The following is a 288,358-nucleotide window of genomic DNA, read 5'->3' on the forward strand; positions in this document are numbered from 1 at the left end:
AGTTTAACTGATCTTTTCTATTGTCCTTTAGTCTCTAATTCATTTCTTTTTGCTCTGATCTTTGTTACTTCATCCCTTCTACTAACATTGGGCTTAGTTTGTTCCTCTTTTTCTACTTTCTTGAGGTGTAAAGTTAGTTTGTTGGGGATCTTTCTTGTTTCTTAATATAGGCACTTATTGCTATAAACTTATTACCTCTTAGAACGGCTTTTGGTGTGTCCCACAACTTTCAGTATGCTGTATTTGTTTTCATTTGTCTCAAGGTAGTTTTTTATTTCTCTTTTGATTTCTTTCTTGAGTCATTGATTGCTCAGTAGTATGTTGTTTAATCTCCACATACTTGTGAATTTCCCATTTTCTTCTTATAATTGATTTCTGGTTTATGCTATTGGCTCAGATACAATATTTGATATGATTTCAATCTTATTAAATTCACTAAGACTTCTTTTATGGCCTAACATCTGATCTATCCTGGAGAATGTCCATGTGCTTGAGAAAACTTATGTCTTGTTGCTTTTGGAAGAAATGTTCTGCCTATCTCTGTTAAGCCCATCTCGTCAAATATGTAGGTTAAGTCATATGCTTTCTTATTGATTTTCTGTCTGGATGATCCATGTATCGTTGAAAGAAGGTTATTAAAGTCTTCTATTATTATATGACTACTTCTCTCTTCATGTCTGATAATATTTGATAAAATTAGGTGCTCATATCCTGAGTGCATATTTGCAAATGGTATATCCTCTTGTTGGATTGACCCTTTCACCATTATTTGCCTGTTATTACACTCTTTGGCCTAAACACAATGGAGTGCTACTTGTCAATGAGAAAGAATGAAATATGGCCCTTTATAGCAACGTGGATGGAACTGGAGAGTGTGATGCTAAGTGAAATAAGCCATACAGAGAAAGACAGATACCATATGTTTTCACTCTTATGTGGATCCTGAAAAACTTAACAGAAACCCATGGGGGAGGGGAAGGAAAAAAAAAAGACGTTTGAGTGGGAGAGAGCCAAAGCATAAGAGACTCTTAAAAACTGAAAACAAACTGAGGGTTGATTGGGGGGTGGGAGGGAGGGGACGGTAGGTGATGGGTATTGAAGAGGGCATCTTTTGGGATGAGCACTAGGTGTTGTATGGAAACCAATTTGACAATAAATTTCATATATTAAAAATAAATAAAGTATATTTTATGTAATATAAGTATAGCTACCCCTACTTTCTTTTGGTTTTCATTTGCATGGAATATCTTTTTCCAACCCTTCACTTTCAGTCTATATATGTCCTTAAGGCTGGACTGTCTCTTGTAGGCATTATACACTTGAGTCTTGATTTTTTATCCATTCAGCCACTCTATGTCTTTTTATTGAAGCAGTTTTTACCATGCTAAACTTGAAATGTGTATTAGATGTTCAAGAGGAGATATTGAGTCAGAAGTTCAGGGCACTAGTCCAGGTTTGACACATAAATATAGGAGTTGTTAAACTCTACCCCTAACTCTCCTTTGTCTATCTTTGTCTATTTCCTCACCTTTTAGGTTGGGCCACATGTAATTGCCATTTTTGTAGGTCAAAAATGGTAAAATATTAGCAATTTCATATAGCTCTACCAAATATAAAACAGGAAAATTCCTATCCTATTCCACAAGGTACTTAAAATGTTCAAATAAGATAAACATATATGAAAATTTACACAGTAAATGTTTAAAGACACTGTTATGAAAGAGCTTGTCTAGTGAAAAATTAGAAGAGGCATTTTCATAACTCAGAATTCATTCACATATAAAATATACATTTGAAGACAATTTCAGGTTATCCATGTGGAATCTGTTTAGGGAAGAGGCCTTGTAACCAGGAAAATGCATTCAGCAAATGTTGGAGTGCTCACTGTGTGCCAACACAAAGCTACGCACCTATTTGGGCAACTGTTCTTAGACAATGCTGGGGAGATAAAGTCTGTCAAAACATGCTTTTTAAAGTAACCTAGTTGAGACTAATCCAACTCCAGATCAATACCCCTAATTAATATACCAAAAGGTAGTCCAGTCTTGACCCAGGCCCTGCTGAAGTCAGTTTGAACTCCACTCAATTTGGGTAACTGGGTTAGACACTCTATATCTAGCAGCAATATCTTAGTTTGTGTCACTTATTTTACCTTTGCTAACTAATCATTTTTAGGTCTACAGTTCCTAGAATGTGTCAAGGACTTACCCACCATCACCTCCATTCATTTCTTCACCTTTTCACTTGTTGTGGGTTCATTCCCTCACCTCCTTCAGATCTTTGCACACGTGTTAGTTACTCACGGAGTCCTTCACTGACTATACTTTTTAAAGATCAAAACCACTCCTGCCTATCTCTATCAGCACTCCTTATCCCCTCCCTCTCCTTGATTTATTCTTCTTATTCATGGTATTCACTATCATCTAAGAAAGCAAGAATTTCTGACATCTGGAAATTGGCCTGATGCTTATAGCTACACCATGGTGGTCTCCTGTTGGACATAAACAACTCACAGAATATTAACAATAGACAAGGACATTCAATTATAGAATTGTCCCTGCTTTCTGATAATACCAAACCCACAGCAAATCTCCAATTCATTAGACCCTTTCTCAAATTACCCAAACTAACCCTGTAATAGGTTCTGTCTAATCCTCTTACTGGGCCTCCCCACAGTTCCCCATGGTGACAGTTCTCCCTCACTGCAACAATAAACCCAAGTTGTTCAATTACAAGTGTGTTCCTGCTGGTCTTTGCCTGAAGGATGCTGACACATCTGTGTTCTTGTTTAGTTGTATAATGTCTGTCTCTCCCACTAGGATGTATCTCTATGAAAACATGAATTTTTGTCTTTTTGGTTATCACTAACATTCCCAGCAGTTAGAATCATTCCTGGTATATTACAGGCTCTCAATAAATATTGCTAAGTGAATGAATGAACATTAAGCACTAAGATTTCATCAGGCATTAGAGACACAAATGTGAATCAGAGTAAGTCCCTGAGATTTTCAGATTGGTGGCCCAGTTCCACCAATAATGGTTCAATAAGTTTGCCTGGGGAAAGGATGAAAGGGCACAGACAGTTAAGTTAAATTCTGCACTGGGGACTGGTATGTTACTCTGCTTTTAATTCCTGCTTTTTTGTGTGTTTCTTTCCTTTCTTTCATTATCAATGCCATCCTTGGGAGAAAGTCAGACACATTTTTTTTGAAAACAGTGATGGCTAAAGGAAACTTGAGTTTAGACTCTGCCAGTGAAAACTGGACATGCTGTAGAATCTCATGCCAAGTCTATAAAATGGCCTCATTGTCATCACAATCCCAGACTTTAGCCTCTACTACAAAGCTAATGGCCAACTAATCTTTGACAAAGCAGGAAAGAATATCCAATGGAAAAAAGACAGTCTCTTTAACAAATGGTGCTGGGAGAACTGGACAGCAACATGCAGAAGATTGAAACTAGACCACTTTCTCACACCATTCACAAAAATAAACTCAAAATGGATAAAGGACCTGAATGTGAGACAGGAAACCATCAAAACCCTAGAGGAGAAAGCAGGAAAAGACCTCTCTGACCTCAGCCGTAGCAATTTCTTACTTGACACATCCCCAAAGGCAAGGGAATTAAAAGCAAAAATGAACTACTGGGACCTTATGAAGATAAAAAGCTTCTGCACAGCAAAGGAAACAACCAACAAAACTAAAAGGCAACGAACGGAATGGGAAAGATATTTGCAAATGACATATCGGACAAAGGGCTAGTATCCAAAATCTATAAAGAGCTCACCAGACTCCACACCCGAAAAACAAATAACCCAGTGAAGAAATGGGCAGAAAGCATGAATAGACACTTCTCTAAAGAAGACATCCGGATGGTCAACAGGCACATGAAAAGATGCTCAACGTCGCTCCTCATCAGGGAAATACAAATCAAAACCACACTCAGATATCGCCTCACGCCAGTCAGAGTGGCCAAAATGAACAAATCAGGAGACTATAGATGCTGGAGAGGATGTGGAGAAACGGGAACCCTCTTGCACTGTTGGTGGGAATGCAAATTGGTGCAGCCGCTCTGGAAAACAGCGTGGAGGTTCATCAAAAAATTAAAAATAGACCTACCCTATGACCCAGCAATAGCACTGCTAGGAATTTACCCAAGGGATACAGGAGTACTGATGCATAGGGGCACTTGCACCCCAATGTGTATAGCAGCACTCTCAACAATAGCCAAATTATGGAAAGAGCCTAAATGTCCATCAACTGATGAATGGATAAAAAAATTGTGGTTTATATACACAATGGAGTACTACGTGGCAATGAGAAAGAATGAAATATGGCCCTTTGTAGCAGCATGGATGGAACTGGAGAGTGTTATACTAAGTGAAATGAGCCATACAAAGACAGATACCATATGGTTTCACTCTTATGTGGATCCTGAGAAACTTAACAGAAACCCATGGGGGAGGGGAAGGAAAAAAAAAAGAGGTTAGAGTGGAAGACAGCCAAAGCATAAGAAGAGACTCTTAAAAACTGAGAACAAACTGAGGGTTGATGGGGGGTGGGAGGGAGGGGAGGGTGGGTAATGGGTATTAAGGAGGGCACCTTTTGGGATGAGCACTGGGTGTTGTATGGAAACCAATTTGATAATAAACTTCATAAGAAAGTGAAAAAAAAAAGAATCCCCTAAGGAATTTGGGGTGCCTGGGTAGCTCAGTCGGTTAAGTGTCTGACTTTGGCTCAGGTCACAATCTCATGGTTTATGAGTTCGAGCCCCACGACAGGCTCTGTGCTGACAGCTCAGAGCCTAGATCCTGCTTCGAATTCTGTGTCTCCCTCTCTCTTTGCCCTTCCCCCATTTGTTCTCTCTCTCTCTCTCTCGAAAATAAATTTAAAAATTTTTTAAAAAGAATCCCCTAAAGAATTAGAAAAGAGACTTTTTAATTGAAATAAAATTTACTAACTTTGTAATAAAATTAGTACATTGAACTTAAAGGCTTAAAATATCTAAATTTATAAGTTTACACTTACAATAAATTGAAAATTCATTAAAAGACTGGCAACTGTAAATATCTTTTTCAAGTCCCAAAATCTTCCCTCAAGAAAATTAATAATACAACAGACATTTCTCAGGGTTCTTTGCAAATACTCTTGGCTTACAACAGCCAACATACATGCTTCTCCTTTTCTTTAGTTTCAACTGTCCAAACCTTTAGGCCTATTATTTAAAAATTAGTAATTTGAATTTAGGGAATCTCTTAGAAGTGTGGTGGGTTTCAGACATGGTAAAGGCTGTGGTGATCTAGCCAGGAATTGTCCCAAGCATCCTTTAGCAATGCTGTTAGCCTATTATCCTCTGATTGCAATCATGCTTATTTTAGGTAAACTTTAAAGAAGACATATGGAATCTGGACTTTTTAAAAGAGAAAAATTTGTTCAAAGAAAATACTGATATAGTACTGACTATTCCACTTTGTGCCACAAGATGTCACTTATACATCAGACAATTCTCCATGTATAATAGAAACCATTTGAATTCTTTTCAGTAAACATTTTTTGAGCCCTAACATGCTTCTCAACCTCCAAGGGCTTTAAACATCACAGAGGAAAAGATGTGTGCTCAAGTAGCTAAGTATAATGCATGGTGCATACGATGCAATGCCGGAAATATGAACTGTCAAAGCAAAAACTGCCCCAAAGTTAAAAAGGTAAGGAAGACTATATACAAAGCTACTGAAATAAATACGAGAGATCAGGACACAGTCGGAACTCACCTTCTCTGAAACAAAAAATGGGAGAGTTGTTTTAGAGGTGTTTTCAGTATTTTGTTATCATGGGTAAATACACATAAGATAAAATTTACTATTTTAACCTGTTTTAAATAAACAATTCAGTGGCATTAAGTACATTCACAAATGTTGTGTAACCACCAGCACTCTCCAGTTCCAGAAACTTTTCATCTTACAAAATGGAAAGTCTATATCCATTAAGCAACAATTTCCCATTCCTCCCTCCTCACAACCCCTGGTAAACTGTTCTATTTTCTGCCTCTATGAATTTGATATTTTAGATACCTCATTAAGTGGAATCATAGAATAGTTGCCCCTTTGTGTTGAGCTTATTTCACTTTGCATAAGATGCTAGGTTCATCTATGTTAGCATATATCAGAATTTCATTCCTTTTTCACACTGTATGTTAGACAATTTGGCAAATTATATACATATAAAAAAGAATTTCAGGGGCGCCTGGGTGGCTCAGTCGGTTAAGCGGTCGACTTCGGCTCAGGTCATGATCTCGCGGCCCGTGAGTTCGAGCCCCGCGTCAGGCTCTGTGCTGACCGCTCAGAGCCTGGAGCCTGTTTCAGATTCTGTGTCTCCCTCTCTCTCTGACCCTCCCCCGTTCATGCTCTGTCTCTCTCTGTCTCAAAAATAAATAAACGTTAAAAAAAAAAAAATTAAAAAAAAAAAAAAAAAAAGAATTTCATTCCCTTTTAAGGTTAAAAAAATACTCCACTGTATGCAAACAACATATTTTGTTTATTTATCTGTTGATGATACCCTAGTTGTTTCCATCTTTTGGCTATTGTGAATAATGCTACTATGAACAAATATTTACAATGCTGTGCAAATATCTTTTAAAGTCTCTGTTTTCAATTCTTTTGGGAATATACTTAGAAGTGAAATTGCTGGATGACATAGTAATTCTGTTGAACTTTTTAGGGAACCACTATACCATTTTCCATAATAGCTGTACCATTTTACATGCCCACCAGCAATGTGTAAGGAGTCTCCTTTCTCCACATCCTTGCCAATATCTTCTATTTTCTTATTTGTACCTGTGAGGTTTTTTTCCAATCAGGATAAGTGTACTCTTTAATCTCCATCACCTATTTCACCCAATCCCCCACACCCCCTCTCTGGTGACCACCAGTTTGTTCTCTACAGTTAAGGATCTGTTTCTTGGTTTTTCTCTCTTTTTTTTTTTCGCCTTTGTTCGTTTTCTTTCTTAAATTCCACATATGAGTAAAATCATATGGTATTTGTCTTTCTCTGACTTATTTCACTTAGCATTATACTTTCTAGCTCCATGTAAATGACAAGATTTCATTCTTTTTTATGGCTAATATTTATATATATATATTTCTATATATATATTTCTATATATATATATTTCAATATATATATATTTCTATATATATTTCAATATATATATATATATTTCTATATATATATTTCAATATATATATATATATTTCAATATATATATATATATATATATATATATATATATATATACCACTTCTTCTTTAACCCTTCATCTATCGATGGACACTTGGACTACTTCCATAATTTGGAATTATAAATTATAAATTATGCTGCTATAAACATAGGGGTGCACGTCTTCCTTTGAATTAGTATTTTTGTATTTGGGGGGTAAATACCCAGTAGTGCAATTATTGGATGATAGTTCTATTTTTAACTTTTTGAGGAACCTCCATAGTGTTTTCCACAATGGCTGCACAAGTTTGCATTCCCACCAACAGTACACAAGGGTTCCTTGTTCTCAACTTCTTTGCCAACACTTGTTGCTTCATGTGTTTTTGATTTTTGCCATTCTGAGAGATGTGAGGTGATATCATTGTAGTTTTGATTTGTATTTGGTGATCATTGGTGGTGATCATTGATGTTGAACATACTTTCATATGTCTTTTGGCCACCTGCATGTCTTCTTTAGAGAAATGTCTATTCATTTCTGTCCACTTTTTAATTGGATTGTTTTGGGGGTGTTAAATTGTAAAAGTTCTTTATATACTCTGGATATTATACCTTTATCACATATGCCATTTACAAATATCTTCTCCCATTCCATAGGTTGCCTTTTAGTTTTGTTGAGTCTATCCTGTGCAGAAGTTTTTTTTTAAAAATGTTTTTAAATATGTATTTATATGAGTGTGTGTGTGTGTGTGTGTGTGTGTGTGTGAGAGAGAGAGAGAGAGAGAGAGAGCAGACAAGGGGCAGAGAGAGATAGATGGAGACAGAATCTGAAGCAGGCTCCAGGCTGTAAGGTGTCAGCACAGCCCCAATGTGGGGCTTGAACTCATGAGCCATGAGATCATGACCTGAGCTGAAGTGAGACACTTAACCAACTAAGCCACCCAGGTACCCCGTGCAGAAGTTTTTATCTTGATGAAGTCCCAGTAGCCCATTTTTGTTTCTCTTGCCTCAGGAGACATATCTAGAAAAAATGTTGCTATGGCCATTGTCAAAGATGTTACTGTCTGTGTTCTCTTCTAGGATTTTTATAGTTTCAGGTGTCAGATCTAAGTCTTTAATCCATTTTGAGTTTATATCTGAGTATGGTATAAGAAAGTGGTCCAGTTTCATTCCTTTGCATGTTTCTGTCCAGTTTTCCCAACACCATTTGTTGAAGAGACTGTCTGCTTCCCATTGGATATCCTTTCCCCCTTTGTCAAAGATTAATTGAACATATAATTGTGGGTTTATTTCTGGGTTTTCTAGTATGTTCCATTGATCTATGTGTCTTTTTTTAAATGCCAGTACTATACGGTTTTGATTACTACAGCTTTGTGATATAACTTGATGTCCAGAATTGTTATATCTCCAGTTTTGTTCTTTTACAAGATTGCTTTGGCTATTCATAGGATTGTTTGTTCAAGTTCTGTGAAAAATGCTGGTGGTATTTTGATAAGTATTGCATTAAATATGTAGATTGTTTGGCAGTATAGGCATTTAAAAAATATTGTTCTTCCAACACATGAGCATGGAATGTCTTTCCATTTCTTTGTGTCATCTTCAATTTCTTTCATAAGTGTGCTATAATTTTCACAGTATATAGGTCTTTCACCTCTTTGGTTAGATGCATTCCTAGGTACCTTATTCTTTTTGGTGCAATTGTAAATGGAACTGTTCTTTTATTTCTCTTTATGTTGCTTCATTATTGTTATATAGACGTGCAACAGATTTATGTACGTTAATTTTGTATCTTGCAATTTTCCTGAATTTGTTTATCATCTCTAACAGTTCTTTGGTGGAGTCTTTTAGGTTTTCTACATATAGTATTAAGTCATCTGCAAACAGTGAAAGTTTTACTTCTTCCTTGCTGATGTGGATGCCTTTCATTTCTTTTTGTTGTCTGCTGTGGCTAGAACTTCCAGTGCTATACTGAATAAATGTGGTAAGAGTGGACATCCTTGTTTTATTCCTGATCTTAGCAGAAAAGCTCTCAGTTTTTCCCCATTGAGTATGATGTTCACTGTGGGGTTTTCATATATGGCCTTTATTATTTTGAGGTATGTTCCCTCTAGACCTACTTGTTGAGGGTTTTTATCATCTATAGATGTTATATTTTGACAAATGCTTTTTCTGCATCTATTGAAATGATCATACTTTTTTTTATCCTTTCTCTTATTGATGTGATATATCATATTGGTTAATTTATGAATATTGAGTCACCCTTGCATCCCAGGAATAAATCCCACTTGATCATGGTGAATGATTTTTTTAATGGATTGTTGGATTCGGCTTGCTAAGATTTTGTTGAGGGTTTTTGTATCTACATTCATGAGAGATATTGGCCTATAGTGGTCTCTTTTTTGTAGTGTCTTTATCTGGCTTTGGTATCAGGGTAATACTGGCCTCACAGAATGAATTTGGAAGTTTTCCTTATTCATCTAATTTTTTTGGGGGGGGGGAGTAGTTTGAGAAGAACAGGTATTAACTCTTCTTTAAATATCAGGTAGAATCGGCCTGTGAAGTTGTCTGGTCATGGACTTTTGTTTCTTGGGAGTTCCTTGATTACTGATTCAATTTCATTGCTGGTAATCAGACTACACAAATTTTGTATTTCTTCTTGCTTCAGTTTTGGTAGGTTATATGTTTATAGGAATTTATCCATTTCTTCTAGGTTGTCCAATTTGTTGGCATATATTTTTTCATAATATTCTCTTACAATTGTTTGTATTTCTGTGGTATTGGTTACTTTTTTCTCCTCTCTCATTTGTGATCTTGTTTATTTGGATCCTCTCTCTCTCTCGATTTTTTTTTTTTTTTTTTTTTTTTACTATGGCCATACCACCTTGATCTCATCTGTGATTTTATTTGGATTCTCTTTCTCTCTCTCTCTTTCTCTCTCTCTCTGTTTTTGTTTTTGTTTTTTTTAATGAGTCTGGCTAGAGGTTTATCAATTGTGTTGATCTTTTAAAAAAAATCAGTTCCTGGTTTATCTGTTCTACTGATTTTTTGTTTTGTTTGTTTTGTTGTTATTGTTTTACTTTCTGTATCATTTATTTCTGCTCTAATCTTTATCATTTCCTTCCTTCTGCTGGTTTGTGGTTTTGTTTGTTGTTTGTTTCCTAGTTCATTTAGGTGTAAGGTTAGGTTGTTTATTTGAGATTTTTCCTGCTTCTTGAGGTAGACCTATATTGCTGTAAATTTCTCTCTTTGAACCATTTTGCTATACCCTAAAGATTTTAGATCAATGTGTTTTTATTTTCACTTGTTTCCATGTAATTTTTTACTTCTTTGATTTCTTGGTTGACCCATTCATTGTTGAATAGCAGTAATGTAACCTCCATGTATTGGTGTTTTCTCCAGATTTTTTTCTTGAGGTTGATTTCTAGTTTCAAGTGTTGTGGTTGGAAAAGATACATAATAGAACTACAATCTTTTTGAATTTATTGTGGCTTGTTTTGTGGCCTAACATGGGATCTATTCTGGAGAATGTTCCATGTGTGCTTGAAAAGAATACATGTTCTGCTGTTTCAGGATGGAATATTCTAAATATATCTGTTAAACTCATCAGGTCCAATGTGTCATTTATAGCCACTGATCCCTTATTGATTTTGTTTGCATGACCTATCCATTGATGTAAGTGGAATGTTAAAGTCCTCTACTATTATTGCATTACTATCAATTACTTCCTTTATTCCGACTTCCAACTATTAAGTTGCTTTATGTATTTGGGTGCTTCCATGTTGGGTGCACAAATATTCACAATTGTTATTATTTTCTTACTGGATTTTTCCCTTTATGATTATGTAGTGTCCTTATTTGTCTCTTGTTAAAGCCTATGTTTTAAAGGCTGTTTACAAATATAGCTATCCTGGATTTCTTTTCACTTACATTTGCATGAAAAATGCTTTTCCATCCCTTCACTTTTAATCTGCATATGTCTTTAGGTCTGAAATGGGTCTCTTGTAAGGCAGCATATAAATGGGTCTCACTTTTTTATCCTTCCCATCACCCTGTGTCTTTTGATTGGAGTGTTTAGTCCATTTATATTCAAAGTAGTTATTTTAATGTTTATTTTTGAGAGAGAGAGAGAGAGAGAGAGAGAGAGAGAGAATGAGTGGGAGAGGGGCAGAGAGAGAGGGAGACAGAGTCTGAAGCAGGCTCCTGGCTCTGAGCTGTCAGCACAGAGCCTGATACAGGGCTCGAACCCATGAACTGCAAGATCATGACTGGAGCCAAAGTCAGATGCTTAACTGACTGAGCTACCCAGGCACCCCTACATTCAAAGATTATTGATAGGTATACACTTATTGCCATTTTGCTGTTTTAGAGTTGTTTTTTGTAGTTCTTTTCTGTTCCTTTCTTTTCTTGCTCCCTTCTGTCCTGATTTGCCAGCTTTCTTTAGTGATATACTTGGATTACTTTCTCTCTCTTTCTCTTTCTTTTTGATATCTATTACCAGTTTTTGATTTGTGATTACCATTAGGTTTACATATAACATTGTATGCATATAGCAGTCTCTATTAATTTGATGGCTACATAAGTTTGAGCCCATTCTAAAAGCACTAAATATTTACTCTTCTCCCCATCACTCAGGCATGGTGCCATGCCTTACTTTCTTCTCTTTTGTGAATCCTTTGTCTGATTTTTATAGATATGCTCAATTTTGCTGTTTTTGTGCCTCCCACTTTCTTACTCTTACTTAGGGTCTTTTCTTTCCATTCAAAGAATCCCCTTTAATATTTCTTATAGGGTGGGCTTGGTGATGAATTACTTTAACTTTTGTCTGGGAAACTCTTTGTGCCTTCTTCTATTCTAAGTGATAGCCTTGCTGGATAGAATATTCTTGGCTGCAGATTCTTTCCTCTCAGCACTTTGAATATATCATGCCAATCCCTTCTGGCCTGCAAAGTTTCTTCTGATAGTTTTATGAGGTTTCCTCTGTATGTAATTGTTTTACTTTCTCTTGCTGCTTTTAGAGTTCTCTTTTTATCATTATTTTCTGCCATTTTAATTACTATGTGTCTTGGTGTGGACCTCCTTGGATTGAATTTGTTGGGGGCTCTCTGCCTCCTGGATCTGGATTTCTGTTTCCATCTCCAAGTTAGGAAAGTTTTCAGCTCTTATTTCTTCAAATCAATTTTCTTCCCCCTTTTCTCTATCTTCTTCTAATGGGATCCCTATAATGCAAATGTTAACACTTGTGGTCACTGTGTTCCCTTAATCGCTTCTCAGTTTTTATTATTCTTTTTTCTTTCTTTTTCAGCATTATTTTTTCATTACTCTGTCCTCCAGGTCACTGATCCATTCTTACACTTCCTCTAGTCTCTTACTTATTCCCTCTGGTATGTTTTTAATTTCAATTATTAAGTTTTTCATCTCTGGTTCTTTTTTGTGTTTTCTACCTCTTTGTTGAGGGTCTCACTGATGTCTTCTACTCTTCTCTCAAGTCCAGTGAATATCTTTATGACCATTACTTCAAATTCTCAATCATTCATGTTACTCATTTCTGTTTCATTTAGCTCTCTTGTGATTTTGTCCTTTTCTCTCATTTGGGACATAGTCCTCTGCCTCTGTCTCCTCATTTTGTCTACCTATCTGGATATGCTTCTATGTGCTAAGAAAGTCAGGTATGTCTCCTGCATGTGAAAGCAGTGGCTTTATGAAGAAAAGCTCTTACACTTCCCTGCAGTAACAATGTCCCTAGCACTTCAGGGATGTCTCTCTCCTATGTATGTTGTGTGCACCCTACCATTGTAGCTAAGGCACATTTGCCTTCAGTCCAGTCATCTGCAATGGTCCTTTCACCTGATATAGACAGGGTTTGGTCTCTGTGTTATTAATGGGCCAATATGGGGTTGCCTTGGGCTTTATTTGTGTCAGACTAAGCATCTGCCAGAGCTCCAGTCACACCTAACTGAAGAATACTCATCCTGTTTGTCCTCAGAACCTTTATTCATGGGAGGGGTCTGCAGTCAGACCAGATGTCTGTCCCCTAGCCAACTGCTGGGGCCACAGTCAAACTGGTTCTCTTACCCCCTCTCCAGGGCAGGAGTGGCCTTCCACAGACTCCTGCCAAGGGTGTGCTAGATGGGGTGGGCCCAGAGGAGAATGAGGGTGCGGCACAGGTATTAGCACAACTCTGCTGTGGGAGGAGACCTGGAGCAGCTTTGGAAAACTCCTGCAGAGGCCATGTTGGAGGGGGCAGGTCTGCAAGAGAGGGCAGGGGCAAGGCATGTGGTTAGCAAGCTAGGTAGAAAAGTGTTAGCACCGGTTCCCACAGATATATGAAAGCTGGGGGAAGGGGAGGGAAATGGTGTCTGTCAGATCTTTTATCCTTGGAGAAGTCTCCTAATGATCCCTGCCCCTCCAGCACATTTCCTAAGATTAGTAAATAAACTTTCCCCTATACCCCACGACTTTTACAAACTGCAACTTCCATGCTATATCTCAGTGGGGCTATTTGTTATACTGCTTTTTTTTTTTTTTAATTTACATCCAAGTTAGTTAGCATAGTGCAATAATGATTTCAGGAGTAGAATCCAGTGATTCATCACCTATATATAACACCCAGTGCTCATCCCAATGATGTTCTCCTTAGCACCCCTTGCCCATTTAGCCCATTCCCCCAATGAAAACCCCTCTAGCAACCCTCAGTTTGTTCTCTGTATTTAAGAGTCTCTTATGTTTGTCCCCCTCCCTGTTTTTATATTGTTTTTGCTTCCTTTCCTTATGTTCATCTGTTTTTTAATCTTAAATTCCACACATGAGTGAAGTCATGTGATATTTGTCTTTCTCTGACTACTTTGGCTTACCATAATACACTAGTTCCATCCACATTGTTGTAAATGGCAAGATTTCATTCTTTTCGATTGCCAAGTAATATTCTATTGTATATATACACCACATCTTCTTTGTCCATTCATCAGTCGATGAACATTTGGGCTCTTTGCATACTTTGGCTATCGTCAATAGTGCTGCTATAAACATCAGGGTACATGTGTCTCTTCGAAACAGAACACCTGTATCCTTTGTATAAATACATAGTAGTGCAATTCCTGGATTGTAGGGTAGTTCTATTTTTAATTTTTTGAGGAACCTCCATACTGTTTTCCAGAGCGGCTGCACCAGTTTGCATTCCCAACAGCAGTACAAGAGGGTTCCTCTTCCTTCACATCCTCGCCAACATCTGTTGTTGCCTGAGTTGTTAATATTAGCCATTCTGACAGGTGTGAGGTGGTATCTCATTGTGGTTTTGATGTGTATTTCCCTGATGATGAGTGATGTTGACCATTTTTTCATGTGTCTGTTAGCCATCTGGATGTCTTCTTTGGAAACGTGTCTATTCATGTCTTTTGCCCATTTCTTCAATGGATTTTTTATTTATTTCGTGTTGAGTTTGGTAAGTTCTTTATAGATTTTGGACACTAACCCTTTATCTGATATGTCATTTGCAAATATCTTCCCCATTCCATTGGTTGCCTTTTAGTTTTGCTGATTGCTTCCTTCGCCATGCAGAAGCTTTTTATCTTGATCAGATCCCAATAGATCATTTTTGCTTTTGTTTCCCTTGCCTCCAGAGACATGTTGAGGAAGATGTTGCTGTGGCCGAGGTCAAAGAAGTCTTTGCCTGCTTTCTCCTCTAGGATTTTGATGGCTTCCTGTCTCAATTTTAGGTCTTTTAACCACTTTGAGTCTACTTTTGTGTATGGTGTAAGACAGTGTCCAGTCCATTCTTTTGCATGTTGCTGTTCATTTTTCCCAACACCATTTGTCTTGATTCTATTAGATATTTTTTTGTGCTTTGTCAAAGATGAGTTGGCCATATGTTTGTGGGTCCATTTCTGTGTTCTCTATTCTGTTCCATTGATCTGTGTCTGTTTTTGTGACAGTCATACTGTCTTGATAATTACAGCTTTGTAATACATCTTGAAGTCTGGAATTGTGATGCCTCCAGCCTTGGTTTTCTTTTTCAGGATTCCTTTGGCTATTCAGGGTCTTTTCTGGTTCCATACAAATTTTAGGGTTGTTTGTTCTAGCTCTGTGAAGAATGCTGGTGTTATTTTGATAGGGATTGCATTGAATGTTTAGATTGCTTTGGGTAGTTATCAATGTTTTAACAATATTTGTTCTTCCAACCCATGACCATGGCATGGTTTTCCATTTCTTTGTGTCTTTAATTTCTTTCATAAGCTTTCTATAGTTTTCAGTGTATAGTTTTCAGTTCTCTTTGGTTAGGTTTATTCCTAGGTATTTTATGGTTTTTTGGTGCAATTGTATATGAGATTGATTCCTTGATTTCTCTTTCTCATGCTTCATTATTGGTGTATAGAAATGCAACTGATTTCTGGGCATTGATTTTATATCCTAAGACTTTACTGAATTCATGAATCCGTTCTAGCAGTTTTTTGGTGGAATATTTTGGGTTTTCTACATAGAGTATTATGTCATCTGCAAATAGTGAAAATTTGACTTCCTCCTTGCCAATTTGGCTGCCTTTTACTTCTTTGTGTTGCCTGACTGTTGAGGCTAGGACTTCCAACACTATGTTAAATAACAGTGGTGAGAATGGACATCCTTGTCATATTCCTGACCTTAGGGGGAAAGCTGTCAGTTTTTCCCCATTGAGGATGATTATCAGCGGTTGGTCTTTTGTATATAGCTTTTATGATCTTGAGGTATGATCTTTCTATCCCTACTTTATTGAGGGTTTTTATCAAGAAAGGATGTGGAGTTTGATGAGCTCTTTATAGATTTTGGATACTAGCCCTTTGTCCGATGTGACATTTGCAAATATCTTTTCCCATTCCATTGGTTGCCTTTTAGTTTTGTTGGTTGTTTCCTTTGCTGTGCAGAAGCTTTTTATCTTCATAAGGTCCCAGCATGGGGGAGGGGAAGGGAAAAAAAAAAAAAAAAAAGAGGTTAGAGTGGGAGAGAGCCAAAGCATAAGAGACTGTTAAAAACTGAGAACAAACTGAGGGTTGATGGGGGGTGGGAGGGAGGGCAGGGTGGGTGATGGGTATTGAGGAGGGCACCTTTTGGGATGAGCACTGGGTGTTGTATGGAAACCAATTTGACAGTAAATTTCATATATTAAAAAATAAATAAAAAAAAATAAAATAAAAAAAAAAAAAAAAAAAAAAAAAAAAAAAAGAAAGGATGTTGTATTTTGTCAAATGCTTTCTCTGCATCTATTGAGAGGATCACATGGTTATTATTCTTTCTTTTATTAATATGATGCATCACATTGATTTGTGCATATTGAACCAGCCCTGCATCCCAGGTATAAATCCCACTTGATCATGATGAATAATTCTTTTAATGTATTGTTGGATCCAGTTGACTAGTATCTTGTTGAGGATTTTTGCATCCATGTTCATCAGGGAAATTGGTCTGTAATTCTTTTTAGTGAGGTCTGTTTGGTTTTGGAATCAAGGTAATGCTGGCCTTGTAGAATGAGTATGGAAGCTTTCCTTTCATTACTATTTTTTGGAACTGCTTCAAAAGAATAAGTGTTATCTCTTCTTTAAATATTTGGTAGCATTCCCCTGGAAAACCATCCAGGCCTGGACTCTTGTTTTGGGGGAGATTTTTTATTTTTTTTATTTTTTTTTAATTTTTTTTTTTTGGGGGGGGGAGATTTTTTATTATTAATTCAATTTCTCTACTGGTTATGGGTCTGTTCAAGTTTTCTATTTCTTCCTGTTTCAGGTTTGGTACCTTATACATTTCTAGGAATTTGTCCATTTCTTCCAGATTGCCCAATTTATTGGCATATAATTTCTCATATACTCTCCTATTATTGTTTGTATTTCTACAGTGTTGGTTGTGACCTCTTTCATTCATGATTTTATTTATTTGGGTCCTTTCCCTTTTTCTTTTTGATCAGTTTGGCTAGGGGGTTATCAATTTTGTTAATTCTGTCAAAGAACCAGCTCTTGGTTTCATTGATCTGCTCTGTGTTGTTGTTGTTTTTTTAATTGCAATATCATTGATTTCTGCTCTAATCTTTATTATTTCCAATCTTATGTTTGTTTGGGGCTTTATTTGCTCTTCTTTTTCCAGCTCTTTAAGGTGTAAGGTTAGGTTGTGTATCTGGGGCCTTCCTTCATTCTTCAGGAAGGCCTGGACTGCAATATACTTCCCTCTTATGAGTGCCTTTGCTGCATTCCAGAGATTTTAGGCTATTATCATTTTTGTGGCTTTTTAATTTCCTCTTTAATTTCTTGGTCAACCCATTCATTCTATAGTAGGATGTTCTTTAATCTCCAAGTATTCATGGTCTTTCCAAATTTTTTCTTGTGGTTGATTTCAAGTTTCATAGCATTGTGGTCTGAAAATATGCATGGTATGGTCTCGATCTTTTTGTACTTGTTGAGGGCTGATTTGTGTCCCAGTATGTGATCTATTCTGGAGAATTTTCCATCTGTACTCGAGAATAATGTGTATTCTGCTGTTTTAGGATAAAGTGTTCTGAATATACCTGTGAAGTCCATCCAGTCCAGTGTGTCATTCAAAGCCATTGTTTCCTTGTTGATTTTCTGCTAAGATGATCTGTCCATTGCTGTATAGGAAGTGTCGAAGTTCCCTACTATTATGGTATTATTGTCAATGAGTTTCTTTATGTTTGTGATTAACTGATTTATATATTTGGGTGCTTTCAAACCGGGGGCCTAAGTGTTTACAATTGTTAGCTCCTGTTGGTGGAGAGACCCCTTAATTATGATATAATGTCCTTATTCATCCTTTGTTACAGTCTTTATTTTACAATCTAGGTTGTCTGATATAAGTATGGCTACTCCAGCTTTCTTTTGGCAACCAATAGCATAATAGATGGTTGTCCATCCCTTGCTTTCAATCTGAAGGTGTCTTTAGGTCTAAAATGTCTCTTGTAAACAGCACATAGATGGATCTTGTTTCTTATTCATTCTGTTACCTTGTGTATTTTGATTGGAGCAGTTAGACCATTGACATTTAGAGTGAGTACTGAAATATATGAATCTATTGCCATCGTGTTGCCTGTAGAGTTGGAGTTTCTGGTGGTGTTCTCTGGTCCTGTCTTTGTTGCTTTTTGTCTTTTTTGTTTTATTTCATGTTTTCTCTCTTCAGAGAGGCCCCCTTAAAATTTCTTGCAGGGCTAGTTTAGTGGTCACACACTCCTTTAGTTTTCATTTGTCTGGGAAACTCATTATCTCTCCTTCTATTTTGAATGACAGCCTTGCTGGATAAAGACTTCTTGGTTGCATTTTTTTTTTTTTTTGATTCAGCACATTGAATATATCCTGCCACTCCTTTCTGGCCTGTCAAGTTTCTGGGGATAGGTCCGCTGCAAACCTGATCTCTCTTCCTTATAGGTTAAGGAAGACTTAACCTATAGGAAGACTTTTTTTTCCCCTTGCTGCTTTCATAATTCTTTCCTTGTCTGTATATTTTGTGAAGTTGACTATGATATGCTTTGTTGGTGGTCTTTTTTGGTTTGTTTTTAATCTAATGGGAATTCTCCATGCTTCTTGGATTTTGATATCTGTGTCTTTCCCCAATTAGCAACGTTTTCCAGTATAATTTGCTCACATAAAATTTCTACCCCCTTTTCACTTTCTTCATCTTCTGGGATTCCTATGATTCAGATGTAGTAAGGCATTGAGTTCTCTAATTCTTGTAGCATGCTCTTTTGCTTTAGTTTCCCCTCTTTTTTTCTGCTTCATTGTTCTCCATAATTTTTGTCTTCTATATCGCTGATTCACTGCTCTGCTTCATCCATCCTTGCTGCCATGGCAACCATTTGAGATTGCATCTTGGTTATAGCATTTTTAATTTTGTCCTAGCTAGATTTTACTTCTTTCATCTCTGGAGAAAGGGATTCTATGGTTTTGTCAACCCCAGTTAGTATTCTTATTATTGTGGTTCTAAATTCTAGTTCAGACATCTTGCTTATATCTGTGTTGAGTAAGCCCCTGGCTGTCATTTCTTCCTGTTCTTTCTTTTGGGGTGAATTCCCTTGTTTTGTCATTTCAGAGGAAAAAAAGAATAAAATAAAGAATAAAAAATAAAAAATAAAAAAAATTAAGAACAACACCAAAAATCAAATAAAGGAATCTTGATCTTAGTGTGTTTGGTCTGGTCGTTGAAAGAAGCTTGATAGAATAGAGAAAAAAAGGGAAGGAAGAGAAAAAAAGAAAAAGAAAAAATTTAAAAATTAAAGTATACAATAAAATAGAATAAAGTGAAATAGAATAAAAGACTTTACAAAATAAAACATAGTAAAAAGAATTTTAAAAAGGAAAATAAAAATTAAAATATTCTCATTCTGTATCCAAGATAAAGAAAAAAAGAAAAAAGAAAAAAAAATTTAAAGAAAAAAAAAAAAAAAAAGAATAGATGAACAGCAAACAGAATGAAACCCAAATGAAGTTACGTCCAATTTCCCCTAGAGTTCAAACTATGAAGTACTCTATAGTCCATACACTAAGCTGGTAGAGGGACTTGTGCTGGTCTATAAGGGATGGTGCTTGGAGGGTGCAGTTAGGTGGGGTGGGGTGTAACGACTCCTTTCTCCACTAGGTGATGCTGCTTAGCTTACTGGGGTGGATAGGTGTGGTACGCATGCCCATGCAGGTGTATGTGCATGCATGAGAGAAGTGAAAATGGCATCACCCAGCTTCCTAGTTTCTGGCACAGGAACTCTGCACTTTCATTGACCCACAATCAAGCACCCCTCCTTTGTCTCAGGCTTCTGTCCACTCCCTGCTTCTACACTGTCCAGGTCCCAGCTGTCAGCCTGCCAGGCAGCACCTCCCTCCCAAATTTTATCAAAGATGGGGCTATGTTTCCAAACCCCTCACTTCTGAGAACCCAGTGGTGTGGACCCACTCTGACCCTCTGGGGGAGGGTCTTGCTGAGCAATGGCCTGGTACCAGCTTGCCCCAGGGAAAATTTATGCAATTTCCCTGCAGCAGAGGTTCAGAGATTATGGCAAATCCCAATATACAGCTGGCACTAGATTTCACTACACTCTGGAAACTTTGTTCCATTACCAACAAATGTGGCTGTTCTCCAGGGTCCCCTGGGGCCTTTGCCTGTGGGGAGGCCGTATGGCCTCTACCAAATGCCCTCTAAGAAGCGGAACCGCTTCTCCTCATGTGGCCCACAAAACCCTTGGACCTGCTGCACTCCTGTCCCCACCCCCCTTCCTCTTTCCCTCTCCACAAAAACAGATCCCTACCCTCTGTGACTTCTCTCTCCCAGTTCACCTCTCTGCACTACATACCTGCCGAGTTCTGTGGCTCAAGTTATGCAGACTGTTGTGTTCTGCTATGCTGCCTCTTTAAAGGTGGAGACTCAGTTTCCTATCACCCTCCCCTCTCCCAGAGCTGAGTCACTGCTTTTTAAGCACTGTTAAGCCCCACTGATTACAAAAACTGGTGATATTAATCCCCTCTGGTTTTCAAAGCCAAATGTTATAGGGATTCATCTTCCCAGTGCAAGTCCCCCAAGCCTGGAGTGCCTGGTGTGGAGTCTGGTCTTCTCCCTCCCCCACTGTGGGTCGTTGGGCTAGTCAGTTTTGTTCCTAACTGCATCTCTGCCCTTCCTAGCATTTTTTATTTGGCTCTTCTCTGTGTTTAGCTGTGTAGAGTCTGTTCTGCCAGTCTGGGTTCCTGAGTTATTTTCTCAGAATTTTCCTAGCATTTTTTATGTGGCCTTCTCTGTGTTTAGCTCTGTGGAGTCTGTTCCACCAGTCTTTGGGTTTCTGAGCTTTTTTCACTGATGTGGGTGTTATCTGGGTGTACTTGTGGGAGGAGGTGAGCTTAGAGTCCTCCTACTCTGCCATCCTCTCTGGAAGTTCTATTAGCTTTTATTCTTTAAAAAGAAACTTCTCATAAATTAATTGAATCCCTTAAGGCACAGAAAATTACAAAAACAGAATAAAATGCTTTAATCCTCTCTTTATTTACCAGTTTCCATTAGTATTAGTAACAAAAAACACATATATACACATACATATATATACATATATAATATACAATAACTACATGCATATTTAATATACATGTATATAGTAACTATATTAAATAGAATAAACCAAAAAAAAAACTAATATAGTTTTGTTACCAATATAGGGAAAGAGGAACAGGATGAGGGAACCGGAATAGAAGCTAGAATTTCTGAGTTTAACCTAATTTGTAGATTTGATATGTAACCACATATTTATTTCACATTTTTATGAAAGTAAATTATTAAAAACATCAATTCCTAAAAACAAAAGCAAAACCATACTGAAAGACATTTCAAATGTCTCTTTAAAAAAAACACAATTTGTAGGTGTATTTCTAATAGTATATACTCTACAAAAGCCTCCTTAAAAAATTTTTAAATGTTACAGTAATCATATTGTTGATGGTAGTCTTGGTGTTATTATTCTGAGACAGTTGCAAATGTTACATAGGACAAAGCAATGGTCATTATTTTGGTGCACTTGGGGATGAGCATTTTCACTGTGGGAGAAAGCCTAAACACGTAAGATAAAGAGGTTAAATAAAAACCCAAAATACTGAATTTAAATTAAAATGTCCACACAAGTTCATGATGTATGTCAACATATTTACTTTTTATTTTTATTTACACTTATATTTATTTCCTACCACTGTCCACTGAAATACCTCGAAACAATAACTAATCTGAAAGCCACGAACACTATTAGTGCCAAGTTGTGCTCTCCTTTCCCACTAAAAGGAATCAGGTGTGAAGGGCACCTGGGTGGCTGTTGGTTAAGCATCTAACTCTTGATTTTGGCTTAGGTCATGATCTCACTGTTCATGGGATGAGCCCCACGTCAGGCTCTGCACTGATAGTGCAGAGCCTGCTTGGGATTCTGTCTCTCCCTCTCTCTCTGCCTCTCCCACGCTTGCACACATGCATTCTCCCTCTCTTTCTCTCAAAATAAATAAATAAACTTTATTTATTTATTTATTTTTTATTTATTTAAAAAATAAAAATAAAAATAAAAGGAATCAGGTGCCATTGTAGGTGTGGGGCTTTCTTCACATAACAATACATGCTATAAAGAGATACATTTTTCATTCCTTTTTAGGGCCACAGATTAGTGTATTATGGGGCCCTATCCTGGTTTACTCAGGTTACCTTTTGATGAAAATTTGGTTCCTTCTAGATCTGTGCTATCATAAACTGTGCCACAATAATAGACTCACTTTTTTATTGTTATATATTTTTGTACTGCTTTATGTTCATGTATTATCTGTCCAACTTTCTTTAAAAAGTTATGACAAAAAAAAGATGACTTTAGCAACAATCTGAACAAAACTGAGTGGGAGACCCAGGATAAGAAAGGAAGCAGGGACTGCAGGTAAGAGGGACCTACAGCTATCCAGGTGTGAATACAGTAAACCAGAGTGAGAACCATGGAATTGACATCAGAGAGGAGAGGCCAGACCTGACAGGCATTCAGAAATAGGACACCAGAAACTTGAGGACTGGTGAGATGTGGGGCCTAAGAGAGGAGATCTCTAAGCCAGACTCTTATCTGTGGAAAGCTGATGATCACCAGCAGACAAGCATGGAAAATCTGAAGGAAAAGATGTGAATTCATTTTGCACATTTTACATGTGAAAGGCCTCTGGCACAGCAAGTAAAAATGTTGAGTTACCAGAAATGGATAAAACTGAGGACTTGAGAGTCTTTAGCACATGGGCAATAGCCAAATACATGAGACTAGATGAGTTTGAACCAGATTCTGAGTAAAACTGTATTTACATATAGCATATATTGGCATATGGCATGTATGTGTCTGTGGTTGCATGTGCATACATTTATTTATTTTGGACATTTTCAAACATATACAAAAGTGGAGATAAAATGCATTACTAATTCCTCTTACTCAGTTTCAGTAATTACTAATAACTTACCATTCTTATTTCGTGTACCATGTATTTTTTAAGTATTTTAAACCATATTACAAAATTCATAATTTCACCTGTAAACACTATATTTTGTATCTCTAATAGATAAGGTTCATTTCTGTTATTCTTATAACCAAAAATTCACTGTTCCACCTAATGTTATTGTATTCATTTGCTGGTCTGCCATTATAAAATACCACAGATTTATGTGTTCACATCCCTGGTGTCTCTTTATGTGTCCCCACCTCTTTTTACAAGGGTATGAGTCATATTGGATTAGGGCCCACCTTAACAGCCTCATTTAACTTAATCACCTCTTTAAAGGCTCTATTCCCAACTGTAGTCACATTCTGAGGTACTAGGGATTAGAGCTTCAGCATATGAATGGGGAGAGGGGAGGCATAAAATTCAGCCTGTATCAGTTAACAGTAATTCCTTAATATCAACATGGCAAGTTCACAGTCCATTTTCCCACAGTGGTTACCATATCATGTACTGGGTGGATTGTAGTATCATGGTGTTACTTAACATGTTACTCTGTGCCTCTTTTTTCAAGTAAACTGGTAGACCTGTAGGCTTCATTAGATTCAGATTCAATTTCTGATTTTGTGAAAATGTATCATAAATAGTGACAATATGAAACATGTCATATGACAAAGCACAGAATATTTGATCATCTCACTATGGTACTGTTAAGGTTGATCAAGTGTTGGCAGCCTGATCCATTTTTTATAAAGTTCTCTTTCAACATTCTACCTAATGGTTATTTCGCAATCATGAGTTATTATTTCCTCTGCCAGCCCAGTCTACTAATAGGCCCATCAAAGGCATTCTTCCTTTCTTTAACACATTTTTTGGTCTCTAGCATTTATTTTTGGTTAAGACTTTCGTCTCCATGCTCACACTGCCCATCTTTTCTTGCATTCTGTCTCCTTTATCCATTAAAGCCTTCAGCAAATTACTCTTGGTTTTAAATTCCCAGTCTGATCATTCCAATATCCATGCCATGTCTGGTTCTGATGCTTGCTCTGTCTCTTCAAACTATATTTTTTGCCTTTTAAAATGTCTTGTAATTTTTTTTTTTTTTTGATAGCTGGACATGATGCACTATGTAAAAGGAACTGCTGTAAATAGGCCTTTAGTAATATAATGGTGAGGCTTAGGGGAGGGAAGCATTCTACAGTCCCATGAGTAGGCCTCAGTCTTTCAGTGAGCCTATGCCTCTGAACTATGAACCTCACAAGTGCTTCTCTGCCTCCTCCCCATTCCTCCCACATATGGGACAGGATGGCTAGAGTGGGCTAGAGTTGAGTATTTCCTTTCCACCAGGTGATTTAGGCTCTGATAAAACCCCTAATCTGACTAACAGGTTTCCTCTGAGGGCAAACCTTACTAAGAATACAGTTCTTTTTTTTTTTTTTTTTTTAATGGTTCTTCTTCCTCTTCTCCTGCATGAATCATAAGATTTTTCTCTGATATTTACTGTGAGATCCTGGTAGAATTCTTGGAGGTATAAACTTATAAGTGTGGGGGCTGCCTCATGACTGGGTCCCCCTGGAGATTTTAACTCTCAACATTGTCGACACTGAACCTCCAGCAATTCATTGCAGTTCAGTTTCCCTACCCAGCACTGATTCTCACAGAGGCTGCTGCTCCAATAAGTTGTGAATCTGTAGTCATCTGTCAGTTTCTAATTTGGGGGCAGTGTGTGCCCTGTGACTTCACTTCTCTTGCAGATCTAAGAAGAGCTGTTGATTTTTCAGTTTGTTCATCTTTTTGCTTATTATTAAGATGGAGTATCAACTTCTGAGCTCCTTATATGTGGAACTGGACCTATTATTTCCTAGAAGCATTATTTTCTTATGGGTTGCAAAACAGCGATAACTCTATCATTCCTCCTTCACTTATTCATTGGATGTTTTCTATTAGTTTTTCTTCATCAGCAATTTGGTTACTCTGAATTTCAGTTTGTGTAGGAAAGCAGGGTAATTATTTTTTTAACCTTTATTTACTAATTTCAGAATAATGAATTGGTGTCCTAGCATTCCTCAATGTGACTAGTGAGGTTTTTTTTTTCTTAAGAAATATTAAGAATTCATGTAGCAATATCAAGAACTTTTGGGGTGGCTCAGTCAGTTAATCAGCCAAACCTTGGTTTTGGCTCAGTTCCTAATCTCATCGTTCATGAGTCCAAGCCTCACATTGGGCTCTGCACTGTCAGCAAGGAGCTTGCTTGGGATTCTCAATCTCTCTCTCTCTCTCTCTCTCTCTGCCCCTCCCCTGCTCATTCATACACTCTCTCTCTCTCAAAATAAATAAATAAACATTAAAAAAAAGAAAAAAGAATTCATGTACTCTTAACATATTTAATATGCTTCAATCCATCGCAGTAAAAACCTTTTAATTATCCTTGGTGCTGCAAGTATTATTTCTTTTGCCAGTAGGAGCCATTTCAAGCTGGACACTATATAATTGCCTACAGAAACACACACAAACACACATGTGCACATGAAAAGCCAAAGGATTCAGAATATACATGCCTTCTCCTTCTCTCCAAGACCCCAGCTAATTTCCCAATTAGTGGACATGTGTTACATCCACTCACAATTCCATTGGCCAAAGTAAGTCATATGGCAAAATGCAAAGTCACTAGGGTGGGGAAGTATACTCTACCCAAACTTAAGCCATGAGAAAAGTGAATTTTTTTTATTTAAAAAAATTATGAACTAATAAAACTATCAAACTGGGCGTGACGGTTGGTTTTATGTGTCAACTTTGCTAGGCCACAGTACCCACCTATCTAATCAAACAGTAACCCAGGTGTACTGTGAAGGTATTTTTGTAGATGTGTTTTTCATCTACAATTGATTGATTCTAAGTAAAGGAGATTATTCTTGATGATATGGGTAGGCCTTTTTCAATCAAGTTTGATTATACACGAAGGCCTTTACAGCAAAAACTGAGGTTTCTTGGAAAAGAACAAATTCTGTCTCAAGATTACAGCATCAACTCCTGCCTGAGTTTTCAGCTAACCAGTCTGCCCTATTTCAGACTTGCCAGCTTCCACAATTGCATGAGCCAATTCCTTTAAATGAAAGAATGACTCTAGCCAAAGCAATTAGGCAACAGAAAGAATTAAAAGGCATCCAAGTTGTGAAGAAGAAATAAAACTATCGCAATTAACAGATGCTATAATACTATATATATAGAAACCCTAAAGAACACACACACACACACACACAACTATTAGAGCTAATAAACAAATTTGGCAAATTTGCAGAGTACAAGATCAGCACTCAAAAAACTTTTTGTTGTGTTTTTTTTTAATACACCAACAATGAATAATCCAAAAAGTAAATTAAGTAATAATTGCATTTATAATATCATCTGCTATGGAGTGAATCATGCCCCCCCCCATCAATTCCATATGTTGAAGCCCTAATCCCCAATGTGATTGTTTTTTGGAGATAAGGACTATAAAGAGGTAATTTAAGGTTAAATGACATCATAAGGGTGAGGCCCTGATCTGATAGATTAGTAGCTTTATAAGAACAGACACAAGAGTATACTCTGTCTCCCTTTCCTTCTCTCCCTTCCCACTATGAAGGGCAAAGTGAGAAGGGAGCTGTCTACAAGCCCAAAAGAAAACTCTCACCAGAAACCACATTGGCCAGAACCTTGATCTTGGATTCCCAGTGTCTAGAACTGTAAGAAAGAAATTTCTATTGTTTAAGGCACTTGGTGTGTGGTATTTTGTTACAGCAACCTAAGCAGACTAAGACAGCATTCAAAAAGATGAAATATCTAGGGATAAATTTAATTAGAAAGGTGAAAAGTTTGTGTACTAAAACTCACAAAACATTGATGAAAAACAATTAAAGAAGACCTAAATAAATGGAAAGACATCATGCTCATGGATTGGATTAACACACCAACACTTATTAAAGTGATCTACCAATTCAATACAATCCCTTTGGTATTTTTGCAAAAATGGAAAAGCTAACCCTCAAATTCATATTAAGTTGCAGGATAGCCAAAATAATATTAGAGAGGGGCCCCTGAGTGACTCAGTCAGTTAAGCAGCTGACATCAGCTCAGGTCATGATCTTGCAGTCTGTGAGTTCAAGCCTCATGTTGGGCTCTGTGCTCACAGCACAGAGCCTGGAACCTGCTTGGGATTCTGTGTCTCCCTCTCTCTCTGCCCCTCCCCTGCTTGCACTCTGTCTCTCTCTGTCTCTCAAAAATAATAAACATTACAAACGTTTTTTAAATAAAAAAACTATTTTTTAAATAAAAAATAATATTAGAGAAGAACAAAACTGGAGGACTTACACGTCCCAATTTCAAAACTTACTACAAAGCTACTGTAATCAAAACAGTGTGGTACAGGTTTCTTCCTACTATCCAAAAATGAGTTCCTATGAAACCTTTCATAAACAGAAATGGCAAGGAGTGAAGAAGCAATTACCATAAATTTAGATGGAAAATATTTTTGAACACTCCCAGGCCCCAAAAATAATTTGTAGTAGGCTTTTCTGATACTTTAAAATACATCTTGCTAATGGATGCACAACATACATCAAGATTAAGCACAGATGCTCACAGGTACAGTTCAAAGCTATGATGGCTTGGTGCTGAGATGTAGTTCCCAGGGAAAGAGCTTGGCTGTGCCTCTCTTATGGCTAAGGGTGCACGCTGCCTCTATAAAGACTCACTGCAAAACAAATGCTGAACGGTAGTGTCTCTTTTTACCTTTGGTCATAAAAGCGAAAATCCTTTTCAGATTTCTTTCAGTTAGCAAAAGTAGGTAGTAATGTAGGTCTTTTGTAAAAGCAAAGTCTTATAACACAAACTTTTAAAAAGCAGGGAATACCTATACTGACATAGGATAGACATATAGACCAATGGAATAGAATTAACAGTCTAGAAACAAACCCATACATGCATGGCAGATTGATTTTTTATAAGGAGGTCAAAACCAGTCATTGGGAGTAAGAATAGTCTCTTCAACAAATGGTTCTGGGACAACATACAAAAGAATGGAACAAAAACCTGATTACACAACATGTACAAAAACTATCTGAATGTGAACCAATGACTTAAATACATGAGCTAAAAATCATAAAATTCTTATAGGAAATCCTACGGTTAAATACTATAAAATTAAAACTAAAATGGAGTCACTTATCATGGCAACAAAATGGTGTTGGGCAATGCAGGCACATTAAAAAATAAATAAAACTTAGCCTTACCTGACAAATTGCAGTAATTTATGGCTCTTCTCAGAAATCAGCACAGGATGCTAGACAATCCCCAATGCCAAGTCTGTTCATAACATCTTTGGACTTTGTTTCTCCTCTCTCTCTTTTCAGTTACACTGATACAAATAAGAAAGAAGACCAAGCAACCAATCAACAGGAAAAGCCAAGTAACTTCCACATTTAACCCCATAAACACCTTTTAGTCTATGAGCAACTTGGAACTCATTATTCTTTTATCCTTGAGTTTCCCAGCTTACAGGTCAAAACAACTGCAATAAACTCATCCTTCTGCTTTATCCTGCAATAAACACATCCTTCTGCTTCACTCAGTGTGCAGAGTTCGGTTTTTGACAATCCTTATGAACTTGGATTTGGTAATGGGTTTTTTTAAATTTTTTTTTAATGTTTATTTTTATTTTTGAGAGAGACAGAGACAGAATGTGAGTGGGTTAGGGGCAGAGAGAGAGGGAGACACAGAATCCGAAGCAGGCTCCAGGCTCTGAGCCGTCAGCACAGAGCCCGACGTGGGGCTCAAACTCACTAGCTGTGAGATCATGACCTGAGCCAAAGTCAGACACTCAACCAACTGAGCCACCCAGGCACCACGGTAATGGGTTTTTAAGTATGATGTCAAAAGCACAAACCATAGTAGAAAAAATAGATAAACTAGGCTTTGTTCAAAAATTTAAGTTTGTGCATCGATGGGCATCAGGAAGACAGTGAAAAGACAACCTACAGAATGGGAGAAAATATTTGCAAATCATACATCTGATAAGGGTCTAGTATCCAGAATATAGATGAACTCATAACTTAAACAAAGACAACCCAATTAAAAGATAGGCAAAGGAGATGACACAATACTCTACGTGGAAAACCTGAAAGACTCCACCAAAAAGCTGCTAGAACTGATAACAGGAATTCAGCAGAGTTGCAGGATACAAAATCAACGTACAGATATCAGTTGCATTTCTACACACCAATAATGAAGCAACAGAAAGAGAAATCAAGAAATCGATCCTATTTACAATTGCATCAAGAACCATAAAATACCTGGGAATAAACCTAACCAAAGATGTAAAAGATCTGTATGCTGAAAACTATAGGAAATTTATGAAGGAAATAGAAGAAGACACAAAGAAATGGAAAAATATTCCATGCTCATGGATTGGAAGAATAAATATTGTTAAAATGTCAATACTACCCAAAACAATCTACACATTCAATGCAATCCCAATCAAAATTGCACCAGCATTCTTCTCAAAGCTGGAACAAACAATCCTAAAATTTGTATGGAACCACAAAAGACCTCGAATAACCAAAGTAAGTTTGAAAAATAAAAACCAAAGCGGAAGGCATCACAATCCCAGACTGTAGCCACTACTACAAAGCTGTAAACATCAAGACAGTATGGTATTGGCACAAAAACAGACACATAGACCAATAGAATAGAGAATTCAGAATTGGACCCACAAATGTATGGTCAGCTAATCTTTGACAAAGCAGGAAAGAGTACCCAATGGAAAAAAGTCTCTTTAGCAAACAGTGCTGAGAGAACTGGGCAGCAACATGCAAAAAAAATGAAACTAGACCACTTTCTTACACCATACACAAAAATAAACTCAAAATGGATGAGAAACCTAATTGTGAAAGAGGAAACCATCAAAACCCTAGAGGAGCAAGCAGGCCACAACCTCTTTGACCTCAGCCACAGCAATTTCTGACTTGACACATCTCCAAAGCAAGGGAATTAAAAGCAAAAATGAACTATTGGGACCTCATTAAGATAAAAAGCTTCTGCACTGCAAAGGAAACAATCAACCAAACTAAAAGGCAACCAACGGAATAGGAAAAGATATTTTCAAGTGACATATCGAATAAAGGGTTAGTATCCAAAAATCTTTAAAGAACTTACCAAACTCAACATCTGAAAAACAAATAATCCAGTGAACAAATGGGCAGAAGACATGAATAGACACTTTTCCAAAGAAGACATCCAGATGGCCAACAGACACATGAAAAGATGCTCAACATCACTCATCATCAGGGAAATACAAATCAAAACCACGTTGAGATACCACCTCACACCTGTCAGAGTTGCTGAAATTAACAACTCAGGAAACAATAGACGTTGGCAGTGGAGAAACAGGAACCCTCTTGCACTGTTGGTGGGAATGCAAACTGGTGTAGCTGCTCTGGAAAACAGTATGGAGGTTCCTCAAAAAATTAAAATAGAACTACCCTACGACCCAGCAATAACACTACTAGGAATTTATCCAAAGGACACAGGAGTGCTGATGCACAGGGGCACATGTACCCCAATGTTTATAGCAGCACTTTCAACAATAGCCAAATTATGGAAAGGGCCTAAATGTCCATCAACTGATGAATAAAGATGTGGTTTATATATACAATGGAATACTACTTGGCAATGAGAAAGAATGAAATCCTGCCATCTGTAGCAACGTGGATGGAACTGGAGGGTATTATGCTAAATGAAATAGGTCAGTCAGAGAAAGATATCATGTTTTCACTCATATGTGGAACTTGAGAAACTTAACAGAAACCATAGGGGAAAGGAAGGGGAAAAATATAGTTATAAACAGAGAGGGAGAACCATAAATTCAGAGAACAAACTGAGGATTGATGGGTGGGGAGCAGGGGAGAGGGGAAAACGAGTGATGAGTATTGAGGAGGGCACGTTTTGGGATGAGCACTGGGTGTTGTATTTAAGCGATGAATCACGGGAATCTACCCGCCAAACCAAGAGCACACTGTGTACAGTGTATGTTAGTCAACTTGATAATAAATTATATTGAAAAAAAAAAAAGAGGCAAAGGACTTGAATAAAGTAACGAATAAAAAAATAACTTGAAGGGGCACCTGGGTGGCTCAGTCGGTTGAGCGTCCGACTTCGGCTCAGGTCACGATCTCGCGGTCCGTGAGTTCGAGCCCCGCGTCAGGCTCTGTGCTGACCACTCAGAGCCTGGAGCCTGTTTCAGATTCTGTGTCTCCCTCTCTCTCTGACCCTCCCCTGTTCATGCTCTGTCTCTCTCTGTCTCAAAAATAAATAAACGTTAAAAAAAAAAATTAAAAAAAAAATAACTTGAATAAAAAAAAAAACTTGAATAATATCTTCTCCAAAGATATATAAATGGACAAAAGGGCATGAAAAGATGTGCAACATCACTATCCCTAAGAAAATGCAAATCGAAACCACAATGAGATACTATTTCATACCTAGTATGATGGCTATAATTTAAAAAAAGAAGAAGAAAAAGAAGAAGGAAGAGGAGGAGGGGAAGGAGAAATGTTGGTGTGGATGTGTAGAAACTGGAACCACCACACATTGTTAGTACATAAAATGTCTCTGCCACTGTGGAAAATGGTTTATCAACTCCTCAAATATTTAAGGATAAAATCACCATATGACCCAGAAATTCCACTCCTAGTATTTGGCAAAAACTCTCTCCATGATTTTAGTCTGCCTTGTGGGACATGTATCAACCAGTTGTAGCAAGAATCCTAAATCAGATTACAAAGAACTCCCACCTAGATATCTGATCACCTTCAATATCTGATCAAACTCTCAATCTCCACCCTTGGTGTCTGATCACTCTGATGTGCCTTCAGCCAGAACCCTGTCAAGTCAACTTAGCCAGAATTCCTCCAATCCCTGATATTTCTTACTAAGAAATTTCCATCCAAAAAAAAAAAAAAAAAAATCCACCCACTGCCCTCCAACTCTGCTCCTTGGCTATAAATCCCTACTTGTTCATGCTCTATTTGGTATTGAGCTCAGTTCTATACTGAGGTCTCTTTCCCTCTTTTGCAATAGTTCCTAATTAAAATCTCTTTTTAATACTTGAACTATGTCAGGCCCTGGTTTTCTGTAATAGTATATACCATCCTACACCCCCCCCCAATTGAAAACCAGCACTCAAATTATTCCACACAAATATCCATAGTAGCACTACACACAATAGCCCAAAGGTGTAAATAACCCAAATGGTAACCAATGGAGAAATGCATACAATTGTGGTATTTACATACAATGGAACAGAATATAAACCATAAAAAGGAATGAAATACTGATACTGATACTTGCTACAAGGTGCGTGGACCTGGAAAACATTATACTAAGTGAAAGACAGACACAAAAAAGGTCACACAATCCATTTATGTGAAATATCCGTATTAGGTAAATACACCAAGTAATTATTGTCTGCTGAAGTCTAAGAGAGGGAAAAATGGAAAGTCCTTAACAGGGGTGATGAAAATGTTTTGGAATTAAGAGTTGTTGGTTGCACATCGTGAACGTAACAAATGCTACTGAATTATACTCTTAAAAGGTTTCATTTTATATTCTGTGAATCTCACCTCAATAACAATAAAGTTTATAACCAAAAAATCAAAGTTGTTTAAAGGTACAGAACTGCAATCAGACACTGCAATATATCCTGGTTATTCCATTTCTGGATTGTTAGAACTCCCCAGTGAGGTTACTTTTGTCTGTTTTTCGGAATTTTTTAAAGATTAAATTCATTGGCATTTTACAATACACTATCGAGGGCTGAATGGCTTGGACTAGTAACTGTAGGAATGGTGACATTTCCTTCCATTTGCATGGGTTGGGCAATAAAAGCTCAGGGCAAGTTTCCTCGTTCTAGAAATTCAAAAAGGCACCCTACCCACCAAATAGCCACATCCTATCCCGCATTTTACAGTACTGGAAGATGGGCCAGCGAAGGAGAATATGGACCCCGCCCCCTGCCGGACCTCAGTCCCCACGAACCTTGTAGGGACCAACCCTGGCGACAGCACCCCCTGGCTCCGCGAGCCTCCTGGGTGCCACGAGCCGTCCCAGCTCCACCTCTTCCGCCCGCGGTTTACAGGCTCGCTCCGCCCTGCGCGCCAGTCGGAAGTGCGGACGCCGGAACCACCCTTCAGCTGAGCTGCGGCGCGCCCGTGAGGTACGTGCGGAGCGAGCCTGCAGCCTCCAGCGCGGGGCCCGTTCCCGCATGCCGCGTTCCGGCAAAGTCAGCGGCGCCGTCATGACGCCCAGCGCGCCCGCATCCCGCACAGGTGGGCGGTGGCGGGTGGGAGAGGCGTGACCGCTGCGGACGGTTAGGCACGCGAGATCTTGGCCGGGGTCAGAGGTGAGTGAGCGGTTTCCCGAGTGGCTTTTCGCGGCTTTCCAGACCCCGGATCCCGTAGGAGGAGGACGGTGTTCCCGTAGGCGGGGCGGGCTGAGCTGAGCACCACCCGCCCCCCCGGCCCTGCACCCTCCAGGTAGTCGCCTCAGTTGCCTCTCGAAGTGCTAATAAGCAACGCTTTTCGTTGTAGTTTTCATTTTTGGATTCCAGGTGTTGGTATTTCCGGAAATTCCCGAGAATTTCGCGTGGCGCTTCTGGGGATTGGGGGGAGGGTTTCTTGGTGTCCATATTGAATAAAGGCTGGTCGCCTGGCTGTTGAGTTGCGGCGTTATACTGCTAAACCCTAAGTTGTTGGAAAGAAAACAGTTCGAACAGTTGAAGAGTCAGATCGATCAGGAAAAGCGATGGAACCGATTGCGAGTTTTACAGTTGGATTAATTGCTGGTTGTCGCATTGGTTACCGGGAGTTCAGAATTTAACTTAATAGCTAACTGCTCCTGGAAACCATCTCTTGTAACCTTCGCTTGAAGGAGGGGCTGCGTTTTCCTAAGTACAATACATTAAAGTCCCGGGTAGGAAAATAGAAAGTGATTAACAGAATTTTCGGGGTTAGATTGGGTGCAGTGTACTCCGTGTACATGTTGAGAACCATGAAGTAAAGTTAGATCAAAATTAAAGAAAAATATGTATATTAGTCTGAGCAGAATTGAGTCTTTTTTTTTTTTTTTTAGTGTTTTGTTTTTAAAAACCTAAAAATGGGTGCTGGATTGAATAGCCTGAAGGTCGTAAGCTTTACTAGAAAGAATCTAAGAGTAAAAATTGAGAGAGGTGTGAACTGAATTTGTCTGTGTGTGATCTTGGGAAAGTCGTTAGTTTTGAGTGCCTTATCCTGTAAAATGGAGATGATAATTTCAGTGGTTTTCTCACAGTGTCTGGCAAATCCTGTATACAATCATAATGTTTGGTTTGTAAGTTGTACACGTAGTTAATGGTTTTTATCTATAAAACTTAAATAAAGTTTGCTAAGCCTCGTCTTCCCATCCTCCCTCCCCCAATTTTCGTGGAAGAAGATCTGATTTGAAAATCACTGCATTTTGTGTCTACCTGGTATGCCTTCGTCTTTAGATTCATTGGTCAGAAAGTTTTCACCTTAACTTAAATTCATATTCAATCTCAGAGCTATTGCAAGGTAGGATTAATGTCTTTTTAAGATACTATTCCTGGAACTTGTGTGATGCCTGTCACTTGTTTTTGTTTGTTTCTTGAACCCAGACTGGCAAAACCTAAGCTTTGGGTTCACCAGAAACCAAAATCATTTTACAGTGGAAAAACACTGTTTTTTGTCACTTGAAGATGTGCTTTTTAGCTTAGTGTTATGTAGACAGACAGGTTAGAGGGTGTTAGATATAGAATTAGACTTTGAATTGCCTGGAGAGTTTCAAAAATGCTGGTCCCAGTAAATATTGGGGTGCCTGGGTGTTTTAGTTGGTTGAGTGTCTGACTCTTGATTTCTGCTCAGGTCAGGATCCCCGGGTCTTGGGATCAAGCTCTGCCTCAGGCTCTGCACTGAGTGATGAGCCTGCTTACGATATTCCCCCCCACCCCCATCTCTCTCCCTCTCTCTCTCTCTCTCTCTCTCTCTCTCTCAATCTCAATCTCAATCTCAATCTCAATCTCAATCTCAATACATAAATAAATGCTGATCCCTGGTTCCTACTCCAGACCAATTAATCAGAATCTCTGGAAGATATGACATGGGTATACCACTTTTTAAAACTCCCCAAGTTATTATGTTGTGCAGCTAGGATGAGAATCCATGTGTTAGAGGAATGAGATTCTTCAGCAGTGTATCCAGTTTGCTTGAGGAAGGAATGGCTGGAGGAACTGGAGCTGCATCTGGCATCTGGAATATGTAGCTTGGGACGTTTAGGGGAATATTTTTAGAGGACTTTTATCAGCAGGTATGATGAAACGTATGATTTGTAAAGTGAACTGTACAGTGACCCATGGGAACAATGACAGCAACAGTGGTGATGGAGAGATTAATAAACATTCTTTTCTCTCCTGGATGTTAAGTATTTTGAAGAAAGCGAGTAATGATTTTAATTTGCAAACTTTTTTTGCCGTACCTAATAAAAACTGTACCTTTCAACAATTGAAAAGAATGTGGTATGTGATTTCTTTGCTGCTGATTATTTAAAAATGTACTCAAAAACTTATATTTTTCAAATGGTTTTCCTTGTTAATAATGAAATAATCTCATTGCTCATAATAGCTTTATGTTAATATGGGTTTCTTTTGTTTTTGATTTTTTAGTACTATAAGATTGATATTAAAGACATGGTTTTCACTCCTCTTCATCAACACACATAAGTTTACTCTTCATTTTGGACCCCTATTTTATACCACAATGGTAAGTTGTAGCTCATTATGTTTGTGGTTGTATTTTAGAATGTTCTCTTCCTTCATCTCCATAAAAATACTGTATTACGGGTACAGAAATACTTAATGTATGCCCAAGTTAACCTAACTGGTGAATTACTTAGCAATCACCTGCAAAATCTGTTTCAGAAAATAGGGGGCTTATCTCTCGATTCAGCGTTGAAATTATGCCCAACTTAAACTGATCAATTATCTGTCCTTATTTTTGTGAAGTATTAAAAAATACTTACCTTCTGGGCGCCTGGGTGGTTCAGTTGGTTGAGCGTCTGACTTCAGCTCAGGTCATGATCTCACGTCTCGTGAGTTCAAGCCCCGTGTCACACGGTCTGTGCTGACAGCTCAGAGCCCGGAGCCTGGTTCGGATTCTGTGTCTCCCTCTCTCTCTGCCCTTCCTCTGCTCACTCTGTCTCTCTCTCCTTCAAAAATAAACATTTTTTGGGGCGCCTGGGTGGCGCAGTCGGTTAAGCGGCCGACTTCAGCCAGGTCACGATCTCGCGGTCCGTGAGTTCGAGCCCCGCGTCGGGCTCTGGGCTGATGGCTCGGAGCCTGGAGCCTGTTTCCGATTCTGTATCTCCCTCTCTCTCTGCCCCTCCCCCGTTCATGCTCTGTCTCTCTCTGTCCCAAAAATAAATAAAAAACGTTGAAAAAAAAAAATTAAAAAAAAAAAAATAAACATTTTTTAAAAAAATGTTTTTTAAATAGTTACTTCTTTCTGCCATAGTCAAATCACTGCCAAGGAGGATGGGTATAAATACAATGGCTTTGGAGGACACAGGTTTCTCATATTTTAAAACTTCTCTTAATTTAGATTTTTTTCTTTAATTCAAAAACAAATGTAACCTGCTTACGGCAAATAACATTTTGAGCAGCATCCATGTTGGATTTTAATGGCACATTTCTGTTCACTGACTTACAGTCATTAAACATACTAGGGACTGGGTGTTTACCTTTTGCCATTAAAAAAAATAAAGACATGGAAAAAATTACTTTATTATGTTTTAAAGAATCAGCAGCATTTGACAATGAAAAAATAAACACTGACCACCGTGTTGAATAAACCTTTGAGAACAGTTCTCTTCTTTTCCAATCTTGCGTATCCACCGCTGCCCTGTTACAGAAAAGTAGAGCTGCTGAGGCGCCTGAGTGGCTCAGTCAGTTGAGCATCTGAGACTTCGGCTCAGGTCGTGAGCTCGTGGTTTGTGACCCTAGTTGGGCTCTGTGCTGACAGCTTGGAGCCTCCTTAAGATTCTGTGCCTCCCTCTCTCTCTGAAAAATAAACAAACATTAAAAAATTAAAAAAAAAAATAGTGGAGCTGTTACAATGAGATGCTGACCTTGACTTATATTTTGCATCCATATTAGCTATCAATTCCTTCTTAAATGTTGGAAAGAAGTAGTGAATAAATGATGTTTATGTTTACATTTGCAGTTCTATCTCTAGAGCTTTTGAAGTTTTGATTTCAGAAGATGAGGTACTTACTTGAGAAGACTAACAATAGCCAGTTGTCCTCAAGTGTACATTTGATTGTGTTTATTATAATTTTTTATATAAATTTACTTTAAGGTTTTATGAGCAAAATAATTTAAAAACCTTATATATTTGTTCAGAGTACTCATCCAGGAAATGGTTTATACTCAAGAATCTCATCTTGAATCCTGGGAACCAATTTCATTATAAATCTCCTGCTCATAAGATTTTTTTCATAAATTGGTATAAATTTATTTTAACAACCTTTTGAAATGATGGCATATTTCAGATTTTTTTTACTTTTAAATTTTAGGTGTTTAGTAATGCGTTTTTTTGTTTTTTTTTTTTTTTATTGCAGTAAAAACGCAAACTATTTTTCTAATCCTACGAATTCTCCATCCTTACGACTAGAGTGGCAGGGGCACTTAAACCTTTTCACAATTTCCAAAGGCTGGCAATATTTCTTTTTTCCATTGCATTCTTGGGATTTTGGTGGGTGCTAGTTTTACTACATGGAATTTGGTAGGTTGAATTATTGGGAGTCTACAAAATAAAGCAAAAATTTAGGTCCTTGTATGTTAACAATGAAAGCTCTTTGACTCTTGATGGAATTAAAAATTAAAGAGGACTATCATCGTGAATGAAAAATACTGTAATCCTGTGTGGTAACCAAACCACAAAACTAGAAAGCGGTATCATTGGTGTTAAATTTTCTTATTTAAAACTTAATACTTTTTATTCTTAGATGTCCTTACAAAAGAAAGTTTTACAAATGAGGAAGTCAGAGACTCATCTTCTCTTGGCTTGAAATCATGGTCTCTAAGAAATGGATGAAGGGTGGGAATCTACTATAAGATCTCAAACCCTATGTGCAGTAATAAAACTATTACTTCATTCTAGATACATTTTCTTTTACATTTTAGTATTGAGTTAATGATGAGTCTATAACTAATGACATCTTACAATTATAATTGGCTTTTCTTAATATTACCTGAAAGCCTGGCTGGCTGAGTCAGTTAAGCGTGTGACTCTTGATTTCAGCTCAGGTCATGATCTCAACAGTTGAGAGATCAAGCTCTGTGGCGAGCTTGGCACTGTGTGTGGAGCATGCTTAAGATTCATCTTAAGATGATCTCCCTCTCCCTCTGTTTCTCTATCAACTCACTTGCTGTCTCAAAAAAAATTTTTTTTTTTACCTAGGTTACTGATAACATGCTTATAACTGATGGTATCTTAAAGTCATTGAAACATGGTAATGATAGCCATCATTTAATGCATTTCTAGTAGGCACTGACCTAGAAACTTTATATTATAGATTCTCTGCATTAAGATACTAGAAATTTCTATATTGGTGTTATGTACCAATATAATAGCTCCCCCAATTTTCAGGATTCCTAGCAGATTCACTTTAATTGCATGCTTGATAGCCATATATTTTCCTGAATGGTGCTCTTAGAGTGTTGTAGAAGTTAAAGTTCATAAAGTGGTAGTAGTTTCTCTGACTCTTGGCTCTGTAGCCAGAGAAAACCATTTTAGCATTTCTGATGTAATTTGTTGTCCTAATCAGGTGCCCAAGACTGCCATGTTTTCTCTTTGTAACATATCTCTAACATAGAGTGGGGTGGGTAAAGGGTACAAAAATAAAGGAAAATATGTTAGATGTATTTTAGGAAATAAAACATTTAAACACTTAACTAGAAATGTTATATGTATATTAAATTTTTTGTGAGAATAATATCAAATACACTATTTACTCTTTACAGCAACAAGCTTTAGAACTAGCTTTGGATCGTGCTGAGGTGAGGCATGACTAAGTTACATATGAAATAGTGTCGTCTTAATTTGTCTTAATTAACCAAACTCAGTTTTAAGAGATTTTTATATGTGGTTGTCAAATGAGTACGTTAACATTTTAGGACAAGTATGCATATAATTTTGCTATAAATTATCAAAATACTTTGTGATGATGTTTAGGTCATCTGTTAGAATTCTCAGATAATGTTGTGGAATAAAAATTATTGAATAAAGACATAGGATTTCCAAAATTATGTTTTTCTGTTTTGATAAGTTTTCGAATTATTCAATTAATGGGGAAGATAATTCAAAATGTATAGATTTCTTGCACTTGGATACGCTGTGCATATTCTAAGTAACCATAAAACATTGAGAATAATTTTGACCTGTGAAACCTCAGTTCTGAAACTATATAATTTTTTTTATATCATAGCAGTGAAATATTATGCTAAGTTTTAGTACAGTTTAAATTTCACTTGTTTGTAACATATATTTAGAAGTTAAGTAGTTTTTCTCCAAGGTATAATTTTAATATGAATCAGAGATTGAAGCGACTAAATAGTCTGTTCAGTCTTAACCCGTGTTTTAAGTATACTTAATATAGGTGTTCATGTGCTAATAAGCAAAAGGCAAACTTTTCATAAACTTTTCTTTTTTAGTATGTTATTGAAAGTGCCCGACAGAGACCTCCTAAAAGGAAATACCTGTCTAGTGGAAGGTATGAATATTTTATTGATTGGTATTTTAGATTATTTAAAATATGATATCTACCATTTATTGCATTCCTACTAGGCACTGTGCTAGAAATGTTATAGGTACTTTACGTGTATTTGAAATTTGAGTTGATATTAGTTACTATATCCAGCTTACTTCATCCTCAGTTTGGGGGAAATTGGGGGGAAAATTATGGGAAAATTCAAAATAACATCCATTTTATGATTAGAATATTCACATTTTGTTTCATTAAATTTTAGAAAATCTGTATTTCAAAAACTTTATGACTTATATATCGAAGAATGTGAAAAAGAGCCTGAGGTTAAGGTAAGTATAAATTTTTTATGTTTTTACGGCTTTTGAAATGTAGAGGAAGAGGGACATTTGAAAGATTTACATTTGAAGCAGGTAATGATTTATATTTTTGTGAGAGAACTAACATCTTTCCTAGCCAGACTCTAGCCAGTTTTGCAGCTCACCCATAGCCTTGGCTAATCTGGCACCAAGTAGAGATCACCTGCTTAGGTAGGAGAGACGACCAGTGTTTATCGAGTAACAGAAAATCATTGAGAAGTCCAAAGAAGCAAAGCTCCTATATATATTATCTTTTGCTGCTTTTTCCCCGATAAGTGATTTGTAGACTGGAAGAAAAAGTAACCTGTTTCCTCATGGTGATTTGTACTGGAAATTTAAAGGTTTTACAGGATGTAGGACATTCAGGTGTGATAATAAAAGATGAATTTGGTCACAAATATTAGTTCCAGATTAGATTAACAGAACTCATTTTTTTTTTTTTTTTTAATTTTTTTTTTTTTTTTTTTCAACGTTTATTTATTTATTTTTGGGACAGAGAGAGACAGAGCATGAACGGGGGAGGGACAGAGAGAGAGAGGGAGACACAGAATCGGAAACAGGCTCCAGGCTCCGAGCCATCAGCCCAGAGCCTGACGCGGGGCTCGAACTCACGGACCGCGAGATCGTGACCTGGCTGAAGTCGGACGCTTAACCGACTGCGCCACCCAGGCGCCCCCAGAACTCATTTTTAATTAGCATAAAAGTATGGGTAGTAGAAATGTAACAAATTGATTCCTTAAGATCTTTTGGACTCTCGGGGTATAAAAGCCTTAAAAAGTTTCTATGTGCGGGGCGCCTGGGTGGCTCAGTCGGTTGAGCATCCAACTTTGGCTCAGGTCATGATCTTGTGGTTCGTGAGTTCAAGCCCCGCACCAGGCTCTGTGCTGATGGCTCAGAGCCTGGAGCCTGTTTCAGATTCTGTGTCTCCCTCTCTCTGACCCTCCCCCATTCATACTCTGTCTCTCTCTGTCTCAAAAATAAATAAATGTTAAAAAAAATTAAAAAACAAAAAAGTTTCTATGTGCTTCTTTAAAAATGAATACCGTTTTTTCGTGAGTTTGAGCCCCGTGTCCGGGCTCTGTTCTGACAGCTCAGAGCCTGGAGCCTGCTTCAGATACTGTGACTCCCTGTCTCTCTGCCCCTCCCCTGCTCTGTCTCTCAAAAAATAAATAAACTTAAAAAAAAAAAAAAAAAGAATACATTTTACTTTTTAGACAAAAAATTAGTAGAATTCCAGTAATATCCTGCCTTTAAAATCTTCAATAGGAGAAAATGTTAAATATTGAGTAAATTTTACACTGTGTTTCTCATAAGTTTTTTTGAGGTATAATTGATATACAATAAATTACATGTGTTTAAAATACATATTTTGTAAGTTTTGACATATATGTACACCCATGAAGCCATCATCACAATATAACAAATATGTCCATCACTTCAGAGACAGAATTAAGGTAGGAGAGATAAAGGTTCTAAATTGGGTTTGGCAGCCCTTACCTGCCAACTGAATCTTGCCCACTGCACGTTTTTGTAAATGAGGTTTTATTGGAATCCAGCCACACCCATTCATTGTCTTGTCTGTGGCTGATTTTGAGGTACAACAGCAGAGTTGAGTATTTGCAACAAAGACCATATAGCCCACAAGCCTAATACGCCATCTGGCCCTTTAAGAAAGAAATTTTCTGACCTCTGATTTGTATATTGACCCAAAAACTAAGTGGAAACCAACTTTTATTGTCTTGAAGGGATGCTGTCACACTTTTTCTGACTATTCTGTCATGTGTCAAATTACGACTTTTTTTTAACTTTATTTTTTATTTTTATTTATTTATTTATTTATTATTATTTTATTTATTTTTTTTTTTTGAACTTTACATCCAAATTAGTTAGCATATAGTGCAACAGTGATTTCAGGGGTAGATTCCTTAGTGCCCCTTACCCATTTTGCCCATCCCCCTTCCCACACCTCCTCCAGTAAACCTCAATTTGTTCTCCATATTTATGAGTCTCTTCTGTTTTGTCCCCATCCCTGTTTTTATATTATTTTTGTTTCCTTTCCCTTATGTTCATCTGTTTTGTCTCTTAAAGTTCTCATATGAGTATGACATTTTCTTTACACTTGAAAATACTTTAAAATTTTAGTCTCTCTTTACTAGTTTTTTGAAGTAAATGTTGATTTGCTTTTTTTTTTTTTTTTAATTTTCAAAATGCTGGATTTTTTGTTTCCTGGTCACAATAAATCAGTTTTTCATTTCTCTGTGCATAAAACTGTATGTATACATGTTTAGTATAAAATATAGAAATAGATTTGTTTTTTGAGATTCTGCAGAAATACTCTATTGATTCAATTTTTTATAAATAAGATGTGATGAAGTGAATTCTTATATCTATGTGGGTTTCATTTTAAATCATAGGCATTTGTAATATAATGAATTTTTAGGTATATGTATTATATTTTCTGATGGTTTTTGGTTTTTTTATTAACAAAATAGTTTCTAAGGAGCTGTTAAATTGAATTTGTCGGAAATTGCTTAAATTCCTAATTTCCTCTTCTTTTTAAAAAATTTTTAACGTTTATTTTTGAAAGAGAGAAAGTGGGAGAGGGGCAAAGGGAGAGGGAGGCAAAGGATTCAAAGCAGAGGGATGTCCCTTGCAGAGGATATCTCTGCGCTGACAACAGAGAGCCTGATGTGGGACTCGAATTCAAGAACTTTGAGATCATGACCTGAACTGGTGTTGGATGCTTAACCGACTGAGCCACACAGCACCCCAATTTTCTTATTTCCTCTTACAAGCTAGGTGTCTTTGAGCCTAACATTACAACTGACTAGAGCTGTTGATTTGTTTAGATCTAATTATGCCAGAAAACGTGTTAAGAAGTAGATACCTATAATAGTACAACTGAAGATAAAACCCCAAATTCTTTATTTATTTTTGTGTAGACTTAAATTTAATAGAAACTAATTATATGGTATCTGTGTTTTATATGTTTGCATTTAATGGTTTTACTCTTCACTTAAATATTTTTGTTATATTCTATTTATGTACTCAAAGATACATATTTCATATATGGACAACTTTTTTCTTTGTCGTATGAACTAATTTCTATAAAATGTAATCAAAATTAAGTTTATGTAAATGTTTTGTATTTGGTAGCTGTAGTGTTTGTGCATTTTCCTCATATGTGGAAGGAGCACCAAAAGATAATTGATCTAATTTTGTTAAAATAGTATTTTTGTTAGGGTTATGCCTGATTATTTTCATGAGCTCTGCCTCTTTTTAAAGCAGAAATTAAGAAGAAATGTGAATTTGTTAGAGAAGCTTGTTATGCAAGAGACATTATCCTGTTTAGTGGTCAACCTATACCCAGGAAATGAAGGATATTCTCTGATGCTCAGGGGAAAAAATGGATCAGGTAAGAACCTTCCAAAGAGCTACAGCCACAGATATCCCTCTGCAAGGCAGGGTGTGCTGTCTTCTAGAAGTAGAAGTGGTCTGTCCTTCAGGCATTGATGACTTGATAAAAGAACCCTTTGAGTCCAAATTTTCCTCATTACTATGTTTTGTTAGAAATTATCTCTAAGATGATTAGCCTTCATGAGTATGCATTTGTAAAGAATTCTAATTGAGGTAGGTCTTTGAAGTTAAATTGTATAAGACCCAACCTTTAAATAATTGTCACAATTTTCTATTTCTATTTATACTTTAAGATAGCATAAGGTGTTTTATGTTTTTCTTCTGTATTCTGACTGTACTGAGTCTGAAACCTTCAAAATTAAGCAGATTCACTGCCTTTTGAATAATTTTTCATATTTATATTTCTATTGTAAACTTGAAAATAGAGTTTTGGAATATAAGCACTCTTAGATTTCACTAAAGACATCTTAGAAATGTGTTATGGTGATGATGATGTGGGTTCTACAAGGAAATCACCTATTTAAGAATTTTTTCTTCTGTTGATAATGTATTGTAAAATGTAACAGCCAGAGAATTTTGTTCTGTAAGTGACCGTTTTTCATATGAGGTACCAAATTATCACTCTTATTTTCAGATTAGATTAAGTTGTTTTAAAGGGAATTTTCAGTTACCAGCATTGGAATTTTATCATATTCTCATTTTTGCACTACTGGCTGTGGTTTGCATTATGTTGTTATGCCAGATTCTTTTTCACATGTGTTGGAGGTTTTCTCCTTTCTGGCCTAAAATTGTATACAGTTTACCAAGTCTTATAGCAGTATGTGAAGTGATTTATTTGTAAGACAAATAAAAAAGGACTTTAGAAGAGCCTTTTGGATTTATTTGCTTTATTTTTTTATGAAAACTCATTTAAATTATGCACCTAAGCTTTGTGGTGAGCCTGATATTTTCAGAAACTTTATGTTTTAAAATTAAGATTCTGAGACCATTCGACTGCCTTATGAAGAAGGGGAATTGCTTGAATACTTGGATGCAGAAGAATTACCTCCAATTTTGGTTGATCTCCTAGAAAAATCTCAGGTACAAATTTGTCTCTTTAAAATTTCATTAGGGGGGCGCCTGGGTGGCTCAGTCGGTTGAGTGGCCGACTTCGGCTCAGGTCACGATCTCACGGTCTGTGAGTTTGAGCCCCGCGTCGGGCTCTGTGCTGACGGCTCAGAGCCTGGAGCCTGTTTCAGATTCTGTGTCTTCCTCTCTCTGACCCTCCCCTGTTCATGCTCTGTCTCTCCCTGTCTCAAAAATAAATAAAATGTTAAAAAAAACTTTAAAAGGGGCGCCTGGGTGGCTCAGTCAATTAAGCGGCCGACTTTGGCTCAGGTCACGATCTCGCGGTCTGTGAGTTCGAGCCCCGCTTCGGGCTCTGTGCTGACAGCTCAACCTGGAGCCTGTTTCAGATTCTGCGTCTCCCTCTCGCTGACCCTCCCCTGTTCATGCTGTCTCTCTCTGTCTCAAAAATAAAATAAAAACGTTAAAAAAAATTTTTTTTTTAAATAAAAAAAAAAATTAAAAATAAATAAATAAATAAAATTTCATTAGGGTCGCCTGGGTAGCTCAGTCAATTAAGTGTCCGGGTTTGCCTCAGGTCATGATCTCGTGGCTTATGAGTTTGAGCCCTACATTGGGCTCTGTGCTGACAGGTCAGAGCCTGGAGCCTGCTTCAGATCCTGTGTCTCCCTCTCTCTCTGCCTCTCCCTCTGCTCACACTCTCTCTCTCTCAAAAATAAACAATAAAAAAAAATCTTTTTTAAATGTCCTTAGATTTGTCATCTCTGTGGTGTTTGTTATAAATGATATTTATATTTAAATGATACTAAATTCTCAATGGTATTTGGAATAGGAAGTGAGACATTGTATGTAATTAGGTGGTAACCATTTTATTGTGGGATACTTACCCTTAGGCTGTACTGAAATGTATAGATTTAGTTGATTCTTCTAAAATTCCTTTAATAATTGGCTCATTTGTTAGAAATTTCTCTATACCTACAACAAGGATTATGGGAGAAACTCCTGACTTTGGCTTCACTCCAGCGATACTGTATACTTAGGAAAAAAAGGCCATCTGATGGGAACTTGCATTTTCTTCTAGCCCTAGTTGTCTAGAAGTCTGTCCACACTTTCTGCCTGCCTTTCTGTTAAAATGGATGAAAAGTATTCTGTTCTTAAGAAATCTCTAGTTGTCTTCTGGATCCTCCTTCTCAAGGATTTGTGACTATAACCTCTCCTTCTATCATCTCTTTACCTCTTTCTACTAGATGAAAAATACAGTCATGTTTTACTGTATCTCAACTTAAAAAAAATAATCCTCCCTTGATCCCGTGTCCTTCTTCAGCTAGTGTTGTACAATTCTGCTTTTCTTGATGGCAAAGCTACTCACAAAGTTGTCTATAATCATACTGTCTTTTTTTCTCACATCCCGTTATTTTCTCTACCCACCTCTTTCAGCATTATAACATCACCATTCTACAGAGGCAGTTTTGTCAAGGTTACCAATGATCTCCATGGCACAGAATCAGTTGGTCACTTTTCTGTTCTCATCTTTAATTGGCCTCAACAAAATACAGTGCAAATGAACTTTCCTCCTTGAAACACCCTTCTTTTGGCTTCTGAGACATCTCATTCTGGTTTTCCTCTTCTCTCTGTTCCTTCAGTCTTCTTTACTGTCTTCCCTCTTCCACTCCTAAATGTGTGCAGGTTTCAGAGTTTATTCCTAGGCCCTCTATTCTTTAGTAACACCGTCTCTGGATGATCTCAGCCAGTGTCAGGAGTTGAAAAATGACATCTAGGGGCGCCTGGGTGGCGCAGTCGGTTAAGCGGCCGACTTCAGCCAGGTCACGATCTCGCGGTCCGTGAGTTCGAGCCCCGCGTCGGGCTCTGTGCTGACAGCTCGGAGCCTGGAGCCTGTTTCGGATTCTGTGTCTCCCTCTCTCTCTGCCCCTCCCCCGTTCATGCTTTGTCTCTCTCTGTCCCAAAAATAAATAAAAAACGTTGAAAAAAAAAAAAAAATTTAAAGACTCTCTTAAAAAAAAAAAAAAAGAAAAATGACATCTAGGGGTGCCTGGGTGGCTCAGTGTGTTGGGCATCTGACTTTGGCTTGGGTCATGGTTTCATGGTTCTTGAGTTCGATCCCCGGGTTGAGCTCTGTACTGACAGCTCAACCTGGAGCCTGCTTCGGATTCTGTGTCTCCCTCTTTCTCTGCCTCTCCCCCACTGACACCATGTCTCTGTTTCTCAAAAATAAATAAACATTAAAACAATTTTTTTTATTAAATAAAATAAAAGTGACATTTTATCCCTTGCTTATATCTTCAGGACTATTCCTTCAAGCTCCAAACTTCTGTTTACTAGGATATGTAGTAGGTTCCTCAAACTTAAAATGACAAAAACAGAACTTTTGATTTTGCCTTCCAAAACAGTTCTCGTCCTTCTAATCTCAGACTCTGCTCTGACCTTTTACGTTCAGTCCAACAGTAAATGTCAGCTGTACCTTCAAAATATGTATGGTCATGACCTGCTGTAGTTACCTTGCTGAGCTTTTTGCTTTCATTCTGGAACCCCAGAAATCAGTTCTCCGCAGACAACCAGATTCAGCTTATAAAACAAACAATAGGAAAAAAAAGTTCCCTGGCTTCAAATTCTTCAGTGTCTTCTCACTGTATAAAACCTCTGTCTTCTTGTCTTCATCTCCTGATTCTCATCCCAGTCTTTATACTCCAGCCATGCATTGTTCTTTATGTACTAAAACACACCAGGTATATTCCTACCTTAAGGCCTGTCATCTGCTATTCCTTCTCTCTGGAATGATCTGTGCCAAATGTCTAGTCCTTTGTTGTGATTCAGGCCTAAGCTAAAAAGTCACTCCTTCAGAGAGGTTTCTTTCTGAGCACACAATCTATGTTAGCTCCTCCCTATTTTATTTCCTTTTTAGCATTCATCACTAAGATTATCTTGTTTATTTCTGTACATGTTTATTGCCTGTCTTCCCACACTGAGAGCAAATGTTGTCCCACCACCCGTATATCTGTGAAGCTTCTTTAGTGCCTGGCCTATAGTTCACGTTGTCATGGACATAATGATGACTCATGGCATAGAAAGTCACAGGCTCCAGTAAAAGTTCCGAAAGCGTGAAAAAACATAACACTTTATATAAATGACTAATGTAGATTGTAATTAGCAAGACTTGAATTATAAAAGTCCTTACTTTTGGGCTTATAAAAGGATTGGAAAACAGACTATTTGAATTTATAGTTCACTTTCTTCCTTTTATTAATAAAGACTGTCCTATTGCTGGATATCTTAGAGCGAATAGAAGTTTCATCTAGAAGCTGAAACTGGCAGGGTTGATTGACACTTGATAACAAAAGACAAACTTGGTAACAATGACAGAGTTAGCAAAGTATAACAGCCAGTGAGCGTCAAGAATAGCATTTCCAGTGATTTGTAATATTAATAGTATATAAATGTCAAAACCCAATCTATAACTAAGAAACCATTAAACAATTTGAAACTGCTTGTTGAGTCATAATGATGAACATAAAATAATTCCTTGGAAAAGTTTATATAATGGTAAATCCATCAAGGAAGTCCACTTTTAGAGTATGTGAGTGGCTAGAAGTATTGCATAAGCATGCAAAGAACTCGAAACATTCAATATAAGCAGACTTATAGGCTTTTGAAAAATGAGATTTACTTAAATATTTTCACTCAAAACAGGTTAATATTTTTCATTGTGGATGTGTCATAGCAGAAATACGTGACTACAGGCAGTCCAGTAATATGAAATCTCCTGGTTACCAAAGTAGGCATATTCTCTTACGTCCAACAATGCAGGTAAGGAATGTTTAACTATTTTAGAGGAGTGCCTGGCTGACTCAGTCAGTGGAATGTGTGAGACTTGATCTTGGGGTTGCAAATGTGAGCCCCCATGTTGGATATAGAAATTAGTTAAAAATAAAATCTTTGGGGACGCCTGGGCTCAGTCGGTTAAGCGGCCGACTTCAGCTCGGGTCATGATCTCGCGGTCCATGAGTTTGAGCCCCGCGTCAGGCTCTGTGCTGACAGCTCAGAGCCTGGAGCCTGTTTCGGATTCTGTGTCTCCCTCTCTCTGACCCTCCCCTGTTCATGCTCTGTCCCTCTCTGTCTCAAAAACAAATGTTAAAAAAAATTAAAATAAAAATAAAATCTTTGAAGTGCACCTGGGTGGCTTGGTCAGTTGAGCGTCCAACTTTGGCTCAGGTCCCCAGTCTCTGCAGTTGTGAGTTCGAGCCCCACATTGGGCTCACTGGTATCAGCACAGGACCTGCTTTGGATCCTCTGTTCCCCACTTCGTCTGCCCCTCCCTCACTCGCACTCTCTCAAAAATAAACATTTAAAAAAATGTTTTTAATAAAATACAATCTTTAAAAAGAAAAATGTATTTTTGATTTTATTTGGAGTTTTATTAAGTATCTTCATATGTTTGTACATTAATGTGTTTTTTAAAACTTTTATTTCCTTTAGACTTTAATCTGTGATGTGCATTCAATAACAAGTGATAACCATAAATGGACCCAGGTTAGTTGTTTTTTAATTCCAAACGGGGAAAATACAGGATGGAATAATACTTAAGAAGTAAAGCGAAAGATATTTTATTTGTAATTTTATTCATGAGTAAATTTTGGGATTCTTTAATGAGCTTTAGAAATCAGGGGTCTGTTGGGGTGCCTGGGTGGCTCAGCTGGTTAAGCATCCGACTCTTGACTTTGGCTCAAGTCATGATCCCACTCTATGTGGGTTTAAACCCTATATCTGGCTCTGTGCTGACAGCATGAAGCCTGCTTGGGATTCTGTCTCCCTCTCTCTCTCTGCCCCTCCCCTGCTTGCTCTCTATCTTTCAAAAAAATAAACTAAAAAAAAAAAAGAAATCAAGGGTCTCATCATCCATGCAGTAATTCTTCAAAGAACTAAGCAGTTCAATCCCATTTGCTTTAGGACCATGGTGAAATAGGGTCAGGCTGACCTGAGCTGCCCAATATGTGAAATTCAGTTTTTTATGCCATCTCAAACAGAAGAAAAAAAATTCTTTTATACCATGGATACAAGTGGATTCTGATTTTCCATAATCTAGGATTCTAAAGCGAGCTTACCTTGTCTTTGTCATTCGTACCAGTTGCAGCACTGGGGGAACTCTATTACCCTTGAGAATAGCCAGTAACTCTCCAGTGCTCACTCAGTATATATGAGGTGCTAACTCACAATAGTGTTTGCTTATTTCTTTGCTGCTATAGAGAGGAATAGTTACTAAACCAAAGAAAATATCAATAATGAAAATTATCTGCAAAATACGGTTATGAGTTGTCAGTAACTGTCAAGTGTGTTTCAATTTGGGCTATAATCTTTACAAGGTTAAAAGCTATTGAAAGAATATTCAAAACAGGATTAAAATCATTGGCCACCATCAGATGTTGCTAGGGTATCAGTTTCTTTTTTTTTTTTTAATTTTTTTTTTTAACGTTTTATTTACTTTTGAGACAGGGAGAGACAGAGCATGAACAGGGGAGGGTCAGAGAGAGGGAGATACAGAATCTGAAACAGGCTCCAGGCTCTGAGCTGTCAGCACAGAGCCCGACACGGGGCTCAAACTCATGGACCGCTAGATCATGACCTGAGCCGTAGTCGGCCACTTAACCGACTGAGCGAGCCACCCAGGCGCTCCAAGGGTATCAGTTTCTTATTCTGAAGATGAATAAAGGGAAAGTCTGTAGCATTTTACTCTGCTTTTCTTGTATGAACTGTATGTTAGGTGGCCAAAGAATAACTAAGATTAAAAAGTTCTTTAGGAAAATTAGATCTTAAAAGTTTTCACAAGAAAAAAAAAAATTTGTAGCTGTGGGTAATGAAACCTGTTAACTAGACTTAGGGTGGTGATCAATTTTCAGTGTACAGGGGTATCAAATTACTTGTGCTCCTGAAAATATGTTCTATGTCCGTTACACCTCAACAGAAAAGAGAGAGAACAGACAGAATTATCCTGGTAAAGAGTAAATGTTAGTAGGGGAGATCGCCTATAGGTAGATGCATAGTTCCTGTCTTGGAAAAATAACCACCTGCCTCTCTGCGCAAAAGTTTATTTTCTTAATTTGCTTTCTTATAAACATGAGTTTAGAGTTAAGTTTTGAGAATATAATACATTCACATATGCTTCAATAATGATCTGTTTAAGTGGGTTCCACTAAGAATCAGGAAGTATAGGGGCGCCTGGGTGGCGCAGTCGGTTAAGCGTCCGACTTCAGCCAGGTCACGATCTCGCGGTCCGTGAGTTCGAGCCCCGCGTCAGGCTCTGGGCTGATGGCTCGGAGCCTGGAGCCTGTTTCGGATTCTGTGTCTCCCTCTCTCTCTGCCCCTCCCCCGTTCATGCTCTCTCTCTGTCCCAAAAATAAATAAAAAACGTTGAAAAAAAAATTTTTTTAAAGAATCAGGAAGTATAAAAGATAATTTAGCATTAACATTTCTGATATTGGTGAAAAATTTAATTTCTTTGCATGAGGTACATATAAATGGTGCTTTTGTAATTAAGGATTCCAAATAGAAATTTCTACTTGTGATTTCACATATTATAGATATTATTGATATCTCAACTGTTAGATGTTGGCGTAGGCTCCACAGCATTCCTGCTTGATGGGTAATCTTACCACAATTGAAAGGTTGACACTCCCAACTACGTAGCACATATACAGCCTCAATAGAGAAAGGAAAAAAAAAGAATTCCTGCTAATAGATACAGAAGAAATAAATGATGGAATTTTTAAAGTATCAATTTGGAAGTCTTAATCTAGACAGGTGTAACTCTTAGGTGTAAAAGGCATTAGATTATAGGTTCATGGGAAATTTTATAATGCAGAGATCTGACTGACCCCATTGGTGTAAAAATGGGACAGTCATTGTGTTTCTCCTGGTGTGATGCAAGAGAAAGTATATAACAATACCAATAAAGAATTCTTGTCTAAAAAAATAGAACCAGAATTAAATTCAGCTTCTAGATCTAACAGTGTATATGGAATTGGGGAAATAAGAGAAATTTAAGTGACACAGTGTGGAGATAGTCAGCCAGGAAGTAATTGGGTCAAATCCAACAAATCAATTACATGAGAAAAGGGAAAAACATGGGAGAAGAAGTGATCATTACACAACAAAGTAAGATGTTTAAAAGATAAAAACCCAATACAAAGTGTAGAGTTTGAGTTCAAATTCAAACAAACCAACTAAAAATACACTCTTGAGGTAATGGGACATTTAAATCCAGACTGGATGTTAGAGGTCCTTATCAGTTAGCAATGCATGCTGAAGTATTTTGAGATGAAACAATACAACATCAAAGATGTATTTTAAATTACTCCAGCAAAACAAAAGCATAAGAAGTTAAGGGGCGGTTGTTAAATGAAATTGAGTGTTGGTACATGGATGTCACTACACTTCTCCTTTTGTGTACATTTGAAAATATCCATAATAAGTTGAACTGTTGAAAGAAGCAGTGTTTCTTTCTTTGCAAAAATCCTTATTCAGCAGTAATATTAATTGACTCATTTGACTGTAAAATACTTAGTTGTTGCTGTTAAAACATTTCACTGATTAAGTCAAAAAAAAAAAACAAACAGTAAGTAAAACCTGTAGAGCACCTGTATACATTTTGGAATTGGGAATATAGAGTTTACACAGTATTAGTGTAATCATTTTTATTCTTGTAATGAAGTTAAGCTGAGTATTGAATAGGATGGTTATTAAAAATTCTATGATTCATCGTGATCTTGTAAGCTTTGTGGGAGCAGATGATTTTATCTGTTCACTACTTCATCCTCAACTCTTAGAACAGAGGCTAACACATAGTAGGTGCTCAGTAAATATTTATTGAATCAGTGAATAGGCATTCTTACAACTTGACCATTTTGTACACTACAAATTACTGAATTTCCATTAATAATTTCATTATGCTGTCAAGTTTCTGAAGTCTGCAAAGTTGTGACGTAAAATACTGTGTTTTATGGTAGTACATAGAGTTCCAAGGAATATTTCTAGATTAAGAAATATGTATGATTTGAAAAACTTAAATCTGGTACTGACATATGTTATACATTTTAGGAAGATAAACTCTTGCTTGAGAGCCAACTGATCCTAGCTACAGCTGAACCACTGTGTCTTGATCCTTCCATAGCAGTAACCTGTACTGCAAATAGACTGCTTTATAACAAGCAAAAGATGAACACGCGCCCCATGAAACGGTAATTGCCTTTGTAGATGGGTAAACCAAAAGATGCTCCTAGACAATTAGCTTTAAATTTTGCTATTTATGGGCGCACCTGGGTGGCTCAGTCAATTAAGTGTCCAACTTCGATTCAGGTCATAATCTCGTGGCTCGTGGGTTTGAGCCCTGTGTTGGGCTCTGTGCTGACAGCTCAGAGCCTGAGCCTGCTTCAGATTCTGTGTCTGTCTCTGTCTCTGCTCCTCCACCGTTCACACCCTGTCTCTCTCTCTTTCCTTCAAAAATAAATAAACATTAAAATAAATACATTAATTAAAAAAAATAAAATTTGCTGTTTATGGTATCTTTTCTCTCTAAAGTATATACATAAGTACTGTGACTTTTTTTAAATAGGATTTTTATGGCCTTAAGTTACATTTTTTGTGCATTACTGTTTTTAACTACTGTCTGCTTTATATGGGAGTGATGCATTCTCTGCATTTTGTGAAAGGACAAGCTTCCTGTAAGTTTAGAGTCTTTACCAAAAATAGGCTGAAAAGACACAAGTATAAACAGAATAATTTCTTTATTACTAATTACCAGTAACCTGTTTGTTTTGTTAATATTGCTTTTAAAGAAACAATTCATAATTTATTTTTGACATCTGATAAAATACCAGTTTGTGATTAAATACCTTTTTATAACGTGGTAGTTTGTTCTTTACATGTTTTAGCTATCTTTTCTACTTAATAAAAGAATGCATATTAACTTGGATCACAGTTATAATTGGTTCATCATTAGGTACTCTTAACAATTGTTTGAGTTACCCATTTTGGGTCATCTTAAGAGTTCAAAAACATACCCATTTTCTAAACTCCTTAGTTTACTACGTAAACAGTATATGCTAAGGAAAAGGTACAGTTTCAGAAATAGTAAAATAAGTCTATATAAGATCTGTCAGCAGTTCTCTAAAGTCTCCTTGTATCTTCACATCTCCATGCCCCACTGCCAAATTTTAAAGTCGGCATTATCTTGACTTCTGTAGTAAATTTCTATTTGATCTTCCTGCTACCACCTTTGCTCCCTTTTGGTCTGTTTGCCACATAAGCAAATTGGAATAATCTTTTAAAAACTTCAAAGCAGATTATGCCACCACTTGCTTAAATTTCCATAAAAGCGTCCCATTGTACTTCACATTAAATCTAAACACATTACCATTGATCTGTAAGACCCCTGCTTCACTCTCTGACCTCATCTATTATGTGTACCCTCATGCTCTAATCATACCTATTTCTGTTTTTAAAACAAAGTAAGTTTTTAATTTTTTTTTTTTTTTTTTAATTTTTCTCTCTGTTTCAAATACTCATTCCCTGATCTTACCGTATCTGGTTCTTCCTTGCCATTTATGTCTCAGCTCACACATCGTTTCTTCAAAGAGTCTAGTCCTTCCTTTCTCTTACCTGCTGCTGCGCTCTCTATCACTGACTCACTGCAGTATCCTGTCTTCTGTTTTTTCTTTTTTTTTCCCCCCTCCTGACCAATGCTCTCTGAAATTATCTGTTTAATTGTGAATGTCTTTTTCCTCTGGACTATCAGCTCCATGGTAGCAGGAATTTTGTCTTGTTCATTTTTATTTTGCCAGTGCCTGGGACTCTGTTTGATAAGTGATAGTGGTGATTTAATTATATTATAATGCTTACTGATTTAAACCCAGATTTATTCTGAGTTTCTTTTATTTTCAACTCTTTATATTTCAGGTGTTTCAAGAGGTATTCCAGGTCGTCTCTGAATCGGCAGCAGGATCTCTCTCATTGTCCACCTCCGCCTCAGCTAAAATTACTTGATTTCTTACAAAAAAGGAAGGAAAGAAAAGCAGGTCAACATTATGACCTCAAGATTTCTAAAGCAGGAAATGTAAGTGTGTTTTTTAAATGAAGCTTATTATTTCAAAAACCTTGCTCATTTTGAATTTTTCAGCATTTTTAATACTGTTTTTAATTTTTCAGTGTGTAGATATGTGGAAACGGAGTCCCTGTAATTTGGCCATACCTTCCGAAGTGGATGTAAGTCAGTTCATGAATTGCATTTATTTTCATACAAGATTCCTAAGTTTAATAGCAACTGATACTTTGGAAAAACAAAGACTCTTATTTGTTTTAAAAACAAAATAATGATTTTTTTAACCAATTGCTCGTTTTTAGAATATTTTAGAATATTCTTTCACATTAACGTGTAAGAATGTAGCCCCTTAATACGTTCTGTGTATTGCTGTAGAAGGCCTGTGTTTAGGACTAACAACCAAAGAATTTTGAACCATGGGAAAAGCGCAGTAATATGCATTTAATGTGTCTTTTTTCATAATACTTCATTATAATTTCCTGATAATGCTCCTTTTCTCAAATTGGTTAAATTTAAAAATTAATATTGGAGAAGTGGTCAAATTAGGAACTTTGGATGGTGTTCTCTACTGATCCATAATAACCATGAACTATTAATGATAAAAAACATGAAAAAGATCTTTTGATGACTGGTCTCATATTTTTCACTTTCCTATTTCTCCTGTGTTACTTTTTGTTATTCACTCAATTTTACAATTGGTTAGTTATTTTATTTTTTATTTTTTATTTTTATTTTTTTTAGTTGAATTGAATTTTATTTTTTAAACTTACATCCAACTTAGCATATAGTGTAACAGTGATTTCAGGGGTAGATTCCTTAATGCCCCTTACCCATTTAGCCCATCCCCCTCCCACAATCCCTCCAGTAACCCTGTGTTTGTTCTCTATATTTAAGAGTGTCTTATGTTTCATTCCTCTCCCTGTTTTTATATTTTGCTTCCTTTCCCTTGTGTTCATCTGTTCTGTGTCTTAAAGTCCTCATATGAGTGAAGTCATATGATATTTGTCTTTAATATCGCTTAGCATAATACCCTCTAGTTCCGTCCACATAGTTGCAAATGGCAAGATTTCATTTTTTTTTGTTTGTTTGCTAATACTCCATTGTGTATATATACCACATTTTCTTTATTCAGTCATCCATCAATAGACATTTGGGGGGCGCCTGGGTGGCGCAGTCGGTTAAGCGTCCGACTTCAGCCAGGTCACGATCTCACGGTCCGTGAGTTCGAGCCCCGCATCAGGCTCTGGGCTGATGGCTCAGAGCCTGGAGCCTGTTTCCGATTCTGTGTCTCCCTCACTCTCTGCCCCTCCCCCGTTCATGCTCTGTCTCTCTCTGTCCCAAAAATAAATAAAAAACGTTGAAAAAAAAAAATAGACATTTGGGCTCTTTCCATAGTTTGACTATTGTTGATAGTGCTGTTATACACATTGGGGTGCATGTGTCCCTTCAAAACAGCATACCTGTATCCCTTGGATAAATACCTAGTAGTGCAATTGCTGGATTGTAGGGTAGTTCTATTTTTAATTTTTTGAGGAACCTCTATACTGTTTTCCAGAGTGGCTGTACCAGCTAGCATTCCCACCAACAATGCAAAAGAGATTCTCTTCACATCCTCGCCAACGTCTGTTGTTGTCTGAGTTGTTAATGTTAGCCATTCTGACAGGTGTGAGGTGGTATCTCATTGTGGTTTTGATTTATATTTCCCTGATGATGAGTGATGTTGAGCATTTTTTCATGTGTCAGTTGGCCATCTGGATGTCTTCTTTGGAGAAGTGTCTGTTCATGTCTTTTGCCCATTTCTTCACTGGATTATATGTTTTTTTGGGGGTTGAGTTTGATAAGTTCTTTATAGATTTTGGGTACTAACCCTTTATCTGATATGTCGTTTGCAAATATTCTCTCATTCTATCGGTTGCCTTTTAGTTTTGCTGATTGTTTCCTTCGCTGTGCAGAAGCTTTTTATTTTGATGAGGTCCCAGTAGTTCACTTTTATTTTTGTTTCCCTTGCCTCCAGAGACGTGTTGAGTAAGAAGTTGCTGTGGCCACGATGAAAGAGGTTTTTGCCTGCTTTCTCCTCAAGAATTCTGATGGCTTCTTGTCTTACATTTAGGTTTTTCATCCATTTTGAGTTTATTTTTGTGTACGGTGTAAGAAAGTGGTCCAGGTTCATTCTTCTGCATGTTGCTGTCCAGTTTTCCCAGCACCACTTGCTGAAGAGACTGTCTTTATTCCATTGGATATTCTTTCCTGCTTTGTCAAAGATTAGTTGGCCATGTGTTTGTGGGTCCATATCTGGGTTCTCTATTCTGTTCCATTGATCTGAATGTCTGTTCTTGGGCCAGTACCATACTCTCTTGATGATTACAGCTTTGTAATATGGTTTGAAGCCCAGGATTGTGATGCCTCCTGCTTTGGTTTGCTTTTTCAAGATTGCTTTGGCTATTCAGGGTCTTTTCTGGTTCCACAATTGGTTAGTTATTTTAATAGGTGTTTACTTTTCTTCTGTATCCTTCATAGGCTGGCACATGTACTATTGTTATATTTTTTAGATTAGAAGAAAAATTTGTGAAAAGCACAAAGCCAAAACCATCAGAATTGCGCTATATACAACTCAAGGGAATAAGCCACGTTTTTTTTGATAACTTCTGTGTTTTCTGATGGAATGCTGCTTGAGAAGAGATATTAGTGTAAATCCCAAAAGGTGGAATTTAGCTTTGAAGGGTAGATTGGATATCTAAAGCAGTGCTTCTCAAACTTTAATATACATCCTAGTCACCTGGCTTGCTTGTTAAAATGCAGATTTTAATTCAGCAGGTATGGGCTAGTGCCTGAGATGCTGCAGTTTTGCCAGGCTCCCAAGTTGCATGATAACTTGGGTCCACAGCCTACTTTGAGTAACAAAACCCGAATACAAAGATTTTCAGTCGGAATCGATCAGAAGACTCATCTAGAATACCAGTGAAATACAGATTTCAGGCTCCACTTCAGACCTTCCAGTGGAGTCAGGTCTTCAGGGGAAGGACATGGAAATCTGAAATTTTGCCAAGTTCCCAGGGGAGTCTGATTTACTCTTAAGATCATGGTTGCCAGTAAAATGAGTATATTTGATTCACACAGACTAGTAGGAGATAATACAGAATATGTGGTCATTATCTTACTAGAAAATGGAAAAGGTTCACAAAAATCTTACCAACTTTAATACATAACTTCCCTAGTCTTCCTCCAGTGTTGTCCCCACTGTTACATGACAACTCCTGTTTCCTTCAAGTCCAGCAAAGGAAAAGATCCTGGTCCTGATCTCTCTGACATTCCAACTTTGCTAAAGGATGACTGTGATACCAATTTATGGAATAAAAAGAAGAGGCACTGTCCAAAAAAGCAGCTGTGTTTGTTATACCTATTTAATGACAAAAGAGATTCTGATTTTGTTTTGTTTTTAAAACCAGTTGGTCAAGCTTAACGTATCAGGAGAGTTTTGAACCAAGCATAAATAGTTGGTGATATTAGCGAGTCAGGAATTTTTGTGCTTGAAACTATATTGTTGAGTTACTTAGGTTTTTCTCTTTTCGTCACAATACTGATTCCATTACATCTGCTGTCTATCGACTTGATTGTTTAGGTGGAGAAATACGCTAAAGTGGAAAAGTCCATCAAATCTGATGACTCACAACCAACAGTCTGGCCAGCCCATGTAAGTAATCACTACAGCAGTCTCCTTTCTAATAAAGCAGTTTCTAATCTGGGATCTGAATTTATTAAACATGAAGTGCCCAGGATTTTTTTTTTTTTTAATTTAAAGGACGTATTGGGGGTTTAGTGAATCAAAGGAAAAAACAGGTGTTTTGTTTTTCATAAAGTATGGTTTCCATTATAAAGGGCAATTTTAATGTAATACTGCATTCTTACTTCTCTTTTGGTTGCATAATGAAGTTTTATCTTTTTAGTATTTAGTATTTGCATTCATATGTCCATATGAAATTCTGCCATATTTCACTTGGGCTTGGTTAACTATTTGGAACTCTTCATTCTTAAAGTGCTATGTAAAAAAGAGTCCTAGTCTTTATTCTCTCAGAAGTGTTAAACAGGTCTATAACCAAAATGCTGTGTCTTCTTATTGCCCAATACAAGTTAATATGTCATTTATTTTGTTAATTTTGATTATGTATTTACTGAAGAAGGTGCTTATCTGGGGTGTTCTGTCTTTTTCAGGATGTAAAAGATGATTATGTATTTGAATGTGAAGCTGGTAATCAGTATCAGAAAACAAAGCTGACCATTTTGCAGTCACTTGGTGATCCACTTTACTATGGCAAAATACAGCCATGTAAAGAAGATGAAGAAAATGACAGCCAGATGTCTCCATCCCAGTGAGTTCTGTTAAATACATGTAATTGACAAAATTAGGCATCAGAATTTATTCAGCAACTACTGATGAACCATTAATGAGTAAAAGTTTCCCTTTGAGGATTCATTTGTTAGTTAAGTACTCCAGTTAGATTTGTGAGTGGACATAAGTAAACCTGAATTACAGTTACCATGTTGTCCAAGAGTTATTTAAAATAATAATGATATATTTTTAAACATCTGTGGTATAAATATTTTCATACTTGCTTTGAACGGTATGCCATTGATACCCCTCTTACTCATTATGACTTCATCCTGGGAACATGAAGTTTTTCCAAGAAGTAGTTTGTTTAAGTAGGAAGCAAGTTCACTATAAATGATGAAGATATTAAAGATACTTGGTATTGTGGTACTGCATGTAAGGACAAAGACTCTGCGCTTAATGTAGTTATTGGCTCTAGAAATCTCTATATATTTATATTAATTTGATGTATATATCTAGCGTTTATGTGTCTATACATACATGTACTTATATATATTTGATTTTCCAAAACTTATGGACTACATATATTTAGTACAAGCTAATAGTAGTTAGTTTTGTTTTTATTGTTAGTTTATTAGTTTTTCAATGAAGTTGATGCTGTTTCAAATAGAAGAAACTACAAAGAAGAGGAGCTCAACAGAAAAAAAAGCAGGGGCCAGGCCTATGTTAAATTGTTTATAAAGTCTTTGCTTTTAACACAAGATACTAATTGAAACTATAACAGAAAGATGAATTATAAAGAACAACCTCACCAGTATCTAAATAAAAGTCAATGGTAAGAAATAGTTTGTTACGGAATCGTTAGGTAATTTTTCACATTAGCAGTTTCTTTTGTTGAATACTATGTAGAAAGGTCACATGTTTTGATTACCTGTGTTTTAAAAAATCTTCCCCTTAAAGACATACATTGGTCATTTTAAATTATTAACTTTTCTCAAACACAAGAAAATAATAGATACTCTTTTTTTTTCAATTAAAAAAAAATCAGTTCAAAACCCAACTGATTAAATCTAACAAGAATTGAATTTTTTGCCTTTATGTCAGGGAGTTGCTGCAAAAATGCTGCATGATTTATTACTTCCAGTCATTCCTCCATATTCATAAATTACTTGAGTTAATAACTATGAAATTAAAGTTTGAGCTGCATTAACCAAGTTTTTTCTTTTTTTTACATTTTATATTTCAGCTCCTCCACAGATGACCATTCAAATTGGTAATTAAAAAATAAACAAACTCACTACTTTAATCTGTTAAGAAATCATATAAATGTCAAATTTTTTAAAAGGATTTGGTAAAAACATTTTATTGAATTGGCAATAAACTACCTTCCTTGTCTAAAATCTCTTCTAAGATCTGCTCTGTAGACATGAATAATGACGAAAATCAAAGGTTAAAGTGAGAGGAAGGCCAAAGGCCTTGCACACAGCAGTCCAGTGAATTGTACTGTAGGGCAGACACTTGCAAGGATGTATAGTATTTGGTAACTTTCAGCCCAGATTTTGTTTTGACACATAAGTTTTGTGCAAAACTACATCTCCCTTAAATTAAATCAACCAAATTATTCACAGGATTATTTTATAATGCATGCAAAACTTGGTCATTGCTTCATAAGTTTAAATGTATTTAAAAAATTTTTTTTTTTTTTGGAATATCTCAGTAGATTTGACTCCTTTTATAAAACTACAATCACTAAAATATGGAAGCCTTCAAAAGTAATCCCAGGGCTCTTTAACACTACTCTTAACCTAATACTTTTCTCTTTCTTAAACATTTCAGGTTTATTATTGGATCAAAGACTGATGCTGAGAGGTAAAAATATTTGATTTGTGTCTTTATCTTTAATCTGGATGGATATGAAAAACTTCATTTTTATAGGATAAGGGAGTACTCCGCTAGGAGTCACAACTTTTTTGTTATACCTTAGCTAGTACTAGGATTTTTTTTATAGAATTAGGAAAAAAAGGATTTTGTTTAATGTTTAAAAGAATAATGTTTAAAATATAGTTTATTTTAAATAAGTAAATACATATCTGTGGTAGCTAAGAAAGACAATTCCTAAAATAGTACTTTAATCAGAATGTGGGTAAAAGGTAATGGGTAATTTCTTTGTCTGCTTATTGGTTAAGTAATCTGTGCAATATCTGTATTAAAAGAAAGATGTGTATGTTTATGTTTCGATTGTTAATTAGCAAAACGTTTTGAGCATTAGCTTGTCATTGAAAAGATTAAAAGAATATACTTCTGGCACACAGTTAAATTGTCTAATTTGAGGTTTTTGTGTTAATTTTGATGGAAATTCTTTTATTAGTAGTTACTATTTATTGCCTGTAAATTTGTGTTTAAAACAGTTAACTAATCCTTACTTGTTTACTCCTGATATTCCAGGGTAGTCAATCAGTACCAGGAGTTGGTCCAGAATGAAGCCAAATGTCCAGTCAAAATGTCACACAGCTCCAGTGGCTCAGCCAGCTTAAGTCAACTTTCTCCAGGGAAAGAAACAGAAGTGTGTTTGGTTACTTTTATGCACCTAATTTTTTGCACTGCTACTTTTTTGTGCCTAATCGTTAATCAAGGAATATAAGAAATGTTAAGGACTATTTTTTGAGGGATGGGGGTATTATTTACTATGTAACTTTATATAATGGAAATTTTCAAATATATACAAAAGTAGAGAGAAAAGTATAATGAACACCTGTGTATACTAATCACCTGGCCTCAACAATTATTATTTTCCTGAAAAAGATTTAAGAATGGAAGCTTTGCCTTCAGTATACCTTTCTGCCCTTCTCCCTCAAAGTCTTTGTCTCCACCTACTTAGAAATCTTTCCTTCATCCTGTATGTATACTGTAATTTATCTCATGGATAGCCTTATGCAAAATTATATTTTTTTGTAATGCTTACAATACCCAACCTATAACACTAAGCGTACTTTGGAGAGTTTTAAATGGTGTGTTCTCATCTAGAAGCTGTGGTGGGATTAGTTTATGAATTTCTGATTTGAACTTAATTTTAACAAGTATATTTAATGTCCCTGTTTCTCAGCAGCCCGAGACTGTGTCAGTTCAGTCTTCAGTTTTGGGGAAGGGAGTAAAACACCGACCTCCACCCATCAAACTCCCCTCAAGCTCAGGAAATAGTTCTTCAGGTATCACATTCTTTACTTTTCTCTCATCTTGAGTAAGAAATGTCATACAGCCATTATCTATTTTTTAAACTTTACTCATATTTTGACATAACTCACAGAATTTTGAATTATAAGTGTGGAAAATAACTTTTGTATTCTTCTAGGTAACTATTTTACACCGCAACAGGCCAGCAGCTTTCTTAAATCTCCAACTCCTCCTCCTGCTTCCAAGCCACCAAGTCTTTCTCGGAAGTCATCTGTGGATCTCAATCAAGTCAGCATGCTTTCTCCAGCTGCCTTGTCACCTGCCAGTTCATCACAAAGTGAGTTATAACTTAAATACTTCATTAGCTTTTTGCATTAGCGTTTCTTAAAAGTTATTTTTTTTTGACCAGTAAAATACTGAAATCTGAATGTACTATGTATCCAAAATATATAAGTTTTTAGAAGCTTCAGGCAGATCTCTTGTTGATTGTATGTATTGTGTTTATTGTAATTGTATTTGTTTTTCTGTATCTATGTATGCACTGTGTGTATACCTTACAGAGTTGCAACCTACACATCTCCTTTAAAAAAAATCTGTTAAATGTGGCAATAAGATTCCAAAATATTTTTTATTCCAATGTACCCTAGGGTCATGTTACATTTTATGTAAACTATGTAGCTGATATGGAAAAAAATGTCATAAGAGTTGTTGCTGCAGTCCTATCTTTGTATATGTAAAAAACCAACTAGTTCCAAGGTGGTGATAAAATAAACTGAAAACCGATTTTTCAAAAACACTCCTACACTCTTAAAAATTGTAATCAGTTACTAAAATGTGGTAATGATCATAAAGCATTATTCTGAAAATATTAAAATGTAATTTTTACTACTGAATACTTTTTTTTTTTAACATCAAGAATTATGCAAGAATTCTAGCATTCAGTTGGGAGAATTTCTTCATATTAGAGATTTCTGAGATATTTAGGTACCAATTTGCAAAAAAGCATTCCAGTTTTTTAGATTTTTTTGTAGATAACTAAAGTGTGCTGAAAGTTTTAATACACTGCACAGTGATAGGGTAGTCTTCGCCTTAGATATAAACATCTTCATCTTGATAGCTCAAAAGGTGTAATTTTTCTGCCTTCTTGTTTTGCACAAAGAAAAATTTATAAATTTCCTGGAAGTCTTATTCACACTTCTTATGTTGTGGGTATGGATTATGTTAATCTACTGCACACAGTTGTTACTTTAAGTAAGGGTTGAGTGACAGCTTCTGGACATTCACATTTCTTTCCTTTCTTTCTGCAGGACATGAAAGCTAAAAAAGAAAACACCTCAAGAGCTTTTGGTTTTATTTTTTTGGTTTTTGTTTTTTGTTTTTGTTTTTTTTTAAAAAGTTGATAAACTGTGCATACTTCATTCACAACAGATTTTCTATACATTCTTACATTTAAACAGAAGTACACAGTTACTGTTAAAGATGCAGTATTATCTATCAAATATTTGCTTTTATAACTGTGTTTTGTAAATTTGTTTGTCAGGATAAACTTGATGTGTTAGGAATTAAACATGTATATTTAGGTGCCAAATATGATTGTTAACCATATGTAATTAAATATGTTCAGAGTTTATCTCAGACTGTTACAGAAAATAAGCAATATTTTTTAAATGAAGTTCTAAATTAGTGAAATCGTAAATAACAAAAAATAATTTGAATTCCTCTTAAACTTTTTAGGCCAAAGGTAGCATGTAGGAAATTAACTTTCAAATGGGTATTGTGGTAGAATACAAATGTATATTTTTACTGTTACTGTAATAGCATCTTTGATGGAATTGCTAGGTGATATACTGCATCCTTAATTGTAATTGAGTGTAGCAACACTCATGTATCATGTGTAGAAATTAACACTTGCAGTTAACTGCTTAAAAAAAAACTGGAACAAATTGTCAGTGCTAAGTAAGATTCCATTAACCTTATTTTAAAAAAGGACTGGCCATTTATAACAAACTAGCAATTTTTATTTTTCTCAATGAGCAGGATCTGGAACTCCTAAGCCATCTACTCCTACACCAACCCCTTCATCGACCCCACACCCTCCTGATGCTCAGAGCTCAACTCCTATTACCCCTTCAGCCACCCCTACTCCCCAAGATTCAGGCTTCACCCCTCAGCCCACTTTGTTAACTCAGTTTGCTCAGCAGCAAAGGTCTCTGAGCCAGGCAATGCCTGTAACGACCATTCCTCTTTCCACCATGGTAACATCCATAACTACAGGAACCACGGCCACCCAGGTCATGGCAAACTCTGCTGGACTTAACTTCATCAATGTAGTGGGCTCTGTTTGGTAAGTTTGCACTGATGCTCTGAATTTTTTTTTAAAGATACTGTCACTGATCTAAATAAATTCTTGTGAAATTAGTAACAAATTGCATATATCTGCAACTGAAAAACAGTTTAGATGTGAGTAGAAGCTATCTCAACAAGAATGTTTTTATTTTAGGTAATGCATGTATTAGTGCACTAACACGATATTATTTCGTATTGACCGCAGCATAGATTATCCTGTTTATTTATCCTCAGTCATACCACCTTTTAATCCCTTAATTAATGTTTTACTCTTCCAGATTATATCTTAAACCTTGGTAAATATACGGTGCTTAGTTTTTAGATAATCTTACTGTCACTGTCTACCATAAAAATGAAACTGAGCCCCAAAGCTGATGTTTAAGACCAGAAGTAGCTACTTGTGTTTGTTTAGTAGTTTGTTTTTTTAATCCAAAGAATTACTGTGTAGTTGAGTTTTTCTTTTGTAGTGCAAGTTTAATGCTTTGTCTTATTCTCCCACAGTGGAGCCCAGGCTTTGATGAGTGGTTCAAACCCTATGCTGGGCTGTAACACTGGTGCCATAACTCCTGCAGGAATAAACCTGAGTGGCCTTCTACCCTCAGGAGGTCTGCTACCAAATGCATTGCCCGGTGCAATGCAGGCAGCTTCTCAAGCAGGTCAGAATATTGGAAATAATAACCTCTAAAAAAATTAAAGTATATGCTAATATAAAAATGTCATTGTAAGCATATTGTATACACTTAATGTCCTTATTTCTTGAAGCATTATGTCGCATTTATTTCATTTTAAAAGCCCTTGAAGTTCTGATATTTGAATTAAAAAACATTTAACAATTCTGTGAAAAAACATGGTAAGTTTCTACAAACTCGATATGCCTTCCAAACATAATAAATTAACCGGTTGCCTTATTGTCAGCGTAGTCCTATTCCAAGTAAAAGAAATACATTTTGCAAACTAGGTTGCGTGAGAAAGGCAACAGGGAATGGCAATAAAAAGCCCAGCTTCTGGAGCCAGACTGCCTGAGTTTGAATTGCAGTTGTGCAGCTTACTAACAGTGTAATCATGGGAAAGTCACCTCACTTTCCTTCTTAATAAAATGGAGAATAATTATTAATGCCTTGCCTCAGACTTGTGAAGATTAAATGAGTCGATACAGATGATGGACTTAAACTGCCTGAAACACATAAGCATTCAAAAATATTTTTTGTCCTCATCATACTTAGTAATAGTTTTATTTCAGCAGTAGTTATTGCTATTAAATGTCCTGGGAAACAGTTGTAACGACTTAAAGTATTTTTTTTTTAATTTTGAAATTATTTAATTTTGAGAGGGAGAGAACGTGCAGGGGTGCAAGTTGGGGAGGGGTGAGGGGAGAAGGGGTGGGCAGTATCCAAAGGTGGCTCTGCACTGACAGCAGTGAGCCCGAGGCAGGGCTCAAACTCATGAACCATGAGATCATGACCTGAGCCAAAGTAGGACGCTCAACTGAGCCACCCAGGTGTCCCAAGTACTAATTTTTAGTGCTGTTTAAAAGAACATGTTGTTGTATCTTGGAACAATCCAGTTTCTTACTGCTGACAAAAAATTTTGCAGGAAAAACAAACTTATAGTAAGAAAAATTTATTCTGAGTTGAGAAGTCAAACCCAAAGAATATAAACAAGGTGACACATACTGCTCTGATTTCCTAATTCTAGCTGGTGATTTCATTTTAATGTTCATAAATGTTTCTTTAGTGGCAGAAGCCCTGGAAATGGAATCAAATGTTGAAATTAGAACATTTATATGTACATATACTTCTACCAAGTAGTTACACGTGGCTCCAGATGTTAACCGTGGGGCCTGAAAGAAGTCACTTGTCTCCCTCAGTTTCATTGCTCTAAAATGGGAGTAAAAATATCTAACTTCAGATGGTACTTAAGAGAAATTAAGGAAGTGATCTGAAAGTGCCTTTGGTAAGCTATTAAGCATTATACAGAGGTGATCCATTTTTAAAAGAAGTTATGTCCTGTCTTTTCATGAGAATCTATAGTATATCAATACTGTAATATTTTAGAGTGATTATGCACCTTCATTTTCGTATACAAGGCTTTGATACTATTGCCTGTGAATGTCCTGCCTCATGTCTTTTTTTAATGCAATTGTCTGCTTTAGAGGACTAGATACATTTTAATGAGTGTTCAATTTGGTATATTTTGTTAGCAGAATGTACACATACTTTGAGACCATATGTGGCCCACAAAGCCTACTGAAAAAGTCTGCCAATCCCTGCTTTATAATCTGCTCTGTGTTACCTCACAGATTTTTGAGAATAAATTCAGAATAACAGAACATTGTTTCCTGACTTTCAGTTTTGAGCCTTATACACAAAATTCAGTGTTCTTTAACCTTATTAATATTACCATTTATACTTGAAAAAAAATAGTATTTGGGTTCTCAAAGATAGGATTATTACTGTATATACGATACTTAGCATGAAAGAATTTAAATAGATGTCAATACCTGAAATGTTTTTCTGTAACAATGATAGTTTTATTACGCAATAGTTACTACTTTCTCCAGCCAAAAGTCAAAACAGTAATAACGAAGTTACCATTTGTGAAACGATAGACTATAGAAATGTCTCGCTTTATTGCATTTTGCAGATACTGCATTTTCTTTTACAAATTGAAGGTTTGTGTCAACCCTGCATTAAACAAAGCTGTTGATGCCATTTTTCCAATAGCATTTGTTCATTTCATACCTCTTGGTCACATTTTGGTAATTCTTGAAATATTTCAAGTCTTTTCATTATTAATTGCATTTGTTATAGTCATCTGCCATCAGTATGGCTCGTTGAAAGCTCGGCTGATATATTTTTCGCAAAATATTTTAATTACAGTTTGCACCTTGTGTTTTTAGACACAATGCTGTTACCCACTTAATAGACTATAATATAAACATAACTTATATTCACTGGGAAATCAGAAAATTCATTTCACTTGATCTAATGCAATATTGGCTATTGCAGTTTTGCTTCCAGACTACTGCAGTGGTCTGGAATTGAACCCCCAATATCTCAGAGTTATGCCTATAAAATGTACATGTGGTGCTCCATAGTGATGAATTTTTTTGTTGTTTTCTAACATATTTTGAAACTGTAGAAAAAATAACCACATCTATGCAGAAAGTACTTAAAATGTTATATTCCTATACACTAACATATAAAATATTTTGAAGTATAATAAAATTTTAATTCCCTGTTCTAACCATGAGTTTCATTTAACAGGTGTTCCATTTGGTTTAAAAAATACTTCAAATCTCAGGCCCTTAAATCTACTCCAGGTAAATGTGAAACACTTTTTGATTGAAGCTTTTATACTTTATATCTTTTTTAATGATGTATGTCTGATCATATGAGCAATTGAAATTTTGAAGTCCGTTTAAAATCTTCTAAGGGTGTGGTTAATTGTTGCTCTTTTTGTATGATCACATGGAAAGTGTGTAAGGAGAAAGAATCTGTATCCTGTATACCCTGCTCACTGGTTCCAGCACCCTGCCTAGTCAACTACCAAGGACTACACTTGACTACAATAGCAGTAATCAATATACTTAGAAAATAATTCCTTTCTCAACAGACATTTTATGTGTACATTGTATGTATGACTATTTGTTTGAAGAGAGATTTTAAAATAGCCATTTGTTCTTTCCTAAGTAGAATATGATTGTTTAGCACAGTGCCAGGCACTTAATAGTCATTCAATAAATGTATGTCAGATTAGTTTGTGTCTAATGATGAGGCGTTACTTACATGTTGTCAGTGTCAACATATAGATATTGAAAGTGGAGAATTTAGTACACGTTGTGAACTTAGAATATTCTGGCTGTTACGCTAAGTACTTGAAGGATGAAGTCCAATATAAAGCTACCAGGTTGGAAAATCAATAGGATTATCTACAGAGAATTTTAGATTTAGATTCTAAATGTCTGGACATAAAATAGCGGAGTTTTGGATTATTGGGAAATAAGAGAACCAGACAAATCAACCCAACCTGGTATTCAGGAATAAGAAACAAATCAGGAAATGTATTTTAAGCCAAAACTTAAAAAAATATTTCTTACACAAGATGCAGACAGTGTATTTACAGAATGTAATCACATTGGTTTATTTAGCCAGCTTTCCTGCCTGCATATTCCTTAATAGCACTAATAATAAGGAACAAGGCCACTTTATACGTTATGTTTTGCTACATTTATTACCTGACATAGGAAGAAACAGTTGGCTTAGGCTATGTTCAAATTTCCAAATTTGTCTAACGATGAGCTGTACTGGGTTTAGAGATTTTGACTTACACTTTTTTTTTTTTTTTTTGACTATGCAGATCTAACAGTTCTATAGCTGGGTGTTTATTTGCTCAGACTTTCTCATAAGGACTTCAGTGTGCTTACACAGTAGTCCCCCATTATCCACAGGAGATAATGTTTCAAGACCCCCAGTAGATCCCTAAAACATGGATAGTACTGAAACCCTGTATATATTGTTTTTTCTAATACATCATACTGTTAACCTTAAAGATAAAACTGTCAGGTATTTTACCAACAAAATGGGTTTATTTGGGTATAACAGAAAATTGCTCTTTGGGCCAAGCAAGCTATGACAAAACCATAGGCAAGTTCAACAGATGAAGGAGAGGAATGTTATTTTATGATGGAGGAGGAAGTTGGAAAAGGTTGTTCTGAATGAAGTCCAAATGAGAAAAGTTCAGGGTAATGACAGCTTCTCTTTGGATGAGTTTCAGGGTGGTTGATTTCTTGTAGGAGATGTAGTATGCATCCCAGTAACTGTCACTGATAATTCTTTCCTGTTGAGGATTCTTTTGTTGGGGTCTGTCTTATAATTGACAATCTTCCTATAAATGACATTGAGCCTCCTAACTCTAGTTAGGCTTCCCTTTATTTTAACAGTTCCTACAATGAAGTTTAATTTATGAATTAGACACAGTAAGAGATTAACAGTAACTAATAGAACAGTTACAATAGTACAGCGTACTATTAGTTATGTAAATATGGTTCCTCTCTCAAAATATTTTATTGTACTATACTTACCCTTCTTGTGATGTGAGATGATAAAATGCCTATGTGATGAGATGAAGGGAGGCGAATGATGTAGGCATTGTGACATAGCATTAGGCCACTTTTGACCTGACCATATCAGGAGGCTCATCGGCTTGTGGACTACAGTTGACTGTAGTAACTAAAACTGGGGAAAGCAAACCATGTATAAACGGGGACTACTATAACTTAAACCCCTATAGAATAAATGGAAAAACCATTTGTTTCATGATGCATTTGGAAACCATAGTTGTAATTTTTAACATGGAGTTTTCTGGGTGCTTTAACAAGTGCTTTGGGGTGTTTGGTTTGGTTTGTTTTTTGGAGTATTTTAGATAATGTAACGACAGAGCAGCGAGTAGTACCTCCAAACTAAAAATATGGGTATCTAATGCACTTCCTTTACAGCTTTGAAATTCCCTACTGTGTTACATAAGAATCCATGCATGCTGGGTTTTCATAAAGCTAGAACAAATTAAAGAAGTTTTCTTAATGTGTGTCTCTGATCACTAGTTTCCTTTATACTTTGTAGTCATTTGATGCTGTTTTATATTGATGTGTAAGAAGAGTTCAATGTATATTTGGATAGCTAACTATTAACCTGAAGCAGATAAATACATGTTTGAGATTATTTACATATTTGAGAGCCCAAAGCCGTAGCACTTAAAAATTGTTTTTAGATTTTCTCTAAAGGCAGGGATATTGGTTTGGTTTGGTTTTTGTTCACCTGTTTTCTTCAATCCAGAGAAAAATGCCTGATACACAGTGAATGTTCCCAAAGTATGTATGGAATAAAGAAATTTAAATAATACGAAATCAGCTAATTAGTTCTTCTTTAATAGCTTCCAGGTGGTTCACTCATTTTTAACACTCTGCAGCAGCAGCAACAGCAGCTTTCTCAGTTTACGCCACAGCAGCCTCAGCAGCCCACCACTTCCAGTCCTCAGCAGCCAGGAGAGCAGGTATGTACTTCCTAGCCCTCCATTGGCTTTGTCTTACAGAACTGCCAACTTTCTTTTTTTTTTTTTTTTTTGGTATATTTCAGGCATATTTGATGTGCTTTTAGTTTGTTCAAACAGTTCTTATTCTGCTTTTCTTTATTAGCAGTAGTAGTGATGAGTTACTGGGTGCCTATTTCAAATCCTCTTTCTGCTCCTATTGCCCATGCACTTTTGCCTAGTCATCAATCTTCTGTGTACAGTATTTTTTGTCTCTGTTGGAATAGAGATGTCCCTGTTGTTATGAAGCTTAGGACAGAGGGAAGAGACACACAAATAAATATTTATATGTTGTTAAACAGAATGAGATTGAATAATAGCTGCAGTAAGTTAAATTAGGAGAAACTGCATGTTTTTCTGAACGTTTGCTGTACTTTTGGAATGATCTGGGAACTAAAAATACTGATTTTTGGGTCCTACCGCCCAGAGTTTTCTCTTAGTGCACAAAGATTCCCCAGTCAAGTCTTGGTTGGGTAAAAAGCTCATCCTCTAATAGACTCTCAGGAAGGGCACATTCAAAACAATTTTTCTTTATTCTTTAACTCATGAAGGATTACTTGGCTGGATAGAAAAATTGATTTGCATTTGTTTTTTAATTGTGATAAAATACACGTAATACATAATTTGCTGTTTTCAGTCATTTTAAATGCACATCTTAAGTAGTGTTAAGTATACTTATATTGTCATGCACCAATCTCCAGAGCATTTTCATCTTGCAAAACTGAAACTCTGTGTCCATTAGACAATAATTCCCCAATTCCCTTCCCGAGTCCTGACAACTACTTTGTTTCTCTGTGTTTGACTGCTGTAGACAGTATTTGTCTTTCGGTGACTGGCTTATTTCACTACCGTCATGTCCTCCAGGTTCATCCGTGTTTTAGTGTGTCAGGATTTCTGTACTTTTTAAGGCTGAATAATATTCCATTGTGGAATTCCATTGTGGATATTCCATAGATCTCGAGATACCTGTACACACCCACACACACATTTTGTTTCTTCCATCTGTCAGTGGACACATGAATTACTTCCATCATTTGGCGGTGATAAATACTGCTGTGAACATGGGTGTACAAATAGCTCTTCAAGTCCCTGCTTTCAGTTCTTGTGAATAATCCCCAGGAGTAGGATTTTTAATTTTTGAGGGACCTGCACACTGTTTTCCATAAGGCTATACGATTTTATATTCTCCACAGCAGTGCACAAAGTTTGTTTCTCCACATCCTAACAGGTTTCAACACTTGTTATTTTCTGGGCTTTTTTAAAATAGTAGCCATCCTAATAAATGTGAGGTAATCTCTCCTTGTGATTTGTGTTTCCCTAGTGATTAGTGCTGTTGAACATCTTTTCATGTATTGCTCTCATCATTTATATATCTTCTTTGGAGAAATGTTTACTCAGCTCCTTTCGCCCATTTTTTAAATCAGGTTTTTTGGGGGTTTTGTTGTTCGTGAGTTACAGAAATTCTTATTAATCCTTTATCAAGTATATAATTTGCACATACTTTCTTCTACTCCATGGGTCACTTTTTCACTCTTTTGATTATCTTTTGATGCCCAGAAGGGTTTAATTTTGATGTAGTCCCGACTTACCTATTTTTACTTTTGCTGCTTGTGTTTTTGGTATGTCATATTGAAATCTTTGCCAGATCAAGTGTTGTGAAGCTTTTAAGTTTTCTTCTGAGAGTTCTATAGTTTTAATTTGTTGAAAATGCTGCCCACTGTTCACTTGCTTTGTAGGTTTTTGGAAAGTCTGACACTAGTTACAATTACCTTGCTGTTTGTTGTAAGTTAACTGCAGAATATTGCCTAGAAACCCTGAAAATTTGTTTTTATCTTTAAAGTCTGAAACTGTCAGAATTTATCTTTCCATCCTTTCCTATGGGCCCTTTTAATGTGTATCTTCAGGTCTTTATTTCTGGAATAATTTCCTGCATTGTAGTTTTAATTTGCTCCTTTTTTCCTAGTTTCTTAAGGTAGGAGCTTAGATTATTGAGTTGCAGCCTTTCTTTTCTAAAATAAACAGTGTTATAAATTTCTTTCTCCAGTAGTGTTTGAGCTGCTTTCCAGAAATTTTGATGTATGTGCTTTCATTTTCATTCATCAGAGAGAATTCTGTAATGTCCCTCATGAATTCTTTAAGTCCATGGGTTGTTTAGATGTGTGCAATTTGATTTCCACATATTTGAGAATTTTCCAGATAACTTTCTGTAATTGCTTCCTATTTTAATTCCATTGTGTTGCGAAAACATGTATTTTTCAGTTCTCTCAAGTTTTTTGAGTTTTTCTTTTCAATGATCTTGTGGTTTTTGTCTTACAGTTCTGTTTAACACTGTAGGGTGTTTTTAGGAGAAGTTGTGCTAGTTGGGTGGAAGTTTTGGGGAGTTATATTTGGGGAGTTTTCCTTTGTTTTAGGATAGATTTGTTATAGAAGTAATGTAATCTGTTTTTCTTATTCCTATTTATTTCATGAGCAGAGTTCCAAGTTCAAGAGGGTCCTCTTCTGTCAGTTCTGTGCTCTTCTGTGCAGTATCTAGGGAAGTCCCTTGAAGATAAATGTCTTACAACGTTTTTGAAATGTTTGAATTAATGTTGTTTACTAAAATGTTATTTCAAACACTATTTTTGGTGGTACCAAAGTCTTTCAGAACAAAAGTTTTTAGTTTTGGTGATGTCTGAGTTATCAGTTTATTTCTTTTATAGACTATGCTTTATGTATTATGTCTAGGAATGCCTCACCCCACCCTAGACCCCAAAGATTTTCTCCCGTGTTGTCTTCTAACACCTTTATAACTTTTCATTTAAATCTGTGATCCATTTCCAGTCAGTTTTTGTGTCAGGTATAAGACTTAGGTCCACATTGGTGGGGGACAAAGAGGGAACATTGTCCAATTTCTACAGCACTGTTTGTTGAAAACGCCATCTTCATAGGTTTAATTACTTTTGCACCTTTGTAAAGATGAATTTGCATGGCTCTTTGTATTCTCTATTCTTTTCCACTTATCTATGTTTCTGTCCCTGTGCTGGTACCACTCTGTCTTGATCTGTGTAAGCTATATGGGAAATCTTAAAATCAGGCAAAGGTTTTCCTCCTATTTTGTTTTTCAAAATTGCTTAGCTATTCCAGATCTTTTGCCTTTACGTAAAAATTTTATTTAAAAAAAAAAAATTTTTTTAACGTTTATTTATTTTTGAGACAGAGAGAGACAGAGCATGAATGGGGGAGGGTCAGAGAGAGAGGGAGACACAGAATCTGAAACAGGCTCCAGGCTCTGAGTGCGGGGCTCGAACTCATGGACCGCGAGATCATGACCTGAGCCGAAGCCAGACGCTTAACCGACTGAGCCACCCAGACGCCCCTCCGTACAAATTTTAGAATTATCCTGTCTATAGATAAGGGGCTGGGGGGGCAGGGGAGGAAAAATGAGATTTTTAAAGAAATTGAATTTAAACCCATACGTCAGTTTGAGAGTGACTTTACCATCTTTACTGTGTGAATTTTCTAGTCCATGAACACGGAACTGTCTCTACCTAAGCCAAAATCAGCTACCTTTCAGCATATAAGTCCTATATATGTTTTGTAGATTTATACCAAAGTGGGTTTTTGTTTTTGTTTTTTTGAGTTGTAAATGGTAGGTACTTCTTTAAATTTCAGGTTTCCACATGTTCACTAATAGTATATAAAATTTATTTTTGTATGTTGATCTTATATTCTGAAATCTTACTGAACTCATTTATTAGTTTTAGGAGCTTTTTTGTAAATTCTTTATGATTTTCCTTTTAGATAGTCATGCCATTTGCAAATAAAGACAGTTTTCTTTTTTTGTCTCTTTATTTCCTTTTTTCATTGTGATCATTAGAAATTCTGGTACTTAAAAAAAAGGAAAGAAAAATTCTAGAACTACATTGCACAGAGTTTTAAGCTTTAAAAAATAGTTTTGATGAAGCTTTATAGAAAGCTTAGGAATTATTAATACAGCATCAAACAAACCAATAAAGAATCAATTCTGGGAAATTATGTTGGTTTTTTTTTTGTTTTTTGTTTGTTTTTTTTTTTGCTTTCAAAATATGACGACATACTGAGTGCCAGTAGTAAGACAGCATGTGACTCTTGATCTTTGGGTCATGATGTCATGCCCCATATTGGGCATAGAGCTTATTTGAAAATTAAAAAGAAATAGCACATTTTTATTCTTGCTAATTCTAAATATGTTTGAAATATTTTTTTATGTTATTCTTTTTACAAGATGTAGTCTTAATGTTGGTATTTTTCCTCGTACAAGAAAAAAAAATTTTCACTGATTCAAATTGTTTTTCTTTCTGTACAAGTCATGTATCATTTTTTAATTCAGGGTTCTGAACAAGGTTCTACCAGTCAAGAACAGGCCTTATCTGCTCAGCACGCTGCTGTTATTAACCTTGCTGGAGTAGGAAGTTTCATGCAGTCACAGGCAGCTGGTTGGTATCTTCATACCTTCATATGTTGAATTTACTAAAAATAACTGATCACTTGGGGATCTCACTCAGTATTTTAATTTTCCTTCTGTTACAAGCAGTGACTGGGGAAAAAATATATTCTATTTAATGCATGAACTATTAAGTCAATTGATAGCCGTCTGAGTTTTTTTTAATTTGACAGTTGATTAAAAGTATTTTTACCAACATACATTAACAGCAGTTGTGTTTTACTCACATTACAGTTTGTTAGCAAAATTTTACACAATTACCCAACTTACTAGGAAGCTACCAAAGCTATTAAGTCTTCAGTTCTTCTGAGTTATTATTGAGACTGCATTTTTCTCGATTGCATAATCTTTTGAATCATTTTGGTAGCTTGCAGTTGTGTGAATTAAGACTTAATGGTCAGAAATAACTTTATAAGCCACTTTTACCATCAGTTAAAAAAAAAAGTTGAGATTATCCTAAATAACTGTTCACCACTTCTGGCAATAAATGGTGAACCAAAGATTTACCTCTAATGAAAATATCTTGTCACTTAAAGACAGTAATTATAACTTTGCATTTCATTAAAATCACAAAGCCACATGTGTAAGTAACCTATGATAGAGTTTGAGTATTGAGTAAATGAACATACCATCAACATTTCGAATTGTCACTGGGCTCACTGTCCTCTATCTATATACAACTCCCAGTGTCTGAATTTAGAGTAAGCAAGGTCTTACATAATGTCCTATTTACAGCTGGTGAATTTCCAGATGGAAATTTGTGACCATAAACCTTTTAGCACCCAAGTTATAAATTTCCTAAAATGGCTGTCGTATACATTATTGGAAAGAATCTAGGCTGAAAAATCATCGAATGTTTGTAGCGTTAGCCCTGCCAATGATTACTTTTGATTACATTTTGGCCTGGAATTTCATCTGTACATTGAGAGGGTTGAACTGATTACTCTGGCCCCACTCAGCTTGGAAAGAAATGGAATAATGAATGCAGTCTCAGTTAATCACCATTGTTAGTAGTGTAAACTCATTGCAGCATCTTTTGTTTAAAGCACTGGTCCACCAGTTTCATCAGACTAGTAGATTGGACTTCTCCCACCCCTTTTCCTACTTCACTGACTATATTTTAAAGTACATACTGTATTTTACATTTTGCAAGAAAGTCTTCTCAACAAAATAGCACTAATATCAAATTTCATTGAAATTTAAGAGGAGGGATACAGTGCTTTGTCACGTGGGCACTCCCTTCCCTTTCATATCCAGGAAATTTTATAATCATTGGTACCCTCAACTAACAGGAGACTATACTAAATTTATTCTGAAATGTCTGTGATTTGATACTTAAGATTAATCATACTGATAACTTTTCTATTATTTCATTTTCTGTGTTGTCCTTTTCTAACCCTGGTAGCCTTCAAACTTTTTGACTGGCCTGCTTTCCCCTTCTCCTCTCTGTAGTGTTGTCTCAGCTTGGCTCTGCCGAGAACAGACCTGAGCAAAGCCTTCCTCAGCAGAGATTCCAGCTCTCCTCTGCCTTTCAACAGCAGCAGCAACAGATACAAGTAATCCAGCAACTTCACTCTGATTACATTTTTAAAGATACTCTGCTCCAAAAGTACCTTAACATACCTTTAGTTTTATTTTACTGTCTTTTAAGACTATAAGGTAGTAGATAAATAATTTAGCAAATTTTACTTCAAAGTCTGACATTTTAGCTAGTCAGCTTGGAGCATGGAACATAATTTGTACATTTAAGCCATACTCTTCCTAATTTAAAATCTCTCATGAAGTGCTGGTGGCACAATAACCTACATTTTGTAGTTTCCAGTAGATTTTGAAACAGACAGCTGTTAAGTGCCAAAGGTTAACTTTTTGATACTGTACTGCAGAAAAAGGCAAGTATACCAGTGTTCCTGTTAGTAAATGTCATACCTGTTTTAGGAAAATGTTATTCCAGGATTGTAGGAAGTCAGCATATTATAGTTGATTCTCTGATATGCAGGGTGGTTTTATATTGCTATAAACTATCCTACAACAAAATAGTGTAACTGAAGTTGCTGAGTTACTACAATATAGACTGGCGGGGCAAAGTAACAGAAATATTTTTAAAGTTTACCAAGAACCATTTTTAAAGCCCTCAGCAGGCTTCTGTGCCACTGGTGCTGTTTGACTGTGCATTGTCTCAGTGTGGTATAGTCCCTTTTCGTTATCTTGGTGCTTTCTCCCTTTCAGTTTTGTTTTCATCTCTCAGGAAAAGCACCTTTCTATACCTGCCTACACTTAACGTAACTTGACTTTTTTCTCCCTCCCTTCTGCAGCAGTTGCGATTCTTGCAGCATCAAATGGCTATGGCAGCAGCAGCAGCACAAACAGCTCAGCTACATCGTCATCGGCATACAGGCAGCCAGTCAAAAAGTAAAATGAAGAGAGGCACGCCAACCACTCCAAAATTCTGAGTCTTGCTTTTTTTTCTTTTTTAAAACCATTAAGAGCATTGAATCAAAAGGATTCTGAGTTTCTACTTCATTTTTTGGTTTTGTTTTTTTTAAATGTCAGTATTTTACATTGCTAGATGTACAAACTTTATACAGAAGCACAACCCTAGCATTTTTAAGTAAAAACAGGGAGATGGTCTAATGAACCATTAGGGTTGGTTTGCCTAAGTTACTGCTTTTTAAAAATGGTTTCACTGTACATAATACATGTGGAAGTGACCTAAGAAATACTAGAAACATCTTTCAGAAGAATGTAGTTTGATATTTATTTAGTATAAAAGGTTTGTGCACAGTGTAACAAATACAGTTTTTACAAATCCGTTTTGAAAATGTGGTGGTGGTTTATTTGGGTTTCATACTCTTAATTACTTCATCCATTAGCTTTTTTACTTCTTTGTGTCTGGTAACTGCTCGGCTCATACAGTCCTGAAGTTTAGCTCCAGTCAGCCCACTTCCACCTGAAAAATTGTTGTGCCAACACTTTTAAGATGTTTTACTTACAAAAATCAATATCAAGTTATAAAACAAAAAATTCAATAATGCAAGCCAGTGAGACTGTCTCAAGATTTGAGGTTTTGTTTTAACAAGACCTGCAAATGATTCTGATGCATACCTTAAGAACCATGGTAGACATACATATAGAAATGTAAGGAATTTGAGATAACCAAGAAACCACAGTAACTTGTATTACCAAACAACAAAACATTCCATTTGGCCCTCTCTAATACAAAGAAGCTCACATTGAGTTTTTACTTTACATGTTAAAGGACTGAATGGGGGGGGGGAGCACCTGGGTGACTCAGTTGGTTAAGCATCCTTAACCAACTTCAGGTCATGATCTCATGGTTCATGAGTTTGAGCCCCGCCCCACATTAGGGCTCTGTGCTGACAGCTCAGAGCCTGGATCCTGCTTCGGATTCTGTGTTTCCCTCTCTCTCTACCCCTCCTCCACTTGGACTCTGTCTCTCAAAAATAAACATTAAAAAAAAAAAAAGAATTAAAGGACTGAATGGGAGGAACATACCTGGTTTGTGAAGACAACATAGTTTGCCTTCCTCATCCATTACTACTGTTAAGGTTCCTGTTGCCAGATGTTCCTCCTCTCCAGTAGGGTCAACTATGAGCAGAGTGCTATTTTTAAAAAAAAAGTATAAATTATCAATCCACGGAACAAATTTCATTTGTAAAGAATAAAATCACTACTTGCCTTTTAGCTTAGGTATTAATGTCAGATACAAACACTAGAAAGAACTGTTAGGAAACCAGAAAAGTTAATAGCAACCTAATATTCTACTACTTGTTAGAATCTTTAATACCTGTAGTAAATACAGAAGGTAGCCTAAGGTAAATCTGAAATAATTGAAGGTTAATTACACAGGAATAAGGAAATCAAGGAACAGGTAGGGAGAGCTGAAAGTGTTAAGTGTTAGCTGATAATTCTGCGGGGACAACAGCTATAAATCTAGGTGTCCAAGGCAAACTAGGATGTATGGTCAGCTTAGGCACTTCCTGAAAAGTTAGAAAGCTGAGTAACAGTCCATAATTACCTTGAATACACAATATTTTTAGACATTTGATTAACTTACTCATCAAATACAGCAAAAGAAGTTGCAACTGGATGAGTTCTAATATTCAAATAACTTTTCTTCTTTAAATTAACTTCTGCTAAGGCAGTTTCTTCATTTATAGTAACTTCTGGTAGCTGTACTAGAAAAGGCAAATATGTGAAGTAAATCACTGTAGTTTAATAAATACAGCTTTCTATGCTTTGTTAATTCACTTTTCCCTCATTAAATTGTCTAGAAATATTTTTAAAAAAATTATCTTAGGATAATTAAGGTAAATTTAGTGGATATAAACATGGTTTTTAATTTAGAAACATCACTAAATTTTAACAAAAAACCTTTAAAAAGTTTATTGATAACGTTTAACAGAAAATATCCTGATATATAAAAAGGAATATTCCCTTTTATTAAAGTTGCTTACCATTTTTTAAAGCTGCTAACAAAGCAAATGTACAGGCATCCAAGATGTTCCCATCATAGTCCAGGCAAATGATATCACAGTACAGAACCCAAGAAAGCTAAAACAGAGTTTACAGAGTATAAATTACAGCCTTCCGATGGTTAGAACATGGTATTTCAACTTAAAACCACACAGAACCCTTGGGTAGACCAGCATGATAACCTTCAAGGCTCAAAAACTTAAAAACTTAACGAAGTACACAACCAGTAACCAAACACAGTAGACAGGTCTGGTAAAAGCTGGCATTTAACTATCAAGCTGTCAGGTAACAATATCTACATTTCCATCAAGGGCGACAGAAACAAATTAGCAGATGAAGGAAATGCTTTTGAAAGTTCCAAATGAAATCCAAAATGTACTTTCCCACAAATACAAAAAGCCTCTACATCCTATTCAACTTAGTTCTAACTTTTAAACAGACTTAAAATTTATAGTGTAGATTTACCCTAAACACGTTGGCTGATCAGATATTAATACTCTATATGAAATAAACAGTGAACTCATTATGTGTTAAAAGTTACCTCAGCTCAAAAAGTAGCTCACAATCAGGTAATAATTTTTTTTTTTTTTTATAAACCACATAGTTTATTTAGATGTTACAGAGTAAGCCTGATTTTTTTTTTAAGCTGAATTCCAGCTTAAGACATTCGTATCTGAGGCCACTGTGGTCTACTATTTTAATTCCCCTGTTCTCTTCCCACAAAAAACAATTCAGAATTAATAAAACCTCATAGCTGCTTTATTCATCTTACCTTTCCTGGAGAAATGCATAAGTCCTCTTTCTGAATTATCTGTGAACTTGATTTAATAATAAAGTACAATAAATTAAAGGTCAACAATTATCTGAAAATGAATGACAGTCAAATGTTATAATGATCTTACTTTTCAATGACATCTGCAATGAACTGGCTAGCCACTTGGGCCTCTTCTCCAGGAGGTCCAGACCGAAATCTCGACGAACACAGAGGTGGTAGATCCACATTAGGAACTGAAAGAAACACTGCAGCTTTGAACTAAACTTCACCTCTGGTTTATGGAAGTCTTAAAGACATTATTAATCCACTGCAAAGGTGACGGTGGTCAAAGCTAGGATTGGCCAAGTAGAAAACACTAACACATCATTTCGTTTTTGGTCTAAGATTCTTAGGCTTAGATAAAATAAAATTTACATTTTCCAACTTTTTTTCTCACACAAATATACCAAAAAAATACAAAGCATCTATTAAGGCCTCAATCATCCTAAATCCTTCAGAAAAATATTTTTAACAAAATACTTCAATCTGTAACAGTACATAGCACTCTACTCATTACCCAGCTGCCTGCATTTTTAAAATGTTGGTTCCTACCATAAAAACAGATGGTCGAAGGCAAGAAGAAAATTGCATAGTGGTATAAATGAATCTTTATGGAAACATAAACATTTGTAATTGCAACTCTCCTAAGATTTTTATTTTCTTGGTTGACATCTGAATATATAAACAACTGATCATAGTTGAAAATTTTATAGAATTCTCTTTCTTGCTATTAGGCTATCTTCTAAACAATACAGAAAACTTTTCAGCAATGTCTGCTTCATTTCTATGTATTTTTGAATCATAAATTTTCTTCAGCTCAACTACTAGGACTTAACACTAGCAAGATCAGAATTAAATGTGTTAGAGTATTTGTATTAAAATTACAAAACCATTTAACTTACCAACATATCCTTTATCAGGGGCATCTGTTGGTGGTGCTGCAAATTCCTATAGAAGCAAACACACTTTCTATGAAAGATGCTACTCAAATTGTGAAGACAGTTTTAGCAATCACTTGGAGAACCCTTCAGCAAAGACCACCTTAGCTAGTTAACTACAAGAGCATCTACTATGCTTTGGGAGTCATCAGGCTACATGGACACTGGAGCCAATCCTCACATTAGGTCTGCAAGATAAAAAGGCAGGATGACATAGCTGCCTACACTCTAGTGCTACCAAAATTACCTGGGCTCAAAAAAATAATAAAAAAAAAAATAATTACCTGGGCTCTTTATAAATACATATTGAGTTTCTGCACCACCCTCTTCCAGTCATTTAGTAACCAAAAACTCAACAGTGCAGTATACTGGAAAAAGTACATGCTTTGGAGTCGAAGTTATATCTAAGCTCTAGTTATGATACGTTCCTGGACAAGTCACATATAAATGATTGTTTATCATTTACGATTGTTCATGATCTCAAATGATTGTTCTCATGATTAAACTGGTAATTTTGTAATAAAGCACCTAATTTAAGGTGCCTGGAACACAACAGGTACTCAGTAAATAGTAGCTCTTACTCCCTCAAACTTTTCTTTTGAGCAATTTCAATTTGCACAGATTAAATGGCTAACAGGAGGTCACCAAAAATCCCTTTCTCAACCAAATTCTTAAAAACTTAAAAGCAGTGAGGATTTAAAAAATTGTTTCATTTCAGAGGTGCCTGCATGGCTCAGTGGATTAAGCATCTGGCTCTTGATCTCAGCTCAGGTCGTGATCTCATGGTTCATGGGTTCAAGCCCCACATCAGGCTCTGTGCTCACAGCGGAGAGCCTGCTTGGGATTCTGTCTGTCCCTCTCTCTCTCTGCCCCTCCCCCACTCATTCGCTCTCTCCCTCTCTCTCTCTCAAAATAAATTTTAAAAAATAGTTTCATTTCAGTCCATCTGACAAATGTTCATAAAAGTCATTAGACTTTGAGTATTATCAAAGGTGAAAGCTCTTGGAAAATGAAAAATACTAAAAAACTGACAGCTGACTGCCTAATCAACAGAATTATCAGTGTAAATTACAATCTAACAAGTATATGAAGCTAATTCGATAATTCAAATCTCAGTAAGATGTATTAAACCTACCGCCTTAATTCCACAAATTACTGTCGTATTTCCCAGCTTCACTAAAGCAGAACCATCTGCAGTACTAATTGAACCTGGAAAGATAAGCAAAATGGAAGAGTTCACAGAAAGTTTTCCTTTTCTACATATAATTTTTCTTGCTATGTATCTCAGTTTCTTACTAAGGTATGTATTCATACCTCAAGCCCTTTTTAAGTAATGTAACTATTTAAAATTACTGTTTTAGGAATTATTCACCTGTCTTTGAATTTGAGTTAATCATTTCATTCAGTCACAGAACTGTTGTACAGATAAAAATCTCTTAACACAAAATAATTGGATTCCCTTAGATATAGAATTCGGCTGAAATACCGTTTAAATGGCTCTGACTAAAACTTAGGAATGTCATACAGGTTAAACTGGAAAATTCTGTGTTTGCAACAGAAAGTTTAGTAAGTATAAGACATACGAGAAAACCATGTCTTGTGGGGCATCTGGGTTGCTCAGTAGGTTGAGCATCAGATTCCTGGTCTCGGCTCTGGTCAATCTCCTCATGAGATGTTGAGCCCCACATCTGGCTCTGTGCTGACAGCGCCTGACAAGGCAGAGCCTGCTTGGGGCTGTCTCTCTCCCTCTCTCTCTGCCCCTCCCGACTCTCTCTCTCCGACATTAAAAAGAAGAGAAAAAAAGGAAAAGAAAACGGGGCACCTGAGTGGCTCAGTCGGTTGAGCACTGGACTTCAGCTCAGGTCATGATCTCGTGGTTGGTGAGTTCAAGCCCCACACTGGGCTCTGTGCTGACAGCCTGGAGCCTGCTTGAGATTCTGAGTCTCCCTCTCTCTCTACCCCTCCCTTGCTCACACTCTGTCTCTCTCTCTCTCTCTCTCTCTCTCTCTCTCAAAAATAAACATTTTAACAAAGAAAGAAAACCATGTCTTGGAGATTTTGAAGGAAGGAAAACTTCAAATTTTAAAAAGATCAATTGAGACGATAGTTTAAAAAAAAACTTTACAAATAAAAATACTAGCATAAAAAAAAAAACAAGAAAAATACTGAAGCAACTTCATTCTATCTGAGAACTGAAAATACCTCACCTATGTTCACAGTTGTGGTTCTGAATTCACCAAGTTCTCTTCCATCTGGACGGCAGTTCTCTTTCTAAATAAACACATTTACATGAAAGGAGATTACATCTACATTTGTATTTTACACACACCAGGGAAAACACATTAAGCCTCATAAATTCATATAAGTCAATTTCCAAAGAGGCACCTGATACTGTTATCAAAAGATACAATACAACCTGTACAAAACCAGCTTTACTCACCAGAAATCTCCTGTAATACTCCAGGGGTTCCACAGTTCTGAAACATGGAATCATATATCGAGGTAAGTTAATGCGTTTTAACATAAATCCCGAAACTGGCAAAGATCTTAATGTGATCATGCAGCATAAATCTCCCCAGTTTGTAAGTAAGTTTCTTTCATGAATTCTGATGTTTACTTTGCCAGCTAGGACTCTCCCAGTAGCAATCACACTCAACTGCTGTCCTTAACTCTACCTTAAACAATCACAGGTTGGAGCCCAAAACCTTTGGACATCTTTAATACATCCAGTTGTTAAAATATTAATAATGTCAGTTTCGCTCCGAAGCATAAGAAAAAAAAGTATTCGCACTATCCTGTAACTGAAATTTAGCATGTTCTTCAATTATGACTATAGGCAATAATGAAATGAAAAATGAATTATGCCTTCATTAAAATATTAGTGCCTGCAACTTTAACAACCACAGAGATTAAACGTTTTCGTTTTACTTTGGAGTTGTCGAAGGTTGTGTGGGAACTCGTTACTTTGAAATTCCAGTTGTTACTATACTCCCCACTAGATCTTGTTTAAGAAAGTTCATTTCGAAAAGCATATATTTATCACTCTATCAAGAACTCAGAGTTTATACAAATAGAAAACTGTGTCAACATAATTGTTTTCCTTTGGAATCTTCTATATCTTATCCATTTAAAAACTTGACTCTGAGGACAACAATCTACAGGCTTCACCAGACTGGCACAAAAGAGGCTTAAGTAAAACCTTCCGAACAAGGCACAGTCTTTTAGAAATCAATCAAGGAGAGGGAGAATAGGGTGGCATGTGGTTCTGATACAACACTTTTTAAAAGATTTATGACGGTGTCTGGTGGGGCCGCGCGTCCACTACACAAGCGCTTGCAGCCGATACTGAACTCTGTACACAGTCCCTTCCATCTCCCCTCTCACTGCGGGAAAGCCCGCTTTCCCTTCACTACGACCACCTCCAGGTCCTTCCGCCCGTCGCCTGCTTCCGTTAGAAAAAGGACTTGGGAAAATGGCAGGGTGGCCTCCAGGTGAAAAAATCCCAGCGAAGGGTTAAAGGAAGCCTCCGTCTGCCAGGGTACAAACACGCGCCCGCGGGCCGCCGACACTCACTTGAACCCGGCCGCCATCTTCCCGCCCGCGCGCGTGCGCCTGCGCAGAGCAACGCCGCGCCTCGCGACCGCTCGCCTACACCGCCTCCAAACTTTCGACAAGGACGCCTGCGCTCTCCTCCCGCTGCCTGAGACGCAGCCGGCTTGGCGCGGCGCGGGTGGTTCTCGGCCCACCTTGCTTCGACCTTCTCTGTCCCGGCAACGCCCCTAGGCTTCTTCTTTCCCTTCGACGCGTTTTGACGAATCTGTCATCAGAGAAGACGAGAGTGTATCTTTCTAGAAACTGTCTGGTAGTTCAAGAGTTTAAGAGAAAACCGACCCTACTGCCAAGAATTGAGTATTAAGAGTGGAGCATTATTCCACAGTGTCTGTGTCCTTTTCCCGCCTCCGTCTTAGGCTGGGCCCTGGGCTTGCCCCCTCCCAAGCAAAGGGCTCCCGGCTCTAGTTACTGGAGAATTACATAAACTTTCTGTGCACTCACTATCCGCACCAGGTTATACTTTGCAGGTCCCGGGAGCAGGCTCCAAAGGAGTGGCTTGTGTTGCGGCTCAAAACCTCCCCCTCCCTCCTAGGTAGGGTTGCCAGACAGGGTACAAGACATCCGATTAAATTTGAATGTCAGATAAACAAAGAGAAAATGTTTTCCTTAAATATAATTTACTGTCAAATTGGCTAACGTACAGTGTGTATACCCCAAACAATACATGCTATTAGTTGTTACCAGGGGCTGTGGGGGAGCAAAGAATGTTTTAGAAATAGATGGCGGTGATGGATGCAGAAAATTGCGAATGTAATTAGTAACACTAGTGTACACTTAAATTCGTTAAAATGGCAAATTTTATGTTGTATCAGGTTTTTTTTAAATTATTTTTAATGTTTTATTTTTGAGACAGAGAGAGACAGAGCGTGAGCAGGGGGGGTAAGAGAAAGAGCGAGACACAGAATCCGAAGCAGGCTCCAGGCTCTGAGCTGTCAGCACAGAGCCCGATGCGGGGCTCGAACTCACAAACCGCGAGATCACGACCTGAGCCGAAGTCGGACGCTCAACCGACTGAGCCACCCAGGCGCCCCTATGTTGTATCAGTTTTTAAAAACTCGTGTAATATACCGAAAATTTTTTTAATGGGTGGGTTGTATGGTGTGCGAATTTTATTTTAACAAGTATGTAAAAAAAAAAAACAAAAAACTGTTCATTGCTTATCTGAAACTCAAGTTAGTGGACATCCTGCATTTTTACTTGCTGATTTTGTCCACCCTACTGTGGAACAGAGGGCCCGCCTGCACAGCTGACCTCGGCTCCCAAGAACTACATGTTCTTCTCCTCGCCTTGCCGCGAGAGGGCGCTGTGGGCGGCGGGCGCCAGGCCTGCGCGGCCCCTCTGCCGGCTGGAGGCGGGGCTGCACCGGGGCTCTTCCGCGTGTGTGTAGGTAATTGGTAGGGCAGGCGGCGACCTGGGCATGGAGGATGCTTTCGCTGGTGCTGCAGCTGGCGGTGCTCGGCGTGGCGCTGGCGGCCGCAGCCTTGATACTGGTGAGGAGAGGGATGGGGGATCGCCGCGGGCCCAGGCTCACTGCTGTCTTAGAGGCTCGGCCGGCACGCATCTCCTCTGCATTGCCCACTCTTCGCCGGGTCCCTTTCCACCAGGCTTCCCGCAAATCTTGACCCAAGGATTCCTTCTCCTAGAATTCTACACACCCTTTCTTCCGTATTTATTTTTGCTTTGCAGCTTTACCTCCCTCTATGCCCGGAGTCTTGTACGCTTATTCACTGGGGGTCGTGCTTACCAGTCTCCATTTGTCCCCTGGTCCCTGGACCTCTGTCCACCCGCCCTATCTGTCCCGACCTCTCCAAGACTCCCCCACCCCCACCCCCGGGCCTGCAGCCTATGCAGTTCTGGCTCCACCCAGGAAGGTCTTGAGCCCCCAGGAGGTGTGTGCTCTCTAGACTCACCCTTTTCCTGATGTTAAACAGAAAGTGGTGACAGCGCACCGCCCAGAGCCATCTGTTACAGATTGGAATAAATTCGTGGATCAAGAAGACCCAGGAGGGACACAGTAAGACGAAGACACACAGGCGTGGTGTTACCATGTGTCTGGGAGTCGTTACATCCCATTATTGAACACCCTAAATTCGCTGCCTCGGAATGAGGCTATACAATAGAATTCAAACTTGTGTTTTCTTTGCTCTTATTGTGGAAACAGAAACGTATAAACACTTGCTGATCCATAACTAATAGTCAATTTGCCAAGTGACCTTTCCCTCATATAATTTGAATGAACCTGTCATCCAGTTAGTAAATGGAGTTTACTCCAGTACACTTCCAGGAGTAAAAGGAAGTTTCAGCTTCCTTGACACTCATATTAGCCCTCTAGATAGCACTGCTAGGAAGGCCATTCTTCCACCTTGCTAGGTTTGCAAACTCACGGTTTAGAAACAATAGAGAAAAAGCCATGTGTCCTGACTACTTTGGTGATTTGTGTCTGAGTGAGAAAGGGGTCTTTTTTCTTCCATAGTGGAGATTCTGGGTTTTTTCGGGGTTTGGAACAAGTCAGGGTTTCAGTGGGGCAAATTTTGACAGAATCCTGGATTGAATCGTCTTGTTAAATCTGTCTGTTGCACAGAGTTAAATGAGTCCGTTATGAGGGTATACTGGAAGTATTTGATCCCACTGGCTTGAAGTGATTATAAGAACTACCATTTATTGAGGACTTACAATATGTTGGGTATTGTATTCAGCGTTTAACAGGGGCATCCCTTGTGACCTTTAAAACAATGCTGACATAAATGTTATTATCATTAGCTTTATTTGATGAGGAAACAGATTGAGATTGAGAGATTTCACATATGAAAATGTCACACAGCTAGTGGAACTTCATTTTTTTTTTAATGCCAGAGCAGGAAATTATAAAAGAAAAAAAAAACTAGTTTCATATATATCCACCTTCCAGACATTTCCTCACCCCACTTGTCTGAATTATTTTGAAGCAAATCTAAGACATAACACTCTATCTGTAAATCCCCAGCATTTATCTCTAAAGACAAGATTCCCTTTTTTAAAATATAACCATAATAAAGTTATGGTTTTTTTTTTTTTTTTAAGTTTATTTATTTTGAGAAAGAGAGTACAAGCAGGGGAGAGCCAGAGAGAAAGACTGGGAGAGAGAATCCCAAACAGACTCCCCACTGACAGTGCAGAGTTCGATGCGGGGCTTGAACTCAGGAACCATGAGATCATGACCTGAGCTGAAAACAAGAGTCAGATGCTTAACTGACTGAGCCACCCAGGTGCCCCGTGTTATCATGGATGTTTAAAAATTTTAACCATTATTAAGTGATTTCAAATATCCCATCTGTTCAAATGCCTCATGTATGTTTTAGTATAGTCTTTTTGTTCCATTGAGCATTAACATACACTTAGCACTCAATTGATACGTCTCAAGTATCTTAATCTGTAACAATTTGTCTTGCGTTTTTGTTTTTGTTTTTCCTTGTCTTTAATAAGTAGTCGTTTGTCCTGTAGAGTTTCCAACAATCTGAATTATACTGATTGCATCCCCTTGGTGATTGTTAACATCTTACTCTGTCTCCTGGATTTCCTATTAACTGGTAGTAATATTTAGATATGTAATCAAATGCATGTTTGAGGTTTTTAATCAAAAAAGGCATGTGATTGATGCTGAATACTTCCTCTTGTATCATACCAGAAGGCTTGTTATATCTAATTTTTTCTGGTGTTGAGAGGATCCAGGAGTTCAATTTTGTTAGCATGACCGACCAATCATAAAGTTTGTCAACCTAAATCCATTATTTCTCTGGGGGTTGCAAGGTGGAATATTCTAATTGTTATCATTCCTTTTTCGTGTATTACCTGGAATTCTATAATGAAAAAAAAAATCATTCTCAGCCATTCAGTTACTCTGACATATCTTTCACTTATAAAAGGTAAGACAAAAGGCAGAATTTTCAAAATAATGAGGTGATTCTGTGGCATCTTACAGAGAGCATTGATTACTTTTGTTAGGAAATTGAATTTAGAAATCACATTCTGGACACTGGGGTGCAGAATAGGAACTTTCTTTTTTCAGGGAGAGGGAGAGAGTGTGTGCATGTGAATAGGGGAACGGGGGAAGGGCAGAGAGGGGGGGACAGAAGATCCAAAGTGGGGTCTGTAATGACAGCAGAGAGCCAGATGCAAGGCTGGAACTCAAGAACCATGAGATCATGACATGAGCTGAAGTCGGACACTTAACCCACTGAGTCACCCAGACACCCCCAGAACAGGAACTCTTTTTTTTTTAATTTTTTTTTTTTTTCAACGTTTTTTATTTATTTTTGGGACAGAGAGAGACAGAGCATGAACGGGGGAGGGGCAGAGAGAGAGGGAGACACAGAATCGGAAGCAGGCTCCAGGCTCTGAGCCATCAGCCCAGAGCCCGACGCGGGGCTCGAACTCACGGACCGTGAGATCGTGACCTGGCTGAAGTCGGACGCTTAACCGACTGCGCCACCCAGGCGCCCCCAGAACAGGAACTCTTAACCACTAGTCGGGATACTGCCTCCATGCTCCTACTAATCAGAGCAAGTTCAATTTCAGTATGTACCCAATGGAATATTATAAATGGTCACCACATTAAAAATGAGTAGCATTCCAAATATTTGTGGATTGACTGCTTTAAAAGCAGGAAGTGTACCAGTAGAAACAGTGTTACAAAGAATGGTTATTTACAGGGAAAGAATGGTTATTTACAGGGCTCGCTCCCAAATAAAAATGGAAGGGAGCTATGTTAGTAGTGCATGGTGACAGAGCTTACAAGTTTGATACTTTATTTAAAAAATATATATATATTCTTTTTTTTTTTAATTTTTTAATGTTCATTTTTGAGAGAGAGAGCAAGCGAGTGGAGGAGGGGCAGAGAGAGAGAGAGGGAGACACAGAATTCGAAGCAGGCTTCAGGCTCTGAGCTGTCAGCAGAGAGTCCGATGTGGGGCTTGAACTCACAAACAGATCATGACCTGAGCCAAAGTTGGATGCTCAACCGACTGAGCCACCCAGGCACCCCAAAAAATAATGTATTCTGAATTCAAATCTAGGATAAGTGTCAAGAATATATTCTTAAGCATTACTGGCCCCTACCATGGGGGCGGAGGGGTCGTTTCTTCAAAACCTTGCTTGATTTGGTCCTAGATGGGAGGTCTGCCCTCATTCCACACATTCTGCCTGTACTGTGAACTTACCTTCTGTCACATACAGGCTCCAAGTAGGAATCAGACCCAGCTATGTGCTTGCCAGGGGATTGGAGGTTCAGGGCATCATAGACTGCACTTCTAGTGACTGTTCCCTGTTAGATCTAGGACAATGGAGTCCTGGGGATGACAGGTCAGAAGAGACAAAGAGCCTCCTAAGGCATTATTAGTACCTTACCAGTTGAAGAAAGGAAAATAACCAGTGCATAAGTAAGGGATTTGAATTTTGGTGTCATCTCTAGACCATTGTTAATGGACTAAAAAGTGAGAGTAAATATTCCACCAAACAACAAAAAAAAAATATGTAAAAGATGTGTTCTCATATAACAAATCGAAAAAAAATGTCAACATAACATAATCTCTTGTTAACATACCTGCTTTTAGATTTCCTTTGTTGCATTTATAACTGCTACAAAAATGCCACCTCTCCATCAATATGAAGAAGAGAAGTTCTTCTTAAATGCTAGAGGACAGAAGGAAACTTTGCCCAGCATATGGGACTCACCTACCAAGCAACTCTCTGTCGTTGTGCCTTCATACAATGAAGAAAAACGGTGTAAGCCCGATTTCATTTTTTTGGTCATTTGGGAAGAAAAGGAAATTTAAAGTGTGACCTTTATTGTCTTTGCCAGAACATTAACAGATGTGGGCTGTGGTGAGTGCATAGTTGGTAGATATAGTTCAGAAGAGGGGAAACGAGTAATAGCTGCAGAAGATAGGGTCAGCATCAGAAGTGGTAGGACTGAAGTATTCTGGAGACTAGAGTAGCTAGATGTGAACAGCAGACCTTCCAGATGGGAACGGCCCCTGGAGGAAAGTCCCAGAGGAGCCTATTAGACTATTCAGACTTTTTCCATATGTAAACTGAGTGTTCTGAGGCTTGGTAAATCATTTTCAAAAACAATTTTTCATATATATATATATATATATTTTTTTTTTTTTTTTTTTTTTTTTCTTTAAGTGCCTGTAATGATGGATGAAGCGCTGGGCTATCTAGAGGAGAGACAGGTATCATGTTTTCTCTTTCAATATGATGTCTCCAATTAAAACCAGACTAGATCACCAACTTGTAGATCCTGGCTAGACCCACGGTGAGAGGCAGTGCCAGCCATGGCCGGGGCCGTCAAGGTCACAGGGCCTCCCATGCTCAGCTTGTTGCCTGCCATGGGCTGTCAGCGAGCAAGCCCATCACGTGGCTCACTACCTCCAGCCGCAGGTGGGTGAACCCAGAACAAACCGGAAAGCTGACATTACTTATGTACCCTCCCACCCACTTTTATCTTCTTGCCTGATGGTACATTTAAAGTTGAATGTGGATCTTGAGAAACTTAACAGGTGGCCATGGGGGAAGGGAGGGGAAAAAAATAGTTACAAACAGAGAGGGAGGGAGGCAAACCATAAGAGACTCTTAAATACTGAGAACAAACTGAGGGTGGATAGGGGTGGGGGAGAGGGAAGTGGGTGATGGGCATTGAGGAGGGCACCTGTTGCGATGAGCACTGGGTGTTGTATGGAAACCAATTTTACAATATATTTTAAAAAATAATAAAAATAAAAAATAAAACAGCCAAAAAGAAAAAATAAAAAAATTGAGTACATCTGCAGACTCTGTGGCAGCACAGTGCTGTTTTTACTTTTGTGACTTTTTAAAAAGACATTTATTTGAAAAAGGCTTATAATTAGAGTGAAATTATTTTTGTTTTTCTTTATTATTCAGAGGAGTTCCCCTCATTTATTTTCTCTTCTTTCCCTGAATAAAGAGAAGAAAAGTAATACGCGCCCTTGTTTAATAGCATCGGCTGCTGTTGGAATCTCCTTAGAGACTTTAAGGAAACAAATGGGTTTTGTGGCTGGTTCTTTTTTTTTTTTTTTTTTTTTTTTTTTTTTTTAGAAAATTCCTTGTTTTGATTTACATTGGTTTTATGTTTTCTTTGTAAAAGGAACATAGAAGATTCATTGAAAGAGAGGAGGACATGTTGAAAAATTAAATTTAAAGAAAAGAAGGAGAGAGGGGCGCTTGACTGGCTCAGTCAGTGAAGTGTGCAAATCTTGATCTTGGAGTTGTGAGTTTGAACCCCATGTTGGGTGTAGAGATTACTTAAAAGAAAAAAAAGAAAGAAAAAGGGAGAGAATGGAGCCCTTGTTAAATGTGTGGCTTCTGTCTCTTCTATTACATGTGTTCTTTACACCAACCACATAGACTAGGCGTGGGGTTTTTTTGTTTGTTTGTTTTTTGTTTGTTTGTTTTTTTAAATGAGAAAACAGGCCAAAATGTAACTTGCCCAAGGTCATAGGTTGTAGCCTGTCTCCAAAGTGCTCAGCACAGCAAGCACGTGGCTGCTCCCACCAGTTTGGTGCAGGGCGACCAGGGCAAGAGCAGGACTCACGGACACTCAGTCAGTGTTTGCTCTCTGCTCTTGCCCAGCATCTCTCTTCCTTTTGGTTCTTGGACTTTTTATTTTATGTGACTTGTGCCCTTACATACCACTCTATAACAACTATTATTTATAACCTTCAAGGACAGCTAAACTATTTTATTGTGGTAGGATTTGGTTAAACTAAATAAATGTCCAGGATTTATATTCCTAGCCTACAGGAAATTGGGAGAAATAGCTACTCAAGTAAACTTAGAGAAAGAAATGAAAGAGCTTGCATCTTGGGTTAGAGGACACGAGAAGTGAGGAAGAAACCCATGAGTTAGTAAGGATTCTTAGCTATTCTTGCCTCCCTCCCCAGCCAAACAAAAGCCAAGCAAATTCATTGCAAATAGCAACACGTTACATAGGATGCCCCTGCCAGTACTTGGGAATGGCAAGCAGAAGTGCAGCGTGAGGCAGGAGTGACGGGCATCTCTGGGAGTCTCTGCTGTGACAGTTGTCTGTTTTTGCTTATTTTTGACTTATGTACCCCCACTGGGTTTAGAGTAAGGATGTATTCTCCAGAGGGAACAAAGACTGAAAAAAAAACCAAACAGTTGTTATTTAAACTCTTTGCAATCTTATCAGAATTCTTGATGGCATTTATGCCAAATTGAGGTATTTTATCTTTGCTTCTTGCAGAAGCAAGATCCCACGTTTACGTATGAGGTGATAGTAGTTGATGATGGCAGCAAAGACCAAACTTCAAAGGTAAGTAAACTTGCTTGAGGATTGCCAGTGGATAGAAATGTAGAATAATTTAACAAATGTAAAGTCTTATTTCCGGTCATCAGAGAGTGCTAAAGCTGTGCCAGCACTCTCTGTTGTTACAGTGTGGGTAGTCAAAAAAGCAGAGAGGTTTCACCTATGGAAAGCTGGAAGATAAACCTGCTGTTCTACCACTCCATAAGACCAGAGAAAACATGTACAACAACAATTCACCTTGGCCACTGGGACCCTTCTTTGCCTACCAATATATGGTTCCTTTTTTCTTAAACATCATTTTTTTTCTTTATACTCCACCTTGCCTTACAGTTTCTAAGCAGTCATGCAAATAGGAAGATGCCTTCATATCTGGCGGTGGGTGTCAGATATGTCCTTTGGCATACCTCTATCTGGATTTACCCACAGGAGGTAACAAGTATCTTAGAGTATTATCCTCTCTCATTCCTGCATTCTTAGACCTAAGCTGCTAAAAAAAAACTAAAAGCTGGTCTGCCAGGAGGGCAAACAGCAGATGAGAATAACTTCACACTCTCTATGGAGATGAGGGTCAAAAGGAGAAGATGTTGGGGCACCTGGCTGGCTCAGTTGGTAGAACATGTGACTCTTGATCTCAGGGTCATGAGTTCAAGCCCCATATTGGGCATGGAGCTTACTTAAAAAAATGAGGGGGAGGGCTGTTGATGAAGATAGGTAATATAGAAAGGCGATGTGGAAAAGCAAAGGGCATGGACCATACTACAATGGGTTGATGACTAAATGAGTGATGAAGAGATGTGTGTAGCAAATACAGATCACTGTTTCACGGCTTTGATTGTAAATCAAAAAATAATGGCAGTTGAGTGAAAAGATTTGGGGGAAATATTCCAGGATATGAACAACTTCTGTGGGGAGTAAGATCAGTTGTTGACATGTAAGTAAGTCATTAAGCAGTAAGCAGCAGGGTCAGGGGGAGGATCACAAGTGTGTACCAGTCGATCAACGCATGGGTTTTATTTTCTCAAGCAGCTCATTAGCATAAATAAAGGAGTCAAAATAAGAGACAGCCACTGCCTCTTCTGTTGTTGCCTCTGCAGGAAGGTGAATTGTGACTTCAACCTAGTGGGTTGAAGGCATTCAACAACTCTAAAATGTACAGTGTGTACATTCAGTACACAGTGTGTACACAGTGTGTACAGTGTGTACAGCCACTAAAATGTACAGTGTGTATAATCTAGTCAGAAGAACAGTGTAACGGAAACAGCAGTATTTAAGCCAAACTCAGAAACCTGGTTTACTGTCTTAGAATCCAAGTTGATATTATTCTGACTTTTATATAATTTGACAGGTAGCTTTTAAATATTGCCAGAAATACGGAAGCGACAAAGTACGAGTGATCACGCTGGTGAAGAATCGTGGGAAAGGCGGAGCTGTTAGGATGGTAATCCATAGTTTCAGCATTTTAATCTAAAACGTAAACATTTTTTAATAAATTCTTTTGCAGACTAATATGTTTGTTTTCTACAGCTGTCTAATTGAATACCACCATTTCAGGTTAGTGGTGAATTAGTTTTAACAAGAACTTCATATACTTATCTATATATAATGTGATCAAATCTTAAAAATCATGCCATATCTATGATATACTGGGTAATTCAGGAGAATAGGTGTATCTTAATCAAAATTTATAATGTTATCATCTGCCTCTGTGTGTCTTTAATATGGTCACCAGATAATAAGATTATATGATTTTTTTGCAGTTTATAAAATGCTTTGACATATTAAGGTTTACCTATATGAAGACACTGTGCTTAACATGGTACCTGAACTAAGATAAATCTGATGTGGGTCTCTCTTGATGAAATTGGCAGTCTGCTAGAAAAGATGATTATACTGATGAGAGGTACACTTGATGTGTTATAGAAATTCCAAAAGGAATAGGTTACTTTCAGCTGAGGCATGTCAGGTAGAAGTCCAGATACTCTGAAGAAAGACCACAAGTCAAGATATGTAGAAGAAAATCCAAATAGTGTCTTAAATGATTTAGAGGTTTATTTTATTTTGCCCCCCCCCCCATAAAAAGAACTCTAAGTACAAGCATCCAGGGCTTATTCAGCAACCCCACTGTGTCATCAGAAACTCTGCCTCCTAACTTTTCACTCCCTTTTTCCTCATTCACACAAGGTGACTCCTGAAGTACCTGGGAGCCATTACATCCACATTCCAGATAAGAAGGAGAGGGGCAGAGGGCAAAAGACATATGCTGGCTGGTTTGCCCCCTTTTGGGGAACTTTCCTAGAAGCTCCACCTAAAAATTTACTTAATTGTCATTGGCCAGAACAGTGTCCCAAGGCCACCCCTATTTCCAAGGAAGGCTGAGAAATGTTTTTTCCTCACATTTTCATTCCTGACCTGATGAGACATCCATTAGTAAAACAGAAGGAAAGAATAGATTTTGAGTAGGTAACTATCCGTCTCAAGCACATGTCAAGCAAACTTGACAAAGGAGATACCACTGAAGCCAAGCCTCCAGCAATGGTGAAAACTGGCTTCCACCTGGTTATTCCACTCGACTGGTCATTTTCAGCTGGACAGTAAATTAGCCACTTCAACATAATTATCACATTTAACCCTCCTCATATTGTCTCAAGAGTTAGGTCCTATTTTTCAATTACGTAGTTGAGGGAAGTGACACATAGTAAAGCAACTTACTCAAGGTCACATGGTTATTAATAGTCAGAATGAAGATTTAGATTAGGTTAGTACCCTGAAATCCATGCTCTTAACCTAACATCTCTGTTAGTGTGTGGGAAATGTTGAGAGAAGAGCAGCAAGACAGAATTCAGAACTCTTGGAATACGTACTAGGAACAGTGAGCTTGCTCTGACTAGGTCATAAGCCATGCAAAGAGGAGAAAAAGAAAATAGGGTTTGTGTAATATCATGGTGGCCTTTAAATCCATCCATTCACTTATTAGAGATACTTAGATGAAAGACAACCATCCTATCCTTAAAGACACCATACTTTAATAGTGTTGTAACGCCGTGATAGAATGGCGCCACTTTCCAGCCGGGAGGAACAGCAGCAGAGACTTCCCATATGAGGTAAATTCTGCACAGAATCTTCAAGGAAGACTAGAAATTCTGTCCAGGCAAAAGTTGGGGCAGGAAGCTTGCAGAGGAGGGACATGACCAAAGGTATGAGAGAAAGCGCCACAGTCAGGAACTGCTAGTGGTACACGTGGGTTGACTTTGTAGGAGTAAGTTCAAGGGGGTAGGTGGGTTCATATCCTGAACTTTTAGGGTAGGGACTTTTAGGCTTTCACCTTTGACAGAGTGACAGTAGCCAGCACAGTAGTGTAAGCAAGGTACAAGTGGGTTGTTAATTTGGATCATGATGGTGATGCAGCATCGGAAGAGGAGAGACCAATATGGTAGGGGTGGAGGGCAAAAATGAGGTAGAATTGTATCAGGTGATCAGGGAGAGGAATAAGTTACTTAAGACCTTGGAGGAGGCCAAGGAGAAGGAGAATGCCATAGAAGGAATGAAACACTGGAGAAGGAGCTGATTTAAAAGACAACTTTAATTGAGTTTGAGCCATATTAAGGTTGAGATACCATGTAGTGGTATCCAGAATAGCCTGGTAGAGAAGATGTGAGTGAGTAATCCACATGCATCAGATGATAGTTGAACCCATTAAGTTGGCAAGGAAGAAGGAATAGAGAAAAAGGACAGCTGGAAACCAAGCCTTGGGGAAATGCGGCTCATGAGGAAGAACAGTACAAGCAGTGAGAAGGGATAGGGTGTGATTGAATGGACAGGAATGGGAAGTGCTAGGATAGACTACCTTTTCAAGAAGTTTGGTGGTGAAGTGAAGGCCATTGTCGGTAGAGTGGAGAATAGCCAGCATTGAAGAACCTCCTTTAAAAAATAAAATAATATGGGTGTCTTGGTGGCTGAGTTGGTTGAGTGTCTGACTTTTAACTTCTGCTCAGGTCATGATCCCAGGATCATGAGATCAAGTCCCGTGTTAAGCTCTGTGCTGAGGGTAGAGCCTGCTTGAGATTCTCTCTCTCTGTGTCTCTCTCTCTCTCTCTCTCTCTGTCTCTCTCCCTCTCCCTCTCCCCCTCCTTCCCTCCTCCCCCCTCCCTCTCTCTTTCCCTCCTCCCTCCCTCTCTCCCTCACTCTCTCTCTCCTTCTCTCCCCGCCTCCCTTCCCCCCCCTGCTCCCCCACCTCTCTCCCCTGGTCATGCTCTCGCTCTTTCTCTAAAATAAAAATTTTTTTAAAAGATAAAATAATAAAGTGGACTAAACAAGATTTAAAGCCAAAGACATTGTCCATAATGTTAAATAATTACCTCCAGTTCACCCTTAACATGTATTGCTGAAATAGTCCTTTGTTGTTTTTTTTTCAGTTTTTTTTGTCCAGATGTTAAACAAAACATTTTTATTCTGCCTTTTCACCTGTATTCTTTTTTTTTTTTTTCTTTTTGAGAGAGCGAGAGAGAAAAAAGAGAGTGCGAGCAGGGAAGAGGGGCAGAAGGAGAGGGAGAGAGAGAGAGAGAGAGAGAGAGAATCTTAAGCAGGCTCCACACTTAGCACAGAGCCTGACTCAGAGCTCGGTCCCACAACCCAGGAATCATGACCTAAGCAGAAATCAAGAGTGGGATGCTCAAAAGACTCAACTACCCAAGCCCCCTTACCTGTATTCTAACTGGTATGACTAAAAAAAAAATTACAGAAACTAATTAGTGGGCTTATCCCTAATGATCAAAGTTTTGTCTACATTTGTGTATATCTTATCCATATTCACATACTGTTAAGTAATATCAGAAGCTATATTTCTCCTGTACCAAGCCATACATATATTTATACTTAAGAAACAATGAATTCACTCAAATGGACCATGAATTAAGAGTTGATGTGTAGTTTGTTTCCATGTGAAATGTACACTGATAGAGCCATATTTTGCACAAAAGGCCAACTGATTCAGTATTGAGAGGCATTATTTTGCTAAGTGTCAGATGATTCAAATAACATAAAATAGTATTTGGATATATCCATGCTTCCCAAATTTTAGTGACATTCCATATTTCTTTGTTCAACAATTAATTTAAACTGCTTTAGATTCCATAATAAAGAATACTGGGGTGCCTGGGTGGCTCAGTCTGTTAAGCCTCCGACTTTGGCTCAAGTCATGATCTCATGGTTGGTGGGTTCAAGCCCCGTGTCAGGCTCTGTGCTGACAGCCCAGAGCCTGGAGCCTGCTTTAGATTCTGTGTCGTCCTCTCTGTCTGCCCCTGGCCTGCTCATGATCTGTCTCTCAAAAATAAATAAACATTCAAAAAAACAAAGAATACTAAAGATCTGTCTGATGGTGGGTTTCACAGCAAGTCTGTATATATTGTATTTGTTCAATCCACTCATAAATATGTTCTTCATATGCTGTCCTAAAGTAGCTCCTGATATGCACACAATGCATATATAACATATATGATAGATATTTTACTTTTGTTCTTACTGATGTGGGATATCTTTTATTCATCCAAATCTATATTCCTATCATGATATATTCCGAAGTAATAGTGGTAGGACCTCACAAAGTTTTTAAAATCATGAACTAGGCATTAGATACATTTGGAAGAATCTTATCAATGTAATTTGTTTTCAGGGAACTTTGGCATCCTGCCATTTCACACCTAGTATTAGATATGAGATTATCTAATATTAGTTATCTTAAGTCAAGCAGAACAAACTGATATGTCATTGGATTTAGCCTTAATTTTAAGCAACTTTCTTTTAATTCAAATGTTTAAATACAGGGTATATTCAGTTCTCGAGGAGAAAAGATCCTTATGGCAGATGCTGATGGAGCCACAAAGTTTCCAGATGTTGAGAAATTAGAAAAGGGACTGAATGATCTACAGCCTTGGCCTGTGAGTATGAGAATATAGATTAAATAATCTTCAGTCAAGAACACGGGGAGTCTAAAGTAACATTAAAATGGAATTTACGGGAGTGCCTAGATGGCTCAGTTGGTTAAGGACCCCGACTCTTTTTTTTTTTTTTTTTTTCTTTTTTTTAACCTTTGTTTATTTTTGAGACAGAGAGAGACAGAACATGAATGGGGGAGGGTCGGAGAGAGGGAGATATAGAATCTGAAACAGGCTCCAGGCTCTGAGCTGTCAGCACAGAGCCCAACGCAGGGCTCGAACTCACGGACCGCGAGATCATGACCTGAGCCGAAGTCGGACGCTTAACCGACTAAGCCACCCAGGCGCCCCAAGGACCCCGACTCTTGATCTCAGGTCTTGATCTCAGGGTTGTGAGTTCAAGCCCCATGCTGGGTGTGAAGCCTACTTAAAAAACAAAAAAAAAAAACAAAAAAAACAAAAAAAAAAAAATGGAATTTACATATAAGTTTAAAAACTGGTGGTTTTTTTTGTGTGTGAAATTCTTGTATACGGTCCCACAGAAAAGCTAATCATTTTATTATAAACATTCACTGATGGTCTGAGATTTACTTAACAATTACTTATTTAATATTCTGGCCATATCACTCCATTTTCAATCCCTTCTATCAGAGTTTTAATATTTATTATCTATATATTCAGCTAAGGCTTTTATTTAATAGCATAGATGGAGCCTCCCCTGTAAAGATGTGAGATGAAACTGGATCACAGAGACTTGGTTTTGATGAAACAGACCTAAGCAGGAACCACTCAGTAAAGATCATGTGCACCTTCATGACATAGTTTCAAAAAGTAGAGATAGACTTTTATTTAGCATTTGAGATTCATCCATATTGCTAAGTTTATCAATAATTTGTTCCTTTTAATTGCTCAGCAGTATTCCATTGCTTGGGTGTATGACAGTTTGTTTATCCATTCAACTGTTGAAGGACATTTGAGTTGTTTCCAGCATTTGGCAATTACGAATAAAGCAGGTATCAACGTTTCATTAAAAAAAAAAAAAAAAAAGCAGAAGTTAAAGAAAGAAAACTCCTGGTGCCATTCCCACTCTTTAAAGGCCATTTAGATATATTGAAAAAAAAAAATCTATCTATCTATCTATCTATATACACACACATATATATAGAAAAAAATAAAAATAAAGGCCATTTAGAGAAAGACGAATTTACCAAATTCTGAGCTTTTTACCAAATAGTCCCAACCTGGAAAGAATCAGACTGAGACATTGAATAAGCACCCTGGGACAACATTAAACAGTACACCTACCTGCTATCACACAGTATCCCAGGATTTCAATCGCAGCAAGAAGAACTGCTAGGGCTTGCCAGTTTCAGGGCTTCAAGCTAAGTTAGGGCACAGATCCATGTGATTACATCCCTTCCTCAGTGGAGTGTATCCCTGTACAGGACATGGCAAAATCTCACAATAACAAAGAACCCATATAACCCACCAAAGCCACACTGAACTCTAAGGGAGCTCCCTCCTTCCCCCAGGTGTAATATTCAGGCCTTGAAACTCTAGTTCAGAGGGGAAAACCAGGGGCTACCAAAGGTAGAAGTACAGGTTTCCCCTGCTATCCAGAAGCCGAGTGTTCTCATTTGTAAGCCCAGATGGCATAAAGCAAAGAAGCAATTACCATTAGTTCATGTGGTTCCCTGACCCAAAAAATAACCTCCCTTAGGCTTTTCTGACACCTTAAGACACAGCTACTGTGTCTTTTATAAAAGCAACATACATGGCCTAACAAGAACTTTTGAAAAGCGGGGGCTACCTGTGTATCAAGGAAAATTCCCTTGTACTGTACAAGTGCTACCCATGTTAGTCACGACAAAATGAAATAAATGTCAGCTATACCAACATATTACTACAGAAAAAAAAGTTTCATACCAAAGTATTTTTGCTGAACAAATAATGAAAATAATTCAGCAACACAGACATTCGAAAGAGTGAGGACAAAACAACAGAATGATGTTAAAAGAGACATCACAGAAAATGTTCATAAATTTAATACCCTCATGATTGTCAAGAGGATTGTCCTAGTTCTCCCCAGTTCTCCCCTAGTCCTTCCCAGAGAACTGACAAAGATTTGGTAAATGTTTCTAATGCATTATGCCTCTAGCTTGGGGGAGCCATGAGTGGGAGGGAGGATGGAAGATGTCAGGTTGTTTGCAGCTGACTTTGTGTCATTCTACGTAGGACAAAGAAAAATTAAATAATTTAGCCAAAGTTAGAGGGTGAACCAAACAATAAACAGGAGAAAAATCTGAACCTTCTGTGAATCCCAATTCCCTTTATACAACTCTGAAAAGGAAAGGAGTTCTGATGCCATCCTTTTCATTATCATAAGCTAATTTACTGCATTGTTACTGTAAATATTGAGTTTTAAAGAATGAAAGCATTTGATGATGATTAAACTTTTACTTCACAGCCTTGGTCTACAGCACCTCACAATATGTCTGATTATTTAAGAGTGTATCACAATTCACTTGAATGAATTTGAACTCCGTTTATTAAGAATTTTAATCAATATGCATCATATATCTCTTTTTGAAGGAGGCAGAGAAGTGACAAAGTTCTAAAATCCACTGTCTGGATCAACTCAGGAATAATTATTTTTGAATTGGGATGCTCTCTACTCATAATTATGACAAAACTCATAAACAGTCGGGCATTACTCAGAAAACTGGTACTCTGAAGCTAACATTCATAGAGGAATTAGAAGAAATCTTAATTATCTAATTCAGAGGTTGGCAGACCTCTTCTGTAAAGGCCCACAGAGTGAATATTTTCAGCTTCAAAGCCATACAGTGTCTGTTGCTACTCAACCCTGACTGTAGCACAAAAGCAGACCTAGATAATAGATAATTGAATGACCATGCCTGTGTTCCAATAAAACTTTATTTACAAAACCAAGCAGCAGGCCAGATTTGGGCCACAGCCTATACATTACAGACCCTTGGGCTAATTCAGTCATTTATCTAGTATTGGAAACTTTTTATAATTACCAAGTGATCTTTTAGTCTTTGCTTGCATAGCTGTAGTGATGCCCAAGCAGCCCATGTATCTCAACTCAGTTACAGAGTTCCTTTTTGCATTAAATGCAAATATGCCTCCTTTTGATATCCCCTTTGGTTGGTTCTGTTTTTCATAGCTACACAAAATAGTCTACTTCTCCTTTGTGACAGCCTTTTGGAGAGTTAAAGCGATTTCCATGTGTCTTCTCTATTCTAAGCTGTCAATAGTTCTTCCAGTTTTCAAACAGCATATTTCTTTTTGTTATCATCCTGGTCATTTTCCACTGAAGGTGCTTCAGTTAGCATGGATCTGGTTATACTGCATTTACATTGTTACCTCATGTAGCCAACTCTTTCATATGCAGTGCCATTGCCATTGAACCTTGTCTCCCTATCCTCAAACTGGCACAGTTATTTTTGTTTCTGTTTCTTTTGCCTTGTTTTATTTAGGAACAGAAGTGTGGCTCTTTATTAAACATCAGCATATTTGATTTCTGTTTCTTAGGGTGTAGGTCTTTTTTTCCATCTTTAATGAAATTGCCGTTCCCTTCTCAATTCATTTAAGTCACAAATCTGATAAGCATGGCTTGCGTATATTCCCTTGAGCCCAAATAAAAATTGACTAGAATTTTCAGAACTAGTTCTGAAAATAATGAAACAAGAACATGGGTTTCAAAGTAGTGAAGTCCTGTTATGACCATATGACTAACCCACTAGATACTAACCCACTAGTACTAATCTACTAGACAGTAGTTAAATGTCTTTTACAGCATTGTGTTGACTCTCCGGAATATTTGTAATGGCTTCTAATGTTTTTTCAGTTGATTTTATTTTTAATTGCAACAAAAAGAAATTAACTACTACTTTGTACTTCTAATTCCTCTTAGAGTTCTGGTCAGATTATTCTTAATGAATTTAGAAAAGTTGCTTGCAATTTCTTCTCTGAAGAAGGTCTTTTAAGGTTTTAAATTAAATATATGTAATTTAGGTAGAGTTTTGCGTAACACACAAAATAGGATTTATATTTAGTTCCAAATACTTTATCTGTATATCTTTTTTCTTTAACTGCAAAGCTTTTATCCTAGCTTTTCAATTTCTTTTTTTTCCAATTTTATTATTATTATTTTTAATTTACATCCAAATTAGTTAGCATATAGTGCAACAATGATTTCAGGAATAGATTTCTTAATGCCCCTTACCCATTTAGCTCATCCCCCCTCCCACAACCCCTCCAATAACCCTCTGTTTGTTCTCCATATTTAAGAGTCTCTTATGTTTTGTCCCCCTCCCTGTTTTTATATTATTTTTGTTTCCTTTCCCATATGTTTATCTGTTTTGTGTCTTAAAGTCCTCATATGAGTGAAGGCATATGATATTTGTCTTTCTCTGACTGACTAATTTCGCTTAGCATAATACCCTCCAGTTCCATCCACATAGTTGCAAATGGCAAGATTTCATTCGTTTTGATTGCTGAGTAATACTCCATCGTGTGTGTGTGTGTGTGTGTGTATACACACATCACATCTTCTTTAGCCATTCATCCATTGATGGACATTAGGCTCTTTCCATACTTTGTTGGTAGTGCTGTCAACATTGGGGTGCATGTGTCCCTTCGAAACAGCACACCTGTATCCCTTGGATAAATACCTAGTAATGCAATTGCTGGGTTGTAGGATAGTTCTATTTTTAATTTTTTGAGAAACCTCCATACTGTTTTCCAGAGTGGCTGCACCAGTTTGCATTCCCACCAGCAGTGCAAAAGAGGTCCTCTTTCTCCCCATCCTCACCAACATCTGTTGTGGCCTGAGTTGTTAATGTTAGCCATTCTGACAGGTGTGAGGTGGTATCTCATTGTGGTTTTGATTTGTATTTCCCTGATAATGAGTGAAGTTGAGCATTATTTCATGAGTCAGTTGGCCATCTGGATGTCTTCTTTGGAGAAGTGTCTATTCATGTCTTTTGCCCATTTCTTCACTGGATTATTTGTTTTTTGGGTATTGTCTTTGAGAAGTTCTTTATAGATTTTGGATACTAACCCTTTATCTGATATGTCGTTTGCAAATATCTTCTCCCATTCTGTTGCTTGCCTTTTAGTTTTGCTGATTGTCTCCTTTGCTGTGCAGAAGCTTTTTATTTTGATGAGGTCCCAGTAGTTCATTTTTGTTTTTGTTTCCCTTGCCTCCAGAGACGTGTTGAGTTAGAAGTTGCTGCGACCAAGATGAAAGAGGCTTTTGCCTGCTTTGTCCTCAAGGATTCTGATGGCTTCTTGTCTTACATTTAGGTCTTTCATCCATTTTGAGTTTATTTTTGTGTATGGTGTAAGACAGTGGTCCAGGTTCATTCTTCTGCATGTCGCTGTCCAGTTGTCCTAGCACCACTTGCTGAAGAGACTGTCTTTACTCCATTGGATAATCTTTCCTGCCTTGTCAAAGATTAGTTGGCCATATGTTTGTGGGTCCATATCTGGGTTCTCTATTCTGTTCCATTGATCTGAGTGTCTGTTCTTGTGTCAGTACCATACTGTCTTGATGATTACAGCTTTGTCATATAGCTTGAAGTCTGGGATTGTGATGCCTCCTGCTTTGGTTTTTTTTTTTTCAAGATTGCTTTGGCTATTTGTCTCCAGCTTTTCAATTTCTTAACCAGTAATTATGTTACCTCTTTTAATAAAATATGCTTGGGTTTGCAATAATTTTTCTAAGCCAAAATATATGATGATGACTTGTTTAGTTGTTTAACTGTTCACAATAGAATCAAAACTTCCTGAACAGGTAAAATAGATGACAAAAAGTCTGCATTCTATTAACCATAAAGTCATTCCTCAGGCCATGACTTGGATCTTAAATTCTCATTTAGACACAGTTTCAACAAACTTAGTTTTTAGGTTTTGAAGGGCACAAATGATTAAAGGTAACATGTGAAAGAGATATGGAGTAAAACTGCATTGACAAAAACTATAGGGGCAGATATTAACCACCACCACCGCCACCACCCCACGCCCAAACACACCCTTCAGTCTGGAGCAGTTGCTACCTAGTGGCCCCGAATGTTCCTTTGTCTTCAATTCAGTAGTCCTGGGCCAAAATGTGGGTTTGGTACACCAAAACTTCATATATGTATACATGGTTTGGCTTTTTCCTTAAATAGGAACATGACAATTATTATTTCCTTTTTTTTTTTTTTTTTTTTGTGACCATGGGCACGTTCAAGAGCCTGTTATGTTTGTGTCACCCTCTCAGATGACCAAGCATGCAAAAGAGATCCCTGAACTTCCCAAATCATTTGTTTTATAGACCCAGAATTCTGGTGAGATCTTTTTGAAAATCAAACAAGGAAGAAAAGAAAAATTAAGAAGATAGTTTTGAAAATGTAAAAAGAGGAAGAGTATATGTAATTGACCTTTCAGGACAGTCTGTCTCAGCAGATCACAAAGTATGTTTCCCACACCTTTGAAGGACAAGAGCTGCCTATCAAAGCAGGTATATAATGCCAACCAACCTGGTTTGAAAGTGGGTATCTCTTAAGTACAGAGAAAGCAAAACTTTTTCTCTAGAGGACCAGAGGGTAAATATTTTAGGCTCCATAGACCACATGTGGTCCCTGTTGCAATACTCTTTTTTTTAACAACACTTGAAAAATCATTCTTGGTCATAGGTCATGAAAAAACAGGCAGCAGGCTGTTTTTGGCCCACAAATCATGGTTTGCCAACCTTGTTCTAGAAGATTGAAATCTTGATGTTAACCATAATTTTTGCTGACCATATAAAATTTTCATAAATTTAATATCCTCATGATTGTCAAGAGAAGATATCCTAATTTAAAAGGAGGAAAATAATTAGGCATCTTTTGTTGCCAAATTTATTTGTTGAATGTGCAGTTTGATACAGTATTTTTATAGAACAAGTTAAAAGTAAGAATCAAAGGTTTGGGTGCCTAGGTGGCTCAGTTGATTGTCCAACTCTTGATTTTGGCTTGGGTCACGGTCTCCCAGTTCATCGATTTGAGCCCTGAATCAAGTTCCAAAGTGGCAGTGCGGAGCCTGCATGGGATTCTCTGTCTCCCTCTCTTTCTGCCCTTCCCCCATTCATGCTCTCTCTCTTTCAAAATAAATAAATAAAATTTAAAAAAAAATCAAGGAGTGCCTGGGTGGCTCAGTCGGTTCAGCGTCTGACTTCAGCTCAGGTCATGATCTCATGGCCTGGGAGTCTGAGCCCGTGTCAGGCTCTGTGCTGACAGGTTGGACCCTGAAGCCTGCTTCGGATTCTGTGTCTCCCTCTCTCTCTGCCCCTTTCCCACTCACACTGTGTCTCTTTCTCTCAAAAATAAATAAACATTGAAAAAAAATTTTTTTAATAATAATCGAAAGGTTTAAATAATTCACATCCATTGATCCAGTAATACGTATCTCTTAACCCAGCTTTGAGAAACTTAAGGAGATAATTAAGAATGTGTATAAAAACAAATTTTCAAGGATTTTTGCTTATTTTTTATTATAGCAGTGTTTTTTAAAGAGAAGGAAAACTTAGAAACAATTTTAAGTGTTCAATATTACTTTACACAGGTTACATTCATTATAATAAAGGATGCTATTCATTGTATACAACTAGGTGAAAAAAATTTTTTTGAGACAGAGAGCATGAGCATGTGCCCAAGTGCGGGAGGGGCAAAAGGAGAGGGAAAAGGAGAGAATCTTCAGCAGGCTCCACGCTCAGTGCAGAGCCTGATGCGGACTCCATCTCAGGACCATGAGGTCATGACCTGAGGCGAAATCAAGAGTCAGATACTTAACCCACTGAGCCACCCAGCCACCCCCAAAAAATAAATTTTAAACATCTGGATATATATAGATAGCTAGAGTTATATCTAGTTACCTACCTATGGAATTGTCTGTGGATAGTGGAATTATGGATATCTTTTCAAATTTTTATATTTCTTTAATTTTATTGTTTATTTTTAACAATGAAACTTTATTGCTTTTGAGGAAAATGGGTATAGGATTTTTTTAATTTTTTAATAAATACAAATTTTTCTAAACTCAGTACTTTGCTTTATATGCTAAGTTTTCCATTTCTGCCCATATTGGATGAATACGACTGATTTCATCATAAATTGTTTCAACTTCATTTCTATATATTTATCTCATTTGGAGTCACGTTTGCCTCATGGAGTACCTGTGCCAATTTCCATTTCCACTTCAGTAGGTTTCTTAATTTTGGGTTCAGAATTCAAATGCACCTAGGTTCAAATTCCATGTGACCTTGGACAAGTTAATCCATCCACCTCATTTTCCTCACCACTGACATATGGACAGTGAGCCTATGGACAGTGATGGTCAGTGGGCTTTGCACTGACATCTCAGAACCTGCTTGGAATTCTCTCTCCCATTATCTCTGCCCCTTCTCCACTCCCTCCCTTTCTCTCTCTCTCTCTCTTTCTCTCTCTCTCAAAGAAATGAACATTTAATTTTAAAAAAAGGAATAAATCCTGAGGTGATGATTAAAATGTTTTAAAATGCATGTCAAGTGTTTATCATTATGTCCAGCACTCAATAACCATCATCTCTAATTATAAACGTTAGCCCTTATGCTTAATTCTCAGAGCTAATTCTAATGTTACTGTTTATAATTGTTAGTATAAATTAGATCTACCTAGTTCTTCAATTCTATTCTTCTAGTCTATTCCTTTTCCCCAGTGAATCGTGAGAAAATACTTAAATGGAAAAGTATCAGAGTTCTGATTAAACGTTTCTTTCTAGGAGACAATATGGTACCAATTTACCACTTTTAAAAGCTAGCTGTAATATTTCAGTGACTGAAATATTCATTTTTTTCAATACTACAAGAAAATTAGTGATACTCTGAAAGAGGCATAAAAGAAAGAGACTCCATGTTTACATACATTGTCTAATATGAGCAGTTTTTAAAACAAGACTATCTTTTCCTGAAGAATAACTGACTGTACTAAAAGCTGTTTAGATGAATTCCTTGCGATAGTGACATTAGTACCAGGGATTCAGTTCTCACACCAGAACTGAAGATAAACAAAATTCTCTTAAAAGCTTTTAGGAGATTTTAAATGAAAGCTTTTGGTTTTTATTTGTTTTTGTTTAATTAAATGGCATTCTAATTCTATTTAGTCTCTGAAAGGTGGGAGGAGGTCCGTTTGTTTTGTTTTGGTTTTTCCTATTGCTTGGTAACATTACTGTTCTTTTTGGATTTAAAGTTGAAGTTTATTTGCCATATACTATTTGAACTTTTTATATAGGACTTCTTTTTTTTTTTTTTAATTTTTTTTTTTTTTTTTTTTAACGTTTATTTATTTTTGAGACAGAGAGAGACAGAGCATGAACGGGGGAGGGTCTGAGAGAGAGGGAGACACAGAATCGGAAACAGGCTCCAGGCTCCGAGCCATCAGCCCAGAGCCTGACGCGGGGCTCGAACTCACGGACCGCGAGATCGTGACCTGGCTGAAGTCGGACGCTTAACCGACTGCGCCACCCAGGCGCCCCTATATAGGACTTCTTTAAGAAAAGCATTCTCAGGTTACCTGAGTGGCTCAGTCAGTTGGGCATCCAACTCTTCATTTTGGCTCAGGTCATGATCCCAGGGTTGTGAGATTGAGCCCTGTGTCAGGCTCTGCACTAAGCATGGAGCCTGCTTAAGATTCTCTCTCTTGCTCACTCTCTTTCTCTCTCTTCCTACCCCTCTCCCCTGCTCATGCTCTCTCTAAAACATACACACGTACATATATACGTAAATAAAAATAAAATAAAGAAAAGCATTTCTCTCCCTTCCTGAGGAAAGTACCTCTGCCAGAAAAAAAGGGAAGAAATTATTCCTACTACTAAATAGTAGGCAAAATATATAACAGATAATTTTCAAAAGAAAATATAGCCAGTAAAATTTCCCAAAGTTTACCTTTTCATTAAAAAGGAAATTAGGGGTGCCTGGGTGCCTCATTCAGTTAAGCATCTGATTATTGGTATTGGCTCAGGGTGTGACTTTGCAGTTGTAAGATCAAGCTCTGCATTGAGCTTTGCACTGACATCTCAGAGCCTGCTTGGAATTCTCTCTCTCCCACTCTCTCTGCCCCTCCTCCACTCCCTCCCTTTCTCTCTCTCTCTCTCTCTCTCTCTCTCTCTTTCTCTTTCTCTTTCAAATAAATAAACATTTAATCTAAAAAAAGAAAAGGAAATTAGATCACAAAGGGTTATATTTTTCCCTTTTAAAATTAGCAAATTTAAAATGAGAATAATTAGAACTGGCAAGGATTGGATGAGGTAATCAATATTATACCCATTTAATGGGAATATAAAGAGCTTTTTAAAGAATAATTTGGCTCATATATATTTATTTTTTTTAATTTTTTTTTTTAACGTTTATTTTTGACACAGAGAGAGACAGAGCATGAACGGGAGAGGGTCAGAGAGAGGGAGACACAGAATCTGAAGCAGGCTCCAGGTTCTGAGCTGTCAGCACAGAGCCCGACGCGGGGCTTGAACTCACGGATGTGAGATCATGACCTGAGCTGAAGTCGGCCGCTTAACCGACTGAGCCACCCAGGCGCCCCTCATATATATTTAAAACATTCATACTTTCAACTTAGTATTCTATTTGTATGACTTTTTCCAAAGAAGGAAATCCAAAATACAATTAGAGTTTTATATTCAAAGATGTTCTTTTGAGCCCCTTTCTGAAAAACATGAAATTAGAAATAGTCAACACATACACAAACAGTGAAAGTATGGTAAATCTCTATGGTGAAATATAATATTGCCCTTGCCCTTGACACAAAAAAGAAAGATGGACATGCAACACTGCTATGATAAGTTCTTGAAAAGTAAACTTGAATCTTATCAAGCTTCTAACCCAAACAACCAGTTTACAGGGAACACTGGGAACAGAGGAACATGATAAATGTCACCAGTGTGGATACAATCAACAAAATCCAAAACCTGGGTAAGTCTATAAGACAAGTTACATAGTTTCTTCAACAAATAAGTATAAGAAAAAAAAAGTAGGGGGAACCCACAGGTAAAAGAAATATCAGCCAATTTGTTGAGTGGGGTAGTGATGAGGGGCTGTAGAAGAAGCAAGGTTGGCCATGTATTGTTTTTTTTTTTTTTTTAATTTTTTGTAATGTATTGATAATTGTTGAACCACGTTGTAGGTACATGAGGGCTCCTTTTTCCAATTCTCTCTACTTTTATGCAAAACAGTGAACTTGAACATAAGAAATTTTTGGATTATTTTAAATGGAAAAGAACATGACACATAGGTGAATTTCAGCTATGGTTTTAAATGCAGAGAAAAAAAGAATACAAGGAAATATATGAAATACTATCAGTGGCTGCTTTTAGGTAGTGAGATTATACATGACTTTTCCCTTTATAATAAAGTTTTACTATGTGTAAGTTTACGTGCTTGACGAATTTTTTTTTTCAATATGCACTTTTTTGTTTATTTTGGTGAATGGTTTAAAGGTCAAATGGTATAAGAAGAAAACAGTGAAAGGAGGCCCACGCTTCATTGCTCAGCTTAGTCACTTAGTTACTCTCAGAAGTAACCAGTATTATTTATTTCTTGCATATCCATCTGGAAGATGCTATAAGTATTCTTTATTTAAAAATGCAGATTGTAACACTATTACTGTTCTGTTGTTTCCACTTAATGATGTACCTTGGAGACTGAACCACATTTATATAGCAGAGTGCTTCCTCATGCTTGCACAATATCATAACTAATGCCTTTGGATAGACCTACAGGATTGCTTTGCTGCTAGAAGCAATACTGAAATGATTAACCCTGAATAAAAGTCCTTTCCCACATATACAAGTTTATTTACAGGAAAATTCCTGGTGGTGGAATTGGTGGGTCAGATTATATGTATATTTGTAGTTTTGATCATTTGTCACATTGCTGCCTGTAGAGTGTGTAGGCACCATATAGTAAACACTGTTTGGCTTGCTCTTAAGTGTGATTGAGGATGTTTTCAATTAAGAGCAGTTTTCACTTCCTCTTTTATGAACAGTCTGTTCGTAGACTTTGCCGCTTTTCCAACTGAGTTGGGTACTTTTATAATAGTTTGTAGGAGTACTTTAGCATTTTGGAAGTAATCCTTTTGTCTGTAATATAAATTACCAATATTTCCCCCAATATATTTGTCTTTTAATTTTGAAAATGCTTAGATTTTTGTTAAAATTTAAAAAAAGAATTAAGTTCATTTTTTTTTTTAATTTTTTTTAACATTTATTTATTTTTGAGACAGAGACAGAGCATGAACAGGGGAGGGGCAGAGAAAGAGGGAGACACAGAATCCGAAACAGGCTCCAGGCTCTGAGCTGTCAGCACAGAGCCCGATGCGGGGCTCAAACCCAGGAACCGTGAGATCATGACCTGAGCCGAAGTCGGACACTCAACCGACTGAGCCACCCAGGCGCCCCAGAATTAAGTTCATTTTAAGACGAGGGGAGGGGCAGAGAGAGAGGGAGAGAGAGAGAATCCCCAGCAGGCTCTGTGCTGTCAGCACAGAGCCCGACGCAGAGATTGATCTCATAAACCATGAGATCATGGCCTGAGCTGAAATCAAGAGTCGGATGCTTAACCAACTGAGCCACCCAGGCGCCCCTCTCTCTACACAGTTTTTTAAAAAAAATTGTTGTCAAATTGATCTATCTTTTCTTCTAGATTTTGTGTACTTAATGTTTTCCTTGAGGTCATTTTAAAAATTATTCCTGGGGCGCCTGGGTGGCTCAGTCGGTTGAGCGGCCGACTTCAGCTCGGGTCATGATCTCGCGGTCCGTGAGTTCAAGCCCCGTGTCGGGCACTGTGCTGACAGCTCAGAGCCTGGAGCCTGTTTCAGATTCTGTGTCTCCCTCTCTCTGGCCCTCCCCCGTTCATGCTCTGTCTCTCTCTGTCTCAAAAATAAATAAACGTTAAAAAAAATTTTTTTGAAAAAAAAATTAAAAAAAAAAAAAAAAAATGATTCCTGGGCCGCCTGGGTGGCTCAGTCGGTTGAGTGTCCGACTTCAGCTCAGGTCATGATCTCACAGTTTGTGGGTTCAAGCCCCACATTGGGCTCTGTGCTGACAGTACAGAGCCTGGAGCCTGCTTCAGATTCTGTGTCTTCCTCTCTTTCTGTCCCTCCCCCAGTCATTCTCTCTCTCTCTCTCTATCTCAAAAATAAATAAACATTAAAAAAGTTTTTTTAATTATTCCTGATATTTTACACTTAAATGTTTGATGTATCTGAAATATATCCTACTTTTCAGTATGAGGCCCAGGTTCAACTTAATTTGGTTTCCAAGTGGCTACCCAGATGCCCCACAGCATTTATCAATTCAGTTTTTGCCCACTGCTTAAAAACATCTTCTTTGTCATATTCTAAATATCCATATTTGTGTGGTGTGTGTGTTTCTGGCTTTTCCTTTCTGGTTCATGGACTTATCTATTCATTTTCTAGTACTGTAGTTTTAATTATTATAGCTTTATAATGTATATTAAATCCTCTAAGGCTAGTCATTCCTCATTCTTAGAATTTTCCTGGTTCTTTTTGTTCTTTATTTTTCAATATTAACTCTAAAAATTAGCTTGTCTGGTTCAATGGAAAATTATTTTGATATTTCTATCAGTATGGTACTAAATTTAAAGATTAATTTTAGGGAGAATTGATTTTTGATACATGTTCTCATCCATGATCATGGTATGCCCTTCTGTGTGTTGGATTCTTTTGTTTCCCTTGGTACCATATACATGTTTTCTTTATTTAGATATTGCTACGTTTTTGTAAAGTTTATTTCTAGATTTTCCTTTCTTGACTTTACAAATACTGTCTTCCATTATATTTTCTGATTATTGTTTGTACATATGAAGACTAAAGTATGATATATATTCATTTTGTTCCACTTTTTTAATTCCCTTAATGTTTGTAGTTTTTACTATAGTAGTTGATAATCTTGGATTTTCCAGAAAGTAATGATTATATAGATATAATCATACCATCTGCAGATAATACCCTTTTCTTTCTAATACCACTATTTTTCCCCTCTATGTTGATACAGTGTTTTTAATCAGAAAAATCATTTAAAAATATGAATTTTCAAGTTGTACATGCCCCTGATATGTAGCCCTGAATATTGGCCTCTTAGTAAGTATAATCAGGCTTCTTGAAGCTGTACATATTCTGAATACCTTAGTAAACCTTTGAAGATATTTAATGTGACTTAAAAAAAAAATCAGTGTCTAAAAAATGAGATACTTGGATTGAAAATAAATGTTTTTATTAATATTTATTTTTAAAAATTTTTGTTTACATTTTAATTAGTTAACATACAGTGCAATATTGGCTTAAGGAGTAGAATTCAATGATTCATCACTTACATACAATACCTAGTGCTCATCACAAGTGTCTCCTTAGTACCCATCTAGCACATCTCCCACCACCTCCCTCCATCAACCCTCAGTTTGTTCTCTGTCGTTAAGAGTCTCTTGTGGTTTGTTTCCCTGTCTCTTTTTTCCCCCCTTCCCATTTGTTCATCTGTTTTGTTTCTTAAATTCCACATGAGTGAATCATATGGTATATGTCTTTCTCTTCACTTATTTCGCTTAGCGTAATACACATTTGATTATTGATATTCAAATATAATATTCAAATACTGACAAATCATTTTACTGCTTTTTCCTCAGGACCAAATGGCTATTGCATGTGGATCTCGAGCTCACTTGGAAAAAGAATCAATTGCTCAGGTGAGGCTTTACTAACTGGCCTGGATCAGATTTTGTTTTTCTTTTTTTCATACTCATTAGCAAAAAGCAAGCTTTCATGTTTGATTTCATAAAAATGAATTTCTTTTCAAAGGGAAAGAAAATAATTTTTTACTGTGTGAAAGATTAACACATTTAGGAATTGATTATTTTTTTCAGTGAGTTTACAAAAAAGGATGTAAACTTCACTTTGACTTAGGATGCAAGCAGCTTATTTATTTATTTATTTTTCTTTTTAAGACACAGGAGTCCCCATTCAGTTCTGATATAAGGCAAACTTTTCTAAATGATACAGTTCTGAACCATTCAGCTTACCTTTAGTTTTTCTTTTAATGGCACATTTAAGTACATTTAAAGTTTGTTTTTTTCCTTTTTTTTTTAACTTTATTCCTCTTAAAAAAGCACTATATCTTAAAATTTAACAAGTTGTGACTGCCCTCACTAAAGACTTTAAATTCTTCATTTTGTAATTTGTATTATTGGGCTACAAAAATTGGAATAACTTGGGAGGAAAAAATAATAAGGAATTTATTCTGTGCAATTTTAAATTCTTTTTTAAATTTTAAAATTATTTTAATTATTCACTTAAAAATGTGGGCCCATGGGGCGCCTGGGTGGCGCAGTCGGTTAAGCGTCCGACTTCAGCCAGGTCACGATCTCGCGGTCCGTGAGTTCGAGCCCCGCGTCAGGCTCTGGGCTGACAACTCGGAGCCTGGAGCCTGTTTCCGATTCTGTGTCTCCCTCTCTCTCTGCCCCTCCCCCGTTCGTGTTCTGTCTCTCTCTGTCCCAAAAATAAATTAAAAAAAAAAAAAATTAAAAAAAAAAAAAAAAATGTGGGCCCAGTGTATCAAGCCCAGTAATTGTCCATTATATTCTTTATGGTTCATCTACTGGAGTCGCCAAATAGATCAAGAATAAAGCAGTATTTTTCAATCCAAGGTCAAAATTATCTGGGGAGGTTTTTTTCTTTGGTTTTAAACATGTGTATTTCTAGGCCAATCCCAGGCACACTGAATAAGACCATAGAAATGAACCAGGAATCTGCATTTTTAACAATTTCCCAGGCCACGCTTACACCCAGAGTTTGAGAACCAGTGGAATAAAAGGTTAAACCTTTCCCTCCCTCAATGATTCTGAAATAAGACACAAAGAAATTTTTTTTTTTTCAAGATATACTGATGGCAGGGTCATAGAACCTCTTAAGAATTATGTTCAGGTATGGAAACCTAGACTCTTCCTAAGAAATAAATTATTTTAATATCTTCAGCATCTAATCCAGTGTTCTGTGTCTCTGTGGACACTCACTGGTTTTAAAAAAGGTAATCTGTTAACCATCGAGGTTATCATACTCCTAGAAATTTAAAATTGCAAGATTGCTTAGAGATTAGCTAGTCCAGCTTCATCAATTTACTGATGCACAGGGGATAAGAAGAGGAAGAGTATATGTCTAAGATGTTTACATTATTTGTAATTTTATACTTATATAAATTTTATAATTTTACAATTATAAAATAATAGAAACTATAGGGATGCCTGGGTGGTTCAGCTGGTTGAGCATTTGATTCTTGATCTTCACTCAGGACATGATTTCAAGGTTGTGAGATCAAGTCCCATCTCAGGTTCCATGCTGAGTGTAGAGCCTGCTTAGGATTCTCTCTCTCTCTCTCTCTCTCTCTCTCTCTCTGTCTCTCTCTCTTTCTCCCTCTGCCCTTCTCCACCTCTTTCTCTCTTTCCCTAAAATAGAAAAAATAAAAAATAAAACCTAATACTTGATATCTAAAAACAAAAAAGAAATGATAAAATGCTAAATTCCAACAATAGAAAATATAGATATGTTCCTGGATGAAATATGCAGCCAATAAAACAGATGATCATGCAGGCTATATAATAATATGAGAAAATATCCAAAATATTAGGTTATATGAAGAAAAAAGAGTACAATTATAAATACTGCATAATTGTTTATGTAAAAATTATCTGTATAAACAAAAACACTTAATGAGACCAGGCTGATATTAAATTAATGATTTTATGTTTATTTTTTTCCTTTTTAAAAAATGTAGAAAAGTACAAAGGATAATGTATTTGGTGAAGGAAAAAAGATTTGGAAAAATAGGAAGCAAGAGAGTAATTAAGAAGCTAGTGAAGGCAAGAGAGAGTGTGTTCATATGCCCATATGTTCTGTGTAACAGTTATAACAGGGATGTTTATATTGTCTGGGTATTCTTGCATTTATTATTTTTAAAAGATTCAAAATAGAATCCATTGGTGTTTATTTGATGTCCTTAGAATTTCTTCAAAGAGTCTTGGCTTACATCTTGGGACTTCTTTGAACTTATTTTAAGATAATAAAAGTACCAGTCAGCTTTAAATTCCACCTGAATTCCTTGTTTACATTTCATCAGCATTAGAGAGAATATTGTTAATAATGAAGTAGTGAATGTCTTTTTCCTTCATATTTTTAAATGTCTATTTCAGAAGTTCGTATAATGTTATTCTATGACTGTTAGTTTTATGTAACTAAGTCCGTTGCATAATATATTTTTAGATGTCTTATAAATTGTAAGATATTTTGCAAAGTTAAAATAAAAATTAAAGGGAGATCCTCTTGTTTGTATGTTAGGAATCAAATAAGTTCTTCATATGAAGTCCATGTGTTTCTGGTTTTTTAAAAATAACCATTATCCTTAAACAAACAAAAATGTTCTATTAACATCCAAGCAAGAGTGGCCATGAATATTTCCATTTGGTAACCAGTAAGTTCACCTAAATCACATTCAAGATCATTCAAGGAAAATAGTTTATAGGCATTATTATTATTATTTTTTTTTTTACCTTGTGATTTTAATTTTTCTAACTTTCAGTTTCTATTTGTTCCTTTTGTAAGCATAAGTGCTCTTTTGGAGGTTTAATCAGTCAACCAGTATTTATTGGAAATATTTTATGTGAAAGGCTCTGAGCAAGCTGTTATGAGATTACCCAAGTATTTTAAGATGAGGTTTCTGCCCTATCTGCTTAGAGAGGTAAGACCTGTTTACATCAGAACATAACTAATGATTCCAGGTGATAAGTGAGAAGTGATAGATCCTTCCAAAAAGTTTGTTTTACAGTTGACAAACATTTTGCAAAACTGCTCCAAAGTGGTAACTGATTTATATTTCCATTAGCGGAATAATCCCATTGCTCCACATCCTAACAAAAGATTTAATGCTATGATTCCTTTTAACGCTTGCCAGTTGGATGGGTATAACATGGTATCACGCTATGGTTAAAATTTGGTTTTATTGGTTGCTAATGAGAATGACCATTGTTCAGAGGGCTCTCTTGTGTCCTTTTCTGTGAGCTGCTCTTATGCTCTTTCCAATTTGCTTTAGTACTCTTTTCACTTTTTATTTCTAGAGAGTTCTAAAATTTTATCTAATGTAGAAAGAATGGAGACTAATCATTTTCAGTTATTTGCACAGCAGCTATTTTGTTCCACTGTGTTATTTCACTTTTTTTCTCCTTTGTAATGTGAAATATAATAAAAACACAGAGAAGTACGTACACACAGACACACACACACACTTAAAAAAATGTTTCACATACCTTATAGATAAGTGTTTTATTCTTTTTCCCTTCCTGCCCTGTTTAATACACAAATGAAACTGCAGTTAGGATGTAAAGTGAGCTCCCAAGCTTTCTTCCTTTATTAAAAACATTTATTGAGTTCCTGTTACTGTCTGTGCCAAACACTTGGCTAAAGGCTTTAATCTTATCTCATTTAATCTTTACAGTAACTTTGTGAGGTGGGCATTTTCGTTCCCATTTGATAAAAGAGGAAAGTGGGATAGAGAGTTGAAGTAATGTGCTCAAGGCCACCCTAATCATTAATGTAGCCAGGATTCAAATAATCAGTCTGCTCAGGTCACTGGCTTTCTGTACTTTGTTGTGTTATCACTGGTCCGTCATAGTTCTGTTTGATAATAATAGAAAAAGCCACATAAATGAAGAATGACACTACAGATTACAGTTATAAAAAGCAAAAGCCAAAAGGAGGAAGGGAAACACTAAATAGTATGAAATATTAAATGTTCTACATAGATTCTTAGTAGGTTGCTAGTGTGTATATATCGTGTATCATTCCACGGATCTATTACATTTGAGAAAACTTTTAATTTTTTTTTTTTTTTTTTTTAACGTTTATTTATTTTTGAGACAGAGAGAGACAGAGCATGAACGGGGGAGGGTCAGAGAGAGGGAGACACAGAATCTGAAACAGGCTCCAGGCTCTGAGCCGTCAGCACAGAGCCCGACGCGGGGCTCAAACTCACGGACCGTGAGATCATGACCCGAGCCGAAGTCGGACGCCCAACCGACTGAGCCACCCAGGTGCCCCTGAGAAAACTTTTAAACATGAAAGTCTTGAATATGATAATTAATGACCTATTTATCTTATGTTTTAACGTTTGCAGTGTTTAATGTATAATGGCATATTATGTTGTGTTACTATTATTAATAAAAGTAATTACTAATGATAGTGAATAGTCAGATAGGATTACAGACCACTTAGGTTTGATATCCAAAGCATTAAAAAACTTAATTGTTAAAAGTATATTTATCAGATGTCTGCCATACCTAATTGAAGAGACTGTTGTTTCAGACTCCTTAGTCTGTGACTTTTTGACAGATACTCTGCTGTACTTTTTCTATCAGTATTCTCATTAACTAAGCACAGAACTTTAGGTTTAAACCATAGTGTTTTGTTTTTCCAAGAATCTCCAGTAACTGTCACCTTTTTTGAAACTGAAATCTATTTGGGGCAAACAGGCACAAAATCTATAGATGAACCAGATGCTGGTTCATCAGCCCAAAACTGCTGTGGTGTACTTCTGGTAGATTAAAGCCTTGACCCCTCACAGGTACTGTGATTCTTCTTGTCTGATTCTTCTCGAACCTGTGGGAAATGAATAACTGCTCCCCTGGTACCACTCCCCTGCTCTAATATAATATACTTTGCCAGTGAAGCCAACAGAACAATGGTGTTCATATGTAAGATCTACCCAGTCAATTAAATATTAAAATGCACTTGTCTACAGCCAGGTGTTTTCAATTGTCCTCTACAGATTAATGGAAAAGTCATTTATATTTTGTCTTTGTTTTAGCGTTCTTACTTCCGTACTCTGCTCATGTATGGGTTCCACTTTCTGGTGTGGTTCCTTTGTGTCAAAGGGATCAGAGACACACAGTGTGGCTTCAAATTATTAACTCGAGAAGCAGCTTCACGGACATTTTCATCTCTGCACATCGAACGATGGTAAGTTCCCAGCAGATGTCCTGGGCATGTCTTACACAGCAGTTGTTCCAGGCAATGAGAAACAGCCCTATATTCTCAGAGTGAACACTGAAGTTTAAACAAAATTGACACTTAATGTATGTAAAGTTAATCTGTGCCTTTATTCTTTTACTGAGTTGGATCTAATTTTCAAAATCTCAAACCAAACATATGGTATAAAGTTAATTTTTTCACCTTAATTGTGGATGGTACAAATTGAAAAGCCTTAAAAACATCCTGTTTCTTTAGGCTTCCTTCTTTTCCTTTGAAGAAAAAAAAAAAAAAGCTCAGAAATAGCAAAGTGAAAGAGGGTACCCGTTTTCTTTTTGTTCTTTCCTTTTCAGTAGTAAGTTCCCTCTCCGGCATATGACAAACCAGTCTTTGGACCTCTGCATCCCCTTCTACCTTCTGTGGTTTGTTTGTTTTGTTTTTAAATTTTAACGTTTGTTCATTTTTGAGAGCAGAGAGAGACAGAGTGCAAGCAGGGGTGGGGCAGAGAGAGAGGGAGGCACAGAATCTGAAGCAGGCTCCAGGCTCTGAGCTGTCCACACAGAGCCCCGATGAGGGACTCAAACTCACAAACTGTGAGATCATGACCTGAGTTGAAGTCAGACGCTTACCCGACTGAGCCACCCAGGCGCCCCCCCCACCCCGCCTCCACCTTCTACCTTCTTAAAAACTTCATCCTGTTCATTTATTTTGTCTTGTCTTTTCCCCTTAACCACATCTTTTACACAGGTTTTTAAAACAAGTTTAAATTTCCCTTGCCATTTAAAAATCAAAAAACAAAAAACAGCCTCTCTCTATTGATAGCCCCCCTCAGTACCTCTCCAGCTCCAGCCCTTTTTCCCTTCACAGCCAGCTTTTCTTGAAAGAGCACTCTATGTTCACTGTCTCTGTTTTCTCACTTCCCACTCATGCCTTACGCCACCTCAGTGTGGATTTTTCCCCCGCCCCTCCATCTAAGCATCTCGTTACCTCCTGTCATGAAACCCAGTGGTCATGTTTGATATGACCACTTACTGTCTTAATTAACCCATCAGCAGTGCTCCATACTTCTGAGCTCACTCTCCGGACATATCCCAGTTCCCTGGCCTGTCTTCATCCCAGACCTCTCCTCAGCTCTCTGCCGGTTTAGTGAGTAACACTGACACATGGAAGCTTAAAACCTTGCAGTCAGCTCTGACATTCCCCACAGGTCCTCCACATGTCCAGTTCATGGCCCAGACCTGTTACTTTTGGCTTTTATGTCCCTTTGTTTCTCTTTGTCTTTCCCCCCACCATCCAAGACACCATCATGTCCTACGCTGTAGCCCAAGGAGTCAGTCTTTTCAAAATTAGAAGTAATCAATCAAATGCACCTTTTTTGTTTAAAATCCTTCAGTAGCTTCCCAGTGCCTTCCCATGGCCTTGAGAGGTGCTGCATAATCTACCCACCCATGTCTCTACATAGGGACCCTTCCCTTTTCAACTTCTCCTCCTTCAGCTCTTCCATAGGGCAACGAACTCTTACTCTCCAAACCAGATCACATGCCCCTAATCGTATGATGTTGCTGTACCATAAGCCCTTCTTCACAGCACCCATCACATCATTAGGTTTTTGTTTTTATTTGCATAATGTTTCTTTGTCTCTATTAAAACATAAGCTCCAGGGGCGCCTGGGTGGCTCAGTCGGTTAAGCATCCGACTTCGGCTCAGGTCATGATCTCGTGGTCCGTGAGTTCGAGCCCCGCGTCGGGCTCTGTGCTGATGGCTCAGAGCCTGGAGCCTGCTTCCGATTCTGTGCCTCCCTCTCTCTCTGACCCTCCCCCGTTCATGCTCTGTCTCTCTCTGTCTCAAAAATAAATAAACGTTTAAAAAAAAAAAATAAAACATAAGCTCCAAAAGGGCAAGAATCCCATCTGATTTTGTTTGCTAATACATCCATCCCCCTATCTAATAGAGTGCCTGGCACATTATAGCTGCTCCTAAATATTGTTGAAAGAATTAATACTTAGTGTTACTCATGGGTTCTATATGAATTGTGTTCATGGTGGGAATCTACATAATTATTCCAGGAGATGTTCATTTTTGTAGTTTCTGTAACTTTTGTGCATCTATTTGCAAAGATATGTTATCTCCCTATAGATATCATATAACCCCCCCATAACTTTAAAAAACTATAATTTCAGGATTAAAATTATCAAACATGGTTTTTAATATCTTTATCCTACATTAAAAAAAAATTTTTTTTTAATGTTTATTTTTGAGAGAGTGAGCAAGCATGAGTGAGGGAGGGGCAGAGAAAGACAAAGACAGAATCTAAAGCAGGCTATCAGCACAGACAGAGCCCAACATGGGGCTTGAACTTAGGAGCCTTGAGATCATAACCTGAGCCAAAGTCAGACACTTAACAGACTGAGCCACTCAGGCACCCCTAAATTGTTTAAGTAATGTATATTTGATCTTCAGATTCAGATACATGTTTCTGTTATGTTGAAAAATAAAATATATTGATAGTTAATGGACTCCAAAATCAGTGAATCTAATTTAAGAAGCCATTCTAGAAGTAAAGCCCTCCCTCTGGATATAGTTTTCAGTCAACTGTTGGGTTCAGAACTAGGGTCAAAAAGCTAGGTTCTTTGTAGTTTGAAAGGAAGTTGGGAACTAAAGGTTGAGGACATTAGGGTTAGGGTTGATAATTAAGTTAGGGTTGATAACTTAAAAATCATGAAGTTTCTCTTGTCATAATTGTTCTGGCAATATAATGTCTGTTCTGTAATATAATGTCCAATATATAATTTAATATGAGACATATATGTAATTTTAAATATTCTAGTAGCCACACTAAAAAAGTAACAAACAGATGAAATTTATTTTTTTAATGTTTATTTATTTTTAAGAGAGAGCATAATCAGGGGAGGGGCAGAGAGTGGGGGCGGACAGAGGATCCAAAGCTGGACCCTTGCTGAGAGCAGAGAGCCCAACGTGCGGCTGGAACTCATGAACCATGACATCATGACCTATGACCTGAGCCTAAGTTGGATACTTAACCAACTGAGCCACCCAGAAGCCCCAAAATGTATTTTAATAGTGTACTTTAACACTGTATAAAAATGTCATCGTCTCAGCATGCACTCAGTATGAAAAAATATTCAGATATTTTACACATTTTTTCTGTGTACCATGTCTTCCAACTATAGTACATCTCACTTCAGACTAGCCACATTTCAAGTGCTCATGTGGCTACTATATTGGACAGCATAATTCTAGAGTTTTATTTAAGTTAAAGAACATTTTAAACTTTTTTTCTCTTTTAAATTTTATGTTCATGTGCATGCCTTTTTAATTATTTATTTGGGCTTGATTAACATAGGATTGACCTCAATTAAAATTTTAGCCTCTCACATCTCTCTTTAGGGTCCACATATGTTTATTTTATGCCTGTAAAGGAGAACCACTAAATATACATGTATCAACTTGATTAACAATATGCCCGTCACCATATTAATGTTTCACCAGTGGCTTTTATTCAAGCATCTCTGTTCCTGCACTTAAAATCAAGAAAGACTAAAGTATTTCTTTCTTATGCAGCACAAGTTATAGAAACCAAGTTGTGCATCTACTCTTTATGTCCAATGTAAGTGTCCCCTCAGACTGATATTTTAAGGACTTATTCTAAAATTTCATTGCAGTTTTTCTCATAACTTTCAGGAAATTCAAGTCAAGTAGAGTTTCTAGGTATTAGAATACATCAAGCTATAGTTAAAAACCAATAGGCAGGCATCTCTGATTCAGAATTACAGACCTAGTATGGGTTATGCTAAATAGTAAAGATATACATAATGTTAAATATAAATGTATGTTTATGTATGTTAATATTTAATTTTAACATTTTTAAACATAAAATTTTAAGCATAATATTTAACATCACATAAATATATTTAATTTTATATATATACACATATATATATGTGTATATATATATACACACACATATATATGTGTATATATATGTGTGTGTATATATATATGTGTGTGTGTGTGTATATATAAAATCTCCATCCTCAGAACTGTTACCTCACCTAAATTATTTCCATTTAATATTAAGGTATAATTTGACTCTTTTTATGAGTAATTAAAAAAAAAAAATTTTTAATGTTTGTTTTTGAGACAGAGACAGAGTGTGAGCAGGGGAGGGGCAGAGAGAGAGGGAGACACAGAATCCAAAGCAGGCTCCAGGCTCTGAGCTGTCAGCACAGAGTCCAATGCAGGGCTCGAACTCACAAACTGTGAGATCATGACCTGAGCTGAAGTCGGATGTTTAACCAACTAAGCCACCCAGCCCCAGTTTATGAGTAATTTAAAAAATGGAGTCCTTGAAATGTACTTTCTTCCTATGAATATTTTTTTTAATCAATGTTATATACATGGTTATAATTTAAAGTCACTTCCATAAGGCTTCTAAAAAATCATTGTCCTTTGCTCCCAGTCCCTCAACCCAATTCCTACTCCCTGGCTATGGCCACTTTCAGCTATGTGCTGTTCCTTTGTGGTAATTACTTTCATATTCAAAATAATGGGTTTGCATAGCCATGTCTCCGTTTTTTCAGTTTTAGATATTACTCCAAAATAAATCAATGGAGAAGTATAGTTTTCTTAAACCCCTGTATACCCTTCACACATATCCTCCTAATACAGTTTCTAAATACAGATCACTACTGATGGGTACAGGTGTGTAAAGATAATTCACATTCAAGCCATAGTGTACAATCTGATTATTTTACCTTTCTTGTAGTACTTTTTGTTTTCCTGAAGATAATAAATTTCTGGAGTTTTCTGTCGCACTACTTGACGATGGACCTGTCACTTACTTACGTTCACACTCCGTGAGGAGTAGAAAGTACCTCTCCGTGTGTTCCAGTGCATCCATGTGTTCCAGACTGTGCATCAGTTTCATTTTTTTCTTGGAGACGTCTCATCGGCTCTCACCTTTCTAGCTGTTCTCGGGCTTGCTGCACAGCTCCTGTTTTTTTCCTGGGTTTATATCCCTATTGTAGTAGAGCACGTCCTCTGTGAATCTTCCTAAAGAAATGACAACAAAATCTTGAGACTGCGTTGGCAATGCACTGCATTATTCTCTCACATTTGCCTCATAGCGAGCCGGAGACAGAAATCTAGGTTGGAAATCATTTTTCCTCGGGATTTTGAGAACATTGCTCTGTTGCCTTTGGCACTCGGTGTTTCTGGAGAGAAGTCCAATTCTGTCAGTAATCTGAATCTTGATTCTTTGTCTATGGCACGTTGTTTCCATCCCCTTTTGGAAGCTTTTACTCCACAGTGTTTTGAAATACCATGATTCAGGGACTTAATGTGGCTTTTTCATGCATCTTGTTGTGTATGCAGTAGGCACTCTAAATCTGGAAACCTGGGTCCTTTACTGCTGAGAAATGTCCTTTAGTCATTAAATAATTTCTCTAGTTTTTCCTTTTCTCCTATAAACAAATGTGAGCCTTCTGTGCTGATCCTGTAATTTTCTCTTCTCTTTTCTGTTTCATGTCTTTTGAGATTTTCCTCAATTTTATCATCTAGCGCTCCTTTTAAATTTGTGTTTCTGCTATCAAAAATGTTAACTTCCTACAACTCTTGTTTTCTAGTATTCATTTTTTTTACCCTATTCGTTTCATGAGTACAGTACCTTCCACTACTACTTAATGTCTCATTTAAAACTGTGACATTTTCTTCTTTCCCTCCATAGTTTCTGTTGTCCCAATTTTCTTTGTTTTTATCATTAAAGTCTGGCCTCACACGTATTTAGTGTGGTACTACAAAGCTCATCGGAAGCTGTGTACATGGTCAGAGAACTCTGATCAACTCACCATGGATTAAATAGTGGGCCGCTTTATGTGGGAAACTTTCAACTGTCCTTATCTTTTGGGCTGGTTGTTTTCACTAAAGTAGGATTTCCTGATTTCCTGTCTGGTGGAAATGAGCCTGGCTGCCAGCATTCACACAACCAACTTGAGGAAAGGAGAATCCCCTTGAGCTTTTCCGTGAGTCCTCCCTTTTGAAGCCCCTCCTGCACCACCTGCAGACCTCATTTGCAGTGAGGCCAGGGATGCCTGAGCCTTTGGAGAGGTCTGCGGGACCCATAGCCTGCTTCTAGGCTTCTCCCTTCTCACAGTCTACTTTTCCTAGTTCCCAGTTGTCCAGCTACTTTCCAAGTTTCAGATTTTTTTTATTACTTCCATCCCTTCTTTGTTCTTACGTGTTTATTCCATCATTGTTGTTTTAATTTTAGTGGGACTTCAGGAGGGAGCAGTAGAGGACATGTGTGCCTGGTGTGTTTAAAAGAGTATCAACATGCCCTTTGTTCTTCAGGAATAGATCTGTGAGGTCACAGCTATACGAGGAACTGAGTAACAAAAGAAAACAGTGGCTCTGCCCTCCCTGCATTTGTGAAAACAAGTGAAGGCATCGGAGATAGAGAGTGACCCTTATACTGCTTATGTGCCATAGCGTGAGATTCTATCCAGAAGTACTTGGTATTTCAGTTATGTTTGCTCTGGTGACAGATTGGTCTCTTAAGGTGATGTGAACTGGAAATTTCTTTTTAAGCAAACATCTTCATGTCTTTTAAAATGTTAAAAGAGAAGAATATAGTAAAAGTAATAGAAGATGAATCGTCCTTACAGGGTTTTTTTGTAAATATAAAGTAATTTCAGTTAATCCGTGCTTCTTTTTCCCCACTCCTTTCCACTCATCATTCTTATGTTGTTTTGCATCTTTGATAAGTCATCATATGCTGATATCCTTAGAACAGTATTTAATAATCGTGTTCAAATTATTGTATATCATTAGAACCAACTCAACCTTTTGGGTATTTTTTGGTTTTGTGTTAAAGGGGAGGGTTAAGGGTTAACCAGGTTTAATATTCATAAAATTTCCTCCTTTCGTGAGTGTCCCATGCTAGTTAACAAAAGTTTTACACAGTCCTTTTAACAACACAAAGAACGCCTTTGTAGATGGTTTTATCATCTTAAGTAAATATTTTATTAGGATAAGAAAAAGCATTACATGTTTTTTTTTTTTTTTAAACGTTTTCATATTCACTTATCCAAACACTTGGGATTTAAACAAGTCACACAGTGGACAGTCACAGTTTTGTGGCCAAGAAGACAGAACTCCCAAATTCAAGTTGTCTGAAATCAGGGAAATCAAGCAGAAGTGGGTTTTAGGTATTTTCGTGTTTGTGCTAATATTTTAAAACCAACCCCCTGGAAGTCCGAAGTGTGTTCCATGCAGTCCAGAAAGCGGGGGCTTAATGGCTCAAGAGGAAAGCAAAGCTGTGAAGGACTGGAGCGCTTTCAGTTACCAGAGCGTGAAGGTTTAGCAGGTGATGGTGCTGCTCTCCCCGAGCTCACTGCCAGTGAGAGGAGGAAACTGGCTTCAAGAATTTTGTAAGCAGAATCCAGGAAAATTTCAAAGTCAAGATGCAGAAACTAGGGAAAGCAGATTTGACCTAAACCACGGAGGAGGAGCTTCTGGAGCCTTTCATAGGGAGAAGGAAGGATGAACTGGGAATTCAGACTGGAGATGATTTTAACAGGGTTAAGTGAAAATGAGACAATATATCAAATTCCCATGTATATATTTAGTTATACCCAAAGAGCATTTCAGACTAAAGTGGCTTTTTACTTTCAACAGCTGGCAGTACTATATTGCCCAGGACATATGAGGAAGGGCAAAGGAGAAAACAAGGCCCTAGTGAACCATGTATTTAAAAAAGAAACCTTAGGGCGCCTGGGTGGCTCAGTGAAGTGTCCAACTTGGGCTCAGGTCATGATCTCATGGTTCGTGGGTTTGAGCCTCACACTGGGCTCTGTGCTGACAGCCCAGAGCCTGGAGCCTGCTTTGGATCCTGTCTTCTTCTCTGTCTGCCCCTCCCCACTTATGCTCTGTCTCTCTCTCAAAAATAAATAAACTTGAAAAAAAAGAAAGAAAGAAAAGAAAAGAAACCGTGATCCTCTGGTGGTAGATGAATGAAATCAAACAACTCTTAAGTGATGGACATTTTCTCTAAGAGCTGCTCAGAGTTCTGTTTTATCAACTCTCTGAATCAGTTGAAAATGCTATGAGTTCTGTACCTTGAGGTAGTGAAGCCTGGGATTGAAAGCAATCGATTTTGAAAAATTTCCATGATTAAATTTTCTCAGAGCCCAAGCGGCCTTTTTTACCTCTGGGGGTTTCTGACTTGTGATGGAGACACCATATTTCTCATTTAAATGTTATGCAATGACACACTAAATTATTGACCTTGAAGCTCCTGAACTACTTAACCTTTTGTTTGACCTTCTGTGAATCTGACTTTCAGTTTTACTATATAAGCTCTATATCTGCCTTTTAAGCTTCTTTAAAACATGCCAAATTAGAGATTTAATTACACTCTATCTCTCTTTTTAAAAATAAAAATCAATATATTTTCTGTTTCAGGGCATTTGATGTAGAACTGCTTTACATAGCACAGTTCTTTAAAATTCCAATAGCAGAAATTGCGGTCAACTGGACTGAAATTGAAGGTGAGTATATTGTCGATGTTTCGGCTGATCCTGGGTGGGGTGGGGAGATAGGAGACAATACAGTAGTCCAGTAAACTTAACTGGCTGCCCCCTTCAAGACCTCCTCAGCTGGCTTGACTCAGACGTGGTTGTGTAGAGTTCTGGCTACTAATCCCCTCCACCCTCCAGATGGCACACAACCTTCTCTATCCTTGCAGTCTCCTCCTGGGGGCTTCAATAGGCCTACTACCCTACCCCACTGTAGAATTCAGTAAAACTTCTACAGCAGACAAGATCATGGTAATCTGAGGTTAGAAGAAAGTTGGTAAGTCTTTTAAGATAAATTTTGTTTGTGTCATCTTTTTTTTTAATATTCTCTTACTTCATTACTCAGTAGGTATTGATTACCTACAAGCCACCATGCAGAGCTTAATAAGGAACTGTAGTTGTTTTTACCGCAAATGTCCACATCCATTCAGAGCCAGTCTTTAACTGGTATCTGTACATATATCCAAAAATGTGAAAATCTCTAAGATCTCTAATAATGTGAAATCTATACAGAAATCTTAATAATTCCTGTTTGAAAAAGCTTTGAAAGCTTATATTGTAGAACGTAAAAAATATTCTAGTTTTCTCCTTTGCTTACCTTACAATGCCCCTAAGTTAATTCACAGTGTGGGCGCACTTACCATTCAAGTGGAGATTTTTCAACTGAGTCCTTCCTCCTCTGCTGAGCATGGCCTCCTCTCAGAAAGTCACTGTTGCAGTATACCATGACTGTTATGTAACCGTGGATGTTTAGGGACAGGAAAAGGTTAAGAAGCAGTCTGGGGATCATACAAACTATACAGTACAGAACAAATGCAAACGTCTTGGGAGTCTTGCTGAATCAAATTTAGCTTACAAAAATTTTAGTACTCTCTGCAGTAGCTACCTAGATCAAAGGGGATTGAGAAGCTGGTAAAAGATTGCTCAGATTTGTAAGATCTGTTGTGTTGATCTGTGTTGATTTATGCCCAGCATAGACTCTGTAGGAAGTTGAAGTGGGGAAGAGTAAAAATGGGTTTCATATTTATATCATTTGTTCATTTGCATTTCAGAGATAGTTGTGTATTATTTTTCATTAACCGGCACTCAATGAGCGGTTTTGTATCAGTCATTCCCAGAATCGTCGGCCATATATACCCAGCGCCTCCTCCCTATAATAGGGCCATCCAAAATTTCCACAATTTAGATCCTTCCCAGTTTCATTTCACTTCCAAGATGTTTTGTTTTTGTTATTAGAGAAACCACTCACTTCAGCTTTGAAGATGTCTCTTTTGTAAATGATAAAAATAAAATTAAGGTGGATGTGTTACTGTGTTAATTAACTTAATTGTGGTAATCATTTCACAGTATGTGTAAGTGTATGTGTGTTTATATATGTATATATATCAACTCCTTACATTCAACACTTTAAATATATTTCAATTTTGCCAACTCTACCTCAAAATTTGGGGAAAAAAAGAAAGAAAAACAGGAAGAAGCCAGAGTATTTGGGCTTAAATGTGGAAAATTGTCACCAATCAGTCTGTGACAGTTTACCACCTCGCACCCATTACCTGACCTGCAATCTATTTTTGACTTACTGAAAAAACAGTTCTATGGGATAAAATCAAGGAATACAAGCTTTTACAACATGCTCCAGGAGGCAGATTTCCTGTAGTCAACTAGGGTTGGCATACTGCCTCTTGGCAACCACTGGAAAGAAGATGTCGTAGCTAAGATAGTATTTATCTTAGCTAACTGAAGAGTCTTTGGTAGAATTAGAATAAAAAGTGAGTTTTTGTCTTATATTTCTTCTCCCAGATTAATTTATATTACATGTGGAGATGTACCTGTTTCTCTATAGTGCATGAGACTGAAAAGTAGCATGTAAAACAAAACAAAAAAATGCACCCCCAAAAACATTTTTAAATGTATAGATGGAATTAAATATATACACTTGTACATAATTACATGCATACATGCCTAATATAAAAAATAAATTACGGTGACTAGAAGCTCAAAAAGGTCATGTAGACTGACTTCTAAAATATAATTTTACACTGATATATTTTCTCCAGAGTTCAAGTTAATTCATTTTTTAATTATTTTTAAATCACAGGTTCTAAATTAGTTCCATTTTGGAGCTGGCTACAAATGGGCAAGGACCTACTTTTTATACGACTTCGATATTTGACTGGTGCCTGGAGGCTTGAGCAAACCAGGAAGATGAATTAGGTTACTTGCCGTCTTTGTATTCTTACGTATCAGTGTCACGTTATTTCACCGGAAATTAAAATTTTAAATAAACCTGGAATAAACCTATGCCCTTGCCTGCCTTTTGATAATTTTTAAAGAATTAACTGCCATAACTATAAATGTTTATACCTCTTTTGAACCCCCCCCAAAAAAATTAAGGTGTTCGTAACAAAGTCAGATTTTCTTTTGCTTCAGCAGTTTTGTTTATTGATTCTTATTATCATTATGATTCTGAGAAATATGACTTTTAAACAGAAGAGAGAAGCAGTTATTCTACCTGCATAATTCTCATGAATTTAAATATAAACCATAATCATATACCTGTGCTCAGAGATTTAAAAATAAAATTGGCATATGTTTAAATATATGCAAACTTATTAGTATTAAGCCCATATTCAACTTATAAAACACTAGGAAATTGTATGTTAAAGAAAGGATGTAGGGCACCTGGGTGGTTCAGGCTGTTAAGCATCCCGAATCTTCACTTTGGCTCAGGTCATGATCTTACAGTTCATGAGTTTGAGCTCCACGTTAGGCTCCACGCTGACAGTGTGGAGCCTGCTTGGCATTCTCTCTCTCTCTCTCTCTCTCTCTCTCTCTCTCTCTCTCTTTCACTCTCAAAATAAATCAACTTAAAAAAAAATTTAAAGGAAGGATATAGGCTCTCTCACCAAGGCATCTACTTCCTTATATGGTCTTTACATCTCTCTTCCCCAATTTTACTTACATATATTGCACTTATTTTCTTACTTCCTGGCAACACCTTGCTCTTGAGTTCATGTTACTAGAAATTGAAAATTCTTTATAAAAAAGAGAAAGTTTTGGGGGCACCTGGCTGGCTCAGTTGGTAAAGCATGCAACTCTTGATCTCAGGGTCATGAGTTCAAGCCCCATGTTGGGTGTAGAGATTATTAAAAAAAAAAAAAAATGTTTTCTAACATTGATAAATGCATATACTTAACATCAGAAGCCTATGTTTTTGAGATACTATCAAGACTAATGAATAGCAATTATAAAATAATTTACCCCTAGAACTCAGAATTAGATTATTTCTGATGTTTTAGAGAAACTAATAACAATATCTAACATTTATTGAGTGGTTACTGTATGCCTGCCACTGTTCTAAGCACCTAGTGTATATCATGATTCACTTAACTTTTACAATGGAAGAGGAAACAGGTATAAAGTAGTTACTCACTCAAGGTCGCACAGCTAGGAACTAGTGGAGCTGTGATTCTAGCCCATGTAGTCTGGGTCCAAAGCCTACACTCTAATGGCTATCCTACGTCAGTTTCTGAAGGTATGAAAACTGGAGATACCTAAATAGAAACTTTCAGAAGTACACTATAACATTTTAAAGACAAAACTTAAGTGGAAAAGCTTAAAATAAGCTAAAAAATGACTCCTCTCCAGTAGTTTCAGCGACAGTGATATTATCACATCTGCAGTAGACAATAAGCCCCTTGAAAACAGAAACCATTTCTTACTCAAATTCGTATGCCAGCACAGTACTTAGTATATAGTAGACACTTAATGCTGATTACGTGAATAAACAAACTTCATTTACCACCAGATTTTAAGAGCATTTAAGTCACTTAAGAGAACAAAGCAAGGCTTATGCAAGTAGAAATGATAGAAAGCCAATTGTAGAAGAATGAGCATTTACAAAGAGTGTAAAAGTACAAACCTGAACCAAATATAAGATCCTTAATGAAACTAAATAAAAATAAAATAATTTACAGGCATAGCTCATTTTATTGCACTTCACAGATACTTCATTGTTTTTACAAATGAAAGGTTTGGTCACCCTGTGCCAAGCAAGTCCTGGTGCCATTTTCTTCAGCATTTGCTCAGTCCATGTCTCTGTGTCACATTTTGGTAATTCTCACAATATTTCAAAATGTTTCATTATTGTCTTTGTTATCGTAATCAGTGATTACGACTCACTGAAAACTCAGATGATGGTTAGCACTTCTTAGCAATGAGGTAATTTTGGATTAAAGTATGTACCCTTTTTAAATAGAATGCTATTACCCTCTTTAATGGACTACAGAATAGTGTAAACATAACTATTATATGCCGTGGGAAACTAAACTCATTTGACTGATTTTACTGCATTTGCTTTATTGCAGTGGTCTGCAACCAAACCTGCAATATGCTCTTTGCAAGCTAGTGATAAAAATGCATATTTAAAGAATAATAGGATTTTGAGGGGAAGTTTCAATACTTTTATGTAGTTCATCCAGGAACACTATTTAGAAAGGTTTCTGATCTTGATGCCAATTTACCCATCTAAGCCCAGATTCACCTAGGTTAACAGCATAGTATAGAATCTGAAGCACTCTGTAAGAGAAAACATAGTTTGACTTGTTGACATTACAGAACCTGCTCAAAAAAAAATAACAAGCAGCCATGGCAAAAGTGAAACTATCGGCTATTATTTTCCCTATATATAAAAAAGTGTGATAAAAATGTTACATGCATTAGTTTCTCTGATGAAGTAACTCTATCAATAGGAATAATTACATTTCAGAAATAGGTAGGATTCGGCAAGGGATAGGGTGCTTGGGTGGCTCGGTCAGTTGAGCGTCCAACTTTGGCTCAGGTCACGATCTCACAGTTCCTGAGTTCAAGCCCTGCGTCGGGCTCCGTGCTGACAGCTCAGAGCCTGGAGCCTGCTTCAGATTCTGTGTCTCCCTTTCTCTGTACCATCCCCCCTATCCTGCTCATGCTTTGTCTCTCTGTCACTCTCAAAAATAAACATTAAAAAAAATTAAAAGAAAAAAATAAGTAGGATTAGGCAAGAGATTTGTCCATGGTCCCACAGGTAGCCAGGAGTTGTGCTTCTACTGAATAAAAAATAGGAAACATAAAGGATGGTGAGGTAGGATTAAAACTGAGAGGACAAGTTTATTACATGCAGATAACCTGACCATTCACTTTGTACCTTCTGACTTGTTCTTACATAATATTTATATATATAGTTTCACTTGAGATTGTATCAGGACAACAGTGTGTTTGACACCTGTAATTCAATGTCTACAATCTTGTGTCTTTCCACCATTCGTGGTTGATTCTCAGTTCTATTTTCCATTTTCTTTATTCAATTACGATTTCCTTACGAGCAGAAACCTTGCCTTTTATTTTATTTGTGTGTCTCCACAGCATCCTAAATTGTGATTTTTCAATAAAGGTTTCTGAAATGGTTAGATAATGCCACCATTTCAATTCATTTGTCAAAAAAAAAAAATTACAGGAATGAGTTTCTCCATTTTATTAATAGCTAAATCCCCTGAAGTAATAGTCTAGTAGGCTGTTTTGTTTTTGCACAATCTCAAAATCCATCAAATCTACAAATTAATGATTTCATTATATCAATCCAATAAAGGGCTTTATGAAGTAATACATTTGTAATTCACTGTTTTTGAATAAAACTCCAGGTAGTATTTTGATGGTCACAAAAAAAGAAGTATCTTTACAGATTTGATCCAATCCAGGTGGTCTTTTTGTACGCTATATATATACATGTGTGTGTATATATACATATACATATATATATATTACATGTTATATATGTATGTGTATATAAAACATATATATGTATATATAACATACACATATTTTTTGAAACTCATCCCAGGATCCCTTGATACAGTGATACAGTGCTCTAGTTATGCAAGCAAAACAGATCCTATCCTGACATTTTGAAGACTTTGCATTTTAAGGGCACGATGCCTGCAAATCTTACCTGCAGAACCACATACCTGGAAGCATTCAGCCTGTCTTCAACTTATAAACCAAAGCCAGCTTACAAATCAGTTGTCTGGAACCTATAAAGTGTTTCCCATGAAAAATAATATTAAAAAATATGGTTAAGTCCTTACAGCAGTCTGAAAGATGTATAGCAAGCCTATAACACACCTGAACTACTCTGTACCGGTCTGCAGTAATACCTAACCATGCTTTGCAATGTGGAGAAATCGTTTTCCATTTTCCAAGTGGGAATGCCATGAAACTATCTCTACCCACAGCCTCTAGGAATCCCAATGAAAAGGTAGGCACAAAGGCGCGCGGGTGGTTCAGTCAGTTAAGCGTCCGACTTCGGCTCAGGTCATGATGTCGCAGTCTGTGAGTTCAAGCCCCGAGTCAGGCTCCGTGCTGACAGCTCAGAGCCTGGAGCCTGCTTCAGATTCTGTGTCTCCCCCATTCACGCTCTGTCTCTCTCTGCCTTTCAAAAATGAATAAATGCTAAAAAAAAAAAAAAAAAAGGTAGGCACATGAGCAGTGGGTCTAAACCTCACTGCAGCCGCGGTGGAGGCTATAGGGAACTTCCCCCACCTAGGAGGGTCTGATGGGGTAGGGCAAGGGGTCCAATGGTAATCAGCGGAAACCTGCTTGTAGTACTACATCAAAAGGTGTCCTACAGGAAGGACTGAAGGCAGAGAAGGGACCAAGAGTGACAGCAGTGATTCTTAGCTGAGAAGTAGCACAATGCACCTCAGAAATCGTCCCGGGAAATGAAGATATGTATACTACCTCTCTGACCCATGAATGTCTACATTAATAAGATAATACGTGTGTGTGTGTGTGTGTGTGTGTGTGTGTGATGATGATAATGAAGGTAAAGGGTAAGTGATTGTCAGTGCAACTCATTCCACTACGAGAGTAGGGACAGTAAAACCTGGGCCCCAAGAGCCATAGTGCTGACAAACATGCCCGAACCAACCAGTGTATGAATTTAAATTCGAATCCTCCAAAATAAAATTGAAGAGCAAGTACAAGTCCTTAAAATAATGATATATACACCCTCAAGGCTTTAGAAAAAATTCTTTTATAAATCACTCATTTATTCCCTCTTTTACTCAGTGAGTGCATATATATTGAATGCCTAGCTTCCAAGCATTGTTGGATGGCTTTATTATACAATTAGGAGGAAATCGATAGCAGTACCACATTTAAAAGGCATCTACCCCCAAATAATCTACTTGCAAAGAAAATGTGAAGCATTTATACAGCAATTCCAAAAATGTAAAATCAAGGGGCCAGTTATATTCTAAGCAAAAATAAATCTTTGCAGTTCAAAATTAGGACAATTTTCCCTAAATTATTATATTTCTATGGGACTCTCCATGCACAACATACAACTTCAATGAAAGTAGATTCACCTCCATCTGGGAAGATAGTTTATATCCTCTCAGTTCCTTTTGCTTTTTGTCATTCTGAAAAAAAAAAAAAAAAAAAGAACAGCAATCCTACTCATTTATAGTTTTCACTATATTCCTTGAGACCTAAAGAAACATTTCCTCAAACATTTTAATGGAAAGGCCAGCTAAATCAAGATAATGACACTACGACTATAAAAATTATAGTAAGTACTCCCACTTCTGGGAAGATAGAGTAAATGTACTTTTCCTTTCTCTCTCTTTTTTATTTGTAAGAACAAATAAAACCCCTGGACATTATATATACAACAAACATGAATAGACTCTGAAAGGTGCAAGAAGAAGGCAGACTGTGTAGAGACCTTGAGACATAAGGATGGACACGGTGGTGACTCCCTTGGGTTTTCTTTTTGTCTCATATCTCCCAGACTTGGAGGTCAAGGAGCCACCTGAAAATGCTGATGGGCACAGACAAAAAAAAAAAAAAAAAAAAAAAGTCCCTCAAATGCCTCTCTCTCTTTCCAAAGGACCAAGAAAGGAGCAAGGTCAGCAAAACAGTCACTGCTCCATTCCAATCAAACACTACAGAAAAATAAAATGGTGACCCCACCCTTGCTGACAATAGCAAAGGCTGAATGGGGAGCCTAGACTCACATCCTCATGAGGCTGTAATAAGGCACCTGAACACCCTTATCCAGGTGAAGTCAGAGAAGGCCAAGTAGGGAGCAGGATTTTCATTCCCATCAGCTGGCAGTGATTCCTCTACCTCATGACCTCAGAGGCGACCAGCCAGGGAGCCTCTCTTCCACCCCACCCTGCAGTAAGCGCTTCACCCTCTCCTCACTGAGACGGTGTCAGAGGAGGCCTCATTTCCTCTGGTGGCCCAGCAGTCATGAAACCACTCTTAACCACAGTCACAATGAACACCAGGTAGCTATAACTCCCTTCCCTCCAAAAGTAATAAGCAGACCCCCTTCCCTTTGGTATCAATAAGGGCCAAGTGGGGAATCTGTACTCACACCTCCACCTGGCAATGTAACAAGACACGTTCCCCTCCCCCTGTGGTGGAAAAAGCTAGCTAGTACAAGAAGTTTAAATGAGACCCAGAGTCCAAGAATATAATTTAAAAGTCCAGGTTTCCAAAAAAAATAATTTGTCAAAACAAGAACCAGGAAAACCTCAACTTGAATAAAAACAATCAACTGATGCCAACACTGAGATTACCAAAATGTTAGGATTATCTGACAATGATTTTAAAGCAACCATCATAAAAATGCTACAATGCATCTGCAAGCATGCTTAAAATGAATGAAAAAACAGAAAGCCTCAGGGGGGAAAAATCTCAGTGAAGAAAAAGAAGATACTAAAAACTAAATGGAAATTTTAGAAGTGAAAAATATAATACCTGAAATTAAAAGCTCAGTGGATGGACTCAATAGTAGAATGAAGGCAATGAAGGAAAGAGTCAGTAAACTCAAAGACAGATAAACAGAAATGACTCAATCTGATCAAGAGAGAGCAAAATGAAAAAAAAAATGTCTTGGGAACCGATGAAACTATAAAAATAAAAAGATCTAGCATTTGTATCAACAGAGTCCCTGGAAGGACTGAGAAAGTACTTGAGGAAATAATGGTCAAAAATTCAAACTAAACTATGAAAACAGTTCTTTGGACACGCATATATTGATCTAACAGTTCCCTGTATTCATTTTTAATTTTTTTGAATGTTTATTTATTTTTGAAGGAGCTACAGAGTATGAGTGGGGGAGGGGCAGAGAGAGAGAGACACACAGAATCCAAAGTAGACTCCAGGCTCTGAGCTATCACCACGGACCCCGATGCAGGGCTCGAACTCACGAACCGTGTGATCATGACCTGAGCCGAAGCCAGACGCTCAACCAACTGAGCCGCCCAAGTGCCCCAAAAGAATGTTAAAAAAAAAAAAAAAACTACACATAAAATCAGCAAGAAATAGAAAACACCACCAACAGGATCTAACAGACATTTATAGAAAATTTCACACAACAACAGCAGAACATATATTCTCTTCAAATGCCACCTACATCAAGATGGATCATATCTTAGACCATAACAAATGAATAAACTGAAATAATACAGAGTGCTTTCAAACAACAGATGAAACTAGAAGTCAACAGCAGAAACATGACAAGAAAATCTCCATCCAAACACTTGGAAACTAAACAGAACACTTCTAAATAATACAAGGACTGAAGAAGAAGTCTCAAGGGAAATTTTAAATATATATATATATATATATATATATATATATATATATATATATAGAACTGAATGAAAATGAAATTAGAACATAACAAAATTTTTGAAACACAGTCAAAGAAATGCTGAGAGGTAAATTTATAGCACTCAGTACATACATTAGAAAAGAGGGAAAGTCTCAAACCAGCAATCAAAGCTTCCACCTCAACAACCTAACATAAGAGCAAAATAAACCCATAATAAGCAGAAGGAAGGAAATAATAAAGATAAGATCGGAAAACAATGAAATTAAAAACAGCAAACCATAGAAAATAGCAATGAAACAGCAATGAAAACTCTACACACACAAATTTGGCAACTTAGATGAAATTGAATACTTCCTTGGAAAAACACATAGTACAATGCACCCATGAAACAGATCATTTGAATAGCTATAGCCCTGCACTATTAAAGAAACTGAATATAAAATTTTAAAAAGAAATCTTCAGGCTTCGATAATTTCACTAGAAAATTCTATCAAACATTTAAAGAATTAACACCAATTCTATACACTGTTCCAGAAAGAGAGAGAGACAGAGAAACACTTCCCAATTCATTTTATGAAATATTAGCTTGATATCAAAACAAAAGAAAGGGGTGCGTGGGTAGCTTAGTTGGTTAGGCGTCTGACTTCAGTTCAGGTCATGATCTCGCAGTCCATGAGTTTGAGCCCTGCATCGGGCTCTGTGCTAACAGCTCAGAGCCTGGAGCCTGCTTCAGATTCTGTGTCTCCCTCTCTCTTTTGCCTCTCCCCCACTCATGCTCTGTCTCTCTCTGTCTCTCAAAAATAAAGAAACATTAAAAAAATAGAAAGTACAAAAAAAGGAAAACTGCAGACCAATACCCTTTATGAATACAGACAAAAAAATCCTGAATAAGATATTAACAAATAACATTTCTCAGTATCTAAAAAAAAATTAAATTATACACAACATGATCAAGTGTGGCTTATACTGGGATGCTGGGGTGGCTCAATATTTGAAAATCAATCAATATCATACATCACGTTAACGGACTAAAAAAAAGAAATACTATATATGAATTATTTCAGAAAAATCATTGGAAAGTTCAATATCCATTCATGATAAAAATCCTCAGAAAAATAAGACTAGAGGGGAACTTCCCCAACTTGATAAAGTGAATCTACTGCATCTACAGATACCACTGTATATAATAGTTAAAAAAACGAATGCTTTTCTCTAAGGTCAGGAAGCTTTGCTCTAAGGTCAGGACCAAGGCAAGGATGCCCATTCTCACCACTCTTACAATTTTTTATTTTATTTTATTTTATTTATTTTTAATATAATTTATTGTCAGATTCTCACCACTCTTACTGAATATAGGGCTGAAAGTTCTAGTCAATGCAATGAGGCAAGGAAAAGGAATAAAATGAATATAAATGAAAAAGTAATAAATAAAACCGTCTATATTTGTAGATTACATGATTGTTTACATAGAAAATCCCAAGGAATCTTTAAAAAAAAAAGCATCCTAGAACTAATGAGTGAGTTCAGCAAGGTCACAGGATACAAGATAAACATATAATTATCAATTTATTTATACTAGCAGTGACCATATGGATACTGAAAGTAGAGACAACAAAAGAAAATAGGCAAATGGAACTATAACAAACTTAAAAATTTCTGTTCATCAAAAGAAATAATCAAAAGAGTGCAAAGGTGACCTACAGAAGGGGAGGAAACATTTGCAAATCACATATCTGATAAAGGACTAATATCTAGAATATATAAGGAACGGCAAAAACCCAACAAAAAACCCAAATAGCCCTGTTAAAAAACGGGCAAGACTTGAATAAACAATTCTCCAAAGAAGATATACCAATGGCTAATAAACATATGAAAAGATACTCAACATTACTGATATTAGGAGCAAGACAAATCAAAACCACACAAGATATCACCTCGATAGCCACTATTAAAAGAAAAGAAAGTAATAAGTGTTGGCAAGGATACTGAGCAATTGGAAGCCCTTGTGTACTATTGGTGGGAATGCTAAATGGTACAACCATATGGAAAACAATATGGAGATTCCTCAAAAATTTTTAAGTAGAATTACCATATGACCCAGCTGTCTACTTCTGGGTATAAGCTCAAAAGAATTCAAAGAATTCAAAGCAGGATCTCAAAGAGGTAATTTCACACCCATCTTCACTGTGGCATTATTCACATTAACCAAGGGGTGGAAGCAATCCAAATGTCCATTGACGGATGCACTGGGTAAAGAAGATGTGGTAGATACATACACTGCAATATTATGATTCCTTAAAAAAGAAGGAAATCCTGTCCTACAACATGGATGAACCTCAAGGACATTATGCTAAGTGAAATAAGCCAGTCACAGAAAGACATACAGTATCGTTCATATGAAGTATGTGAAATAATCAAAATCATAGAAACAGAAGATGGAAAAGTGGCTGCCATGGACTGGAGGAGAGACTGAACAGGGGCATTAGTGTTTAATGGCTATGGATCATCAATTCTGCGAAACGAAAAAGTTCTAAAGATCTGTTGTACAACAATTTGAATATACTAAAGAACTGTCCACTTAAAAATAGTTAAGATGATAAAAAAAAGTTTGATCTAGTCCCTAAGTAACATGTGACTAAGCAACAATTTGAATGAATGGATTAACTTGATTAATCCTAATGTTAACCTCTGCCTGTTATCACATCTGCTCACTTTGCGATTCAACTTCAAGTTCCAGGAAGACAGTGAGGTGTAGTGGTTAAATGTCTGGGCTTTGGAGTCAGGCAGACAGACACTTGGAGACAGTCGGTTATGCCTCAGGTTCCTCAGCTGCAAAGCAGGATAATAATTCTCATCCTGAGATGTCATGAGGATGAAACAAGATGATGTGCATAAAGCCTAACCTGGTCCTGGCAGAGATTCGCACAGGAGAAAGCGGTCACTTCACCACCAAATCAAGATACTCTATGACTCCCTTGTTGCAATCCCAGAATGCTTATTTGGTGATATAATACCTTGTAACATTATTTTTCTCATTTATCCAACTAGTTTGACAGTTCTCTTAGGAACATTAAGGTTTTCATATATAAAAGCTCAAGTATTCTGCACATAGTAGGCATTCTGGGCTGCCTTTATGATGTGTACCTGCATCAGAGCGCCTGGCCAACGGGGCTAAAATACAGCTACACTCTGCTGCAAAGCCAGCACCCACAGAGCTGCATTTACCCAGACTGTGGGTGTGGCGGCGGGGGTTCTTTGGCTATGAGTTAGTGGGCATTTCATACTCACTTCTCCGGGTGCTTCTGTGGAGACTCCATGGCACCTCCCTTGTGCCTTCACCCTCTAAGTGACACAAAAAGTTGTATGATCATCATTGATCTATGTGTCTTTCCTAGTGGAACCTAGTTTCCTCAGGACCAGTGCTCTGTGTCCACATGATTAGTCCAGGCACCTGTGCTCAGGAAACTGTTTAATACTCATTATGGACTGAATGATAGCTCTGGAAGAAAAGTTCAAGAAGGAGTCAGAAAAAGCGCAGAGTGAGGACAGAATTACAGATGAAAGGTATGAAACTAGAAGTGGGAGGGGTATGTAGGCAACAATTCCTAGTTATGGCTCTGAGTAGAAACATTATAATGCTAGATCAAACATCAAGTATAGCAGATGCACAAAGTAGAATCTTAGTGTCTATGGATTACTACAGCCTTTGTCCCCAGCATGTCCTATGCTGAGTACTTTACAAAAGAAAAGGAGGCTTCTCCTCCTGTCACTGTTCCAAAGGCTGCAGGAACTCATCTTGCATCAAGTCCTTGCAATTCAGAAAAGGAGGAGATTGGTTTCACTGTGGTTTTCAGGTCTTGAACCAAAATTTATTTGGAGGTTCCACCAAATCACAACCTGTGACTGAGTCTCCCCCTTCGTAAGATTCCCATTGCATAGTTTTTTTGCTGGAAGTTCCAACAAGCCTAAAATTGCAGTTAATCAAGAAAGCAAGAGGAAAAAATTCAGCAAAGGATTTCCTATTACAAGGATAGTCAGCTTCTGAAAAATGGAGTGCCAACATTGAGCCTTCTTTCCCGGAGTGGGCATTTTCTCCTTGGAACTCACCAGATCTTAGTGTTCCTGTATAGAATGGACTAACTTTCTACACTAGGTTTCAGGAATAAATGGCAGGAATTATCTAAGTGACAGTCTAACTTTTAGGTGTCAAAATTTCCTGGTATGTAAATGATAATGTACAGAAAAAGGAGACGACACACACTCAAAGAATCTGTAAATCCAAGTCCTGCCAACAGCCAGGAGAGTTCCGTGAACTTAAAAAGACTCCATGCCAGAAGCATGAGCCAGCACTGCAGAGGTTATAATTTCTTTCTCTGCATCGTGTCCTCTGCATTGTCTAATGCACATACGGAAACTGAAGCAGTGCCAGAGTCATTTCTTTTCTCAATAACATTAAAAACAAAACAAACCAAAACAAAAACAGCACAAGCCACAAGGTATTAATTCTGAGGACTTGGTTTACTCGCAGTCAAGTGCACATCAAGGGCACTCTGTAGCTTTTAGCAGTCCAAATGTTTCCTAGTGTCTCACACCCACAATATTTCCAAATCGAACCCTCAGCCTGGAGCACAGGTAGAGGTAAGTGGGCCAGGTGTAGAAAGAGGACTTAAATTCGAGTTTCAGGTTCAAGTACAAATGCTGTTTTAAACGAGGTCATTGCTCAACCACAACATGATAATGCAAAAATGGCATCTGCCAGGGGAAGAAAATGCAGTGCTTTGAGAACTAGAAAAAGCCATTAAATTCAGAGCCTTGAGTTTCATTGGTATCAGGGCCTTCTGGAACACTGATTTTTCTATATAAAGGAGCAAAATGAATACTGCCTCTGCAGTTGAATGCCTTTTCCATGAAGAGGTACTGGCTGATGGGAAATCAAGGATCATGAGTATGTTGGTGGCATTTCCTAAATGTATTCCAGTGTGTATGTATTCTAGGAGTCCACAGTGACTCCAAGAAACAGACTACCCAGGGGATAGCCAGGCCTTAAGGCAAGAAGGCTGTACATTAACATTGCTCAGTGCCCATAAGGTTATCCCTTTATTAGATTAGATAATATTATGTTATATGCTACGCTGTTAAGCATACAAATACATATAAATAAACGACAAGCCACATAATTACCTGACTAGTTTTTACCACCACTCACCACTCACAGTGATTAGATTTTCTTCTGCCCATGCCAATGCAAACCAGTTGATCTGGTGCTGTCGACGGTGTAATGATTCCTTTAGTCTGAAAGCTAGCAAGCAACGAAAGGCAAGTAACAGTAATCATCAGGGCCCAGAAACGTTGTCAGAAAGAGTGGCTGGTGGGGAGAGGGGGTCCAAACCGATTTGTTGGTCCTGTATCTCTTGTTCTGGTAACAACCCTCCTCGGCCTTAGGCGGACCCAAGAAATCTCACGAGTGGCGGGTGAGACAGAGAGATGCGAGGTGACCCGGGCTGGCCAGGGCCTCCCCACCGCGGCCGGCCAGGGGGGTTCGGTAGCGCACAGAGGCGAGGCGAGCCTGGGGACCCACGGGAGGACCAGGGAGCAGCGCGGGGCCGCCGCGAGGCGCCCCCGCCGCAAGTTTCCGCGCACGTGGCCGCGGGGCGGGCCGCGCTCCCCCCGCCTCGCGGGCTCCCGGCGCGGCCAGGGCGCGCGGCGGCGGGCGGGGGCGGACCCGTGCGCAGGGCTCCTGGCCGCTTTCCAGGTCGGCGCACTAATACGGGCGATGAGGCTTCGCGGCTCCAGTCTGACTGACGCCGGCTGGGGCCGCCGCCGCCGCCGCCGCTGCAGCCGCTGTCTCGGTCCCCGCCGCCGCCGCCGCCGCCGCCGCCGGGCCCTGCAGCCGCTGGGCGCGCGCAGCCAGGCAGTGAGTGCGCGGCGCTTGGAGCAGGCGGCCGGGGACCCACGGCGGGGGGCGAGGGGGGGTCAGCCAGACCCGGGAGGGGGGGGGGATGAGTGACATCGTGGGGGACAGGTAAGAGATGCCCTCCCCGGCGCGCGCTGGGCGAGTGCGTGTGTGTGTGCGTGTGCGGCTAAGTTGTTCTTCCCCGAGGGAAGTCTTCGAGGCCCTTTGGTGGGTGGCTTGGTTCTTTGTACTCTCCATCCCTGTATTTCTTGGTGGAGCCTGTTTGGGGTGGGGTGGGGCGGAGGGGACAGCTCCAGGGAGTTGGCCTCGCGCCCTCCGCGTCGCCCCAGCCGCCGGCAGGCGACACCTGGGACCTGTGGGAGGATGCTCGTCCCACTGTGGGGGCGCTGGCCGTGCGGGGCTGTGGCCCAGGGCGTGGGTAGGGATGTGCGCTGGGTCTCCGGCCCCCCCTCGGCTGGGCACCGCGCGGGGGTCGAGCACCGAGGACTGGCGCAGTGGAGACCCAGACTTAGAGCTGGGTAACCGTTGGTTGTGACCGAAAGTGGGGGGGGGGGGGGCAGTGGAGAAATCGGGGTGGGGGTAGTAATTGCGACTCAGCTGGCCTCCCTGGCCTTCTGTCTCTTAGGCTTTTTGCTCTGCTTACCTTTGAGGCACGCGAAGAGGGAAGGGGAAAAAAAAAAAAAAGTTGGGAATGTTGTTCAAGTGTCTCCGGGCAAGCGCTTGGATTGTGTTGGGAGCTGGGATGTTTGTCTTTTCCTTCGCCTGCCATTCGGTGCCAGCTCTCCGCAGAGGGGAGGGGGGCGAGGTGGGGAACAGATACAGGAGACTAACTGACGCCAGCATTGTGATCGGAAGGAGGAGCGCGGGGAAAACATTTTTATGGATGGCTAATCGCTGACAAGCCTTCCCGTTACTATTCCTTCCTCCTCCCACCCTTGACAGTGGAAATTTCAAATGATAATTTAGAAATACTCCGTTGACTTGTTTCTGGGTTGGAAGCGGTACTCTGAGAAATCGCCTGCAAATGATGTAAATCTAGTTTTGGAATAAAATTGCATGTAAATTATTTACCCAGTAATTAACAGTCGGATGCACACCCACAGGACACTGTGGATTGCTTTTAATGGATCCAATTTACAAGTGCCATTTCAGTGGTTTGCCAGATTTCTTGGATGCTCTTTTGGAAGTGTGGTTTAGCAGGAATAATAGAGGATAACTGTAAAGTCGTAAGGCATTTAATAATTCTATCTCCTTGGCCATCACTGAGCAGAGCTTTGTGGCATCCTTCAGAGTGAGAGAAATGTTCATACTACCAACATATCTTCTGGCTTAGGAGTCCTGTCGGTGTGAGGGAATGCCATGGGATGTTTATATTTTAAAAATAGTGATCTATATTTAAAAAGGAAGTAAAAGTGAAACCCAGACACATTCTCCTAACTCCATATTCAATACGTCTTTCTGTACTTGTAGGAAGCCACCAACAAGATTTTGGACTGCTTTCAAGTTTGTGGTTATCCAAGAAGGACACTGCAGATAAGAAAATGATGTAATAGTTTGTAAGTAAGGAGCGTTTTAAATATGACAAAAGTTTAAAATAATATATCAGAAAAATAACTTTTAGCTATAATAATTGCCTTCATTGATGGCAAGACAACGGTCTTTAGCAGACAGCCTTCAGCCTTTTAATCTATTCTGACCCAACCAACTCCCATTTTTATGCTTGACTGGCTATCTTTGTCAGAGTTGTTTTATGCTTCAGCTCTGTGGTTTTAAGCTAGGTTTAAGAGAATGCCAACATATTCTTGATCTGAGCAAACTCATTTTTCTCAGTGCAGTGTTTACTAAAGATCAAAGGTATAAACAAATTTTAGGTGAAACCCCTAAGTGCTTTATAATCCTGGCATCTCTGTCCTGAGCATCTTAAAGTCAGCATGAGCTGTTTGACTTTTCTCCTTGTAAAATATTTTTCTTTTACTTCTATGTCTTCAGTTAATGGCTAATCAGGGAATGTTCACAGATGTCAGTTACTGCATCCCTGATTGCCCAAGATATGGAATGAGAAAGAAGAGTTTTGTTGACTTTTTTCTTTATTTTTATTTTTATTTTAAAAAAAAATTTTTTTTTAACGTTTATTTTTGAGACAGAGACAGAGCATGAACGGGGGAGGGTCAGAGAGAGAGGGAGACACAGAATCTGAAACAGGCTCCAGTCTCTGAGCTGTCAGCACAGAGCCCGATGCGGGGCTCGAACTCATGGACCATGAGATCATGACCTGAGCCGAAGTCGGACACCCAACCGACTGAGCCACCCAGGCACCCCGACTTTTTTCTTTTTTAAATGAAACCTTGCCAAGGATATCTATAAGTAATAAACAACTGGCAAATTTGTTTATGTTTTCTGTCCTTGTGGTCCGTCAGAGGAGAAAAAAAATCTGTCAAGAAATAGTTTCATAAAGATTAAGTATTCAGTTTCAGTGTTACAAATAGTTTAATTGTGATTAATGAGAGTGCAATTTCCTTTGTCATATTGGAGAGCTGATGTTTCATGAGTGGTCACTGTAGCACTTAGGCAGCTAACTAGTTTATATCTTATGTTCTCTTTGCAATAAATAAAATAACAATTTCATCGTATTCTGTTTTATTATTTTGGAAATAATACCCACAGAGTGTACTCTGATTTAAGGTAAGGTAAAGGTTATGGAAAATGAAGACTTTTTTTAATTTGCAAAACATACTAATTAAATTTTAAGCCTCCAACAAGGCTTAGTGTAGATTTTGTTTACTGCTTCTAACATTCGGAGAGGAATTCAGAAACAAGGAAGTGTCCAGAGTAAAAGAAAAAATATAGCAGTACAGTTGAAAGCATGAATCTCTTCAAATAGTTGTAATTCTAGGCTGTTGGATTTATATTTCCTTGGTTACTGTTGCTAGTGAGTTGAAAAGTTATTCTAAAGCAAAAAAAAAAAAAAAAAAGCAAACAGTAAATTCATAAGTAGTTGCAACAGTTTGAGCATGCTTTATAGATTTTTTTTTTTTTTTTCTGTTAACCCAGTGAACGTCCAGGTCATGAGTTGTCACATAACAAAAAAATAAACAATTATCCCTTGGCAATAAACTAACCTTTTAAAATAAATATTCCTATAAATAGTGTCTCTTAAGAAACGTGTGCTAAATAAAGTTGTTAAGATTTCAGAGGAGCTGTTAGCATTAGAAGCCATCATACCCTTGAAAGCTGAGTATTAATCTTGCCAGTGCACTGCATGCTGAGACTTCCACCCGAACCATCCTGAAGACCGTGTAGATCTCTCCTTTGGTGGCAGCCTCAGGCTGACCCCAGACTGCTTTTTCAGGTTTATCTTCCTACTCCTTCCAGATTTTATGCTGTCATTGAAGTAATGGATTATAATTTCCCATGCATGTCGTGGCTTTCCTCTTTCCTGCATCTTTCTTTACTCATGAGAAGGCCTAGAATGCCATCCCCTGCTTCCCAGCCTGTCATCTGATCCTCAGAGCTACCTACCTCTTCTCATCTCTTGTGGCCCTGTACAGGTGCTGCCTCCACAGAACTTCCTAATGACCCTGGTCTCAGGTGTGTCCTCCTTTGAGCTCCTATGGCTCTTTGCATTTTCCACCGTTGCCACAGCGTGTCTTGTATTAAGTTACTCGTGTGCTAATTTATTTCTTTTCTTCAGTCAGTGCTTTCAAGTTCTGTGAAGGAAGGGACCATGTTTTCATCTATCTTTGTCATTCCCTTAATACAGACCACAGTGCCCAGCATAGCGGTCAGTCAATAAATATTAATTAAATGACACGTCTTTCACTGAACCCATGTTTTTTTCTGAAATAAAAATCTGTAAAGGAGTTTTCCCCCATACAATCGATCTTAGCGTTGGTTCCATCTTTCAAGAAGCCAGTGTTGAACTTGAGCTGAGGACTTTGTTAAGAGTCTGTGGAGAATTAGCCCTGAAACCCCTCCAGTCCTGTTGAGCTTCTTCTGAATATTCTGGCTGAGCATTACAGTCAGGAAAGCTTATATGATACTCCTATTGCATTAGCAATTTTCCATATCAGATTCACTAAATACACAATGGAAACCATTTAGCAAAAAACCCCCCAGATTTTAATGTGATATGGCTACTGCAGTGAAACTCTAATGTGATTCCACAGAAAATTGCTAACACGACGATATGCTGACCCCTCTCCCCACCCCCACCATAGCCACAGAAAAATTGATACTGTTTTTAGTGTATATGTTTCAAACTATGCTCAAAAAAGAAAAAAAAAGACTGCTACTGAGATGAGCTTCTGTTTTCGTCTGGTTGGATCTAAAAAGGGTCTTGTTATCAGCCTTGTCAGAGAGCTGAATCTCCCTTTTGTGCCTTGCTCCTTGTGTTACCAAACAATGCTAAATCATTTTGCAAAATGCGTCATATTCTGTTAAGTACCTCAGAATTAATAGAGATAATATAATGTAAAAATATAATTTGTGTATAAATATCATGCTTCTATAATACATTGGATTTTACAGTTTTAATTGGGAAGTCTAATCAAGTCAAAACCAATTTTCTAAGAATCAAAGAGATTCTGACAAAACTTGAAATTCAAAACTTAAAATGAAATGCAAAAACATTAAGAAGCAAATTATAAATATGTGTATGCAGCTCTGTATCATTTTAGAAGTCATAAACACTGAAAAGATTTTGGTTTTTCCCCTTCATTCTCTAACCCACATTTAATTCAAAGACAAAAATTTAACCCATGAGAGGAGTCCTACAAAGTTCTGATTTTTTCCTATAAAGGCAATTTTGATTTTCTTTCTTGGGGGGGAATACTAAATTATCAATTTTTTTCTCTCTTTTTGTGTTATGATTACCTGGTATCATTGGTGGAATTCGTATATGAATATATGAATTTCCCCTTGGGGAAATTTAATATTTGATCACTTCCTTTTCCCCTTTTGCAAATTTAATTTTGAAGGACGGTAAGTGGAAAACATGTATTCCTCAGTCATGAAATGGTTTAGTGCAAAAGTAGTGAAAAGCGGTCTTTGCTTTATAAAACATTGCAATTACCAGGGATGACCATTCGTTCCAGAATTGCAGTTGCCAGTTTTTACCGCTGGGCTAATAATCTGTAAAGTGCACAAGTGCTCTGGGGGCCACCCCGACATGTTGACACTGGAGATTGGTTCTGAAACCACCTAGGGAAGAGGCTTTGGGAGTAGTAGAAGTGTGAACACTCTGGAAGTGGCAACAGCTTAGACTGAGAGCCGATGCTGAGAGCGCTTCCCAGCTGGAGCAGGCCCAGAGCCTTCACCAAACCCTGCTTTATCCCAAGGAATATACTCTTCCACGTAGCCTAGTGTTTTTCACTTTTGATCTGTTAAATTGCTTGAAAGCTGATCAAATGTTGATTTGCTTTGGTTAGTGTGTTTGTGACTGTATGTTTCGATTTGAATTTACGAAATGCAAAAATTGTGCCGTGAGTAGTGTGGGTGGGAGATAGACCCGGAACTGTAGATTGGGACAGTTTATCGGAAGCCTTTAGGAGTTTGTCCTGAGTACTTGTGGGCTGTGGGAGGTTTAGAGCAGACTTTTTTTTTTTTTTTTTTATGGAGCGTTTGATGCATGGTGAAGTTCACCCGATGTGCTGGGAGTTGGTTTCTGAATTCTTGTATCTAAATTTAACTGACTTAGGAGCCACACATTTCAGAAAATAACTCCAAAAAGGATTTACAGATTCCATCAGAGTTTTCCATCTTGTGGTAGAATATTTGACTTCTGCTATTCATGCTTCATTATGAATCCATTAATCCATCTTGTTTTATTCTTTGCTAGGAATCACACATGAGAGAACTGGAGTTTGGCTGGAGTAGGAAGGAGGAAGAGTTAACTGAAAAGTTTGTGCATGGGCTCAGTGGTGAGGATTCGAGGCACCTTAAGCTTGGACAGGCTTATGCATGTCAAAGGCAGACATCGCTTATTTGGACTGGTGTTAGTTTAGAAGGTCTCCGTGGGCTGGCCGAGGAACATATCAGCACTCAGAACATTGTTTCTCTGGGCAAATGCATTCCAGTTTCCAAATGACTACCCCCAAACTGGCACAACTTGTTCATAAAGTGGTACTGCCGGTGATTAACGGTTATGATTAATGATATGAGTGATTATGGTTATGCTTATGATTAATGGTTATGATTGATGATGTGAGTGACTGTCAGAAGCCAGTGAATGTGGAAGGTGAGAAAATGTGTTAAAGCTAAAAAGATTTTAGTTCTCGTGTGTTTTTCTTTCACTTCTTGGTGCATTTATATCATTCTTTCCCTGTTTTCTAAGGGCAGTAGAATTTCACTTTTAGGAGCAAAAGTTAGATCAGATGTTTGTCAAAGACAAACCTGTGTGTCCCCCATGCTTCCCTTAGGGCTTATTGGTTAATTGTGTTTACATAAAACAGTCATTAGGTGTTGGCTGTGTTTGCAAACAATTGCAAGCTGGTGCCCAGGTATTATTTCAAGGGAGTGGCATTTCCTTTCTGTGGTCATTCATCTAAATTGATTGCAAACACACATTTTGATTTTGTAAAAAAAAAAATTGTATGGATTATGTTTGGTATTTTAAAATGTGATTTTTGTGGGGCTCCTGGTGGCTCAGTCGGTTAAGCATCTGACTTCCGCTCAGGTCATGATCTCATGGTTTGTGGGTTCGAGCCCCGTGTCGGGCTCTGTGCTGACCGCTCGGAACCTGCTTTGGATTCTGTGTCTCTCCTTCCCCCACTCACACCTCTCTCTCAAAAATGAATAAACATTAAAAAAAAATTTTTTTTAGTAAAATATGATTTTGTGGATATATTAATTGGTCTAGAAAGCGGGACTTATAAATTTGGGGGCTTATAAAGGTTATTCATTCAATCGTTGTTTGTTCTGTGCCTATTGTACTTACACTGCTTGTGAGGGCCCAAGCCCTAAGGACCATATAACAAAATAAAGTAACAGAAGCAAATAAAATCTTGATTTCCAGGATATCATAGCCTAATTAGAAAGAGAGTGGTGAGGAAGGCAAATATCAGAATATTTATCAAATGGTAAATTTCTTTTTTTAAAAAAAAAAAAATTTTTAATGTTTATTTATTTTTGAGACAGAGAGAGACAGAGCATGAACAGGGAAGGGTCAGAGAGAGAGGGAGACACAGAATCGGAAGCAGGCTCCAGGCTCTGAGCTGTCAGCACAGAGCCCGACGCAGGGCTCGAACTCACAGACCATGAGATCATGCCCTGAGCCAAAGTCGAAGGCTCAACTGACTGAGCCACCCAGGCACCCCGGTAAATTTCTTTATGCAAAAAAGAAGTAATCTATTTGGATTTCTCTATATTTTTTCCTGGTTAGAATTCCATTTTTACTTTGAGAATTTTGCATCACCCTTGAGAAGGATAATTAGAATGATCCCATTTAGTTTAGGATTCTAAATAAAAGTGAAATACAAGGTATAATGGGAATAGAGATTCTTGCCGTAAGTCCTTGCAAGAAGTTAAGGAAGCTGACGATGTCCCTAGGCCTGGAATTGTACTACTGTGTCTCTCAGGAGAAGAGACCTTGCTTCTCTGGTTTTCTTCCTTAGGAGGAAGCCACCCATGACCCTTTTAATAGCAGTAATAATAATCTTCTATAGCCTGCCTGGCAATAATGTTTAGATTCCTGTCTCCCCCCATAGACTATAATATCACAAAGCAAAGAGACCGTGTTTTATCTTAAAATGCCAGCACCTAGAATAGGTGTCTGGCTCATCCTTGATGCTTGATACATTTAGTTTCTTCCTTCAACCACGGTCCTTTCTCTTCCCTAAGATATGTTGGTGTTTTGTAGAATAAGGTGGAAGGAAGGATAAGGCATTTGGATTTTAATCTGTAGACAAAAGAAAACTATTACATTTTAACCTGTGGTCAAAAGAGAAATACTGAAGGGTTTGAGCAGGAGAATCACATCATCAAAGGGGCGTTTGAAAAGAGATTGAAGACAAATTGATATGGTACTTCTAAGTGGCCACATTCATACTAAGCAAAGCTGGGGAGATGGTATTTGACACACCATCTCCACTGCTTCATGCATGTTATTGGCAATTAAAAATCTGAGTTTCTCCAAACAGCAATCTATAACACGGTTATTAGTGATTCTTCTCCATCAGTTTCTAATCTCCACAGCTCAAGCAGCCCTTGGCCCGGAAACTCAACCTCCCACAGCATACACACATCAACGAAACTTTAAAAATTACCCATACACCATTTAAAAAAAAAACACTTAAAGTATTATTTATAGCCATTTAACACTTTGCAGGTATTCACGTACAGGTCAGTGTTCTTATAACAGCACTTTAAGTAGAAAGACTATTAAGTGCACAGGAAGGAGGGAATGCATTATATGCTTTTGCTTGTCAAAGGAATTTGTTATATTACATCAGCAAAGCAATGGCTCAGAATCAGAAGTTAGACTAATTATATAGGGCTTCATAATGTAGTAGTTGATGTTATCGATGAGACTGGATTTTACCTTCATTCGTGCAACGTTTATTGTGTGCCAGACCTAGTGTTAGGCAGTTCAGAGCACTCTGTAGCATGGCCTGTGGCCTTCAGAAAGAGCAGAGCTTCTCTGGGGAAAACACATAACCACGGTAAGGAAGCAAGTGTCCTCTGTGCTTTTGGGAAGGTGTATGCCAGGTGCTGTGGAAGCCCAGAAGAGCTGTGGAGAGCTCATTAACGCTGCTGCCTGGGGCCATGGGGGAGGTTTCCAGGATGTAGCTGCTCACAGGCCTCAGGGCAGAGGAGAAGCAGTGCAGGGCAAAAGGAGTGAGGATTGAGGAGTCTGGGAATGCCATTTGAGGAGAAAGATTGTGAAGAGCCTGGTTGGAAAGTGATGCTCAAATCATCAAATCTTACCCAGCATACTGCTTCCCACCCTCCACCCTCCCCCGTGTAAAATACATAAATACACACTCATAATAGAAATTTGGAGACGGGACGCCTGGCTGGTTCAGTGGGTAGCACATTTGACTCTTGATCTCGGGACTGTGAGTTCAGTCTCCAACGTTGGGTATAGAGATGACTTGAGAAAAATAGCATGGCTCAGTGAGTGAAGCGTCCAACTCTCGATTTTGGTTTAGGTTATGATCTCAAGGTTTGTGAGATCGAGCCCTGGGTGGGGCTCTGTGTTGATAACTCAGAGCCTGCTTGGGATTCTCTCTCCCTCTCTCTCTGCCATTCCCCACTTGCACAGACGTGTTTGCACAAGCACTCTCTCTCAAATAAACATTAAAATATTTTTAAAAAGGAAGAAATTTGGAGACCAACTGTTTAAAGCAGAAATAAAAGACTTTTAACTCCAACCCCTGGAAATAGTTACTGTCCTAGTCTGTTTTAGTCTCAGTGCAAGATTTGTCACTAAAAAGTGTGCGGGGATCTGCTCTGGACTTGGAAGGACAGGCCGCTAGGGGTCCAACAGGGAGGGTGCTCTTGGCGGGGGTGGTGTACAGATGAGGGGAGGCCCAGTAGGACACAGCTGCCTGGGTAGAGTAGACTCATTGAGGACATGTGGGATGGGGCATAGCTGAGAAATATGTGGAGGATCCATCCATGGGATTTGATGACCTAGGGAAAGTGGGATTGAGGAAGAGCATGAATAACATTTCCATGGGGTTGTTCTGAGTCTGTTTCTAGCTTAAGCAAGTGGTTGGGGCATGGTGCTCCCAGAAAATATGGAGGAAAAACTGTTTTAAGAAAGCTAATAGGGGGGCGCCTGGGTGGCTCAGTCGGTTGAGCGTCCGACTTCGGCTCAGGTCGTGATCTCACGGTCTGTGAGTTTGAGCCCCGCGTCGGGCTCTGTGCTGGCAGCTCAGAGCCTGGAGCCTGCTTTGGATTCTGTGTCTCCCTCTCTCTCTTCCCCTCCCCTGCTCATGCTCTGTCTCTCTCTGTCTCAAAAATAAATAAAAACATTAAAAAAAAATTTTTTTTAAAAAGCTAATAGGTTCCATTTCTTTCTCTTTTAAACGAAATAATAAACATTTTTTGAGCAGTTTTAGGTTCACAGGAAAAATTGAGTGAAAGGTACAGAGTTCCCATACACCTCCTACCGCCCCCCCCGCCACATGCACAGTCTCCCGTACTATGGATGTCCTCCACCAGAGTGGTGCATTTGTTACAGTTGATGATCCTACACTGGTACATCATTATCACCCAAAGTCCATGGGGTGTTGTACATTCTATGGGTTTGTGCAAATGTATAATGTGCAAATAATAGCCATTGCGATATCATACAGAAGAGTTTTACTGCCCTAAAAGTTATCTCTGCTCCACCTGTTCATCCGTCCGTCTCCCCAACTCCTGGCCTAGATTCCATTACTACATTGGAACATACTGCATTTAAGGATCTTGGAGTATGGAAGTCAGTGGTGGTAATTTTTAATTAAAAAAAAATTTTTTTTTTTTTTAAACCAACAGGGCCCTTAGATCAAAGAAGCCTCATTAAGTAAAGCTGAATGAAAACGGGCTGCTTATTGGAAGGTGGCAATCTGCAGAGGGACGAAGCCTAGTGCTTTGCCATTCTCCTGGTGTCCAAGTCCGTCCTGCCACTCTCTTGCTGCTGTGTTGGAGACTCTCTGTGGTCTCCAGAATTTTGAAGAACTGCATGGTAAGCAATTCTGGAGCTGGAAAGAAGGGCTGGTAGTTCCCAGATGCAGCGACCTCAAACTCTTGTGCTTTTCAGAACTGGTGTCTGCTTTTCAGGAGCTTTTTCGTTGTTTTGTTTTGTTTGGCTTGTTTTGGTCCCTTTCCTGGGGGCCAAGCCACCAGCTTTGATTTCACTTTGCTGTCACGTACCTGCTGGTGGCATTCCTCATCTGTCTCCCAGTTGGCTGTTCTGATTTGCTGTAAACTTCGAAATCCTGTAAACCCGCTTGTTTAACCTAAGTCGCAAATAGTCGCAAATAGGTCCTATGTGATCTTTTCTGTACAGACTTGATAACATCCATTTTGGCAGGTACAGCTCTTTTTTGCTTGTTGGTAGTTCTCAGGTTTTGTACAGTTGGAACTGCTGGATAGTCAAATTTTATACACAGATCATCTCATTTCTCTTGGGGTCCATTTATCTTCTTGCCTTTTCCCTCTTTCTGACTGGTCCTGGAGTTATGTAGAAAGTATGTATTGTGGCCTCAGGAATATCTGTCCATCGGCTCTGTTGGGTGAATTGTAGCATTTCATGCTGATTAGGAAGAAAATGATGTCATAATTTTGATTCCTAATGAGACGCTAATATGTTGAGATGGTTGAGATACTGTTTTTTTTTCTTTTTATGTGAACATTTGTCCTCTTTTTTCCTTCTTTGTCTCTGATGATTTTCTGATATGTTTTACTTTTTTTTTTCTTTTCTTCTTTTTTTGGCACCTTTTACTTCTACAGTGAGGCATGTAGGAGGAATAAGTAAAAGTATAACCACTTGTTAGTAATAAAAAATAGTATCTTTGCATTAAGTTAACAGTGTTCAAACTGCTTTTGCACACATCCTCTCAGTATGAAAAGCAGTGATTTTTCTTTCAGTTTTGCAGAGGAGGAAATAGGATCAAAGTGGTTGATTACTTGAAGGTCACATTAGTGAGGAAGCTAGCATTCAGTTCCAAGTCTTCTTCCTCCACGTCCCTCCTCCAAATATTCATTATATCGTGTTGCATCTTTTCCTGGAGGCACCAGTTACATTGTGGGCCCTTCCAAACTTACATAATAAAATACCACACTTGTGGGGTGGTCTATAGCATCTCTCCAAGAAAATGCTGACGATGTAAAGAAGAGAGTGTGGTGGGGTGCCTGGGTGGCTCAGTCGGTTAAGCGTCTGACTTTGGCTCAGGTCATGATCTCTCACGGTTTCTGAGTTTGAGCACCACGTCAGGCTCTGTGCTGACAGCTCGGAGCCTGGAACCCACTTTGGATTCTGTGTCTCCCTCTCTCTCTGCCCCTCCCCTGATCCTGCTCTGTCTCTCTCTCTCTCCTTCAAAAATAAACATTCAAAAAAAATTAAAAAAAAAAAAAAAGAAGAGTGTGGAATGCTAGAAACGTACGCTGTAATCTTCCCAAGATTGTTTTGACATTCTCTGACGACAGTCTTATGAGTTGCTTACCGTTAAAATGTTCAGTCATGCTCTTACTATTCAGAATAGCACGTGGAAAAAAAATGTGTAACATTTTAAGTCTACCTTAAAAGTGGCCCAAACGCTTAGGTGTATTTGTTAGATCCTCTCTTTGCTGCTTTATTGCCTGTTCTTCTTCCCTTTCACTATAAAATATCAAATAGGCAATAGAATAATAATTCTGTCTCCAAAGGTGGTAGCAAGAAACAGTAAAAAATGTATCCTGTCTTTTTATTAAAAAAACAAACAAACAAAAAACAATTCCATGGGCGCCTGGGTAGCTCAGTCAGTCGGGCTTCTGATTTTGGCTCAGGTCATGATCTCACGGTTCATGAGTTCAAGCCCCATATTGGACTCTGTGCAGATGGTGCAGAGCCTGCTTGGGATTCTCTTTTCCTCCTTCTCTCTCTGCCCCTTCTCTCTCTCTCTCTCTCTCTCTCTCTCTCTCTCTTTCCCTCTCAAAATAAATAAACTTAAGAGAAAGAAAAAAATAAAAAATAATTCTAAATCTCCACTGAAACTTAAGAAATCATAGCCAATCAGCATTGACATTCTAGCTGAAAAATCAAACTAGATGAGTGTTCAAGAGGACCATATCCCAGGGATTTAAGTGAACGTAAATCAAGCCTATCCCAGTGGCCTATTAAGTATAAATCCCAATGACACCAGTTTACTTCAGCACCTCCTGTCATGAGCACAGTGCTGCCTATTATAGCCCTGTCTTGGTGTAGGCAAAACATATCACTTTTAATCAGGACCTTTTGTGAAATTCAGTACTAATGTAAAAAGTAATGAAACTGGTTTTGGAGTTCTGTTTTAAAATGAGATTGTGTGTATACTTTATGCACGTGGGGGTTTTGATATATTTGTGGGATTTTATTGGATGAGACTCAGGCAGTCATTATGTAGTTTGGGCCACAGTTTACCCAAATCCACAACTGTTGACAAAGATTAACTTCAAATATTCTGGTACTTAGTTGTGTATTATAGGGTAAATTTATTAATCCAGTAACATTTTCAGGTAGTAGGTTCTATTACATTCCTATTAAGGAGGGGTCATAAAATCAGTTTTATGAAAGAGTGAATTTCAAATTCTGTGGACCTTCTAATGGATTTGAACACACAGAGATTCTGGAGTATTAGTAGATTTTAATACAACTTCAAATATCAGATGTGGGGGTGCCTGAGTGGCTCAGTCGAGTGTCTAACTCTTGATCTTGGCTCAGGTCATGATCTCATGGCTCGTGTTGGGCTTGTGCTGACAGTGTGAAGCCTGCTTGGGATTCTCTCTCTCTGTCTCTCTCTCTCAAAAATAAATAAACATATATAAACATATAGAATAAATATCAGATGTGTTCGTGCATGAAAAGACTTCTATTTCTGCTTTCTTTCAGAATGCTCACAGTTGTTGAATCTATGGATGTTTTTTGAATGTAATTATTTGCTTTGACTGAAGGAATCTTATAGTTTGTATTGTAAAAATAGCTGATTCCAAGAAAATAAAGCTCAAAAATATTGATCGATAATACGTAAAATTGCCATTGGTTGGTTCTAGGATAGAAAATAGATCTCATTAAAAAAATAATCTTTCTGGACATTGTTCTGTATTTTCACCTTTTTCTTAGTGTAGAAACAAATGATATTTTTAAAACAGTACTTTCTCCCCTATGCTACAACCATCAGAGAAAATTGATATGTTTACATGAATCAGCATTAAGTGGAAGAAAGGATCTGAAAGGCAGGCAAAATGCCGGGGATGGCACAAAACTATGCCTGTCCTTCACTGAGTATGGGCTGTTGAAAGGAGATTATCCTATATAATTGGGCCTGGGTTTTGTGTGTGATGTCCTAGCATTTTATATTATCAGGGATTCTAATTTCTTTCAAGACATGCATGTACCAATGGCACATTATTTTCCATCTCAAATTTAGATAAAAACCTAAAATTTTGTTAGTGGGAGACATTATTTGTAAAATCCCTTGAAGACAGTGATGAAGCAAATTATTATAACATTTGGAGTGAGACTTTTTCCACTGTATTTTATTGTGATAAAACACACAAAATTTACCACTTTAGCCATTTCTAAGTGTACAATTCAGTTGTATTAAATTCATCACGTTGTGCAACTATCACTACCACCCTTCTCCAGAACTTTTTCACCCTCCCAAATTGTGACTGTGTCCCCATTCAACAGAACTTCCCATGCCCTTTCTTCTAGTACCTGGTAGCCTCTGTTCTATTTCCTGTCTTTATGAATTTGCCTATGCTAGTTACCTCATATAAGTGGAATCAAAATTTGCTTTTATTTTTTAAGTTTAAATAAACTTGTTTTGAGAGAGAAAGAGCACACTTGTGCGCACAAGTGGGGGAGGAGCAGAGAGAGGGAGATGGGGAACCTCTAGCAGGCTCTGTCCTGCCAGCACAGAGCCTGACTCGGGGCTGGAACCCGTGAACCTCGAGATCATGACCCAAGCCAAAATCAGGAGTCAGACGCTTAACCAACTGAGCCACCCAGGCACCCCAAAATTTGCTTTTTTGTGTCTAGCTCATTTCATTAGTGTAACATCTTCAAGTTTTATCCATGTTGTAGCATGTATGAGAATTTCTTTCCTTTTTAAGGCTGACTAATACTCCATTGTGCATATCTACCACATTTTGTTTACCCAGTCATCTGTTGATGGACACTTAGGTTGTTTTTCTCCTTTTGGCTGGTGTGAATAATACTTCTGTGAATATTGGTGTACAAGTACCTGAGTACCTGTTTTCAGTTCTTTTGTGTGTACATCTAGGGATGCAATTACTGGGTCATTTTAGTAATTCTGCATTTAATTTTTGAAGAGCTTCCAAGCTGTTTGCCACAGTGGCTGAACCACTTTATAGTCTCACCAACAATGCACAAAGATTCTCCTTTTTCCACACCCTTGCCAACACTTGTAATAGCTATCCTAATGAGGGTGAAGTGGTATCTCATTGTGGTTTTGATTTGCATTTCCCTAATGACTATTGGTGTTATGATGTTATCATACAATCATATGCTTGTTGGCCATTTATATATCTTCTTTGGAGAAATGTCTTATTCAAGTGCTTTGTCCCCTTTTGAATAGTATTGTTTCTTCTTTTGGTTGTTGAGTTATAGGATTTCTTTATCTATTTGGGATATGAATCATTTATCGGATATGTATATATATGTATTTATATATATGTATATATATGTACTTATATATGTGTATATATGTATTTATATATTATATATATTTAATATTTTTATATATTTATAATTATAATTGATAATTATATATTTTTTATATTTTATATATTTTATTATATATATAATTTATTTATAAAAATTTATTTATTATATATATTTTTATATATGTATATATATGTATTTATATATATGCATTATATATATTTATATATATTTTCCACCTACTTCTGTATGTGATTTTTCACATACTTCTGTATGTGATTTTTCACATTTAAGAGTTACTTCTGTGGAATTTCATAACATTTTGTCATAACATTTCCACCTACTTCTGTATGTGATTTTCCACCTACTTCTGTATGTGATTTTTCACATTTAAGAGTTACTTCTGTGGAATTTCATAACATTTGGTCATCTAAATAAAGGGAAGCACATGTTTTTCAAAACCCTTTTGTTTTTAAAACCAGTCTTAGATCACATTAATTTTGAGCCAATCATGGTTAGATTAGAGGATATCTAGCCGGCATATATCAGTGTGTGATATAACTGTCAGTGAAACAGCATTTCAACTGCAAACAAAGTTAGAAGGGACATTTAGCTTTTTGTAGGTTTAGAAATTTGGATCACTGAAGAAAATTAGCTGCCATCACTTCAGAGTCTGTTTTCTCAGTGTCCTCCTAATTTAAAAGCTTTCATTTGGGTTAAGAGAGTTGTAAAGCACCTAAATTAGAAATAGGAAGTTTTAAGACTTGGTTCCAGTTCTGCTTTTGACATATTGATATATTGATAGTGTTGAAAATCCAGCAGCAACTAAACCAAAAAACAAAGACATTTAAAAAAGTGTAAGACCCAGCGCCTGGATGGCTCAGTTAGGTCAGCATCCAACTTCTGCTCAGGTCATAATCTCAAGGTTTAGAAGTTCAAGCCCTGCCCCAGGCTTTGTGCTGACAGCTCTGAGTCTGGAGCCTGCTTCAGATTCTGTCTCCCTCACTCTCTCTGTCCCTCCATGCTCAAGCTCTGTCTGTCTCAAAAATAAACATTAAAAAACAAAACAAAACAAAAAGTATAAGGCCTTTGGAACAGAAAAACAATGAGAAATATTTTTAGTCTCGCTTATATGTGGAATCTAAAAAAAAAAAAACCAGTGGGGCACCTGGGTGGCTCAGTCCATTAAGCATCCAACTCTTGATTTTGGCTCAGGTATTCATCTCAGGGTTACTGAGATTGAGCCCACTTCAGGCTCTCTGCTGACAGCATGGAGTCTGCTTGGGATTCTCTTTCTCCCTCTCTGTCTGCCCCTTTCCCACTTGTGCCCAAGATTTCTCTCAAAATAAATTAAAAAATTAAAAACAAACAAACAAACAGAAACAAAACCAAGCTCATAGGTACACAGAATAGGTAGGTGGTTGCCAGAGGTTTAGGATGGGGTGTGGGCAAAATAGGTGAAGAGTGTCAAAAGGTGTACAAACTTCGAGTTACAAAATAAACAAGTCATGGGATGTAATGTACAGCATGGTGGTATAGTTAATAATACCATATAGTATATTTGAATGTTGCTAAGAGAGTAGATCTTAAAAGTTTACATCATAAGATAAAAATGGTGACAGATGTTAACTAGACTTGTTGTGGTGATCATTTTGTAGTGTATACAAATATTGAATTATTGTGCTGTACATCTGAAACTAATATAATGTTTTATGTCAATTATATCCCAAACAAGGAGATTTATAGGAAGAATAGATTAGAGAGAAAGAATAGGATTAGAAGGGAATGACCAGGAGTCAGTTTCAAGAAATGAAAGTCTAGGGGCGCCTGGGTGGCTCAGTCGGTTGAGCGTCCGACTTCGGCTCAGGTCATGATCTCGCGGTCTGTGAGTTCGAGCCCTGCATCGGGCTCTGTGCTGACAGCTCAGAGCCTGGAGCCTGCTTCAGATTCTATGTCTCCCTCTCTCTGTGCCCCTCCCCTGCTCATGCTCTGTCTCTCTCTGTCTCAGAAATAAATAAAACAAAAAAAAATTTTTTTAAGAAATGAAAGTCTAGGCAGAGTTTCTCACCTACTGGCACTTGGGGCCAGATAATTCTTTTTTTTTTTTTTTTTTAAGTCTTTATGTATTTATTTTGAGAGAGAGAGAGTGAGCATATGAGTGGAGTAGGGACAGAGAGAGAGGGAAAGAGAGAATCCCAAGCAGGCTCCGTGCTATTAGCACAGAGCCCTACCTACATGGGCCTTGAACCCACAAACTGTGAAATCATGACCTGAGCTGAAACCCAGAGTCACACACTTATAACCGACTGAGTCACCCAGGGGCCCAAATAATTCTTTGTTGTGCACACTGTTCTCTGAGTTGTGGGATGTTTAGCAGCATCCTTGGCCTCTATGCACTAGATGCCACTGAGGCCCGCTCCCTCTGGCCCGCTTCTGGCAACCCAGAATGTCTGCAGACATTGCCAGATGACTGATGGGGGGCAAGGTCACCCCCTCTTCCCTCACTGAGAACCACTGGTCTAGGATGATGAGAGCCTGACCTGTGTTCTAACAGAAGAATGGTGATGAAAAGGGGAGAAAAAGTGAAATTTTGAGTAGAGGAGAGGAAGACAGTTTCTGATACTTAAAATTTATTAAGCATCTACTATTTCTTGGGCACCAGCACTAGGAAACATAGTCATTTAACATAATTAGTAATAAATATTTATTAAATGCCAATTTTTTGTGAAGGATTGGAGCTACAGACGTGAACAAGATAGTCACATCCTTAAAGACTTTGTTATTTAATAGAGGAGGGACATATATACAAACAAGTTATGATCCAAACTGAAAATAGTAATGTGTATAAGGTACTGCCTGAGAAGAGAATCCTATCTACGATACCTGAGCTGCACTTGAAGGATAAATAGCAGTTTCCCCTCCTGTGGTGGCCTTTGCAGGGGAGGTGGTGAACTGCCCGTGGTCTTTTTTATAGATCCTAAGATGAAGACCAAGTTCATGCAAAGCTCTCTCCAGGCTGTCACCTCTGTCCAGGGAATAAAACTCTCAGACCATAATTATACCTAGGACGACTACACGGGGCAATTGTGCATTTTCCTGCAGGCTTCAGTACAGCAATTAGCACCTGGCAAATCCCAGAGCTATGCGATTTTAGCGCTAGTTTATTTATTTCACATACCGTGTTAAATCATCCTCAGTGCAAGAGGATTAGGACGTGCATATCTAACTCCCGTAATAAGTCAAACTCTGCCAAATTATATCATTAACACTTTGTTGATTTTGAAAAATTAAATAAGAGGCATATTTGCATCCTGTGGTTAACAGTTTCTTTATTAACCCGTAGGCGTACTGTAATGGAACCTGGAAACAGATGGAACCATATGGCTTTATTTGTGGGGTGGCAATATGTTGCTTAATCTCATGGGAGCACTATTTGCTATTATGTAAGAAAAATACAATTAATCCGTGGCAGTTTATGTAGTATATATTCAACAGGAGTGATACCCTTCATCCTTCCTTAAGTATTTACATTTTAAACATTTTGCAAATTGAAAAAGAAAGTAATGAACACCAAAGAAAATTTGCCAATGTATCTATCTTAAACTGCCCTACATGTACTTTAGCTCTGCTATTTCTTCACTGGCTTCTGTCCCACTAGAAACAATAGTGTTCAGACTTGCTGATGTCACTACCCAGTTATTTAATTTGACTAAATGCGATAGGTGTATTTATTTAAGATTTTGTTCAGAATTTTTTTTAAAAGGTCAGTATGGTACTTTTACATTGCAGGGGATGTTGTGTGATATGATTGTAAAATTAATTAACTTATCAAGAATAATTATTTACATATGCTAAAAGCCATGGAGACTCTTAAGATAAGATGCAAAAGCTATTTGCCCTTTCAGTTCACAGAAAATAATTCACTGTTATTCATTCTGTTTCATCTCATCTGATGTTTTGTTTTTGAAAAACATAAAATGTTCAACGTGCTAGTAACTAAATGGTTTTTAGTCTTAGTACATTTCAATTACTAAAGACTGACTCACACACCAGAATGGCTTCTGCTGCGCATGCCCTCCTGGCAATATGGTTTTGAAAGGGTCCCTTGACACTGGAGCCTGAGACCTTAAATTGCCCCTCCTTCTTGCCATTTCAACTGTTCTTTGACAGGAGTTTCTCAACCATAGTTTTCTCTTCCTTTCCTCTTCTCCTCCCACCCCCATTACTTTCTGGGAGCTGTGAATGACTCTGTGAGCCCATTCATTCATTTAGTAAATATTAAACAAGCTAGGCTCTATTTTGTGTGCTGGGGTACAGCAGTGAACAAAATGGTCAAAAAATTCACATCCTAATACAGTCAATGTTGTGGGGAGGAAAAAGAGACAATAAATAATAAAAATAAGTAAAATACAAAGCAATCTTGAAAAGGGAGAACAAAGTTGGAAGGCTCACACTTCCCAGTCTGAAATATCCTAGAAAGATACAGTAATCAAAACTGTGGAATTGGTGGGGCGCCTGGGTGGCTCAGTCGGTTAAGTGTCTGACTTCAGCTCAGGTCACGATCTCGCAGTCCATGAGTTCGAGCCCCGCGTCGGGCTCTGGGCTAATGGCTCAGAGCCTGGAGCCTGCTTCCGATTCTGTGTCTCCCTCTCTCTCTGCCCTCCCCCATTCATGCTCTGTCTCTCTGTCTCAAAAATAAATAAACATTAAAAAAAATTAAAAAAAAAAAGATTATAAAAAAAAAACAAACTGTGGAATTGGCAAAGGATAGACACAAAGATCAATGGAATAGAATTGACAGTCCAGAAATACACCTGAGCATCTGTGGCCAATTGATTTTTGACAAAGGTGTTAAAACCATTCACTAGAGGGGCACCTGGGTGGCTCATTCAGTTAAGTGTCTGACTTCGGCTCCGATCATGATCTCGTGGTCTGTGAATCTGAGCCCTGTGTCGTGCTCTGTGTTGACAGCTCAGAGCCTGGAGCCTGCTTCAGATTCTGTGTCTCCCTCTCTCTCTGCCCCTCCCTTGCTCACACTCTGTCTCTCTCTCTCAAAAATAAATAAACATTACAAAAATAAAATAAAAAATAAAAACATTCAACAGAGAAAGAATAGTGTCCAACAGATGGTTCTGGGACAACTGGATAGCCACATGAAAAACAGTGAAGTTGGACCCCTACCTCATACCTCAGGTAATGTATAAAAATTAACTGAAAATGATCAATGACCTAACTATAAGAGCTAAAACCATAAAACTCTTTGACGAAAACATAGGGGTAAATCTTAATGAGCTTGGATTTGGCAATGGATTCTTAAATATGATACCAAAAGCATATGTATCAGAAGAAAAAGTAAATAAGTTGGACATTATCAAAATTAAAATCTTTTGTGCATCAAGGAGCATTATCATGAGAGCAAAAAGGCAACCTGCAGAAGGGGGAAAATATTTGCAAATCATATATCTCTTTATCCACAATATATTAAGAAAAAAAAAAACCCTCTTATAATGCAACATAAGAAACACCTGGTGGCCCAGTCACTTAACCATCCAACTCTTGATTTTGGCTCAGCCATGATCTCACAGTTCATGATATCAAACCCCACATCAGTCTCTGCACTGACAGCATGGAACCTGCTTGGGATTCTCTCTCTGTCTCTGCACTCAACCCGCTTAACACATGTGCATGAGCTCTGTCTCTACTTTTCTCTCTTTCAAAATAAATAAACTTTAAAGAAAATAATGCAGGGACACCTGGGTGGCTCAGCCCGTTAAGCATCTGACTCTTGGTTTCAGCTAGGGTCGTGATCTCATGATCTCACGGTTCATGAGTTCAAGCCCCACATCAGGCTTCACCCTGACACTACAGAGCCTGTTTGTGATTCTCTGTCTTCTTCTCTCTCTGCCCCTCCCCCACTCGCTCTCACTTTCAAAAATAAATAACTTAAAAAAATATTTAAAGAAAACAATGCAACGTAAAAAAACCAGCACAATTTAGAGATGGGTAAAGTATTTGAGCCAACATTTCTCTGAAGAGGAAGTACAAATGGCCAATAAACATGTGAAAAGATGCTTAATCGCATTAAGTGTTAGGGAAATGGAAATCAAAACACAATGAGATACCACTTTCCACCTACCAAGGTGGCTGTAATAAATAAACAAAAAATAGAAAACAACCCGTGTTAGTGAAGATTTGGAGAAATTGGAATACATATTTTTTTTTAATATTTATTTATTTTTGAGAAAGAGAGAGGCAGAGCGTGAGTGGGGGAGGGGCGGAGAGAGAGGGAGACACAATCCAGAGCAGGCTCCAGGCCCTAAGCTGCCAGCAGAGTCTGACATGGGGCTCAAACTCACTTGAGCCATGAGATCATGCCCATATGATCCAGCAATTCCACTCCTAGGTATATACCCAGAAGATTTGAGAACAGAGGCTCAAACAAATACTTGCACACAAATGTTCATAGCAGCACTATTTATAATAGCTCAGAAGTAGAAACAATTCAAAAGTTAATTAATGGTTGAATTTATGAGCAAATTGTTATATATGTGTGTACACACACACACACTCTCTCTCTCCCTCTCTCTCCCTCTCTCTCAATGAAAAAATATTAGCCATAAAAAGGAATGAAATACTGATATGTACTACCTTGTGGGTGAACTTCGAAAACATTTTGTCAAGTGAAAGAAGCCAGACAAAAGGCCAGGTATTGTATGATTCCATTTATATGCAATATGCAAAATAGGTAAATCTAGAGAGATAGAATGCAAATAGGATGTCATCAGGGCCAGGCACCTGGGTAGGGGGCAAGAGCTGGAAATAAGGACAAATTGCTTAATAGGTTTGGGGTTTTATTTTGGAGGGGTGGTAATGTTTTGGTACTAAATACTGGTAGTGGTTGCACAGCATAGCAAATGTACTAAATGCCACTGAATTGTTCACTTGAAAATGAATGACTTTGGGGTGTCTGGGTGGCTTAGTTGAGCGTCCAACTCTTGATTTGGGCTCAGGTCATGATCTCAGGGTCGTGGGATTGAGCCCCACATTGGGCTCCACACTAAACATGGAGCTACTCTCTTTCTCCCTCTCTGCCCCTCTGCCCTTCACCCCTGCTCACGAGTTCTCTCTCTAAAATTAAAAAAAAAAAAAAGAATAGTTTTATGTAATGTGATCTTCACCTTAACAAAATTTGTAAGAACAGGTAAAGTATGTGGTGTGTTAATCATAAGTTTGCTGAGGGGGAAATAAAACAGAAAAGGGTGATAGGAAGATGAGAGAGGGCTTCAATTTAAAATAAAGGAGAGTAGGGGCACCTGGGTGGCTCAGCCGGTTAAGCGTCCGACTTACTTCGGCTCAGGTCATGATCTCGCGGTCTGTGAGTTCAAGCCCCGCATCGGGCTCTGTGCTGACGGCTCAGAACCTGGAGCCTGTTTCAGATTCTGTGTCTCCCTCTCTCTCTGACCCTCCCCCGTTCATGCTCTGTCTCGCTCTGTCTCAAAAATAAATAAACGTTAAAAGAAAATTTTTTTAAATAAAAATAAAAAAAATAAAATAAAGGAGAGTAACATAGCCCTGTATGTTAACTAACTAGAATTAAAATAAAAACTTAAAAAGAGTACACTTATCTTGATAAGCAATGAGTCATGAATAGAATTGTTGAATCATTATATTGTACACCTGAAACTAATATAAAATTGTATGTTAATTATCCTGGAATTAAAAATTAAGCAAATAAAAAATTATAAATAAATAGATACAGTAAATAAATAAATAAATAAATAAATAAATAAGGCAAGTAAGGCTTTGCTGAGATGACAGGAGTAAATTTCTGAAGGGGATGGGTGAGGGAGACGGCCACGCACATACCTGATGGAAGAACACTACAGAAACAGAAATGCTCTGGGGTAGTTACATGCCTGGCATGTTCAAGGCAAAGGAAGGAGGCAGTTGTGGCAGAAGTAGAGAAAGCAAAGGGGACAGTAGAAGGAAGAGAGATCGGGGAAGTGGATGCTCAAGAAGGGTCATTCAAACGTGCCACCAGGGTTGAGTATATAGTACTGCAGAGCCTTGTAGACCACTGCAGAGACTTTTATTTGGAGTGAATAAAACCTTTGGAGAGTTTTGAGCAGAGAAGGATCATGAAATTGATTTGTCTTAATAGGGTCGACCAGACCTGTGTTAAGAACAGACGAGGAGCAAGTGCACAAACAGGAAGACCAGTTCGAAGGCCATTATAATAATATAAGGAAGTGTTGTTCTGGCTCTGCTTTTTCCATACGACACAGTTTCACCCACACTGTCATTTCCTTTCCCACTTAAAGATGCTGATAAACTTGGGACTAAATCCCTTTGCTTCAGCCCTGTCGTCTGAGCTCCAGATCCTGTACCTAACTGCCTACTGAATTCCACTTTGATACAGTGCTTCTCCTGAACGTCTACCCACCATACCACTTGAAACCCAGTATATCCAAAATAGACTTCATTGCCATCTATTCAACCCCTGACTTCAATTCTCCTGAATTTGCCATTTTAATGAATGACATACCATCACCTATGTGCCCAAAATCTGGACTCTTCCTACTCCCTTAGTCCCAAGAGTCAAGATTTTTTTATATTTTAAAATCTTTACTTTTTCATATAGATTTCAAAATCACCAAGTCAAGTTATACAAAAAAATACTACTGCGAATCCTGTCAAAATGGCACAGTGTCTACAGATTTATTTGGGGAGAACTGAAATCCTAACAGTTTTGAGCCTATAAATTCATAAACCTGATATAACTCTTCACTTAATTTCTTTCTGCAGTGTTTTGCAGTTTTCATTATAGAGTTCTTGCCCATTTTTTAAATTAAATTTATTCCTAAGTTTATTTCGGGGGGTTTGAAAGTATTGTAAATGCTTTTACTTACTTCATTTTCCACTTGTTCGCTGCAACTTAGTAGGAATAGAATTGGTTTTGCACATTTACCTTTTATCCTTCCACTTGCTAAATTCACTAGTTTCAATTTTTAAAAAATAGATTCAGTAGGATTTTCTTTGTTGTTATTTCTGTTGTTTTGAATATAAACAGTTTTACATCTTCTTTTCTAAGCATTATGCCTGTTTTCTCCCTCTTGCTATATTGCACTAACCAGGACAATGATGAATAGAAGTTGTGTGGGTGGATTTTCTTGCTTTGTTTCCAATCTTAGTGAAAAGTACTTGATGTTTCACCACTAATTATGATGTTAGGTATAGGCTATTGTGGCTGTCCTTTAAAGACTATGGAAATTTCCTTCTATTCCTAGTTTGCTGGGAGTTAATAATTTTTTTAAAACTCATGGATGGGTAGTGACTTGTCAAATGGTTTTTCAGCATTTATTAAGATAATAATATGGTATTTTTCCTTTATTCTGTTTATATGGTGAAGTATGTTGATTTGTTTTCAAATGTAATGCCAATCTTGGATTTCTGTGTTAAATCCTACTTGGACATGGGTATTAATCTTTTTAATACTGCTGGAGGTTATTTGCTTATATTTTGTGAAGGATATTTATATCTATGTTTCTAAGTGGTCTCTTCCAGGGAAAGTTTTTAGTTGTGAATTTTAGTTTAATACTGCTGGAGGTTATTTGCTTATATTTTGTGAAGGATATTTATATCTATGTTTCTAAGTGGTCTCTTCCAGGGAAAGTTTTTAGTTGTGAATTTTAGTTTAACAGAGATAAGGCAATTCAAATATTCAATTTCTTTCTCTGTAGATCAAAAATTAATTATGTTGTATACATCTGTGTAACCCACACTCTTATTAAGACCTAGGACATTTATATCACCCCCAGATGTTCCCGCTAATGAACTTTGGATAAATACCTCTTTGTAATTTAGGCTCTATGTGAACTGAACAATTATAACTGAAAATGAGTTGTAGTATACCGTTTTTTACCAATCACATATTAGCTTTATTTTGTTATCATTTATTAAAAATTTTAAAAAAGAAATTAAAAAAATAGATATTCTGTTAGGTTATCAAAACAGGTTATCAAATTCTGCATTTTTTTAGTATTTAGGAAAAAAATATTTTGGAACTTCTCAAGATATCCCACATTCCTTAAGTTGATGCCAGATTTAAAACAGACAGACATGAATATATTTTAAATTTCTTGCTTTGTGGTAGACTCATTTGAATGGCAGGCTGAACTTAAGCAGAAAAGGGCTTTGTCATAACATAGAATACTATGCAGCAGTTAAAAAGAATGAAGGAGATTTATACTATACTAACATAGAAAATAACCTTAAGCAAGTTGCAAAATGATAAAATATTTTTATTTTTTATATTATATTAGAGCGAGAGAGCATGTGAGTTAGGGAGAGAGGTAGAGGGGGAGAAAGTGAGAGAGAGAGAGAGAGAGAGAGACGGAGTCCTAAGCAGGCTCCGTGCCCAGTGCAGAGCCTGACTTGGGGCTCCAACCATGATCCAAGGATCATGACCTGAACCAAAATCAAGAGTCTGACGCTCAAATGACTGAGCCATCCAGACACCTCTGATTAAATAATTTAAAAAATACAGACTAATACTATAATTTTTTGTAAGGATCTATCTATGGATGAACATGCAGAGTAAAATACCTAAAAATAAGCTCAAACTTGTAACAGTAATCATAGGAAGAAGTACATGAGGATTTGGGGATTGTGGTTGATGATCAGATAAAATTTAACCTTATCTATAATGTTTTAATTTTTGGAGGAGTAATAACTTGATGTGGAACGTATGTAATTAGAACTGTAAAGTGACTTGACTGATTTACATATGACTAGAGGCAAAATGCAACTAGGTCTTGTTTTTAGTTTTGTTTTAGCAATTACTCTTGAACTGTAGAAAACCAGCTTGTAAAATCTGTACAGAGAGTGCTCTAAATCTGGTTGGTTTTGTTTTGTTTTGTTTTGTTTTGTTTTGTTTTGTTTTGTTTCAAACTATGGCACAAGAGAGTACCGCAAGTGAAGTAAAAATGCAACTTAGAATTAAAATTAAAAATTGAATATTACTCTACCACAGAACTTTAAAAATAAAATATTTAATAACATGAAAATATCATTCATTGAAATAGGAAGAATATAAGACATATCTATGAACTAATGCTATTTTAAAATATGTTTATTTATAAAAAAAGGTTTAAAAATCCACAACAATGTTAACAGGGATGATTATCTCTGTGTGGGTAGACAGTGATTATTTGAGCTGTCTGTTTTCATATTCAGGTGTGTTTTTTTCATGAACACAAATTTTTTTTTAAATTTTTTTAATGTTTTTATTTATTTTTGAGACAGAGAGAGAGAGAGACAGAGCATGAGCAGGGGAGGGGCAGAGAGAGAGGCAGACACAGAATCTGAAGCAGGCTCCAGACTCTGAGCTGTCAGCACAGAGCCCGATGCGGGGCTCGAACTCACACACCACGAGATCATGACCTGAGCTGAAGTCAGACTCTCAACTGACTGAGCCACCCAGGCGCCCCACATATTATTTTTTAAATCAAGGTGAGAAAACCCCCTTTCTATCCCAATTAAAGAAGGAAGGAAGGAAGGAAGGAAGGAAGGAAGGAAGGAAGGAAGGGAGGGAGGGAGGGAGGGAGGGAGGGAGGGAGGGAGGGAGGAAGGAAGGAAGGAAGGAAGGAAGGAAGGAAGGAAGGAAGGAAGGAAGGAAGGAAGGAAAGAAGGAAAGAAGGAAAGGCTGGACAGGGCAGAGAAGATCAGAGAAGATGGGAAATTCTTAGCGTTTGCAAACACGCTATAGGGAGTTCGGTACATCTTTTAAGTGAGAATGTTAGTCGAGATGTGTGTTAGAAACTTGGCGAGTTGGAGAAGAGGTTTGGGAGGGATGGAGGGAAGTGAGCAGGATGGAGAGGAAGAAATGGTTTTGAAATATGTTTAGAAAGTAAACAGTCCACAGGATTGGTAACAGGGTGGGTAGGACTGGAATGAGAGAATGAGGGAGAGGTTAATTTTCTCTTTTTTATATTTTTCAACTTAAAAACAAATCATTTCAGATCTATTTTGTAACTGCATTACTCTTTGATATAGACAGAACTGTGATTCTTCTCTTTCCATGACAAAAACTCCTATCTGAGCCCTTTGGTTTTTGCTAAGGTGGTTTAAAGTAACACTAAATCACAAAGTTTCAAGCTGCCCAGGAAAATGCTATTTCTTTCAAGTGGAGTACAGAAACCAATATCCAAATCCTTCTATTATCTTCAGCAAAAACAACCACACAGGGTAACATTTCCTAGGATAACTTAACAAAAATAAAGCACTTTATTCTTTATTCTTTTTTTTATAAACTAAAAAAAATTTTAATGTCTATTTTTGAGAGAGGGAGAGAGACAGAGTATGAGTGGGGGAGGGGCAGAGAGAGAGGGAGATACAGAATGTGAAGCAGGCTCCAGGCTCTGAGCTGCCAGCACAGAGCCCGATGAGGGGCTCCAACTCACAAGCTGTGAGATCGTGACCTGAGCCAAAGTTGGTCACTCAACTGACTGAGCCACGTAGGCACCTGGTTCCTCTGGTTATTTAAATTCATGGTAAACACATCTTCCTCTGGAATTCTATTTCATTTTTATTCAACAATAATCAAAATACAAATTTTTCAAGATCTCGTGACTATTGAACAGAATTATGATTGATGTTAAACCAGTGGTGATGTTGACACAGAGTGCGATTTTTACCCCCCCAGGGGACACTTGACAATATCTGGTGACATTTTTAGGTTGTCACAACTTGCACGGGGTGTGCTACTGACATATAGTGGATAGAGGCCGGGGATGCTGCTAACCATCCTATAATAGACAGGACAGCCGCCACACAAATTGTTGTTAAAATCAAAGGGGAAAAAATGCCGTAGTGCTGAGATTGAGAAATCTGTGTTAGACCCTCAAGAGATATGGAGATTCATGGGACTTCCCATTTTAGTAAGGGGTATATATCCAGAAAATTACAATACTGTTTACAGTAGAGGAATAGTTGATACATATATGGATGTAGAGCATTGGGACTCATTGGACAAAGGATGACCTGGGAAACTGAGGAGGGCATGGATTTGAGGACTTCAGGTTGATGGAGCAGTAGAGGGATCTAGCTGGTTAATCTGGCCTAATGCCAACAAGTGCTGGCTGAAACGGACTGCAGGAGATGGGGTGGGTGGCAGCTAGGCAGTTTGGAGTCCCTCACTACCAGATCATGGAGAGAAAACAGGCAGCCATCATTGCCACGAATGTGAAAGAGAGATTGACATAAACAGAGCAATCATAAATCACAGCCAAGGAGATTCATGGGGTAGTAAATGTATCAGGGGCTTAGAGCACTGCCATCTTTTTAATGGGTTGGCTCAAGATTTCCAGGGAGACTTCACGCAGAGGTGAAAAGGGACCACAGCCTCAGAGGAGGTGAAGTTCTCTGCTAGGACCTGAATCAGTGTGAGGCCACACGGGGTAAGTGACATATGGGAGGTATAGTGCACCATGAACAGTTGTAGAGATCACATTCAGGTAGGGGATCAGGAGGGTTCTGTGGAGGGCACTGAACTTCAAAGAGGGGAGATTGAGGTCAGGAAGTCGAAAAGGCGCGAATGAAGACACAGGACCAGGGAGGGCTATAACAAATAATTAACTCTTAGATGCTCACTCAGTGTTCCATGTGTTGCTTGTAAGTTTATAACTTGTGTTTAGTGGATGCTTAAGAAATGCTTCTTCTTGGGGCGCCTGGGTGGCTCAGTCGGTTAAGCGTCCGACTTCAGCTCAGGTCACGATCTCGCGGTATGTGAGTTTGAGCCCCGCGTCGGGCTCTGTGCTGACTGCTCAGAGCCTGGAGCCTGTTTCAGATTCTGTGTCTCCCTCTCTCTCTGACCCTCCCCCGTTCGTGCTCTGTCTCTCTCTGTCTCAAAAATAAATAAACGTTAAAAAAATTTTTTTTTTTAAATAAAAAAAAAAAAAGAAATGCTTCTTCTTAATCTTTTTTTTCATTGTTTTGAGGCCCTTCTGATTATAGATTAGAACCTTTTTCTTAATCTTTTTCTTTCTTTCTTTCTTTCTTTCTTTCTTTCTTTCTTTCTTTCTTTCTTTCTTTCTTTCTTTCTTTCCTTCCTTCCTTCTTTTTTTTCTTCTTGAGTCAGAGAGAATGAGTGCCCACTCAACAAGTTGGGCAGAAGGAGACAGAAAGAGAGAATCTTAAGCAGGCTCTACACCCAGTACAGAGCCCCACACAGAGCATTGTGAGATCATGACCTGAAGTGAAATCAAGACTCAGATGCTTAACCAACTGAGCCACCCAGGCACCCCTCCCTGTTTTTGCTTTTTTTTTTTAAACCTTTTTTTAAAATGTTTATTTTTGAGAGAAAGAGCACGTGTGTGAGTGCGGGAGAAGTAGAGAGAGAGGGGGACAGAGGATCCTAAGTGGGCTCTGCGCTGACAGCAGAGAACCTGATGCGGGGCTCAAAGTCACGAACGTCGAGATCATGACCTGACCTGAAATCAGATGCCCAACCAACTGAGCCACCCAGGCGCCCCACCCCTCTTTTTCTTAATCTTTGATTCGACTTTGGTTCTTAAATTTTGTTCTGCTGAGAGATATCATTGTTAATTAACAAGAGGGAACATGTTATACATGTCCTCTGAGATTTTGTTTTAAATTGATTAAAACATTTCATGATGTAATAGTTAATACTTTCAAAAGAATATGTGATATATGTGTATAAAAAAGAATATGTGGGGGCGTCTGGGTGGCTCAGTCAAATGTCTGACTCTTGATTTCGGCTCAGGGTAACATCAGTCCCAAGTTGGGCTCTGTGCTGACAGCGTGGAGCCTGCCTGGGTTCCTCTCTCTCCCTCTCTCTCTCTCTCTCTCTCTCTCCCTCCCTCTTTCCCTGTATCCCTCCCCAACTTGTGTATGTGCTCTCTCTCTTTCCTCTCTCTCTCTCAAAGTAAATAAACATTTTAAAAAATTACTAATAGGGACCCAATAAACTCAGTAAATAAATAAGTAAATTGCATTAATTATTTCTCCCTAAGGATTGAAAACTAGTCTAGGATATATACTGGGCTGTGAAATTGGCTAGATCTTGTGATATGCAAATTTCAACTTTAAAAAATGATGGCTAAGTGTTTCTGAAGTGTATAATCCATCTATTCCTACCAATTTTGGTTAATCACATTCTCATCAACACTTGTTATTTCAGACAAAATAAACCAAATGAAGATATATTAATTATTTTTACATACGTTCTAATTTTTTTTTTTAACGTTTATTTATTTTTTGAGACAGAGAGAGACAGAGCATGAATGGGGGAGGGGCAGAGAGAGAGGGAGATACAGAATCCGAAACAGGCCCCAGGCTCTGAGCTGTCAGCACAGAGCCCGACGCGGGGCTCGAACTCACGGACCGTGAGATCATGACCTGAGCCGAAGTCGGACGCTTAACCGACCAAGCCACCCAGGCACCCCACAATACGTTCTAATTTTACAATTAAAAATTTCTTACTGAATAAAATGCCAGACTTCTAGAAGACTGGAGAACACTGAGTTATCCTGTATTCAGTTGAGAGCTTGCTTAGGGAGGTCTTCACATTTTCTTTGCTTAAATGTACATCTTCCTTGTTATTCTGTATGCTTTATTACTCAAGTGTGCAACTATTGATCTATCTCAGTTGTGGCTTGGCGTTTGATTATTTTATAGTCAAGCATTACTGAGAAATTACTTGCTAAGTAAACCTGAAACTTACTGAGAAAATAGCTATGTTGTCCTCGATGTAGTATGACACATTTCATTCCAGAAACATTGAAATTTTTATGGACATTTGGTGATACCAATTTTAAAGCTCAAAGGTTTGGTTAAATGTATATAATCAGGCTGTTTGATGAAAAGTTTTGGTTGAATATTTTTTTTTAAATGTGGCCTTATAGACCCAGCCCTAAATCTTAGACCGATTTGTAAGAATTTTACTTAGCTCATTTTTGTAGGTCTTGCCGCCATTTTTAAGGTGGAGACTGTCTTTCCTGATATTTTCTTTACACTTACTAAGGTAGTGCTTCTGTATGCTGGTGTATCCCCTCCTGGCTTCTGCTGTGTTTCACGAATCCATAGCATGTAAAAATCTACTTGTTAGTCTGAATATAGTGACTAAACTACATAGGAAGAATTTTTGTTCTGCACAATGATTAACTTCATTGTTCATGGCTATCCTCTTGGTTAATGGGTGATCAAACATAACCTTACAAGGCACTTTTCTTTTTTTTTTTTTTTTTTTAATTTTTTTTTTCAACGTTTTTTATTTATTTTTGGGACAGAGAGAGACAGAGCATGAACTGGGGAGGGGCAGAGAGAGAGGGAGACACAGAATCGGAAACAGGCTCCAGGCTCCGAGCCATCAGCCCAGAGCCTGACGCGGGGCTCGAACTCACGGACCGCGAGATCGTGACCTGAGCCGAAGTCGGACGCTTAACCGACCGAGCCACCCAGGCGCCCCTGCAAGGCACTTTTCTTATGCCTGACGTAGGTGGCTCCAGCTTCATCTTTCAGGTCAGCGGTACAGTCAAGCCTGGTCACCCAATAATGCTATTCTGTATATATTTCAACAAAATTGTCATCATCACGGACAAAAATTTTTCCAGCATGGTCTTGCACTTTGTCATTCTTTTGGGTGTTTTTCTGGCTTGAGCATATACAGAGCTCATTACAGTGGACAAGCTCACGTTTACTCCGGCACAGGTTCAGTTTTTTGTTTTGTTTTTAGATTCTGGAATTCTTTCTCAGCAGTAGGAATCCACACTGTACATCTAAAGAGCACTTGCTTGCACAATGGGAGAGTAGCAGTGAGCAGATGTGACGCAGTGTAGAAGGAGTTGATGAATTTACCCTCAGAAATACTAGGACTCTAGTAGGTATCATGTCCTCAGTTATATCTGTCTGCATTTGCAGACTGGAGAAAATGTAACAAGTTGGAGCAGCTCAAGTTCATGCACGGAAGTCCATCCAGTTCAGGTCTAGGGAACAGGGGAACAGTCCTTTGGGTGTCAGTGACAGATTGTGGGTCTCCCCAGACCTGTACAATGAAGAAAACACATTGCTTCTGGGCTGGGCCAGGCCAGGGTTTTAGACTCTCTGTGATGAAATTACTGTTGCCACCTATGTTTAAAATAAAGATAAAATAAAACAAAACAAAACAATACGCTCCCATAAACCATTTAGTAAAGTCAAAGCTAGCCCAGCAGGTATCCTTTATTACATTTTGAAGACTAAATATTTTGAAGCAGTTTAATGGCATTGTGTCCTGACTTAAAATTCTTTTGGGGCGCCTGGGTGGCTCAGTCGGTTAAGCGTCCGACTTCAGCCAGGTCACGATCTCGCGGTCCGCGAGTTCGAGCCCCGCGTCGGGCTCTGGGCTGATGGCTCAGAGCCTGGAGCTTGCTTCCGATTCTGTGTCTCCCTCTCTCTCTGCCCCTCCCCCGCTCATGCTGTGTCTCTCTCTGTCTCAAAAATAAATAAACGTTAAAAAAAAAAAATTTAAAAAAAAATTCTTTTAATTCCTTGAGTAATGAAGTTGTTTGACCTGGGAAGCTACTGTAGCACACAGCACAGCACCCAGTAGCATGGTGGAGACTGAATCTAAAAATTTTGAGAATTACCTCAGGATGACTTCCCGAAGGATATTTTTAAGGGCTTTTTAGAAATAATTCCTACATTTTGTAGTGCACCTGAACACAAGGAAGGGTAGTAACATGTTTTTCTGGTAGCAGGTATGTGACCATTCATTCTTCTATATAGATTTGTATTTCTCAGAGGACCAAAGTGAGAAAGAAGAAAAGTAAAAGGCCATTTATTGTGTTTACCATAATTATAAGCTGGAGTTATGGAAGTTAATTAAAAAAAAATTTTTGAGGGGGCGCCTGGGTGGCTCAGTCGGTTAAGCATCTGACTTCGGCTCCGGTCATGATCTCATGGTTCATGAGTTCGAGCCCTGCATCAGGTTCTGTGCTGACAGCTCAGAACCTGCTTAGGATCCTCTCTCTCTCCCTCTCTCTCTCTTTCTTTCTCTTCCCACCCCCCCACCCACTCATGCTCTCTCTGTCTCTCTCAAAAATAAACATTAAAAATTTTTTTTCATGTGCCTCATTATACATTACTTGTGCATTGACATATGAGACGTTCTGAATGAAAAAATAGGGAAAGTTGTGAAAAGCCATGTTTCTGTCCTCTGTGTAATATGGTTGTGATGTAGTGTCCCTACTGTGCCACCAGATCACATTTCCCATATTTGGGCTGAACTACATTTATCGAGAGAGAGAGGGAGGGAAGGAGGGAGGCAGTGGTGGATGGAGGAGGGGGTGTGAAGAAAGAGAGAGGGAGGGTGGGGAGAGAGAATATGAGAATGAAAGTTTGTATTTGTTGAAGGGAAGCTTGTTTCTGTTGTTCCCAAACACTACTCAGGGCTAAAAAAAAATGACATCCAAGCTGTCCTGAGGTGACTTTACAACAATGGGAAGGTGGGAATATACCTCATTACCTACAAAACCAATTTTAAAACGTGAGTTTTTTTGTTTTGTTTTGTTTTGTTTTTTTAAGGGAAAATATCCCTTTCCCAAAATTCAGCTAAGCTGTTCTACATGGTTATCATCTGATATTTAGAATTGTTATTGGTTTTCTGAAAGACATGCTGGGAACATTTTTAAAAAGTGGCTTATTGACTACATCAGTAAAATAATGTATTGCTTACAAAAAGGCTGGAACAGTTACAAATTCTTAAAAGTTTTAAGGTTTGGTGTTTTGAAGGGCAAAGAGTTTTGAAGGGCAAGGGTATTCATTATTGCCCAACAAAAACATTTAGATAAGATGGGCAGAATATATTTTTTTAAATGTTTATTTATTTTGAGAGAGAGAGAGCATGGGGAGAGGGGCAGAGAGAGGGAGAGAGAGAATCCAAGCAGGCTCCGCACTGTTAGTGGAGAGCCCAACGTGGTGCTCGATCTCACAAACCATGAGATCATGACCTGAGCCAAACTCAAGAGCTGGATGCTTAACTGACTGAGCCACTCAAGCGCCCCTTACATTGTTTTAAATTAGAATTGAATTTTAGAAGTAGGAAGGTAAAATGAATTCTCTTAATTAAACTAAAGAGTCTAGATTGTTTCTGACCAAAGAATCAGATACCTTTAGGAGTAAACTTTGTGAAGTTTAGCAGTTAACTGGGAACTGCAACATAAAGAACTTGGTAAATACTTATGAAATGGAAGGATATTTATTCCTGAAAAAGCTGCATACAATCAGACTTTTGTAAATTGAATAATACTTTTACATTTATCATGACTCATTTTGTAGGACGAATAGTCTCTCTCAAATTTATATTTGTGGTAATCCCAGATTTTCATGGGTCAGGATTGCTTGGAGTAAGAACACCTTTAAGATGCCTTGTGTTGCTTAAGATCTGGTTTATTCTTTCTGAGGTTGCTAACGTACAGAAAAGTTTAATTTTTTTTTTAAAGGGCAGCAGTTATTTGCCAGTTTATAAACAATTCAGTAAAAATAGATTTAAGGATCTTGAATTTGTAATTGATAAGTCATGCATGCTGAAATAGTTGGCTGTGATCCTTATTCTCTTTGAGAATGCAGAGTGTCTTATAAACACATTAAGAGTTACAAATATATCCGGGCGCCTGGGTGGCTCCGTCAGTTAAGCTTCCGACTTTGGCTCAGCTTATGATCTCATGGCTCATGGGTTCAAACCCCACATCCGGCTCTGTGCTGACAGTTCAGAGCCTGAAGCCTGCTTCAGATGCTGTCTCCCTCTCTCTATGCCCCTCGCCTGCTCATTCCCTCTCTCTCTGTCTCTCAAAAATAATTAAACATTAAAAAACATTTTTTTTAAGTTACAAATACAGAGAGAAGAAAGAATTGCACTGTCAGTAATATGACGGTATACATTTGTGCCTAGTGAAATTTCAATCAAAGCACTCTAATGCAAATAATAAACCATGCTAGAATTAGGTATAAATTGAGAATAGGCTCTAAGTAACACATAGTCTACCTTTTTGCAACCTGTTTGGGTCCCACTGTGAGTAAAGGCCTACTTTGTTTTTATAATCCTGGCTCTCTGCTGAATTCTGGGTATGCAGTTAAAGTTTTAGGACAAGTGAGAGCTCTTGATGAATGAAACAGCTCATTCCTGTGTATAAGATTGTTGCTACCTACTGGCTAACTAGGAATGCAAGATTTATCTTGGGAGTGAAGGGAACTTGGAAGCACATTTTAGAGGGATGGCAGACCACTTTCAGAACAGATGTGGGAAATCCAGTCTTCCCATAGTTTTAACAAGAGATGAACCAAGATATTAGTACTCAGAGAGACTAATTATATGTACTTCTTCAAAATGTGTTGAGAGGGGGCCCTGAGTGGCTCAGTCAGTTAAGTGTCCAACTTTTGATTTGGGCTCAGGCCGTGATCTCACAGTTTGTGAGTTTGAGCCCCGCATTGGGTACTGCGCTGACAGCACGGAGCCTATTTGGGATTCTGTCTCTCCCTCTCTCTCTGTCCCTACCCTGCACTAAATAAATAAATAAATAAATAAATAAATAAATAAATAAATAGCATTTAAAAAAAACAAAAAATAGCATTTAAAAAAAAACAAAAAAATGAGTTCAGGAAGGATGGGGAAAATAATTAACATTCAAGCATGAAAAATCAGTGCTTGTAATAAGTGGGCAAAATCCTTTCCGCTTTTCTAGAGTTCACTTCCCAGTTTTCTGTTGGGGTCTCTCTGACTCTGGAGGTAATTTTCAGTTTATACAAAAAAAGTACAGAAGTAACATGTCTTTCCCTGTTCTCTCCAGGCACCATTAGTTCTTTTCCGAAAACAATGAATGTTGTCAGTTTCCTGTGCAGCCTTTCAGAGTAATGAAAGTATTTATCTCTGGCCCCTTCCTCTAAGCTATTATATTAAAGTGTTTAAAAGACAATCAAGTTAATCACATTTTTTTGTATGGAACACAAATACTGTGTATCACCATCAGAATTTCTTCCTTCTTTCCTAACTTCTGAGGGCTGAGTGCATGTGCGTCACAAAAAAACATTCAGAGGTGTTATTTTTTTTCCCCGCCTAAGGGCACTGCCTACTTTAATAAGAACGTGACCAACTTATATTTTGAGAGTTTATTGTAGTGATATTTTTGCACCTCTTAGGGATAGGTGCCCAAGCACCGGCTTGGCTGTCCTGCTTCTTTTTCCAGCTCTGGTCATTTCCTCTTGTCATTAAGGGGAAAGAGTCCAGTGGTGGAGGAGCCAGGTTTTTGGACTTAAAAGGGAGCAATGTTCATTTTCCAAGAGTATATCTAGTTTTTCCTGAAGTTCCTCAGAGTGGGACCCTCCAAGGGTTTTGTTGTCAATCATGCTCTATGGGAGTTTGCCTTTTGTTTTTTATCCCATAATTCAGAACACGCTCCTGCCTTCCCACCCTCTCCCTACTTCCTATCTTTTCCTTGCTTCTCAGATCTCTCACCCCTGCCCCTCCAGTCGTACTCAGACTTCATCAAGACATCAGATCTTTTGGAGGGAATACTCTCATTCTTGCTGTGACCAGATGGACAGGCCTGCACTACCCTCTTTCTCTCCTCTTTCCGTTCGTAGGCTGTTCCACTTCCTATCTTTTGCAACATGAATGTTTTCTTTGTACTGATTAATTCTTCTTAATCTGTAATATGCTCTTTAGAAGCCCCTTCTTAAAACAAAACAAAGCAACAAAACAGTAGTCCACTGATCCACCTTCCTCCACAGCTACCGCCCCTGTGAGGGCTCCCACAGTCTCTCACATGAACTTTACAGCATCTTCTAGTTGGTTTCCCTGCTTTCTCTCCTCTCTGATTTATTCTCCATACGAGCTGTTGTGATCATTGAAAAATACATGAGGTCACTAAACTTAATTGTTTTTTAAATCCATTCAAAGGCTTCCCTTTGCACTTAAAATAAAACCAGTTTTCCATATGTTGCTTTCAAGGTCCAGCACAGCTGTCTCCCGTCCTCACCTCCAACCTCACCTCTAGCTGTGTACCTCCTTGCCCACTCCTCCTTGGCCACACAGGCTTCCCTTCAGTTTCCCAAGGGCACCAAGTTCTCCCCGAGACTATGCCACCCTCTTAGAGCTTTTGCCTGGAGTTCTCATCCCACAGCTTGTGGACAGGCTGGCACTTCCTCTTCCTCTCAGTTTAATTGTTACATCCTCAGTGAAGTCTTCCCCAGTAGGTCCAAGGAGATCTCTTGCCCCTGCTGTTCTCTGTCTCAACACTAGAAACTAGTGTTTCCTAGTTTCAACACTAGGAAACACTATGCATTTCCTGCATAGTACTTTATGGTTTGTTAACATTTGCTTTAATATTCAGAGAAGATTCTAAGCTCTGTGAAGGCAAGGACCATGTGTGCTTTGTTCACCACTAGGCAGTGCCTGGTACAAAGTAAGCACTAATGGTAGGTATTTTTGTTGAAATACACAGATGATTGACTGCTGAGTAACAAATGAAGCTTGGTTCTGATTTATCCTTCAGGTACAGAAATCGTTCCTTTACAACAGAAAGCCAGTCCTTCACTTGAACTGGGTGTCCCTTTAGAATCACAATATTTTGGAGATTGAAGAGACCTCGGATGACTTTTATCCTGCCTTCCTATCATGCATGTCCCTTCTCTCATCATCCTCCATTTCAGTACAGAGTTCAGACTCAGCTTTGGGTTCGTGTCCTCTCTTGTTCCCAGTCTCGGCATGGCCGGGGAGACACCTACTGTTGCTTTCCTCCTATCTCCTTTGGGTACCACTGCTTCCTACTTGTGTGATCTTGGAGAAGTTACTTAATTTTGATGTGCTTCCGTTTTCTCAAATATAAAGTGCAGTTATAATAACCACGCATGCCTGTGCAGTGATTCAGGGAAGAAATGCATGTGAAAACTTACCACCATAATACTCAGTACATGTTAGCCATAAGCCTTTCTTACTTCCGCTTTGTTTTTATTATTTCCATGAACGCTAGTCTTTTAAAAAATTATTGCAGTAATCATAAAATTTATGCAGTATCATAAAATTTACCCTATTAACCATTTTTAAGTGAACAATTTGGAGGTATCAAATACATTCATAATGTACATCGTTGTAATGTTCATATTGCTGTGCAACCATCACCATTATTCACCTCTGTAACTCTTTTCATTTTGTAAAATTAAAATTTCTATGCACATTAAAATAACTTGCCACCTCTCCCCACTGTCCCCCCAGCCTCTGGCAACCACTATTCAAATAAATGGATTCATATAATATTTGCCCTTTTGTGTGTGACTTACTTCATTCTGCATATTGTCTTTGAGATTCATTTATCTTATAGCATGTCTTAGAATTATTTCTATTTATTTATTTATTTAGAGGAAATGAGCAGGGGAAGGGCAGAGGGAGAGGGGGAGAGAGAGAGAGAATCGTAAACAGGCTCCATGCCCAGTGGGGAGCCCGATGCAGGGCTCAATCTCATGACTGTGAGATCATGACCTGATCGAAAATCAAGAGTTGGGTGCTTAACCGACTGAGCTACTCAGGTTCCCCAATTTCTTTCCTTTTAAAGGTTGGGTAATATTTCATTACGTGCAATGGAATAGTATTTATGTATCCATTTTTCTGTTAATGGACATTTGGGTTGTTTCCATCTTTTGGTTTTTGTGAATAATGCTGCTGTGAACATTGGTTTACAATTATCTCTTCAAATCTCTGATTTCCATTAAAAAATTTTTTTTTAATGTTTATTTTTGAGACAGAGAGAGACAGAGCATGAACGGGGAGGGTCAGAGAGAGGGAGACACAGAATCTGAAACAGGCTCCAGGCTCTGAGCTGTCAGCACAGAGCCCGACACGGGGCTCGAACTCACGGACCGCGAGATCGTGACCTGAGCCGAAGTCGGACGCTTAACCGACGGAGCCACCCAGGCGCCCCATGATTTCCATTTTTTTCAAGTATATATCCAGAAATGGACTTGCTGGATCATATGATAATTCTACTTAAAAGTTTTTGAGGGGTACCTGGGTGGCTCCGTCGGTTAAGCATCTGACTTTGGCTCAGGTCATGATCTCAACAGTTCATGAGTTCGAGCCCACATTGAGCTCTCTTGCTGTCAGAATGGAGCCTGCTTCGGATCCTCTGTCTCCCTCTCTCTCTGCCCCTACCCTGCTCATTCTCTCTCTCTCTCAAAAGTAAATAAACATTAAAAAACATTTAAAAAATAAATAAAATTTTTTTTAAATTTTTTTTTTTAACGTTTATTTATTTTTGAGACAGAGAGAGACAGAGCATGAACGGGGGAGGGGCAGAGAGAGAGGGAGACACAGAATCGGAAGCAGGCTCCAGGCTCTGAGCCTTCAGCCCAGAGCCCGATGCGGGGCTCGAACTCACGGACCGCGAGATCGTGACCTGAGCTGAAGTCGGACGCTTAACCGACTGAGCCACCCAGGCGCCCCAAAAAATAAATAAAAATTTTGAGAAATTGCTATACTGTTTTCCACAGTGGCTGTACCATTTTACATTCTCACCAGCAGTGCACAAGTGTTCTGAGTTCTCTGAATTATCTGCATTCTCAACACTATCTCTTCTTTCCTTTCTTTCTTTTTTTTTAATAGTAGCTGTCCTAATGGACATGAGGTGGTATCTTATTGTAGTTATGGCTTGCATTTCCCTAATGATTAGTGATGTTGAACATCTTTTAATGTGCTTATTGGGCATGTATATATTCTTTAGAGAAATGTATGTTCAAGTCTTTTGTCCATTTTTTAATCAGGTTGTTTGGATTTCTGTTGAGTTTTATATATTCTGGATATTAATCCCTTATCAGGCATATGATTTCCAAATATTTTCTCTCATTCTGTGGGTTGCCTTTTTATTCTGTTGATAGTGTCTTTTGATGTACAACATTTTTAAATTTTCGTGAAGTGTAATTTGTGTATTTTTTTTTCTTTGTTTGCCTGTGCCTTGGTGTCATGTCGAAGAAATCATTGCCAAATCCAGTGTCCTGCGGTTTTTTGCCCTATGTTTTCTTCTAAAAGTTGCTAATGGTTTTAGGTCTTACATTTAAGTCTTGATCCATTTCATGTTGATTTCTGAATGTAGTCTTAGATAAAGGTCCAACTTCCTTCTTTTGCATGTGGATATTCAATTTTCCCAGCACCATTTGTTTGTAAGGTTGTCCTTTCCCATTGAATGGTCTTGGCATCTTTGTCAAAAATTATTTGACCATATATGCAAGGATTTATTCCTGGACTCTCCATTCTGTTCCATTGGCCAGTATGTCTGTCTTTGTGCCTGTACCACAATGTCTTGGCTTGAGTAGCTCTGTAGTAAATTTTGAAATCAGGAAGGGTGAGGCCTCCAGCTTTGTTCTTCTTTTTCAAGATTATTCTGGCTATCCAAGAGATAGCCTTGAGATTCTCATCCTTGAGATTCAGTATGAATTCTAGGATGAGTTTTCTATTTCTACAAACAACTTCTTTGGGATTTCGGTCAGGATTGCATTGAGTCTGTGGTCATTCTGTCCATTATTGAAACTGGGTGGGGGGCGGGTATTAATGTCTCCAAGTGTTACTGTGGCACTCTCTCATTCTCCCTTCAATTCTATTAGGTTTTGCTTCATACATTTTGCTGGTCTGCCTTTATAGGTATAAATGATTATACTTATTGTATGTTCTTGCCATATTGAGCATTTTTTTAAAAAAATTTAAGTTTATTTATTTATTTTGAAAGAGAGAGGAGTGAGCAGGGGAGGGGCAGAGGGAGAGAGAGAGAATCCCAAGCAGGCTTTGTGCCGTCAGCCTGACATAGAGCTTGAATTTACAAACCATGAGATCATGACCTGAGCCAAAACCAAGAGTCACACACTTAATTGACTAAACCACCCAGGTACCCCTGTATTGAGCTTTTATTAATTATATAAAGTTTTTGTTTATCTCTTGTAAACTTTTTTGGTTAAAGTCTATTTAGTCTGATATTAATACAGTTATTCCCATTCTCTTTTGGTTGCTGTTTCCATGAAATATCTTTTATAATCTTTTCATTTTCAGTCTATTTGTGTCTTTGGATCCAAAGTGATTTGAGTCTTTTTTTAGACAAAATATAGTTGGATCGTGTTTATTCTCTGTTCTTCTGCCAATCTCTATCTTTTGGTTGGAGAGTTTAATCCATTTACAGTTAAAGTAATGATAATGAGAGACTTCTGCCATTTTGCTATTTGTTTTGTATATGCCTGATAGCTTTGTTTGGTCCCTCATTTCCTGCACTACTCCTTTTGTGTTAAGTTTATTTTTATGTCAAGTGAAACATTTAAATTCCTGTTTCATTTCCTTTTGTGTATATTCCTTAGCTGTTTTATTTTTGGTTATCATTGGAATTATTTTAAACATCTTGAAGTTATAACACTCCAATTTGAATTTATGCCAGGCTAACTTTAATAATGTATAAAACTGCTTTTTCACTGCTCCAGCCCCATCCCTTTCAGTTGTTGATGTCACAGAATTGCATCTTTATACATTGTATGCCTCAAAACATAAACTATAATAATTATTTTAAATTCATCAGTCTCTCTTTTTTTAAAGATTTTATTTTGTTTTTTAAGTAATCTCCACACCCAACATAGGGCTCAAACTCATAACCCCGAGATCAAGACGCACATGCTCTACTGACTGAGCCACTCAGGATCTCCTAAATGCATCAGCCTCTTAAGTTATATAGAAAACAACATAAAGAGCTGCAAACCAGAGTTACAATAGTACTAGCTTTTAGACTAATAATTTTTTAAAAAATACGTTAATCTCTTAAATCCTGTAGAAAACAAAAAGTGGATTGCAAACCTTTATTATAGAAATTCTAGCTTTTATGATTGCCCATGTGTTTACCTTTATTTAGATCTTTATTTCTTCATACAACTTCAAGTTAGTGTCTAGTGTCCTTCGTTTCACACTGCAAGAATCCTTTGATCATTTCATTTACTTCCAGGACACATCTCGTGGTAATGAACTCCCTTAGCTTTTTGTATATTGGAAATGTCTTAATTCCTCCCTCGCCCTTGAAGGACAGGTTTTCCTGATATAGGATTCTTGGTTAATAGTTTTTACCTTTGAGTGCTTTGAATATCAGTGGCCCACTTTGCAACCCTCTAATGAATTTTTCATTTCTGTTTTAAAGTGAATGGGTCATACTTGTCCATTTCTCTGTATGCCTCTGATTTATTGTTGAAACCCAAACATCTCAATCTGATAATGTGGCAAATCTGGAAATCAGATTCTCTCCCTTTGCCAGGAGAATGCTGGATTTTGTTACTGCTTTTGGGCTGTTTTTGTTTTGTTGTGTTTTGTTTTAATGTTGTAGGCTGTTTCTGTGCCAAGGATCAGCCTGAGGTGTAAACTCAAGGTCTTCTCAAGTCTTCTCTGAGCCTGCTCCTTTCCCTAGATATGCATAGTCACTTTCTAATTTTCCCCACGTATGCAGTTGCTTTTGAATGTCTTAGTCTTTAATGTCTAACTCCCACAAGAATAAAAAGAGAAAAATAAAAGGGATGGGGGAAGGGTGCTGGCCCTATTTAAACACCCTTGAAGTCACTTTAGCCAGAGGAGGAAAGACCTGAAACACTGGGGAGAGTGCAACTACAGTGGCTACCCTCCCATTGACACCTCAGTGATCAAAAACAACAATTGCGGCTCAGAGCACAGATCCCTGATGTTTGGAGGACAGGGTCCTTTTTGTCTTCCCTGGATCCTGGCGAATCGATTGCAAGGTGCTGCAGGGACACATGCACAGCTGCCTGCCAAGGGGTAGGGGATAAGTGGCTGCTAATGGGCTAAGAACTGAAATTGACCAAAACTAGCCACATTTACCATCTAAGCATTCAACTGACTCTAGAGTTCCAGCCTAGTTACATTATACAGATCCTGCCAGTGCAATCATTGTCTAGATGGAGAGACAGATTTCTGGTGCTTCATACTCCACCATCTTTCCAGAATCTTCTGACCCTAGTCTTTCTTAAGACTCTCCTTTGGGGGCGCCTGGGTGGCGCAGTCGGTTAAGCGTCCGACTTCAGCCAGGTCACGATCTCGCGGTCCGTGAGTTCGAGCCCCGCGTCAGGCTCTGGGCTGATGGCTCGGAGCCTGGAGCCTGCTTCCGATTCTGTGTCTCCCTCTCTCTCTGCCCCTCCCCCGTTCATGCTCTGTCTCTCTCTGTCCCAAAAATAAATAAAAAACGTTGAAAAAAAAAATTAAAAAAAAAAGACTCTCCTTTGTTTTAGTCAGTTAGAATAATCAGTAATTCTCTTTATCTCTTCAGCTTCTTCCCCTTCTCTTACTTCTTTCCCCTTCTTTTCCAGTTTCTTCTAATTCATTGCTTTTTTCTTTTTTTGTAACTGTTCAGAAGTCAGAGATTCTTTTAATAATTTGAAGAAAAATACCTATGGACTGTCTTCCTAGAAGAATCCATATATGCAGTCACCCAAAATGAGCAGACAGTTCAGATGTCTAATAGATGACCTGAAATCCCACCATGGCCCTCTTGAGTAGAGCCTCTGTTATAAAGATGCATTTCTGTCATCTTCCTGTGTCACTGTGGTCAGAAGACACTCTCCCCTGCAACAAGATGCTCACTGGCCAACTATGAACAGGAACTGCCCTTTCACAGATTTGTAGGGAAGCTCTGAATACAGCTAGAAAAGCATCTTCCCCAGAGTATGAAATTATGATACCATTTCCATGTTTACACAACTGACATGTTTATCCAGTGGCACTAAACTGGTAGATGTATGGGGTAGTTATTTATCCCTTACAATGCAAACTCGTAATTACCACTCATTTGAAACACATAGGGATGACAGACTAGTTTAAGTGAAATACACATTGCGTGTGTGTGTGTGTGTGTGTGTGTGTGTGTGTGTGTGTGTGTGTGTGTTTTAAGCTTGGTTTCTCTCCAAGTGTACGCAGTAATAAGACATGATATATATGTGTCAATAGGGGTGATAATAGCCAACTATTTTCTAGGTAGACATTTTTTTGGATCTGTTTTTAACTTTAAAACACTTGTTATTGCCATATTAATTACTGGTATACAAAAGTGCTATAAAAATAGGGATACTGTAGGGATACTATGGATTAGAGGGTCAAAATTGATAAGATTGAAAAATTAAAAAACAAAAATAATGAAACAATTATGTCTCAACGTGGTGAGTGTTTCTGGAGTGGGCCCTTGCAGAATGGGCAAATGCCATCTGATCCCCTAGGCTGCCTGGCATACAGCGTGGTTGGTGATGTAGACTTTTCTTGGACACACTGACAAGGAAGCAGTGCCCCTGAAGGGTTGCTCAGAAGTTCTATGTGTGCAATGCTTTGGCATGCTCCAGGGCAGATAGCCAACATATTCATCATAAATGGTATTTTTTAAATTTTGTTCTCGTCAGCATTAAAATCACCAGTTGAATCTTCCAAGGAGGACAGTAAGGAAAAATAATCTTGAGTAACTGCTAACAGGAGTTTGATTTAAACCAACAACTTAAAAATGAAATGTTCCTATCTCCCAAACTTTTGTACAGCCTGACAAATTGGAATTTAGGGTGGAATTAGGTAGTTAAATCATAGTGTATATGCTTGTGGTCAGCTCTGCTCTTCTTTTAAGTGGTCCTGTTTATTTTAAAAACTTGAAAATGAGGGTTTTTTTTTGCTTACTCAGTTGAGGTTTATTGTAAAACTCAGATGCCCAAAAAAGAAAGTACTGTTTTGTGGGGCACCTGGGTGGCTCAGTCGGTTGACTGTCTGACTTCGGCTCAGGTTATGATCTTGCGGTCCGTGAGTTCAAGCCCCACGTCAGGCTCTGTGCTGACAGCTCGGAGCCTGGAACCTGCTTTGGATTCTGTGTCTCCCTTTCTCTCTGCCCCTCCCCCACTCATACTCTGTCTCTCTCTCAAAAATAAATAAACATTAAAAAAATTCTTTTTTTAATTAAAAAAAAAAAGGAAATACTGTTTTGTGCTGTATGTGAAGTGGACCACGAGTGAGCCAGAGGAGGGATGAGCTGTGCTTTTGTCCTTCTGCCTACAGAAGGCAAACTGTAATGGCCAGCAGATAACATTTGTGGAGGTCTGGGGTGATGAGGGCTTTGACTGAAGGCACTGCATGTAATGTCAAACACAGTAATACCAAGCATATGTTTTCTTTTTTTTTTTAATTTTTTTTAACGTTTTATTTATTTTTGAGAGAGGGAGAGACAGAGCATGAACAGGGGAGGGTCAGAGAGAGGGAGACACAGAGTCTGAAACGGGCTCCAGGCTCTGAGCTGTCAGCACAGAGCCCGACGTGGGGCTCGAACTCACGGACCGCGAGATCATGACCTCAGCCAAAGTCGGCCGCTTAACCGACTGAGCCACCCAGGCGCCCCGCAAGCATATGTTTTCACTCTGGTTCCTTCGTGGTAATAAAGACAATGCTAGAAAGAAACAAAAGTATGGAGAGAAGAGTGGAAATCATGCTGTGTTGGTACATGACATTTGCTATAAAGAGGGTCAATTTGACAACAGTGGAAAAAATTGTTTTACTCTGCTCTAAGCAGTACAGCTTCATGAGTGAAGGCTTCGTTCTCAGGCTGTACTACCCCAGGAGTAGACTGGGGTAGTAATGTCGTGTTGGCAGCAGCTGAAGGAGTCACACAGTCCCATGTGGCAGGTTACAGCCGACAGCCGTGGAGTCGTGGAACTATTGCCCAGGCAGAGCCTACTTTGAGGGTGAGCCCCCCTTGATCTGCAGACGAGGAAATGAGGGGGGGCAGAGAGACCACATGACTTGTCAAAGCTCACATGGTTGGTTTGTGACAAGGCATAGGCAGTTGTCTTAGGAAAGTGAGAATTTAACCACAAAAAGAATTACTAGGAAATTATCCTAATCTGCCAAGTTAGTTTGTTTTTTAACTGTGACCTACATCCTTCTAAGGGCAGCTCAGTAATCATCTCCAAAATCCTTCCAGAACCCCCAAAGTTGGGCCAGAGACTCCTCCCCCTGTACCGCCTGGCATCTCTCTTCCATAGCTCTTGTTAGATTTTGTGGAAATTGTCTGGTCAGGTTTTTGTTTATAAATACTTCACATACATTCATCTTTATAGACCATAAAGATGGCTTTATCCTTCTTTGTACTTTATAGGAATAGAGTAACTAACTACAGAAGTATTAACAACCCCCCTCCTATTTGTGGAACAGTTTTTTAATAACCTCCCTGGGAGTGCTCTGTTTTAATGATGATGATGGGCCTGGGCAGTGCTACTTGAGGAGGTCGTGCTCAGTTTGAGCAGATAGTCTAAGGGCATTTAAATTATCTGACAGTGGAAAGCTGTTCTGAGCCAGGTTGACACTACTAAACAAGCTTGCATGGGGGGAGGGGGGGGTGCACTATTGATGTCAGAATGATGACCAGCTGGAGATAAACAAGGGGCCCTTTGTTCCTTTGGTGGCAAAGACTTTATATGAGTGAGAATGGAATGGCCTTAATGAACCTTCAATGGTTCCCCTGGACAAATGGGAACTGAGGCCTTAATGTTAGTGAGAGTCCAAGTCTGATTCACTTTTTAAATTTACTTGTTCTATTAAAAAACGTATCAAAACAAAGAACAAGTGTAGAGAATATTATTTTGAACATCTGTGTACCCACCAGCCAGCTTTATTAAACCTTAACTTTTTGATATTTTCTATCCTCTTTCCTTCCCTGCCTGGAGGCTCCTGTTACAAATTTAGTGCTAAATACTCTGAGATGCTAAATTTGACTTTTTGAGGCCTCCCTCAATGCGAGAGCCTCTGTGTAATGCGATGGGAGCTGGGTCTTAGAGCTATAAAGAGCCACTGTGAGACCATTGTATAGATTCAGAATGTGGCAGTGAGATCAGACTGTAGAGCCAGGGTTCCTTGGACCTTAGGTTTCTGACCAGTCGGTGTTTCCCCAAGGGATGAGGAGGGAGAGTGGCCCTGGCAAGTCACTTATCAAGGTGAACCTCAAACAGACATGGCTTGAGGAACTCTATGGCTTAAAGGTAGTGCTTTTCAGTCTTTTTTGACTGTAACCCACAATACCAAATGACATTACATTGTGCATTGCAAATTCCATTGTGACCCTCATGGCCATCTGTCACACAGAACATACACCTCTGAATGAAAGTTTTAGCGAAATAATCCTCTTCCTTCATTAGCTGCACTGCAGTATAGTCTATTTTGTTGTTTTTACAAAAGCTGTTTTGTTCTAATAAGTTGATTTCAAGTGCCATTCGTAGATAGGAACACATAGTTTAAAACAACAATGAGCCCTGGTTTAGAGAACTGTTACTTGTCTGCTGGAACAAACGTTTTTTAAAGGGTATATTTAGTTTAACTCTGTGGACCATTTTATAGAAAGCTTTTATCAGTCACTGACCTAAACTTAAATATTTATTTCACAATTTACTAATAGAAATCCCATGTAAAACTAAGCAGAATTCAAAGCCTGTTGGGGGTTCAGATTATTCTGCATCATGTCACTTCTCTTTAGAGCTCCTAATCTTCTTCAACCATTGCTTTAAGGCAGCCTGTCTTGATTAAGTAAACAGAACTAGAACATAGTGACTTAACTGTATTTCATGACCGTTAAGCCACAAAATCAACCTTTCTAAATAAAACCGGGTGTAAGTCAAACTTCCAAGTGAAAAAACCCAGCGATCAAGCCCTCAAGTCTCCTTTCCATCATCATTTACCTCTATACACTGCTATATACGGAATAAAATGATGCAGGTGTTGCTTTAATTTACTAAATTCACCAATTTTTGAGTAACCAAGCTGGCATCCTCCTCACATGGGGCCCCTGATAATTACAATAGCAGGGGTTTATGTAGCACCTTCGTTGGGAGAAGTTTATATCATTGTGTTCAGAAAGGTGCAGCTTTCCCTCTAGGGAAGTGGAGGAGAAAATGATATTTAATTCATACTAAACAAGCAATTGTTGGCGATGTTGAGCTAGATTGATTCTTGAATACTGAGAGTTTGCTTGTTCCAAAATGTTACCAACAGACACTTTAAACTTTAATAAGGTAGCTGGTTTCTAAAATCTGGAGGAGGGAGAGGGTTTTGTTTAAGCCAACTATTTCACGGAGGAGGAAGTATAGTTCAACCTCAGGAAATTTAAATGGGAATGTTGAATAACTGGGAAAGAATGTCTCCTCTGGGTGCCAGGGCGAAGAAGAATTCAGCTGATTTTCAGGCAGAATAACAAATGTGACAGCAGTACCTCTTTCTGTCCACATTTATGTACCGTGACTATATGTAACTTCTAAAAAAGCAGTTCCCAAACTTTTTTGGTCTTATGACTTCTTTCTACTCTTAAGAATTATTGAGAACTCCAAAGGTTCTTTGTGTATGTGTCTTATATCTATCAAATATTTACCATTTTGAAATTAAGACTGAGAAACTTAAAAATACTTACTTATTCATTAAAAGAGAATGATAAACCCATTATATATTAGCATAAACATTTTTATTTAAAAAACTATATTTAAAAAGAATTATTGGAAAGAGTATTATTGTTTTATATCTCTGCAAATCCCTTTAATGCCTGGTTAATAGATGACACTTGGAATTCTCTTACCTGTTTCTGCATATAATCTGTTGTGATATATTTTTAAAGTTGAAATACATGAAGAAAAGTCTAGCACACACAGATAGGTAGTTGGAAAAGAGAGAGCCTTGCAGCTCTCTGAAAGGAACTCTGGGACTCGCAGGAGTCCTTGGGTCACACTTTGGGAACCACTGTCCCTGTAAAGTCATTTGGAAGAACATATACAAATGGTGAGGTTATTAGTGTCCTAATTTTTTTATTCCATGTACATATTCTTTCATCAGTGAAGATGGGTTACTTGCATAAACTGTAATTGAGAAAGGGAGAAGTGTGAGCACGTTGAGGAAAGATTACAGAGGCTCTCAAATCTAGGCAGAGGAGTTTATGCTTGGGAAACTAAGGAGCCACTGTAATTTCTGAAATAGGAAAATGACTCATTAAAACTTATATTTGGGATTTAATGGATTATTTGAATTGGAAGAGAGGAGCCACTTCAGAATCTGTTGCAGTAGTCTAGGCATGGTGAGGTGGGCTAGGCCTCAGATACTGGTGGAAATGGAGAGGGAGTTTCAAATTCTAGAAGACATTTTGAAGGCAGAATCACCAAGACTTGGGTCAGGGGATAATGGAGAAGGAAGAGCCAAAGATGACTAAGAGTTTTCAAGTCCAAAACATTTGAAGTGTATTTTCTTCCTTATATCCAACCTTTAATTTTTTTCTGAAAAGTATCCTGATTAAGCTGATTGGAGTGTTTTTTTCTTGTTTTTCAGACTTGGCCAGCCTATTCTAGGACCTAGCAGAAAGTCAACACAGTTCCCAGCCTGAATCAGTCAGTTACTTCCAGAAGAAAAGGAAGACCTATGACATCCCTGGAGAGTTTCTACCTGTGACAACCCTGCAGAGTTTGTACCTGTGACATCCCTGCAGAGTTTGTACCTATGACATCCCTGCATACTTCCCTGCATACTTCCCTCAGGCCCTGCAGGCAATAAAGGGCTATCTGTCCAGGTCCTCTTTGCACTGGACACCTGCAGTTCACCTCTTATGCACTCCAGCACCCCCATCAGCTCCCTCTTCTCCTTCACCAGCCCGGCAGTGAAGAGACTGCTAGGCTGGAAGCAAGGAGATGAAGAGGAAAAGTGGGCAGAGAAGGCAGTAGACTCTTTAGTAAAGAAATTAAAGAAGAAGAAAGGAGCCATGGATGAGCTGGAGAGGGCCCTCAGCTGCCCGGGGCAGCCCAGCAAATGCGTTACAATTCCCAGGTCCCTGGATGGGCGGCTGCAGGTGTCCCACCGCAAGGGGTTGCCCCACGTCATTTACTGCCGAGTGTGGCGCTGGCCTGATCTCCAGTCTCACCATGAGTTGAAGCCGCTGGAGTGCTGTGAGTTCCCATTTGGATCCAAGCAGAAAGAGGTGTGCATTAACCCCTACCACTATCGCCGGGTGGAGACTCCAGGTGAGATTTTCTTCCTGATGTCATGGTTTATCTTTAAAGTTAAGGAGTCTTGTCCCACTTGAAGAGGAGTGATGGGGCATCAGCAAGACAAGCCCCGCCCCCCACCCCACCTCACCAAAGGAAAAGAGGGGAGGTTCAAATCCGAGGAAGTAATCCAAACTTTTGCAGTCAGAAAAATCTAGAAAGAAGGTGCTTCCAGTATACATAGATGTTTTGTGAGATTTTGAAAAATGAATTTTTGTTTTGATGTATTTTGCAGTTGTCATCATGTTTTTCCAGTTCTTGGAGGTCTTTGAAGGTATTAATATGGCCTTGCTATGAACATGAACATCCTGGGGCACCCTGGTGTCTCAGTCAGTTAAGTGTCTGACTCTTGAGTTTGGCTCAGGTCACGATTTCACGGTTCGTGAGATTGAGCCCCAAGTCAGGCTGTGCATTGGCAGCGTGGAGCCTGCTAGGAAATCTTTCTCTTTCTCTGCTCACTTTCTCTGTTCACTCACTCTCTCTCTCAAAATAAATAAACTTAAAAAAAAAAGGAACATCCTCCTTTCTATCCTCTCTCCCTCAATGAAACCGAACTAAACTAAAGGAGGTTTTTGCTGCCACTTTCCCCAAGCTCAGGTGCATGGAAGTATCTCATATCTGGGTCTGAAAACAGCCAGTGGAAGAATTGCTAGAAATCCTTTTAGGACTGAAAGCAACAGGGGCTGGGAAAGATTAGCAGTTGTTCTTAAATATGGCTTCAATACTGTTCTAAAACTCTTCATGTACCCATATGTGTGTGTGGGGGGGTACATATATTTCACCCCCTTTATGAAGTCTGATGTTTACCCTTGTCCTTCACACTGGTTGTAGCAGTTTGACTACACTTCTCTTTGGATAGAATGTTCCTTTGGCTATAGGGCTGCGGTTTTCATAGAAGCTTCCTCTCCTTGACTGGCCACCTGTCTCATTCCGGGAGACCAGAGGGCTGGCACATGAGCTCTGCCAAGTGGCCCACGTCCATTAAAAGATGGGTGTGTCTAGGGGCACCTGGGTGGCTCAGTCGGTTGAGTGTCCAACTTGGGCTCAGGTTGTGATCTCGCGGTTCGTGAGTTCAAGCCCCATGTTGGGCTCTCTGCTGTCAACATGGAGCCTGGAGCCTGCTTCAGATCCTCTGTCCCCTTTTCTCTGCCTCTTGTCCCCTGTTGGTACTCTCTCTGTCTGTCTCTCTCTTTCAAAAATACATAAACAAAAAAAGAAAAAAGAGAGAGAGGTGGTTGTGTCTAAGTAGGCCTGGCGTTAACCTCACAGCGGTACTAGGAAGTGCCCAGCCTACAGTGGTTTGAGTTAGGCCACCTTTCGGGCTCCCAAATCTTGCCATCGTGTTGTATAACTATAGTCAGGGAAGTCACTGCCTGCGTGTGGATGCTTCTCACAGTTTCTTCATCCTGGGATTGAGTGAGTCTCTGTAGAAGACTGTTGAGAAAGCCCTGGAGAATCTGACGTGTTTTCACTAAATCATATAGGTCTTAGCTTTCTTCCCTTCTTTCCTTCCTCTCTCTCTGGGCTCTTTCTGTATACCAAAAAAAAAAAAAAAAAAAAAAAAGTCATTCAGGTCCAAGTTTATGACAATGACTTGATTCTTTTTTGCTTGTTTGTTTCAAAGATATGAGTTACAGTAAGCACTCAAAATATACCTGATGAAAAAAAATGTTCATTAAGAAATCATTTCTTTCTTCCTGAGTAATGGAGTTGTAAAATGTACATTGCAAGAAGTTATCTGGCTCATTGTCTCTGGTTTTCCTTTTGAATACTAGAAAACCTAAGTTTAAAGCCTTATTTGGTGTTTTAGTTTATGTAAGGTTCTTTTAGAAATATTAATGCAAGGGGCGCTTGGGTGGCTCGGTAGGCTTGGTCAGTTAAGCATCGGACTTCAGCTCAGGTCATAATTTCATGGTGCTTGAGTTCAAGCCCCGTATAGGGCTTTCTGCTGACAGCTTGGAGCCTGGAGCCTGCTTTGGATTCTATGTCTCCCTCTCTCTCTGCCCCTCCCCTGATCATGCTCTGTTTCTCTCTCAGTCTTTCAAAAATAGACATTAGGGGCGCCTGGGTGGCGCAGTCGGTTAAGCGTCCGACTTCAGCCAGGTCACGATCTCGCGGTCCGTGAGTTCGAGCCCCGCGTCGGGCTCTGGGCTGATGGCTCAGAGCCTGGAGCCTGCTTCCGATTCTGTGTCTCCCTCTCTCTCTGCCCCTCCCCCGTTCATGCTCTGTCTCTCTCTGTCCCAAAAATAAAAATAAAAAACGTGGGAAAAAAAAATAAACATTAAAAAAAAAAAAAGAAATGTTAAATGTAAATATTTTTACATATGGCAGGTATATTTCATATTATTATATTTTAGGTTTGACTTCCCAAAATGAAAGATGGGTAAATATAATATTAATTTTAAGGTAATATTTAAGCTACACAGGATTTTTTATTCCTAACTAACTTTGATGTTTTTTATTAGAAAAAGCAGATTTTACATCTAGCTTTCTGGTCATGTTGAAAGTAAATATTTTGAGAACAGTGAGGATGCTAATGTTAAGCAAGTTTATTGGGTTCCTAATTATCATAAAGCTTAAGTTTTTCATTTGAAATCTCATTTTCTTGACTCCCTCATTTTAGGAACATTGAGGGCTACACTCAGATTTTCTTTTTATTCACACAACCACTTAAATCATCTATTTAAATGCTTTTCAAACTACCTGTAGTGAAGGGCCAGTTTTTAATTTTTAAATTTCCAACCCTTCAAATATCAATACTTCTGTAATATAAATGAATTGCCAGGCAAATGAACATTTAAGAAGACTTACCAAATGCGAGCTCAGTTTTGTTTTTGTTTTTGTTTTACTCTTCATTTCAACAGATATAAAATTGCTCTGTCAAATTGCTGTTCAAATTTTAAACCTTAACTCTCAGTTTCAATACTGCACCTTCATCGACTGGTACCCAGCAGTTGGTACGAGTGTCATTAGTACTCAAACCTCACTTTGCATGGCTGGAGTTTAGTGGAAGCCATGCGAAAAGTGTTTTTGCAGCGTGTGGTGATTTTACTCCATGCGACTGGAGCTTATTTCAGGAGTACAATTTCTTCTTGACTGAAAGTACCCGTATATCAAAACCACATGACTCTTGAAAAAGATACAAAAGCTTTTCTCAGCTCTGCTTTGTACACAACCCATATACACAGTAACTCCTGCCACTGTTGCCCCCTTGTAATGCTTAGTTGTTAAGACTTAGTTGTTAAGACAGTGTGGTATTTGGGGTGCCTCGGTGGCTCAGTCGGTTGAGCGTCGGACTTTGGTTCAGGTCATGATCTCACGGTTCATGAGTTCAAGCCCTGTGTGGGGCTCTGTGCCGACAGCTCAGAACCTGGAGCCTGCTTCAAATCCTGTGTCTCCCTCTCTCTCTGCCCATCCTCTGCTCACATTCTGTTGCTGTCTGTCTCTTAAAAAAAATAAAAATAAAAAAAATAAGACAGTGTGGTATTTAAAAGATGGCATAAAATTGAACCACTGTCTGTAATCTCACTATGTCATATTTGTAAGCAGCAGTTGTGATCTAGAAATGGAATTTAGTAATTAGGAATAACTATTACTATGGGTTGAATGTTTACGTACCCCTCCCCGCCAATTCACATGTTGAAAATCTAATGCCTTAAGGTGATGATATCAGGAGATGGGAGCTTTAGGAGATGATTTGGTCACGAAGAAAGACCTTTATGAATGGGATTAGTGCTCTTCTAAAGGAGGCCTCAGAGAAATCCCTTATACCTTTCCACCTTATGAGGACCCAGATGATCAGAATATGTAGCTTGGGAGAGAACTTTCCCCAGAATCTGACCATGCTACACCCTGATCTTGGACTTCCCAGCCTCTAGGACTGTGAGGAATAAATTTTTATTGTTTATAAGCTACCCAGTTTATGGTATTTCTGTTATAACAGTCCAAATGGACTAAGACAGCTATGTTTTGAGTGAAAGTGTTTAAAAATATGATCAGTGTAAATCTAAGGTAAACTAGCCAGTCAAGCTGAATAACACCAGAATGATACCATCAGCTTTCTTTACAAAAGTTTTCATCCAGGTGGTGAAAACACATTATCAAGACATTTGTCTCAATAAAAGAGGACGAAACCCCCCCCCTTTTTTTTTTCTTTTGATGCTTCTGATCTGTGGCCTATGAAGAAATTGAATTCTGTGTATTCAGGGGGTGTGAGTCCACTCAAAAAAGAAAAGTGAGTGTTTATTTGAACCTTGTTATCATTGTGATGAAGAAATGTCATCGCAAAAGAAGCCATATACCATTTACTCTGTCGGGCCCTCACTTTCAGACAACTCATGGAGAAAGCTATCTTTCTCCTGCGTATTCATGGAACACATAAAAGGAAGTTTAATGGCTTATCATCCAGCTCATTTTTTGAATGATGTTGCCATTGGGTGCCCTATAATGTCATAAAACAGTATATGCACATATTGGCTTTTAAAGGGGGAAGAAATAATTTGTTTCTCTGCACCCTCGACTGTTGTGGTTTAGTTTAAGACTTTTCATTTACCTGTTAGAGTTTATTTTCTACATGTAGAACGAAAAAGTGTTTCTTGTTAAGAAAGACATAAATGTATTATGGTGGATACGTGGTAGACTTTGTGATTGATGTTATTTTATTGCTATTATTGTTGTTTGTTTATTCTGAAACATTTACCCTTTAAAAAATTGTTGTGGGACGCCTGGGTGGCTTGGTCGGTTAAGCGTCCGACTTCGGCTCAGGTCATGATCTCACAGTCCGTGAGTTCGAGCCCTGCGTCGGGCTCTGTGCTGACAGCTCAGAGCCTGGAGCCTGTTTCAGATTCTGTGTCTCCCTCTCTCTCTGCCCCTCCCCTGTTCATGCTCTGTCTCTCTCTGTCTCAAAAATGAATAAATGTTAAAAATAATAATAAAAAATAATTCTTTTAATGTTTATTTTTTATTAAAAAAATTTTCTTAATGTTATTATTTATTTTTGAGACAGAGAGACAGAGCATGAACAGCAGAGGGGCAGAGAGAGGGGGAGACACAGAATCTGAAGCAGGCTCCAGGCTCTGAGCTGTCAGCACGGAGCCTGACGCGGGGCTCGAACTCACGGACTGTGAGATCATGACCTGAGCTGAAGTCGGATACTTAACCGACTGAGCCACCCAGCACCCCTGTTTATTTAGTTTTTAGAGAGAGCACAAATGAGGGGAGGGCAGAGAGAGAGGGAGACACAGAACCTGAAGCAGGCTCCAGGGTTTGAGCCGTGAGCACAGAGTCCGACACGGGGCTCAAACCCACAAACTGTGAGATCATGACCTGAGCCAAAGTTGGAAGGAAGCTTAACCGACTGAGCTACCCAGGCGCCCTCAGAATATTTACTTGTTTATGAAAGTTTTTATCAATATTTGCATATGTTAACAAATCAATAGTGTGATTAAAAACAAGAGCTACCACATCCATCTCCAGAAACAACTTCTTTTAATCATTATTGGTTAGTTCTTTTGCTAGTTCCTTCCATTATTACCAAAAATTATGGAGGTAACTCTAGATAATATACTTATACACCTAGACAATGTTTACACATTGATTCCTAAAAATTGTGGAGGTAACCCTATATGATATGCTTATAAATCTATTTCTGAATTGATCACCTTTAGATAATTTCATTGACTAATACAAAAGATGAGGATTTAGCTAATTTATATTAACTTCTCTCTTTTTTTCTTCTTTTTAAATCTTTGATATCTACATTTTAGTTTATGATTTATGTTATTTTTTGGCTACTGTATTGGTTTCCATCGTGGGATCTTGTGTTAAGAATTATTTTCCCTTAGAAGAGCCTTGGTCCATTGCTTTCTACTGTCCAGCATTGGTGATGGGAAAGCAATAGTCAGTTCAGTTCTCATGTCTTCATAGGTGGCTTTGAGGTGATCTTCTAGGAACCCTTAGAATATTCCATTTGCCCTTCGATGCTTGAAATTCAAGGTGGTATGACCAAGTCTGGATCTCTTTTCGTTAACTGGGTTGTGTATTCCACGGCTCTTTTCAATGTGATGACATAGATCCTTCTTTAGCTCTGGGAGATTTTCTTCTGTTATTTCTTTGATCACTTCCTCCCTCTGTTTTTTCTGCTTCTCTTTCTGGAACTTATGTTGGTCGGAGGCTGTACTCAACACCATTTACTGACAACTGCCAGGTGTTGTGACACTGCAGAAATCAGTAGGAACTAGGAAAGCCTGGATAATGTTTGCCTTTGAGAATTGCATCCATTCCTAACTGTTTGTATAGAATCAGGATCAAAAATACTTTTTTTTTTTTTTTCAAGTATGGAATTCAGAAGAAACACACATGGGGCTTTATTTATAAGTTATCTTATTGCTGCTTATCTCTTACTTTTATAACTCTGTTTATCTTTGACTTAATGATTTTTAGTTACCTTTAAATCTTTCTGGTAAAGACAAGTAGAATTTTTTTTTTTTTTTTTTTTTTTACTTTAGCAGTACCACTGAGCCTAAAATTTAGGCTGGCCATCTGAATAATTCAACATGGTATCTGAGGGAAAAAAAATTCTGAGGATCACTTAGAAACCAATTTTGCCTTAAAAAAATAACCACTTTATGGGCAAAATTAAAGGAAGACACAAGCAATTAGATCTGCAGATGGCCACATAATAGGGCAGCTCTGGTAATTTCTGTGGTAGGACTGAATAGACAGTGTCTTTAGAGTGCTGACATCAGAACGATTCTCCTCTAACCTGTTTTTTTGTTTGTTGTTGTTTTTTTTTTTTTTTACTATGATACTCTGTTTAATACTCAGTTTGCAATAAGAGTGTTTAAGCGTTAAACTTTGGTGTTCAACTTGTTTCGCAAGCTCACTTTCTGGGAAAAGATGGGACCTTAACAGTTCTACAGTAAGCAGAAAGAATGGTGGATGGATAGTTCCCAGAAAACAGAGTTGTCTCAGCAAAAATGGACAGACACAAACAGCAAGCGTCCACCGGGTTTTCTGCCGACGAGCCAACGTTCGAGTCTAACCCGCTGGTTCCTTTCTCATCCTAGTGCTGCCTCCGGTGCTCGTGCCAAGACATAGTGAATATAACCCCCAGCTCAGCCTCCTGGCCAAGTTCCGCAGTGCCTCCCTCCACAGCGAGCCTCTCATGCCACACAATGCCACCTATCCCGACTCCTTCCAGCAGCCTCCGTGCCCTGCGTTCCCTCCCTCGCCCGGGCCCGGGCACGTGTTCTCACAGTCCCCGTGCACCGCCGGCTACCCTCACTCCCCAGGAAGCCCCTCCGAGCCAGAGAGCCCCTATCAACACTCAGGTCAGTAAAAGCTGCAGTCGGTCGGGGCGCCTGGGTGGCTCAGTCGGTTGAGCGTCCGACTTCAGCTCAGGTCACGATCTCGCGGTCTGTGGGTTCGGCCCCGCGTCAGGCTCTGGGCTGATGGCTCGGAGCCTGGAGCCTGTTTCGGATTCTGTGTCTTCCTCTCTCTCTGCCCCTCCCCCGTTGATGCTCTGTCTCTCTGTGTCTCAAAGATGAATAAATGTTAAAAAAAAAATTAAAAAAAAAATAAATACAAAAAAAAAAAAAAAAAAGCTGCAGTCAGTCTACATAGAGCCTGACCCAACACAGTTATTCATGGTGGGGCTGTCATCATCATAATCACTGGCTACTGATGTTCGTATGGAGCTTTACAGTTTGTGTAGCAATCTCCTGTGGGCCACTAGACCCTGCCCCTTCTAAGATTAGGGCCATTTGGGAGCATTTATTCTGGAGCTACAACATCTCTTTGCTCTGATTTCTGGTTCTAATCCTCTGGGAACGCTCAGAAACGAAATGGCTTTTTTTTTAAAGGTCGCAGAATTGAGATAATAAAATAGTTCGCTGACTGAAGCAGGAAGACTTGGTCTGAGGGCAAGAAACGTGAGGGGTCCATGCTTGGCCTTTTCTTTGCATAACTTCACCGGGGCAGTGTCAGGCCTCACCTCACCAGCGTGTCCTCCTTTTGTGTTGTGTGAAGCCAGCACAGCATCTTGAAGACAGACTTACTCAGTAAACATTTGCTGAACTGAAGAAGCCTACGTAAGGGAGAGGGAGTGTGCATGCCCTGAGCAAAAGAGGAAATCAAGCACGTTGTCATAATTGCACATGCTAAGTGGGTCTAAGTTAGATAATGACGAAGAGAATTACATGCACCTCATGAGTGTGAGGTAGATCATATCCCGAGGAACAAGTTCTTAAAGGCATGAATAGATTCATTTGGTGCTAGATGTTATGATCTGCCTCATTCATTTGTTCATATATTCATTTATTTAAGAGAGATTTATTGAACTTTTATTACATAAAGCATTGCTTAGGGAGCTGAAAGGAGAATTAAAAGATTGGTAAAAATTGTCCCTATCTTGGGGCGCCTGGGTGGCTCAGTCGGTTAAGCGTCCGACTTCAGCTCAGGTCACGATTTCGCGGTCCATGGGTTCGAGCCCCGCGTCGGGCTCTGGGCTGATGGCTCAGAGCCTGGAGCCTGCTTCCGATTCTGTGTCTCCCTCTCTCTCTACCCCTCCCCCACTCATGCTCGCACGCTCTCTCTCTCTCTCTCTCTCTCTCTCTCTGTCTCAAAAATAAATAAATAAACGTTAAAAAAAAAAAATTGTCCCTATCCTCAGAACTTATAAAATGTGGGAAGACAGGAAAGGAGTTGCCCTTCCTTTCTGAGTTATTAGTTCTTCCTTTTGCCCCCTCAACAATACAGCTACTATTTTCATATACGTTTACTATTTCATTTAACACACTACATTGTATAATTCCTTCTGGGTCTATTTCCCCCATTCAACTGTCAGTCATCTTCTCTTTTATATGTGTAGCACAGGCACTAAAACGCAGTAGTCGCTCATTCGTTGGTTACAGAGTAAATGGACCACCACACAGGCATTTGGAACACAGGGCTAGTGCTCAGGGTTATAGATATAGATGTTATTGAGTCAGTAAGTACTGAGTGCCTAAAAAGTGCCAGGCACTGTGCTACTGCTACAGGTACGATGATGATTGATTATGACTATAGTCTCTGATTTTTAAGAGGTAATGACTGTTGAGAACTATCATGGTCTCAGTAATGCCTGGGCGAGTAACTATAAGGACATGAACTAAGGGAGGTATATGGGGATGGAAAGAAGACAATGAATTTGAGGAGGTGGACTCAGTAGGGCTTGATGTGGGGTGAGACCCTGGGAGGAAGCTCAGGGGTCATCCACACAGACTGGAAGGAGATGGCTGCTGTCTTAAAAGAGGCTGGATTCACAGAGAAAGAGACACAACAGGAAGAGAAGTCATTTGAGGACAGAGCCATGGTTAAGAGAAAGGAGGATAATTTTGTCACAAACACGTATTTACATAAAATGTATCTGCACTGTAAAGATTGCCTGCACTGACGTTGTCTTCCTGAATTGGTGGGACTAGCAGGTTGATATTTTCCCTCTTCCTACCCATGAAAGATGGACCTCAGCACCTTTGCAGAAGCTGCTTAGTTTTTATGGAGGGAATGGCTCTTTTCATTTCGGAGAAAACAATTCTTTTCTGAATGATTAACAGCAAAATGCAACCTGAATAACAGATCCACAGATAAGTGAGACTAAAAGGAAATCTTGAAATTCACTGGTTCATCCCCTTAATTTTTTTATACGAGCTTTACAGAGATATAGTTCATACATCGTAGAGTTCACACACTTAAAATGTGGCACTTAATGGTTTTTCATATCTTAATTTTTTAAAGCTGTGGTAAAATGTATATCACATAAAATTTGCCATTTTAACCATTTTTAAGTGTGCAATGTCGTGGCATTAAGTACATTCATAGTTGTGTGCTACCATTACCAGTGTCTATTTCCGTAATTTTTTCATCAACCTGACAGGAAATTTGTATCCATTAAGCAGTAGCTCCCGATTCTCTTCCTCTTCCTTCCTCCAGCCCCTGGTAGCTTTCAACCCACTTCTTATCTTGATGAATTTGCTTATTCTAGGTACCTCACAGAAGTGGAATCATATGATATCTGCCTTTTTTGTGTCTGCCTTATTTCAGTTAGCATAGTGTTTTCATAGTTTAGGTTGTATCCTGTGTCAGTTACTTCATTTTTGTGACAGCAGTATTCCATTGAATGGATATACCACATTAAAAAAAAATCCATTTGTTGGTTGATGGATGTTTGGGTTATTTCCACCTTTTGGCTAGTGTGAGTGCTGTTGCATACACTGGCATGCAAGCATCTGCTTGAGTCCCTGCTTTCAGCTCCTTTGGGCATATGCCTAGGAGTGAATATGGTGATAGGGTAACTATGTTCAACCTGTATTTTATAGATAGACCCAGTCAAGGACCTACAAAAGGGCCACCTTGCTTTATGACTTTTCCTATAAACAGAGTGAGCGTTTATTTTCTCACAAGGAAATGATTTATCCACGGTTGGACGATGTGGTGTGCACTGGGACCTGCCATCAGTGCCTGTAAACATACATGTCTTCGTCTAGCCATCCATTGACCTGCAGACTCAGAATTTCTGAGGAATCTGCATCTTTAACTAGAGTTTCACTGGCAATTTGTATGCACACTTTAAGTGTGGGAACTACTGGAATGGACAAAATTCAATTCAACAAAGGCAGACTGAGCCAACTTTTCATGCCACTGCACTCCATCCACCCCTAACAAAACAAGACTATTCTGAACTGACATTAGGAATGTATACAGGAGGAATCAGTTATTCTGATGTTCTCACTGAAATGTTCTTCCTCTGCTGCAAGAGTTTTTATTGGGTTGTGAATTAATTTCTGATAAGATATTATCTACTGAATGCACACCCATTTGCCGAACCCTGATCACTGTCCAATTATAGAACTGATATTTGGGGAGAAGAGCTCCTCTCAGCATGCCTTGGGGCACAGGTTATAATCAGGTTTCAAATGTTCTGCATTTAGGGGAGCAGATTTGGAACTATCTCAGAGAGAGACCATCTCTGTGGCCATTGTACAATCCATGGCAACAGAGGAATTGAAAATTAAGCTCACTTCAGAGAAGGTTTAGCTTTCTGCTTTGAAAGTCAGACAGCAGACTCTTCTGCCATTGCAAAAGCTAGGAGAATAGCTCCTAGCTTTGAAAATCTTATCCTATGTTCATCGGAACTTATAACTCATAGATAACTCCTAAGTGAGAGGGAAAACTAACCAGCCGTTTTGTGAGGATGTCTGGACAACCGATTTCTTCTATGTGACACTCACAATGTCCTGCAGAATAGCCTTATTATATTACTGCCCGTCTTTAGCAATAACGCTATCCACCAAGCCCTGGAGTTTCACAGCAAGAAAGGTTGGATCTGTCTTTGTGCAGTTTATCAGTTTGACATTCCTCTGTTTTACTGCTTTCTTTTAGCTGACACACCACCCCCGCCTTATCATGCCACAGAAGCCCCAGGGACCCAGAATGGCCGACCTGTAGATGCCACAGCTGATAGTCATTTAGTGCTGTCAGTGCCTAATGGAGGTAAATTTGTAGATGAACAGCTAAATGTAGCTGTTTTCCAAGAGCATTTCCTATTACCCCACAACAAAACAAATCCAAAAACAAAATGAAATGTGCTAGCCTGCTATTTCACATGTGTTTTAAGGGGCAGAAACCATGGCTGTGCATTTTAACTTTGGCATTCCTCAATACCGTAGAGTGAATGTTTGTTTATCAGCCCGGTTACTAGAGTAAGTTAATTTTTTAGTTTAACCTAACATTTAGATGTTTGCAGTTCTGGATGTTGAGTACAGGAAGTGGTATTTAAGTTAGCAATTTTGCTCCAATTGTGTTTATACTATAGTTTTGTCATGGGGTCTTTGATTTGGCTTAGAGGGGTGCCCTTACAAATGTATGTAAATATGTAAATAGGGTTTTTGCAGGATTTTATCTGTTTCCTATAATGAGCTGGATAAACGTTGCTCAATTTTCACGTTCACATAAACCACATGGCGATCTTCTGTAAATGCAGGTTTTGATTCTGTAAATCCGGGGTGGCATCCAAGAACCGGCATTCCTAGCAAGCTCCCAGGCGATGCACAAGCTGTAGTTCCAGGAACCACACTGGGTGGAGAGGGTGTAAGGGAGCTTAGTGTTTAAAGTCGGCCAGGGTGAAGTCTTCTATAAGTAAAGGCCCTTTTGTAAATCAGATAATAACCCCCTAATTTATGTTTCAAAAATTTATGTTTTAGTGCATATAGGAACACACTGTAGATATAAGACTAGGATATTCAAAGAGAAGAGAGCTGATATAATCACTAAAAAAGGTGGAGAGAGTGGCAAAGAATTAGCACTCTGAACTGTGGTTGGTTACTGGCAACTTAATTAGCTTTGAAAAATTTGGCATAACATTCTTGGATTTCCTAATGAAACATACAGCTGTCTTTAAAATAGTTTATGCCATAAATAACTAAGTACTCCATATGTACACATCAGAGAATGTGAGTCTATATAGAAGTTTTTTTTTCTTTCTTCAGTAATTTAAATTCCTATCTAGAGTTTTGATTCAGCTTTTATTATATCCAAATTATTATTTTTCATTTTTAGTTTGTTAGGAAAGGACACTCTTGTCACAGGGACTCAGTTTGGTACAGTGACAGTAATATGCTATCATTCACACATAAAGAGGAGGTGACCTGCCACCATCCTTGGAGCTGTCTCCTTTAGGGGCTATGGAATTGACATTGATCTGTTCATATTGTTGTTTGTCAGGCCCCCTCAATACTTATAAATATGATTACAAATGCTCTAACCATGGGAGAGTCACAAGGACTGTGGCCTCTGTGCCACATGTGTTAACTAGATGAGCTAACTACAATAGCTTCTGTCAAGTGACAGGTTTGTAAAGATCACAAAGAGCATCCTTGTCTCGCAGCCACCTTTCTGGTTGACAGCATTAATGTAAGTTTCCAGGTGGAATCGTGAGATGGGAAGCCAGGCATGACAGTGGTGATGTGCTCTCTCGTTCTTTTTCTTGCAGACTTTCGACCAGTTTGCTACGAGGAACCACAGCACTGGTGCTCTGTTGCATACTATGAACTGAACAACCGAGTTGGGGAGACGTTCCAGGCCTCCTCCAGAAGCGTGCTTATAGATGGATTCACAGACCCTTCAAATAACAGGAACAGATTCTGTCTTGGACTTCTTTCTAACGTAAACAGAAACTCAACAATAGAAAACACCAGGAGACACATAGGAAAGGGTAAAAGCAAATATGTAATTCCTATATTCTTCTGAGCTAAAACATGGGACAGGAACAAGCCACATACTGGCCACATAACCTAGCAGGTTGGTCCTAGGCTGTTGAGCTGGGAGAAAACAGCTAGGCTTTCAGGGTCTTATTCTCTCTACTTCTAGGGTCAGCACAGCATCTTTTGGAGAGTGGCATAGGTTAAATATTATGAAGACAAACAAGATGGTAAATATGAAGAAGGCAGGATGAAATTATTGAAGGGAAGTATCATGAATTATTTTCAAATTGCCTAAAGATGCAAAATAAGAGGAATTCTGGCTTGGTGATTATATGTATCAGGTAAGGTGACCTTTGGAGACTTAGAAGCGAGGTAGTGAAAATCATGACCTGTTTATGTTTGGGAACCTTTGGCAGCGATTGGCGGTCTCCTGTGGCCAGGCATTGTTATGAAACAGATGGGCACAGGCTTCACTGGGGTCTGGCCAGTGGTGCTTTGAAGCCTGTCTCATAACCATGATCAACGGTAGCAAATCCTACCCGAGTGTGAGGCCTGGTTGCAGATCTTTAAATCATTTTCTTTATATTAGAATAGTTGGTAGCGTTTAATACCTGGCTGTCCACTATCATGTCGGACTACTGTGGATTCACAGGCATACAGAACCTTTAGAGTCATTTTATCTTTTCTCTCTCCCTTCAGCCCTTAGACCACTTCAGCAAGGTAGCCACAAGCCTTTTCTTTCAGATTTCCAGAGGAGATTGACTATTGTACTTGATGATCATTCTAAATATTCTTTCTAACATACCCCCTAAATTTCTTCTGTCATAGGAAACCTACACGCCGTTGATTAGAAACAGGTTGAATTTATTCATTGATGTTGACTCTCATGGTGATATTTATGTTTGTTTATATCCTGTATTTTTCCATAGTGGCTTTGAGGTGTCATAAGGGAAAACTTCGCAGTGAAATGATAAATGAAAAATAGAAAATCAGAAACTGGGGGCTGAGGGTGGCAGGGAAGGAGAATATAGCTAAAGGTGACCACTGTAATTGTGATTAAAATTTTGCTCTAGGTTTCCTAACAGGGAGGTCAAAACAAGGAAACACAACTGTACTGTAATTTTTATCGTAAAGGAGGAAGCATAGCCATTCTTTCCCTTTGACTAAATTCTTAAATAAATTTGTCAGGTACTGCGGTTTTACTTTCGAATGATTTTTATAAGAATCTCCAAGTGAAATCGAGAGGCAGAACATTAAAACATTGTGGAGCTGTGTGCTGAGGGGCTTTGCACATTGGTCTGTGTATTAGACTTCAGACTTATGCTGCTGCCACGTGATCCAAAGATAGACTTCAGATATTAAAGGAGTGTTGTATAGCTTCTGGGAGCCCTTCCGAAAGGAGCTTGCTTAAGGTGCTGCTGCTGCAGACATGGAGAGTTGAGGTTCTGCATTATTGCCTGAGAGCTAATCCCCAGGTTAAGAAGCCATAGGAAAAAGAGCTAGGATGGACGGATGGCCTTTTACGGAAGCCAGAGAGTCTGTCTAAGTGCTGATTGGCTGGAAGGGCTAGGATGGATGGCCTTTTATGGAAGCCATAAAGTCTGTGTAAGTGCTGATTGGATGGACGGGCATTCCACCCTCATGGGGTCTCCAGTGCAGAGTCAGAGTCTTCTCAAAAAGCTGTTTGGAAGTGCTTTAATGTGGAAAAAAAACCCACCTTTTTTTAGAGGAGTTAATAAGTCATATCATAAAGCATGGCACACACACAAAGTTGTCTTAGAATTAAAAAAAAAATGTTTTAACATTTATTTATTTTTGAGAAAGAGAGAGAGAGAGAACCAGAGCATGATTCGGGGAGGGGCTGAGAGGGAGACACAGAATCTGAAGCAGGCTCCAGGCTCTGAGATGTCAGCACAGAGCCTGACACAGGACTCGAGCCCACGAGCTGTGAGATCATGACCTGAGCCAAAGTCGGACGCTTAACTGACTGAGCCACCCAGGTGCCCCAGAGTATTTTTAAAGGAAGAGCTATCAGTCTTCTATGAGGTCAAGGGACTGTTTCTCAGGTGCTCCCTTGGATTATTTGTTTCTGAGCAGCAGGCTTCCTAGAGCACCAGCCCGAATAAATTTGGAGCAAAATGCCCACCTAGATTAGTGAATAAGTTAACTTTTTCTATGGAGTTAATTAATAGAGATACTTAGATTTCAGAGATAGGCATTCATCTTACAAATATTTGTTGAGCATCTGTTCTTAGCCAGATTATTCCATCATTAGGGATGTAACAGTTGTAAACAAAACAAAATCACAAAATCCTGCTTTCATGGGTTACCTATTATAACTAAGGAAAGACAGAGAAGAAATAATGGTATGTTTAATGATTAGAGAAAAACACAGGAGAGGAAGAAAATGGGGAGAGCATGTTTTAATGCAGAGTGGGGTAGCCAGGGAAGACTTTCCTAACAAGGTGACATTTGAACAGAAAGGGAAAGAGGGAATTAGCTACATGGAGGGGGAACTTTCGAAGCAGAGGGAACAGCAGGGGCAAGGGCCCTGAAGCCTACCTGGTATATTGTACGGAACATCAGGGAAGCCACGGTGAGTGGGCCAAGATGAGTAGTAAGGGAATGGGGAAATCTTTGAAGAGGAGGTGGGGAAAGGACCAGGTCGCAGTGACCTTGAGGCCATTTTAAGTGCTTTAGCTTTGACTCTGCATAAAATAGGAAGATAGATTTAAGTCGAGATCTGAATTTTCACCTGATCCCCTGGCTATTATAGTAAAATTAAACTGTTAGTAGGGGAAGGGTGAAAAGTTTAAAAAACACACGTGAAAGAGAAGCCTGAAAGGTATATAGCAAATGTTAGCTTTGATTGTAGCTGAGTTTTAGTCTCTGCATCCCTGTATTTTCTAAATTTTCTCTAGTGGCTTTCCTGATTTTGGAAGGATGTGGCGGGAAGGGGGTGTGGGGGGAGGTGGGAGGTGGGATGTGGCATGTAAGGGCATGCCAGGATTGCTGCAGTAGTGTGGCCCAGCCCGGCAGAGTGGCTGAGTGTGAGTGCTGACGTGGGCCATTCAGTGTCGGCCAAACAGGTGTGATGAACCTGTTTGTTCATCATATGGTCCAAAGAGACTTCCAGTCTTCAAATACGGATTTGGGGGACTGACGTTGCTACCAGCCCAGAGATGGCTTTGTGTGAATTAGAAGCCCCTTTCTCAAGAGAAGCTACTGCCATCTTCTGGAGTAGCTTTATAATGATTACCTAGATCTTAAAAGGCTGTGAGGCACACCCTGGATTGTGGAGTGCACAGCTGCAGGCACAGTCCAATGGAGGGCCTATCCTCTGAACCAAAGCCCTAGCGTGGATCTGGAAATCTGTGTTCTTATATTATTATTTTCTGATCATACATTAAAACATTTTGTTTTATTTTGGAAAATTCCAAACATATACAGAAGTGGACAGATCGTGTAGTGAATATTCATAGCACCATCTCTAGCTTCAATAATGATTCGCATTCTGTGCCTTTTTTCTTCTATCCCTCCACGATAGTTTTGCAAGAGTATTCAAAAAAATTTTTAGTATTTATTCATTTTTGAGAAAGCATGAGCAGGGGGCGGGGTGCAGAGAGAGAGGGACAGAGGATCCAAAGAGGGCTCTGTGCTGACAGCAAGCCTGATGCAGGGCTCAGACTCAGGAACTGTGAGATCATGACCTGAGCCAAAGTCAGACAATCTACTGAGCCACCCAGGCACCCCTTGCAAGAGTATTTTAAAATAAATCTCAGATTTCATATCCTTTCTCCATAGATTTGAGTATATATATGCATATACATATTTATGTATATACATATGTGTATGTATATACATATGTGTATATATGTGTATGTATATACGTATGTATATACATATATATCTATATAAGGGGTTTCTAAAAGTACCATTATTACACCCAGAAATATGCACTTTCTTAAAGCTCCAGATGATTCTGATATTCAGCTAGGTTGCTAAAATGGTGTGCAGACGAGAGGGTAACAAAGGCAAGGGGATGATCAATTACAAAACCAAGGGAACCTTCTCACCAACCTACGCACCTTCCTCTCAGTCTTACCTGTTATTTCCCTGTCATTCAAGACTATGGAAGAAGACCAAAAGGGAACACTCTTGCAGTCTGACTTAGCAGACCCAAATCAAACCCAAGGTGTCTCTCTCTGGTCCTAAGTAACCATGACACAGGACTCCACACTCCCTCATCTCCTAAAATGTGGGCGGCAGTCACACAGAAGTGGGAAACTCAGATAAAGAGAGATGCAGCCCAAGAGAAAATGCTGGAAGAGCTTGCCTGGGGAGCACATTGCCTGGGTCCTCTTTGTCATCTCAGGATGCATTTTCTTTGGGCATTATCCTTTTTGCTCACTGTTCTCTGTGGAGATTTTGAATCTAATACATGTGGTTTAAAGCCCCTGTTTTGGCCTATCAGGTGGATGCAAATAAAATGACTTGCCTACTTGACTTTTCCTTGGATACCCCTCTCTAACCAAAACTCAGCCTCCTTCACACTGGCATTGAAATCCACCCTTGCCTGCTGCTCAGAGCTGACTCAGGCCTCCATGTGCTAATTCCCTGGGCTCTGGCCCCTTTTTGCTCAGGATGCTAAACTACCACCTGCCTGCCCAGGCTCTTCTCTGCTTTCCTTACTCTGGCAACTGTGCTGTGGTTGCAGGTAATACTTTAACAGGATTGAAAATCATCCCCTAAATAAAGACCAGAGTCAGATAACAAAAAGTCCGATCTATTTTACTTAGTAGGTTCTGGGAAGATTATAAATTTGAAGGTCATTCAATTCAAATACATACTAAATACTTAGCAGTCTCCGCTGGCTCTTTCCCCACTGGTTCACCCTCTTCTGAGAAAACCACAACCACTCCAGAGGTAGGCCTTCCCCCCAGGGAGCTCACAGGGGCTGGTAAAGGAAGTCTGCTTGTATTTGCCCCTGCCTCACCCCCATGTCCATGCAGCCAGGTAACTGTGTCCCAGCCAGTTGGGACCTTCCTGCCTACTGTTCACGGCCTGGGCCATTGGTGCCAGATCCCAGGCTGTTCAGGGACTGTGAGAAGAGACATGAGAAAGAAAAGGGAGTGAGAGCTGAGAAAAAAGGAGAGGGGCCAGCCCGAGGTGGAGAGAAGGGGAACCCTGGCCTGAACATCAAATACTTTAGCTTTATGACTCCACATCCGTGTCTCCAGTGCTATGGCTGGAATGCATAGTACTGAAAAACATTCTTTTCTAAAATTGTATTAAGGGAAAGGAGATGGGAAAAGGAAACTAAATATGATGGAAGGCAGTCACAACTAATGCACAGTCACCTCAAGTGCTGCTTAGAACCTGACAGGCACTGAGCAGCTCGCTGCCTCTGTGATGTTTCCTCGGTGCACAGCTGTGCAGAACCCCCCAGGGTTCTCTAGATTATATCATTTAAAAATCTGTATTTGCAATTTGAAGAGATCCAAAGTATATCACTCTAGGTGTATTCTGGACCGTTTATATGAACACCTTGTGACCGCACAGCGATTGTGTTTACAATCACACTGACACCTAATGCTGGAGAATTGTGTTTCTGCTGAAAGGCTGGAAAAACCATTCTGGTATTTAACATTCACTAGACTTGAACTTCTTCATTTTATCTAACCCCAGTCGCTTGCTATATATGCATTTATGTTAAGTCTATAACCCAGATACTTGGAGGGAAAGAAATCAGCTCAGCTTTAATTTGGAATAAAAATTAGCCTGGGAAGCACCAATCTCAGGATGCTCTCTTGCTTTGTTAAGTACAAGAATGTGAAGGAAAAAAAAAAAAAAAAAGTACAAGAATGTGAGATAGAGTAGCATAAGCTGCATTTTTATTGTGAGTCTTTATATCTGAAAAAGGTGGCAAGGATTTCCTTGTTCCCAAGTAAAATATAGGCATTATTTCTGTGATCTATAATAGTAGGTGAAAAGTTAAAAAAAATTAATATTTATTTTTATTTTTGAGAGAGAAAGAGAGAGCAGGGAGAAGGGCAGAGAGAGAGGGAGACACAGAATCTGAAGCAGGTTCTAGGCTCTGAGCTGTCAGCACAGAGCCCGATGCGGGGCTTGAACTCACAAACCTGAGGCAAAGTCGGATGTTCAACCGACTGAGCCACCCAGCACCCTGAGAGCTTACTTTTAGAGTGAATAATGGGGCGCCTGGGTGTAAGCGTTCAACTTGGGCTCAGGTCATGATCTCACGGTTTGTGGTTTTGAGCCCCACCTCGGCCTCTGTGCTGACAGCTTAGAGCCTGGATCCTACTTCAGTTTCTGTGTCTCCCTCTGTCTCTGCCCCTCCCCTGCTCGTGCTCTGTCTCTCTCTCTCCCCAAAATGAGTAAACATTAAAAAATAAATAAAAAATAATAGAGTGGATAGGCATGAACACAAGATCGAGAGTGACAGAAGGAGGAGTACAGGAGAGTCTCCACAATCATTGTAAACATGGGTTGCCATCCACTTTTAAATGGAGTTGTGGGAAAAAACCCACAAGCGTGGAGGTCACGCTTCATACTGTGGTTGTGGTGATACTAAAATTAATTTCGCAACAGACTGTCACACACCTTGACGTTGCAATGAGAAGGGGATGGTGTTAATCCTGAACTACTGGTACTGCTGCTTGAGGATGCCATTTTTACCTTGTAGGCGTGCATTTATACTATGTTGGGGGAGAGGTGTATGCCGAGTGTGTGAGTGACAGCAGCATCTTCGTGCAGAGCCGGAACTGCAACTATCAGCATGGCTTCCACCCGGCCACTGTCTGCAAGATCCCCAGTGGCTGCAGTCTCAAGATCTTCAACAACCAGCTCTTTGCTCAGCTGCTGGCTCAGTCAGTTCACCACGGATTTGAAGTCGTCTATGAGTTAACTAAGATGTGCACTATCCGGATGAGCTTTGTTAAGGTAAGGAGCGCTTGCTTTCACGTGTTAAGGTAGAAAGTGAAAAACTAAATAAAACAAGCCAAAATGCATTCTTTGGGTGATGTGGTAGCTCTCCAGCCAGTTCAAGTAGACAGCGGGGTTTTTTGGAGCGTTTTTTGGAACTCTGTTCAGTTGTTTTTAGGAAGAGCTCCTCTATGAGTATCAACTCTCTTGTTTAGCAGTTACAAGAAAATTCTTAGACATGTTAGTTTTTGGGGCGCCTGCGTGGCTCAGTTCGTTGAGCGTCCCACTTTGGCTCAGGTCATGATCTCATCATTCGTGGGTTTGAGCCCCTCGTTGGGCTCTGTGCTGACAGCTCAGGGCCTGGAGCCTGCTTTGGATTCTGTGTCTCCCTCTCTATCTCTGTCCCTACCTTGCTTGTGCTCTCTGTCTCTCCAAAAGTAAAAAAAAAGTAAATAAACATTTAAAAAATGATAGTTTTGAAAGAAGGACAAGTTAAGGTAGTTATCTGATTTTTTTTTTCATCTCTCAAATTGCTGCGCACTATTGTCTCTCAATAAATGTTGAATTTATCTGAATTAAGTAAACTAACTCTTAGGCCAACAGAGGAGATAATATTTATAACTAAGCTACACAATAGGCAGTACTGGTTCTAATACAAGCTAGTGTACAGTAAGTTGCTATTATAAAAGCATAAACAAATTGGGATAGAAATATTGTGGCGGGAATGATTAACTCAGAGATAAGTAGATGTTCTGTGTATGAGTATTCGTTGAATGTTTCTTGAATTAGGTCTTACTCATGTTGTTGTGAAGGTTGGAGAACTGAGGAAGTTACTTCGTGGGAAGGAAACACAGCTGGGTTTGCACCCTGATGCCAAATACTCCAGTGTCACCAGAGTGTCACCACCTGCTGTTTCATCTTGTACATCTGTACATCTGTACATCTTTCAGAGTACTGGTGAATGATTCTAATATTTCAAAATATGAGTGTGTTTATCACACTAACTGGGTATATGTGACATAGTTTTCACATTGTTGCATACCCATCCAAGAAATCAGTATGGTTTTTTCCAGGTTTTTTGGTTTGTTTTGTAAATGTTTATTTATTTTGAGAGAGAGGGAGGGGCAGGAAGAGAGGGAGAGAGAGAATCCCAAGCAGGATCCTCACTGTCAGAGGAGAGCCCGACTCGGTGCTTGAACCCACAAACTGTGAGATCATGACCTGAGCCGAAATCAAGAGTGGGACACTTGACCTACTGGGCCACCCAGGTGTCCCATTTCAGGTGTTTTCAAAGTAAGATTTATTAATCCTTTAAAATTACCAGGAAAAATAGTTGTCCTATTTTTCTATAACTCTATTTTTATTGTATTTGTGTTTTAGTAATTATTTTAAAAAACAACAATCAAGAATATAGTTTGCAATGGAAAAAATGGATTTTTTTTTTTGGAAAAAATGGATTTTTGAAATTATTTCTTTCATGATGACAAAGTAGTTTTATTCAAATTTACTGTTAAGTTTTAAAAGCATTTTTATACTGTAAAACAATTAGCAAATACCTGGAAATCTTTTCAGACGTTCTGATGCTTTAGAGCCAGCAGAGGGCATTAAATCGCCATGAACGTACAGTCCATTTTACTCTTAGTTGTTTTTTCCGGGTCCATGTTTTTAAAATTAGGATGAAATGCCAGTACATCAGAGGTAATTATTTCACTGTAGTATAAGTTTGCACAGAAATCTGATTGTCCTGAGATCAGCTAGATGTATCTCATAAAGCTATACAATTCACAGAAAACAGTTAAGTAATATTGCAAATATAACAACAGATGACTAGGTTAAAAGAAATTTAAATGTGTAAGGAAAAAATGTGTAAGTATGTGAGGTGATGGATGTTAACTAAGTTTGTTGTGGTGATCATCTCGCAATATATGCATATATCCAGTCATCATGCTGTACACCTAAAACTAACACAGTATATATCAATTGTATGTCGACAAAACTGTGGGGGGCGGATAATACAAATAAAAATAATGTAAAATACTTTGTTAGTAATTACATATTGATTATGTATTAATATGATAATATCAGATATATTGTGTTGAATAAAACACATTATTAAAATTTTAAAAATATAAGAAATTAAAGAGGACTAAACACTGGTAGCTACCAATGAAGGGTGATGGGCTAGATCATCTTTAGCTCTGATTTTTACTGATTCTAGGACTCATCCAGTCAGTCAGTGAGATATTATTGAGCTCCTACCTTGTGCTGCAGCAGGCACTATTCTAGGCATTGGGATACATCAGTGATTACTCAAAATCTCTGTCCTCATGGAATCAACATTCCAGTAGGGAGAGACAGGCAGTAAACAACAGCTATAATAAAGAACTTGAATGGAAAGAGAAACATAGAGCAGGGTATGGAGAATTGGGAGTACTCGAGTACAGGGAGTTTGCAAATTTTAAAAAGGTGGGCAGAGTGGGCCTCATCTGGAGGGGAAGCAGTAGACGCAGAGGGAAGGGCAAACCCTACAGCAAGAGCATGGCCTGACATTTGTAGGAACCAGGAGGCCAGGGTGCCTAGAGTGTGAGTGGGGAGCTGGGGGTGAGATCAGAGCAGTGATGGGGAACTGGATCAGTGCTTTGGAAGCCACTGTAAGGATTTCACCTTTTACTCTAACAAGATGGGGAGCCCCTGAAGGGATTCGAGCAGAGGATTTCATGATCTGACTTATATATTTAAAGGATCACTATAGTCGCCGTGTGAATTGCAAATATCATGTAAGCAAGAATGGAAGCAGAGAGACCAGCTAAGAGGCCATTGCACTGTTCAGTTGAGAGATGACCATCGCTCCCACTAGGAGTGTTATGGAAGAAGTTGTAAGAAGGGGAAGAATTCTGAGTTATGGAGGTGACTCTGTGTGAGTTCTGAGAAAGGAGGAGTTAGAAAGAGGATCCCTCCACCCGGGACGGAGAAGATTTAGACACAAGATTAAAGAGTTCAGTTTTAGTGAGAGAAACTTTGCACTGACACACATCCCGGTGGAAGTGCTGAACAGACAGTTAGAGGTATGAGTCAGGATTTAGGGAGAGAGGTCTGGGCTGCAGATGTCAATGTAGGAATTGTGAGCATATGCACGGTATCTGTCCATGAGCCCAAGTGGAATTGCCAGTTGTTTGAGTTTAACCGAGAAGATCAGGGGTCCTAGGACAGGGCCCTGGGACACTTCCACCTTAAAAGAGGAAGAACCAGCAAAGAAAACTGAGAAAGATTAACCAATGTAGAAGTAAAACCAAGAAAGTAAGGTGCTCTTTAAACCAAAAGAAGAAAGTATATTGAGGAGGAGAGAGGACAAACCAAATCACATGCTGCCCGAGTGACATGAAGACTGAGAGCTGGGGGGCGCCTGGGTGGCTCAGTCGGTTAAGCGTCCGACTTCAGCTCAGGTCACGATCTCGCGGTCCATGAGTTCGAGCCCCGCATCGGGCTCTGGGCTGATGGCTCAGAGCTTGGAGCCTGCTTCTGATTCTGTGTCTCCCTCTGTCTCTGCCCCTCCCCCGTTCATGCTCTGTCTCACTCTGTCTCAAAAATAAATAAAAATGTTTAAAAAAAAAAAAAAGACTGAGAGCTGGTCATTAATTTTAGCATGTAAAGGGTTTTTTTAATCTTTTTTTTCATGTTTATTAATTTATTTTGAGAGACAGAAAAAGAGTGAGCTGGGAGGGGCAGAGAGGCTCCAAGCTGTCAGCACAGAGCCTGATGCAGGGCTTGATCCCACGACTGTGAGATCATGACCTGAGCCACAATCAAGAGTCAGACGCTTAACTGACTGAGCCAACCACGTGCCCCATTTTTTTTTTAATCTTAACAGGAATAGTTTTGTTGAAGGCTGGGGTTGAAATGCTGATCAGAATGGAATTAAGAGAGAACGGAAGGAGAGGAATTGATACAGCCAGTTCGGACAGCTCAAAAGGGGGTCAAAGGCATAGGGCAGTAAGTGGTGGGAGTGGTTAGGGCCAAGAGAAGTATGTTGAAGATGGGAGATATTTCATCATATTCCTATGTTGATAGGAATGATCCAGCAGAAAACAAAATATTATAGGAGAGAATGGGGAGATTTCCTGGAATGATGTCTTTGGGAAGGCATTTGAGTCTTCTGCACAACTGTATGGACTGGCTTATTTGGAAACACAGGTAATCTGTGGTGAGAGGTAGAAAGGCTGAGTATGTTCGTGCAAGTGCTGTGGAAACCCTTCTGATTGCTTCATTCTGGTTAAAATAAGAAAGAAGATAGTCATTCTCAAGTAGACGGGGGAGTAGGTATTAGAGGTTGTAGGAAAAAGGACAAGAGTGAGCAGTCATTTGGGGGTGTGGGAGGTAGTGGGAGAGCACAGGGACTGGGGGAGTGTCATTTGATTGCCAGGTGGCATCACAGGGGCACTTGAGGCTTGTGGTCTCGAATGTAAAGTGTGATCAGGCAGCATGGTTGTGTTGAAATCCAAGTTTTTTTAAACTACAGTAATCACTGTTCCCAATAAGAGTAATTTGTGATCTCTCTTCATTTTTAATTTTTTTTTCAACGTTTTTTATTTATTTTTGGGACAGAGAGAGACAGAGCATGAACGGGGGAGGGGCAGAGAGAGAGGGAGACACAGAATCGGAAACAGGCTCCAGGCTCCAGGCCATCAGCCCAGAGCCTGACGCGGGGCTCAAACTCACAGACCGCGAGATCGTGACCTGGCTAAAGTCGGACGCTTAACCGACTGTGCCACCCAGGCGCCCCTCTCTTCATTTTTAAAAAATAACTTTTTACTGGTATATAACATCTAGAGAAAAAATACACAAATTTATTTTTTCTTTATTTTTACTATCTTTCCTATGAATGGTAATAAGTGGGAAATTGCCAAAAAGCGAGCCAATAAAGAGAGAGAGGAGAAACAGGCTTTTTAACCAACGCTTGAATCATCAAGAACACCCTCAGTTCTCTCTTTACAGTTTTCAGATCCAGTCACTGGTCTGCAGTGAGCATCTGTTTTGTGCAAAACACTGTGTTCAGCAGTAAGGGGTGGCACATAAGGTCAGGCTCCTTCCCTTGTGGAAGAGAAAATGATTTGCCGGTGTTTCTGACATGAGTAGAGACCAGACCATCTCTAGGTCTGTGTATTTAGTTGTGAGCCTAGGGGCGATCTTTGATTTGGACTCATCTTAGGGTGTCTGGGTGATGCAGAAGTTGTTCTGTACTTACAGGAAGGTCGAGTGCACATTCTCTCAGGTGTCAGGAGCGGCTCTGGTGTGTGGGCTCTGTGTGCACTGAGGCCTGTCTGTCTCACACCTCTGCAGGCTGACCATAAAGTCTGGCACCGTTACTCTTGGCTCTAGTTTTTTTTTAAATATAATTTATTGTCAAGTTGGCTACCATACAGTGTATAAAATGTGCTCTTGGCTTGGGGAATAGATTCCTGTGATTCATCACTTCCATGCAACATCCAGCGCTCATCCCAGCAGGTGCCCTCCTCAATGCCCATCACCCATTTTCCCCTCTCCACAGCACCCCACATCAACCCTCAGTTTGTTCTCTGTATTTAACTGTCTCTTATGGTTTGTGTCCCTCACTCTCTGTAACTATTTTTTCCCCTTCCCTTCCCCCATGGTCTTCTGTTAAGTTTCTCAAGTTTCATATATGAGTGAAAACATATGCTATGAAAACATATGTCTTTCTCTGACTGACTTATTTCACTTAGCATAGTACCCTCCAGTTCCATCCACATTGCTGCAAATGGCAGGATTTCATTCTTTCTCATTGTCAAATAGTATTCCATTATTGTCAAATTGGTTTCCATACAACACCCAGTGCTCATCCCAAAAGATGCCTCAATACCCATCACCCACCCTCCCCTCCCTCCCATCCCCCATCAACCCTCAGTTTGTTCTCAGTTTTTAACAGTCTCTTATGCTTTGGCTCTCTCCCACTCTAACCTCTTTTTTTTTTTTTTTCCTTCCCCTCCCCCATGGGTTTCTGTTAAGTTTCTCAGGATCCACATAAGAGTGAAACCATATGGTATCTGTCTTTCTCTGTATGGCTTATTTCACTTAGCATCACACTCTCCAGTTCCATCCACGTTGCTACAAAAGGCCATATTTCATTCTTTCTCATTGCCACATAGTACTCCATTGTGTATATAAACCACAATTTCTTTATCCATTTATCAGTTGATGGACATTTAGGCTCTTTCCATAATTTGGCTATTGTTGAGAGTGCTGCTATAAACATTGGGGCACAAGTGCCCCTATGCATCAGTACTCCTGTATCCCTTGGGTAAATTCCTAGCAGTGCTACTGCTGAGTCATAGGGTAGGTCTATTTTTAATTTTCTGAGGAACCTCCACATTGTTTTCCAGAGCGGCTGCACCAGTTTGCATTCCCACCAACAGTGCAAGAGGGTTCCCGTTTCTCCACATCCTCTCCAGCATCTATAGTCTCCTGATTTGTTCATTTTGGCCACTCTGACTGGTGTGAGGTGATATCTGAGTGTGGTTTTGATTTGTATTTCCCTGATAAGGAGCGACGTTGAGCATCTTTTCATGTGCCTGTTGGCCATCCGGATGTCTTCTTTAGAGAAGTGTCTATTCATGTTTTCTGCCCATTTCTTCACTGGGTTGTTTTTCGGGTTAAACCACATCTTCTTTATCCATTCATCAGTCGATGGATATTTGGGCTCTTTCCATAATTTGGCTATTGTTGAAAGTGCTGCTATAAACATTGGGGGTACAAGTGCCCCTATGAATCAGCACTCCTGTATCCTTTGGATAAATTCCTAGTAGTGCTATTGCTGGGTCATAGGGTAGTTCTATTTTTAAGTTTTTGAGGAACCTCCACACTATTTCCAGAGCGGCTGCACCAGTTTGCATTCCCACCAACAGTACATGAGGGTTCCCATTTCTCCACATCCTCACTCTTGGCTCTCTTCTTGCTTTACAGGGCTGGGGAGCTGAGTATCATCGCCAAGATGTCACGAGCACCCCCTGCTGGATTGAGATTCATCTTCATGGACCACTGCAGTGGTTGGACAAAGTTCTGACTCAGATGGGCTCTCCACATAACCCGATCTCTTCGGTGTCTTAACAGTCAGTCATGACTTCGTCGACATTTCTAGAGCATAGATGTTATTGCAGGCAGTGGCTTATACCATTTCAGATTTGCAACTAACTGAAGTTTCCAAGTACATATGTAAATACATATAATATATACTATTCATATTTTTCATCACCAATTGTTTTGTGCTTTCTAGTTAAACCTGATGCCAGTACAACGTGATTAGAAAAGCAGGTTTTTCGTGCCTGTGCTATAATAATAGGAAGCAGCTTCTTTTGTGGGCTGGGCAGTAACAAATGAAGGCAACTGTGTCGATAGTATTTGAAAAGTGCTGGCAGAATAAAAGGCAGCTTTAGTCAGCCGTGTCATTATAAGGCATGTTGGGTGGCCTACCAGAAAAATATCAAAACTGTTTATATATTAAGAGTCAGGGTACTAGCAGCACTAGAGAAATAACACTTTCAGACAAAAGAAAGCAGTCAAACCCGTATAATTTAAACAATCTCACTTTTAGTGTTATCGGCAAGGAAAAAAAAAACAGACCAAGCTTGTAAATCAGTTATGTAAGGTAAATCACATAAATTATTTTATTTCTCAAGTTGAAATACCTATAGCTGGATGATTGTGCTGGTATTAATGGTACATTTGAAACAAATTTAAACTGTGATTGGAAAAGAAACTGTGAAGCTGGGAGCCACGTTGCCTCATAATCTACCACTGAAAAAAATCCAGAATGAGTCTAATGCATGAAAAGGTTAATATGAAAATAGCAAGAATTGAGCATTATTCCCAAACTGCAACACAAGACCAGAACTTAGTCCAAGAATCAGCCAGGGAGGCACTTGCTCTCCATGTAGGGAATCGGGTCCCTGAATTTTCCTGGTTTCTCAAGTCAGGCAGCCTGGCCGCCTTTGGAGTCCACACAGTGAGCTAGAGGACCATGTGTGCAAATCCTGAGTGGAGAAGAAGCAGTAAAATAAGAGGGTTGGACAAAAGCATCCTCTGTTTACTTACACCTTCTCATATTCCCATTAAAAGGCTCATGGCGAGGGCAGTCCTTTTGCCGCATTTTCCCTACACGTTGGCAGATACTATTTACAGATGACTAAAACAGTGGTGAAGCCTTTGAGAAAATCTGGACACATTGCTGGGATGAAGTTTATGAGTTATTTAACTTAGTGTCTTGATCTGCTGGTCACATCTGGTAGCCTCTTACAAAGCTGAAACCTCATACCTGGAAATAACTTCACAAATAGAATGATAACTTCATAATCCTTATAATCTCTGGGGAACAGCGGTACCGAAGAGTGGGACACTTAAAATATATATATGGTATTAAAAGCCCATTCTTAGTTACTCTTGGATGGTAAAGAAAGGAAAATTCCCCACATTTCTAGGTACTTTCATATATATATATATATATATATATATATATATATATATATATATATATATATATATACAATTCCCACCCACTAAACACTGCACTGCTTCGAAAAATATTTCACACCCTCTTAAAAATGTATAATTTAAGAAGGTAATTATGCTTGTAACAGACGGTACTTCAGTAATCCAAGAGGCTTCTTCATTTATACATTCTATCTCAAGTCTTTTTAGCATTAGCACACAGTAGTTGCTTATCATTAAATTGTATTCAAGGTAGAAATGATCCTGTGAAAAAGATACGAGTGAGTTCCTACTGTCACCTCTTGTAAGCACTAGTGTTATCTAATAGAAACTTTCATATATGCAACAGAAAATAGTACATTCTACGTTAAAATTAGGTGGTCCATTTAGTGTTTAGAAAACCCTGTAGTTCATTGGTTCATCACCTATGTATTGTGCAACCTGTATGTGCTGGGTACAGTGTTAGGTACTGTGGAATCCAGTGTAAACCAGAGACAGCCCCAGACTCTGGAGCTGAGAGTCTATTAGGAAACCTGTGTAGACATCTTCATGTATTTTAACTTTTAAAACAAAACAAAACCTGCGATCGTTTTTGTTTTCTTTTTGCTTAAAAAAAAATACAACTGATGATTTCTTAATTATCTCTATTTTGAAACTTACTTTCCTTCTCTTCTGAGCAATCAGGTAAGGGGTGAAGTCTTCCTGGGATAAATGCTACTTTTCTTCAGTGCTTCGAAGTTGTTTGTTTTCTCTTACTTCCCTATTTTCCAGTTTTCCCCCATTTCTTTCCTTAGAAGAGGCATTAATATGGTGAGTCTTCCTCATATGAGTACTGTTCCATGAAATTTTGGTACACATGGATTTTGCTCCAGACATTTAACATAACTTTCTTGATCTCTTCACAAGTGCTCAAACTCATCCTCTGGTAACGTTATACCTTTGCAGAATTAATCGTAATCGGTTGCTTATAAGTTACATTTAAAAAAAATAAACAAACCTGGGTTTTCATGCAGCTTTGGGAAACCAGGATGAGATACTCCACAGAGCCTGTGTTATTCCTTTGAAGAAAACACTTGATTAAAGTGGTACATTTGCATCATCACCAGTCATGTCTCACCAAAAGCCCGCCTGTATTAGGATGCGAGTGAAATGCAGAAGAGTTAACCCTTCAGTCGCTCTGACAGTCACATTCTCATTGGCCTTTTAATGTTTCTGTTGGCAACAGTTAGCCAAAGTTGTAATGCATCGTTTGCTTTCAGACTTCCACATTTGCTATTTAACATTTGTCCCTTGAGATGGACAATCCAGAAAAAATTTAAGAGCATTCTTTCAGAGGATAACTCGCAAAGTGGACATGCTAAGCCATTTTTAGACATAGCAATGCCAAACATATTTAAGGTTGCCATGGACAAGGGTCGTGCAATAGAGAACAACAACGATGTGGCCTGCTCTTAAGACCCAGAACATTTGTTGTGTTGTTCAAGCCCATTGTTTCTGGGTTTTTTTTTTTCCTGTTAAAAAATGGAGATGTGAGAAATTTGTTTTAGTTAGATGATATTTTACTATATGCCAGTGCTTTGGAAGTATAAAGATAACCACTTTTCAACATATTTACCTTTTTTTTTTTTTAACACTCTGTATAAATCAGGAAAAGTTGAACAACAACCTAGCACTGGCACTCAGAATCCCCTTTTCATTGTCTTCTAAGGGATTAGGAGCAACAACAAAAGTTTCTTATAAATATCACCTGCTAGACTTTAAGCACCTGCTTAACTTTGAATGTGTCCCTGATACTTGGCATATATACTCAACAACTAAAGAAAAAAATAATATGCATTCCAAATTTGTCTTCCCCGTTATGATTTAGCAGTTGAACTGTATGACAAGACTAGGGGATCCTGGCATAATCTATATTAAGTTCAAATTAATGTAACACAAACCAACAAAAAAAGGAACTATTTCTATTTACGTAATGCTTTTGATCATAATATCTAGGCTCCAGTTATCCTTCAAATGCACACTTATACTGTTACCTGATTGTTTATAATAAACACTACTGTACCTATATGTTTTTGGCTCGTTTTTCCCTACAAACATCACAAAAGGGTCACTGTGTGTGGATCCGTAAGATGATCTTAAGCCATCTTGTTTTGAAAATGAGAGGTTTTTAAAATACAACATGTTATAAGAGAAATCAGGTAATGGTTTTGAATTAAATATCTTCGGATAACTGGCATGAAATATAGAATCTTGAAGATACTTTGTAGTAATTTGAGAGAAGATACACATAATTGCTTTTTTTCTGGATCGCGGCAAATATTAAGTGATATTACGGTATATAGGAAATAACTATATTATTGTAAACATCTGTTCATTGATCAAGAAGGTGCTAAAGATGGCTAGTGAGGAAAAACTAAGATAAAATCCAGGAGGAAATTCTCAACTCCCTCCATTTCCTTCTAGTCTTAAAATGGAAGGGCAGGGTGGTGGTGGGGGGGGGGGGGGCGGGAAATATATAAATCTTTCAAGAAATTTCGCTTAGCCTTCTTATATCCTTGATCAAGGTTTTTTCCTTCTTTACTTTTTTAAGAAATGCCCTACTTATTCAAAAAGAGGTATTTGTGGACTTGCAAACTATAAACAGATGAAAGACAGACTATTCTGGGGAGTATGAGACCTCCAGTTTAAGCTGTGAGTTTATGGAGGACAGTGATTGTATCATGTCTGCTTTTGCATCCTCCTGGTTCTCGACCCTGTTCCTGTATCAAATATTTGGTATTGACATTTCAAACACTAACTAGGCAGATTTTTTTACATATACCATGGCATAGACATATAATACTGTCTGTAAACATTAGCCTGTCTTAGAGGGGTGATATTTTCATCATCTGAGAAACCTCTGCATATTTATTTACCAGATCATTCTTATGTGCCAGCCACTGTAGATGCAATGACAAACAGCACAGTTTCTGCCTTTAAAGGAATTTACCAGTTTGTGGAGGAAGATGAACAAGTACACCAAATGAGGTCAGTGCACCATCAGTTGTGACAGGCTTCTGGGGAACCATGCAGTGACATCTCCATCAGGCCCTAGGTGGGTACCTACCTGGGAAGGCTTCTGGGCCAATCCAACTTGACTTCCTTCCCATCAGTTCCCTTAGTAAGTCATCCAAGACCTTCCCAAGCCAGGTTGGATGTCTCTTCTCTGTGCCACCATCATAGTTGTGTTCACCAGTGGTCAGTTATTAATTCCTGCACCACACTGTTTACTTGTCCAACTTTCTGCTGGACTGGGAGCTCTTTAAGGGCAAGGATTGTATCTCTTCATGTTCATCATTATCTAGCTATTGTTTAGAAAGACCTTTCAAGTTTACATTGTAAAGGCAAAAATGTTTCCAGTTCTTTTTATTTGTTTTTATTTTTTAATATTTATTTTTGAGAGCGAGAGAGCAAGTGAGCACAAGAAGGGGAGGGGCAGAGAGAAAGAAAGACACAGAGGATCTGAAACGGGCTCTGTGCTGACATCTGCGAGCCCGACACAGGGCTTGAACTCACTAACTGCAAGATCATGACCTGAGCTGAAGTCGGATGCTTCACCCACTGAGCCACCCAGGCACCCCTCCAGTTCTTCCTTTTAAAAATCAGCAAGTATTTCATTTCTCCTCTTTGAAATAATTGCAAGCCTCCAATTGCATGTCCAGTGACCACGTTGCCAGCTGGTGGGCATGCGAGGAGGCTCACGATTTGGTTTGGAAATAGACATTCAGCCGCACTGCAGTAGCAAAGAAAGGTAGTTTTGACAGTTAAACAGTTATAATTGTTTTTATCTCAAGCATTTATTTTTAAAATGTGAATTTCAGTAAAATTTCAGTAAAGATTAGAAAGAAGCACAAGGAATTCTGATGTTGCAGCCAAGAGTTGCAACTGCTCAACTCTGCCATTGGAGGGCAAAGGCAGCTATAATATTATCTCAGTGATGAGCATGGCTGGGCTCCAATAAAATTTTATGGACACTGAAATTTGAATTTCAGTACTTCCACATGTCATGAAACTTTTTCCTTTTGATCTTTCAACTATTTAAAAATGTGAAAACTACTCTTTGCCTGCTGCGGTACAAAAATAGGCTGTGGGTTGGTTTTGGCCCAGGGCAGGGTGTCAGTTTGTTCAATGCTCCTTGGAGGATTGTGAGACCACGCTGAGTGTTGCAGTCACAGCCTTGCTGCCATCTGAATGCAGTCCCATGAGATACCCCAGACCCAACCACCAGAACCCCTCAGCTGAGCTCAGCCAACCCACCGCATGCGAGCAATGACAACAAAAAGGTGGTTAATTTAAGCTTTGAGGGTGGTGTGTTGGATAACTGAAGCAGTGGTCATAACCATCATTCTTAGGTTCGCAATGTTGATGAAACTTTGTCTTGGATTCATCAGGAGGCTTCAGGTGAAAGCGGCTTCTTCTCACAAAGTGCAGGCATGGCTGTTTGAAAGCACCTGTAATTTATTACTGAGTAGTTGCTACTTTGGTTCTGATCAGTATCCTGGCTCGAGTCGCTTTGACAGTGCATCAGCTATTTAAGAGATCTCTGTTCAAAGTCCTCACTTCTCTCCTAGACTACATGGGAAGACTTGCTGTTTTGGTTGCTAGAAATAGAACAATCAGTTCCTGCCTCCAATTATTAATAGCAGAGGTGAGCTATGACATTTCCCTGCAAGGGTACAGTGTAGACAGGCAGGGCTGGCTTCTGAGGACACTGCTGTTCCTGCTGCTGCTGCGATGGCACAGTCACTGTGCTGATCCCAGCATCTGACCTTCACTTTGCATCTAGAAGAGTTCAGGTAGGGCCTGGTGCTTGCTGGTCAGAAGGCACCTGCCTTCCTCTCCACAGTGAGCACCTGAGTGTTTGCTCCTTGTGTGTCAGTTCTAAGTTCTCATACTCGTTCAGAATGGGCGATGCGTGGCCTGGGTAGGGGCTGTAGTCATCTTCCAGTTGCAAACAAAGCCGGAAGTGTTCAAGAAATGAGATATTGGATGGACTTTATGCCCTATTTACAGGTAGCAAGTATCTGGGACTAGTGAGCCAAGGGCAATTTTGATTGTTGCCGGCACAAAAGAGGTAAACGAGAAATGGAAGAGACCTAGGAAACATAGCAAAATATCATTTTGCTGTAAGGAGGAGAAAACAGTACCTCAATATGAATGGAATGCTTGGCTTTTCTCATTCAGGCACATAGTTGGATACAAGGGCCAAAGCATTAGCACAAAAGGTAGAGTGTCCATGCCATGAAGTCTCTTTTAGAAAGAAAAGGCCAGCTTTGCAAGTGTAGTCCAGGAGCCTGGAAACAAGGGTCTCTGAGCACTGCCCTGCTAGAAGCAAACTTAAGTTTTCACAGTGGCAGACGACTTTTGGTCATCTTAGAAGGATACTGATTTCTCAAGACTCAGGTTCCCTCACTTTCTGAAGGAAATAATGCTGTCACAGTTATACTCACAATCCCCCCTCAGATGATTTTTTTTTAATGTTTATTATGAAGGGGTGGGGGGCAGAGAGAGGGAGAGAGAGAATCCCAAGCAGGTTCCACGCTGTCAGTGCAGAGCCTGATGCGGGCTCAATCCCACAAACTGTGAGATCATGACCTGAGCCAAAATCAGGAGTCTGAGCCACCCAGGTGCCCCAACCACCTCAGATGATTCTAATCAACATCATGGGAAAGTTCAGGTATGTATGTGTATTTTTATATAATTATAATAAGTAGTAATATATTTTTGTGCAAATGTTTAATATCAATGTAATATTATTAATGTACCCTGTTTGTTATTAGATTTTCAAAGGCAACTGATATAAAATCTTTTTAGTGTTGACTTTGGTCTCCAACTTGAGGACAGTAAATGATATAAGGTGCAATTGTAAGATAGGAAAACAGAAAATCTCACTAGTCATAACTTCTTTCGTGGTTTTTCAACCAGAAAAGGTTGCATGTGATTCTGTATCATTAGGGTAAACTTACGAAGAGGAAAGATTTATTTGCTGCAGTATATGATAACCAAAACTGTTCATCTCCTTGCTTACAAATGGTTATGTGGAGGGAAAGTAATATATGTGAGGATAATAGAGGAAAGGAGCCTGTGTCCTGCATAGGAGATGAGATCAACTCATCTAATTACAAACAGTTCAAATACCTTCACTGAAATAGTTTTTAAAAAACATTTGTTAACTTTCAACTCAATGAAAGCAGTATTTTAATCAGACTTTTTTTCTGTAATGAGGCAGTTCAGCCCATTAAAATAAATTGATGTCTGAACACAGGCAAATGTATGTGTCATTCAGCAGCGTCTGTTGTCATGCTAATATTAATTTTCAAAGCTAAAGAAAACGAGAAGTTGAAGGAGTCACAATGATAAAAAAGAATACTAAATTGTCCGTGTCAATTAGTTACACAAAATAAATTAGGACTATTTGACAAAACTTGTATTAATTATGTTTTCTAATTCTAGAAAAAGAAATAGGACACTATAAATCAACAGTCATTTTAAAGATCCCAAATTGGATCTTTTAAACCAACATTAGAAACCCAAAAGCCACAAAAGAAATGTCAGATCTGTTGAAATATACAAAAATGGAAAGCTTGTGTGGCAAAAATTACCATTAAAGGAATAAATAGGCATATTTTAGTTTAGCAAAAAAAAAAAAAAAGAAGAAGAAGAAGAAAAATGACAGGGTTAATTTTTATAATATTCACCAGACTTTTTACACATTGAATAGAAAAAGGAAGCCTAATGAAAAAATAGACAAAGGATATCACTAGGCAATTCATAGAGAAGCAAGTCCAAATAACCAACAAGCATATATGAAAAGGTACTCAAATTTTCTACTATTCAGGGAAATGCTAGTACATGTAACAATTACCAGTACATATCTTTTCAGAAAGAGTTAAAAAAGAATAATAATTCCTGCTGGCAAATACAAGAAAAGAAATTCTCCTTTATTTCTGGTAGACATTTGCAGTTAGTAGAGTGTTTTTTTGGGGGGGAGGGGAGGGAAATATAATAATATCTAGAGAAAACACATATCTATATATTTCCCTCCATCTGACAATCCCATTTATGAGAATCTATTCCAAGGCCATTGAACCACCGGTACATACCAGTATGTAAGGATACATGCCAGGGATGCAACATTGTCCATAGGGATAGGAAACTGGACACCAGGTGAATGCCATCAGCAGTGGAATGATAGAATGTGATGATACATTGCTGTCATGAGATGCCCTGCAGCCATCTTAAGCAATGAATCAGAGCTATAGAAATGACTCAGGGGGACTTCTATCTACATGGTTCTAGAGCATAAAAAAGTAATATATGATGTGAATGATATGCCTACATTTTTATGTAACTGATGGTTGCTATAGGTGTACATATGCGTGTTTAAAATTTATAAAACAAAACAAAAAAAATAAACACCACATGCTAGGTTGTTGAGTTAGTTTATGTGGAAGTTGAGCAGTGCATGGAAGACTGAGGGTGGGGAACCAAAAAATGGAACAAGAGGGAAAACCTAAGCCCCAAATCCTCAGTATACATAATATGATTACATTGATGTATTTATATAAAATTATGTATGTGTGTGCATACAGAAATGTAAAAATTAGCATGTATTGAAGTGCCTACCTTGTTTGAAAGCAGACATTTAAAAGTGTTAGCTTCTCCTTCAGCAACAACATGCTACTGTGGACAGAGCATCATTTTTGGAGACAAGATTTAAGTTCAAATCTTGGCTCTGCGTCCAACAGTTGGACTTGTTTTATAAGTCACTTCTCTTGAGTTTCTTTATCCAAAAACAAGAGACAATACTTGCCATGTTCTGATGTTCCAATGAATTAACACATGGAAGTACTTCTTAAAAGTAATATAATTAGGGTGTAAATAATTTTTTTAAGCTTCTAAAACTCAAGGGGTTACTGTACAAAGGCTCTATTATGATAGCGCACCCATTGTCAAATGTAAAGTCTGTGTTCCAACAGCACTGGCCTCACCATGATTACGTACGTGGCTCACACTACTTACAATAGCGTGCAGTAACTTGGAATCAGAAGGCCTGGATTTAAATCCTGCTAGTTGTGCAATCTTGAGCAAGGGACAACCTCTGCAAGCTTGCTTCCTCATCTATAAAATAACCATTGTGAGGGGTGCCTGGGTGGCCTAGTCGGTTGAGTGTGGGACTTCAGCTCGGGTCATGATCTTGCGGTTTGTGGGTTTCAGCCCCACATTGGGCTCTGTGCTGGACGGCTTGGGGCCTGGAGCCTGGAGCCTGCTTCTGAGTCTCCCTCCCCTCCCCCTCGTACTCTCTCTCTCTCTCTCTCTCAAAAATAAAGATTAAAAACATTTTTTTAAATAACCGTGTGAGCACACTACAGTATTGTTGTAAGGATCAAGTAAGTAGGCAGAGTTGTTTTTGAAACTTAGAAAATGCTAGAGAATTGGTATCATTCTGACATGCTGTCTTCAGATTATAATCTACTTTCTTCATGCACCTCCAGGAGGGAAGTTTACATCTGGACTTCAGAATGGATGTTAGGAAACTGCACTATAAATAAGTGCTACGTATATGGAAATAAAAATTAGTAAAAATATTCTCCCTATAAACTGAAATAGGAAGCAAAGGAAAGAGCATTTTCATTTCAGTTTGTAATAAGAAAAACATTTTGGGGGCACCTGAGTGGCTTAGTCCATTTAAGCGTCCAACTCTTGATTTTGGCTAAGTTCATGATCTCACTGTTGTGGAATTGAGCCCCACATTGGGCTCTGTGCGGAGCATGGAGCCTGCTTAAAATTCTCTCTCTCTCTCTCTCTCTCTCTCTCTCTCTCTCTCTCTCTCTCCCCCATGCCCTGCTTGCACTCTCTTAAAAAAAAAAAAAAAAAAAGTAAAACATTTTTGAAAAGGTCATACATGCACTAGTAAAAATTCAAGCAGTACAAATGATTATTTTGATGAAAGATGGTCTCCTAACCACTGAACCCCCCATTCTGCTACTCCACACCATCAGTGCCCCAGTTTTCCTTTATGGAAGTAACTCCCAGTTTTGTATACAAGCTTGTATGTGTGTATAAATATATATAATTTTTGGTAAGATTAGTTAGAACCCTTTTGTATTTGCCTACTCATAATAAAGTCTTTGACTATAGACGACTTAGAGTTAAAAAAAAATTTTTTTTTTGGATGTATGTTTATTTGTGAGAGAGAGAGAGTGCAAGCAGGGCACTAAGAGGCAGATAGAGGGGAGACACACAATCCAAGCAGGTTCAGGCTCCAAGCTGTCAGCACAGAGCCCGACACGGGGCTTGAACTCATAGACCGCAAGATCATGACCTGAGATGAAGTTGGATGCTTAACCAACTGAGCCACCCAGGCGCCCATGATAATTTTTGACCGATATGACCTTTGACCGTTCTTTTGAGGGCTATCTGGTTGGTTGTCTTCTTTTTCTCCACAGTTCGGGTTAACTACTTCTGAAGCAAGATATCTATTTTACAGCTTTCTTTTTTCTTTTATGATCACTTTCTTAGCAAGTTTTTGCAACACTCTAGAGCTGCTGGTTGATGAGCTGAAGTAAATCACTCTGTTTCTCCCTGCAGTGAGCCCTCCTGGAGTGACATTTGTCATTAAATCTTACAGGCTTGTTTATCCATCCCTCTGAATCACACTCCTAGTGGAAGCCTGGGAATGGTGTTACAGCTAATGATTTCAAAGAGCTTGATTCACTGAAACATGTTGTTACAGAGCATAACAGCACTGGGGCTGTCACTAATCCATCGTGATGCATACCACTAGTTTCCTAGCTTACGTATCTTGTGCTCTCTCATTCTTCTGACATTTGGCTCTGCAATCTCACAGAAAACCCCATTCCTTGTTGCCCTCATTTCTCCTCTGCTCAGCCTGAACTCTATCTTGTTACTGAAAGCACTCTCTCAAAAGTATCCTAACTTCCTTGTCCTCCTCTTCCACTAAATCAATCTGAGATCAAGCCTGTAATACGTGTTTTTCCTACCATGACAGCTGGACTGCAGAACGCCATTACAGATTCCTGGCTTCCAGTATTCCAAATCTTTATTCAGCAATCCTTTTACCCATAGTATTATTTAGGATATGGTTTGGCTGGATGTAACAGAGACATCATAATAATCATGGCAGACACAGGATATTCCATTTGTTTCATGTAGTCATCCAAAAACAAGGGGTGTCAGGCTAGGGTGGTGGCTCTGCTCCTCCACATGGATGGAGGCCATCTAAGGAGGGTCCTTCTATCTTGATCCTTTATCCCCAGTGAATTAACCTCATTTGGCCTACAGGTGATCTGCTGCTTTGTCCACATTTAAAGCAAGATGGAGGAAGGAAAGTGGGCTGTCTGCTTTCTTTCAGGGCACTAACTGGACATTGCATGCATCATTCTGCTTCTACTTTCTTGGCCAGAATTTACTCACATGCAAGAGCAGCTGATAGTCTTAAAAAGGAAAAACTTAAAAATATTGAAATACAATATACTGAAAAACATAAAAATCATGTGAATATGATGTATATGTACATAAAACGTATAGCTTGCTGAACTTTCATTAACAGAACACACTTGCATGCCCGGCATCTAGGGCAAGAATAATAATACCAGAACCCCAGCAGCCTCTTCATGCCTCTTCCTGGGTTCTACCCCCTCCCAAGTCTAACCACACCTGAACTCTAACAGCAAGCTTCACCTGTGTTTGTACTTTATATAAATGGAATCATCCACACATCATTTATGTCTGGTTTCTTTAGCATGGTATCATGTGAAAATCAGCTATCTTGTTGTGTGGCAATGTTCCCAACACAAAATTCTATTACTGTGAAAGAAGGGAAAAACAGATTATCAGGGGATTATTAACAAGAGACTACTATTAGCCATCTCATTGACTTCAATGTGTCTTTCCAACTTTTGCCTTTTTCCTAAAGTTTCTTATCAACTCCCCACTCTATCTTGGCAGTTGATCTCTGACTTTGTTGGAAGACAGAAGCTGGAAGCTTATTTATATTTATATAAATAAATGTATTTGTGTCCTCTTTCCTCCAGTCTCAATTGAACTAGCATAGCATTACATCTGCCATATTCTGTTAAAGTGGGAATAGGGCCTGCCCAGATTCAAGGGGGTAGCAAAATAAAATCCAATTTTTTTTTTTTAATATTTATTTTGAGAGTGTGTACATGCTATGCGTGTGTGTGCATGCAAGCAGTATAGTGGCAGAGACAGAGGGCAGGGGGAGAGAGAATCCCAAGCAGGTTCCACACTGTCAGTGCAGAGCCCTACACGGGGCTCAATCTTAGGAACCATGAGATCATGACCTGAGCCGATATCAGGAGTTGGACACTTAACTGATAAGAGCCACCCAGATGCCCCTAAAATCCAGTCCTTAATGGGCCACATCACATAAGAGCATGTGGAATGGAAGACTTTGTTGTGTCCATCTGGAAAGTACAGCCTGCCACACCTAGCTTCAAAGTATTTGTACAGCTATTTAAAACTATAGCAATCATATACAGAACTATGAGAGATAATAAATTGTTGTTTTACACCACTAGATTTTGGGGTGGTTTGTTAAGCAGCAATAACTATATAGCTAGGTGTATCAGTTACCTCCTCTCAAGAATGCTGTGTAACAAACCGCCCCAAAACATTGTGGCTTACAGTCATAAACATTTATTATTGCTCACAACTCTACAGGTCCAGCTGGGTGGTTCTGTAGTTCTGGGCTAGGTTTGGCTGATTTGGGTTGGGATTTCAAATGCATCTACAGTCAGCTGGCAGGTCGCCTGGGGGATAGCTAGTCTAGCACAGCCTCACTCACATGCCTGGCTGTTACAGGCTGTTGGTAACTAAGGTGCCTGGGCTATGTGTTTCCTTGTCCAGCAAACTAGGCTGGGCTAGGCTAGTAGGCAGCTGAGTAGGGTTCTAAAAGAACAAGGGCAACTATTCAAAATCTTTGGAAATCTACTCAAAGTTGGCATATTATTTCTTATGCATTCTATTGGCTAAAACAAGTCACAGGCCAGTCGTTCAGATTTAAGGGATAGGTAAATAAAGTCAACTTCCTGGTGGGAGGAGCTGTAAAGCCATAAGGTGAAAGTTATGAGCACATGGAGGGATAAACTAGTAGTGACACATGCAATAAATCTACCCCCAAATAAGTAAAAACCTTATTGTTTTAGTGATTTATCTTCAAGTATATGTTGAGATAGATACTTACATATAAATTCAATCTCTTTTATTTTAATTCAGCACTCCCTGGCCTATTACTTTCCCTCCTTTCATATGCCTCCTATCCTATTTAAAGGATAAGCTGATTTTTTTTCACCATAAAAGTTTATTTACACTGTAGGGATTAAGTAAAGCTCCAATACCGTAAGAGAACTAACAGTTAATAACAAATGTAAATGAATTCCTCTGCATCCAGAGTGAAAAAACTGAAGAACAGAACAAGTGAATCAGACAATGCAAAGGTCAACAACTGGGCTTTAATGAATAATTTTGGTGAAATCTGTTATTTTTGCACAGATAGGCAGGTATAAACCACACATAAAAAATAAACAAAAATATTCTTTCTCTCCTTAAGTACTTCTTAGAACAGCCATGACTAAGTTTAACTTGATACATATTTCAGGGCTTAAAACCCAAGAAACAAACACATTTTGGCAGTTAAACTTAAGAGACATACATTTATTATCTAACATTGGAAATCCTCTCTTGACATTTGATTGGTTACTCTTATTGGTAGGCTTGCCTTTTAAAACTTTTCCTAGGAGAAGATACAAGGAAAAAGTTATCTATCCAGTTACCCATCATTCTGTGAACTTTAGGAATAATACGATCTTAAGTTAGCTGTTTCGGAAAACATTGACAAAATGGTGGAGTGTTATTTTCACTTTCAGAATCTCTTTTTGAAAAGGAAAATGAGTATCAAAAAAAATTTTTTTTTGTCCTGACATTGGTGGAATGAGATACATCTATACCGTTCACAGATTTAACACACAAGTCTGCTTTAAAAGAGATCAATACTAATAGGTAACATGAAGTGAGAAGCCAACTTGAAGAGATGCTTTCATTCCAGTGTACTTAGATAACCCCTCTCCTAGGTTTTAGCAGCACATGCCTGAAAAGAAATGCACATCCTAATTTCACAGATAGTAACAATGATCACTTTCCTTACACATTTAAAATATGCTTACCTCTTTGACAGCTCCAGTCTTAACTGTAAAGAAAAGGTTATTACAAGAATCCAATTCTAGGTGCCCTGACTACATTTTATCATCACAAGTAGTATCACAACTATCAGTGTATCTTAAGAGAAGGATTACTGGCATTGTGGGTAAGATAATTATTAGTTGTGAAGGGCCATGCCAGACACCATTCAACACTTAGCATTCCTGACCCATTCACTAAAAAACTAGGAGTTTTCAAGGTCACTGTGACAACAAAAACATATCCGTACATTTGCAGATGACCCTTGATAAGAACCACTGAATTAAATGACCAAAGATTAGTATCTATTAACTTTTTGACTTCCACAGAAAGTAAATGCTCCATTACCTTCAGTAACTATGACTGAAGAGGAACACTTTGTTTAAAAAAACAACTGTAATTAAATGTTATTTTGGAAAGATAAGCTGTTTCTTCAGATTCACGGTAACCTGAAAGGATTAGATGCACAAGGTGCAATACTTATTTATCCCCAAATGCACACATACATTTACAGGAAAATGACTGCTTATGTTTCATTGGCATGTCTTACCCCATTTATCTTTAGTATAAAAATATGTCCATCTACTACAACAAAATAAAAACCATGTAGATCTTCTTGATAGATTCTTTCACACTGATGTTCCTGGAAACTGCTGCTGTCTTTGCTCCAAAACTTGCTGATTTAATAGTTGTTGCTGTTTCTGTAAAAATTGCACCACTTCTGGACTTCTTAGTAATGACTTAAAAAGAAAAAATATATTTGTTAGCATTATTCTTATGGGATTATCTTCACATGCTATAAAATTACTGTTATGTCCCTGCACAAGGCACAATATGCTTATAAAACATGCCTTTGCATTCACCCTTGCATCTGATGCATTGCAATTAAACTGCAAACTAATAATAATAAAATTTGATGTCATACATCAAAATACTAAAACCTAAAAATAGTGAGTGAAGCCTGATCTTATTGGTGACTTTGAACACAAAGGAAATGCTTTACTGATGTGCCAGCATATATATTGTCTATGAAACATAAGAGCAGCCAAGAATAGCACTGGCCCAAGATTATAGCAAGAAAAACAAGGACATGAAAAGGGGCCACATGTGAAAATGGCCGTTAGATGCTAGTGTGGAAATCCACTTAAGGATCCAATTTCTCCTACTAGCCTATTAAGTCTTTCTGAAGAAATTAAAGTGCCTGTGTGTGTGTGTGTGTGTGTGTGTGTGTGTATGGGTATATAGGTATTAATAAAAGTAATATTAGCACATTACCAACAGTTCAGAAAAGACAGAATATGACTGATCAAAAAAAATATATACAGTTTTGTACAACTGTCATTTTAAAATATAAAGTCATAGGGGCGCCTGGGTGGCGCAGTCGGTTAAGCGTCCGACTTCAGCCAGGTCACGATCTCGCGGTCCGTGAGTCCGAGCCCCGCGTCAGGCTCTGGGCTGACGGCTCGGAGCCTGGAGCCTGTTTCCGAGTCTGTGTCTCCCTCTCTCTCTGTCCCTCCCCCGTTCATGCTCTGTCACTCTCTGTCCCAAAAATAAATAAATAAATAAATAAAAATTAAAAAAAAATAAAATATAAAGTCATATAACAACTATAACAGACTCTGGTTAGTATGATTTTACTATAATAAAATACTTATAGAAATTGATGAGGAGAAAAAATACTTTGGTTCCAAAAAACTGAAAAAGATAAACTGAACAAGGTGGAAATACTATCATTAAATACTGATGTTAAAACTTAACATTAGAGGGGCGCCTGGGTGGCGCAGTCGGTTAAGCGTCCGACTTCAGCCAGGTCACGATCTCGCGGTCTGTGAGTTCGAGCCCCGCGTCAGGCTCTGGGCTGATGGCTCGGAGCCTGGAGCCTGTTTCCGATTCTGTGTCTCCCTCTCTCTCTGCCCCTCCCCCATTCATGCTCTGTCTCTCTCTGTCCCAAAAATAAATAAAAGACGTTGAAAAAAAATTAAAAAAAAAAAAACAAAAACAAAAAAAACCCTTAACATTAGAGGGGCACCTAGGTGGCTCAGTTGGTTAAGCATCTGACTTCGGCTCAGGTTATGATTTTGCGGTTTGTGGGTTCGAGGCCCATGTTAGGTTCTCTGCTGTCAGCACAAAGACTGCTTCAAATCCTCTGTCCCCACCACCCCCTATCTGCCCCCACCACCCCCTCTCTGCCCCTCCCCTGACTGTTCTGTCTCTCTCAATATAATAAACTTTAAAAAAAAAAACAAAACAAAACTTAACATTAGAGCAAAGTACATTTTCTAGTTACTTGTTTTAAAACTTAGTTGTAGTCAACCATATCAGCCAGGTCACGATCTCGCGGTCCATGAGTTCGAGCCCCGCGTCAGGCTCTGGGCTGATGGCTCGGAGCCTGGAGCCTGTTTCCGATTCTGTGTCTCCCTCTCTCTCTGCCCCTCCCCCGTTCATGCTCTGTCTCTCTCTGTCCCAAAAATAAATAAAAAACGTTGAAAAAAAAAATTAAAAAAAAAAAACAACTTAGTTGTAGTCAACCATACTTCAATAAAAACATGTATTTGTAAAGATAGTCCCAAATTCTATTAAGTAAATGCACAATAGTCTACTCAGTTATTATGACACTGTTTGAGCATTTAAGCTGTTTAAACTACAATTTTACTAACTGTGATAATTACATTTCTGGCAACATCTTTATGCTTAACTTTATCCATATACAGAATTTATTTCCTGCAAAGATCTCCACAGTAAGTATGACTGCTGAGCTAAATGAATGATTAGTTTGGAGACTTCTGATACATAGTGCCAAACTGCTTTGCAGAAGTCTTATTATACCAACATATGATACCATCAAAAGAATGAGTATCTAGTTCATGGAACCCTCAACGTCATTGTTTGTTATCATTTAAATAATTTTCATCTGTTGTACTGTTTATTGTGATTTTTACTGACATTGAATACCTTTTCATATCATTAAATGGTGGCATTTCTGCTTTTTTTCCCTGTTCATATTTTTTGCAATATATTAAAGTCAAAACTTTTTCCTCATCAACTTATATAAATATTTTGTAAACTAAAAATGTCAACCATATTAACCACAGTCTCTTATATTTGTTGCAAAGATTTTTCCTATATGTTATTTTGAAGTTTGCATTTTTACCACCATTTTTGACTATAGTATTCATTTCTTTGTAATTTTGTCTATTTCTTTTAAGCCAGAAAAATATTTTTGAGATAAAGTTTCAATGCCATTTTTTAAAAATCTTTATCAGGAATTTATTTTGACGTACAGTGACATGATTAGTTAAATTCTTTTTTGTCCTCAAATTATTAACCAGTTATTTCAGTATTTATTGAATAATCTCTCTTTTTCTGATTGAATTCTGATGCTTCTACCAAGTTTATAATAGAGATCTTTCTTAAATGGTAGCCTAATTATACTTCCATACCACTAAAGCATTATCCCATAAATCACAGAATTCAGTACCAAGAAAGTCTCTTTTAAAACCCTATCTTGCTCAGATATTCAAGGTTTAGTCAGTGAAGATAAAGGAATAAAGGTGTTTCAGCTCATCCAGTTTTGGGAGAGCATTATGACATTCTAGTATGTGGTGGAAGAACAATTTGATCCTGGTAACCGTTTAACAAGTTTTAAAATCACAAAAACTACATAATTCTATTTATAAAAACTTTTGTTAACAAATTTGTAAGTACTTTACAAACAGATATTTACCAGTCTTTTCTGATTTAACACTTGTTCTAAAAGAGTGGGTCTTGCAGGACGATCCCCAAAGGTTCCTGTTCTTTGTTTAACAATGGAGAGTATGTTATCTGTACTTTCCTGGGATAAATGATAAAAATACAAATAGGATTAAGTTAAATAATAATCCATGATTGTAAGCTTTCAATGATGTAAGGAATGGGTCTCAGCTTCTCTTCCTTCTTGCCTAGTCCCTGTGAAACATTGGGAAAATCCCTGTTTAAGTCATAGGTAAAGTGATGGCAGTTAATTTTATAGGACATTCTTCACTCCCTCACCTTCTACGATTTCCAACCTGGGATCTTCAGTCTCTTGAAGGTCTCAAAATCAATAGTGGGGCAGAGGTGGAAGAAGCAAAGAGTTACTTGTTAGCTATTTTCAATATTACAAAAAATGCCAAGTGGAAATTAAACATTCTCTTCAGATAAAGCCACTCAGGCCAAAACAAAGTTTGTCTGCCTTTGGATGGAATACATAAACTCAAAGGCAATTTACATATTGCTAATGAGACACCCTGATAGTTTCTTGCCCATTTAACAACAACAGTTAAATGCGGGGAGGGGGAGCAGTAAAATATTAAAGAAGCAACTGATAGACGAAGCTTTCAAACTTTGGAAGTCACTAGGAAAAAAATGACAAACTGGCTTTGAAAAGACTAGAAAGCACTGGTATAAATAATCTCCTGCTATTGGTATAGCCAAAATAGTTAAGTTCTAAAATGAAAACCAGTCTGAGACATCCTTAACTAAACAAAATCAGCAGCACTAACTACCAAATATGTATCCCGTTACCTGACAGAAACTTAAATACTTTAGCATAACTAAATATTATTGTAGTTAACTAAGATATTCTGACTCTTAGAAAACCTGATACAATACTGACCACACCCAGAAATTCTAACTAAGCAAATATAAAACTGTAAGTGTTTTACCATGAAGCCATATGTAAATTTACTCTCCTCTCTTTGCTCTTTATTTAGGTGGTTACTGAAGCTGTTTTCTTCTCCTGACCTCTTTCCCCACTGGCTCTGAGTTCTCTGTTAGAATACCCACTTTCTCTCTTTCATTAAGAGAAGTTTATCAACTGGATGTGACAAAAATGTTCAATCCCTAAACACTTCAGGCCGCAAAATGTAAAGGAAAAAAAAAAAAAAAACTGAAAAAGAGCATTCTGATACCAGAGAAAACAAAAATAATTTCTTCCTCCCTCACTCCCCACAGGATTAACTACATGTAGCACTATTTCATTTTTGTGTGCACAGAAACGAAATAATGAAACTGACTTGATGGTGTTATTCTTACAACCCCAGAAAAGCACTATGTAGATTCACAATGTTAATGTCACAAAAACACAGAAGCTTGTAGTAGAAATAACCTTGAGTCAGCTAGTCCAAACTTCTACAGTGTTCAAATTCCTTTTTCAAAAATTTTCAACACCTTTTGCCCTAAGGAGTTTACCAACTTTTGAGGCATCCCATTTAGTTTTAAGTAACTCCAACATCTAGGTGGCTTTTATTTAGGTCGAGCTGAAAGACATATGTCTTGTGATTTTCACCTAAGGTTCCTAGTTACTTAAACTATGCAAAATAAACCTACTGCTTCTTCTAAACGATAGCCTTTTAGATATTTAAGGATAATGATCAACCCCATAAGTCAATTATTTTATCCCTAGTTCCTTTTATGTGTTCTCTCATATAATACACTTTTAGATGCATAGACTAAATATTATATATATTTGTTCCTTATTTGATTTATGTAAATGATTTTAAAAACCTTAATTTCTAATTTGCTTTTCACACTACAAAAGACCCCTACCACTGCCCATCAGTCCTACTATAATAATCTCCTAAAGTCTCTAAGTCTACAGGCCTTGACTTTAAACCATCCCATTAGAGTAGAGCCCTGTTACTTCCTAATTAGAAGCTTCATTTAAAGACTCCAAACCTAAATCCCATAACCTGCCATTCAACACCATACATAAACTGGCTTCCAATTCTCTTTCCAAATTTATTTTTCATGAATTTTCCACATAAATATTCCACTCTAGCTAGAGTGGTCCTCCTGTTTCTTCCCAAAAGTGTCTTCTGTATTCCCACTTCCTTTTACTAAGATGAGCTTCGTTTTCTTTCACCTACCCAAATTCGAGGGAAACAGTATTGTGTGAGGATACACTATGTGAGTGAAGGCTCTAGAATCAGACTACTTGGGTTTGAATATTTGCTGGCTATAAGACCTAGACCAAGTTACTTAACCTTTCTGTCCCTTAGTTTCCATGTATGTGAAATACAGCACCTATCTAGCATTGCTAAAGGATGTGACACTCCATTTATAGCTTTGCACAGTGTCTGGCACATAAAACACTTAGCTGATTAAGCATAAACTATTAGCCACCCTTTCTGGCTTATACCGAGTTATATTTTCTCTGCAAAGCCTTTCCAGAGTATCTCAGCCTATAATGATCTGTCCTCCTTTCCACTACTAAAGAAGTGCTATACAGTTGCCCCTTATATCCTGATGGTCACTGTTGGTTTTCTTCACACTCGGTTCAACAAAGATAAAGACTTACAGCTCTTCAAGTCTCAGAACTGGTAAAGTGTCCCATAATATAAGACAAATGGTACAGCAGGGTATTAATTCTTGCTTATAGCAATTACTTCTCTTTCCTAAAAAATCATGCAAATTATTTTAGAATAGGAAAATTATTAAGATTCTTCTTTGTGGGACGTCGAGGGGGAGACTTAATTCAATATCTATTTGCCTTTTATACATTTTCCTCAAACTGTAGATGTAAAAGCTGGACAGTTAAAAGAAAAAAAGTAACTATAGGTAAAATACCTCTTTCTTGAAAAGAAGTATATTCTCTCTCTGAAGAATTCTGAAGTGAATTTGAAACACAGGAGTAACTTTGGAACATATAGGGGGCAAAAAATCAACCTTAATTTCATTCTGTAATAAGTGAAATGCTTATTTCCATAATTCCTTGTAATCTAAGATTTGGTAAAATACATTTTACAAGGACACAGGTCCAGGTCCACAGGGGTTTTGAACTCTATAATGTGTATGCAAATTAAATACCTACATGTATATATTTTTTCTGGGAAAAGGGTTCATTAGGTTTTATCAGATTCTCAAATAAATCCTTTTACCCTAAACAGATTAAGACTCAATGAGATGAAAGGGAAAGAGAAGTCACTCAGGCCCTAATTAATTAGTGTAAATTAAGTGTGACATGTTGAGTGCTATAAATTTTAAAAATAGTTATAACATTACATTTATAAACAATCCCAAAGTCTAAAATTTTAGCAATGAGGTTGTTCAAGTCCAGCAAAAACTAAGAAATTTAAAGACTTTCAGAATACATTCTAGGACAGCTTTCAGTTTAAAATTTTTTCTGGATCATTTTTAACAAAATTCAATTTTTCAATGTACTGAGGGACTATAGCTTTTATTAAAAGGAGGAAAACACACAGATGAAATATCTGCTTATCTGTAACAACTTCCAAGTATACTACTAATAATGACAATAATAGTGGCTAAGGTTTATTGGCTTTTACTATCTGCTAGATAGTGTGAACACTGTGTGAACACTCAATATGGACTATTTCACATGCTCACTGCAACATTACAAACCAGGTACCATTTTAAAATCCACTTTACAGATGAAGATGCTGAAGCTTCTAAGAGTTTAACAACCTATTCAAGAAGGCCACACCACCAGCAAATGATGATGGAATGGAGATTTGTAGCCCAAAGTCCAACACCAGAGCACTGGCTTTAACCTTCAAAACAATTCAAATTAAACACTCCAAAAATCTTCTGAGACCTACACCCCATTATTATTCCATTTCCCTTTCTAGGGGCACTAAGAAAAGGGATAGTTAGAACAAGGTACTAAGAAAAGGGATACTGAGAACAAGGTTAAGTACAGGGTACTAAGCATGGGAGTACTGAGGACAGTATAAGGCTACTGAGAATAGAGTTACTGAAAACAGAGTACAAAAGAATAAGATTAAGGGAGACCAGGGCACTAAGAACAGAGTACTTAGCAATGGGGTACTAAGAGTTGGGTACTAAAATAGGGATACTGGTAACAGTACGCTGTGAATAGGGTAATGCAATCAGGAAGAGATTACCTTCTCTAAAGTATAATTTCATCTAGTTTCCTAAGGTCTCTTTGCCTGCTCCTTTAGCGATGAACCACATCATTCACTTACTACCTGTCCTTCCAGCCCATATTGCAGATCTTCGAAATAACAGGTCTGCTGATATGTCACAACATTTCCATTGACACTTATTCATCTCTCACAAGGATGTACCCGAACGGTTAAGGCTTTGCACATGTGTGTATAAATCCTAATTGAGGACAAGCACTCACTCACTCTCTGCCACAAGTCGAGCCATAGCAACCTGGCTCATCTGGGAGCCGGCGGGCAGCGCTGGAAACGCGGTTTGCGTTAAGAGTGTTGTTTCCTCCCTAACCACCTCCCACTCCCCAAGACCCCAGCTAAGGTCTGATACCTCCAGTCTGACGTTTCCCGCGCTGCCAGGCTGGGCGGCCCCACTGCAGTTCAGGGCCTGATCACTTTTCTTCTTTTTGTACTTGTCCTTGTACATCTTGTTGCGGTGTTTTTTGCACATCCAAGGCTTGCGCTGCTTGGCCACCTGGCTCGTGGTCTCGCTGCAGCCCTCGAAGGTGCAGGTCTTGCTCATGCTGCCCCCGCCGCCACCCCGTCTCCGGGCTCCCCCGCTGCCGCCCTCGCCCCCCGAGTGTGTCTCCTCGTCCTCCAGATCCTCCAAACTAGCCGTGCTCTCGCCTCCCCCCGGGGCGTCTGAAGTGTCCAGCAGGTCGGCTTCATCCTCCCCTGCCTCCTCCTCGCCAGCCCCCGCCACTTCGCACAGGTACCTAATGGACTTGCCCGTCCCGGCGCCGTCCCCCAGGGCCGTAGGCTGCCTGAGAACGCCCTCCGCCGCAGATTCGTCCTGCCCTCCGCAGGGGTGCATCACCAGCAGGGTGAACTGCGAGGCCGGGGCCGGGACGGAGGCTGGAGCCAGGGCCTGGCCCAGAGCAGTGGCGGGGGCCCCGGGGCGGAGCGCGCCACCGGCGGCGCCCGGCCCCGCACCCTCGACGACGCCCTGCACCTCCGTGCTGCTGACACCTTGCGGGGGTCCACGACCCCAGCCTTTCAACAAATGCGAAGCCCAGCGGCACTTCGCAAGCCAAAGACCACGGAGGGGAAAAAGCTCCGGCTAGGTGAGGGGGCCCTGACTGCGCCTGCGCGGCCGCGTCTCGCGCGTGAGCGTTTCTCTGCCTGGCGCCTTTCTGGGAACTTCGCATCTCTGAGGGGCGGGGCTGAGCAGCCCGCGAAGGAACTGAGTGCGCAAGTGCGGCTGCGGCGCTGGCTGGAGGCTCTGCGTTGCGTTTCGCTGCGCTGGCGCCGCGGCTGCTGTGGAGGCTCTGGGTGCAGTTGAAGTCTCTCTGCGCGCTTGGTAAGACCGCGCTTTTTTGCTGAAACCTACTGTGTCTAAAAAGTTTCAAAAACACTTTTGTACTGGAACTCCACAGTGTAAATTAAGATGGCTCCTGAGCGATTTTATGACTTACGGCGTTTTAATGCTAATTATCATAGTATTTTCTCCCAAAATGCCTTGAAATGGGAGATGTGAAGCTGGCATGTGCCACAACCTGGCACCACTAGTTGGCAGTCAAGGAGGGCAGAGGCGGCCTATTTGAAAATACGGTGGCGAAGGAGTGGGCCAGACTTGGAGCCAAGTTTGTGTTAAAAGCTAAGTGATTTGTTCCGATACATTTCTTTTTCTCTCTTGGAAACTTATTTGATTTTTAATATTTGTCCTTTGCTGTGACCTCTAAGATGAGTCTTTAATAACGTTTTCATTAAATACAGTGAAAACGTGTAAAATGCAACCCTGAATGACAAACGTTAAAAAAAAAACAAAAAACAATAAACGATCTATTATTTTTACCAGTTGTTGCACAAGTGCTGGTTGCTAAATCTTAATTTAGCCATATCTCAGGAGGGAATGACCCTGCCGCCTCTCGAACGAAAGTGCCAGGTAGTTGTTCTCTTTCCATTTGTTCCTTCCTCCTTGCCTGCTTGGGTTTTGCATTCTGCCTATTGGGAAGGAGAGCAATGACTACCCCAACAGATGATAAATCCACTCACATTAAGGTGTTTGGGTGTTGATGTGTGAGTAGGTCAGCAGCTACCTACGTTTCAAAGAGAGGCAGAAAGAAGTTTGAATATAGACAGACCTGGCTGGCACTGTCCTGTGTGACCAGGTCTCAGTAGTGACAGCCTCTGGGACATTCAGCTTTCTTGATAGTAAAAGGAAGGGTCAGTGGTGTGCTAGATGAGGTTGATGAGAGCCATTGTTGAAATACCAGGTATTTAATGAGCTGGAAGTTAAACACTGTTATTATTAAAAATTAAATTACATAAACTTCCAATTAAATTATTTTATTAAAAAAAATTTTTTTAACGTTTATTTATTTTTTTTTTTCAATGTTTTTTTTTTTTTTTTTTTTTTTTTTTTTATTTTTTGGGACAGAGAGAGACAGAGCATGAACGGGGGAGGGGCAGAGAGAGAGGGAGACACAGAATGGGAAACAGGCTCCAGGCTCCGAGCCATCAGCCCAGAGCCTGACGCGGGGCTCGAACTCACGGACCGCAAGATCGTGACCTGGCTGAAGTCGGACGCTTAACCGACTGCGCCACCCAGGCGCCCCTAACGTTTATTTATTTTTGAGACAGAGAGAGACAGAGCATGAACAGGGGAGGGTCAGAGAGAGGGAGACACAGAATCCGAAACAGGCTCCAGGCTCTGAGCGGTCAGCACAGAGCCCAACGAGGGGCTCGAACTCACAGACCGTGAGATCATGACCTGAGCTGGAGTCGGACGCTTAACCCACCAAGCCACCTAGGCGCCCCACCCATTAAATTATTTTAAAAACGAAGTTAAAAACCTCAAAACTCATCCCTTTCTAATCGTTTTTCAGTGTTTTACTATTAGCAATGCTTATAAGATATGTATGTGGAAATACTGGTTAGTAGTGTGATTCTGCACGTCTCTTCTCAGCTCTGCATTCAGTGATGTCACGTTGGTTGCTTGAAACTAGCCATGGTGAGCGTGTTTACACTATGGGGATCGTCAAGTGATACAAAGCAGAGCTTGAGTTGCTGTCGATTGTCTTCAGACTCAAGGTGATAGTAAAAATGTTAATGAAGATTAAACTTAACACATTTGATGGCTGTGGCAGTCACATTGTCAGTAGCCTCCCAAAATTAAGGAAATATTCTCTCAGAATTGGAAAATTATCATGATTTCAGCCAAGAAGTTGCTCCCATCATTGAACAATAAGTGAAGTTCTGGCATACATCTTCATTGTTTCACTTATGTCTTACTCATCAATAGAAACAAAAATGTCAGCCAACATTCAGAGCAGAACTGCACTCTGTCACTAATGTGAGCAACTTCTTTGCTGAATCGGATAAAAATCAAGCATTTATTTATTGTTTGAATTCTTGACACTTGGTGAAATAATTATAAAAAGTGATAGTGGATTTTGCAAGAAATAGCAGGTTACACTGAAGTGTATGGAATTACAATAAGGAGTCTTGTGATTTTTATTATTTGTAAATCATGTGCTAAAACATTCTTTCTACCAGTCAACTGGTTTTTAAAAATTTATCAGCATATCACTGAAGGCAGTGCTATTTAAACCCTAGTGCAAATTCCTGTTATGGTATTCAATAAATGACAGCAGGTTTTTTTTTTTTTTTTTGAGATATAATTTGCATGCTATAAAACCCACCCATGGTAAGTATACAACTTAATGATATAGGCCAGCAGGGGCCAATAGACTCTTGTAGTACTGCTTTAATTGTCCATTCTCAGTGTATTTTAACTCTGACTTAGGCTTCCTTTGCTCAAGAAAATGATATATGGTTAATTTTTATGTAGTTATTAATTCAAATAAAATTGTTTTAAAACCTAGAACCAGAGTCCCACACCTGTTTTCCTCTATTTCAAACTCTATAGATTAGTTTACCTTCTCTAGTTTATTTTTTTTCTTCCTTTCTGGCTTCTAGACAATAGTTTTACGCTTCCCCGAGAAGTAACATATGCTGTGTGTTGGGAGCTGAGGAAAGGAACCATTCTTATTTCCTTTTATCAGTCTTCTTAGGTGTTCTTTCAAACTATGAAGCTTGGTGTTAATAAAGTACCAATTTTCACCAGAACAGAATTTTACCACTGTGATTACAGCATAGTAGAGTTGTCTTAAAACCAATTACAGCCCTCATTTTTATCTAGGAAAACTTGTATGAAAATAAATCTATAGGTCTTGGATTTTATTTTATTATTTCAGAAGAAAATAGAGTATTCTACATATCATGTTTGTGATACTGATTGAATGAATATTATGATTATTGCAAAATGACAATTTTCAACTCTTATCACTTCCTCTGTATTTATGAGTTGGCATTTTACTGTTGGGAAGAGCCATCCCTTCTACTTTCTGTATTTATTTCTTTATTGTTTATATACGATCAGTATGGACTCATGAATTTCTGTTTTATTTAACGGATTGCAGTCTCTTACTTACCTTATCAATGCTCAGATTGTTCTGGATTTGGCTGGACTTCCTAGATTTGGCTGGTGGTAGTCCATCAAGCAGGCTCCTGTATCCTTTTGGGCACTCCCTTGCTTTCTGGCATAAGAAGATATTCCAGACTTGTCTTGTACTGTCCTAGCTACAGTCCATTTCTCCTTTCTCCTAGGAGATTTCCTAGGATCTCTGGTTCCTTTTCATGGCGGATGATACCTAGAAACCAAGATCTGGGTGCTAGATGTGCTCTATGCTACTAGGCACTTTTAACAGATAAAAGGAAAAAATCCAAACATGTATGTATCTATACTTAATCATGAATTCATACTGATTACTCCTGTTCTGATCGTACCCCCAGTAGCATTTCTTGACTTCCTTTATTCCACATTAGTATCTTCTTTCTTCCCAATGATAACTCTGGTTATGATATGAGAAATTTATTCATGGCAATCTATATTACATGTTATGTTGTATATCAATATTTTATTTGATTGGTATTTTATTTTAAAAAAATTTAAAAATGTTTATTTATTTATTTTGAAAGAGAGAGGGAGGGAGAGAATCCCAAGCAGGCTCCATGCTCAGCCCAGAACTGACACAGAGCTCAGTCCTGCCACCGGGAGATTGCTACCTAAGCCAATATCAAAAGTTGGCCACTCAATCAGTTCAGCCATCCAGGCTCCCCTTAATCAGTTTTTTTTTAATTTATTCTCTACTTCCAGAAAAATAAAAGGCCTATTAAGAAAATAAAAATTAGCACAGTTCATTTTGAGCCCATATTTGTATTTCTTGTCTTCATCCGTCTATAGATAAATGCATGACTGTAGCAAAAGACAGACTATGCTCAGACTTTCAGATATATTGTTAGCATTTTGTTTAGGAGAGCCAGGAGATAACCTCCTTTGAAAGAGGGTTTCACAGAGTTGCTGGGCACATGATACTTTGATATTTATGTTATCAGTGTAAGAATAGAGAACTTTTAGGGCAGGAAATATTCCTGGGTATTAGTGACAGACGTTTTGACTTTAGTCACAGGTTAAGTGCCTGTGTATTTGATCTTTCATATCCCAAATCATCCTTGAATTTAGCTTAACACAAATGTCACAAAATGTATTGCCAAAATGCCAATAAAATACAGAAAAGCAAAGAAATATCTGTAAGGTGACCTCCTCTGGTTCTTTTACAAGGAGAGTTCTTCTATCCCATGTGATATGTATTCATAACACTCATGATATCTGATATCACCACTACCAGTCTGAGTCCTCATTTGAACATAAGCAGGAAAAAGTTTTTAAAACTATTTCTAAGTAATTCAGATGAGTTTGGTTCCAGGCAAATAGCGTGATTGGAAGAACAATGAGAAGCAGGTTTCGATCTATATGAAGTGAGAACTGGCAACTGGATCCATCTGCTATGGCAATAAAATTCTGGGTTCCATTGAGAAACAGGTTATCATCTCATCCTTCTTGAGCTATGTGTGGAGATAGGGAGGAAATGAAAAACTCCTGGAGGCTTCATGATTTAGTTTCAGTTATACAACTAAGTTGTTTTCCTAATTAGGATTTTTTGTTTTAAGATTTAACTGAGTGAAATAAGGTGTTATACCCCACCAATTTATAGCAACATTACTTTTTTCCAGAGATGACAGGATCTTCAGAAGTGTGGGTAGGTTACTTTATCAAAGATCCATTCTACTAGATAATTATTAGACAAAACAAACAACATTCTAATGACAGATTAAAGAGGCTAACTCTGGTAGCATGATGAGTGAAGTAATGTTTGTTCTGAGACACTTCAGTCTGGTGACCTTAAGCTCTATTTTGGCACTGCTCTTAGCATGACAGCTTCATCAAGGGGATCTAAGATTATTTTATTTTATTTTATTATTTTATTTTATTTTATTTTATTTTATTTTATTTTATTTATTTTAAAGTTTATTCTGAGAGCGAGCGAGAGAGAGAGAAAGCATGAGCAGGGGAGGGGCAGAGAGAGAGAGGGAGAGAGAATCCTAAGCAGACTCCATGCTGTCAGCACAGAGTCCAGCGTGGGGCTCGATCCCACGAACTATGAGACCATGACCTGAACTGATGAAGAGTTGGACACTCGGGGTGCCTGGGTGGCTCAGTCGGTTAAGCTCCAGACTTCAGCTCAGGTCATGATCTCACGGTTTGTGAGTTTGGGCCCCACGTCAGGCTCTGTGCTGACAGCTCAGAGCCTGGAGCCTGCTTCAGATTCTGTGTCTCCTCTCTCTGCCCCTCTCCTGCTTGCGCTCTGTCTCTCTCTCTCTTTCTCTCTCTCTCAAAAATAAATAAACATTAAAAATTAAAAAAAACACACACACACAAAGAGTTGGACGCTCCACCAACTGAGCCACCTGGGTACCCCAGAGATGATTTTAAACAACACATGATATGGAATAGGGAACTGAGGAAAGACACACAATCATATGATATATAAAACCCTGCATTTTGGGGTACCTGGGTAGCTCAGTTGGTTAAGCATCCAACTCTTGATTTTGTCTCAGGTCATGATCTCACAGTAGGTGAGATTGAGCCCTATGTCTGCGCTGACAACGTGGAGTCTGTTTGGGATTCTCTCTCTCCCTCTCCATCTCTGCCCCACCCCTGCTCACACTTTCTCTCTCTCTCTCTCTCTCTCTCTCTCTCTCAGAATAAATAAACTTAAACACATACACACACACACACACACACACACACACACACACACACATGCAGGGGCACCCGGGTGGCTCAGTTGGTTAAGCATCCGACTTTGGCTCAGGTCATGATCTCATGGTTCATGGGTTCAAGCCCTATGTTGGGCTCTGTGCTGACAGCTCAGAGCCTGGAGCCTGCTTCGGATTCTGTGTCTCCCTCTCTGTCTGCCCCTCCCCTGCTTGTGCTCTGTCTCACTCTGTCTCTCAAAAAATGAATAAACATTAAAAAAAACGTGCATTTCACCTGTTGATGTACTTACTGTTGGTAGTACTGCTAGATTTATATTTATGCTGCCTAAAAACATATCATTCTGGTAAATTCTATTTTGCACAATTCCCATAAAAATACATGTTATGTTTATAATTGCATATGCCATATTCATAACAGGAGAGAACTTCTGATTGACTAGCTGTTGATGAAAACCAAATCTTATGATTTTACACATTTGATGACTAGAGTAATTTTCCACAGGTTGGTTTCTGGCTCCATACATTTCAAACCCTTTTTGTCCTCCACTATTTCATGTTAAGAGCAATCGGACACTTTTGTCACATTCATATTGTGATCCGACCCCTGATCCTCTATATACTCTCTTGTCTTGATGCCCAATGAATCAGTAGAGTATAGGCAGTAGGAACATTCCTGAAAGCTGTTGCTACATGGGAGAGTGGGAGAGTGAGTTAGCAATCCCTTGGCTATGAACCACATAAATATATCCTACTAAACCCAAACTAATTGTATCACAACTCAGCTTCCTCCAACCAGATCCCCGCATGTCTAGAGCCTCTTCAATACCACCCAGCACAAGAAGAAATGTGACCGAAGGGAAGCCCTGAGTGGAAAGAGACAGGGGTCTCAATCAATTGAGATTAAATTGCTTCCTTTCTTTTGCAAATTTTACATAAATACATGCCCATGTGAACGCATTGTTGGCCCCCTCCCAGCCTTGGACAGGAAGAAGGGGAAAGACTTGGAACTTAAGCATCATCATCTGTGTGTAAATCCATCTTGATTCATAAGTACTTTGTCCAGATAAGTGGTAAACTGGATGGAAGCTGTGCCTTTCAGAGAAGAACTTTCACTTGAGTTTAAGGGTCCACTTAGGAGGATTGGGTTTGGAATTATTTTAGGGAAAGGATTACCTAGGGGATTTCCAAGCCTTGAAAACATGATTGTGCTGTGCTGTCTTCTCATAATTAGAGCTCATCTTTACATTTTCTTTCTTTTTCCTTAGGAAATCCCTTTAAAGTTTCTTTTTAATAAACTGCAAAGGAATATTACTCCTAAATTAGCAGGAGACTGTGAGGACTGGCCTTCTCATAGATTTACTGTAAGTACTAAATGACATAAGATTCTAACATTTAATAAGTGCTCAGTTAAGGATAACAGCAGGATAAACAGTTTGTTAAGTGAGCTGAATTGGGGGGGGGGCGCGCCTGGGTGACTCGGTCAGTTGAGCGTCCGACTTTGGCTCAGGTCGTGATTTTGCGGTTCGTGAATTCGGGCCCTGCATCAGGCTCTGTGCTAACAGCTTGGAGCCTGGAGCCTGCTTCAGATTCTGTGACTCCCTCTCTCTCTGCCCCTCCCCTGCTCATGCTCTGTCTCTGTCTCTCAAACAATAAACGTTGGAAAAAAATTAAAAAAAAAAAAAAAAGAAAGAAAAGTTGTGTCCTTTAAAAAAAAAAATGAGCTGAATTGGTAGGGTTTGGAAAGTAACTTAGACTTTCTCCTACTGCTGTCTTTAAGCTTAATGTATCTGCTCTTTCTTTCCCACCTCTGGACAACGTTTGGGGAATATCCTACTGTTTTTCTGTTCACTTTTGTAGATTAATAAACAGTCTCATTTTCAGATTTTAACAAGCCCAGGAAAGTATAATATCAAAACTTTATTTTTCCCCCCATTTGCTTTAAAGATTCTCTCTTCCTCCATAACTCAAGGTTGACTGAAGTTGGAAACCGACTGGGGGATGGTGGGCAGGAGTGTACTTGGTTTCTTTATTCTCCTGTCCTTCACTTTCTCCCTTACTCACAGTTGCTCTTTCTGACCCCTCCAAGTCAGAAATAAGGGATAAGGGGAACTTTTTTTTTTTTTTTAAAAAGCACTAGGGGAAATCATTTTTAATAGGCTACACAAAAAAGGCTTCACTGAGGTGACATCTGAGCTTAGACCTGAACCATGAGAAGGGATGGGGGGAGGTTGGTGGGGAGAAGATAAGTAGGTGCCAATAGGCCACTGTACAGAGTTTGGATACAATGGGAATCCACTGGAGAGTTTTAAGCAGAAGGGTGACATGATCTGATTCACTGCATCAAAAGGGCTCTGGATTCTAGTCCTGTAACATCCATCTGTTCCTCCTTTCTTGGATAACCTCTCTTTGGTTTACTAAACTTGAGGTTCTCTCTAATCCAATGTCTGGCCCCAAACTCTCTGCCGTCCATAGTGAGAGATTAAAGTGAGCCTTGTTAATGAGCAAACCGCCCCCTTTCATCATTTAAATACCTTCTTCCCCAATGAGCATGATCTGTGTGCTCATTAACTGAGACCAGTAAGGAGAACTTTTGAAGAACACAAACTTATGTGGCAGGTGTTATTATAATCCACAGTTATAGCCCTTCATGTGGCAGATGCCCTAATGCTGGCTTTATTGCTAGTGGGTGTTTCAATGAGTTCTGCTCTCCTGATTTTGGTGATACCATTTCCATAGCATCTTTCTGCTGCTGGATCAATGTATCTCAGCACACAGGACAGAGTCCTTTCAGCATAACTCAAGGCCAGCTACCTTGCTCCATCATGGATGGGAGACTGGCTTGTTCCTGTTGCTCCCACTTTCGTGTTATGGAGACTGCCTCAGCCATTTTTTTTTTAATTTTTTAATGTTTATTTATTTTTGAGACAGAGAGAGACAGAGCATGAATGGGGGAGGGGCAGAGAGAGAGGGAGACACAGAATCGGAAGCAGGCTCCAGGCTCTGAGCCATCAGCCCAGAGCCTGACGCGGGGCTCGAAATCACCAATGGTGAGATCGCGACCTGAGCTGAAGTCGGACGCTCAACCGATTGGGCCACCCAGGCGCCCCTAAGCCTCAGCCATTTTTAAGGAAGGTGCAGGCAACAGTCCCTGTCATCCCCTGAACCCTAGTGTATATGTGTGCAGTTTCTCTGAAATGTTCTTTCTAAGCTCTGCACATTTATCTTAAAAGATACATGGCGGGAAACAGACAGTTCAACTCCAACTCCCTTCAAAGTAAAAAAAAAAAAAAAAAAAAAATCTCTTCAATCTTTTTCATTCTTGTCACATTCTCAACTTGTCTTATATTTAAAGTGGGGGGTGGGAGTTATAATGGGGAATGGATTTCAAGTTACAGAGCCAGTTTGGAACCACATTGTTGTCCTGTCACCTATGCGTGGGTACTTAAAACCTGTTTTTCTCATCTTTGGGGGCTCACTGGGAACTGTGAGGTAACAGGAAGGAAGGTAGTTATAATTTGGAAGTTGTAGCTGTGCCACTTAGATTAGCCATATATAAATACATATATATATATATATATATATATATACACACATATACATGTATATATAATATATATATATGTATATATATATTTTTTCCCCTTGGTGTTCTGTTATTTTCTCATTCATCCCTGCCATTTTTAGTTCAGGTGGGCTCTAATGCTGTCACTCCTCCATCAACACAGTATGTGTACCATTCACCACCACCAGTCCCGCATTCCCTTCGGTTTATGTTACTATCATTGTTATCACCAAATTTGTGCAGACAGCTTTGCATGATTTGCACTAAAGGAGGGAGGTAATAGTTTGAGGCAGTACTGAATTTGAAAATAATAAAAATATTTTAGATTCCTCATTGCCATCAGAGTCTTTACTTGCTGAGCCCAAAAAACATCCATAAGAAGACTAATTTCTCCATTAGTTATATATTTAGAGGACTTTAGGAAAAAGACCTTCCTCTATGAGGGAGAAGATACTGCCTTTTAGGAAGATCTACTATGATGCAAAAGCAGCAAGCGATGAATACAATGATTCCAAGAGGAAAGCTGAGAATATGAAGCTAGATTGGAGACACAGATAGAACAAATTAAACTGGGAATAGGGACCTTCTGACCAAAAATAACGGACTCCATATGGAGGTCGCATGGCCAAGGAGAAGTTTGAAATGCAATATTCTGAAGGCTCCCAGGAGGTCTGAGCACTAGAGGATGATCTTGTATAGATGAAAGTGATCAAAGATCAATTGCAGAAATATGTCAGAGAGCTGAAAACAAATGGTGACTTGGAAAATATGCAACACACGTAATTGTTACTCTGGAAGACAGAGCAGTGTACAATCAACCATTGAAAGAAATGCCTTTCTGGAGAGTGAATTGAAGAGGAGAGTCTCCTGGAATCCATCTAATACATCAAAGGAATTGGTCCTGCAACACCCAAGCCAAAACACTGACTTCATGTCACCCATGGACCTGGTTCCAGTATGAATACAACTCGGATGTCCTGTGAGGTATGGGAAACTCCTTTATCTTGTGGATCAGAGGGTCTGCCTTCAAAATTATAGGGGACTTGCTGTGAAAAGTAGGGCACTAGAAACCAATCTTGCATTCTTTTGAAAATTTGTATGGGGTCAGTCTTCAAGCTAAGCAAATGTCACAACCTTCTGGTGAGGGAGCAGGGACAGATGACAGACAAAAAGCTAGGCAGTGCTAGTATGGTGTGGGGTGATGAATGGTTGGTAAGTGTCTAAATTTGGGAAACTATATTTTATTTATTTTTATTTTTTAAATTTTGATTCCAGTATAATTAACATTCAGTGTTATATTACTTTCAGGTGTACAATATTAGTCATTCAATAATTCTATACATTACTGAGTGCTTAGAATGATAAGCATACTCTTAATTGCCTTCACCTATTTCATCCATTCCCTTCGCCCCCTGGTAACCATAAGTTTGTTCTTTGTATTTAAGAGTCTGGCTTTTTGGTTGGAATCTTTTTTATTTTGCATTATTTTTATTTTGTTCTTTTGTTTATTAAATTCCACATATGAGTGAAGTCATATGATACTTGTCTTTCTCTGTCTCATTTCACTTAGCATCATACCCTCTTGATCCATCCATGTTGCTGCAAATGGCAAGACTCCGTTCTTTTTATGACTCAGTAATATTCCATGATAGATAGATAGATAGATAGATAGATAGGTAGATAGATAGATAGATCTTCTTTATCCATTCCTCTATTGCTTTCATAATTTGGCTATTGTAAATAATGCTGCAATAAACATAAGATGCATATATCTTTTCTAATTAGTATTTTCATATTCTTTGGGTAAATACCCAGGAGGAGAATTAACAGGATCATATGATAGTTGTATTTTTAATTTTTGAAGAGCCTTCATACTGTTTTCCATAGTGGCTACACAAGTTTGCATTCCCACCAAAGTGTACGAGTGTTCTTTTTTTCTCCACATCCTCGACAACACTTATTATTTCTTGTAGTTTTGATTTTAGCCATTCTAACTGTGTGAGGTGGTATCTCACTGTGGGTTTTTTTTTTTCATTTTTAAGTTTGTTTATTTATTTATTTTGAGAGAGAGCACACATGCACACAGAAGTGAGGGAGGGGCAGAGAGAGAGAGAGAGAGACAGAGAATCCCAAGCAGGCTCTGTGCTGACACAGGACTTGATCCCATGAACTGAACCATGAGATCGTGAGTTGAGCCAAAATCAAGAGTTGGGATGCTTAACCAACAGAGCCTGCCAGGCACCCCATCACTGTAGTTTTGATTTGTATTTCCCTGATGATGAGTGATGTTGAGCCTCTTTTCTGTTGGCCATCTGTATGTCTTCTTTGGAGAAATGTCTGTTCATGTCTTCTGCCCAGTTTTTAATGGGATTATTTAGTTTTTGGTGTTGAGTTGTAAAATTTCTTTATGTATTTTGGATACCAACCTTTCTCAGGTACTCATTTGCAGATATCTTTTCCTATTCAATAGGTTGTCTTTTAGCTTTATTGGTTGTTTCCTTTGTTGTGCAGAAGATGTTTATTTTGATGTAGTCCCAATAGTTTATTTTTGCTTTTGTTTTCCTTGCCTCAGGAGACATATCTAGAAAAATGTTGCTGTGGCCAATGTCAGAAATGACTACCCATGTTTTTTTTTTTCTATAAACATAACCTATGAACATGAAACCTATGGTTTCAGGTCTTAATATTTAAGTTTTTAATCCACTTTGAGTCTGTTTTTGTGTATGATGTAAGACAGTTGTCCACTTTCATTCTTTGTGTGTAGCTGTCCAGTTTTCCCAACACTATGCGTTGAAGAGACCATCTTTTTCCCATTGCATATTCTTGACTCCTTTGTCACAGATAAATTGACCATATAATTGTGGGTTTATTTATGGGCTTTCTGTTCTGTTCTGTTGATCCGTATGTCTTTTTTTGTGCTGGTACCATATTGTTTTGCATACTACAGCTTTATATTGTATCTTGAAACTGGGGATTGTGATGCCTCCAGTTTAGTTCCTTTTCAACATTTCTTTGACTATTTTGGGGGGTGCCTGGGTGGCTTAGTTGGTTGGGCATCCAACTTTGGATCAGGTCATTATCTCCCAGCTTGTGAGTTCAAGCCCTGAGTTAGGCTCTGTGCTGCCATCTCAGAGCCTGCAGCCTGCTTTGAATTCTGTGTCTCTATCTCTCTCTGCCCTTTCCCCACTTGTGCTCTCTCTCTCTCAAAAATAAATAAACATTAAAAATTTTTTAAAAATATTGCTTTGGGGCGCCTGGGTGGCTCAGTCGGTTAAGCATCTGACTTCAGCTCGGGTCATGATCTTGCGGTCCGTGAGTTTGAACCCCATGTTGGGCTCTGTGCTGACAGCTCAGAGCCTGGAGTCTGTTTCAGATTCTGTGTCTCCCTCTCTTTCTCACCCTCCCCCGTTCATGGTGTCTCTCCTTGTCTCAAAAATAAATAAACGTTTAAAAAAAATAAAAAAAAAAGAAAACAGTTTCTTCTTTAAAAAAAATATTGCTTTGATTATTTGGGATCTTTTGTAGTTCCATTCAAATTTTAGGATTATTCATGTTCTGTGAAAATGCTGTTGGTATTTTTATTGCATTAAATCTGTAGATTGCTTTGGGTAGTTATGGACATTTTAACAGTATTTGTTCTTGCAGTCCATAGCATGGGATATCTTTCTATTTGTTTGTGTTGACTTCAATTGCTTCCATCAGTGTTTTATTGTTTTCAGAGCACAGGTCTTTCACCTGCTTGGTTAAGTTTATTTCTAGATATTTTGTTATTTTTGGTGCAATTGTAAATGGAACTATTTTCTTAGTTTCTCTTTCTTCTACTTCATTGTTACTGTATAGAAATAGAATAGATTTCTGTATATTGATTTTGTATCCTGTGGCCTTACTAAACTCATTTATCATTTCTAGTAGTTTTTTTGATGGAGTCTTTAGGGTTCTCTGTATATAGTATCATGTCATCAGCAAATAATGAAAGTTTGCCTTCTTTCTTACCAATTTGGATGTCTTTTATTTATTTTTATTAGTTGTTGTAGCCAGGACTTCCAGTACTGTGCTGAATAGTAGTGGGGAGAGTGTATATCCTTGTCTTATTCCTGATCTTAAAGAAAAAGCTTGAAGTTTTTTTCACCATTGAATATGATGTTAGCTGTGGGGTTTTCGTATATGGCCTTTATTATGTTGGGATATGTTCCCTCTAAACCTACTTTGTTTTTTTTGTTGTTTTTTTTTTTGTTTTGTTTTGTTTTTATTTTTTTTTTTGAGTTTTTGCCTTTTTTTTTTCAATATATGAAGTTTATTGTCAAATTGGTTTCCATACAACACCCAGTGCTCATCCCAAAAGGTGCCCTCCTCAATACCCATCACCCACCCTCCCCTCCCTCCCACCCCCCATCAACCCTCAGTTTGTTCTCAGTTTTTAAGATTCTTTTATGCTTTGGCTCTCTTCCACTCTAACCTCATTTTTTTTTTCCTTCCCCTCCCCCATGGGTTTCTGTTAAGTTTCTCAGGATCCACATAAGAGTGAAAACATATGGTATCTGTCTTTCTCTGTATGGCTTATTTCACTTAGCATAACACTCTCCAGTTCCATCCACGTTGCTACAAAGGGCCATATTTCATTCTTTCTCATTGCCACGTAGTACTCCATTGTGTATATAAACCACAATTTCTTGATCCATTCATCAGTTGATGGACATTTAGGCTCTTTCCATCATTTGGCTATTGTTGAGAGTGCTGCTATAAACATTGGGGTACAAGTGCCCCTGTGCATCAGTACTCCTGTATCCCTTGGGTAAATTCCTAGCAGTGCTACTGCTGGGTCATCGGGTAGGTCTATTTTTAATTTTTTGAGGAACCTCCACACTGTTTTCCAGAGTGGCTACACCAGTTTGCATTCCCGCCAACAGTGCAAGAGGGTTCCTGTTTCTCCACATCCTCACCAGCATCTATAGTCTCCTGATTTGTTCATTTTGGCCACTCTGACTGGCGTGAGGTGATATCTGAGTGTGGTTTTGATTTGTATTTCCTTGATGAGGAGCGACGTTGAGCATCTTTTCATGTGCCTGTTGGCCATCTGGATGTCTTCTTTAGAGAAGTCCCTCTAACCTACTTTGTGAGAGTTTTTATCATGAATGGATGTTGTACTTTGTCAAATGCTTTTTTTTTCTTTTAATTTAAACTCAAGTTAGTTAACATATAGTGTAGTATGTAGCTATGAGGCTTTAAATTGCAAGCATTGGGCACCAGCATGGTATGGTCAGGAACTAAGATCCAGTGGTAGTGTGACTCAGCAGAACCTTGACTCCAGCTCAGCTAGGGATGCACCAGCTTCTCCTGAGGTGATATAGAGGTGAGAATCGAATCGTTGTGACTGGACAGGGTTTATTCCTTATGCAGTTGGCTGTAACAGGTTTCCATGGAGCTCTGCCTGCAAGGTATCTACCTTGGACAAGTTATTCCTTACTTCTTAAGTATAATTTTCTTGTTTGAACTTCATGTAAGTTATTGATATAGGAGGAAATTACTCCATATTTCCCTTCTCTTGAATTTACACCATGCTGATGAATTGGTGCATTGAATAAAGTTTGTTCTGAATGGTTAAGTAAAATAAAATTGGAATTTATATTTTGCTTTGGATATAAAATGCATTTGTGTATCTGATAATCTGAAAATACCTAGCATTTCAAATGAAATTATAAAACCATAATTGGTCAGACTTTTGATAGTTCTAGATGACTTGTCAAGGATGGGAACTACATATCGTACAATTTATTCATTCAGTCACTAATTCTTTTTGAAAAAAATTTTGAGATACAATTTACATACCATGAAGTTCACCCACTTTAAGTATACATTTCAACCTTTTTAAAGTATATTTAGAGTTGTGTAATCATCACCATAATCTTATTTTAGAACATTTTTATCAATTTGAAAATAAACCTCATATCTACTAGCAGTCACTACCTATTCTTTTTCTCCTCTCTTCTCTTCCCCAGCCCTAGGTAACCACTAATCTACTTCTTTATTGATTTTCATATTCTAGACATTTAATTACATGGTATCATACAAAGTGTGGTATTTTGTGACCGATTCCTTTCACTAAGTATATCAATAATTCATTTTTTCAATAAATACTGTTAATTCAACTGAATAAATTTTTAATGTATAATTGGTTTTATTACTTTAGCCATGAATCAGGCAGCATCCTCTCTGGCAAGTAGAGGGAAGCTCCAAAGGGCTACAGAAAAGGAAAGGTTTTTAATGGTAGAGAGGGAACGGAAAAAAGCAATTACAGTAAAACCTTAGATTGCGAGTAACTTGTTCTGTGAGTGTTCTGCAAGATGAGCAAACATTTCTAATAAATTTTAACTTGATAAACGAGCGATGTCTTGCAATATGAGTAGCATGTGATGCTGAACATCACATGATCACAACTGGGCCAATGGTTCTTGACACTTGCTTTGATATACAAGTGCTTTGGATTACAAGCATGTTTCCGGAATGAATTATGCTCACAAACCAAGATTTTACTGTATTAGCAAGATGCCATTGTTTTAGGCAAAGTCACCTTCCTAAGGGGAGTGGAGGGGGTCTATCTGTAAATTTCCTAGTGCTGACCAGGAAATCCCCATGTTGACTGGTTAAAGATTATATTTCCAGTGGGCAGTTACGTTAGATATTAAGTCTTGGTTTTCTGACTTGGGACCTTAATCTAAGTGAAGCTGTTTGGGGGTATGTGGTTTGTTTTTAACAGTATTCATTGAGCTTCTATTATTTACACAGTGCTATAAGCCTTGGAAATACCAAGATAAATAAGACACTCTTCCCTCAAGTAGTTTAGAGTAGTGGTCCTTGACCCTGTGTATTAGTGAGAGTTCTTCCGAGAAATAGAACCAATAGGACACGTAATATTGTATGTATTTATATATATATAAAACACTGTATGTTTATTATAGAAATGGCTCACACAGTTATGGAGGCTGAGAAGTCCCATGATCTACTGTCTGCCAGCTAGAGAACCAGGAGAGCTGGTGCTATAATTCCATCTAGGTTACAAGATCAGAGAATCAGGAGCATCAGTGACCTAGAGCAGGAAAAGATGGGTGTCCCAGGTCAATAAAGAGTGCAAACTGACCCTTTCTTGGCCTCTTTTCTGTTCAGGCTTTCAATGTATTGGATAGTGCCCACTCACTATATTGGTAAGGGCAATATTCTTTACCCAATCTACTGATTCAAATGTTAACTCTTCCAGAAACACCTTCACATACACATGCACAAATAATGTTTTACCAGCTATCTGGGTATCCCTTAGCCCAGTCAACTTGATACATAAAAAAAATTAACCATCACACAGTGTTAGACCCAAGGTCTCTTTTTCTTTCTTTTTTGTTCCCTCCTCTTTCTTTCTTTTTCTTTTTCTCTTTTTTTCTTTCTTTCTTTCTCCCTTCCTTTCTTCCTTTCTCCCTTACTTTCTTTCCTTCTTTCTTCTTTCTTTCTACAAATAGTTTGTAAAATTTCTTCTCTATTCCAAATGAAATTTTAATTAACACTTAATGTAATTTACTTATGCATATAATTTTAAAAACATTGTCCTCAGGGGCTGGGGCAGGGAGGAATGTGGAGATGTTTAATGGGTACAGAGTTTCAGTTTTGCAAGACCAATGTTCTGAAGGTTAGTTGGACAACAATGTGAATATATTTAACACTAACAGTTAAGATGGGAAATTTTATGTTATATATATTTTACCACAATTAAAGAAAATCAACATTGTCCTAAATGTGATATAAAAGGGACATAAAAAGAATAATATATTATCAAATAATGTGTGTATCCAGCATTTAAATTTTCAGGCACAATTAGGCTGGAAAATGCAATGATGTAGTCAATGCTTTAATTTACTGAAATGAATAAGAGAGGTGCCTGGGTGGCTCAGTTGGTTAAGCATCTGACTTCGGCTCAGGTTATGATCTCATAGTTTGTGGGTTCAAGCCCTGCATCGGGTTCTGAGCTGACAGCTCAGAGCCTGGAGTCTGCTTCAGATTCTATGTGAATGTGTGTCTCTCTCTGCCCCTCCCCTGCTTGTGCTTTCCCTCTCTCTAAAAAATTAATAAGCAAACATTAAAAATAAATAATGAATGAATAAGAAGATTAGAAGTTTTTCCTTACAAAGGAACAAAAAAAGAGCACAGGCATGTGTGGATCCCAGAATAGAAATAGTTTAGGATAAGCTAAAACAAACCAGACTAGTTTGTATATGATAGAAAAGAGGGAGAAACATTTAATTTTAGTAGGGAAAACATGTGAAGAGAAATTATGGGCTGTCAAAGGAAGATGACAAAGAATGATTTGGCCATTACTTATAAATGAAGGGTGAAATAGTTTTCTGTATTATGACATGGAGTGCTAGTAAGAGTATCTCAGAAAACATTTATTCTATCTAAAAATTCCATAATTTATTGAGTTATACATCCAGCTTCCAAAAATTAAAAATACGTCAAAGTCTATTCTCTAATAAGCAACAGTGAATACAAAATAGACTAGTAAAAGAAATAGTCGTACAAGAGGCTATGGAGAGACTGTACCTCTCTCTGGGGACTCCCTATTACAGTTACATAGAAAACATAAGCAAACAAATAAAAAAACCCAACAAGTAACCCAAAAATAAACACATAATTTCAATAAACAGTAAACTTACAAAATAAATGTAGGTTTATAACATTTATAAGAGTATGTAAACATTTTTAACATATAAGAATATGAAATATTTGAGAACTGTCTTTCATTGAAATTCAGTGAGATATCTGTTTCAATATTTTTTACTAAGCCTATTAAAGTTAGCTTAAAATGTTCTGTTTCATCTTTGTAATTGGTTTTCATGACTTGCAGTAAGCACACTGACTAAACCCACTCTCAACTATATAGATAGCAGGAAATGCTGCCATAATTTAGCTTCTTTTCAGACATGTAGATGAGAAGGTCTTGGCTGGATCCTAAACGTTTTTAATTAGATTGATTAAATCATGGTTTGTCCGCAGGTCCTTTTGAAGATCAATTAATTTCTTTTGAAAACCCTGGCTGACATATTCCACATCTGTTTAAAACCACCCAATCTGCTATCGTAAAATGTTAACTGTCTTTAAGTCTAATTATCATTGCATCCAAATGAGAGCAGTATATTTCAGAGTCAAGTATCTTTTAGTCTGTCCTCATGTTAGATAGATTACACTACAAAGCTAAAAACTATAAAAGTCCCAAGTGAGCAAGGTTATTTTTAACTATTTCATTTGTTGAAAGAGCCATGAAAATTCCCTTCAACTTGAATAAGATTGGTCCCTTTTCCTTAAAGTTTAAGAAGGAGCTCATTGATGCTATAAATGTACCTCTGCAATGGAAAGATCTGACTATCTCTCCTTACCCATGTGATAGCATTAGTTTAATAGGGGAAGACTTGCTCTTTCCCATCTCCTATGTGAGTGAAAATGAAGGATAAACATCATATATGATGTATTCTGCCCAAAATGTTGAGCATGAGTCTAATTAAACCTATAGAAAAGATTTCCCATTTACAGGGGAGAGAGGGAGGAATAAGTTAAACCGCACCCTGAGGAGACAAACTGGAAACATCCAGAATGTAGAATTGTAAAACACAAGTGGCCTAGTGGAAGAAAGTCAATGTTGTAATTTTTTTTCTTTAAAAATAGGTTTAAGAAATTTTCTAGATTGAAGGAGACTGGAAGAGTTATATAACAAATGCAAAGTATGAACTTTGATTAGATTCCCATTAAAAACAACCATCAAAAAAACAATTATAAAAGGTATTTTTGGGGGGACAACTGGAGACATTTGAAAATGATGTTAGACAAGTATTCCAAATTTTGGGGATGTGACAATGCTGTTGTGGCTATGTAAGATAATATATGTAAGAGATTTATGCTTGAGAATTTAGGGGTAAAATGGCGTGATATCTACATTTTACTTTGAAATGTTTTAGCCAAAAAATACATATAGGAACCAATTATGGCAAAATACTTAACGATTATTGAATCTGGGTAGTGGGGATATGGATGTTTATTGCCCTGGACTTTTAGTTTTTCTGTATATTTAGAAATATACATATTAATATATAAAATGTAAATTAAAATAATTATAAATTGAATAAAGAGAAAGGCCTTTTCAAATATGACTTGGAAGATACACCTCACTCTTTTGCATTATTTCAAATTTTATATTTATCTTTTCATTGGTTATACCAGAAATTCCACAGAAGTCCATAATGTGAGCCAAATCTTTTTAAAAATTTGTTGGAGAACCATCTTATTTGGATAAGACATTCAGACTCTTCATGGACATTTGATAGATTATGGGTAATCTATTATTGAAAGGATTTGAACATTCATTGATTCATGGAATTTATTTCAATAATTATTAGTAATTAAGTATTGCTGATGAATAATGAAATGACTTTTTAAAAACATTTGGTGTAGGGTGCCTGGGTGGCTCAGTTGGTTAAGCATCCAACTCTTGATTTCAGTCAGATCATGATCTCATGGTTCATGAGATCAAGCCCCGTGTTCGGCTCTGTGCTGACAGCGTGAACCGTGCTTGGGATTCTCTCTCCCTCTCTCTCTGCCCCTCCCTGGCTCTCTCTCTTTCTCAAAATAAATAAATAAACATTAAAGAAATTGTAAACATTTGGTGTTTCTTTTTTCCTAATTTTCTTTAATATTCATGCTTGCAGGTATAGTTACCATTTAGTATAAGGTATACAAAATACATACCTTATATCTTCTATTTAGAACATATATTTTATGAAAAATCAATATTTCAATTTAAGTACTAGGTATATATAATGCACCCCAGTTACTGTATGCAAACTGATATTTACCGGGGATACTAATGATACATAGTAAATCAGAACACATTAGAAAGTAGAAATGTATAGGGGTGCCTGGGTGGCTCAGTTGATTAAGCTTCTGACTTCAGCTCAGGTCATGATAATCATGGTCCATGAGTTCAAGCCCCATGTTGGGCTCTGTGTTGACAACTCAGAGCCCGGAGCCTGCTTCAGATTCTGTCTCCCTCTCTCTCTGCTTCCTCCCTGATCACACTTTGTCTCTCTCTCTCTCTCTCTCTCTCTCAAAAGTAAACATTAAAAAAAATTAAAAATAGAAAGTATAAATGTATTTATGAAATAAATTATTTTTACATGCATCTGTGATATTATGTATTATATAATTATATATATAATTTAAAAATCTGATCTCACAATTACCCAACTAAATTAAGAATTTAAGTGTAGTTATATGAGCATAATTAATTTCCAAGAAAAATTTTGTTTAGTTATGTGGACAGCCATATTTCCATAGTTTGACTTTTTAATTTTGCTAATCATGGCATACAGAATTGGCATTTATTGTAATGTGAATTTACTAGAAAAATGAACAAACATAAAACTGTAATTACCCAAAGTAATATCTATCATTTATCACTTCAATCAGTTGGGTTTTTTTTTTATAAAACCTATATATATATATATTTTTTTACTTTAATACTAATGTTTCTATTTTTTAAATTATTTTTTAATCTTTATTTTTGAGAGAGAGAGAGAGAGAGAGAGCAAGAGAGAGCAAGCATGGGAGGAACAGAGAGAGAGGGAGAAACAGAATCTGAAGCAGGCTCTGAATCTGAGCTGTCAGCACAGAGCCTGATGTGGGGCTTGAACTCACAAACTGCTAGTCCATGACCTGAGCCAAAGTCAGACACTCAACCAACTGAGCCACCCAGGTGCCCCAATACTGATGTTTTTATTTTGATGAGTAGTATAAGTTTAGCACATCAAACTCATGATCTAATGACCATTACAGTTTAACATAAATTGTGAGTTAAGCATGAGTTGAATTGAAAAATACTTCCAGGGGCGCCTGGGTGGCTCAGTCGGCTAAGCGTCCGGCTTCAGCTCAGGTCATGATCTCGCGGTCTGTGAGTTCGAGCCCCGCGTCGGGCTCTGTGCTGACAGCTCAGAGCCTGGAGCCCGTTTCACATTCTGTGTCTCCCTCTCTCTCTGACCCTCCCCGTTCATGCTCTGTCTCTCTCTGTCTCAAAAATAAATAAACGTTAAAAAAAAAAAAAAATTAAAAAAAAAAAAAGAAAAATACTTCCAGGTGGTAGCCCAACAAGGTATACATTGTGGCAGTGAAGGAGAGTGACTGCAGATGAGGAAATGCCTCACATATTGTCCGTAGTATTCCTGACATACAGGCAAAGCTCAGCACTATGTTGAGGAAATTAAGAGTAACAATACATTCTTTCATGTATCATTGGATTTACTCCTGAAGAAAGCATGCAGCTTTGTGTTCTGAAGCTCATTTTCTGAACTCTACAGATACAGGTTTCATATAATTGTACCTTTTGTTCAGTGTTAAATGTGTGGAGATGGAAAGAAGTACTATTTTCCAATGAACTAAATACAGTTTTAAGACTAATAGCATAATAAAGTTTTAGAAGCAAAAGGAAACTTAGAAGTGTTTCTGCTACATATTTTTTTCCAATTTTATTGAGAAGTGATTGGCACACATCACTGTATAAGTTTAAGGCATATAGCATAATGCCTTGATTTGCTTTTATTGTGAAATGATTACCACAAGAGGTTCAGCTAGCATCCGTCTTCTCATGTAGATACAATAAAAGGGAAAGAAAGAAGAAAAGAATAAAGGAAAAAAAATTTTTCCTTGTAACAAGAACTTTTATAATTTACTCTCTTAACCACTTTCCTATATATCATACAGCAGTGTTAGCTATAGTCACATGTTGTACTTAATATCCTTAGTACTTATTTTTTTATTTATTACTGAAGTATAGTTGACATTCAATGTTATATTAGTTTCAGATGTACACCATAGTAATTTCGACATTTCTATGCATTACTTGATGCTTACCGTAAGTGTAGTCACCATCTGTCACCATACAACATATTACAGTATTATTGTTTATATTCCCTATGCTGTAATTTTGATCACTGTAATTTATTTATTTTATAACTGGAAGTTTGTATTTCTTAATCCCTTTCACTTATTTTGCCCATCCTCCCACCTACCTCCCCTCTGGCAACTGCCAGTTTGTGCTCTGTATTTGAGTCTGTTTCTTAAGAGTCTTGTTTTTTTGTTTTTTAGATTCTACCTATAAATGAAATAATATGGTATTTGTCTTTCTCTGACTTATTTCATTTAGGATAATACCTTCTAGGTCCATCCATGTTGTTGCAAATGGCCAGATTTCATTTACTTATAGCTAAGTAATATTTTGTAATATTCCACTGTGTGTGTGTGTGTGTGTGTGTGTGTGTGTATCGATTTAGATAGGTATATTGACTGATAGGTAGGTAGATATACTGTCTCTTCTTTCCATTCATCTATTGATAGACACTTCAGTTGCTTCAACATCTTGGCTATTATAAATAATGCCATAATAAAGAGGTGCGTATATTTTTTGGAATTAATGTTTTTTTCTTTGGGTAAATACCTAGTAGTGGAATTACTGGATCATATGGTATTTCTATTTTTAATTTTCTGAGGAACCTCCATACTGTTTTCCACAGTGGTTGCACCATTTTATATTCCCACCAACAGTGCATAAGGGTTCCCTTTTTGCCACATCCTTGCCAACACTTGTTATTTCTTGTCTTTGTGAACCTAGCCATACTGACTGGTGTGAGGTGATACTTCACTGTGATTTTGTTTTGCCTTTTCCTGATGATGAACGATGTTCAGCATCATTTCATGTGTCTGTTGGCCATCTGTGTATCTTCTTTAGAAAAATGTCTATTCAGGTCTGCCCACTTTTAAATTTGATTGTTTTGTTTGTTTGTTTGTTTGTTTGGTGTTGAGTTGTATAAATTCCTTATGTATTTTGGATACTAACTCCTTATTGGAATGTCATGTGCAAATATCTTCTCCCATTCAGTAGGTTGCTGTTTTGTTTTGTTGATCATTTCCTTTGCTGTGCAAAAGCTTTTTATTTTGGTGTAGTCCCAATAGTTTATTTTTGCTTTTGTTTCTTTTGCCTGAGGAGACATATCTATAAATACATTGCTAAGGCCCATGTCCAAGAGATTACTGCCTGTGTTTTCTTTTAGATCCCTACTATACATTTATCTTATAACTGGAAGTTTGTACCTTTTGACCACCTTCCTCCAATTCCCCCTCTTCTCATCTCCTGCCTCTGGTACCCACAAGTCCTGATATTTTTTTTTTATGAAGTTTTTGTGTGTATGTGTGTGCGTCTTTTTAAAATTGGCTCTAGGGGCACCTGGGTGGCTCAGTTGGTTAAGTATCCAACTGTTAGTTTTGGCTCAGGTCATGATCTCACGGTTTCATGAGTTTAAGCCCCACATCAGGATTCTCTGTCTCCCTCTCTCCTCTGCCCCTTCCCCATTTGCACTCTGTCTCTCTCAAAATTAAAAAAAAAAAAAAACTTTAAAATTGGCTCTAGACTATCATTACTAATGCTCTATTTGTTAATAAGCAACAATGTTGGAAAAATGTTTTTTTCTTTTAAGTAATTTTGAGGATTTCAAAATTGACAATTCTTTTTTATTCACTGTCAGCAATTTGAAAATAACATTTTCTCTGCAACTTTTTCTGTCTTTGCAAACTTGACATATGAGAATGGTGAAGGCTCTCTGTGAGACAGGATGCATTCACCTACTTGTAATAAAGATTTATTTATATTATGCAGTTGGTTTCACCTTTTTAACCTTCTTAAGGCAACAATGCAGTGGAATAGAGGAAATCATTTAATATGATTTATTTTTATCATCTTCGGAGTAGTCTTTTATACAGCTATTAAGATTAATTGTTCTTGAATGTTGTGTAGCATGCCATACACTGCTCTGAAGGAAACAAGGAGACCTATCTTTTTTTTGCACAGAACATTATCAAACATTCCAGTGATGGTATTGTAGTTTTCAGTAGTTTTCAATATGTATATGTATGAAACATATATGTGTCTTTCCAGTTGGATTAACATATTCCTTTGTAAAATATTCACTTAATCTTGATGGGTTTATTGGCTTGATTAGAAAAATGAGTTGGCAGGGGCATCTGGCTGGCTCAGTTGGTTGAGTGTCCGACTCTTGAGTTTCCTTGGGTCATGATCCCAGGTTTGTGGGATCAAGCCTAGCATTGGGCTCTGCACTGAGCATGGAGCCTGCTTGGGATTCTCTCCCTCTCCCTCTGTCCCTCTCCCCTACTTCTGCTCTCTCTCTCTCTAAAAGAAAAAAAAAAAAGAAAGGAAAAACGAGTTGGCAGAGTAGGCATTGGTGACTGTTCATTTGTACAAAAAGCTGTACAACCCAATTTCAAATATTTAGCTGAATGTTTGCCCACATTTTAAATTTATGTTTGACATTTGAAATAAGATCCAAATAAGGAAACTGGTACATTTACTTAGAATCACCATAATTCTACAGCTACAAATGCAGACTAATCCAGTTGTGTTGTTTTGGTGACTAAAATACAGTGCTTCCTTTGGTGACCTGACTTTCTAAAATGGGAACAACTTGGTAAAGTTCTGAACAAACACCAAGTACATTCTTTCCTCAATTTATATGATAGTTATATTCCTGTGACCTCAGTATATAACAGCATGCAATCATAGTTTTGGTGATCTATAAGCCAGAGTTTGATTCTCAATTCAGATAGTTCTAAGTAAGTTTTTCACCTACATAAAAGTCTAATGGAACATTCAAAAGGTGGACATGATGCCTTTTCTTTTTCTTTCTTTCTTTCTTTCTTTCTTTCTTTCTTTCTTTCTTTCTTTCTTTCTTTCTTTCTTTCTTTCTTTCTTTCTTTCTCTCTTTCTTTTTTATAGAGGCCTGTCTGCATGTTGAAAGGTGTTTAGCATCCCTGATCCAGTCCACTGTATGTTTATAGTGCTCTTCCAATCCTCAGTCTTGCAATAACCAAAAATGCCTCTTATATTTTCAGAATGCCTCCTAGGGGGCTATATCACAACTTTTGAGAGCCACTGGCTTAAAATGCAAGGTGGCAAATATTAAAAAAAAATAAAATGTTATAGGTGGTATGAATGTACGAGTATTTATCTGAATGAGTAAAGAAGAGCTTTATAGAAGTATTAAGCTGAATCTTGCAGGATCCACACAGACTAGGATAAATGAGCCTATCAGACAGAAGGACCACATGATAAATTTAATAATGCTCAGAGGCCTGCAAATAGTTTGGTACAACTGGAACCCAGGATGCGGGGTTGGGATCTGTGAAGAAACAATTCAGGAAGGTACATAGAAACCAGGTATTGGAAAAGCTTATCTTCCAAGCTAATTAGTTTGAGCTTTTGTGTGTGTGTGTGTGTGTGTGTGTGTGTGTGTGTGTGTGTGTGTATGGAGTTTGGAGAAAGGACTGACACTATCAGATTTGCTTCTTAGAAATAAATGTATTAGAGGGATATAGTTTGGGAGGCAAGAAAATCAATTGCTTTTATTATAGACTCTCTATTAGCAATTTTAAGAGTCTACCTTTTAAGGAGCACCTGGGTGGCTCAGTTGGTTAAGCATCTGATTCTTGATTTCAGGTCAGGTCATGATTTCACAGTTGTGAGATTGAGCCCGTGTTGGACTCTGTGCTGAGCATGGAGCCTGCTTCAGATTCTCTCTCTGCCCCTCCTGTGCACTTTCTCTCTCTCTCTCTCTTAAAAATAAATAAATACATAATTTGAAAAATGGAATCTTCCTTTTAGTATTTTCCTGGACCCTAGCCCTCTCAAGAGTGTTATTTTTGGTGTACTTTATTTCTCTCTCAGATTTTGTTTTAGTCTGCTAGAGCTACCATAACAAAATATCGCGGATTGGGTGGATTTACAAGAGAAATTTGTTTTTTAAGGTTTTGGAGACTGAGAAGTCCAAGACCAAAGTGCCAGCAAGGTAGATTTCATTCTAAGGCCTTTTCCCTTGGCTTGTAGGCAGCCATCATCTTGCTCTTTGCTCACATAGGCTGTTCTTTGTGCTCACACAGATAGAACAGGAGCCCATGAGTTCTCAGGTGTCTCTTCTCACTGTGTCTTCACATGGCCTTCTCTGTGCCCATATCCCTGATATCTTTTCCTCCTCTTATAAGGACACTAGTCCTGTTGGATCAGTGACCCTACCTTATAACCTCCTCGAACCTTAATTATCGCTTTAAAGACCTTTTCTCTCAGTATAGTCACATTGAAGGTTTGGGCTTTAACATTCACATTTTAGGGGGACACAGTTCTGTCTGTTACCGATTTTTTAGGATAATTTTGAAACTTTTGGACTCATTGTTTCTGATATAGTAATAACCAAACATTTCCCCTATATCTGATATCCTCTTTAATACCAGTTAGATCTTACTGCATTTTCCTTTCTCTTTTGTATCTGAAGGCTATTGAAATCTCCTTTTCAGTTTAATTTCTCTTTAATATGTTCCCTAAGATTCAACCTTACTCTAAGGAAATATTTTCTCTCTAGCTTAACCTGTGTCTTCCTTTTGTTTCTTTAAGATTTTTAAAAATATTTATTTATTTTTGAGAGAGAGAGAGAGAGCGAGCAGGGGAGGGGCAAAGAGAGAGGGAGACACATTATCCAAAGCAGGCTCCAGGCTCTGAGCTGTCAGTGCAGAGCCTGACCTGTGCCACAAACTGCAAGATCATGACCTAAAGTGAAGTCGGACACTTAACCAACCCAGCCACCCAGGCGTCCTGCTTCCTTTTCTTTATTTTAATTTCTCCTCTGCTTTCTTGTGGTATTTGGACCAATCATATTCCCTAGAGACAGTATTAAAATTATCAGCATTTTTATTTTCTTTGGGTCAGCAATAATTTCAGGGTTTTTTTCTCTAATATAATCTAAGAAGATGACATAGTTTTCAATAATGCCCATTTTTTTCTTATTGTTTTATTAATAAAAATATCATCCTTTTATGTTTAAGTCTGTAATTTTAGTGTTCAATCTAAAGCCTGAGTTTGAACTCATGGAATGAACAAATTTGGGGTCAACTTGAGTTGGCATAGCTGGGGTGACTCAAGATTGTTGAAAAGCCACATGAATTTAATCTCTCTAAAGTATCCTCCTTTGCTCTGAATGTAGAATAGAATTTGGTAAGTAGGATCTGGTCCTACCTATTTGAGCCTGACATTAACAATTTAAGGCTGGAACCTCGTCTACCATTGCTTTGTGAACATGGAATTTGACTATCTTTGCTGACTTAGGTGAAAACTATAGTAGAAGCAGAGAAATAATGCAGCCGGAACTCTGCCTCTTTCAAGGAAAGACTTTCCTGGCACTCTAAAGGTTCTCTTCTGGTAATAAATAATATCCCCTCTGGTTTTGCTTCTTTGATTATACTGTGACTGATACAGGAGATATAATAACTCTAATATGCTTTTAAAAAAAAAGCAGTCAATTTTGAAAAATGGTTCATTATAGTCCAAGCAAATTCTAAATTAATTCTAAATATCCAAAGTAGACATGCCTTGTCAAAAAAAATGAAAAATTTAAGAATATTTATAAAATCCTGCAAATATCCAGTCAGGAAGGAGGAAAAGCAGCTTTCCTTAAAAGAGACCAAAATTTAGTTGTTTTATTCAGACTTCTTTGCAATACTGAATTCCTAAAGATAATGGAAAATTTGTAAATATTTTAAGAGGAGGAAATGTAATTAAGAATTCCATTCTCAGCTGAAGTATGTTGTTGTGCAAAGGCAAAGACCTAGAAAATAAACTGCTTGCAGATACCTTGCTGACTGGGGGATTCAGAATTAAGAACCAAAGAGTAGAAAAATGAAATCAATGAAGTACAGGGACTTAGGCATAAATAACTGCTGTGAACATAATCACAAAATTCAATATAAAACAAAGCTATTGAAAATAGGGAAATACAGGGTTATGAGAATGAATCGTTAAATATAAGAAAAACGGGTCTACTCCTCTCATTAACCATTTGAAACCTGGCAAGTAGGGGAATAAAGGAATGGAAGTACAGGCAGATGAAATTCAGCTTTTTGTACCAGGCAGGATAAAAATTCCAGCATCTACGCTGAGCCTGAAAGAATAGGAGTTGGCCAGGTGAATGGTAGCTTCTCTGGTGACAACAGCAGAAGTCCATTCTGGCTGAGATGACAAGAAACAGTTTATGGGAAGGATGCTGGGATTTCATAGAAGCAGTCAAAGGGCAGGGGTGCCAGATTCAGAAAGAGAAAGAAACAGGCAGCACTTTCCCCACCTGCACTCACCTGCTGAGATCAGAGCCCCAAAGCAGTAGTGTATACCAGACTCAGGTTGTAATAAGGTCCTCAGAACCTTGAAAGAATCATATTATTTCTCCGCCAACAAGTGTTCTCTTGGAAGGACCAGGAGGTATCAACAATCAAGGCAAGAGATAAAATGAATTGTCAAGTAACTAGAAGCATCTCTACCTCTCAAAAAAATTAAGATGGCATATTGCAAGCTCTTGCTTTTTAAAATTATTTCATATTTGGAACATGTAGATGCCTTAAATTATTGTGACAGTTTGCTTCCTATAGTGCAAACCCATGATTTTATTGAGTATGACTGACGTACAAAAAGCTGTATATACATTTAATACATACAACTTGATGAGTTTGGACATAAGTATACACTTTTGAAGTCATTACCACAACCTATGCCTTAAACATCCATCACTGCTGAAAATTTTCTTCCGCCCTTGGTATTTACTATTAATGTTTCGTATGTGTGTATAAGAACAGTTAACATAAGATCTACCCTCTTAGCAAATTCTAAGTGTACAATACAGTATTGTTCACTATAGACACTATGCCATATCGTAGATCTCTGGGACTTACTCATCTTGTGTAACTGAAATGTTGTACCCTTTGAGTAGTACATCCCTAAGTCTTTCCCGTTCCTTAACCTTTGGCACCCACCATCCTATTCTCTGCTTCTGTGAATTTGACAATTTCATATATGCCTTCGGAGTTAATTTTTCAACTTAAAATATGTAACTACAAAGATTTGCAGACCTTTAATCAAGTGCTATGTTAATACTGTAATATCAAAATGCTATGTTGCATTATTTAAAATGTTCAAACTAAATACTTTAAAAGGGAGTGAAAAGAAAATGATGTGGCCACTGTGGAGAACAGGTTGGTGGTTCCTCAAACCCAGAAGGTTGCTGAGGATTAAGTGAATTGATAAAAGTATAATGGCTATGATAACAACCTCCTATGAAGCAAATATTCAATACATGTCAGCAATCATTTAAATTTAAATAAATGCAAATCCTATGTAAGTTGCTTCAAGAGTAATGTCTGCTTATGCTCTTATCTGTGCAGTTCATTTTTCCTTCATGCCTCACCATTTTATATTAATGATTTCTCACATGAAGGTGTTTTTAAAGACATTTACATTTTCTGAGTTTTTTTTTTTTTTTTGGTCTGTGTTTTTACACCCATGATTCACAAGTATGAATAAGGAGTGCTCTAAGCAATTCAGATAAAATGCCCTTCTTGGACTGGAATTGGTATTCCTTTTCTTTTTTTTTTTTTGCTATTCCTTTTCAATTTTTTAATGAGGTTGGCTTTTACTCACAAGTGTGAAAACTTGCTGCAATTCAAAAATTATTCATGTATTCAGATTTTGGAGTTGGAAGGGACTTTACAATGGTATAAGGGGTTTTAGGATAGCAATACATGAAAAAGTTCATCTCTCGCAATGACATTTATATGGTTACAATCAAAAGTTCTTTGAGGCTAAGGATATTTGAGTTTCTTATCTCTATGGGAAATTTTCTATTTATTTCATGATTCAATAAATAAAGTTATTTATTTGAGTCTTGCCTGATTTAGGCCCTTTACTAGGAAAAAATAATATGTATTTGTGACTTCTAATTTTAGCTTGCAAAATACTACTGAGCAGACTGTTGGCCTACTTTACCTGAGGAGAAATTCTGAGCTTGTTTACATGGAGCTGTGATTTTAGGTCTTTCTATATCTGTTGTAATTAGTAAAAGCATAAGGAAAGTATCAGCTTTAACATGTGGTAGGGAGTGTGCTGTCTTCTGTGAATATCCAAACAATTCTATTTAGACCTTTTTTCCTCCACTTACCATATTCCATTGTAGGGGTTTTATAATTTCCAAAGCACTTTGACGCATGTCATTTAATTGTCATAAAATCCTGCTGAAGTACATATTATTATCTCCATTGGATAAATGAGAAAGTAGAAGTAATCACGTTAGGTATCTTGCCCCAAACCACAAAATTACTAAATGAAATAGCTAGGGCTCACACCCAGACTTTCTTACTCTAGGGCTCTATTTCCCTATTGCCTCTCAGCTGCCTTTGCCCCTTTACACTAAGGACATTTTGATATGTTCCCTTCAGCATTGAGCTCAGTGCAGTGCCCAGGCAAAAATAACCACTGGATATGAAAGTATGTGTGAAGGAAGGGGTATGGCGGATGACTGTTAAGAACTATGGAAGAGGGGCGCCTGGGTGGCGCAGTCGGTTAAGCGTCCGACTTCAGCCAGGTCACGATCTCGCGGTCCGTGAGTTCGAGCCCCGCGTCAGGCTCTGGGCTGATGGCTCGGAGCCTGGAGCCTGTTTCCCATTCTGTGTCTCCCTCTCTCTCTGCCCCTCCCCCGTTCATGCTCTGTCTCTCTCTGTCCCAAAAAATAAATAAAAAACATTGAAAAAAAATTAAAAAAAAAAAAAAAAAAAGAACTATGGAAGAAAGGGGCTTGATGAGAAAAAGAACATGAGACTCTTAAGAGTAGCGACAACTCTTTCTTGAATCTTGTTGCACTAAACTATGAACAGTTTGGAATGAAGGAAAAAAGCTTGTACCTTCTCTAATGATGACATCTCCCCATCTAGACCATCCGCTAGGAATCCACTGACCTCCCCCTCTCCCTCTCCACCCCTGTTGATTACTGTTTCTTGGATTTTGGGCATCAAGATAGATGGATACCTGATACATCTTCTATGGATTTCTTTTTTTTTTTTTAATTTTTTTTTCAACGTTTTTTATTTATTTTTGGGACAGAGAGAGACAGAGCATGAACGGGGAGGAGCAGAGAGAGAGGGAGACACAGAATCGGAATCAGGCTCCAGGCTCCGAGCCATCAGCCCAGAGCCTGACGCGGGGCTCGAACTCACAGACTGTGAGATCGTGACCTGGCTGAAGTCGGACGCTTAACCGACTGCGCCACCCAGGCGCCCCTTTCTTCTATGGATTTCAAAGAAGCCATGTTGGCAAATGAAAACCAGTTCTATGAAAAAGTGTCATGATAGTGATTCAAGGAGGAAAAAAGTATCCTGAGGGAATTGAAAGGATGTGCAAGTGCTGAGATGAACTTTTGGTCTCTATGTATACTATTCTTGACTTAACTATCATAGGGACAAAACTCTCAATTGCTAAATCTCACTTCTTCTGACCATTTTCTTTCAGGGTGAGAAGCCAGGCAACTAGGAGGGGCACACCATCCCTCCCACCCCATCCAAGTCCAGTAATCATGAGGGATGGACACACAAACAGCCTGTGTTGAGAGGTTGAAGCTAGCCAGTTCCATCCCTTCTTCCTGTCAGGTTCTTCCACGTCTCATCCCCATCACCTATCATATCTTGTATACGTGCCCACCACTCTTCAGCTCAACACCACATCCCTCTGACTCTTCTAACTAGGTACTGGCGAATCATGTTCTGTTACGAGGAAGACCTCTGTTTCTTTGACATCTTCAGAGAACATTCTTCTCACCATATCTTGTTCAGCTCCAGTGGGAAAGCTTATTATTCTCCAAGAATCATAAGAAATTTCAGGCTTTCTGCTAATGGTGGAGGGTAGGATTGTTCAGCACTAACTGGGCTCCCCATTTGATGATTCCCATTACTTTTCCTCTCCTCTCCTGTCAGTGCCTATCCTCTTTTAACACGTAGGTGATGTGACCACACTATTCCCAGTCCCTTCCTCTTTATTCTTTTAGTAGGTGGCCCAGTTATCTGCAGCATCCACTGGAGACTATGGCACTTTGTTTATCCACTCCCAACTACACAAACAGCCATCTTGGTATATTTCAACAGCACATTTGGTTGTTTGTTCTATTGTCTTAACTCTGTTGATTTTACTTTCTTTTCATTCTGGTGCCCTACTCCTTAGGCACCCCTCTCCCCACTGGATTTTATCATCATTTGAATTTTCCATTTCAGATTTCTTAAACTCTTAACATTCTGGACACTCAATTTGCCCTCAGTACGTTTCTCAACAACTTCTTAATTACTGAATTCAAAGGATTGTTTTCAGTGCATAGCACTTTAATGCTATGCATTAAATTCACCTTTATGCTGAATGTGAATTTCTTCTTCTCAAAACTCCCTTTTTCCTTATACCACTTAGTTGCTTTTTTTCCATCTCTTTGGCCTCCCTTTATCATTTCTGCTATGGGCCCTTCCATAGTATTCCCTGTCTTCCACTGTGACCTTCCTCTTTTCTCACATTGTGTACTCTCTGGCTGCTCTTCTCCGCTCTCATAGGTCTAATAGACATGTGGATGCTGATGACTCCTAAATATCTCCAGCTCAGGTAGAACTTTCCTTTAGATATCCCCTCACACACCCTACTATCAGATCTGCGTCTTTCCATGGATATCCTACACTAAATTCTTAAATTTATCCCACACTAAATTCTTCCTCTTCCCTCCCCAGACTCGCTTCTACTTGCTATTTTGAGTCTTAGTTGTCAGGATATACCCAGTCTATGGAACTGAAAACTTGGAAATTGTTCTTTTCCATTCTCTTTCCTTCTCCTTCCCGTAAACAATGAGTCATAAAGTTATCCTGTTTTCTTCCTCATATATTTTTCTATGTTTTTCTTTTCTTCATTTCTCCTCCATTTCATCAGTTCTCTACACTGTTTTCCCCCACTACTCTACCCTCCCAACCCCAGCCTAAGTTTATTCCTTGTACTTCTGCTTCTTTTCTAACGCTTTGTTCAGTTTTGGTTCAGTTGCTGCCTTCTGTAGGCTTGGTCTGCTCTGTCCAGGAAAGAGAGCTGAGCTCTTCTTCAAGACCTAGCCCATTACTTCATCACCACTATTCCCAGAGACCAGGATCAGTCCTTGGATATTTCATTTCATCTTGTTCATTCCTACTAAGTTCAGGAATCTTATTAAGGAAGGGGTCTAGCTTCTTCTTCGTTTTTTTTCAATTTTTTTTAATGTGTATTTATTTTTGAGAGAGAGAGAGAGACACAGAGTATGAGCAGGGGAAGTGCAGAGAGAGAGGGAGACAGAATCCGAAGCAGGCTCCAAGCTCTGTGCTGACAGCTCAGAGCCCAACAAGGGGGCTCGAACCCACGATCTGTGAGATCCTGACCTGAGCTGAAGTCGGACGCTCAACTGACTGAGCCACCCAGGTGCCCCAAGGGTCTAGCCTCTTTTAAAGTTTATTTATTTTGAGAGAGAGAGAGAGAGAGAGAGAGAGAGAGAGAGAGAGAGAGAGAGAGAAAGCACGCAAGTGGGAGAGGGGCAAAGAGAGAGGGAGAAAGAGAGAATACCAAGCAGGCTCTTCACTGTCATGAACTGTGAGATCATGACCTGAGCCAGAATCAGGAATGGGACGCTTAGCCAGCTGAGCTACCCAAGCACCCCTAGCTTCTTTTAATCTAGGTTTCTATGATAAAACGTTATATAGTTTTTATATCATAAGTTTGATACTTTACCCAAGTGTTTACATTTTTCACATTATAATAATGATATGTTTTACAATAAATAATAAATACTATAGTGAATAAAGAAGAGATAAGTACACTAATTAAGAAATAGTTAATTTAACTAAATAAATTTAGTTCTTTATTCAAATACTAACATAGAAATCCAATATGTAAAACCAAGAAACAAGTAGCTATCCTGGGTAAAACCCAAACACTCAGTTTCCCCACCTCCATTGGTTCCCAAAGGGGGGTACTCAGAGGGCAGTTTGAAAGCTGATCTAGTGGGAAGAGAGCTAAGCCAGAGAGCAAGAGTTTCAGTCTTAATCTCTGAAACTTAACTCCATGATTTCTGTTGCCTAATCTATGAAGTATAAGTAACACTGCTTTCCCCACCTGCTTTTTGGGGTATTGGAAGAATTTAAAAAGCATATTTGAATAAATACTTTATAAAGAAAAATAACTAGGTAGATGTAAGGCTAAAAATAATGCTTTATTAAACAGGTGAAATTATATGGCAGGTGAAGGATTCATGGCCATTAAAACCTTAAGAACCACTTTCTTAGAAACAGAAACCCTCCCTCTCCCCGCATTCTTACCCTCTTTGAGTTTGATGGGCATCTTCTGCTTCTAGTCTACACTCTCATAACAATCTGTCTAATACCCATCATGGGTACCATCTCCTACTTTTCCTAGGAACTGTCCAGTCCTGTCATAGAGCAGTTTTAACATGCCATACATAGTAAGGTAGGAAAACAACTAATACAGTGTAGAAATATGTAAAGCCATAAGCATTTAAACAGAAGTTTTTCTGCTAAATCTTTAATTTTCTAGAAAATACCATAACCCAGATAATTCATTACCTAAGTGTTGTTTTTTTTTAATTTTCTCTATTAGGTCATAACACATTTTGCATTTGATTCTGCTGAAAGGTACATGATGTAATCTCTGATTTTGACTTAGAAACATAAATCTTTATACAGTTTTGGCAAACAGCATTAATTTTTTAAAGATAAAGAATGAACCAGTATTAAGCATGATGTCTGTTCCTTCTGTGTGTGTGTGTGTGTGTGTGTGTGTGTGTGTGTGTGTGTTTGTGGGAAGAAGACACCATATGAAAGTAAGGATCAGGTTTAGACTTGCCATAGCCCTTTCACTCATTTACTATAGGGCTGCACACACCCAATCTCAGAGCTGCCAAGGAAATTTGCAGTTAACACATAAGTCTGTGATTCTCAGCGAGCCTGGTGGCTCAGTTGGTTAAGCGTCCGACTTCAGCTCAGGTCATGATCAGGCAGTCCGTGAGTTCGAGCCCTGCGTTGGGCTCTGTGCTAACAGCTCAGAGCCTGGAGCCTACTTCGGATTCTGTGTCTCCCTCTCTCTCTGCCCCTCCCCTGCTCATGCTCTGTCTCTCTCTGTCTCAAAAATAAATTTAAAAAAATTTTTTAAAAATTCTTAAAAAAAAAAAAGTCTGTGATTCTCATGCATTCTCACAGCACTCCCCACCCCTTAGAGGAACAGCCCAAGGCTTTGTGGTCCTCAGGGCAGCATCACATGAAAGCAGGCAATGGAAGTATGTAGTCTTTTTTTTTTTTTTTTTTTTTTTTTTTTTTTGCATTTTATTGGGGCAGGGAATGTGGTATGGAGGATACTTTTTTTTTTTCCTTGAGAGAGAGAGAGGGAGAGAGTGAGTGAGCGAGCTCTGGGGAGGGGGAGAGGAACAGAGAGAGAGAGAATCTTAAGCAGACCCCATGCTCATCACAGAGTCTGACAAGGGGCTCAGTCTCACAACTGCTAGATCATGACCTGAGCCAAAATCAGGAATTGGATGCTGAACCAACTGAGCCACCCAGGCACACCTGGAAGATACATTTCTTGTAAGTTCTTTGACAAAATGAGAAACTCATACATTTTCACTCTTGAATGTCTTTAATAACCACCACAATGGCAAAAACGGCACAACACACATGTTCCACTGCATTGCGGTGGATCCCATGTGTTTGGTGACTGGTTATAACGAAAATCAATATTGATATCCCATTGACCCATTATGTTTCAAGAATTGGTTGTGACTCCTAACCCTCACTCTGAGTCTATGAATGTGTGAGTAAGAACTCGAGAGTTGATCTCAGCAGTCTGTTGCTTTAAAAAATGAATATAGCAAAAAAAAAAAAAATGAATATAGCACATACAGGTTGTTGATTATCTTTCTTTTTCCCCTAAAAGGTAAAGTTTTACCTGCTTTTCAGTGCCAGTCGGTAAATGAGGTATGCTTGAAGTTATGTTTTTCAGGGTGTGATCTTATCAGGTAACGTGCTGTTTGGTCTCTCCTGACCTGAGTGCAGGAGAAAATGGATCATTATTTTGTGAAAGATATGTAATGGGGTATAAGGCTGTACTGTCTTTCACTTCAGTGTTTGCTCAGAGCTTGCTTTGTGATTATACTTAAAATATTATAGGAAGGGCTAGGAACTGGACTCTTGGCCTCTTTAGTGGTCATTCTATTCCTCATCAGGCTTTATACTCTGTTCTCTGTTCAGTGTGATAATATTAAAGTCTGCTCTCTAGCAATAGCATAATAAAGGAGTTCTCTCAATCACAGCCTTCAGATTTTTTAAGAAATTTTGCTCTGTGGGAAGAACACTGAAGTCTCTATTCCATGATTGCTGTGTTTCCTTCCTACACTAGATCTTACTGAGAAAGGGATGCACAATCTATATAACATATCTGGCTAATTTCTAAAGCAATTGTTGCCAAATTACATTCCCACCTAACTCCTGAGCCCACAATTACATGGCTACTTGTGACTTGCTAGGATTCTCAACAATGGTAAAAGTTCTAGGAATGGAATAAGAGAACAATCTGTTTTGAAATGTAAAATTGATACCTTCTTTAGAGCATATCCAGAGAAGAGATAAAGACAAGATAATTTCTAGTTCTTAATCATAATGAATTCCATTTTAGTATATTTCCTTAGAATCTGGAATCAACACTTCCATATGTGCTTGAGAGGAAGTATAATCAGGTGCTTGTAAATCTATATTAGATGTGACAATTTGCTTAAACTTTTTTTGTTGTGTTGTTAGCAAGAGCAGAGGGGGTGTGACGCAGTAGAAAGAACAGTGGGCCAAAGTTATGGGCTCTAGTCTGATCTTCCTAGCTATTAAAGCTTGGGCAGGTCACTTAAAATCAATCAGTTCATCAGTTGATTGATTGATTCATTCAGATATCTATTTTGCACCAGCATTGTGCTATGACATGGAATCTGTATCTGCAAGATAGGGACAGTAATGTGAGATTAAAATGAGGTAATACGTGTGACAATACTGTTTATGATAGAATGCCATTTATTTTGAATCACATGGTAAAAATGAAATTGAGAAAAATCAAAATACTTTTTAAAAGAAGTAATTGGATCCTTTAATGTGGTATCATAAAATGTCTCATTATTTATAAAAGATTAATATAGAATAGTTTTTAAAAAACATTAATTTTTGAGGAAATAGGTCTTTCTTTGGAAGTTAGGCATACTCAGAGCAATTCACATTGATGATACTGGGTGTTATTTTCTGAAGTTACAGTGGCTCAGCTTTTACTTCAGGAATAGATAAACAGTCATAACTGATCTTGACTAACAGGAAATTTGTCTATCCCTAGAATCCTGATTTGACTAAGGGGATAAATATGTGGGTTCAGAATATTTGAAAATGGACTTCAGGAGTTTTAATTGAAACTCATTAGATTATATAGAGGTAATAGCAGTGACTTTTGGTGGAAAAAATTCCAATAGTCTATCATTCTCTGCTGGGTTTGGCCTCATATCAGATTCCAAAATGGGACAGAGTTGTGCAGTTACTTGAACAGAAACAGTGGCTGCATTTTGGTCACTTTAAATGTCATATTTTTGTTTGATGTGAACACCAATGATTCTTTGTTGAATAGTGTTTTTTGTTATATAGAAGATAAAAATCTGTTTAAAGTAACTACTGTTCTGGGTACCTGGGTGGTTCAGTTGGTTAAGCGTCTGACTTCAGCTCAGATCATGATTTCTCAGTTAGTGAGGTTTTTTTTTTTTTTTGTATTTTTTTAATGTTTATTTTTTTTAATATATGAAATTTATTGTCAAATTGGTTTCCATACAATACCCAGTGCTCATCCCAAAAGATGCCCTCTTCAATGCCTATAGCCTACCCTTCCCTCCCTCCCACCCCCCCATCAACCCTCAGTTTGTTCTCAGTTTTTAAGAGTCTCTTATGCTTTGGCTCTCTCCCACTCTAACCTCATTTTTTTTTCCTTCCCCTCCCCCATGGGTTTCTGTTAAGTTTCTCAGGATCCACATAAGAGTGAAAACATATGGTATCTGTCTTTCTCTGTGTGGCTTATTTCACTTAGCATCACACTCTCCAGTTCCATCCACGTTGCTACAAAGGGCCATATTTCATTCTTTCTCATTGCCACGTAGTACTCCATTGTGTATATAAACCACAATTTCTTTATCCATTCATCAGTTGATGGACATTTAGGCTTTTTCCACAATTTGGCTATTGTTGAGAGTGATGCTATAAACATTGGGGTACAAGTGCCCCTATGCATCAATTCAGTTAGTGAGTTTGAGCCCCACATCACACTGTACTGACAGCTCAGAGCCTGGAGCCCACTTCAGATTCTGTGTTTTCCTCTCTCTCTGCTCCCCGTCCCCCATTCTCTCTCAAAAATAAAAAAAATAAACATTTAAACATAAAATAAAATAAAAATAAAAAAATAAAATAGCTACTGTTCTGGGATACCTGGGTGGCTCAGTCAGTTGACTGCCCAAGTCTGGATTTTTGGCTCAGGTCATGATCCAGAGTTGTAAGATTGAGGCCCATGTTAGACTCCATGCTGAGCATGGAGCCTACTTAAGATATTTTCTCTCTCTCTCTCTCTCTCTCTCTCTCTCTCTCTCTTTCTCTCTCTCCCTCTGTCCCTCTCCTGGACTTATGCACATGCTCTCTCTCTCTCAAAAATAAAGTGAAATGAAATGAAATGAAATAATAAAATAAAATACTACTGTTCTGACTTCCCATAATTTTGGAAAAAAAGCTTCAGAACAGAGATTTGAAATTACCAAAAACAAACAAGCAAGCAAGCAAACGAGCAAAAACCAGTCCCAGTGCCCCACCTTGAGACACCAGAATGTAAGGACAGGCCTGTAGGAAGCAGGGCTGGCCCCTGCATCCGTATTCCTTCAAGGGGTGGTCCCATGAGGTCTTGCTCAAAGGAAGAAGCAGTCCAGGCAGAAGGAAAGGTGTTGCCTGCTTTGGGGAGAAAATCAGTGCTCAGGTTGCTTGCCTTTGCTGCCCCACCATAGCAAGCCAAGTCATAAGAATAGGTTAAAAAATGTGCTATGTCATCTATTTCCTTTTCTTCTTCACAGCAGCCTCATGTTGTAGGTCAGGTGGGTATTATTAATCTTTCTTTTACAGGGGAATAAATTGAACATCTGGTTAAGTAACTGCTAAACATTACACAGCAAATAAGTAGCAGGAGAAGGGCTTGCAGTCAGGTCTTCTTAACTCTCAATTCTGCAGTCACTTGGCTGCCCACTGCCTTTCATTCAACACAATCATATGTTGGAAGTAAAACAAGGAAGCAACCCCATCCCTTTAGGAGAACCTCAGAGATGTTTGACATAGAAGCAGGGGCTTTGGGAGGAGGGGAGGTAAGTGATCATAAACTAATTTGCCACAACAGAGAATTAGTTACCAATGATGGGTGATTTGCACATCTTGATAACGATGGGTTGGAATGGTACAGACACACCTCTGGAATAATCTGTACTTCTTCTAACATAGCCTTTCTTCTGCAAAGAGCTTGGTAGCACTTTGAATCCAATCAGAGCTATACTAAGGATCCTTTTTGGGAAAAGGAGGTCAGCCTAGACATCTTTATATTCAAAAGGAGTGACAAGATACCAAAGATTTGGAACTGAACAAATTAGCCACGTGAGCATTCTTTATGAAGATTAAAGCAATAGAAATGTCCTCCTCCTCATACTGCAGCATTTTAGAGTATGGGAAGATGCTTGTCAATGTTTCTAAGCTCTGTGGTGGGAGGTGCAAAATCAATGTACAAATAGACAGCTAGAAATTCCGAATAGGACAGAACAAAAGAATGCATTATAATGAACATGTTGATGGGAAGATGTGTGAGATAACATCATACATCTTTTTTTTATATCACATTTCGACAGTCTTCATTATGTGTGCCTGTATTTTCTGTTCCTTTAGCTCAGAAGTTGGCTGAATCTGTTTTGTTTTAAAAAACATAACATGTGCAGTCACAACTTTCCATTTAGTGTGATGTGCTAAACATCCAAGGGACAGATTCAGATAAAACTCACAGTATTCAAATTAATACCAAATTTTCTCACTTATTAAAGGACCCCTAAATCTGTGACTCCTTCATTTCCCAGATTTATCATGTTGAGGAATAACTTTATTAGGTAGCTAAAGGTCTTGAGATTTTCAGTCCAAGTTTGATAGGATTTTTAAAAATCATACTAGAAATTGGTTATATTTTTTCCCCTTAAAATATAAATTTCAGTGTTTTTCCCCTAACAGCTGACCTTGACCTAACAGCTGTTCCACTTCCTGGAACAAGATGACTTATTGTTAGTAGTAATTGCTTTTGGAGGCAGTGATGCCTTTGAGGGCCCAATCCCTGTTGCATCTTGTTGCATCTTTGTATTTCATATTTGGCCAGGCCTGTGCCTTGTATACAGCAGACAAATATTATAAGTGTTGGACATGGATGAAGTCATCATTTCTTCCAACTCTTCCATGTTGAGGAAATAAGTCCCCAAAAGGTGTCTTCACTTATGAAGAACTAATTGAGTGAAAAGCTAAATCTAAAATCCAGGACTCTCGTTTCAGGACCTCCAGTCCTGTGCCCCATTCACTAGTGTGATAAATACCTGTTGGTTCAATAAAGCACTAAAACTGTCTTTGCAAAGGTCATAAATGACCTTCTGAGTGTCAAACCCTTAAAAAAATGTTTTTAAGTTTATTTATTAGAGAGAGACAGCGCAATTGGGGAGGGGCAGAGAGAGAGAGAGAGAGAGAGAGAGAGAGAATCTGAAGCAGGCACCACACCAACCAGTGCAGAGCCTGATGTGGGGTTTGAATCCACAAAGCCAAGAGATCACGACCTGAGCCAAAACCAAGAGTCGGACGCTTAACCTGCTGAGCCACCCAGGCACCCTGCCAAACCCATTGTTTTTTCCATTTCTAATATGTCTCAGTCTGTATCCCTGGAAAACAGAGGAAAGAGAGATCCCAGACACAGCCACCTCAGCTTCCTAATTTCTGATTGGTGAAATGATTTGTGCCACCCTTGCCTGCCTTCTCTTGAGCCAGTGTACATCTATCCAAGATCCATCCTTTTTCCTGGGCTCAATCTCATCCCTTCAGCTTCTTCAGGAGCTTTCTCTGTCAAGGGTATGCCTTCCTCTGCAGTTACAAATATCTCATCTTTAAACTTGCCTCTGGGCTGCCGATTTACCTTTGAGGTAGAAACACACGCAAGTCTGACATCCCCTGATCCTTGCTCCCCTTCACTTCCACTACTTTTCTCACAATAACCTTCTTAAAAGAGCAGTTTATTTATTTCTGTCCACACCATTCCCCCACCTCCACCCCGGCTCCCTATTGTGTGGCCTTTCCTTGCCTGTCCTGTAATGGATGCTGCTAGCATTTCTAGTGCTTTCTCATTATCAAATCCCATGGATATTTTTCCATCTTTATTGCACTTTTCTGTGACATTTGGCGTTGCCGGCCTGTTTGGGACAAGTATTATCTATTTTGGTGGCCCAGCATCTAAATCCATTTCCTTTGGGGAAATTTTCCACCTTTTGAGGCACGACTTGTCTCCCAAATGCCAGATACTTACCCTCTCTGTGTCTTTTCTTCACCGCCCTCTCTCCTGTAATGGAGATATTTCAAAGGATCTGATTTGATACCCCTTGTCTCTCTATATCAGTGCTTTTCAATCTTTTTTATATCATGACACACACAGTAAAATAATAATATTGCACACTGAGGGTAAACAGGAGGGGATTTGGCTGTATGGGAAGTTTGGCAGACAACAGCTTGTATCTTCTTTATATTACATACATATGGTAAGAAAAATAGAATTAAAACTTTCCAAAAGAAACTTTTTTTTTCAAACTTTTTTCTTGAGACATTGGAGTTTGCTTCTGTGACTATAACCTCTTTATAATAGGTTTTATGCTTGAATAGCTTGCAATTCCTTTTTTTTTTCAAGTTTTTACTTAAATTCCAGTTAGTTAACCTGCAGTGTAATATTAGGTTTAAGTGTAGAATTTAGTGATTAAGCACAGACAATATCCAGTGCTCATCACAAGTGCTCTACTTAATCCCTATTTCCTTTTAACCTGTCCCACCACCCACCTCCCCTTTGGTAACCATCAGTTTGTTCTCTATAGTTAAGGGTCTATTTCTTGGTTTTCCTCTCTTTTTCTCCCTCATATATATTTGTTTTGTTTCTTAAATACCACATACAAGTGAAATAATATGGTACTGTCTATGACTGACTTATTTTCATAGCATAATACTCTCGAGCTGCATCTACATTGCTGCAAATGGCAAGATTTCATTCTTTTTGATAGCTGAGTAATATTCTGTGTGTGTGTGTGTGTGTGTGTGTGTGTATACCACATCCTCTTTATCCATTCATCAGTCAATGGACATTTGGGTGCTTTCCATAATTTGGCTATTGTTAATTATGCTGCTATAAACATTGGGGTGCATGTATCCCTTCAAATTATTATTTTTGTATCCTTTGGGTAAATAGTACAATTGCTGGATTGTAGGGTAGTTCTATTTTTAACATTTTAGGAACCTT

At 38.4% G+C, this 288,358-nt stretch overlaps 5 protein-coding genes and 1 long non-coding RNA gene across 33 annotated transcripts; 4 read left to right on the forward strand and 2 right to left on the reverse strand.

The window, feature by feature from the left end:
• Positions 1–33,040: 33,040 nt before the first annotated feature.
• SUPT20H (SPT20 homolog, SAGA complex component) lies at positions 33,041–78,146 on the forward strand. 22 transcript variants are annotated; one of them, XM_058687130.1, is made up of 27 exons: positions 33,602–33,711; positions 35,892–35,988; positions 38,231–38,322; positions 39,249–39,284; positions 39,939–39,997; positions 40,254–40,320; positions 43,636–43,762; positions 44,741–44,844; positions 48,535–48,651; positions 49,321–49,374; positions 52,936–53,075; positions 54,793–54,949; positions 55,042–55,098; positions 58,554–58,625; positions 59,144–59,301; positions 60,508–60,534; positions 61,098–61,130; positions 61,707–61,824; positions 62,365–62,467; positions 62,611–62,769; positions 64,470–64,776; positions 65,280–65,434; positions 68,045–68,100; positions 70,710–70,829; positions 75,214–75,319; positions 76,780–76,883; positions 77,640–78,146. In XM_058687130.1, the coding sequence occupies exons 7-27, from the start codon at positions 43,675–43,677 to the stop codon at positions 77,775–77,777; spliced, it is 2,373 nt and encodes a 790-aa protein (XP_058543113.1). In that variant the 5' UTR covers positions 33,602–33,711; positions 35,892–35,988; positions 38,231–38,322; positions 39,249–39,284; positions 39,939–39,997; positions 40,254–40,320; positions 43,636–43,674; the 3' UTR covers positions 77,778–78,146. The 22 variants fall into 22 exon arrangements, with proteins under 22 accessions (XP_058542939.1, XP_058543019.1, XP_058542949.1 ...); XM_058686956.1 differs by lacking the exons at positions 33,602–33,711; positions 38,231–38,322 and adding an exon at positions 33,041–33,392 and having other exon boundaries at positions 43,633–43,762; XM_058687036.1 differs by lacking the exons at positions 33,602–33,711; positions 38,231–38,322 and adding an exon at positions 33,041–33,392 and having other exon boundaries at positions 43,633–43,762; positions 64,707–64,776.
• Positions 78,058–85,238, reverse strand: EXOSC8 (exosome component 8). The gene is made up of 11 exons (XM_058687159.1): positions 85,147–85,238; positions 84,014–84,050; positions 83,781–83,844; positions 82,709–82,782; positions 81,538–81,583; positions 80,724–80,829; positions 80,594–80,639; positions 79,803–79,899; positions 79,403–79,523; positions 78,841–78,947; positions 78,058–78,274 (listed from the first exon to the last, which is right to left on the reverse strand). Exons 1-11 carry the CDS (start codon positions 85,161–85,163, stop codon positions 78,159–78,161), a joined length of 831 nt encoding a protein of 276 aa, XP_058543142.1. The 5' UTR covers positions 85,164–85,238; the 3' UTR covers positions 78,058–78,158.
• A 1,304-nt stretch (positions 85,239–86,542) lies between these two features.
• ALG5 (ALG5 dolichyl-phosphate beta-glucosyltransferase) lies at positions 86,543–130,456 on the forward strand. Of its 2 annotated transcripts, XM_058687140.1 has the most exons (10): positions 86,543–86,675; positions 90,774–90,945; positions 91,351–91,397; positions 93,449–93,517; positions 94,857–94,949; positions 99,331–99,444; positions 114,179–114,238; positions 119,401–119,552; positions 128,043–128,128; positions 130,254–130,456. In XM_058687140.1, the coding sequence occupies exons 1-10, from the start codon at positions 86,610–86,612 to the stop codon at positions 130,367–130,369; spliced, it is 975 nt and encodes a 324-aa protein (XP_058543123.1). In that variant the 5' UTR covers positions 86,543–86,609; the 3' UTR covers positions 130,370–130,456. The 2 variants fall into 2 exon arrangements, with proteins under 2 accessions (XP_058543123.1, XP_058543132.1); XM_058687149.1 differs by lacking the exon at positions 86,543–86,675 and having other exon boundaries at positions 90,829–90,943.
• LOC131487002 (uncharacterized) lies at positions 99,471–100,494 on the forward strand. The gene is made up of 2 exons (XR_009249565.1): positions 99,471–99,542; positions 99,786–100,494. It is a non-coding gene; the product is annotated as an uncharacterized LOC131487002 (long non-coding RNA).
• A 13,069-nt stretch (positions 130,457–143,525) lies between the features above and the next one.
• On the forward strand, positions 143,526–224,922 carry SMAD9 (SMAD family member 9). Of its 6 annotated transcripts, none has more exons than XR_009249568.1 (9): positions 143,526–143,730; positions 145,201–145,286; positions 154,210–154,399; positions 193,467–194,152; positions 201,244–201,507; positions 205,595–205,705; positions 207,204–207,425; positions 214,192–214,377; positions 221,335–221,447. XR_009249568.1 is itself a non-coding variant. In XM_058687181.1 (9 exons), the coding sequence occupies exons 4-9, from the start codon at positions 193,741–193,743 to the stop codon at positions 221,476–221,478; spliced, it is 1,410 nt and encodes a 469-aa protein (XP_058543164.1). In that variant the 5' UTR covers positions 143,529–143,730; positions 145,201–145,286; positions 154,210–154,399; positions 193,467–193,740; the 3' UTR covers positions 221,479–224,922. The 6 variants fall into 6 exon arrangements, 5 of the variants coding, with proteins under 5 accessions (XP_058543164.1, XP_058543184.1, XP_058543175.1 ...); XM_058687181.1 differs by having other exon boundaries at positions 143,529–143,730; positions 214,121–214,377; positions 221,335–224,922; XM_058687201.1 differs by lacking the exon at positions 154,210–154,399 and having other exon boundaries at positions 143,529–143,730; positions 214,121–214,377; positions 221,335–224,922.
• A 10,449-nt stretch (positions 224,923–235,371) lies between these two features.
• RFXAP (regulatory factor X associated protein) lies at positions 235,372–245,173 on the reverse strand. Its single transcript, XM_058687237.1, has 3 exons — positions 244,384–245,173; positions 239,840–239,947; positions 235,372–236,855 (listed from the first exon to the last, which is right to left on the reverse strand). Exons 1-3 carry the CDS (start codon positions 244,864–244,866, stop codon positions 236,745–236,747), a joined length of 702 nt encoding a protein of 233 aa, XP_058543220.1. The 5' UTR covers positions 244,867–245,173; the 3' UTR covers positions 235,372–236,744.
• Positions 245,174–288,358: the final 43,185 nt, after the last annotated feature.

This window comes from Neofelis nebulosa, chromosome 1, assembly GCF_028018385.1.
Source record: "Neofelis nebulosa isolate mNeoNeb1 chromosome 1, mNeoNeb1.pri, whole genome shotgun sequence".
NCBI classification, from domain to species: Eukaryota; Metazoa; Chordata; class Mammalia; order Carnivora; family Felidae; genus Neofelis; species Neofelis nebulosa.

Bases quoted from the DNA above. Each gene is read 5' to 3' on its own strand.
- SMAD9 (XM_058687181.1), top strand. From the start codon at position 193,741: ATGCACTCCAGCACCCCCATCAGCTCCCTCTTCTCCTTCACCAGCCCG. The intron at 207,426-214,120 runs GTAAAAGCAAAT...TTTACCTTGTAG, and splicing joins CAGGAGACACATAGGAAAGG to GCGTGCATTTATACTATGTT. The intron at 214,378-221,334 runs GTAAGGAGCGCT...CTTGCTTTACAG, and splicing joins TCCGGATGAGCTTTGTTAAG to GGCTGGGGAGCTGAGTATCA.
- RFXAP (XM_058687237.1), bottom strand. From the start codon at position 244,866: ATGCACCCCTGCGGAGGGCAGGACGAATCTGCGGCGGAGGGCGTTCTC. The intron at 239,948-244,383 runs GTATCAGACCTT...CATTTATCCCAG, and splicing joins CGGGAAACGTCAGACTGGAG to GAAAGTACAGATAACATACT. The intron at 236,856-239,839 runs GTAAATATCTGT...TTTCTTTTTAAG, and splicing joins TGTTAAATCAGAAAAGACTG to TCATTACTAAGAAGTCCAGA.
- SUPT20H (XM_058686956.1), top strand. From the start codon at position 33,046: ATGGGTTGGGCAATAAAAGCTCAGGGCAAGTTTCCTCGTTCTAGAAAT. The intron at 43,763-44,740 runs GTAAGAACCTTC...TTTAAAATTAAG, and splicing joins CAGGGGAAAAAATGGATCAG to ATTCTGAGACCATTCGACTG. The intron at 48,652-49,320 runs GTAAGGAATGTT...TATTTCCTTTAG, and splicing joins TCTTACGTCCAACAATGCAG to ACTTTAATCTGTGATGTGCA.
- ALG5 (XM_058687140.1), top strand. From the start codon at position 86,610: ATGCTTTCGCTGGTGCTGCAGCTGGCGGTGCTCGGCGTGGCGCTGGCG. The intron at 86,676-90,773 runs GTGAGGAGAGGG...ACCTGCTTTTAG, and splicing joins CGGCCGCAGCCTTGATACTG to ATTTCCTTTGTTGCATTTAT. The intron at 91,398-93,448 runs GTATCATGTTTT...TGCTTCTTGCAG, and splicing joins GCTATCTAGAGGAGAGACAG to AAGCAAGATCCCACGTTTAC.
- EXOSC8 (XM_058687159.1), bottom strand. The intron at 78,948-79,402 runs GTAAGTTAATCA...TTTTAAAAATAG, and splicing joins TCTTTTGCTGTATTTGATGA to CACTCTGCTCATAGTTGACC. The intron at 78,275-78,840 runs GTATGTTCCTCC...ACAATTTTTCAG, and splicing joins ATGTTGTCTTCACAAACCAG to GTGGAAGTGGGCTGACTGGA.